At 40.1% G+C, this 288,358-nt stretch overlaps 1 protein-coding gene and 2 pseudogenes across 5 annotated transcripts; 1 reads left to right on the forward strand and 2 right to left on the reverse strand.

The window, feature by feature from the left end:
* Positions 1 to 54,668: 54,668 nt before the first annotated feature.
* LOC308609432 (GTP-binding nuclear protein Ran-like) lies at positions 54,669 to 57,386 on the reverse strand (annotated as a pseudogene). Its single transcript has 3 exons — positions 56,861 to 57,386; positions 56,651 to 56,723; positions 54,669 to 54,873 (listed from the first exon to the last, which is right to left on the reverse strand). The product of its transcript is annotated as a GTP-binding nuclear protein Ran-like (transcript).
* Positions 57,387 to 96,967: 39,581 nt separating this feature from the next.
* USP9X (ubiquitin specific peptidase 9 X-linked) lies at positions 96,968 to 230,856 on the reverse strand. Of its 3 annotated transcripts, XM_081222647.1 has the most exons (46): positions 230,227 to 230,856; positions 207,224 to 207,269; positions 194,561 to 194,814; positions 190,368 to 190,513; positions 187,867 to 187,946; positions 185,416 to 185,528; positions 183,896 to 184,114; positions 181,211 to 181,326; positions 180,509 to 180,760; positions 180,294 to 180,432; positions 177,699 to 177,851; positions 176,680 to 176,784; positions 172,449 to 172,655; positions 170,928 to 171,064; positions 169,601 to 169,749; positions 161,525 to 161,612; positions 158,508 to 158,850; positions 156,321 to 156,416; positions 155,282 to 155,493; positions 153,095 to 153,335; positions 152,599 to 152,748; positions 151,675 to 151,795; positions 143,475 to 143,605; positions 142,997 to 143,275; positions 139,347 to 139,472; positions 138,011 to 138,136; positions 136,791 to 136,957; positions 130,181 to 130,289; positions 129,805 to 129,951; positions 129,077 to 129,223; positions 128,104 to 128,326; positions 125,617 to 125,837; positions 122,862 to 123,052; positions 119,144 to 119,317; positions 116,337 to 116,478; positions 114,121 to 114,874; positions 113,607 to 113,730; positions 112,517 to 112,742; positions 111,866 to 111,995; positions 108,991 to 109,176; positions 108,058 to 108,278; positions 107,749 to 107,837; positions 104,104 to 104,260; positions 103,622 to 103,834; positions 103,175 to 103,270; positions 96,968 to 101,408 (listed from the first exon to the last, which is right to left on the reverse strand). In XM_081222647.1, exons 3-46 carry the CDS (start codon positions 194,654 to 194,656, stop codon positions 101,271 to 101,273), a joined length of 7,680 nt encoding a protein of 2,559 aa, XP_081078773.1. In that variant the 5' UTR covers positions 194,657 to 194,814; positions 207,224 to 207,269; positions 230,227 to 230,856; the 3' UTR covers positions 96,968 to 101,270. The 3 variants fall into 3 exon arrangements, with proteins under 3 accessions (XP_081078773.1, XP_081078774.1, XP_081078772.1); XM_081222648.1 differs by lacking the exon at positions 207,224 to 207,269 and having other exon boundaries at positions 169,601 to 169,734; XM_081222646.1 differs by lacking the exon at positions 207,224 to 207,269.
* Positions 126,840 to 127,258, forward strand: LOC308608836 (large ribosomal subunit protein eL33-like; annotated as a pseudogene). The gene has a single exon. The product of its transcript is annotated as a large ribosomal subunit protein eL33-like (transcript).
* Positions 230,857 to 288,358: the final 57,502 nt, after the last annotated feature.

Below are 288,358 nucleotides of genomic sequence, written 5' to 3' on the forward strand. Positions count from 1 at the left end.
TCTTAGGTAGAACCCCAGACCTATGAATTCTTCCTTCAAATTGGCCATTCTAATGTTATGAAGCAAAAGACAGGGAAGATTCATCCTGGAAATACAGTTTAATTACAGACAGTCTGTGAGTGTCACCAGGCACACAGGGCAGGTGACCCCTCCTGGGATGTGGAGACCAGAAGGGAAGGTGCTTTGGATCTCTTCTTGACATTCTCTGGGAAGATGAAGAGCTGCATCTTCAACTGTTTTCTGTGTCTATTTAGAAACACTATTCTAATTACTTCAGATGTATTAGCTCGTCTAATCCTTACAGCAGCCCTAGAAGGAAGGTACCGTTCCCCCCAGTATACAGTTGGGAGGCCCCAGGACTTGCTGTGGTTCACACATAAGGCTAGTGAGGCTAGTGAGGGGTGGGACCGAGTGAAGCCAGGGCCACGCTGTTAACCAAGTCATCTCAGACCCCTCAAACTCAGCCAGTCCTAAACAGGATTCCTCATCTTCTGAAACGACTTCCTCCTCTGGTCTTTATCTCAGATAATAGCATCATCATTTCTCACACCCAAACTTAGCACCTCTGATTTTTTGACTGCGTCTCTTCCCTCCTCCCCGCTATCCATAAACAGTACCTTCCTCCTTCCCACCTTATGCTTCTCAAATTGGTCTCCTTGTCTCACTGCCAAGTTCAGGCCTTTTTTTACCTCCACATCAGTAGTGAGCACCCTTTTTTTTTTTTTTTTTGCATGAGTGTCGATTTAAGAACAATATACATGTTTATAAGCTATCTTTTCCTACATAGAAAAAAACTATATTCTCCCCGATAATTCGAGCGTTGCTCAAGCCTGCTCTTGATTATCCCAGGAACTTCCTCACTGCCTTTCCTACTTCCCTCTTTCCCCCTCTACCCCACCCTTTACATGTCTGCCAGAGTTTTCTTCTTAAAGAGTCCTAATGTGCCACTTCCCTGCTCAGAAACTTTTGACACCTCCCTTTGCATCCAAGGTCATTCCCGACCTAGATCCCATCAAGCTCTCCAATTACATTTTCTCCCTTTCCCCACCATTCCCCACCCCACCTTCGTACTTCGTCCCCTGCCACGCCCCCCAGCACCTTCACTGATCAGTACTCTGCACAGACTCAGACTCAGATTTCTCCACCTCTGTTCCTTCTGTTCACAACGTTCCCTCCACATGAAATGTTCTTCCCCTGTGTTTCCACCTCTCAGATTCCTACCTGAACCTTCACATGCACACATGCACACCCGCCCACACCCATGCAGCCTGCGATGTGTCCACTTGGCTAGGCCATGGTACACAGATATTTGGTCAAATCCAGTCTAGATGCTGCTGTGAAGGTATTTTTCAGATGAGAATAACTTTTAGGTCAGTAGACTTTGAATAAAGCAGACAACCCTCCATAATGTACGTGGGTCGCATCCAATCAGCTGAAAGTCTTTAGAGAAAAAGACAGAGGTCCCCCAAGAAAGAGAAAATTCTGCTAGCAGAAAAGAAAGCCTTTGGACTCGAGCTGCAACAGCAGCTCCTCCCTGGGTCTCCAGCGTCTCAGCCCACCCTGTAGATTTCAGACTCGGCAGCCCCTACATCACATGAGCCAATTCCCTAAAATCCATCTCTTGATAGACAGAAGTATAGATAGAAAGACAGACAGACAGACAGACACACACACACACACACACACAGAGAACCCTATTGGTTCTGTTTCTCTGGAAAACCCTGACTAACACACAGTTTCTCCCTGTTCTGTGCTCCTGCAACCCTTTCTGTTTCCATTGCTGCCTGTCTTGTGTAATATGCAATCGAACACAGGTCAGTACCTCTGTGGTTACACATCCACTGAGGGCAGAGGCAGTGTCTTTCTTTATTTTTTGGTGGGGGGGTGCAAGTAGTTTATTTTATTTGGAAGCAGAAATGAGAAAGTTGGGAGAGGGATGGAGGACATATGACTGTGTGTTACAGAAGTCACTTCTGCAGGCAAATGGGGGCCTCTATAGAGGCTTACTTCTACAGAGATCTCTCTGGAGCACACAGAATTCCTCTCTAATTTGCCTGTCAAAAAGACAAGACAGAGACACTTTCTTATCTGTACATCTCCATAGAGCCCAGTGCCTCTTAAAGGTCCTGCTTCACCCAGAAAAGAGATGCCCCAAAAGCAGAGACAGGAGAACTGGGGAAATGGAGGGCTTGAACAGTGCAAAAGGAGAGAAAACCAACCCAGAAAGGAAACACATGTGCCAGGGGTTATGAACTCAGATGCCTCAGGGCCAGACAGGTCCTGTGGATAAAGGAAGGCAGCCAGATAGCAGACACGGGGTAGGACGTGGTGAACTGGAGGGGCACCCCCACGCAGGGCCAACCAATTATTTCCCTAGGGGAATGCAGGCCCAACAGTGCCAGGTTTTTCAAGAGAGGCTGGCCATCCAGATTTCTGTGTGAAATGCCCCAATTTTTAACTCTTGACAGCTCATTCAGATTATTTCATGTACTGTGTGTGCCTAGAAGGTTTCAGGGCTATTGGTACTGTTCTACTTGTTAAGCTGGGTTGATGGGTACATGAGGGTTTGTTTTTCTTGATTCTTCTTGCCTCATAGATGTTATAAATATCCCTTTCTGTGCATTCCAAATTAAACTGAAAAATCTGTATAGCCTTTATGTGAGTTCACTTGTGCCAGCAGACCACCCATCTGCATCCTCTCCTGTATGTTAGTTTGTTGTTTTGCAAAACTCGCAGATTAAATGAAGGCTTGTGGTTATACACCTTCTCCTGAATAATGATTGGATTAGTTAAGTGTTACTTTGTGCTGAAAATAGAAAAAGGCAGCAATGCTGTGTCTTCCACAAGAATTGTTCTGTGAAAGGAAAAATGTTGCAGCTCACCAACTGCCACCCACTCTTTCCTCTCTGGAATGTTTTTGAATCTATCATATGTTACCTTTCATACAACTTGATCTTGAATAGAAGGATATTAATTATACTGCACAAACCAAACTCTGACTCTGAACATATACGTCTTCCTCTTTGCAATTTTGATGAAGTCTGTATGTGTACGTAATGGGGCACAATTTGTACTCAGCATCTAAGAGAGATATCTAAATACTGGCACCATGGAGATAGCGCTGTCTTTGGTTCCAAAACTGTTCAACCTCTATTTTGAATGAAGCAACCATGACCCACTTACAGCCTGGAACAAGTTACTTCACCATTCTGTGTCTCAGTTACCTCATTGATAAAATAAGGATGATGAGAGCCTTCTCCTAAGTATCATGTATAGGTGATTGGAAATTATTTTATCTGGGTGGAGGAAGAAAACCACAGAGAGGGGAAAATATTAAATCAAATTATTATTTTAATCATTCTGTTACCAAACCAAACTTGGGTCTGCTCCCCTGCACCAGGTTATGGTGAAGGAAAGTGCAGCGTTTATTGTAAGGAGCCATATAAGTCATCTGGGCCAGCTAGTGCTGAAAGAACCCGAACTCCCTGATGGGTTTCAGGAAAGTACTTTTAAAGGACAGGTGAGGGAGGGAGGGAGGTCGCAGGGTATGTGATCTGCCTGTGCAGGATTCTCTGACTGGTTGATGGTGAGGTAACAGGGAGGTGTCACAGGGCTTAACATTATCAATTCTTAGGCTCCAGTAGGCCTGGGGGGCTATGTGCTCATGGTCATCACGTAGTTAACATCTTCCATTTGGTGGGGAGTGTTCACATCTGTAAAACAACTCAGATATTATTATCTAGGTATCACCTCCCAAAGGCCCCACCTCCTTCAGAGAGGAGCTAAAGCTAAGGATATGGGGGAGGGACCTGCCCCAGGAAGGCCCCATAGGGTCCTGCTTGGTTACAATTCAAAAGATGTTTGTTGAACACCATGATAAGAGCTGGGGGTGAGGGGGAGACAAATAAGTTTAAAACTTGGCCTCTGCCATCACAGAACTGGAGAGACAAGACAAACGCACAAAAAGTCATTGACCCCGACTTCCCTGGTGGTGCAGTAGTTAAGAATCCACCTGCCAATGCAGGGGACACGAGATCAAGCCCTGGTCTGGGGAGATCCCACATGCCGCGGAGCAACTAAGCCCGTGCGCCACAACTACTGAGCCTGTGCTCTAGAACCCGCGAGCTACAACTACTGAGCCCCCATGCCACAACTACTGAAGCCCACACACCTACAGCCCATGCTCCGCTACAAGAGAAGCCACCGCAATGAGAAGCCCGCGCACCACAACAAAGAGTAGCCCCTGCTCACCGCAACTAGAGAAAGCCCGCACGCAGCAACAAAGATTGAATGCAGCCAAAAATTAATGAATGAATGAATTAATTTTAAAAAAAGTAATTGACCCAACATGAGGCAGTATGTGGTAAATACCATCTAGACTGTGAGCTCCTCTACTGCAGGGCCTGCATTCTGTTCATCTTGTTAAATGTGGAACGAATGAATGAGTGGTGCCAAAAGTGCAATAGCTCTTCTAAGGAGGAAGATACCATGGTAGGCTAGGAAGTTCCAGAAGCCTTCAAAGTTGGAGCTTGAGTCAAACCTGGAGACATGGATAGGATTCAGATTATCAGAGGGGAGGGGAAAGGCTGTTTCTGGTGCCGGTAGCTGTGGGGATGAGGGAGAAGACACCTAGTATGTGGAAACTTGTGGGCTGGGGTGTAGGAATGGCCAGGGAATTTTTGGAAACAGTGAGTTTTAGAAACAACTGGAGGGGACGGTTTGTTCATTCACTCAACAAAACCCACAAAGCAGGAATACAGTGGTGAATGAGCAAGACTACAGTCCTTGACGTCATGGAGCTGGCCATCTGTTGACTATGGTGTTTAAATGGGTGTTTAGAAAAATAGGAGGAGATTAAAAGGTAAGTAGAAAAAAGGTAAGAAGAAAAAAAGAAGGGTAGATTGAGGCTGATTGTGGAGAATGAAGCATTTGGACTTTATTTTCTAAGTGGTGGAGAGCAACTAAAGATTTCTAAGCAGGGGAGTGACAGGAGGAAGTATTGCGTTTGAGATGTAAATCTATTGTTGTTACTATCTTAGCTGGCACTGCTATCACAGAATGCCACAGACTGGGTAGCTTATGAACAACACATATTTACTTCTCGTAGGTGCTGGAAGCTGAAGGTTCAAGATCAAGGCACCAGCAGATTTGGTATCTGGTAAGGGTCCACTTTCTGGTTCATAGAAGAGGTCTTCTCACCATGCTTTCACATGGTGGAAGAGACAAAGGAGCTCTTGGGTTTCTTTTATAAGGGCACTGATCCCATTCATGAGGGCTCCACCCCCAGGACCTAATCACCTCCCAAAAGCCCCACCTCCTAATGTCATCACATTGTGGATTAGGCTTCAACATATGAATTTGGGAGGACACAAACTTTCAGTCTAGAGTGTAAAGGATGGGTTGGGGCAGAAAAGCTGAAGCTGGGCACCTGGATGTCAAGTGTCCCCATACCAAACTGTGGTAGGAATAGGAAGGGAGAATATAAGGGAGCAACATCCCCGAGGGAGAACTAACAGAATGAAGTATTGATTAGACATAAGAACAGAAAGCATTCTCACGTTTTGAGCCTCAAGTATTTGTCATAATGATAATTTAATCAGGTCTTCTACTTAAAAAATTCTTGGGGGAAAACTGTGGCCTAAACCACTGGTTCAATCCTCTCTTCTCACTTAAGAATCACTAGGTTCCTCCCAAATGTGTCACTGGACATACTCTTCTAGGTACCTGGGTAGGGAACATCATACTTTACTTGGAATATAGGCCACTGCATTTCTTCGAAGAGTCAGTGCAAAATGAGGCAGCTTGTCATGTGAGTCAAGTCCTTTAAGCTTCTCGGATGAATGCTGCTATATTAAGACCAAGGACTGTTATGCAACAAGACCCAGCTACACCTTTCCTTGATGCCTGAACTTCTCAGTGAAGACCACCTGTTGAACTAACAGGTGTCATTTTATTTTTGAAAAATGTTCACATCCAGGGGTGAATTCTCCAATAATCTCATAGCATCAGAGTTTGAGTATTACTCACTGGGGGATGTAGAAAGAATATTCTAGAAAATTAACCAGTGGTAATTTTCACTAGAAGAATGCATGGAAATGTTTTTACAAAATACACTATGACCTGTAGATAGCTAGAATAATAGTAGGATTTCAACTGGTCCATAACTGACAGTCCCTCAGAAACTGTATGAAAGAGGCATGCAAGGATCAGCTTTCCCACCTCCCCCGGCCAGAGCGTGTGCTCTATCTTGGGCTCCCACAGCCTGCTTTCCATCCCTTACCACATGTCGATGGAAGGCATGTGCTCCATGTCCCCATCCCCACTAGACTGTGAACACTTGAGGGCAACTGTACTTTATTCCTTTTCAGATCACTAGTACCTGGCACTGAACCTGGAACATAGTAGGTGCTCAATAAAAACATTGGATGGATGGATGGTTGGACAGACAGATGGATGAAATATGTACATGCCCTTATTTGGCATGGAATTCAGGGCAGGCCAGGAGATCACTATATATATTTTTTAACTTTAAAATGAAACCACATCAAAATTTCAAACTTTGCTCTGCCAAAGACCCTGGTAAGAAGAAAAAGAGACAAGTTAACAACTGGGAGAAAATATTTACAAATCATACATCTGACAAAGTACTTGTATCTACAATATAAAGAACTCTCAAAACTTAATGATAATAAATAATCCAATCAGAAACTAGACAAAAGACATGAACAGATATTTCACTGAAGAGAGTATACAGATGGCAAATGAGCACATGAAAAGTTGTTCAACATCATTAGCCATTACAGAAATACACATTAAAACCACAATGAGATAGTACCACACACCTATCAGAATGGCTGGGGGCTTCCCTGGTGGTGCAGTGGTTGGGAATCCACGTGACAATGCAGGGGACACAGGTTCGAGCCCTGGACTGGGAAGATCCCATGTGCCGTGGAGCAACTAAGCTTATGCACCACAGCTACTGAGCCTGTGCTCTGGAGCCCACAAGCCACAACTACTGAAGCCCGCAAGCCTAGAGCTTGTGCTCCACAATAAGAGAAGCCACTGCAATGAGAAGCCCGCGCACCGCAATAGAGAGTAGCCCCCGCTCGCCGCAACTAGAGAAAGCCCGCACGCAGCAACGAAGACCCAACGCAGCCAAAAATAAATAAATAAATTTACAAAAAAACTTATGTATCAGAATGGCTGAAATTTAAAAAATCATCACAACACCAAGTGCTGGAGAGGATGCAGAGAAACGGAATCTCTCTTATGTTGCTGGTGGGAATGTAAAATGATGCAGCCACTCTGGAAAACAGTTGGGCAGGTCCTTTTAAAACTAAAAATGGGACTTCTGTGGTGGTTCAGTGGTTAAGACTCTGCTCTTCCACTGCAGAAGGCACGGGTTCTATCCCTGGTCAGGGAAGTTCCACGTGCTGTGCGGTGTGGCCAAAAATTAAAAAAAATAATTAAAAAAATTAAAAAAATTAAAAAATAAAAATGGGCTTACCATACTACCCAGCCCTTGCACTCAGGTATTTTTCCCAGAGAAATGAAAACTTGTTTTCACACAGAAACTTCTACACAAACATCATAGCAGCTTTATTTGTAATAGTCAAAGACTGAAAGCTACCCAAATGTCTTTCAATGGGTGGCTGGTTTAACTATGGTACATCCATACCATGGAATACTACTCAACAATAAAAGGAACAAACTATTGAATTATGGACTCAATGTTTGTGTCCCCCCCAAAGTTGATATGTTGAAGCCCTAGTCCCCCATCACCCCACAGTGAGATGATGTTTGGAGGTGGGGCCTTTGGGAGGTCATTTGGTTTAGATGAGGTTTTGAGGGTGGGACCCTCATTATGGGATTGGTGCCCTTATATAAAGAGCAAGAGACACCAGAGTGTGCTTGCGCTCGCTGTCCCTCTCTCTCCCTCCCTTCCCTGCCATCCTACACACAGAGGAAAGGCCACGTGAGGACATAGCAAGAAGGCAGTCTGCAAGCCAGGAAAAGGGCCTTCACCAAGAACTGAATCTGCCCTATCTTGATCTTGGACTTCCAGCCTCCAGAACTGTGAGAAATAAATGTCTATTGTTTAAGCCACCCAGTCTCTTGTATTTTGTTACAGCCACCTAAGCTAAGACATATTGGACATATCACAACTAGATGGACATATCTTCAGGGAATTACGTTGAGTGAAAAAAAAAAGCCAATCTCAAAAGGATACATACTGCATGGTTCCATTTGTATAACCTTAATGGAATAACATAATTCTAGAGATGGAGAATGGCTTAGTATTGCCAGGGGGTTGGGATGGGGGAGGTAAGAGGGATGGGTGTGGCAATAAAAGAATAACCTGAGGGGGCCTTGTGGAGATGGTAGAGCTCAGTGTCTTGATCGCAGTGGTGGTTACACAAAGCTACACATGTGATAGCTTTGCACAGAGCCATACACACACATACACACACACACACGCACACACACAAATGAGTACATGTAAAACTGGTGAAATGTGAATAAAATCTGTGGATTGTACATTTCCTGATTTTCATTTTGTACTGTTATGCAATTTCCTGTGAATCTATAATTATTTCAAAATTAAAAGTTTTTATGTACCTGAAACTAATATAAAATTGTAAATAGAACTATACTTCAATTTAAAATTTTTTTCTAATTAAAAAAAAATTGTTTTCTAAAAAAGAAACCAGTTAGCATTTCTGACTTGCAACTTTGTTTTTTCTTTATGTACTCCCTCTCTTTTAAATACTGCTTCTTACGTGTGATTTGTGAGAACCTTGAGGCAATTAAAATATATCTAGAGGCTTCAAAGGTGCCTTTAAAGATGTAATCCTTTTGTTATTGTTTTGTGGTGGTAAAAGTGGGAGCTGATTTCTTTTTTTTTTTTAATATCTTTATTGGAGTATAATTGCTTTACAATGTTGTGTTAGTTTCTGCTTTATAACAAAGTGAATCAGTTATACATATACATATGTTCCCATATCTCTTCCCTCTTGTGTCTCCCTCCCTCCCACCCTCCCTATACCACCCCTCTAGGTGGTCACAAAGCACCGAGCTGATCTCTCTGTGCTACGCGACTGCTTCCCACTAGCTATCTATTTTACGTTTGGTAGTGCATATATGTCCATGCCACTCTCTCACTTTGTCACAGCTTACCCTTCCCCCTCCCCATATCCTCAAGTCCATTCTCTAGTAGGTCTGTGTCTTTATTCCCGTCTTACCCCTAGGTTCTTCATGACATTTTTTCTTTTTTAGATTCCATATATATGTGTTAGTATACGGTATTTGTTTTTCTCTTTCTGACTTACTTCACTCTGTATGACAGACGCTAGGTGCATCCACCTCACTACAAATAACTCAATTTTGTTTCTTTTTATGGCTGAGTAATATTCCATTGTATATATGTGCCACATCTTCTTTATCCATTCATCTGATGATGGACACTTAGGTTGTTTCCATCTCCTGGCTATTGTAAATAGAGCTGCAATGAACATTTTGGTACATGATTTTTTTTGAATTATGGTTTTCTCAGGGTATATGCCCAGTAGTCAGATTGCTGGGTCATATGGTAGTTCTATTTGTAGTTTTTTAAGGAACCTCCTTACTGTTCTCCATAGTGGCTGTACCAATTCACATTCCCACCAGCAGTGCAAGAGTGTTCCCTTTTCTCCACATCCTCTCCAGCATTTATTGTTTGTAGCTTTTTTGATGATGGCCATTCTGACCGGTGTGAGGTGATACCTCATTGTAGTTTTGATTTGCATTTCTCTAATGATTAGTGATGTTGAGCATTCTTTCATGTGTTTGTTGGCAGTCTGTATGTCTTCTTTGAAGAAGTGTCTATTTAGGTCTTCTGCCCATTTTTGGATTGGGTTGTTTGTTTTTTTTGTTATTGAGCTGCATGAGCTGCTTGTAAATTTTGGAGATTCATCCTTTGTCAGTTGCTTCATTTGCAAATATTTTCTCCCATTCTGAGGGTTGTCTTTTGGTCTTGTTTATGGTTTCCTTTGCTGTGCAAAAGCTGTGAAGTTTCATTAGGTCCCATGTGTTTATTTTTGGTTTTATTTCCATTTCTCTATGAGGTGGGTCAAGAAGGATCTTGCTGTGATTTATGTCATTGAGTGTTCTGCCTATGTTTTCCTCTAAGAGTTTGATAGTGTCTGGCCTTACATTTAGGTCTTTAATCCATTTGGAGCTTATTTTTGTGTATGGTGTTAGGGAGTGATCTAATCTCATGCTTTTACAGGTACCTGTCCAGTTTTCCCAGCACCACTTATTGAAGAGGCTGTCCTTTCTCCACTGTACATTCCTGCCTCCTTTATCAAATATAAGGTGACCATATGTGCGTGGGTTTATCTCTGGGCTTTCTATCCTGTTCCATTGATCTATATTTCTGTTTTTGTGCCAGTACCATACTGTCTTGATAACTGTAGCTTTGTAGGGGAGCCGATTTCTTTTAAAGGCCTAATACCAATCCCCTCTCCTTTCCTTTCTTCCTGGTTAGTGAAATCATCATCGCCTTCCTCCTTGATAAACTCTTCTGACAAATGTTGGGTGAAGGGTTTTCTGAGGATCCTGGAAGATGAATAGAGAGTGTCCAGAAATGTAAACTAGTCAGTAACATACGTGCTGAACTTTCCTCTTGTCATTTCCCCCAAAGGTTTATTGGACAATCATGCTCTTCAGTTAACCTAACTTTAATAGCAGGCTGAGCTCCTTACTTGGTGGTTAATTAACCATCACAAGTTTGTATTATTTCTTGACCTCGTCACAAGGACAGCTGGAGAACTGTCTTAGTCCTTTCAGGCTGCTCTAATAAAATACCACAGACTGGGTGACATAAACAACAGACATTTATTTCTCACAGTTATGGAGCCTGGAAGTCCAGGATCAAGGTGCTGGCAGATTCAGTGTCTGGTGAGAACCCATTTCTTAGTTCCCAGAGGATCATCTTCTTGCTGTGTCCTCACTTGACGCAAGGGGCTAGGGAGCTCTCTGGGGTCTCTTTTTACAAGGGCACTAATCCCATTCATAAGGGCTCTGCCCTCATGACCCAATCACCTCCCAAAGGCCCCAGCTCCTAATTTCATCACCTTGGGAGTTGGGATTTCAACATTAGGAGGAACACTTCTCCTAGGTCCTCCAGTTGAGGGGACCCAGCAGTGGTTGGATGGGGAAGCAGAGAGAAAAGAAAGGCAAGTGCCCTTAGGAAAAATGTTTCTCGAGAAAGATCTGGGAGTCTGTGGCTGTGGGGGCGGGATCAGGCCTTTTCTTGTTCTGCTTCTGGTTTCCCTGCCATCGGCCATTGGGCCTCCAGCCCGACACTGCTGGGGAAGGACTGGAGCCATGTAAACCCTTCCTAGTGGGCTTCCGTCTGCCGGCTTCTCTGGCTGCCTGCTTATACCCTCGTCATGCCCTTGGGAGCCCAAGAGAAACCAGCTGTCACAGTCCAGCTCACAAGCAAGCACCTTTGTCACTTCTGAGTCTCTACTCTGTGCGAGGCCCCTTGGCAGTGCTGACAATAGGGTTTATGCGGCACAGGGTTTTGAACAAAGCCTTCCAACACAAAAAAAGATTTGTTACATCCTCTGAGATCAAACCAGTAAAAGATCAGAAATGTTTGGTGTTAATATACCGGGCATCCATAAAGTCTGGAAACAAAGACGCTGTTTTTTTTCCTGATGATGTCCTGATGACATTCTATATTTTTGCTTGTTTCCATCCTGGTTGAATACCCTGTATAATTAGCTAGGGTGTGACTCAATTACAGTGTGAATGGAGCTGTTTTCAGTCCGGCTATTTATAGTATCCCTGTGGGTTACCTGACTCCAAGCTACTCAGTTTCAGGACTTCTAAGTCATAGATTCATTCATTAGGCAGACATTTTTGAGTACCGTCTGTGTTTCATGACAGCATTCCTGGTAAAACGAGGAAAGCAACTCCTGTTGATTACCTACCCTGTGGGGGACGCTGACCCCTGGACAAGTTCTCTGTGTCTTATCAGCTCCACTAAGGTAATCACATGTTTCGTTTGTTCTTCTGAGAGGAGGGAATTGGTGAAACTGGGATCTCTCAGTCAGCTCGATGACTGTGTTGTCCTGACTGCCTTCATATGTGTAATTGTTCAACGATGAGTGTGCCAGCCTCGTCATCAAAAACAGCAACCCAGTGAAAACTCAGCAAGAAAATGACTGCTCTGCTAAAGTCATTTCCGTAGCTCAAGGAATCTCAGGCAGTGTGCCCAGATGGTCTTTCTTTACTCAGTTCCTTAAGCCAGTATCTGAAAAACACATGTACTGCTCTATGTCTCCAGAAGGACCCAGTTCTTAGAAAGAGATCCTGGAGGAACATGATTTTAACTAATAGCGGTGAAATTGTAGCAACAGGAAACTGTTTTTCCCGTCAGCTCTGGAACATTGGCCCAGAGTTACTTCCGGGGTTCTACCAAGGCTGCCCTACCAGAATGCTACCAGTAGCTAATGTTACCTTTATTCATTCAAGAGGTTCATGGTTGTTACTACCTAATTTATTTTCCTTAACTGTAATCACAAGAATTCCAACCTAGCAAAGGGCCCACGAGTAAGATCTAAGGAGAAACGAATTGAGGTCTAAAAGCTGAGGTATAAATGCTGGGAAGATTCTTGATGTTCCCTTGTGCTTAGCATGTGGAAGGATGAGTCAGCACATCCTCATGGGAGGAGACAGTAGTTGGGAACTGAAATGTTCGTGCACTTTGTAGGAAAGTAAGTTTTGGGCTTAATCTGGGTGCAGATTATCTATTGCTGTGTAAAAGACACCCAAAACTGAGTGGCTTAAAACAACCATTTATTTATTATTCCACGCAGTTCTGGGGGATGATAACAGGCTCAGCTGTTCAATGCTTCCTTGAGGTTCTGAGTTTGGTTGCAGTCAGATGATGGATAAGCCTGGACTTATCTGAAACTTATTCACGCACGTCTGGCCCCTGGGCCAGAGTCGCTGGAAAGCAGCTGTGAGCTTCCTTACGGCATGACAGTCTCCAAGTACTTGAGCTTCCTGAAGCCGGCATGGCAGCCGGCTTTTCCCAGAGCACATGTTCCAAGAGACCCGGGTGGCAGCTGCAAGACTTCCTAGGACCTAGCATCAGAAGTCACACAGTGTCATTCCACAGCATTCTGTTAGCCAAAAAGCAAGTCCCAGGGTCAGCCAGGATCTGAGAGCATGAATACCAGTCCATTGCAGCACTACGGAGCAGGCGTGCTTCCGGTTTCAAACACCAGTGTTAAAGCAGGTCTTATTTGTGAGTGGTGGGATATACATGGTGCCTTCCATGCCTTTCCCAACACCAGGTACAGCACTCAAGCTCTCAGGCCCCGAGGAGCCATTCTGTAGACGAGGGCACTGGTGGACCCAAGCTTTCTTTCCCTCACCATTCTTTTTTCTCACCGCCATCCATTACCATGCCACACAAAGTAATTCCACCTCAGACTATGTTTTTTCACTTATGTCCTCCCTCACCTTTTACCTAGAGCTTCTTTCCTACTAGTACATAGTTAGTTCAGTAACATCTCTCCCTCTTTTAATTCCATGTACCAGCCCAAACCCCCCCCTAACCATGGCTGATGTTAAGCCATAGCCGTTTTAGGGCTATGATTGTACTGAAAAAAGAAAAGGCCATAAATTGTGAACTAAAATTAGACAAAAAGAACCAGTGACTTCAAGTCCTTAAACTCTTTGAAAGTTCCCAGAAGTACCTATTAAAATCTTCCTAAAAGTTAATGGCTCCTTTCCTACTTTCTATTAACTCTGTTTTTTTTTTTTTAAAGTACTAGTGATTCAGATGAACAAAACCTGTCCTATTTTCTGTTCTGAAATTGTTTTTTCTTTGTTTTTTTAAAAAAATTATTATTGTAAAATGACATTTTGTTTCCTACTAATGTTTAATTATAAGATATGGGTATTTCAGCCATAATACGACTTATATAGAAGTTTGAGGTCGAGCCTAGAAATCTAAGGACGATTTTAAACATTGCTTTGTTTTCCTCTGGGAAAAAGCATTCCAAACTCGAAACCACAAACTTCAAAATGGCATTTTGTGGACACGCCCCATTTGTTTCTGACCTCTGCCTGCTCATTTGCTTCTTTCCATGGAGTTATATCATGAACTTGGATTTGGTTGTATTACATTAAGATACTGAAAAGCAGGGCTTCCCTGGTGGCACAGTGGTTAAGAATCCGCCTGCCAATGCAGGAGACATGGGTTCGAGCCCTGGTCCGGGAAGATCCCACACGCCGTGGAGCAACTAAGCCCGTGTGCCACAACTACCGAGCCTGCACTCTAGAGCCCATGAGCCACAACTACTGAGCCCACATGCCTAGAGCCCGTGCTCCGCAACAAGAGAAGCCACTGCAGTGAGAAGCCTGTGCACCGCAACATAGAGTAGCCTACGCTCACAGCAACTAGAGAAAGCCTGTGTGCAGCAACGAAGACCCAACGCAGTCAAAAATAAATAAATAAAATAAATAAATAGAAAAAAAGATACCGAAAAGCAAAGTTGATAGGGGAATTTAAAAAGTATTCTGTCTTGGTTCAGGAACAAGTTGCTCATCTTCATGCCATGCTGTCTCCATCCGTCGAAACCTTTAGCCTTACTGTGAACCAGAGAAGTGCAGGAATTTCCTTTTAGGAACAATTTTCCATTTAAACAGACTGCCAGGGTCTGCAGGGAGCGTGGGTCAGGGAACTAATAATACCCCACATCCCACATGCCGTGCAACGTGACCAAAAAAACAAACAAAAAAAACCCAAAATAACAAAACAAAACAAAAAAACGGCTGGTTAACATTGCTGGCCAGTTTTAGGATTACTAGTACTGTCTGGGGTGGTGACATCTGGGGTCATTTTCCACATTTATCTGCTTTGCCTCAGCTGTGCCCTTCCAGCTGCTGGTGCCCAAAGGTTGAGAAGACAGTGGGAACACTTGTGACAGTAGCAATGGCCCCAGCAGGAAGGAGGGACAGTAGTAGACCCAGCCTGTCAGGGACTCTGCTACACTCCTCAATAAAGCCCAAGGCACAGGACTGAGACCCAAAACTAAAAGCAGAATCCTTCCTACAGGTCCTAGCATAATGTTGTTCACACATTAGGCTCCTGGTAAGTGAACTGACTAAGTGACTTGCAGCCCTCCAGCTAGACAAAAATGTGGATTTGCAACAAATGTTATCATTTACTTTACAAAGAGAATCACCCTGGGCAATTCTAGAGAAATTAGAAATAGGATTTCAGCTACACACAATTTCTGGAATCCCAACATGTCTGTTACATAAAATAAGAAATGCCTTTATGCAGATGTTTGTTAATTACGGATGGTTTTTATTTAGACATACTTATTTTTCCTCAAATTACTCAAAATTTGGTGCATGCCAGGGGGAATTTGGGATGAGCCACAGTTTTTTAAAATTTACTTATTTTCTATTGAAGTACTGTTGACTTAATATTATATTAGTTTTAGGTATACAACATAGTAATTTGACACTTTTATAGATTATACTCCAATTTTTATAAAATATCGGCTATATTCTCTGTGCTGTACATAACATCCTTGTAACGTATTTATTTTATACCTAGTAGTTTAATCTGCTTCACCTATTTTGCCCCTCCCCTCACCCCTCTCCCACCAATAACCACTACTTTGTTCTCCGTATCTGCATGTCTGTTTCTGTTTTGTTATATTTGTTTTATTTTTTAGATTCCACATATAAGTGAAAACATATAGTATTTGTCTTTCTCTGTCTGACTTATTTCACTAAGCATAATACCCTCCAGGTCCATCCATGTCGTCACAAATGGCAAAATTTCATTGTTTTTTTGTGGCTGAGTAATATACCACATCTTCTTTATCCATTCATCTGTTGATGGACATTTAGACTGCTTCCATACCTTGGCAATTGTAAATAATGCTGCTATAAACATTGGGGGTGCATATATCCTTTTGAATTAGTCTTTTCATTTTCTTCTGATAAATACCCAAGAGAAGAATGCTGGATCATACGGAAGTTCTATTTTTAATTTTTTGAGGAATCTCCATATTGTTTTCCATAGTGGCTGTACCAGTTTACATTCCCACAGTGCACTACAGTTCCTTTTTCTCCATATCCTCTCCAAGAGTTTTTATTTCTTGCTTTTTTGACAATAGCCAATAGTTCTTACTGACAGGTAAGCGGCGATATCTCATTGTGGTTTTGATTTACATTTCCCTAATGATTAGTGATGTTGACCATCTTTTCTTGTGCCTGTTGGCCATCTGTATTTCTTCTTTGGAAAAATGATCATTCAGCTCATCTGCCCATTTTTCTTTTCTTTCTTTCTTTTTTTTTTTTTATTTTGACCATGCCATGTGGCTTGCAGGGATCTTAATTCCCTGACCAGAGATCAAACCTGTGTCCCCTGCAGTGGAAGTGTGGACTGCCAGGGAATTCCCTCATCTGCCCCCCCTTTTTTTTAACATCTTTATTGGCGTATAATTGCTTTACAATGGTGTGTTAGTTTCTGCTTTATAACAAAGTGCGTCAGTTATACATACACATATGTCCCCATATCTCTTCCCTCTTGCGTCTCCCTCCCTCCCACCCTCCATATCCCACCCCTATATGTGGTCACAAAGCACCGAGCTGATCTCCCTGTGCTATGCGGCTGCTTCCCACTAGCTATCTACCTTACGTTTGGTAGTGTGTATATGTCCATGCCACTCTCTCACTTTGTCCCAGCTTACCCTTCCCCCTCCCTGTGTCCTCAAGTCCATTCTCTAGTAGGTCTGTGTCTTTATTTCCATCTTGCCCCTAGGTTCTTCATGACCATTTTTTTTTAATGATTCCATATATATGTGTTAGCATACGGTATTTGTTTTTCTCTTTCTGACTTACTTCACTCTGTATGACAGACTCTAGGTCCATCCACCTCACTACAAATAACTCAATTTTGTTTCTTTTTATGGCTGAGTAATATTCCATTATATATATGTGCCACATCTTTATCCATTCATCTGTCGCTGGACATTTAGGTTGCTTCCATGACCTGGCTATTGTAAATAGTGCTGTAGTGAACATTGGGGTGCATGTGTCTTTTTGAATTATGGCTTTCTCTGGGTATAGGCCCAGTAGTGGGATTGCTGGGTCATATGGTAATTCTATCTTTAGTTTTTTAAGGAACCTCTATACTGTCCTCCATAGTGGCTGTATCAATTTACATTCCCACCAACAGTGCAAGAGGGTTCTCTTTTCTCCACACCCTCTCCAGCATGTATTGTTTGTAGATTTTTTGATGATGGCCATTCTGACTGGTGTGAGGTGATACCTCATTGTAGTTTTGATTTGCATTTCTCTAATGATTAGTGATGTTGAGCATTCTTTCATGTGTTTGTTGGCAATCTGTATATCTTCTTTGGAGAAATGTCTATTTAGGTCTTCTGCCCATGTTTGTATTGGGTTGTTTGGTTTTTTTCATTTTTTAAAAAATAAATAAATTTATTTGCTTATTTATTTTTGGCTGCGTTGGGTCTTCGTTGCAGTACGTGGGCTTCTCATTGTGGTGGCTTCTCTTGTTGCGGAGCACAGGCTCTAGGTGCATGGGCTTCAGTAGTTGTGGCACATGGGCTCAGTAGTTGTGGCGCACGGGCTTAGTTGCTCTGTGGCATGTGGGATCTTCACGGACCAGGGCTCGAACCCATGTCCCCTGCACTGACAGGCGGATTCTTAACCATTGTGCCACCAGGGAAGTCCCCAGGATATCTTAAGTAGAAAGAAGCAGGTCACAAAGGAAGATCTTGCCCAGATTTAGAGGGATAATATGTGTTTACGTTTGCACCAAAATGTCAACATGGTTATCTCTGGATGCTGGAATCCAGGGTGATTTTAGAGTCTTCTTTGTGCCCTTCTTATTTTCCAATTTTACAATGAATATGGATTACTTATATAATCAGGAAGAAACATATTCTAACAAAATAGTGGTTCTGTAAGGCCCCTTTGTGCTCCTTTTCTGAACCTCATTTGTGTCACAAATCCCTTTGAGAATCTAATGAAAATTGTCAGTTTTCTCCCCAAAAGTGCAAGTACCCATCATCAGATTTTTTTTTTGAGGTATGCTTGGTTATCAATAATATTTTTAAAAATTAATTAATTAATTAATTAATTTTCAGCTGCATTGGGTCTTCGTTGCTGCACGCGGGCTTTCTCTAGTTGGGGTAAGCGGGAGCTACTCTTCGTTGTAATGCATGGGCTTAGTTGCTCCACGGCATGTGGGATCTTCCCGGACCAGGGCTCGAACCCGTGTCCCTTGCGTTGGCAGGCAGATTCTTAACCACTGCGCCACCAGGGAAGTCCCATCATCAGATTTTACCAAACATTTCTGGGGATTTACCACCTACAGGTTCACAGGTCCCAAGTTAAGAACTCTCCACCCACAGTCTGAGTGGCTTCCACCCTGTGGATTTAGTCACTCCAGTGGTGCCAGGGTCTCCTCAGTCACTCCAAGAGCAGGCTGGGCATGCCCATCAGCCTCCATGGGTTCATGGACCCAAGCAGGTACTTTGAAAGCGCCCCAGGATAGTCTCTCTGGGCGACATTAACAACTGAGGGGTGTGGGTGGAGAAGATCACAGTGTTCCGGGATCCTGCCCGTGAAGCCAGGGTGCTAAGAGTGGAGCACGCAGGCGCCTTGTGTGGCTTCCTAATGAGCCTTGGCCACTTGATATTCCCAGGGGACTGGGGACTATGTACTCAGATGGCTGTTATTTGGATGCAGCCAACGTGATCCTGAGTCGCTGCAAATTAAGAGCAAGGAGTCATCGTTGAGAAACCTGTCTCCATAAAGGAATAAAATGATGAGAGCAAAAAGTAATGACTGAGGACTGGAAACCCATAGTCACCAGGTTACTGTCAGAGATCAGGATTCAGGGATTTGGTGGCTGAAGTGAAGAGGGACATAGAGCTTCAAACCACAATCTCACTGGACTTTGGAGGAAGATCTCATATGTGGGCCTCACACACAGGCGCAGGCTGAGGCTGAGGAAGGCTGTTAAGGCCGGTTTGTGAAGACTTGGATCTCTTGCTCCTGAATTGAAAGCTTGCTGATCGGGGCTTCCCTGGTGGTGCAGTGGTTAAGAATCTGCCTGCCAATGCAGGGGACACGGGTTCGATCGCTGGTCCCGGAAGATCCCACATGCCGCGGAGCAACTAAGCCCGTGCACCACAACTACTGAGCCTGCGCTCTAGAGCCCGTGAGCCACAACTACTGAGCCTGCGTGCCACAACTACTGAAGCCCGTGTGCCTAGAGCCCGTGCTCTGCAACAAGAGAAGCCACCGCAATGAGAAGCCCACGCACCACAACGAAGAGTAGCCCCCGCTTGCCGCAACTAGAGAAAGGCCGCAGGCAGCAACAAAGAGTGAGATGACCTGAGTCGACTTGCAGAAAGATAACTAGAGAAGGGAGGTCAGAGGAAGCAGTGGGGATGGAGAGATGCTTGAGGCCCAGAACACAGAGTATCTGGGATGGATGCAATCAGATGGGGAGGGGAGGAGGAGTCAGAGCCCTTAGGAAAGTCTCCGAGGTGGCTAGCCTGGGATGACTCCATCCACCGAGACCACCAATACATGGGGCAGGGCTAAGTGGGAGGGCATGATGATGATGATGAGCTGCTGCAGACTTGTTGATCTGAGGAGCCTGCAGGCATCCGAGTGGAAACTGACCAGTGGGCATTAGCCAATAGGGAGTGGGAGCTAGCTAAGTAGCCAGAAGATGTGGCTGCTAAAACAGACACAATATTAGGCTGCATTTATAGCTGCACAGTATTTCGGCAGAGGCTGTTTGCCAGTCAGATCCTAGGTTGAGTGCGCCTCATTTGTGTCACTAGCAGTGGGGAGGGATGGGCAGAGTTTCAGACTGACGTTGGTACCCCAGCTCGGAACAGGTCTGGGTGTGGTGAGGGCTGGAGGCGACCAGGATGGTAGAAGAAGTGGAAACCGTGGTATACACACTACAGAAAACTAGATGTCATTGTCTTCCGGAAAAGGAACTCTGGGTTGAGTGATTAGTGTATAGCAGGATATGAAAATGGAAGCTTCTACAGACACCAAGCGACAGTAAATGTGAACTTACAGACTGAGGTTCCAAATTGGCATATATCACCATAGACAGATTTACAAAAGAAATGGTTCCTGGACCTGTTCAGCAACTCTGGGGATCAAAGATAGGAAAGGTCTGAGAGTGGGAAGGGGAAAATAGATGAAGAGATTTGAGGTGGAGGGGGGTAGTAGTTGCCGTGTCTGAGACCCCAACTACCTCCTAAAAATGAGAAGTTATATGGGGAAGGATGTACTTGGGGAGGTGACGCCTTTTAACCCATAGCTAAATGAGGCGTCTGTCTGAGCCTGTGTCCTCAGCAACCCCCGAAAGCAGAGCCTGAGAAAAGGGCTTCTGTGCGTAGTTGTTTTGTGGAATGGTCCCAAGGAACAGGAGTGAGGGACAGGGAAGGAGGGAATGCCAGTCCAAGTTCATCATTATTGTAGCGAACTGGAGCCTCATATCACTGGGGACTTTCTGAGGAGCCATGTAAAAGGTGCCTCAGGATTGTCTGCCTGAGGGATTGAAGAAGACAGTATTTATGTCTGGCTCCAAGCCTGAATAGGTTAAGGGTTGCACTTAGGGTGTTTGCACAGGTGTAGAATGCCACATTGGGTTCCCCCAACCTCCACCCAGCCACAAAGAAGCCCAGGGCCCGAGTGAGAGGTGCTACAACAGCAGAGGGACACGCTGCTGCCTGGGACCCTAGGGGGCCCTGTCAGCTCCATACCTGAGAAAGCCAAAGTGGGCTGTAGACTGGGGTCTGTTCCCACCCTAGACATCTAAAGGGCAAATGGCAGGCTCACTGCCTTGGTGGCAAAGACAGGGGAGCGCTGCCATGTTGGATCAGCCTACCCTGTGTTGGGAGAGAGGTTGTCTGGGTGTTTCCTGGGCCCTGAAAGGAGACAGCCTCCTTAGGGTTGTCTTAGAGACTACCCAAGAGGACTTCTGGGGTGGGGAGTGAGGAGACCTCTGCTTAAAGAAGCTGGAGGGTACTGCCCAATGCCCAGGGCAGAGGGAGGTGATGCTCATGCCTGTGTATCCTTGACTTTGGGAGAGGACCCCAACAGTGAGAATCTTTGAAAGAGACCATGAACACTCCCAAGGAAGAGAGAATCAGCTCTAGACACCTGCCAGGCCCAGAGAGAGAACCAGGTCAAGAGACAGCACTCCTCCCCCTACTCCACCCTCCCCCTGAGGAGCTGGAGGTGGGGGAGGGAAGCGGAAGTGCAAGGTGGAGAAACAGACAGGAAGTCAGCCACACAGACTTACTGCTGGAGGGTTTCAACTGGAAGCAGGCCTGAGCTGGGGGAGGGGAGAAATTATGAAGATTATCTTGGGCTGGGTATTCTAATTATGGAGGAAGGGCTGTATTGGTTACTTTGAGGGACTCAAAAGCTCTATGTTACCTAAGACTGAGCTGAAAAGTCATGAGGTCCATTGGAGTATTTATCTAGTAATGGCATTTATTTATTCAGTGTGTTTGTCAGGGTTCCCCAGAGAAACAGCACCAATAGGATGTATGTATACATATATATAGAGAGAGAGAGAGAGAAAGAGAGAAAGAGAAAGAGATTATTATAAGGAATCAGCTCATGCTATTGTGGAGGCTGACAAGTCCCAAGATCGGCAGTCGGCACGCTAGAGACCCACATAGCTGATAATGTAGTCCCAGTCCAAGTGACAGCAATCTCAAGACCCAGGAAGAGCTGATGTTTCAGTTCCAGTCTGAAAGCTGGAAAAAAACAATGTACCAGTTCAAAGGCAGTCAGGCAGGAGGTGTTCCTGCTTACTCAGCCTTTTTATTCTATTCAGGCCTTCAACTGATTGGAAGAGGCCCACCCACATGCAGGAGGGCAATCTGCTTAGTCTACAGATTCAAATGTTAACCTCATCCAAAAACGTCCTCACAGGGGAATTCCCTGGTGGTCTACTGGTTAGGACTTGGCTCTTTCACTCACGGGTTTGATCCCTGGCTGGGGAACTAAGATCCTGCAAGCTGTGCAGCATGGCTAAAAAACCAAACCAAACAAAAAAACCCCAAAACACCCTCACACATACACCCAGAATAATGTTTGACCAAATATCTGGGCCTCCGTGGTCCAGTCAAGTTGATGCATAAAATAAATCATCGCATTCAGGTGATGTCACTGAATGGATTTTAAAGGAGACTCAATAAAAGTTCGTGTTTTCCTTATATGCAAGTCAAGCATAGACAACATTTCAGTTACATCCTTAGAACTAGCGCAGGACCTCCTGTGGGGCCTGCTGAACCTGACCCTGACCCTTGGCTACCCTGTCCCCTTCTGCCTTCCTCCTCTGTCTTGACACATGGTTAGTAGCTTCCTGGCTTTCAGTTTTGGTCTCCGTCCTCTGAACTGCAGGCAACACCCCGTAGTTGTAAGCCTAATGAACTCACTGTTAGACGTGGTCTCAGAATCGTCCAAAAGATGATTTCCCCCCCCACTCGTTGAGAGTTGCAACACTCTTCCAAAACAGGCTGGTGATTTAACATGCAGGCAGGTGTCAGCCAGAGAGGTCCCCACGCTGAATTCTAGCAGCCTAGCTTGTTTGTGATAATCCACAGGAACCATGTCTCCCCTCCCCCGCCTCCCACTTCTCCTACATAGCTCAGAACAAAGGTGTCAAATGGCTTCCTTTGTAGCCTAGTATCTCTGGCACTTGCAAATCCTCTCCAGTGTACACTTTAAGCCATGATCATTTTGGTTTCAACCATTCCAGTTTGGGTGGAGGAAACAAATATTTATGAGACGTGGTCTCTGCCTCCGGGAGAAATAAACCCACAATTACTACACTGTGTTCTGAGGCTGACAATGGAGAGGAACAAACAGTGTGTGCGCATGCGTGAGGGAAGCAGGCGAGGAGGAGCGTGAGGGAAGCAGGGGAGGAGCGGAGAAGCCCAGCCAGGATGTGCTTTCAGAAGTCTGGCTTCAGCCTAATCCTGAGGGCAGTCCTGGAGCATACGTGGTATCTCAGAATCTGTTCTGCCCTGAGGTAACGGAAAGGAGCTTTTATGTGTCTATACCAGTCAGTCCTTGAGATGCCTAACTCTGAGGAACTTCTGGCCTGAGTGGCTCCAATCACCTGAGGGCCAGCAGGTGAAAGCTGCAGGTGTGGACCATTAGCAGCAGCCCCTGGAGCTGTTAGGGAAGAGGCCCGAGGAACCGGTTTCAGAGATGGGGGCGGGGGGGGCGGGTCTGGCTGGGGCTCCCAGAAGAAGCAGATGGAATTTGCGGGGCAAAGACGCTAGGGAGAGAGGGTTCCAGGCCTGTGCAAAGGCTCAGAGACATGATGTGTCAGCCTGGGTTGAAGGAGAGTACAAAGCAGACGTAAAGGACAGCTGGAGAGGGCTGTGCGTGCAGGAGAGAGAGGCAGGTTGTACGGGCCTTGAATGCCGTGCTGAGGAAGGTGGACTCCATTATGAGAGACAGAGGCAAACTAGAATGGGTTGAGAGGAGTGTGCCTGGGATGGCCCGGAAATATACGCTGTGTCTTGACTCCATTGCCAAGGATTGGACTGAGTGTTGGTGAGGGCACGCTGGGGGTGAGGGGACAGGCCAGTACCTCCTAGAAACAGTGGCTCTTCTGCAGCCAAGAGCCGGCCTAACTCCCGCTCTCCCTTGAGCCTCCTCTCAGCTCGCCTCTCCCTACTGAGTCTGTAGAATTCCCTTCCCACAGCCTCTCCTCTCTTCTCTTACCTCTTCTCATCATCCCAGCTTCTCTTTTCTTTCTCTCCTTTGCCAAGTAGCTGACAGCCTACCTACAGTGAGCTTGCTGTGCTGGGACCATCTTTAATCCATCTCCTCTTGTTTTCCCTGTGGGTTCCCTGGATTCAGTCCTGTGTTAAGTGTGGTGCAACAAGGAAGGCAGCTGGACATATCTATGCATACATTTTTACTTTAAAATGCTGAAACATTTTTTTTTTTTCGGTACGCGGGCCTCTCACTGTTGCGGCCTCTCCCGTTGCGGAGCACAGGCTCCGCACACGCAGGCTCAGCGGCCATGGCTCACGGGCCCAGCCGCTCCGCAGCATGTGGGATCTTCCCGGACCGGGGCACGAACCCACATCCCCTGCATCGGCAGGCGGACTCTCAACCACTGCGCCACCAGGGAAACCCTGAAACATTTTTTATAAAAAAAGTTCATGAAAAATTTCAACATATACCCAAGCAGAGAAAATCCTATAATAAAATCCTTTGTACTCAATCACCCAGTTTCAAAAATGAACAATTCACAGCCAATCTTAACATCTTCTATAGTTTTGCCTACTTCCCCACCCCCAGAATGCTTTGAAGCAAATCCCAGACATCATATCATTTTATCTACAGATTTCTCAATATATACCTCTAAGAGTTAAGGACTTTTATAAAAGAACATAACTACAATACAATTAACACTCCCCATAACAATAATTACACCATATTATCAATTATCGTGTCAATATTCACATTTCCCCAATTGTCTTTTTTTTTTAAAGGATGGGGTCTGCTGATTTATCTATCTATCTATCTATCTATCTATCTATTTATTTATTTATTTTTGGCTGTGTTGGGTCTTCATTGCTGTGTGTGGGCTTTCTCTAGTTGTGGTGAGCAGGGGCTACTCTTCGTTGCGGTGCGTGGACTTCTCATTGCGGTGGCTTCTCTTGTTGCGGAGCACGGGTTCTAGGTGCACAGGCTTCAGTAGTTGTAGCACGTGGGCTCAGTAGTTGTGGTGCATGGGCTTAGTTGCTCTGTGGCATGTGGGATCTTCCTGGACCAGAGATCGAACCCGTGTCCTCTGCATTGGCAGGCGGATTCTTAACCACTGTGCCACCAGGGTCCATCCCCAATTGTCTTAATACGCTTTTTAAAAATTATTATTATTTTAACATGATTTTAATAGTTTGAATAGAGATGCAAATAAATCCATACATTGCATTTGGCTGACATGCTTCTTAAGTCTGTTAATCTATAGGTTTACGCTCCACTCATTTTTTTTCTTGCAATTTTTTTTCATTGTTGAAAAAAACTGGATACTTTGTCCATAAGAGTTTCCCATAGCCTGAATATTGCTTAGTGCATCCTCATGGTATGATTCGACATGTTCCTCTGTCCTCTGTATTCCCTGTAAATTGGTAGTTAGAGCTAGGCCAGCACTGTCCAACAGAACATTCTGCAGTGACAGAAAACTTCTATATCTGCACTGTCCAGTATGGTAGCCACTAGCCACATGTAGGTATTGAGCACCTGAGATGTGGACAGTGTGACTGAGGAACTGGAGCTTTAGTTTTATGTAATTTTAATTCATTTAAATATAAATAGCTACATGTGGCCAGTGACTACTGTAGTGGACAGTGCAGATCTAGAGGCTTGGTCAGATTCAGTTTTATTTTATTATCAAAACTACTTCAGGTACTTCCATCATCCACCACTGTATTTAGTCCAAATTTATTTCTTCTTGTCTGTAATCAGTCTACTCTAGCTGTGTCTAAGCCTTTTACGCATTTCCCAACAGGCCACAGGGTGGCACTGTGGATCTGATCTCTTCTGAGGAGCCCACCAGCACCACGGACACAATTAGCCGGGACCCACTACACAGCAGTTTTCCCTTCCTGTTTTGTTTGACTCCATCATGTTTCTTTCACACAGCTTATAAAATCATGGAATTAGAACATTTCTTCATTTTACAGGTGAAGAAAATGGAGCAGGGGGAGGAGTAGGCTGCTTCTCAAAGCTGTGCTCCCCTTCTCAGTGAAGAGCCCGTCCTGAGAACCCCTTTGGAAGTGGGAGGGAAGGAAGCAAAAGGTTATACAGCTGGTTAATGGCAGAACAGAGATAGAACTTAAGTCTGTCTCCTGATGCCCACCCCAAGAGTTCTTTCTTCTTTCTTCTGTCAACACTGAATTCCATAATACCTTTGCTGATGTTGAACCATCCTTGCATTCCTGCAATAACTCTGCTTGGCCATGTGTTTTAGCATCTTATACACCACCGGATTCAACTTGCTATTTTTTTCAGGATTTTTGAATTTGTGTTCATGAGTAAGTTTAGTCAATTTTTTTTTCTTGTTATTGTACTTGTCTGGTTTGGATTTCAAGATCCTAACAGCCCCATAAAATAAGTTGGGCAGCTTTTCTTCTTCACTATTTTATGTAACAGTTTATATAAGGTAGGGTTTCCTATTTTTTGAAGATTGGGTAAAGCACGTCCATAAAAGTGTCTAAACTGGGTTCTCTTCTTTCCTTCCTTCCTTCCTTCCCTCTTTCCTCTTTCTTCCTTTCTCTTTCTTTCTTTCTTTTGTGGAGGGTGGAGTGAGGACTTTGGGAAAGATTTTTAACTTTCTGTTTCATTTTTTTAAAGGTTATTGGTTTATTCTGATATTCTATTTCTTATTGAATTGATTTTGTTATTTTACATCTACAAGGTTGTCTCTTTCATCTAATTTTCCAAATTTATTGGCACAAAGTTGTTCATAGTGATTGCATATGATTTTCAAATCTCTTCCAGCATACTTTTCTCTCCACCCTGTTTACTCCTGTCCAGTCCTGTGCCACAAGGCCTGCATAATGACTTTGTAGTCATGATTCTGAATGCCAAACCCAAATGTGCAGTAAATGTATATTGTCCATATTTGATGAGATGGGGTGTATTAACCAGATATGGAGAGAAAGCCACAATTCTTAGGGCTTATAAAGTACATTTAACTTAGTTTAAGTTTTTCCCCCATGGAAAACACAAATCTGCATAAAATACTGCTTGGTTTTGTCACTGCCGTACTTAAAAGAATGCCCCCCAGTACTGAGTCTAACTTGTTTGGCCAGGCTCTCAGGATCCTATGGCATCAGCCCTACATAAATGACTGTGCCCAGTATTGAACTTAGGGCCAGGGAGAATATAGAGACAACAACCACATCTTCAAGTGGCGCCTACAATTAGTTGGGAAGTCATAATAACACAAACAAGAGGTAAATTATGTGGTAATCTGTGAAGTGCTGATGTGGAGACGAACAGCAGGTGTCATTGGATGAGGGGAGAGTTGGACTAGTTGGGAAAGCCAAGTAGGGATTGGCTAGGCAGGGGGAGCACAGAGAGAGTTTTAGGCAATAGAAACTCTTAAAAGATTAAGGACATGGAAGGAGAGAAGGCATGCCTGCTGATCTCTTCTGTGTAAAAACTAGATTGGGGTGGGAGAATCAATGGGATTAACTGATATTCTTTTATATAAGAATATATTTTATATATAAGAATACATTCTTGTGGAAACAACCCAAATGTCCATCAATGGATGAATAGATAAACAAAATGTGGTATAGCCATACAATGGAATATCATTCAGCCTTATAAAGGAAGGGAATTCTGACACACGCTACAACATGTATGAAACTTGAAGACATCCTACTAAGTGAAATAAGCCAGGCACAAAAGGACAAATATTGTATGATTCCACTTATATGAGGTTACTAGAGTAGCCAAACTTATAAGACAGAAAGTAGGATGGTGATTGCTAGGGGTTAGGGGGAGGAGGAAATGGGCATTTAGTGTTTAAGTGGTATAGAGTTTCAGTTTGGGAAGATGAAAAAGTTCTAGAAATGGGTGGTGGCGATAGCTGCACAACAATGCGAATGTACTTAATGCCTCTGAACTATACACTTTAAAATGATTAAGATGGTAAATTAAGCTTTTTATTTTAAATTTCATAAAATTTATTTACTTTTAAAAATATTTTATTTTTTTATTTTTGGCTTCATTGGGCCTTCGTTGCTGTGCACGGGCTTCCTCTAGTTGCAGTGAGTGGGGGCTATTCTTCATTGGTACATGGGATTCTCACTGTGGTGGCTTCTCCTGTTGCAGAGCACGGGCTCTAGGCATGTGGGCTTCAGTAGTTGTGGCACGCGGGCTCAGTAGTTGTGGCATATGGGCTTAGTTGCTCCACGGCATGTGGGATCTTCCTGGACCAGGGCTCAAACCCGTGTCCCCTGCATTGGCAGGTGGGTTCCTAACCACTGCACCACCAGGGAAGCCCCTCCATACATTCTTATATTTAAGAATATATGTATATCTCCTGAGGAATATAGGCCAGGGTGAGCAGGGGTTGTTTCTGGAAGGTGGAAGCACAGAGAATATTCTCTATTATATACTTCCACATTGCTTGAATGTCTTCCAAGGAGCATATAATTTTGTAATCACCAGATAATTAAAGATGAAAAACTCCAGTGGAGGAGGATGTAATGTGATGGATGACCATGTAAAGTCCATGTCATGTAACTCTGGCTGCAAGTCATCTCATGGGAAGGTTTTCCTTCTTTAAAGGAGGGAGGGGTCTACTTTAGCTTAAGTCCCTCGGAATGACTGAGAAGGAGGTGAACAGACAAAAGGTTAGGGCTCTGGAGGAAGCTGACCCCCCAGGAACTTGTGATGATTTTCCTCCTTGAGCAGAAGGGACTTGGAGGCTGGCAGTCTATCAGCAGAGCAAATGCACACCCCCAACCTGGGCCCTGGCCAGGGATCTGAGGTTGTCAAGTGCACAGCAGCTGAGAGACCAACAAGCAGAGGCCCCAAGACCTGGGCATCTGGCTAGAGGGCTCGGGCCAGGCCTCAGGGGCTGCACAGCAGCCTCCCCACCCACCAGAGACAGGCTCATGCAAATATTCTGTATGGCTGGCCTGCCCTGTGGGAGAAGCTGGCACAGTCCAGGGGGCTGGGAGGGAACTGGCACTTGAAATGTTTGTTCCTCTGCTTTGCTCCCAGGTTGCCAGGGTGAAATTCATAAACACACTGACTGGCTTCATTGCTGATTAATGAGCTCCAGCTTTAGGTCTGACAATCCTTGGACTTGAACCAGGTGGCTCCCTGCTCCTCTTTTTTTTTTTTAATTTTTTAATTTTTTAAATTTTTCGGTGTGTCGGGTCTTCGTTTCTGTGTGAGGGCTTTCTCTAGTTGCAGCAAGCGGGGGGCCACTCTTCATCGCGGTGCACGGGCCTCTCACTGTCGCGGCCTCTCTTGTTGCAGAACACAGGCTCCAGACGCGCAGGCTCAGTAGTCGTGGCTCACGGGCCTAGTTGCTCCACGGCATGTGGGATCCTCCCAGACCAGGGCTCGAACCTGTGTCCCCTGCATTGGCAGGCAGATTCTCAACCCCTGCGCCACCAGGGCAGCCCTCCCTGCTCCTCTTAACAGCCAATTCCAAGCCTTGTGCTTCTCCCGCCAGCCTCAGCCTCCCCCAGCACAGTCCAGGCAGATAACTGGTCCTTCCTTCTCCACCGAGGCCTGCTGAACCCTCAGCACCTGTCTCCGTTTGCCTATTAAGTCCCTCCTGATTCAGAGACTGGCTGAGTGGCTGTGCCCCTTCATGCGGCTGACTCAGCACTCGTGCCCTTGAACTCTTCCATATCTGAGACCTTCTCATCCATATCTGAGACCTTTCACAATTTCCCTACTCTTATGTATTCTCCTTCTCTTGAACTAGACTTCATCTTCACAGGCTGTACATGTGATCCATATTTCCCCTGTCCTTGAAAAAATAAAACCCAAATCATGGCCTTATTGCAGCCTCTGTCCCAGGCCATACCGCCTCTCTGGTCTCTCCTTCCTGCCCCCGAACCACTGCAAGCCAATGTCTAGGTCCCAGGCACCTACCATGTGTTCTGTATACTTTTTAAAAAGACAGTTTGGGGACCTGCCTGGTGGCACAGTGGTTAAGAATCCACCTGCCAATGCAGGGGACACAGGTTTGATCCCTGGTCCGGGAAGATCCCACATGCCTCAGAGCAACTAAACCCGTGCGCCACAACTACTGAGCCAGCACTCTAGAGCCCACGAGCTACATCTACTGAGCCCGCGTGCCACAACTACTGAAGCTCGTGTGCCAAGAGCCTGTGCTCCGTAGCAAAAGAAGCCACCACAATGAGGAGCACATGCACCACAACAAAGAGTAGCCCCCACTTGCCGCAACTAGAGAAAGCCCGCGTGCAGCAACGAAGACCCAACACAGCCAAAAATAATAATAGTAATAAAAATAAATAAACTGTTTTATTAAAGTATACTTTACATATAATCAAAGAACCAATTTTAAGTGTACTTTTTTTTTTTTTTTTTTGCGGTACGCGAGCCTCTCACTGTTGTGGCCTCTCCCGTTGTGGAGCACAGGCTTCGGACGTGCAGGCTCAGCGGCCATGGCTCACGGGCCAAGCCACTCCATGGCATGTGGGATCTTCCCGGACTGGGGCACGAACCCGCGTCCCCTGCATCGGCAGGCGGACTCTCAACCACTGCGCCACCAGGGAAGCTCTAAGTGTACATTTTGATGAGTTCTGACAAATGATAGTGTAACCACTATCACAGTCAAGGTATAAAAGATATTACCCCAAAAAGTTCCACTGTGTCCCTTCTCAGGGAACCACTGATCCTCTTTCTGCCACTCCAGATGATTTGTCTTTCTAAACTTCCACATAAGTGGAATCATACAGTATGTATCCTTCTGCATCTTGCTTTTTTTGCTCAGCATGTTTTTTGAGATTCATCCATGTTGTTGCATGTGTCAGTAGTTAATTCCTTTTTATTGATGGGTAATATTCCATTGTGTGGATGTACTGTAATTTGTTTATCCATTTACCTGTTGATGGATATTTGTGCTATTTCCAATCTTTTAAAAGATATTATGAATAGAGATGCCATGAGCATTTTGTATATGAGTCTTTGTGTGGACATACGTTTTCATTCCTTTTGGGTAAATATCTAAGAGTAAAATGGTTGAGTCTTATGGTAATTCTATGTTTATGTTGATAGTGAAGTACCAAATCATTTTTCAGAGTTGCTGTAACATTTGACATTCCCACTAGCAGTGTATGAGTGTTCCCGTTGCTCCACATCCTTGTCAGCACTTGGTATTGTCAGTCTTGTTAATTTTAGCCATTCTAACTGGTGTATAGTAGCACTCTGTTTTCTTTTAGATTTTTATCATGACATATTTTCTTTTTTTTTTTTTTTTTTGGTGACCCAAGCCCTGAGGGCAATTTTTTTTTTAATTAGTTTCTGCTTTATAACAAAGTGAATCAGTCATACATATACATCTGTTCCCACATCCCTTCCCTCATGCATCTCCCTCCCTCCCACCCTCCCCATCCCACCCCTCCAGGCGGTCACAAAGCACCGAGCTGATCTCCCTGTGCTCTGCGGCTGCTTCCCATTATCTATCTACCTTACGTTTGGTAGTGTATATATGTCCATGCCTCTCTTTCGCTTTGTCACAGCTTACCCTTTCCCCTCCCCATATCCTCAAGTCCATTCTCAAGTAGGTCTGTGTCTTTATTCCCGTTTTGCCCCTAGGTTCTTCATGACATTTTTTTTTTAAATTCCGCATATATGTGTTAGCATACGGTATTTGTCTTTCTCTTTCTGACTAACTTCACTCTGTATGACAGACTCTAGGTCCATCCACCTCACTACAAATAGCTCAGTTTCGTTTCTTTTTATGGCTGAGTAATATTCCATTGTATCTATGTGCCACATCTTCTTTATCCATTCATCTCATGATGGACACTTAGGTTGTTTCCAGCTCCGGGCTATTGTGAATAGAGCTGCAATGAACATTTTGGTACATGTCTCTTTTTGAATTATGGTTTTCTCAGGATATATGCCCAGTAGTGGGATTGCTGGGTCATATGGTAGTTCTATTTGTAGTTTTTTAAGGAACCTCCATACTGTTCTCCATAGTGGCTGTACCAATTCACATTCCCACCAGCAGTGCAAGAGTGTTCCCTTTTCTCCACACCCTCTCCAGCATTTATTGTTTCTAGATTTCTTGATGATGGCCATTCTGACTGGTGTGAGATGATATCTCATTGTAGTTTTGATTTGCATTTCTCTAATGATTAATGATGTTGAGCATTCTTTCATGTGTTTGTTGGCAGTCTGTATATCTTCTTTGGAGAAATGCCTATTAAAGTCTTCTGCCCATTTTTGGATTGGGTTGTTTGTTTTTTTGCTATTGAGCTGCATGAGCTGTTTATAAATTTTGGAGATTAATCCTTTGTCAGTTGCTTCATTTGCAAATATTTTCTCCCATTCTGAGGGTTGTTTTTTGGTCTTGTTTATGGTTTCCTTTGCTGTGCAAAAGCTTTGAAGTTTCATTAGGTCCCATTTGTTTATCTTTGTTTTTATTTCCATTTCTCTAGGAGGTGGGTCCAAAAGGATCTTGCTGTGATTTATGTCATAGAGTGTTCTACCTATGTTTTCCTCTAAGAGTTTGATAGTTTCTGGCCTTACATTTAAGTCTTTAATCCATTTTGAGCTTATTTTTGTGTATGGTGCTAGGGAATGATCTAATCTCAAACTTTTACATGTCCCTGTCCAGTTTTCCCAGCACCACTTATTGAAGAGGCTGTCCTTTCTCCACTGTACATTCCTGCCTCCTTTATCAAAGATAAGTTGGCCATATGTGCGTGGGTTTATCTCTGGGCTTTCTATCCTGATCCACTGATCTATCTTTCTGTTTTTATGCCAGTACCAGACTGTCTTAATTACTGTAGCTTTGTAGTATAGTCTGAAGTCAGGGAGCCTGATTCCTCCAGCTCCGTTTTTCGTTCTCAAGATTGCTTTGGCTATTCGGGGCCTTTTGTTTTTCCAAACAAATTTTGAAATTTTTTGTTCTAGTTCTGTGAAAAATGCCAGTGGTAGTTTGATAGGGATTGCATTGAATCTGTAGATTGCTTTGGGTAGTAGAGTCATTTTCACAATATTGATTCTTCCAATACAGGAGCATGGTATATCTCTCCATCTATTTGTATCATCTTTAATTTCTTTCATCAGTGTCTTATAATTTTCTGCATACAGGTCTTTTGTCTCCTTAGGTAGGTTTATTCCTAGATATTTTATTCTTTTTGTTGCGATGGTAAATGGGAGTGTTTTCTTGATTTCATTTTCAGATTTTTCATCATTAGTGTACAGGAATGCCAGAGATTTCTGTACATTAATTTTGTATCCTGCTACTTTACCAAATTCATTGATTAGCTCTAGTAGTTTTTCGGTAGCATCTTTAGGATTCTCTATGTATAGTATCATGTCATCTGCAAACAGTGACAGCTTTACTTCTTCTTTTCCAATTTGGATTCCTTTTATTTCCTTTTCTTCTCTGATTGCTGTGGCTAAAACTTCCAAAACTATGTTGAATAAGAGTGGTGAGAGTGGGCAGCCTTGTCTTGTTCCTGACCTTAGTGGAAATGGTTTCAGTTTTTCACCGTTGAGGACAATGTTGGCTGTGGGTTTGTCATATATGGCCTTTATTATGTTGAGGAAAGATCCCTCTATGCCTACTTTCTGCAGGGTTTTTATCATAAATCGGTGTTGAATTTTGTCGAAAGCTTTCTCTGCATCTATTGAGATGATCATATGGTTTTTCTCCTTCAACTTGTTAATATGGTGTATTACATTGATTGATTTGCGTATATTGAAGAATCCTTGCATTCCTGGGATAAACCCCACTTGATCATGGTGTATGATCCTTTTAATGTGCTGTTGGATTCTGTTTGCTAGTATTTTGTTGAGGATTTTTGCATCTATGTTCATCAGTGATATTGGCCTGTAGTTTTCTTTCTTTGTGACATCCTTGCCTGGTTTTGGTATCAAGGTGATGTCGGCCTCGTAGAATGAGTTTGGGAGTGTTCCTCCCTCTGCTATATTTTGGAAGAGTTTGAGAAGGATAGGTGTTAGCTCTTCTCTAAATGTTTGATAGAATTCACCTGTGAAGCCATCTGGTCCTGGGCTTTTGTTTGATGGAAGATTTTTAATCACAGTTTCAATTTCAGTGCTTGTGATTGGTCTATTCATATTTTCTATTTCTTCCTGAGTCAGTCTTGGCAGGTTGTGCATTTCTAATAATTTGTCCATTTCTTCCAAGTTGTCCATTTTATTGGCATAGAGTTGCTTATAGTAATCTCTCATGATCTTTTGTATTTCTGCAGTGTCAGTTGTTACTTCTCCTTTTTCATTTCTAATTCTATTGATTTGAGTCTTCTCCCTTTTTTTCTTGATGAGTCTGGCTAATGGTTTGTCAATTTTGTTTATCTTCTCAAAGAACCAGCTTTTAGTTTGGTTGATCTTTGCTATCGTTTCCTTCGTTTCTTTTTCATTTATTTCTGATCTGATCTTTATGATTTCTTTCCTTCTGCTAGCTTTGGGGTTTTTTTGTTCTTCTTTCTCTAATTGCTTTAGGCGCAGGGTCAGGTTGTTTACTCGAAATGCTTCCTGTTTCTTAAGGTGGGATTGTATTGCTACAAACTTCCCCCTTAGAACTGCTTTTGCTGCGTCCCATAGGTTTTGGGTCGTCGTGTCTCCATTGTCATTTGTTTCTAGGTATTTTTTAATTTCCTCTTTGATTTCTTCAGTGATCACTTCGTTATTGAGTAGTGTATTGTTTAGCCTCCATGTGTTTGTATTTTTTACAGATCTTTTCCTGTAATTGATGTCTAGTCTCATAGCATTGTGGTCGGAGAAGATACTTGATACAATTTCAATTTTCTTAAATTTACCAAGGCTTGATTTGTGACCCAAGATATGATCTATCCTGGAGAATGTTCCATGAGCACTTGAGAAAAATGTGTATTCTGTTGTTTTTGGATGGAATGTCCTATAAATATCAACTAAGTCCATCTCGTTTAATGTATCATTTAAAGCTTGTGTTTCCTTATTTATTTTCATTTTGGATGATCTGTCCATTGGTGAAAGTGGGGTGTTAAAGTCCCCTACTATGATTGTGTTACTGTCGATTTCCCCTTTTATGGCTGTTAGTATTTGCCTTATGTATTGAGGTGCTCCTATGTTGGGTGCATAAATATTTACAATTGTTATATCTTCTTCTTGGATTGATCCCTTTATCGTTATGTAGTGTCCTTCTTTGTCTCTTCTAATAGTCTTTATTTTAAAGTCTATTTTGTCTGATATAAGAATTGCTACTCCAGCTTTCTTTTGATTTCCATTTGCATGGAATATCTTTTTCCATCCCTTTACTTTCAATCTGTATGTGTCTCTAGGTCTGAAGTGGGTCTCTTGTAGACAGCATATATATGGGTCTTGTTTTTGTATCCATTCAGCCACTCTGTGTCTTTTGGTGGGAGCATTTAGTCCATTTACATTTAAGGTAATTATTGATATGTATGTTCCTATTCCCATTTCCTTAATTGCTTTGGGTTCGTTATTGTAGGTATATTCCTTCTGTTGTGTTTCTTGCCTAGAGAAGTTCCTTTAGCATTTGTTGTAAAGCTGGTTTGGTGGTGCTGAACTCTCTCAGCTTTTGCTTGTCTGTAAAGGTTTTAATTTCTCCATCAAATCTGAATGAGATCCTTGCTGGGTAGAGTAATCTTGGTTGCAGGTTTCTCTCCTTCATCACTTTAATTATGTCCTGCCACTCCCTTCTGGCTTGTAGAGTTTCTGCTGAGAGATCAGCTGTTAACCTGATGGGGATTCCCTTGTGTGTTATTTGTTGTTTTTGCCTTGCTGCTTTTAATATGATTTCTTTGTGTTTAATTTTTGACAGTTTGATTAATATGTGTCTTGGTGTATTTCTCCTTGGATTTATTCTGTATGGGACTCTCTGTGCCTCCTGGACTTGATTAACTATTTCCTTTCCCATATTGGGGAAGTTTTCAACTATAATCACTTCAAATATTTTCTCAGTCCCTTTCTTTTTCTCTTCTTCTTCTGGAACCCCTATAATTCTAATGTTGGTGCGTTTAATGTTGTCCCAGAGGTCTCTGAGACTGTCCTCTGTTCTTTTCATTCTTTTTTCTTTATTTTGCTCTGCATCAGTTATTTCCACTATTTTATCTTCCACCTCACTTATCCGTTCTTCTGCCTCAGTTATTCTGCTATTGATCCCATCTAGAGTATTTTTCATTTCATTTATTGTGTTTTTAATCGATGCTTGATTCATCTTTAGTTCTTCTAGGTCCTTGTTAACTGTTTCTTGCATTTTGTCTATTCTATTTCCAAGATTATGGATCTTGGAAATAGAATCTTGGATCAGCTTTACTATCATTATTCTGAATTCTTTTTCAGGTAGACTGCCTATTACCTCTTCATTTGTTAGGTCTGGTAGGTGTTTATCTTGCTCCTTCACCTGCTGTGTGTTTTTCTGCCTTCTCATTTTGCTTATGTTACTGTGTTTGGGGTCTCCTTTTTGCCGGCTGCAGATTCGTAGTTCCCGTTGTTTTTGGTGTCTGACCCCAGTGGCTAAGGTTGTTTCAGTAGGTTGTGTAGGCTTCCTGGTGGGGGGGACTAATTCCTGTGCTCTGGTGGTTGAGGCTCGATCTTGTCTTTCTGGTGGACAGGTCCACGTCTGGTGGTGTATTTTGGGGTGCCTATGGCCTTATTATGTTTTTAGGTAGCCTCTCTGCTAATGGGTGGGGTTGTGTTCCTGCCTTGCTAGTTGCTTGGCATAGGGTGACCCGCACTGTAGCTTGCTGGTCGTTGACTGAAGCTGGGTGCTGGTGTTGGGATGGAGATCTCTGGGAGATTTTCACTGCTTGATATTATGTGGAGCTGGGAGGTCTCTTGTGGACCCGTGTCCTGAAGTTGGCTCTCCCACTTCAGAGGCACAGCACTGACTCCTGGCTGCAGCACCAAGAGCCTTTCATCCACCCGGCTCAGAATAACAGGGAGAAAAAGTAGAAAGAAAGAATTAGTAGAAGAAAGAAAGAGAGAGGGAAAGAAAGGAAGAAGGGAAGAAAGGAAGGAAGGAAGGAAGAAAGAAAGGAGGGAGGGAGGGAGGAAGGATGGAAAGAAAGAAGGAAAGAAAGGAGGGAGGGAGGGAGGAAGGAAAGAAAGAAAGACAGGAGGGAGGGAGGGAGGAAGGAAAGAAAAAGAAAGTGGAAAGAAGAAGGGTGGATGGGAGGAAAGAAAAAGAAAGAAGGGAAGGAGGAGCGGAGGGAGGGAGGGAGGAAGGGAAAGTAGGAAAAAAAGAAAGAGCAGGTAAAGTAAAATAGAATAAAGTATGAAATATAGTAGCGTTATTAAAATTAGAAAGTAATTATTGAAAAAAAAAAAAAACGGACCGATAGAACCCTGGGACATATGGTGGAAGCAAAGCTATACAGAGAGAATCTTACACAGAAGATTACACATACACATTCACAAAAAGAGAGCAGGGGGAAAAATCAAAAATCTTGCTCTCCAAGTCCACCTCCTCAATTTGGGATAATTCGTTGTAAAAAGAGGAAAAGGGCGAGAAGTCTGAAATCTTGCTCTCTAAGTCCACCTCCTTAATTTGGAATAATTCGTTGTAAAAAGAGGAAAAGGGGGGTAAGTCTTAAATCTTGTCCTCAAAGTCCACTTCCTCAATTTGGGATGATTCGCTGTGCATTCATGCACTCCACAGACGCAGGGCACATCAAATGGACCGTGGAGCTTTAATCCGCTGCCTCCGAGGCTGCACAGAGAGATTTCCCTGTCTCTGCTCTCACAGCTCCCGGGTCTCAGCCTTGGACCTGGCCCCGCCTCTGCGCGTAGGTCGCCGGAGGGCGTCCGTTCTTCGCTCAGACAGGACGGGTTTAAAGGAGCCGCTGATTCGGGGGCTCTGGCTCACTCAGGCAGAGGGGAGGGAGGGGCGCGCAGTGTGGGGCGGGCCTGCAGCGGCAGAGGCCAGCGTGACGTTGCATCAGCCCGTGGCGCTCCGTGCGCTTTCCCGGGAAAGCCGTCCCCGGGTCTCGGGACCCCGGCAGTGGCGGGGTGCACAGGCCCCCCGGAAGGCGGGGCGGACAGTGACCCGCGCTCGCACACAGGCCCCGCGGCGGCGGGCGGCGGCGGGCGGCGGCGGGCGGCGGCGGGCGGCGGCGGGCGGCGGCGGGCGGCGGCGGGCGGCGGCGGGCGGCGGCGGGCGGCGGCGGCGGCCCACGCCCGTCTCCGAGGTCCGCGCCTTACCCGCGGCTCGTGCCTGTCTCCGGCGCTTCCCCAAGCAGCCCTCTTAATGCCCTCTCCTCGCGCACCAGGAAACAAAAGGGAAAAAAGTCTCTTGCCTCTTCAGCAGCTCCAGACCCTTTCCCCGGACTCCCTCCGGGCTAGCCGTGGTGCACTAACCCCTTCAGGCTCTCTTCCTGCCGCCAGCCCCAGTCCTCCTCTCCCTGCGCTCCTACTGAAAGCCGATACCCGAGCCTCAGCTCCCAGCCCCGCCCGCCACAGCGGCCGAGCAGACAAGCCTCTCGGGCTGGTGTGTGCCTGAGGGCACCGGTCCTCTGTGCCAGAATCTCTCCACTTTGCCCTCCGCACCCCTGTTGCTGTGCTCTCCTCCGCTACTCCGAAGCTTTCCCCCTCCGCCACCTGCAGTCTCCGCCCGCGAAGGGGCTTGTAGTGTGTAGAAACCTTCCCCCCTTCACGGCTCCCTCCCACTGGTGCAGGTCCCGTCCCTATCCTATTGTCTCTGTTTATTCTTTTTTTCTTTTGCCCTACCCAGGTATGTGGGGAGTTTCTTGCCTTTTGGGGGGTCTGAGGTCTTCTGTCAGCGTTCAGTAGGTGTTCTGTAGGAGTTGTTCCACGTGTAGATGAATTTCTGATGTATCTGTGGGGAGGAAGGTGATCTCCGCGTCTTACTCTTCCGCCATCTTCCTCCGGGGCATGACATATTTTCAGCATTTGAAATATTAAGAGAGAGTAATATGATGAATACCCATGTACTCAGTGCCTAGCTTTGTCAGATGTTAACATTTTTCCATAATTGCTTCAGATCTAATTTCTTTTTATGCAGAGAGTCTACTGAGAATTCCATGTACTGCACAATCATGTCTACATTATATTTGAGGAGAGGATTTAGCTTTGACCTTAGAAATAATTTTATTAAGCCTACCATTGACAATAAATTGCAGTAAATTTTAGTGACTATCAACATCAATATTTGTTTATATTGATTAATATTTTTCCAAATGAGCACATTTTTTAAAATCAGAAAGTTCAGTGCATAAAGTATGAAGTGGTGAAGCATTTTCTTCTTTTTAAGCAGCTTCATTAAGATGTAATTTATACACCATACAATTCACCCACTTTTATTCTTTTATTTTTTATTTTTATTTTTTGGCTGCATCACGTGGCTTACAAAATCTTAGCTCCCCAACCAGGGACTGAAACTGGGCCCCTGGCAGTGGAAGCATGGAGTCCTAACCACTGGACCACCAGGGAATTCCCTCACCCATTTAAAGTGTACGATTCAATGCTTTTTAGCATAGTCACAGATATGTGCAACCATGAGCCCTCTGAGTTCTTTTTATTTTCATAAATTTGTTGAAAATTGGGCACTTCAAATAATATGTGACAACTCTGGAAATGAGTCTCCCCTGTTCCAAGGTTAGTTGTTGTTGCTGCTGTTTATTCTTATTGTTTGTTTCTGAACTAAATCTGTAAAGTGTATTCTTTTTTATGAGTGGCCACTGAAGTCTCTGCTCATTAGCTTAGTGGTCAGCTAATGAATGGATAGAGAAGTCCTTAAGTGACTGGAACTAATAAGTCTCTCAGTCATTGCTAGAGGGCTCTGTGTGTATGTTGTTCAACACTCAGCCACACAGTTGACAACTCTGCCATAGCCTTCACTTCCTGCTTGCACAGAGCCTCAAGGTCATTCAGAGCTGAGAGATGAGGACTTTTTCAGGTCTCTCCCCAGCATGTGCACAGCCCTATGCATGCAGGTTGCCTTCTAGATTCCCAGGAATATGTTGGAGCTTTTCAAAGACCTCTATGGACATTTCCTTCCTCAGCTCCTCCTCCTCTTGTTGTCCCCCTCTCTGTTGACAGTATCTCCAGTTTAATTGGGACTTTTTAGATTTTTTTAAAATAAATTTATTTATTTATTTATTATTTTTGGCTGTGTTGGGTCTTTGTTGCTGCATGCAGGCTTTCTCTAGTTGCGGTGAGCAGGGGCTGCTCTTCGTTGTGGTGCATGGACTTCTCATTGCGGTGACTTCCCTTGTTGCGGAGCATGGGCTCTAGGCATGTGGGCCTCAGCAGTTGTGGCACACAGGCTCAGTAGTTGTGGCTCATGGGCTCTAGAGCGTGGGCTTAGTAATTGTGGCACACAGGCTTAGTTGCTCCATGGCATGTGGGATCTTCCTGGACCAGGGCTTGAACCCGTGTCCCCTGCATTGGCAGGCAGATTCTTAACCACTGTGCCACCAGGGAAGTCCGGGACTTTTTAAATTTTAGAAAACAGTTTCTCCTCAGGGAGGTCAACTGTAGGTCCCATGTGTGGAAATCAGGGAGACAGGCCTCAGGGCCTCATCAGGCCACAAAAGGCAGAAAAGAGCCAGGGCAGCAAGAGCCTGAGACTCCTCCAGGCCGCCCTCTCATCACATTTCCCCCACTCTTGGGCAATCTGCTGTCTTCTCTCCCTGATGATCACATCCTCTGCTTACTCATGCATCCTTTCTGTTCCCTCATAACCTCTGCTGACTCAGGGCCTACCCACATTGTGACCTTTTAGCTTCTGCTCCCATGGTTAACTGATGAGTTCCTCAGCGTGTCCTAGTTTTAATCACCAAGTGAGAGGAAATCTTCTCCGGGCCTGTGGATTTTTTTCTCAGGTTAAGTGCTCACCCTGGTCCCATCGGCTTTTGCAAGTGGGTGGAGTCAGGTGTTCCATTGAAAACACCTTCCAATGGGCCATGGGTGGAACAGTCTCACTCAGAAGGTGCTGGGGATTGGCGGACGTCACGAATGACATCTCTAGGACTGTCACGTGCCATGGCAGAGCATAATGATTAAGCATACAGTGTCTGAAGCTAAACTGCCTCAATTTGTATCCCAGCTCCTCCACTTACCAGTTATGTGTCCTTAGGCAAATTAACTTCTTGGGACCTAGTTTTCTTATCTGTAAAATTAGAATGGTGGTAATAATCATACCTAGTGCAGGAGCATTAAATGAATTAGTGCATGTAAAGCACTTAGAACAATGTCAGGTGTATAGTACTCAGTTAATGCTTGAACTCATGATCCGGCCACTAAAGGTAGAAAATGCAGATTCACTTTTCCCTCTCTTTATATCTCCCACTTACAACATCACATTCTATCAGTTTTATAACCAAATTCCCTTAAAGGTACCATCTAGACTGCCTCATTGTTTCTCTTTAAGAACCTGGCAGGCACCTCCCAACTGGTGTCCTTGCTTTCACGTCTCCCTAGTCCAGTCCAATCTCCCCACTGCCTCCAGAATTATTTTTCTAAAATGTACATCTGGTCATGTCACATTACTTCTTTTTTTTTCTGTTTCATTTTTAAAATTTTATTTATTTATTTAAAAAATTTTAAATTTAATTTAATTTATTTTTTATACAGAAGGTTCTTATTAGTCATCCATTTTATACACATCAGTGTATACATGTCAATCCCAATCTCCCAATTCATCCCACCACCACCCCCATCCCCTGCTGTTTTTTTTTTTAAGTATAGTTTTTAGTGCTTGTTATCATCGGTGGATTGTTTTTTGGTTTGGTTGCTCTCTCTTTTTTTAAAATTACTTTTATAATTTTTCATTTCTAATACTATCTTAAATATTTTTAATTTTAATAACTTTATTTTATATTACTTATTTATTTATTTTCTTTCTTTCTTTCTTTCTTTTTTTTTCCCCTCCCTTTTCTTCTGAACCGTGTGGCTGACAGGGTCTTGGTGCTCCAGCCAGGCGTCAGGCCTGAGCCTCTGAGGGGGTAAGAGCCAAGTTCAGGACATTGGTCCACCAAAGACCTCCCAGCCCCACATAATATCAAACAACAAAAGCTCTCTCAGAGATCTCAACGCTAAGACCCAGCTCCACTCAATGTCCAGCAAGCTACAGTGCTTGATACCCTATGCCAAACAACTAGTAAGACAGGGACACAACCCTGCCCATTAGCAGAGAGGCTGCCTAAAATCATAATAAGTTCACAGACGCCCCAAAACACACCACCAGACACAGTCCTGCCCACCAGAAAGACAAGATCCAGCTTCATCCACCAGAACACAGGCACCAGTCCCCTCCACCAGGAAGCCTACACAACCCACTGAACCAACCTTAGCCACTGGGGGCAGACACCAAAAACAACAGGAACTATGAACTTGCAGCCTGTGAAAAGGAGACCCCAAACACAGTAAGTTAAGCAAAATGAGAAGGCAGAGAAATACACAGCAGATGAAGGAGCAAGGTAAAAACCCACCAGACCAAACACATGAAGAGGAAATAGGCAGTCTACCTGAAAAAGAATTCAGAGTAATAATAGTAAAGATGATCCAAAATCTTAGAAATAGAATAGAGAGAAAATACAAGAAACACTTAACAAGGACCTAGAAGAACTAAAGAGCAAACAGTGATGAACAACACAATAAATGAAATTAAAAATTTTCTAGAAGGGATCAATAACAGAATAACTGAGGCAGAAGAATGGATAAATGACCTGGAAGATAAAATAGTGGAAATAGCTACTGCAGAGCAGAAGAAAGAAAAAAGAATGAAAAGAACTGAGGACAGTCTCAGAGACCTCTGGGACAACATTAAATGCACCAACATTTGAATTATAGGGGTCCCAGAAGAAGGAGAGAAAAAGAAAGGGACTGAGAAAGTATTTGAAGTGATTATAGTTGAAAACTTCCCTAATATGGGAAAGGAAATAGTTAATCAAGTCCAGGAAGCACAGAGAGTCCCATACAAGATAAATCCAAGGAGAAACACACCAAGGCCATTTCTTCCAGGTTGTCCATTTTATTGGCATAGAGTGGCTTGTAGTAGTCGCTTATGATGCTTTGTATTTCTGTGGTGTCTGTTGTAACTTCTCCTTTTTCATTTCTAATTTTAATGATTTGAGTCCTCTCCCTCTTTTTCTTGATGAGTCTGGCTAAAGGTTTATCAATTTTGTTTATCTTCTCAAAGAACCAACGTTTAGTTTTATTGATCTTTGCTATTGTTTTCTTTGATTCTATTTCATTTTTCTGCTCTGATCTTTATGATTTCTTTCCTTCTACTAACTTTGGGTGTTGTTTGTTCTTCTTTCTCTAGTTTCTTTAGGTGTAAAGTTAGATTGTTTATTTGAGATTTTTCTTGTTTTTTTTTTTTTTTTGAAGATTTGGGAGAGGAGTTTGATTTTCAAAGTTGCTTGGATTGATCTGACCCATAATTTTCTTCTTTCTTGAGGTAGGCTTGTATTGCTATAAACTTCCCTCTTAGAAGTGCTTTTGCTGCATCCCACAGGTTTTGGATTGTCGTGTTTTCATTGTCATTTCTCTATAGGTATTTTTTGATTTCCTCTTTGATTTCTTCAGTGATCTCTTGGTTATTTAGTAACGTATTGTTTAGCCTCCATGTGTTTGTGTTTTTTACGTTTTTTCCCCTGTAATTGATTTCTAATCTCATAGCGTTGTGGTCAGAAAACATGCTTGATATGATTTCAATATTCTTAAATTTACCAAGGCTTGATTTGTGACCCAAGATGTGATCTATCCTGATGAATGTTCCGTGTGCATTTGAGAAGAAAGTGTAATCTGCTGTTTTTGGATGGAATGTCTTAAATGTCAATTAAATCTATCTAGTCTATTGTGTCATTTAAAGCTTGTGTTTCCTTATTAATTTTCTGTCTGGATGATCTGTCCATTGGTGAAAGTGGGGTGTTAAAGTGCCCTACTATGATTGTGTTACTGTCAATTTCTCCTTTTATGGCTGTTAGCATTTGCCTTATATATTGAGGTGCTCCTGTGTTGGGTGCATAAATATTTACAATTGTTATATCTTCTTCTTGAATTGATCCCTTGATCATTATGTAGTGTCCTTCCTTGTCTCTTGTAACATTCTTTATTTTAAAGTCTATTTTATCTGATATGAGTGTTGCTACTCCAGCTTTCTTTCGATTTCCATTTGCATGGTATATCTTTCCATCCTCTCACTTTAGTCTGTATGTGTCCCTAGGTCTGAAGTGGCTGTCTTGTAGACGGCATATATATGGTTCTTATTTTTGTATCCTTTCAGCAAGCCTGTGTCTTTTGGTTGGAGCACTTAATACATTCACGTTTAAGGTAATTATCGATATGTATGTTCCTATTACCATTTTCTTAATTGTTATGGGTTTGTTTTTCTAGGTCCTTTTCTTCTCTTGTGTTTCCCACTTAAAGAAGTTCCTTTAGCATTTGTTGTAGAGCTGGTTTGGTGGTGCTGAATTCTCTTAGCTTTTGCTTGTCTGTAGAGCTTTTGATTTCTCCATTGAATCTGAATGAGGTCCTTGCTGGGTAAAGTAATCTTGGTTGTAGGTTCCTCCCTTTCATCACTTTAAATATATCATGCCACTCCCTTCTGGCTTGTAGAGTTTCTGCTGAGAAATCAGCTGTTAACCTTATGGGAGTTCCCTCATATGTTATTTGTCATTTTTCCCTTGTTGCTTTCAACAATTTTTCTTTATCTTTAATTTTTGTCAGTTTGATTACTATGTGTCTTGACGTGTTTCTCCTTGGGTTTATCCTGCCTGGGACTCTCTGTGCTTCCTGGACTTGGGTGGCTGTTTCCTTTCCCATGTTAGGGAAATTTTCAGCTATAATCTCTTCAAATATTTTCTCGGGTCCTTTCCCTCTCTCTTCTCCTTCTGGGACCCCTATAATGCGAATGTTGTTGTGTTTAATGTTGTCCCAGAGGTCTCCTAGGCTGTCTTCATTTCTTTTCATTCTTTTTTCTTTAGTCTGTTCTGCAGCAGTGAATTCCACCATTCTGTCTTCCAGGTCACTTATCCGTTTTTCTGCCTCAGTTATTCTGCTATTGATTCTTTCTAGTATATTCTTCATTTCAGTTATTGTATTGTTCATCCCTGTTTGTTTGTTCTTTAATTCTTCTAGGTCTTTGTTAAACATTTCTTGCATCTTCTCGATCTTTGCCTCCATTCTTTTTCCGAGGTCCTGGATCATTTTCACTATCATTATTCTGAATTCTTTTTCTGGAAGGTTGCCTATCTCCACTTCATTTAGTTGTTTTTCTGGGGTTTTCTCTTGTTCCTTCATCTAGTACAAAGTCCTCTGCCTGTTCATTTTGTCTATCTTTCTGTGAATGTGGTTTTCCTTCTGCAGGCTGTGGAATTGTAGTTCTTGCTTCTGCTGTCTGCCCTCTGGTGCATGAGGCTATCTAAGAGGCTTGTGCAAGGTTCCTGATGGGAGGGACTGGTGGTAGGTAGAGCTGGGTGTTGCTTTGGTAGGCAGAGCTCAGTTAAACTTTAATCTGCTTGTCTGCTGATTAGGTGGGGCTGGGTTCCCTCCCTGTTGGTTGTTTGGCCTGAGGCAACCCAGCACTGTAGCCTACCCAGCTCTTTGGTAGGGCTAATGGCAGACTCCGGGGGTGGGGTGGGGGCTCATGCCTAGGAGTACTTCCCAGAACTTCTGCTGCCAGTGTCCTTGTCCCCACGGTGAGCCACAGCCACCCCCTGCCTCTGCAGGAGACCCTCCATCACTAGCAGGTAGGCCTGGTTCAGTCTCCTATGGGGTTACTGCTTCTTACCCTGGGTCCTGATGCACATAGTACTTTGTGTGTGCCCTCCAAGAGTAGAGTCTCTGTTTCCCCCAGTCCTGTCGAAGTCCTGCAATCAAATCCCGCTAGCCTTCACAGTCTGATTCTCTAGGAATTCCTCCTCCCGTTGCCAGACCCCCAGGTTGGGAAGCCTGACGTGGGCCTCAGAACCTTCACTCCAATGGGTGGACTTCTGTGGTATAAGTGTTCTCCAGTTTGTGAATCACCCACCCAGCAGTTATGGAATTTCATTTTATTGTGATTGCACCCCTCCTATCGTCTCATTGCGGCTTCTCCTTTGTCTTTGGATGTGGGGTATCTTTTTTGGTGATTTCCAGTGTCTTCCTATTGATGATTGTTCAGCAGTTAGTTGTGATTTTGGTGCTCTTGCAAGAGGGAGTGAGCACGTGTCCTTCTACTCCGCCATCTTGAACCAATCTCTACTCCACTTCACTTCTTGAAAAAAGCTCCAGTAGCCTCTGATGCCTGCAGAATAAAGTTTAAGCTCCTTAGCATTCCAAGGGTGGTCCCAACTGATCACTCACGGCAGGATGAAGTATTGAACTAGTCTTTTATATGCTCTTTGGGCAGGCCCTGTCAGGCATGTGTAGTTCCTTGCCCTAGGGCCTCTGGAGGGTCAAAACTGAGCAGCTCACACTATTTACAGTAGCCAAGACATGGAAGCAACCTAAATGTCCATCAACTGATGAATGGATAAAGAAGATGTGGTATATATATACAGTGGAATATTACTCAGCCAAAAAAGAATAAAATAGGGGTAGAGTGAAGATAGCAGAGTAGGAGGACGTGGAGTTCGTGTCTCTTCACAAGTAGGGCACCTACCAGGTGCTGGTGGGGGACCTCGGACACCTAAGGGGATGGGAGGAACCCCTGCGTGAGTGGGTAGGGTGTATGGCCGAGGGAGTGGAGGAGAAGTGGAGGTGGGACAGGACCAGTGCCCCTGAGGGGCGGCTGGGGGAGGGGAGGGGTTCCCACTCCCAGAGGGGCCCATTCATGGTGAGAGGATCAGCAGAGATGGGGAGAGACCTTCAGGGGATCCGGGGATAGGAAAGGGAATGCAGCTAGCATTTCCCCCACCTGCTTGGACCCCAGTGAGCCTGCTGGGGTCCTGGGCCTGAACCACCACCCTCAAGGGTCCCCTCTGGTCACGTGGGTCCTGGGGGCGTGGGAGGGAGGGGGGACGAAAAGTAGAGGCGAGATGGGACCAGTGCCCCTGAGGGGTGGCTGGGGGAGGGGAAGGGTTCTCACGCTTGGAGGGGCCCACTCACAGTGAGGTGGCTGGGGGAGGGGAGGGGTGGCTGGGGGAGGGTATGAAGCTGTGATTAAAAATCTTCCAACAAACAAAAGCCCAGGACCAGATAGCTTCACAGGTGAAGGTGAATTCTATCAAACATTTAGAGAAGAGCTAACACCCATCCTTCTCAAACTCTTCCAAAAAATTGCAGAGGGAGGAACACTCCCAATCTCGTTCTACGAGGCCACCATCACCCTGATACCAAAACTAGGCAAAGATATCACAAAAAAAGAAAATTACAGACCAGTATAACTGATGAACATAGATGCAAAAATCCTCAACAAAATACTAGCAAACAGAATCCAACAAGATATTAAAAGGATCACACACCATGATCAAGTGGGATTTATCCCAGGAATGCAAGGATTCTTCAATATATGCAAATCAATCAATGTGATACGCCATATTAACAAATTGAAGAATAAAAACCATATGATCATCTCAATAGATGCAGGGAAAGCTTTTGACAAAATTCAGTACCCATTTATGATAAAAACCCTCCAGAAAGTGGGCATAGAGGGAACCTACCTCAACATAATAAAGGTCATGTACAACAAACCCACAGCCATCATCGTTCTCAATGGTGAAAAACTGAAAGCATTTTCTCTAAGATCAGGAACAAGACAAGGATGTCCACCCCCACCACTATTATTCAACATAGTTTGGGAAGTCCTAGCCTTGGCAATCAGAGAAGAAAAAGAAATAAAAGGAATACAAATTGGAAAAGAAGAAAAACTGTCACTGTTTGCAGATGACATGATACCATACATAGAGAATCCTAAAGATGCCACCAGAAAACTACTAGAGCTAATCAATGAATTTGGTAAAGTTGCAGGATACAAAATTAATGCACAGAAATCTCTTGCATTCCTGTACACTAATGATGAAAAATCTGAAAGAGAAATTAAGGAAACACTCCCATTTACCATTGCAACAAAAAGAATAAAATACCTAGGAATAAACCTACCTAAGGAGGCAAAAGACCTGTACTCTGAAAACTATAAGATGCTGATGAAAGAAATCAAAGAAGACCCAAACAGATGGAAAGATATACCATGTTTGTGGTGTGGAAGAATCAATATTTTCAAAATGGCTATACTACCCAAGGCAACCTATGGATTCAATGCAATCCCTGTCAAATTAGCAATGGCATTTTTCACAGAACTAGAACAAAAAATCTTAAAATTTGTATGGAGACACAAGAGACCCTGAATAGCCAAAGCAATCTTGAGAAAGAAAAACGGAGCTGGAGGTAACAGGCTCCCTCGGTGCTCTGTGATGACCTAGATGGGTGGGATGGGGGCGGTGGGAGGGAGGTCCAAGAGGCAGGGGATATTTATATACATATAGCTGATTCACTTCATTGTACAGCAGAAACTAACACAACATTGTAAAGCAATTATACTCCAATAAAAAAAGAATAAAATAATGCCATTTGCAGCAACATGGATGGACCTAGAGATTATACTAAGTGAAGTAAGTCAGAAAGAGAAAGACAAATACTATATGATATCACTTATATGTGGAATCTAAAATATGACACATATGAACTTATTTACAGAACAGAAACAAACTCACACACATAGAAAACAAACTTATGGTTACCAAAGGGGATAGTGAGGTGGGAGAGGGATAAATTAGGAGCTTGGGATTAGCAGATACAAACTACTATATATAAAATAGATAGACAACAAGGTCCTACTGCATAGTATAGGGAACTATATTCAATATCCAGTAATAAACCATAATGGAAAAGAATATGAAAAAGAATATATATATATAAATATAAGTGAAGCACTTTGCTGTACCCCAGAAACTAACACAACATTGTAAATCAACTATACTTCAATCAAAACAAAACAAAGCAAAACCAAACAAGCAAAAAAAACTGAGCTGCTCAAGGCAAGTCCTCTTTCCAGTCTTTAGGGAAAGCCTGGGTTGATCGAAGAGGTCCTGCTGGGTGACAAGGAACAGGAGGGGAGAGGCATCCCTCAGAGTGGGCGGGAAGGGGTAGAGAATCCCGAGGATAGAGGTAGGGATAGAGGTTGGCAACCCTGCAAGCACTGGGGATGCCCTGCTCTGTGGCAGTGCCCTGGGAAGGTGGCCAGATCCAAGAGAACCAGCTGGCTGGCACTCCTGAGGGCCTGGACTCCCGGCTCCAGGACTGCCAACCTGAAAAAGATTCCTAGCCCCTGAAAATCAATTCAAGCACTGTCTTGGAATATCCAAAGGCCCCAAACTGATATGTAAGCTGGGTGCCACTGTACCGATTTAAAGAAGGACATGTTCCTTTACTCTGAACACAAGTTTACATGGATCAGAAATACCCATATTCCCCATTAAGAGCCCCCCTGCTCTGAATAAAGGAATCTGGGAAACCAAATTATTGTTTGGAAAGCTCACTTAGCAAAAGTGGTAGACATGTGTACCCAGTCCCCTTTCTTCCCTTCCCCGTTACCAACAGTACCCCTATATTATTGGGGGTAGCGATGTGCCCGATAGAAAATGACTGCATCTAAGGGTGACCATTGAGATGTAAGTGGAAGTTGGTTGTGAGATTTCTAGGAGAGGTCTTTTGTCCCTTGCCCTTCCTCTACTTCCTGCCTGGAATGTGGGTGTGATGATAGACTTCCAGCAACCATTTTGTGACCTGAAGGATGGAAGCCATGCCCTAAGGATAAAGGAGTAGAAAGATAGAAAGAACCTGGGTCCCAGATGCCTGTGGAGCCACTATATCAGCCTTGGTCTGCTTATCTCTGGACTTCTTTCAAATGAAAGAGAAATAGACTTATTTTTTGGTTTTTTGGGTTTTTTTATTGGAGTATAATTGCTTTACAATGTTGTGTTAGTTTCTGCTGTACAATGAAGTGAATCAGCTATATATATACTTATACCCCCTCCCTCTTGGACCTCGCTTCCCACCCCCATCCCACCCATCTAAGTCATCACAGGGCATAGAGCTGAGATCCCTGTGCTATACAGCAGGTTCTCACTAGCTATCTATTTTACACATGGTAGTGTATTTATGTCAAACCTAATCTCCCAATTCATCCCACCCTCCCCTTCCCCCCCGTGTCCACACATCCATCCTCTACATCTTCGTCTCTATTCCTGCCCTGCAAATAGGTTCATCTGTACCATTTTTCTAGATTCCACATATATGCATTAATATATATTTGTTTTTCTCTTTCTGACTTACTTCACTCTGTATGACAGACTCTAGGTCCATCCACATCTCTATAAATGACCCAATTTCATTCCTTTTTATGGCTGAGTAGTATTCCATTATATATATGTACCACATCTTCTTTATCCATTCATCTTATATCTTGTTTAAGCCACTTATTTATTTTCTGTTTTACCAGCCACACCTAATCCTAACTGGTAAAGCAAGCACAGAATCAGAGCTTAGGAAAGAGAATAGCCCAGAGGGATAGTTCACAGAGGCCAGAGTATGAGTGCAGAGCCCTAGCTATCCACCCCAGAGACCACCTGTGGCAGGAGCCTCAAAGATGGCCCCAATGATCCTCACCTCTGAGTGTTCACTCTCTTGTGTACATCCCTCCCGCAATGAATAGGGCTGGCCTGTCTAGCCAATAGGATACCACAGAAGTAACAGTGTGTGACTTCTGAGGGCCATAAGAGACACTGTAGCTTTTGCCTTGCTGTCTCTTGATTCAGTCCTGGGGAGAGCCAGATGCCGTTTGTGAGGACACTCTCGCAGCCCTATGGAGAGGTGTGAGGAACAGGGACCGCTTGTCAACAGCCAGCCACGTGAGTCAGCCATCTTGGAAGTCAAATCCCCGGAGACTGCAGCCCAGGCTGGACCTCATGAGAGAACCTGAGTCAGAACTACTCCCAGACTCCTGACCCACAGACACCATGAGATAATAAGTGCTCATTGTTGTTTTAAGCTAAGTTTTGTTATACATCTGTAGCTAACCAATACACTACCACATGGGGACCTCTCAGCCAGCTTGTCTCTTGCTTCTGGTAGGTGGAACACAGCCAGATTCCTGCTCTGTGGCCCATGGGTTCTGAAGCAGAGCAGGTTTTAGGTTTTTCCGAGGGTCTTTTTCTGTTTAGCTCCCCTTCACACCTGTGGTAGCCAGCCTCCAAGATGGCCTCTGGTGATCTCTGCTTCCTGATGTTCACGCCTTTGTGTAATCCTCTCCTGTTGAGTGTGGGTTGGACTTAGTAGAATAAGGCAGGAGTGATGATGGGTGACCAGGAGACTAGGTCATAAAAGGCAGAGTGGCTCATCTCTCAATCTCTCTCTCCCTCTCTATGCTGTGGGAAAGCTTGTCTGGAGCAGCCCTATAGAGAGGCCCCACGTGGCAAGGCACTGAGGCCTCCTGCCAACAGCCATGTGAATGAACCCTGAAGCAGATCCTCTAGGCCCAGTCAAGTCTTGGGAGACCACAGTCTTGGCCGACAGCTTGACTATAGCCTCCCCTAAGCACCCAGATTCCCAACCCTCAGAAATTATGTGTGATAATAACTGTCCTTTTTTTTTTTTTTTTTTGCGGTACGCGGGCCTCTCACTGTTGTGGCCTCTCCCGTTGCGGAGCACAGGCTCCGGACGTGCAAGCCCAGTGGCCATGGCTCACAGGCCCAGCCACTCCGTGGCATGTGGGATCTTCCCGGACCGGGGCACGAACCCGTGTCCCCTGCATCAGCAGGCGGACTCTCAACCACTGCGCCACCAGGGAAGCCCCCCTGTCCATTGTTTTAAGCCGCCAAGTTTCAGACTAATTTGTTAAGCAGCAGTGTGTAACCAATATCTTCCCCATCACAGTGTAGTGGTTAACAGCTGAACTCTGAAACTAGACTGTCTGGACTTAAATCCTGGTTAGGCTACTTTGAGTCTGTGTGACCTTGAGCATGTAACTTAATCTTTCTGTACCTCAGCTTCCTCAGTTATAAAATGGGGGATACTACTGTTACCTACCTCATAAGGTTGTGAGGATTAAATACATACATAAAAAGGGCTTAGCAAGGTGCCTGGCATATAATTAGCAGTCGGTAAATGTCAATTGCTATTTTTGTTGTTACGATTCTGGCTGATGCGGAGACAGTGTGGGGATGAAGTGAGGGAAACACCTGCCAGTAGCACCATGATCATGACCTCCAGAGAAGTAAGGGGGGATGAGTATTTGCAAATCCTGAAACAGGCCCCCATGGTTTTGCCTCCAAGTAGAGCATAACCGGGCTCTGCATATTGCAGGTGGGACCACGCTGCCTGGGTGAGGAGAGGCAGCCTTCAGGATGGTTCCGTAGATGCCAAGGCCTCAGGTCATGCCCATCCCTGGGTGATGCAGCCACGATTCTGAGCATGCGTCCCTGGATTGTAACATCCCTGCTCTGGAAGATGGTCAGAGAACGCTTTAGAAAGCGTGGACTGCGGCTGAAACTGGAAACGCTGGAATTTCTGGTTTCCAGTATGCAGGAAGTGTGAGTTTCCCTTTTCCCAAAGGAAAAACATTTGATTCCAATTGGTTTGTAGGCCTGGAATAAACTGCTTTCCTCAACTGTAAGGTATTATAGACTGTGTACGCTAAAGGAGAGAAGGGTTAGGAAAATGTAAGCAGGAAACTTTTACCATAAAAGTAAAATACATTACTAAGTGAAAGAAACCAGTCTGAAAAGGCTTACATACTGCATGATTCCAACTATATGATATTCTGGAAAGCACAAAACTACGGACACAGTAAAAGGATCAGTGGTTGCTGGAGGTGGGGGAGGGATGAATAAGATGAGCACAGAGGATTTTTAGGGCAGTGGCACTACCCTGAAATATTGGATACGTGTCATTAGACATTTGTCCAAACCCATACAACACCAAGAGTGAACCATAATGTAAACTATGGACTTCGGGTGATGATGATGTGTCAGTGTAGGTTCATCAATTGCAACAAACGTACCACTCTATGGGGCATGTTGATTATGGAGGGGGCTCTGCATGTGTCGGGGCAGGGGCGATATGAGAAATCTCTGCACCTTCCTCTCAAGTTTGCTGTGAACCCAAAACTGCTCTAGAAAATAAAATCTATTTGTTTAAAAAGTAAAGGGAGAAAGAGCGTTTGATTTGAGGGCATATTATTTAGAACTCCGTTGAGTACAAGTACCAGAAGTTTCAAGCTTACTGAACCTCCGAAGAAGGTTATAGGTCATAGGTGTCTGATGAATCAGAAGACAGAGATTTTTGCTCTGGAAGATGGGAGGGTGCTGCAGTGGGCCTCCGAAAGGCCTGGAAGGCAGCAGGGAATACACGCAGAGGCAGAACTGCTGTGGCCTGCCCCTCTCTATTCCAGCATCTCTTTATTCTCTCTCTCTCTCTCCTCCTCCGCCTTTTGTCCCCCCACAGAGCTTGCCTTCTCAGGCCTACAGTATCCCACAGCCCCGCTACTTACACAGAATGGCTTTCTGGCTCTTCATAAACACTGTTTTATTTTTCTCCATCCCAGTCCTAAATTCCTGGGCAAGGGGACGCTTGGTGGCCCAGTACCTTGGGGCCGATGTCTGCTCCCTGCGCCAGCAACTCTGGCCAGGGGGCGGGGGTGGGAGCACCTTACAAAGGAAGCTGTCTGGAGCCCATCCCTGCAAAATAGCGAATGGGTGTACCAGGAGCTGTGCAGGGCTGGTGACTTTTAGCTGGGCCCAGTTCTGTGACCTGTGACAGTCGTCCCCCAGAAGCAGGCTATCATGTTAGCTGCTGGCAGAAATCTGCCCCACTTTCTGTGCTTGGCGGCTGGTGCCTGCTTTCCCTTTTGATTTAAGGCCGGTGCAGGGGCTTGGATTTGGAGCGTGGCATTGGAGGAAGTCTTTAACGCCAACTAGCCTTAATTCCTCCTTCTTATATAACTCAATGGCAACTGAGAGGATATTTGGATTCCGCTTGCTTTTTTTTTTTCGTTATTAATTAGTGTGCAAAAAAAAAAGTAATAAAATATCCTTGTTTATGTTCTAGTCTGCGGGGCTGTGTGCTCATTAGTTTGCAGCCTGGCGTGGGGATCGGGAACGCTGGGCCCCCGGGGAGTGGGCCGGACCGAGGGTGTCAGCGTCTTCCGTTGCGGAGGCGATGGGCCAATGCAATTCGTTCCTCTTCCTCCCTCCCTCTCTCCCCCACCCCTCCCCCTCCGCTTCCTCCCTCCCCCTCCCTCCCTCCCTCCCTCCCCCCTCCTTCCTCCCTCCCTTCCCCCCTCACCACCTTCCTCCCTTCCCCCCCACCCTCCCTCGCCTCCCTGCGGGTTCTGGGCGTCCTTGCAAGGCAAGCGCTTCCTGAGAGGGTGGCTTCGAGGCCAGAGAACTCGCAGTCATTCTTTAAGGAAGGGGGGACGGGATCAACAAGGCAGTTGAAATCCGGTTCTAGGCGGCCTCCGGTGGTGCCCCCCGCGGGGCCCAAGCCGCCCCACCTCCGCGACTGCCCGGAGCCCCGCTGCGGACTGTGCTGGCTGCCGCCACCCGGCCTCCCGTGATGCACCCCTTCACTTCGGAGTGGATCGGAGCCGGAGGATCCCGGAGAGTGTGACTCAGAGGGGCAGAGGTCCCCCAATTCTCGAAGCCTGCGAGCCCCCGGGCGACCCTTAGCCCCAGGGCAGCGCGCTTGTCCCCTTGCAAGGATGGACTGCGGGGGTGGGGGGGCCCGATTGGTGAACGGGGCTTCTGGTCCCTCCCTGGAGGGCTTGGAGGGTTGTAATTCAGGCTGGCCCGCCTTTTCCAGCCCCTCTCAGCTCCATCCGCCCCCCTCCATCCCCCCCCTCACCCCGAGCCGGAGCCCCAGCCGTCGGGCAGGTCCGGCAGGCTGTCCGGGGCAGTCTTGACCTGACGCGGCAGGAAGGAGGGAAGGAGGGCTGAGCAGCCTGGCCGGGAGGCCGCAGTTCTTATCGTCCCCTTCCCACCCCGGGGCTGGGGGGCTGGGGGCTCCTGCCCCGCTGGAGCCGGGCCGGCTGGGGGCGCCAGGTGCCTTGGGAGCCGGTTTTGGAGGTGGGGGTCAGGCCGGGCTCTTAGGCCTTGTTCACCTCATGACACACCCAGAAATTTTATATAGTATCTCTAAGACATTCAGGGGAGAACTGGAGAGTATTTGGAGAGTCAAAATGTGGCCTGCTGGAAAAAAAAAAAAGTATTTCTGTGTATTATGTAATCATTTCTGTGTATTATGTAAAAAAATTAAGTGTGTTGAATATCAAGTATGTATATACATTTTTCTAATGAAATCTTTCCAACCCTCCCTTTTATTTTTTACTTTTACTATGGAAAATTTCAAACATATACAAAAATAGATGAGTAGATAATCCCCAGCTTCAGTAATTATCAAGGTAGGGCCAATTTTGTTTCCTCTCTACACCCACCCACTTCTTCCCCCTCCTATTATATCTTTTCAATTTTTAATGATAAGGTGAGCTTGCGTTTTAATTAGCCTTTGCTGTGTAACAAGCCACCCCAAGGAATAGTGGCTGAAAACAACAATATTTTGATTTGTCATGATTTGGTTGGCTGGGTACTTCCTCTTGCCAGTTTTGACTGGACTCACTCAAGAGGGAGGATCAGCTGGGCTGGAAGGTTCCGATGGCCTGACTCACATATCTAGCTGTGGACTAGGACTCCTCAGGTCTCCTCTCCTCCATGGCTTCTCGTGTTCTAGTAGGCTAAGTGGACTTCTTTATATGGCAACCAGAACCTTCTCAGAGAATCAAGGCAGAAGCCTCAAGCTTCCTGAGCTAACTGTGGGAGTCTCAAGTCACTTCCACCCACTTCTATTGGCCAAAGCAGATCACAAGGCTAGTCCAGACTCTGGGATAGGAGGGTAGAGAAGTAGACCCACCCTTGGATGGGAGGAACAAAGTGCAGTGACACATTGCAAAGTGAATACTAGCATGTGAGGGATTGGTGGTCTTTAACCAATCTAGTACACAGTTAGCTTTTATCAACATAACTTTTACATGAGGTTTTATGATTGCAATGGCCACACACAATTCCTGATCTAGACTTTTTAATGATAAACAAAATGCTTGATAGTCACCATCAAAGAGAAACTTTGTTAGTACAGGTAAGCAATTGACATTTTTTATCATCCATTTAAAGTTGTACAACAATTGAAATTATATTTAAAGAATCTGGCAGCTCTTCCTTTAGTGGGCAGATGAAAAGTTGATATTTCTCATGGTAATGCAAATGAATATTTGACTCCAGACATCTCCCTATAGACACTTGAAAATGAAGATGAAGTTCTTTTTTTTTTTTTTTTTTTTTTTAAAGAAGATGTTGGGGGTAGGAGTTTTTATTAATTAATTTATTTATTTTTGCTGTGTTGCATCTTCATTTCTGTGTGAGGGCTTTCTCTAGTTGTGGCAAGCGGGGGCCACTCTTCATCGCGGTGCGCGGGCCTCTCACTATCGCGGCCTCTTGTTGCGGAGCACAGGCTCCAGACGCGCAGGCTCAGCAGTCGTGGCTCACGGGCCCAGCCGCTCCGCGGCATGTGGGATCCTCCCAGACCAGGGCTCGAACCCGTGTCCCCTGCATTAGCAGGCAGACTCCCAACCACTGCGCCACCAGGGAAGCCCCGAAGATGAAGTTCTTATTTGAAGGAGGCATGTGCATTATGAGAGCAGTAGACCTGCAGTTGGCATGGACACCATAAAATTACACATCAGCCACAAAAGGATAAAGGTGTCTGATACATGTGGAGATGGGGTTTCAGGGCACTCTGCGGGGACCCTGCTCTGCCAGCCTCATATTACACTGCCAAGGCTCGGTCCATGACAACCTCTGGTGGGGCAAGAACAGGCATGGCAATGAACTCCAAGTTAAGGGCTCCAATTAGTTGTTGTTGTTTTTTTAATTGAGGTATGGTTGATTTACAATGTTGTGTTAGTTTCTGCTGTATAGTAAAGTAATTCAGTTCTTTTCCATTATGGTTTATTACAGGATATTGAATATAGTTCCCTGTGATCCAATTAGTTTTTGAACAAGCCAAAGGAAAGGCTCTTCAGAGTTGTAGTTACTCTTAGCAGAACTGTCATAGTACTGAAAATTCTTCTTTTATGGAAGATGATGGATTTTGCCTTAACTTTCTTGTCCTTAATATCCACCTTGTTGCCACACAACATAATGAGGTTGTTTTCACATACTTGTACCAGATCTCTATGCCAGTTAGGCACATTCCTGTAAGCTCTCTATGTTACATCAAACATTAAAATTCTACATTGGGTTTGGATATAATAGCCACCTCTCCATCCACCAAATTTCTCCTGACCAGCTCAATATATCCCATACATTGACCTTAATAGGTCCTCTGCTGGTGTGGAACACAAGAGAATGGACCTCAACCTCGAACATGGCTACGTTCTTCTCCAGTCACCAGTCGGTGACGTTTCATGAATGTAGTTTGTCCATCACCAACCAATACAAGTTTGAACGGAGCTTGTGATTCTCCTTGGGCAGCCACCATGATGTTTCTTCCAGAAACATCTCCATGCTGAGGGTGCTATGACCATTATTCTTGCATTTACTATTAACATGTTAGCATGCCCCATCTGTGTACCCCCTTTGTAAAATTAGGCAACAGTCTTCAAGACTACTCTCACTTATGACACCAACTGCAGAGTTCAGGGGTCCCCAGGACCACCCTCAGGTCTGATTATTTGCTAGAAAGACTCACAGAACTCACTGAATGCTTTTATACTCATGGTTACAGTTTATCACTGTGAAAGGATACGGATTGAAATCAGTCAAGGGAAGAGACGCAGGGGGGCAGGGTCCGGAGAGGTCCAAACATGGAGCTTCCATTTGTCCTCTCCCAGTGGCGTCATGGATAGTGCTAACTCCTCCCAGCAACTATGCTGTGACAATATGCGTGGAGTATTGCCAACCAAGGAAGCTCACTTGAGCCTTGGTGTACAGAGTTTTTACTGGACCTTAGTCGTGTAGACATGGTTGGTTGTCCACCCTCTGAAGGCTGAGCTGATACCATGTGACCCAAAGCCCCTACTATAAATCAAGTTGTTCTCCTATCTGGCGTGGCCTAAGGCCCCCAGGTAAACAAAGATACTCTTATCAGGCAAGACATTCTAAGGGTTTAGAGATCACCTTCCAGGAACCGAGGCAAAGGCCAGGCCTTTCTTTGGGCAACGTTCATTCTTCACTACACACCCTCATTCTGCTTTTTCTCTCTCTTCCTTTCTCCACATCTTTTCCCTCCCACCTCTCCTCTGTCCTAGGCTGGGAGGTCACGCTGTTATCATAGGGAGTTTGAAGGTCAATGAAAGGGATGGGACACCTCAGTAGTTCCTTCCCCAGGTCTCCACAGCTTTGTGTCCAGGGTGCTGTGTGGCAGAGGCCAGCCATGTTGCTGTCTGCCAGGAGAGCCCTGGGACATGGCAGGTGAGTGTGGAGAGGGCAATGGGTCTGGGCAGCTAGTTGAGCTCCTGATCCCCCACGACCTGGTCATCTGGGGCATGTTCAAGGTGTCACGTCTGCTCCCTGGAGTGTGAGGGAACTGACACCAAAGGGACAGAGAGAGGCGCCTGGGCAGGTCTGTGCTAAGTTGCCTGGGGCACTGATCACCACTCCCAAGTTCAAGTTGAACCCTGAACTTCAGGTAGAGGAAGATCTTCCACCACCACACCCTAGGAGACCAGGCGTCTTGGAGATTACATGTGATTCTGGGAAGGATGGCTATGCCCAGAATGTGGGACAGAAGTGGATGATGAAGACTTTGGAGTCCCAGAAACCTACCTGTTCCTAAGAGTAGGCGGTGACAGATTGTTTGCAAAAATGGCCACGATTCCACTTATGTGAGATATCGAGAATAGTCAAATTCATAGAGACAGAAAGGAGAATAGAGGCTACCAGGGGCTGGGGAAGGGGGAAAAGGGCAATTATTGTTCAGTGGGTCCAGAGTTTCAGTTTGGGATGATGAAAAAGTTCTGGGGTTGACAACACCTCATGCTGGCAAGGATGCAGCACAACAGGAACGCTCATTCATCGCCTGTGGGAATGCAAAATGGTTCAGCCACTTTGGAAAATCATTTGGCGGTTTCTTAGAAAACAAACATACACTTACCATATGATCCACTACTTGTGCTTCTTGGTATTCACCCAAAGGAGTTGAAAACTTATTTCCACACAAAAACATGCATATAGATGTTTATAGCCACTTTATTCATAACTGCCAAAGCTTGGAAGCAACGAAGATGTCCTTCAGTAGGTGAGTGGATAAACTGTGGTCCATCCAGACAATGGAATATGATTCAATGCTAAAAAGAAGTGAGCTAGCCAGCCATGAAAAGACATGGCAGAACCTTAAATGCATATTACTAAGTGACAGAAGCCCATCAGAAAAGGCTGCAAACTCTATGATTCCAACTATATGACATCTGGAAAAGGCAAAAACTATGGAGGCACTAAAAAGATCAGTGGTTGCCAGGGGCTGGGGAGAGGGAGACAGGAAAAGGAGGAGCACAGAGGATTTTTGAGTCACTGAAAAGAAATGGTCTTGTACTAACTGTAGAAATACCAAATGAGGGAGGGCTTCCCTGGTGGCGCAGTGGTTGAGAGTCCGCCTGCCGATGCAGGGGACACGGGTTCGTGCCCTGGTCTGGGAAGATCCCACATGCCGCGGAGCGGCTGGGCCCGTGGGCCATGGCCGCTGAGCCTGCGCGTCCGGAGCCTGTGCTCCGCAACGGGAGAGGCCACAACAGTGAGAGGCCTGCGTACCGCAAAAAAAAAAAAAAAAAAGAAATCATTAAATGAATGAAAGGTAGGATTTTTGAAAAAGTCTATTAAAAAACAGTGCTGGAAATGGATGGTGGTGATGGTTGTACAACAGTGTGAATGTATTCTTTTTTTCTTGGCTGCGCCGAGCGGCATGTGAGGTCTTAGTTCCCTAACCAGGGATCAAACCCATGCCCGCTGCAGTGGAAGCGCCGAGACTTAACCACTAGACCCCCGGGGAAGTCCCACAGTGTGAATGTATTTAATGCCACTGAACTGTACACCTGGTTAAAATGGTCAATTTTATGCGTGGATAAAGTCTCTTTCTAGACTTTCTCTGATCTATTCCGCTGGTTTCTCTTCTATTCACGTACAAGTACTACACTGTTTTCATTCTAGAGGCTTTATAGTATTTTTAATATCTGTTGGAAAAAATTATGAAATTTATGCCAACAAATTTGACAACTTAGGTGAAATGGAAAAAGTCCTTGAAAGACATAAACTATCAAAGCTCAATTAAGAAGAAAGAGATAATCTATTTAGCTTTATATCTATTAAAGAAATTGAATTTGTTGAAAACATTTCTACACAGAAAACTCTAGGCCCAGCTGGCTTCATGGGAGTATTCCAATAAATATTTAAGGACAAAATGAGTCAATTCTCCACAAACTCTTCCAGGAAATTCAAGAGGAGAGACTATTTTCCAAATCATTCATGAGGTGGTCGGCATTACCCTATACCAAAATCAAACAAAAATATTATAAGAAAAGAAAACTATATACCAATGTATTTCAGGAACATTAATGCAAAAGTTCTTAACAAAATTTGTGCAAATCAAATCCAATAATACATAATAAGAAAAATACATCATATCTGAATGGGTTTTATCCTAAGAATGTCAGGCTGGTTCAATATTCAAAAATTGATCAGTGCAATTCACTATATCAATGACAAGAGAAGCCATATGATCATGAATGGATAAAGAAGATGTGATATATATATATATCACATCCATGTGACAACATGGATGGACCTTGAGGGTATTATGCTAAATGAAATAAGTCAGACGAAGAAAGATAAATACTGTATGATTTCACTCATATGTGGAATATAAAAAACAAAACAAAAACAAATGAACAAACCAAAGGAAACAAAAACAAACATGTAGATACAGCGGACAGAGTAGTGGCTACCTGTATGGCTAGTAGCATAACTGATGCCATCTTGGGCCCTTACAGTTCTCCCATCCTTTCACTGACCCTACCCAGGACTGTACTATGCAGTGAAGCACTTCTCTGTCATCAAGGGTTTTGTAGTTAATAGATATTGTTTAATAATCATTAGGACCTGGTAGGCTCTATGCTCCGTTAGGCCCCAAACAGTGATGAAAACCTTTTGTGATGTATTCCCAGCACCCATGTGACTAGTTACCCATTCATAAATCTTAATTTAGGAATGCACGGCCCATTTCCAAGCAACTACACCCATACCCTAGATTAACTACAAAATTGTCCCAATGGTCCCTCAGTGGTACAGAGTGCAGCTACCAGTGCTGCTGATTTGCTGTCCACCAGATCCAGATCCCATCCTGTGAGTAAGTTACCCTATAATAAACTGATCCATTGATTATATGGAGCTGCTTGCCTCAATTTTTGGTCTCAAGATGCTTTCTCAGTTTCATGGGCACTTTTCATTCCCTCAGTCCCGCAATATTACCAGAGGGAAAGAAAGGAAGGGGAGGGAAAAATGGGTAAAGGGGATCAACTGTATGTTGATGGATGAAAACTAAATTTTTGGTGGTGAGCATGTTGTAGTGTATAAAGAAGTAGAAATATGGGAACTCCCTGGCAGTCCAGTGGTTAGGACTCCACGCTTTCACTGCCGAGGGCCCAGGTTCAATCCCTGGTCAGGGAACTAAGATCCCGCAAGCCGAAATAGAAATATAATGTTGTACACATGAAACTTACATAAACGAAGGTTACCTTAATAAAAAAAATTTAAAAAAAGAAAAAGTGGCCACAGTTATTATCCTCTCTGTACCTGCATCCATTTTCAATGCAGAGTAGCTGCTCCCATCAAGAGCTGCAGCCCTTGAACCCGGGCTGGTCTTGGGACTTGCTCTGACCAACTGAATACAAAACGTTATTCCCGGTCCAGGCCTATCTCAAGAGGCCGCGAGCATTTTTGCTATTTCACCATGCTCTCCTGCAACTCAGCCACCTCCCTGCGAACAAACCCAGGCTAGCCTGCTGGTATATGCAAGACCACACAGAAGAAAGACAACCTGACCAGCAGAGGCCATCTCAGACCAGCCTATCCCCAGCCAACCTGGCAGCAGATATCACAGACGCGGGTGTGAGCCAGGTGCATCAGTGGGGCTCAGCCCAGATCACCAGTCTGCAGAATCCAGAGCTAAATCAAGAGTTGGTGCCTTAAGGCACTAAGCTTTGTGGTTGGTTGTTTTGTAGCAACAGCTAACTGACTCAGAGTATGGCAATGGAGATAAATAAGGATTTTTTTTGATGAGGAGCCTAACCCTCTCAGATGCTGGTTTCCCTTAAGTTGGAGAGTTTGAGGGACACCATTTGGTAATGTAACCAAGCAGGACCCTATTGGGCCTTCCCAGGACAGACCACCCCCCAAGTCCTCCATCTGCCTCTTGTCTATAGGAAAACTTTAGCCTCCTAGGCCTTCCCTGAGTTTCAAAGAATATATTTAATCAGAGAAGTGAGAAAATGCAGAAACAAAGGAAAACAGTCAAACAAGACAAAATAATAGTTAGGCCATTAAACAAAGTCAGGACCTTTAGTTCCTCCTCAAGGGCTATAGATAATCTTCGGAGACAAATCCTTTGAGCTGTTTTGCAGACACTGAAGCCCCCACCAGGTGGAAGAAGTTAACTGTCTGCTGCCCACAAGCACGCAGACCCCAGACCAGCTGGAACCAGAAGGTTGATGTTGACTCCTGATTACCTCACCACCAACCAATCAGAAGAATGTCCACCAGCTGATCACATACCCAGCAACCCTCTCCCTCACCCTGCCTTTAAAAACCTTCCCCTGAAAGCCATCAGGAGTTCGGGCCTTTTGAGCATTAGGTGCGTGGACTCCTTGCTTGGGGCCCTGCAATTCACGCTGCACTTCCCTTCACCACGACCCAGTGTCAGTAGATTGACTTTACTGCGCCGGTGAGGCAAGCCGGACCCAAGTTTGGTTCAGTAACACTAATGGTTTGGGGAAAACTTGGACGTGGCCGTTACCTTCAGTAACGCTGAAGAAGCCTAGGACTGCTTGGAGGTCACGTTTCCAGCCTTACCAGGTTCAAGTTTTCAGCCTTACCCGTTCTTGGACATCAGAATCCAATATGAAGGAGATGTGGGTGAGTCAGCACCTGGCTGAGGACTTTCAGTGCGGTGATGGTGGGGCATGGGAATAGGAAGGGGTGGGGAGCCAGGCTGGCCCTCCAAGAAGCAGGCCCACCGGCTCCCCCATGTGCCTCCAGCAACCTTTGCAGGCAGCCCTGCAACACTCCCCCTGGCCCTCTCGCCAACTCCCCCCCGCCCCCCTCGCCTCCCCCCCTCCATGCCCCCCCTCCAAGGCTTGCGGGCCCACCCTGCTTCACCTGGTGGGAGGTTCATACAGGCTAAGATTAACCGTAAATGTGGAGGTTGTTACTCAGAGCTGGGTTTCACACCTTCTGGCACTCAGTGCTAGCCTAGTTTTTAATAAAAACAACACTATTTTGGTGCCGTAAACCTATTTTTCACCATCTGGCGTACCCTTATGCCTCTTATGTTTCTTCTAGTACAGCCTCACAGGAAAAAGCCATCGTGGGGCTAGAAGCTCTCCACCAAAGAGGATATTATTGTACATTCAAATGGATAAGCCACCTCTCTGCAGGTTGTAGCTGCTTAACTCTGAGCAACAGACTTTCAAAAAATCCTCTTTCCACAAATGTCAGTAGAACAAGATGAAAGAAGTTTACCTCATGAAACATTAAGGTAAAAAATGAAAGTTTGGTGGGGTTTTTTGCATAACAGATGATGACAATCTTAAAATACCCAAGAGACTAACGAGGAAGAAAACCCATCCCTTCTGTCTGAGGGAATGGTGACAGGATGGCCCCAAGCCGTCCTCTGCAGTTTCCTTGGGGGTGACACTAAGGGAATGGAAGGCTCTGGGGGAACCAACAGCAAAAGTAGCTTAACTGAGTAAAGTCATTCTCATTGGATCAAGCTTTTAATAACTCTGGTAATTTTGTGATTCTCTGAGTATTCTGGAATGGAAGTCAGCTGTTGCACTTATGTTCACCAGCACCTTTTTACTGATAAAAAGAGCTGCCCCAAAGCACACACATGTCTCTAGAAAAGGAGTCTTGTGCTTCTTTTTACTTAATGAGCCTATAGTTCTTGATTCTCATGTATGTGATGAGTGGGTGTATGTGGGTGTTTGTATGAGGTGGCTCCAGGTTTTGTGGGTTTTTGAAGATTATATAATTTGGGGGGACTTAAAAAACCCAGAAAATTAGGAATACAGAATCAGGAAAGGAATGTTCTTTAGAATCAGAAAGAAAACACAGTACATAACATTTTAAAAGCTGAGAAATACCTCAGATCTCACATAATTCAGAAAACTGACAACGTTTTGTTAACTGCCTGACAAACCTCTATAACACTTTTTTTCCTGACAATTTTTGTCTGCAGATGCTTTGCTTGACTTTTCATATGACAACAATCTTGTAATATCATTTTCTAGCAAGAGGATAGAAAGATAATTCATTGTGATTTTCTTTTAGCATGGTTGATGGAAATTTGGTTTTCATTATTGATACTGTAGAAAAATTTCAGCTTTGCAGTTTGTTATTAGTAATGCTGTGTACACTTTTAGGACTGCTGTCAAATTGGGGGAAACCTCTATCAAGTTTCTTTCATATAAAAGCTGTAAATTTTCTGGGCATATCAAGGTTTCATGTTCAGACACCCATCTTAAATACTCTGAATTGACAATACTCAGGCAACCTGACCTCAGTGTCTTGTAGAGATCTATTATGAAATTTGTGTTATTTTTGTTAATATCAGTATTTTGGTCAAGTCAGCAAGACATTTAATTTTTTTCCCAGTGTGTTCATATACTTCACTTCTTCTCATTAAGTATATTATTAATCCCCAAACCCATATATTGCCTCTTTTCAGATTTTCTCTCTCTTTTGGTATAATCTGAAAAAAATTTTGTTACAATTTACTTCTCCATGCCAGAATCATTTCTGTTGGTTACAGATGGGCATACTTGAAAAATAATTACATTTCATAGGGAGTTTGCAATTATATTCACTGCATTTTTTTTTTCCCACTGCATTATTGATGATACACTTAACAAGAAAAACTTCCGTTTTGAGCTGCTCATAAGTTTAGGCATTTGATGATTGGAAGAATTTCCCACAGATCAGCTTCCGGCTCTGTACATTTCAAACCTTGTTTCTCCTCCGCCTCCTCCCACATCCCAGCTGCTCTAGTGCTCAGTGTCATGATGCCAGGTGGGCAGTGGGATTATTCCTGGAAGTCATTCCTGCCCCAGGATGGTCAGTAAAAACTATGTAAACAGATCCCATGAAGGTCACAGTAAAATGTGTCCCCAGTTTAACTTCCTCTTAGGCAGCTTCTAATGCTTCAGGACCCGAGGGGAAGTGTGACAGAATCAGTGTGGGGAGAGAGCCATCTTAACCAATTACAATTCAATACAGATCTTAACCTAATTTACAGTTCACTTCTGCAGATTGTACCAACACGTATGACCAGGTGAATCCATTTCTGAGGCCCCTGCCAAGAGTCTTCTGCAAATGAGGGGCCCTGCCGCTTAAGCTTCATCAGCTCTGTATAGGTACGAGCCTGTGAGGGGTTTTTGTTTGTTTCTTTGAATTGACAAGCGGCAGCGGAATACCAAAGGGCCGACTCTGGAAGGCTTGGATCTGTGTTTCCCCGTGACCTTGATCAGATCGTGCCCCTCTCTGTTCGCCTTGGTCCCTCACCTCCCAGCCTCCCACGCACGAAGGGCCCCCTAGTGCCCGCCCAGTCAGGGTCCCCCGCCGTGTCAGCACGCGGCCTCTAGAGGGCACCACACCCCCGTCCCGGAGCCGGGGCGGCCGCGGGACTGGGGGCTGGGTTGCCAAGGCGACGGCGGCGGCAGTCTAGCTGCTGCTGGCCAGTCTCCCAGGACTGTAGATACTTTGTGCGACAATCACGAATCGTGCTCCATGGGAAATGTCGACACCCACAGAAAACTGGTAAACCAGGCAGGGCCTTGTGCAGAACCTGCTTGGTTTTGAATGGCCGCTCGCGATGGGACAGGAGCCTCAGAGAGCTAGCCGGTTCCCTACTGATGGGCAAAGGGCCGTGACCCCTGCCGTGGCCTGGGAGGGGCCCTCCCTGCTACCAGGCCTCCCCTGGGGACTTTGCCATACCTCAGGCTCCTGAAGTGCATGGGACACTCCTTGATTTGAGGGGTGTGGGATGGGGAGGGGGTGTTCACTAAGTGATCTTAGGGTGCTTGTGATGGGTGGGACCACCAGCTAGAGAATAAGGCTCAGGGCCTCCCAGGCTGCTGCTCTTCCGGCTCTAGTCCTGGAGGGCCTGTGTTGGTGACACCGCCCTGGGCTGGGTGGCAGGATCTGATGGGGTCCGCAGAGCCCACTGGTCCCTGACCAATGCCAATCACCCTCTAAGGACGCCACAGGGCAGGATGGGCTCCTCTCCTGCTGCATGGCCTGACCTCTAAATGGGGGCTCTGTGGACCCCATCAGATCAACATGGGCTCGAACCCATGTCCCCTGCCTTGGCAGGTGGATTCTTAACCACTTCTCCACCAGGGAAGTCCTCCAAAAAATTTGAAAGCATACAATTCGGTAGCATTTAATACATACACAGTGTTGTGCAACCATCAACATTCTCTAGTTCCAGAACATTTTCATCATCTCAAAAGGAAACCCACACCCATTAGCAGTCACTTCCTATTCCCCCCAGCCCCTGGCAACCAATAATCTACTTTCTGTCCCTGTGAATTTGCCTATTCTGGACATTTCACTTAGATGCAATCATACAACGTGTGGTCTTTGTGTCTGGCTTTCGCTCAGCACAATGTTTCTAAAGTTCATCCATGTTGTAGTAGGTATTTAGTACTTAATTCATTTTTATGGCCAAATAATATTCCATTGTGTTGATAGTCTGCATTTTGTGTATCCATTCACAAGCTGTTTATGTCTATGAGCACTTGGGCTGTTTTCACATTTTGGTGATTGTGAACAGAAGAACGTATACCTTGACGTCTGCATCTTGCTGTCATCTGTGGGCCCCTCTGAGGGCAACTCTCTGCGAATGTTGGGCTGTGAGCAGGTCTTCCAGCATCTACCCCACCTCCCAACCCACCGCAGCCCAGGGAACCTTTGTGTGGTCTGGGGGCGGGGGCTTGGACTCATCAGTCACCACCTCAAACAGAGAGGGTCCACTGGAGTTATTTTGTTTCCTCTCAGGGGCTAGGCCTTTACAACTCAGACACCAGAATCTGCTCCTTTTTCTCTGTTTTCTGCTAATACATCCGTAAGGCAGAGAACAAGATGAGCCAGGGACAACGGAAGACACTAGAAGATGGGGGACATGAGGGAACAAAGGTGACAGTTTGAAAACATGAGCCTACATACTTTCATTTTTACTTATTCTCTTGATGACAACTTGTACACATGACTGGAGGGTGGGACAAGGTGGGACATGGAAGCCACGGCCCAGGAAAATGCAGAGGGGAGATCGGGAGGGGCCCTCCTCCCCCCATCAGGGCCGGTCTGCCCAGGCCCTGATATGAAGCAGGAAGGGGGGAGGCAGTGTGTGTATGTGGGGCAGGGGGGCAACCCCGCTTAGACAAGCAGACCCAGGTGGTCCTTTACCAAGGGAGATGGGCAAATTATGATCGCCAGTTTTGGAAAAGGTAGCCAGTGGGCGTTGGCAGGGGAAATCTCTCCCCAAATCCACAAAAATCCACATGCAGGGAATCCTCCATAAGCCTGTGGATCAACGAACAAACTACGTCAAGGTAGGATTTTAATGGCCTGGGATCCTTTGATCCATCGAGTCCTCTCGTTACAGAAAAGAAGCCCTCCGCTCTCCTCTCTGATCCACCCTGCCCTTTGCTAGAGTCTAAATTGGCTGTTCCAGTGAACACAAGCAGCCCCACCCAGCTCACCACATTTGGGATTCAGCATTTAGTGAGATGTCCTGGATGAGCTGCTCTCAGATTCCCAGGTTTCACTTCTTTTTTTTTAAAGATTTCTTTTGATAAATTTATTTATTTATTTAGGCTGCATTGGGTCTTCGTTGCTGCGTGCAGGCTTTCTCTAGTTGTGGTGAGCGGGGGCTATTCTTAGTTGTAGGTTGCAGAGCACGGGCTCTGGGCACTCGGGCTTCAGTAGTTATGGCTCCTGGGCTTAGTTGCTCTGCCGCATGTGGGATCTTCCCGGACCAGGGCTCGAACCCGTGTCCCCTGCATTGGCAGGCAGATTCTCAACCACTGCGCCACCAGGGAAGTCCCTCACTTCTTTCTTTTTTTTATTTTTTTTATTTTAAAGGGGGCCAACATTAGTTTGCCAACTTTGTTTTGTTTTTTCTTCTTTAGATCCATTTTTTTAAAAATTGAAGTACAGTTGATTTATGATGTTGTGTTAGTTTCTGGTGTACAGCAAAGTGATTCAGTTATATATACATATATATGAATTTCTTTTTCAGATTCTTTTCCATTATAGTTTATTATAAGATTTTTTTTTTTTTTTTTTTTTCTTTTTGCGGTATGCGGGCCTCTCACTCTTGTGGCCTCTCCCGTTGCGGAGCACAGGCTCCGGATGCGCAGGCCCAGCGGCCATGGCTCACGGGCCCAGCCGCTCCGCGGCATATGGGATCCTCCCAGACCGGGGCACGAACCCGTATCCCCTGCATCGGCAGGCGGACTCTCAACCACTGCGCCACCAGGGAGGCCCAATTATAAGATATTGAATATAGTTCCCTGTGCTATACAGTAGGACCTTGTTGTTTATCTATTTTATCAATATATATAGTAGTGTGTATATATTAATCCCAAACTCCTAATTTATCCCTCCCTCCTCCCCCTTCCCCCTGTGGTAACCATAAGTTTGTTTTCTCTGACTGTAGGTCTGTTTAAGTTTTGTAAATAAGTTCACTTGTATCATTTTTTAGATTCCACATATAAGTGATATATTTGTCTTACTTCACTTAGTATGATAATCTCTAGGTCCACCTATGTTTCTGCAAATGGCATTATTTCGTTCTTTTTTATGGCTGAATAGTCCATTGTACATATGTACCACATCTTCTTTACCCATTCGTCTGTTGATGGACATTCAGGTTATTTCCATGTCTTGGCTATTGTAAATAGTGCTGGTATGAACACTGGGGTGCATGTATCTTTTTGAATTAGAGTTTTCTCCAGGTATTTGACCAGCAGTGGGATTGCTGGATCATATGGTAAATCTATTTTTAGTTTTTTAAGGAACCTCCGTACTGTTTTCCATAGTGCCTGCACCAATTTACATTCCCACCAACAGTGTAGGAGGATTCCCTTTTCTCCATGCCCTCTCCAGCATTTATTTTCTGTAGACTTTTTTTTTTAATATTTATGCATTCATTTGGTTACCCTGGGTCTTAGTTATGACACGTGGGCTCCTTAGTTGCAGCAGGCAGGCTCCTTAGTTGTGGCATGCGAACTCTTAGTTGCAGCATGCATGTGGGATCTAGTTCCCTGACCAGGGGTCTAACCCGGGCCCCCTGCATTGGGAGCGCAGAGTCTTATCCACTGCACCACCAGGGAAGTCCCTGTAGACTTTTTTTTTTTTTTGATCTAACTAAAATGATGAACTGTTTTTAATCTTTTTTTAAATTGGAGTATAATTGCTTTACAATGTTGTATTAGTTTCTGCTGTACAGTGAAGTGAATCAGCTATATTTATACCTATACCCCCTCCGTCTTGGAAAGCCCTCCCACCCACCCCCCATCCCATCCATCTAGGTCACACAGAGCACTGAGCTGAGCTCCCTGTGCTATACAGCAGGTTCCCACTAGCTATATATTTTATACGTGGTAGTGTATTTATGTCAAACCTAATCTCGCAATTCGTCCCACACTCCCCTTACCCCACTGTGTCCACATGTCCGTTCTCTACATCTGCATCTCTATTCCTGCCCTGCAAATAGGTTCATCTGTACCATTATTCTAGGTTCCACATATATGCGTTAATATATGATATTTGTTTTTCTCTTTCTGGCTTACTTCACTCTGTATGACAGACTCAACAAATGACCCAATTTTGTTCCTTTTTAATGGCTGAGTAATATTCCATTGTATATATGTACCACATCTTCTTTATCCATTCATCTGTTGTTGAACATTTAGGTTGTTTCCATGTCCTGGCTATTGTAAATAGTGCTGCAATGAACACTGGGGTACATGTGTCCTTTTGAATTATGGTTTTCTCTGGGTATATGCCCAGTAGTGGGATTGCTGGGTCATATGGGAGCTCTATTTTTAGTTTTTTTCTTCTTTTTTTTTTTTGTGGTACGCGGGCCTCTCGCTGTTGTGGCCTCTCCCGTTGCAGAGCAAAGGCTCTGGACGTGCAGGCTCAGCGGCCATGGCCCACGGGCCTAGCCGCTCCATGGCATGTGGGATCTTCCTGGACCGGGGCATGAACCCGTGTCCCCTGCATCGGCAGGCGGACTCTCAACCACTGCGCCACCAGGGAACCCCTATTTTTAGTTTTTTAAGGAACCTTCATACTGTTCTCCGGAGTGGCTGTACCAATTTAGATTCCCACCAACAGTGTAGGAGGGTCCCCTTTTCTCCACACCCTCTCCAGCATTTATTTGTAGATTTTTTTTTTTTTCTTTTTTTTTTTTTTTTCTTTTTGCGGTATGCGGGCCTCTCACTGTTGTGGCCTCTCCCGTTGCGGAGCACAGGCTCCGGATGCGCAGGCCCAGCGGCCATGGCTCACGGGCCCAGCCGCTCCGCGGCATATGGGATCCTCCCAGACCGGGGCACGAACCCGTATCCCCTGCATCGGCAGGCGGACTCTCAACCACTGCGCCACCAGGGAGGCCCTATTTGTAGATTTTTTGATGATGGCCATTCTGACTGGTGTGAGGTGATATCTCATTGTAGTTTTGATTTGCATTTCTCTAATAGTGCTGTTGAGCATCTTTTCATGTGCCTCTTGGCCATCTGTATGTCTTCTTTGGTGAAATGTCTATTTAGGTCTTCTGCCCATTTTTTAATTGGGTTGTTTGTTTTTTTGATATTGAGCTCCATGAGCTGTTTGCATATTTTGGAGATTAATCCTTTGTCCGTTGCTTCATTTGCAAATATTTTCTCTCATTCTGAGGGTTGTCTTTTCGTTTTGTTTATGGATTCCTTTGCTGTGCAAAAGCTTCTAAGTTTAATTAGGTCCCATTTGTTTATTTTTGTTTTTATTTTCATTACTCTAGGATGTGGGTCAAAAAAGATCTTGCTGTGGTTTATGTCAAAGAGTGTTTTTCCTATGTTTTCCTCTAAGAGTTTTGTAGTATCCGGTCTTACATTTAGGTCTTTAATCCATTTTGAGTTTATTTATTTATTTATTTATTTTTAACATCTTTATTGGAGTATAATTGCTTTACAATGGTGTGTTAGTTCCTGCTTTATAACAAAGTGAATCAGTTATACATATACATATGTTCCCATATCTCTTCCCTCTTGTGTCTCCCTCCCTCCTACCCTCCCCATTTTGAGTTTATTTTTGTGTACGGTGTTAGAGGATGTTTTAGTTTCATTCTGTTAATATAGCTGTTCAGTTTTCCTAGCACCACTAGGTGGTGTATGTATGTTCCATTGTATGTTCTTGCCTCCTTTGTCATAAATTAGGTGACCATATGTGCGTGGGTTTATCTCTGAGCTTTCTATCCTGTACCATTGATCTATATTTCTGTTTTTGTGCTAGTACCATACTGTCGTGATTGCTGTAGCTTTGTAGTATAGTATAAAGTCAGGGAGCTTGATCCCTCCAGCTCCATTTTTCTTTCTCAAGATTGCTTTGTCTATTCGGGGCTTTTTGTGTTTCCATACAAACAGTAAAAATTTTTTTCTAATTCTGTGAGGAATGCCATTGGTAATTTGATAGGGATTGCATTGAATCTGTAGATTGCTTTGGACAGTATGGTCATTTTCACAATATTGATTCTTCCAATCCAAAAACATGGTATATTTCTCCATCTGTTTATGTTATCTTTGATTTCTTTCATCAGTGTTTTATAGTTTTCTGAGTACAAGTCTTTTGCCTCCTTAGGTAGGTTTATTCCTAGGTATTTTATTCTTTTTGTTGTGATGGTGAATGGGATTGTTTCCTTAATTTCACTTTCTGATTTTTCATTGTTAGTGTATAGGAATGCAAGAGATTTCTGTGCATTAATTTTGTATCCTGCAACCTTACCAAATTCATTGATTGGTTCTAGTGGTTTTCTGGTGGCATCTTTAGGATTTCCTATGTATAGTATCATGTCATCTGCAAACAGTGACAGTTTTACTTCTTTTCCAATTTGTATTCCTTTTCTTTCTTTTTCTTCTCTGATTTCCATGGCTAGGACTTCCAAAACTATGTTGAATAAGAGTGTCGAAAGTGGACATCCTTGTCTTGTTCCTGATCTTAGTGGAAATGCTTTCATTTTTTCAGCATTGAGAATGATGTTTGCTGTGGGTTTGTCATATATGACCTTTATTATGTTGAGGTAGGTTCCCTCTATGCCCATTTTCTGGAGAGTTTTTATCATAAATGGGTGTCAAATTTTGCCAAAAGCTATTTCTGCATCTATCGAGATGATCATATGGTTTTTATTCCTTAATTTGTTAATATGGTGTATCCATTGATTGATTTGCATATATTGAAGAATCCTTGCATCCCTGGAATAAATCCGACTTGAACATGGTGTGTGATCCTTTTAATGTCGTTGGATTCTGTTTGCCAGTATTTTGTTGAGGATTTTCGCGTCTATGTTTATCAGTCATATTGGTTGGTAATTTTCTTTTTTTGTGATATCTTTGTTTGGTTTTGGTATCAGGGTGATGGTGGCCTCGTAGAACGAGTTTGGGAGTGTTCCTCCCTCTGCAATTTTTTGGAAGAGTTTGAGAAGGATAGGTGTTAGCTCTTCTCTAAATGTTTGATAGAATTCGCTGGTGAAGCCATCTGGTCCTGGACTTCTATTAGTTGGAAGATTTTTTATAACAGTTTCAATTTCATTACTTGTGATAGGTCTGTTTATTTTTTTATTTTTTTAAATTTATTTTATCTATTTTATTTTTGGCTGCGTTGCGTCTTCATTGTTGCGCATGGGATTTCTCTAGTTGCTGTAAGCGGGGGCTACTCTTCGTTGTGGTGTGTGGACTTCTCATTGTGGTGGCTTCTCTTGTTGTGGAGCAAGGGCTCTAGGCATGTGAGCTTCAGTAGTTGTGGCACGTGGGCTTAGTTGCTCCACATCATGTGGGATCTTCCCAGACCAGGGATCGAACCCATGTCCCCTGCATTGGCAGGCGGATTCTTAACCACTGTGCCACAAGGGAAGTCCTCATAGGTCTGTTTATATTTTCTAATTCTTCCTGGTTCAGTCTTGGAAAGTTGTACCTTTCTAAGAATTTGTCCATTTTTTCCACGTTGTCCATTTTATTGGCATAGAGTTGCTTGTAGTAGTCTCTTAGGATGCTTTGTATTTCTGCGATGTCTATTTTAACTTCTCCTTTTTCATTTCTAATTTTATTGATTTGAATCCCCTCCCTCTTTTTCTTGAAGAGTCTGGCTAATGGTTTATCAATTTTGTTTATCTTCTCAAAGAACCAGATTTTAGTTTTATTGATCTTTGCCATTGTTTTTTTTGTTTCTGTTTCATTTTTCTGCTCTGATCTTTATGATTTCTTTCCTTCTACTAACTTTGGGTTTTGTTTGTTCTTCTTTCTCTAGTTCCTTTAGGTGTAAGGTTAGATTGTTTGTTTGAGATGTTTGTTGTTTCTTGAGGTAGGATTGTATTGCTATAAACTTCCCTCTTAGAACTGCTTTTGCTGCATCCCATAGGTGTTGGATCGTCGTGTTTTCATTGTCATTTGTCTCTAGGTATTTTTTTATTTCCTGTTTGATTTCTTCAGTGATCTCTTGGTTATTTAGTAACATATTGTTTAGCCTCCATGTGTTTGTGTTTTTTACGTTTTTTTCCCTGTAATTCATTTCTAATCTCATAGCCTTGTGGTCAGAAAAGATGCTTGATATGATTTCACTTTTCTTAAATTTACTGAGGCTTGATTTGTGACCCAAGATATGATCTATCCTGAAGAACGTTCCGTGCGCACTTGAGAAGAAAGTGTAATCTGCTGTTTTTGGATGGAATGTCCTATAAGTATCAATTAAATCTCTCTGCTCTGTTGTGTCATTTAAAGCTTGTGTTTCCTTGTTAATTTTCTGTTTGGATGATCTGTTCATTGGTGTAAGTGAGGTGTTAAAGTCCCCCACTATTATTGTGTTACTGTCGATTTCCTCTTTTATAGCTGTTAGCAGTTGCCTTATGTATTGAGGTACTCCTATGTTGGGTGCATATATATTTATAATTGTTATATCTTCTTCTTGGATTGATCCCTTGATCATTATGTAGTGACCTTCCTTGTCTCTTGTAACATTCTTTATTTTAAAGTCTATTTTATCTGATATGAGTATTGCTACTCCAGCTTTCTTTTGATTTCCATTTACATGGAATATCTTTTTCCATCCCCTCACTTTCAGTCTGTATGTGTCTCTAGGTCTGAAGTGGGTCTCTTGTAGACAGCATATATATGGGTCTTGTTTTTGTATCCATTCAGCTAGCCTGTGTCTTTTGGTTGGAGCATTTAATCCATTCACATTTAAGGTAATTATCCATATGTACATTCCTATGACCATTTTCTTAATTGTTTTGGGTTTGTTTTTGTAGCTCCTTTTCTTCTCTTGTGTTTCCCACTTAGAGAAGTTCCTTTAGCATTTGTTGTAGAGCTGGTTTAATGGTGCTGAATTCTCTTAGCTTTTGCTTGTCTGTAAAGCTTCTGATTTCTCCATTGAATCTGAATGAGATCCTTGCCGGGTAAAGTAATCTTGGTTATAGGTTCTTCCCTTTCATCACTTTAAATATATCATGCCACTCCCTTCTGGCTTGTAGAGTTTCTGCTGAGAAATCAGCTGTTAACCTTATGGGAGTTCCCTCATATGTTATTTGTCACTTTTCCCTTGCTGCTTTCAGTAATTTTTCTTTGTCTTTAATTTTTGTCAATTTGATTACTATGTGTCTTGACATATTTCTCCTTGGGTTTATCCTGTCTGGGACTCTCTGTGCTTCCTGGACTTGGGTGGCTGTTTCCTTTCCCATGTTAGGGAAATTTTCAGCTATAATCTCTTCAAATATTTTCTCGGGTCCTTTCCCTCTCTCTTCTTCTGGGACCCCTATAATGTGAATGTTGTTGTGTTTAATGTTGTCCCAGAGGTCTCCTAGGCTGTCTTCATTTCTTTTCATTCTTTTTCTTTATTCTGTTCAGCAGCAGTGAATTCCACCAATCTGTCTTCCAGATCACTTATCCGTTTTTCTGCCTCAGTTATTCTGCTATTGATTCCTTCTAGTGTATTCTTCATTTCAGTTATTGTATTGTTCATCTCTGTTTGTTCTTTAATTCTTCTAGGTGTTTGTTCTTTAATTCTTCTAGGTCTTTGTTAAACATTTCTTGCATCTTCTCGATCTTTGCCTCCATTCTTTTTCTGAGGTCCTGGATCATCTTCACTATCATTATTCTGAATTCTTTTTCTGGAAGGTTGCCTATCTCCACTTCATTTAGTTGTTTTTCTGGGGTTTTATCTTGTTCCTTCATCTGGTACATAGCCCTCTGCCTTTTCATTTTGTCTATCTTTCTGTTAATGTGGTTTTTGTTCCACAGGCTGCAGGATTGTAGTTCTCCTTGCTTCTGCTGTCTGCCCTCTGGTGGGTGAGGCTATCTAAGAGGTTTGTGCAAGGTTCCTGATGGGAGGGACTGGTGACAGGTAGAGCTGGGTGTTGCTCTGGTGGGCAGAGCTCAGTAAAACTTTAATCCACTTGTGTGCTGATGGGTGGGGCTGGGTTCCCTCCCTGTTGGTTGTTTGGCCTAAGGCGACCCAACACTGGAGCCTACCTGGGCCCTTTGGTGGGGCTAATGGCAGACTCTGGGAGGGCTCATGTCAAGGAGTACTTCCCAGAACTTCTGCTGCCAGTGTCCTTGTCCTCATGGTGAAACACAGCCAACCCCCACCTCTGCAGGAGACATTCCAACACTAGCAGGTAGGTCTGGTTCAGTCTCCTATGGGGTCACTGCTCCTTCCCCTGGGTCCCGATGCACACACTTTGTGTGTGCCCTCCAAGAGTGGAGTCTCTGTTTCCCCGAGTCCTGTCGAAGTCCTGCAATCAAATCCTGCTAGGCTTCAAAGTCTGATTATCTAGGAATTCCTCCTCCTGTTGCCGGACCCCCAGGTTGGAAAGCCTGATGTGGGGCTCAGAACCTTCACTCCAGTGGGTGGACTTCTGTGGTATAAGTGTTCTCCAGTCTGTCAGTCACCCACCCAGCAGTTATGGGATTTTATTTTATTTTGATTGCGCCCCTCCTACCATCTCATTGTGGCTTCTCCTTTGTCTTTGGATGTGGGGTATCTGTGTTGGTGAGTTTCAGCGTCTTCCTGTCGATGATTGTTCAGCAGTTAGTTGTGATTCCGGTGCTCTCGCAAGAGAGAGTGAGAGCATGTCCTTCTACTCTGCCATCTTGAACCAATATAGCTCCTTCAGTATTTTTATAACCTCCTTTTTGAACTCAGGGTCTAGTAGACTCAAGAGGTCTGTTTCACTGTTTTTTCTTTCAGGGGATTTCTCTTGTTCTTTTAATTGGAAGTGGTTCCTCTGCTTCATTTTACTTATGTTTGTCTGACTATGAATTTAGGAGAAACAGTTATTTACTGTCATCTCGAAGGTGTTTGCCAACTTTGTGTTTAACCAATTAGAGAATTAAAAAACAAAAAAACCCCAAAAAAACACAACCACCCACTACTATCTTCACCATATAAGGATGGAGATTTAAATTTCAAAAGATCCATCTATATAAAATAGATAACAAACAGGGACCTACTCTATAGCACAGAGAAATACATTCAATATCTTGTAATAACCTATAATGGAAGATAATATAAAAAAGGAATAGATATAGATATATACACATACACATACACACTTCAATAAAAATTTAAAATAAATTAAAAACTAATTACCAAAATACGATCCAAAGATCCTATAATCTCATAGGGCAGTCTTTCAAATGGAGCAAATTCAGTCTTACGAAAATCTTACTATGTTGTCCCGATTTCTCTCATTCTTCCTCAGTTTGACCAGAGAAGTGCTCAGAGTATGAGATTTGGGGACCAACACAAGGTTTAGAAACCTCCTCCCTGACCTCCCCACCAGGACCCCTGGAATCTTCTCATCTAGTTATCTTGTTTCCTTCTTCAATTATTATTCCCAGTTTGCTTTAAAAATTTTTTATTTATCTTTTTAATTTAATTTTTGTTTTATATTGGAGTATAGTTTATTTACAATGTTGTGTTTCAGGTATACAGCAAAGTGATTCAGTTATGCATATACGTATATTCATTCTTTTTCAGATTCTTTTCCCATATAGGTTATTAGAGAATATTGAGTAGAGTTCCCTGTGCTATACAGTAGGTCCTTGTTGATTATCTATTTTATGTATAGTAGTGTGTATATGTTAATCCCAATCTCCTAATTTATCCTTCCCCCCACATTTCCTTTTTGGTAACCATAAATTTGTTTTCAAAGTCTGTGAGTCTATTTCTGTTTTGTAAATAAGTTCATTTGTACCTTTTTTTTCTTAGATTCCACATATAAGTGATACCATATGATACTTGTCTTTCTCTGTGTGACTTCACTTAGTATGATAATCTCTAGGTCCATCCATGTTGCTGCAAATTATTTCATTCTTTTTTGTGGCTGAGTGATATTCCATTGTATATGTGTACCACATCATTTTTTTTTTTTTTGGCTGTGCCCTTAGCAGTGAGAGCACAGAGTCCTAACCACTGGACCACCAGGGAATTCCCTGTACCACATCTTTTGTATCCATTCTTCTGTCGATGGACATTCAGGTTGCTTTCATATCTTGGCCAATGTAAATAGTGCTGCTATGAACGTTGGGGTGCATGTATCTTTTCAAATTAGAGTTTTCTCCAGATATGTGCCCAGGAGTGGGATTGTTGGATCATATCGTAGTTTTGTTTTTTCCAAAGAATTTTTTTTTTAGCAGTTTTTAAATTTTATTTATTTATTTATTTAAAAATTTTATTGAGTTTTGGCTTTGTTGGGTCTTTGCTGCAGCACACAGGATCTTTGTTGAGGCATGCGGGATCTTTCGTTGCAGCACATGGGCTCTTTGTTGTGGTGCATGGGCTTCTCTCTAGTTGTGGCGTGCAGATTTTATCTTGTTGTGGCACACAGGCTCCAGGGTGCATGGGCTCTGTAGTTGTGGCACGTGGGTTCCAGAGCACGTGGGCTCTGTAGTTTACAGCGTGCGAACTCAGTAGTTGTGGCACGTGGGCTTAGTTGTCCTGCAGCATGTGGGATCTTAGTTCCCTGACCAGGGATCAAACCCACGTCCCCTGCATTGTAAGGTGGATTCTTTACCACTGGACCACCAGGGAAGTCCCCATATGGTAGTTCTATTTTAGTTTTCTAAGGAAGCTCTATACTGTTCTCCATAGTGGTTGTCCTAATTTACATTTCCACCAACAGTGTAGGAGGGTTCCCTTTTCTCCACACCCTCTCCAGAATTTATTGTTTGTAGATTTTGTGATGATGGCCATTCTGACTGGTGTGAGGTGATATCTCATTGTAGTTTTGATTTGCATTTCTCTAATAAATAGAGATGTTAAGCATCTTTTCATGTGTCTTTTGGCCATCTGTATGTCTTCTTTGGAGAAATGTCTATTTTGATCTTCTGCCCATTTTTTGATTGGGTTGTTTGTTTTTTTTGATATTGAGCTGCATGAGCTGTTTGTCTATTTTGGAGATTAATCTCTTGTCAGTTGCTTCATTTGCAAAAGATTTCTCCCATTCTGTGGGTTGTCTTTTCATTTTGTTTATGGTTTTCTTTGCTGTGCAGAAGCTTTTAAGTTTAATTAGGTCCCATTTTTTTACTTTTGTTTTTACTCTAGGAGGTGGATCCAAAAAGATATTGCTGCGATTTATGTCAAAGAGTGTTCTGCCTATGTTTGCTTCTAAGAGTTTTATAGTATCCTGGCCTTACATTTAGGTCTTTAATCCATTTTGAGTTTATTTTTGTGTATGGTGTTAGAGAATGTTCTAATTTCATTCTTTTACATGTAGCTGTCTAGTTTTCCTAGCACCACTCATTGAAGAGACTGTCTTTCCTCCACTGTATATTCTTGCCTCCTTTTTCATAGATTAATTGACCGTAGGTGCATGGGTTCATTTCTGGGCTTTCTATCCTGTTCCATTGATCTATATTTCTGTTTTTGTTCCAGTACCATACTGTTTTGATTACTGTAGCTTTGTAGTATAGTCTGAAGTCAGGGAGCCTGGTTCCTCCAGCTCCGTTTTTCTTTCTTAGGATTGCTTTGGCTATTTCAGGTTCTTTTGTGTTTCCATACAAATTTAAAAATTTTTTGTTCTAGTTCTGTGAAAAATGCCATTGGTAATTTGATAGGGATTGCATTGAATCTGTACATTGCCTTGGTATTCCCAGTTTGCTTTTTTTCAAATTGAAGTATAGATGATTTCCAGTTTGCTTAAAAAAAGCTTTATTGAGGAATAATTGACAAATATAATTGTATTTAAAGTGTACAACATGATTATTTGATATACATACACATTATAGAATGATTACCAAGATCAAGATAATTAACACATCCATCACCTCACATAGTTAAAATAGTTAACTCTTTTTGGGTATGTGTGTGGTGAGAATGCTTACAATCTACTCTCACTGTCTTTCAAGTATCCAGTACTGTATTATTAGCTACAGTCAGCATGCTGTACATTACAGCCTCAGAACTTATTCTTCTTGTAGCTGCAAATTTGTACCCTTTGACCTACAGCACCCCTTACCCTCCTTCCACCCATTTTTCTTTGTCAGGCATTCATAGGGTCTTTGGCTAATTAGAAATCATACTGCTCAAATTAGAACGTCTTATAGCTTCTAGAAATCACTACATTAGTATATTAGTGTGAGCCACCTTTATTTTCCCCTGCAAGAGCCAATTTATGGGGAAAAATAATGCTTAGGGGATGCCTGTATTTGCATTCCAAATGAAAATAACTTTGAGTCCTGTGGGGGGAATATGTATTTTCTTCCAGGGGAGCATGCCTGTGCAACCAAGTAGATTTATGCTCATGAGCAACCAGTGCTACTTGCCAGTTACTAAAATGTTAATATCAGCAGAATTGAAAACTAGTCACATAGAGGCAGCTTTCTAATTTTTTTATCCTAAAATTATTTGATAGGCTGAAGGTATAGATAAATAGAAGAGCATAAAACCATTTATTACAAGCAGTAGGCTTCATCTCTCCCCCTTTGATCAATCAGTTGGATTTGTTTTGATGCACTACAGGAAACCAGCTTATTAAGAATTCTGCTTGTTGTTAATACATTGCAAACTGTACATTTCAGTCAGAACTCAGATGGTTTCTAAGGTGTAGCCATAAAGGCCAGTGCTCAAAACAGCTGCTGTCCCCAGGGAGTGAGGGCTTCTTAAGAGGTCCTTAAGGGACCCCAGAGTGAATCTACTGGAATCATTCTTTTGGGGGGCTTTAAAAAAATATTACAAAAATAAGTGCTTACGTGTTATCAGGCAGCTTTTTACATCCAGATCATAACTTAAATTACTGTGTGGTTGACACTTCTATTAACTAAATCACTCATGTCATAGATGACTAAAGCTATGATACAAAGAATTTGATTCCTTTGATTCTTAGGTGCCTGAGTTTGCATCTGGAGTCAAACTGCCCAGGTTGGAACCCCTGAGAAAGCACTGTTAACTAACAGTGGTAACTGTTAGTTACCACTGTGTTCTGGCTACTAGTACAGAGGGACTTACAAAAAGGACCAGAGGAGGGTAAGGGGGTTAGCAAGATGTCAAATATGGGAACTTATTAATGATTCAGCAGAGGAGGAACAGACACAGGGTACAGAAAACTTGGAGAAACCACATGATCTAGGAGATGCTTCAGAATTCATTTCCTTATGTTTGTCGTTTCAGGCGAGAATATTCCTTACCATAGCAAGACTAAGTACAATTGTCTGCCAGGCCATAATTCTTAAATGGGTTTTCATTGTTAAAAAACGACTTAAAAAATTCTGAGTGGCGCTTTCTGTGGAATCTGCAGCATTGCAGAGCCCATTTATTAGAGGCCATGAAAGCTACAGAAGTTCTCCTTATCTTATTTTCTGCATTTCTAGTTTTATGCAATTTTATTAGATTTTTCTGCTTTGGTAGTGATTTTAGAAGGGAGAAGAAAAAAATCACATATTTAAAAATACAACCCTTATTACAATTTACTCGCCAATAATTAATAACTTTAATCCCTGCAGCGCAGTTTTTCTAACTGCAATATATTTAACACATTACATTGTGCAAATTTAAAGCTCAATTTTTCCTTTGTTTCCTTTGAAGATAGTGTAACCTGTTTCTGGACAAAAACATCTTCAATATTCTCTCCTCTGGCTTTGTAGCATTAATCTTGCGGGGAGAGAATTGGTTAACAAATAGTATCCGGCACAGCCATGAAAACGCCAGTGATCTCTTCAAAGAAATAAAACCATGTATTTTTGTCCCCAGTTCTGCAGATGAAGCATTTCATTGTTAAACGCTGACAGATTACACAGTCAACAATCATGACACAGGAGCTACAGCCATCAGTACCGTTCATAAACCATGGAGTACGTTTGAAATGCTACCTCCTGTTTATTTATTTGACCAATAGTTTAATACAAAGAAGGCAATTTCTCATTTTTCTCTCTCCCTGCTGAGCAACCCCAGAAAAGTCACTTAAGCTCTTTGAGCTGAAATTTCTTCATGTGTATGATGAGGATATTCTGTCTGCCTCATATGATTATGAGGATTAGGGCTGTCCTGCTCGCTGAGGTTGAAATATCCAACCTTTTTTTTTTTTTACAACTTTATTGGAGTATAATTGCTTCACAATGGTGTGTTAGTTTCTGCTTTATAACATAATGAATCAGTTATACAAATACATCTGTTCCCATATCCCTTCCCTCTTGCATCTCCCTCCCTCCCACCCTCCCTATCCCACCCCTCTAGGTGGTCACAAAGCACCGATCTGATCTCCCTGTGCTACGCGGCTGCTTCCCACTAGCTATCTACCTTACGTTTGGTAGTGTATATATGTCCATGCCCCTCTCTCGCTTTGTCACAGCTTACCCTTCCCCCTCCCCATATCCTCAAGTCCATTCTCAAGTAGGTCTGTGTCTTTATTCCTGTTTTACCCCTAGGTTCTTCATGACATTTTTTTCCTTAAATTCCATATATATGTGTTAGCATACGGTATTTGTCTTTCTCTTTCTGACTTACTTCACTCTGTATGACAGACTCTAGGTCTATTCACCTCATTACAAATAGCTCAATTTCGTTTCTTTTTATGGCTGAGTAATATTCCATTGTATATATGTGCCACATCTTCTTTATCCATTCATCCGATGATGGACACTTAGGTTGTTTCCATCTCTGGGCTATTGTAAATAGAGCTGCAATGAACATTTTGGTACATGACTCTTTTTGAATTATGGTTTTCTCAGGGTATATGCCCAGTAGTGGGATTGCTGGGTCATATGGTAGTTCTATTTGTAGTTTTTTTTTTTTTTTTTTGCTATACACGGGCCTCTCACTGCTGTGGCCTCTCCTGTTGCAGAGCACAGGCTCCGGACGCTCAGGCACAGTGGCCATGGCTCACGGGGCCAGCCGCTCTGCGGCATGTGGGATCCTCCCGGACCTGGGCACGAACCCGTGTCCCCTGCATCGGCAGGCGGACTCCCAACCACTGCGCCACCAGGGAAGCCCTATTTGTAGTTTTTAAAGGAACCTCCATACTGTTCTCCATAGTGGCTGTACCAATTCACATTTCCACCAGCAGTGCAAGAGTGTTCCCTGTTCTCCACACCCTCTCCAGCATTTAATGTTTCTAGATTTTTTGATGGTGGCCATTCTGACCTGTGTGAGATGATATCTCATTGTAGTTTTTTTTTTTTTTGCGGTATGTGGGCCTCTCATTGTTGTGGCCTCTCCCGTTGCGAAGCACAGGCTCCGGACGCGCAGGCTCAGCAGCCATGGCTCACAGGCCCAGCCACTCCGCGGCATGTGGGATCTTCCCAGACCAGGGCACGAACCCGTGTCCCCTGCATCGGCAGGCGGACTCTCAACCACTGCACCACCAGGGAAGCCCTCTCATTGTAGTTTTGATTTGCATTTCTCTAATGATTAATGATGTTGAGCATTCTTTCATGTGTTTCTTGGCAATCTGTATATCTTCTTTGGAGAAATGTCTATTTAGGTCTTCTGCCCATTTTTTGATTGGGTTGTTTTTTTTTTTTTGTTATTGAGCTGCATGAGCTGCTTATAAATTTTGGAGATTCATCCTTTGTCAGTTGCTTCATTTGCAAATATTTTCTCCCATTCTGAGGGTTGTCTTTTGATCTTGTCTATGGTTTCCTTTGCTGTGCAAAAGCTTTTCAGTTTCATTAGGTCCCATTTGTTTATTTTTGTTTTTATTTCCATTTCTCTAGGAGGTGGGTCAAAAAGGATCTTGCTGTGATTTATGTCATAGAGTGTTCTGCCTATGTTTTCCTCTAAGAGTTTGACAGTGTCTGGCCTTACATTTAGGTCTTTAATCCATTTGGAGCTTATTTTTGTGTATGGTGTTAGGGAGTGATCTAATCTCATACTTTTACATGTGCCTGTCTAGTTTTCCCAGCACCACTTATTGAAGAGACTGTCCTTTCTCCACTGTACATTCCTGCCTCCTTTATCAAAGATAAGGTGACCATATGTCCGTGGGTTTATCTCTGGGCTTTCTATCCTGTTCCATTGATCTATCTTTCTGTTTTTGTGCCAGTACCATACTGTCTTGATTACTGTAGCTTTATAGTATAGTCCGAAGTCAGGGAGCCTGATTCCTCCAGCTCCATTTTTCATTCTCAAGATTGCTTTGGCTATTTGGGGTCTTTTGTGTTTCCAAACAAATTGTGAAATTTTTTGTTCTAGTTCTGTGAAAAATGCCAGTGGTAGTTTGATAGGGATTGCATTGAATCTGTAGATTGCTTTGGGTAGTAGAGTCATTTTCATAATGTTGATTCTTTCAATCCAAGAACATGGTATTTCTCTCCATCTATTTGTATCATCTTTAATTTCTTCCATCAGTGTCTTATAATTTCGTGCATACAGGTCTTTTGTCTCCTTAGGTAGGTTTATTCCTAGATATTTTATTCCTTTTGTTGCAGTGGTAAATGGGAGTGTTTTCTTAATTTCACTTTCAGATTTTTCATCATTAGTGTATAGGAATGCCAGAGATTTCTGTGCATTAATTTTGTATCCTGCTACTTTACCAAATTCATTGATTAGCTCTAGTAGTTTTCTGGTAGCATCTTCAGGATTCTCTATGTATAGTATCATGTCATCTGCAAACAGTGACAGATTTACTTCTTCTTTTCCAATTTGGATTCCTTTTATTTCCTTTTCTTCTCTGATTGCTGTGGCTAAAACTTCCAAAACTAGGTTGAATAAGAGTGGTGAGAGTGGGCAACCTTGTCTTGTTCCTGATCTTAGTGGAAATGGTTTCAGTTTTTCACCATTGAGGACGATGTTGGCTGTGGGTTTGTCATGTATGGCCTTTATTATGTTGAGGAAAGTTCCCTCTATGCCTACTTTCTGCAGGGTTTTTATCATAAATGGCTGTTGAATTTTGTTGAAAGCTTTCTCTGCATCTATTGAGATGATCATATGGTTTTTCTTCTTCAATTTGTTAATATGATGTATCACGTTGATTGATTTGCGTATATTGAAGAATCCTTGCATTCCTGGAATAAACCCCACTTGATCATGGTGTATGATCCTTTTAATGTGCTGTTGGATTCTGTTTGCTAGTATTTTGTTGAGGATTTTTGCATCTATGTTCATCAGTGATATTGGCCTGTAGTTTTCTTTCTTTGTGACATCCTTGTCTGGTTTTGGTATCAGGGTGATGGTGACCTCGTAGAATGAGTTTGGGAGTGTTCCTCGCTCTGCTATATTTTGGAAGAGTTTGAGAAGGATAGGTGTTAGCTCTTCTCTAAATGTTTGATAGAATTCGCCTGTGAAGCCATCTGGTCCTGGGCTTTTGTTTGTTGGAAGATTTTTTATCACAGTTTCAATTTCAGTGCTTGTGATTGGTCTGTTTATATTTTCTATTTCTTCCTGATTCAGTCTTGGCAGGTTGTGCATTTCTAAGAATTTGTCCATTTCTTCCAGGTTGTCCATTTTATTGGCATAGAGTTGCATGTAGTAATCTCTCATGATCTTTTGTATTTCTGCAGTGTCAGTTGTTACTTCTCCTTTTTCATTTCTAATTCTATTGATTTGGGTCTTCTCCCTTTTTTTCTTGATGAGTCTGGCTAATGGTTTATCAATTTTGTTTATCTTCTCAAAGAACCCGCTTTTAGTTTTATTGATCTTTGCTATCGTTTCCTTCATTTCTTTTTCATTTATTTCTGATCTGATCTTTATGATTTCTTTCCTTGTGCTAACTTTGGGGTGTGTTTGTTCTTCTTTCTCTAATTGCTTTAGGTGCAAGGTCAGGTTGTTTACTCGAGATGTTTCCTGTTTCTTAAGGTGGGATTGTATTGCTATAAACTTCCCTCTTAGAACTGCTTTTGCTGCATCCCATAGGTTTTGGGTTGTCGTGTCTCTATTGTCATTTGTTTCTAGGTATTTTTTTATTTCCTCTTTGATTTCTTCAGTGATCACTTCGTTATTAAGTAGTGTATAGTTCAGATCTCTTCCTGTAATTGATATCTAGTCTCAGAGCGTTGTGGTCGGAAAAGATACTTGATACAATTTCAATTTTCTTAAATTTACCAAGGCTTGATTTGTGACCCAAGATATGATCTATCCTGGAGAATGCTCCATGAGCACTTGAGAAAAATGTGTATTCTGTTGTTTTTGGATGGAATGTCCTATAAATATCAATTAAGTCCATCTTGTTTAATATAATTTAAAGCTTGTGTTTCCTTATTTATTTTCATTTTGGATGATCTGTCCATTGGTGAAAGTGGGGTGTTACAGTCCCCTACCATGAATGTGTTACTGTCGATTTCCCCTTTTATGGCTGTTAGTATTTGCCTTATGTGTTGAGGTGCTCCTATGTTGGGTGCATAAATATTTACAATTGTTATATCTTCTTGGATTGATCCCTTGATCATTATGTAGTGTTCTTCTTTGTCTCTTCTAATAGTCTTTGTTTTAAAGTCTATTTTGTCTGATAAGAGAATTGCTACTCCAGCTTTCTTTTGGTTTCCATTTGCATGGAATATCTTTTTCCATCCCCTTACTTTCAGTCTGTATGTGTCTCTAGGTCTGAAGTGGGTCTCTTGTAGACAGCATATATATGGGTCTTGTTTTTGTATCCATTCGGCCAATCTGTTTCTTTTGGTGGGAGCATTTAGTCCATTTACATTTAAGGTAATTATCGATATGTATGTTCCTATTCCCATTTTCTTAATTGTTTTGGGTTCGTTATTGTAGGTCTTTTCCTTCTGTTGTGTTTCTTGCCTAGAGAAGTTCCTTTAGCATTTGTTGTAAAGCTGGTTTGGTGGTGCTGAACTCGCTTAGCTTTTGCTTGTCTGTAAACGTTTTAATTTCTCCATCAAATCTGAATGAGATCCTTGCTGGGTAGAGTAATCTTGGTTGCAGGTTTTTCTCCTTCATCACTTTAAATATGTCCTGCCAGTCCCTTCTGGCTTGCAGAGTTTATGTCCTGCCAGTCCCTTCTGGCTTGCAGAGTTTCTGCTGAAAGATCAGCTGTTAACCTTATGGGGATTCCCTTGTGTGTTATTTGTTGTTTTTCCCTTGCTGCTTTTAATATGTTTTCTTTGTATTTAATTTTTGACAGTTTGATTAATGTGTCTTGGCATATTTCTCCTTGGATTTATTCTGTATGGGACTCTCCGTGCCTCCTGGACTTGATTAACTATTTCCTTTCCCCTATTAGGGAAGTTTTCAACTATAATCTCTTCAAATATTTTCTCAGTCCGTTTCTTTTTCTCTTCTTCTTCTGGAACCCCTATAATTCAAATGTTGGTGCATTTAATGTTGTCCCAGAGGTCTCTGAGACTGTCCTCAGTTCTTTTCATTCTTTTTTCTTTCTTCTGCTCTGCAGTAGTTATTTCCACTATTTTATCTTCCACGTCACTTATCTGTTCTTCTGCCTCAGTTATTCTGCTGTTGATCCCATCTAGAGTATTTTTAATGAAATATCCAATCTTTTCATGTCTTCCTATTCTGTAGAAGAGAGCAAATAAATATAATACTATCTTGTTATATCACTTAGCAAATCAACAGGGAAAAATCCCCACAGGATTTTATGCAAACATAAAACTGGATTTTATGTTTGTATTGCAAATATAGAGCAAAGCTAACTGCCATTGGTCCTCCATGAAAATCGTCCCCCAAGCGTTACCAAGAATAGCTTGGTGAACTAGTTAGGCCAATGTTCCAGAAGATCCTTTCTGCTAATTTCAGCAACAAAGCCAAATTTAAACATAAAAGCACACCCTCAAAGTTGTGGCACCCCCATGTTCTCTTTGCGTTTCTTCAAAAAGGAAGGGTGCCTAAGCAACACCAGAGCACACTGCATTTATTGCTTGAAAGCAAATTACATGTTCCCAAAACACCTTGGCTAAATATAAATTAAGTTGTGTTTCTTTCTGAGATGGAAATTGCTTTTGGCTGCTTACCCAACCATGCTTTTTGCTAAACTCTGGGCTTTGTTTTTGCTTTTTATTGAAGCAGGTTTAAAAACACCAGAGGCAAAATGCACCAACTCGAACAGATGGTTAAAGTGCTGTTTCGTTCGTCATTATTTGTTCGGGGAATATTGCAAAGTCGGGCTGCTGGGATTGCATCCTTACAGCTAGAGGAAGTGTCTTGGGCAGAAACAAAGCCCCTAGTTGCAAAGCTGGGGCTCAGTACTTTCCTTTTCTAAAAAGGAACATTCAGCAAAGAAACCATCCTCTTCTTGCCCATGGGACTCTTCCCACAGGTCAGAAAAATCAGATGACTAGAAATCTTGTTTCTACGAATGGGGGAGGCAGTGTTGACAAAAATAATCAATAAACAATTTAAATAGGAATAGAAAAGAGTTTTATTTGAGCCAAACTGAGGACTATCGCCTGGGAGACAGCCTCTCAGATAACTCCAGAGGAGCATGGTTTTCAGCATAGTTTTATATCTTGTCAGAGCAAAGAACATTAAGTGAGTCAGGGATACATTCCTTCAATGTTTAAAAAAAAAAAACAGATCAGCACATACACAGCAAGTCAGTATGGCGTCAGCACCTGGGAAGGGAGTCTTATCAACGAAGGAGTACCAGCCTGAGCGTCCCAGGAAGGGTGGCCTTTAATCTTTATTTATTTATATTTATTTATATATTTATTTTTTGCGGTACGCGGGCCTCTCACTGCCGTGGCCTCTCCCGTTGCGGAGCACAGGCTCTGGACGCGCAGGCCCAGCGGCCATGGCTCACAGGCCCAGCCGCTCCACGGCATGTGGGATCTTCCCGGACCGGGGCACGAACGCATGTCCCCTGCATCAGCAAGCGGACTCTCAACCACTGCGCCACCAGGGAAGCCCTAATCTTTATTTTTAATGTGGACTTTCCTTACTTCTAGTCAATGTGCCCTTCTCTGTAATAATTAAAGCAGATGTACAATGTATGTTTCATAAGCCCCAAACAGGCTGTTTTAGTTAGCATGATACTTGAGTTAAATTGTGTATAAGCCAGAATGACTTCCCCATACCTCAATATGTGAAACCTTCTTCCATCAGCAGTCATGTCATATCCCACGTCCATGGAGAAGAAAACCATTTCTAACCCAGAACCCTGTGACCACTTCTGGAGAAACACTGTCAATTCTTTTGGACCTCTGACACCTTTGCCTAGAAAATACTACACTATGGTCGTTTTGCTCACACGATGTGTTGTCGATGTTCCTGAATTTACCAAATCTTTTTCTTTTTTCGTGGGGTTCTTTAAGTAAGATCCTCGTGCTCCTTCTCTGGAGAAACCCGCCTTCCGCTCTTCCCTGTCAAATGCCCAGTGTCAGGTTGCTGCGGCTCCTGCACTGGCCACTTGGCAGCAGGGCTGGGCACCATCACAAACGGAGCCTGAAGGATGTGCCCTGAGTCACGACCATGGTGGCTTCTGAAGCGGGAGACGGGAATGAGGCTGAGGATCGGGGGGAAACGGGGGCTTTATTGTAGTACCTGATTTCTTTTTAAAAATTTATTTATTATTTTATATTTATTTTTGGTCGCGTTGGGTCTTCGTTGCTGCCGCGCGGGCTTTCTGTACTTGCGGTGAGCGGGGGCTACTCTTCGTTGCGGTGCGTGGACTTCTCATTGCAGTGGCTTCTCTTGTTGTGGAGCACGGGCTCTAGGCGCGCAGGCTTCAGTAGCTGTGGCTCACGGGCTCTAGAGCGCAGGCTCAGTAGTTGTGGCACACGGGTTTAATTGCTCTGCGGCATGTGGGATCTTCCCGGACCAGGGCTCGAACCCATGTCTCCTGCACTGGCAGGTGGATTCTTAACCACTGCGCCACCAGGGAAGTCCAGTATCTGATTTCTTTTAACGAAAATAATACTTGAAGCAAATATGCCAGTTCTGGGTAATAGGTACCTGGGTGTTTGTCTACTTCTCTATAAAGTTTGGCAAACCACCACCCCTCCTTTTTTTAAGAACAGCAGTACACTATGGAAATGGTTTTCAAACCTGACTGCAGTTACATGTGGAGCTTTAAAAAATGTTTCAGATTCCTGGGGCTGCCATACCTATACTCAGTTTGCAAGAGTGCGACCGAGAAACTGGGTTTCTTAAAAAGCTCTCCAGATATTCATCATTCAGCCAGTCCAGTGTTAGCCCTCAGCTTTGAAACACCACTACCTTGCAAAAGTCATTCTGTGTATACTTATAAGTATTATAATACAATCCTATGGATAACCCCAAACTGTGTTAACTTACACTGCTGGGTTGTTGGGTTTTTTTTAGTCTTTTTTGTGAAAACTGGGTCAAAACTCATTTGACAGTATATAGACTAGGATCCTTGTGCAGTTTTAGAGCTAAAGTTTTAAACTTTAATAGCTTAGATTACAACACAATCTGTAAATGGCCTTTCAATATAAATGGAATTTCCTTTTCAATCTGTAGTTTTAATTCTGCCAGGTTTAGGCCCAGTTCTTCACAATAGCATGTTTTTCATGGTAGGATTGGATATTATCAAATTGTACACAAGATTTCTTTTGATTGTCCTCGTTTTTAGCCGTAATTTTCTTTTCCAATGTTCACTCAATTTTTAATTTTTATTTATTTAATTTATTTATTTTTTGGCTGCACAGCTTGTGGGATCTTAGTTCCCTGACCAGGGGTCAAACCCAGGCCTGCAGTAGAAGTGCAGAGTCCTAACCCCTGGACCACAGGGGAATTCCCCCATGTTCACTCAAAATGATTGTTTTGAAGGTAATGAGTTTTAAGTCCACATATGCATACTTACATTTACATGTGCACAATCACTCTTTGGCACTGATGCCCCAGTGGCACACGTGAAGTCCCTCACTTACTTCTTGCTTATTATTATTATTACTACAATTATTATTATTATTTTGCCATTACCCCCATCCTCCATGAGATGGTAAGCAAACAAAACAAGGAAGTGAAATTAAATAGTTCTCTTTTCTATTTGACAGCAGCTTGGTAGCAGGTACCTAAACCTAATAAATCAAAACCAGGACAATTCTATGACCACCTATGGCTTTCTAGCAAGCATTTTTTTTATTAACATCTTTATTGGAGTATAATTGCTTTACAATGGTGTGTTAGTTTCTGCTTTATAACAAAGTGAATCAGCTAGACGTATACATATACCCCTATATCTTCTCCCTTTAGCAAGCATATGTTATGGTTTGCTTCCATCATGACAGCTAAAACTAGGCTGTATTTTTCTCCTTTTAAAATTTAAGATTGATTCTCTAACAGGTGAGAAGAACTTCCAGGTTGGAAGGGCCCTTCGGCCCCAGCTATCAGGACTGTGCTTGGGACGAGTGTGCCAGTGAGGCTGGCCTGCTTCAGGCTGGGCAGATTCTTTGCCCAACTCAGTAGGAATCATCAGGTACTCCTGGGACCCCTGTCACGTTCCAGTGTCCTACATCCATATTCCTGGGATACCTGTCACATGTCCAAGAATGTCATACGTACATTTCAGTAAATAGCAAAAATTGAGAAGGTTCCTCTCTTCTCAATGTAAAATTCCCTTATCCTCTGACTTGTATACAGATTTACTGATATGGAAAGGCTTATAATAAGAGCAGAGCTGGAGACCTAGTGACCAGCTGTACTCATGTGAGGTGTCTCTGCTCTTTTTGGCTGGCTCCAGGACTTTCTTAAGGGCCACTGCAGCCCTTGCTGGTTCCTTGATTTTATAACATTAGAAACAGGAAAGCAAGTTCAAGTCTACGGGAGCGCTGGAATAGCAAAGAGTTGAATCTTTTCTTTCTTTCTTTCTTTTTTGTGCTGCACCACGCGGCATATGGGATCTTAGTTCCCCAACCAGGGATCAAACCTTGTACCCCCTGCAGTGGAAGCGTGGAGTTTTAACCACTGGACCACCAGGGAAATTCCTTAATCATTTTCACTGAAAATTAATACAAACAAATACAAAGAAAAGTAGACAAATTTGGACAAAATAATATTCCTTGAATGTGTTTATGTTCAAAATCTGAATAAGATATTAAAAAGTAAATACGAACAAGCAACTAAAAAGCCAACAATACAAACAAATCATTTTGGGCTGTATCAACCTATCCAGGTAACCAAGCTCAACGTAAGATTTTATTTACAGAAATCCTAAACTTACACTTTTTCGATTTTAATTTGAAGCTGAAAGATTTGACTGGTTGCCTTTCTTAAAACATGGAGGTTGCATTGTCTGTAAAGAAAACTGGCTTTTCTTATAAAAGACACAAATACATCTGAAAACCCCCAGCAAGGACATGCTGACGTTTTTGTGTGTGGGCTTTCTTTAGTTGCGGCGAGCGGGGGCCACTCTTCATCGCGGTGCGCGGGCCTCTCACTGTCGCAGCCTCTCTTGTTGCAGAGCACAAGCTCCAGATGCACAGGCTCAGTAGTTGTGGTTCATGGGCCTAGTTGCTCCGCGGCACGTGGGATCTTCCCGGACCAGGGCTCGAACCCAAGTCCCCTGCATTGGCAGGCGGACTCTCAACCACTGCGCCACCAGGGAAGCCCATTATGGAAACTCACTTTAACAAAGACCAGAGTGAAGTGCAAATGAGAAAAATCCCTGGTCTGAGGCTACCCATGTGCAGTTTGAATTCAGACCATTCCAGAAAGGGTTATAAGGAGGTGCGTCTTTAATCAAAATTACCATGGTTGGGTTTAATATGAATAAACAAACTTTTTATTTTTTAATGGAAGAAAACATTCATAGTTGAGATCCAACTTAAAAACCATATACAGGGCTTCCCTGGTGGCGCAGTGGTTGAGAGTCCGCCTGCCGATGCAGGGGACACGGGTTTGTGCCCCGGTCCGGGAAGATCCTACATGCCACGGAGCGGCTGGGCCTGTGAGCCATGGCCGCTGAGCCTGCACGTCCGGAGCCTGTGCTCCACAACGGGAGAGGCCACAACAGTGAGAGGCCCGCGTACCACAAAAAAAAAAAAAAAAAAAAAAAAAAAACCATATACAAAGACTTTTTTTAGTTCTAGGCATTGCCATTTGACTGGGCAAGAACACAGCTCACAGGCTACCTCTTCTGTTTGGTGTTGGACTGAAGTCACCCACTGGGGCCCATGGCATCCATACTTTAGAGCTGCTGAGGACATGGCAGGGAGCCGTGCTGGGTCAGGGTACATCCTGCTGTCACTTGGAAATATGAGTTGCCATTTTCTTTTCCCCAGGAACCTACGTGTTTTGAAGAGAACGTTAGCATCTTTTCTTCTCATTCCAAGAATTGGCTACAAGAAACCCCTCATCTGAGCTACCAGAAATGTGTGAGTATAGCTTTTCAAAATGTACTTATTTTCAAATCAGAGCTAAGAAAAAGTAAAAGGCATATTTCAGTTCTCAAAGTTGTAACCCCACATCAAATTCTTAACTAAGGCTGTTCCTCAATGGGAGCTCACACTAAATGCATGGCAAAGGTCTACCTACAGTTAATGTAGAGCATAATTTAAAATACAGGATATTATTTTAGGCAGCTGTACTTCCTCTTTTAACCTAGACTCAAAATGTAACACTGTTTCAGATTTAATACATCTGTAAACAAATTCAGAACACACAAAAAAACCTTACTTTTTTTTCCTTATTCACCAGCCAAATTTAGAAGGTCACGTTTTAACAACTTTTAAACCAACCTAACCTCGAACCTCAGTATTTAGGAGATTCAGGTGTGTCATTTATGTCTTCCTTTGGTTCTAGCTTTACATTTTCAGTTCATTCTTTTTTTTTTTTTTTTTTTTGCGGTACGCGGGCCTCTCACTGTTGCGGCCTCTCCCGTTGCGGACCACAGGCTCCGGACGCGCAGGCTCAGCGGCCATGGCTCACGGGCCCAGCCGCTCCGCGGCATGTGGGATCCTCCCGGACCGGGGCACGAACCCGTGTTCCCTGCATCAGCAGGCGGACTCTCAACCACTGTGCCACCAGGGAAGCCCTTCAGTTCATTCTTGACTTTAAATAAAGTATTTAAATGTAAACATTCTATAGTTAAATCGGCTTCTCTCTTACTCTTCTTTTCGGCCTCAAACTGATTTTATAATGACTGTTGCCCGTCACACTTCGGCACAGGGGAACAGTGATTAAAAACTTAAATGTGAAAAAAAAAAAGGTCATGAAGAACCTAGGGGCAAGACGGGAATAAAGACACAGACCTACTAGAGAATGGACTTGGGGACACAGGGAGGGGGAAGGGTAAGCTGGGACGAAGTGAGAGAGAGGCACGGACATATATACACTACCAAACGTAAAATAGATAGCTAGTGGGAAGCAGCCGCATAGCACAGGGAGATCAGCTCGGTGCTTTGTGACCCCCTAGAGGGGTGGGATAGGAAGGGTGGGAGGGAGGGAGACGCAAGAGGGAAGAGATATGGGGATATATGTATATGTATAACTGACTTGCTTTGTTTTAAAGCAGAAACTAACATACCATTGTAAAGCAATTATACTCCAATAAAAATGTTAAAAAGCATAGTCATTTTTTTAAGTTGTAAATTAAGGCTGATTCTGTAAACAATACTTAAGAAACACTAAGCCTTTATCATTAAATAATTTTAATAAAATAAAAACATTTCCTTTCAAACAAAACCAAAAAAAAAAAGACTTAAATGTGAATTGCATATTGATAAGTTATCACTGCTGAAAAGCACCTGAAAATATAACTGCTGCTCTTGGTTACTTGGCATCATGCTTTTCTAAAGACAAAAACACAATGAGAGGGACATCCTGTAGCCATTTCTCATTTATTATCATGAGTGTAAGGTTTTTCCAGCACTCACTACATTCTACGCTAGCCTGCACTCCTTCCAAAACAGTATGTTGGATTCTTTTCCCTGTAAGAATGGAGTATCTGCTAACCTCAGTGTAAGAAGCCTATCATCTCAAGTGTCTAACGCTGTGTGGATAAGTGCAAAACAAAAACTCAACATCCAGTTTATCTAAGCACATATTACTAGTGACAGTTAAGTAAACCAAGCTTCAGTAAATTAGAAAGGCAAATCTGTTCATATTTTACTGCAAATCTGAATTTTTGGTTTTTAATTAAAGATCCCAACCTTGGGGCAATACAGAAGGCTACCTACAAGCTAAGAGCTTGGTATTTAACACTGACTTAGTAACTTAAGCTTTTAAGTCTCTTTAGTACATTCACAGTCTTAGCCTTTGACCTAGTCAGACTTCCTAAGGAAGATATGGTAACACAGCCTTATGGGAATCTGCATAAGGCTCATTTTGCTGAGAAAGGATTTATACTAAATGCTTAAGACATTCTGAAAGTAGATGGCTGAAAGAACGAACTACTAGTACTACTGATTAATATTTCCGGTAAGGGGAGGTACTCACCAGCTTTAAGCAGTCACCATCTAGATTTGATTTTAAACACACAGCTTGAAAAGGCTGTTTCCCTATTCACCCAACAGAACACAGTAATTTACATCCCCTTCAGGGACACATCCTAAACGTAGAGACCTTTGGAAAAAGGATTACAGAGGGCTCTTCCTCAACACACACTGAGCCCTAGGCACTGACCTATTTCTTTGGCATCCCGCAGACACTCTTCCTTGCTGACAGGTGCGGTGCACGTGGTTCTTAAGTCAGAAGGGAAGGACATTCCGAACCTTCACGATAGGAATACTTCCTTCTCCCCGGTCCCACCTAAAGCACCAGATTTAAGACTCCAAAGTATCTTTACTTCTGAATTCCAAAGAAGGTGCACCCAGTGTTTTAATGGGTGGGGAAGAATTAAATAGTAACTCTAAGAATACAGTTCTAATCCTCACGCAGGTGAATCTATCCGCAGGACCCATGGAAAAACTTGCGTGTCCAAAGCATCCGTTTTGAATATTTTTACATCTATACAATTGAAGAGAAATAGAAAATGAGTAACTTCTATCTTGCATGGTGGCCCCCGCTGGGCTCACTCTGGGGCAGGAGGGTGGCGAAGGGAAGGCAGCGAGGCCGGGGCAGCTGGAGGATACGCACCGTGGGGCGCCAGGAAGTCGGCCCGGTGTCTGAAGTCACATGTACGTGAAAAGGGAACTGGAAGCCGTGACACAGAAACGTCTCAGAGGTCTGCCCCTACTGGACAGTACCGACAACTCCTCAAAGGTTCAGTTCCATCAAGCCTTTTCTTCATAAAAGTGGCCAATTTACAAGTTTATCACTAATTACACATAAAAATAGGGTTTTTATATTTCGGCAGGTTAATGGAAAAATAAGCAACTCGAGAAAAGCCCCCCACAATGAAAAACTATTTCTAGATAAATGTTGATGGAGCCCAACGAGACGACCTTGTTTTCAGATGACAACTAAAAGCATTTCCATTTTACTCTTGAGCTGTGTACATCTCAGTGGAATGTATTTAAAACAATTAACTGATTTTTGTATGGGTCTGTAATTTGTTTTGTTCAGGAAAGTTTTAGTGTGGTTTAAGAACATTTCCCTTGAGACTTTACAACCTAAGAAAACGAGTTATTAAAGCCTTTGATATAACCCCAACTTTAAACTTTGAGGTATAAAAACTGTCAATTTTCTACCTACCTGTAAATTATCAGATTACAATGAAGCAGTTCAAAATATTAGTGGCCATATTTTCATTTTTGTGTTCATGTGGCTAAAAATACTTAAAATTCAAACGGTTTAATCCAACTGGAGTTTTCCAAACTGCAGAACACTAGTTTATTAATCTTCTGGTTCTCTTAAAAAAATAATAATAGAGTTTGAGGAAAATGAGAGTATGTCTTTTTCTTTAGCAGTAATCCTTGCAGTAACCCAACTGTAGGGAAGCACCAACAGGTTTCTATGGAAGTCATATTTCTTTGGAACATGGCAACAAATAATTACTTTTCAGATACCCAAAAGCAGAGCAGATGGAATTTGCTAGAGAATTAAGTGAATTTTCACTTCTATCACTCCCGTTAAATACGTGACCTGCTTTACTTGATTTAAATGAACTTTGAAACAACAAAGTGCTTGACAAATCTTGGCCTTAGAATGAACGGTTAAGCCAGCAGTTAGATCACAATCCCATTTTTGAAAGGCTTAGATGTGAATACAGAAAATAAGGGCTGAATTCCTCTACTTGTAAACATTTCCCCTTTAAAGTTCCCTTTAAATCGATTACACTTCTACTTTCCGTTTAGAAATCTTATTTTAATAAATAAAAGGGGAAACCGAAATTTAATTTATAAAGTTTTATTTTTGTATATGTGCTAAATCTTAGGAACTGTGGACAATCTTCAGTCAGTCTGTTGGCTTGTAAAAGGCTGAGAAGTATGTGATCTGGGTGGTGAGATTTCCTCTTGGGAATCTGGATTTCAAAATGAAAAAAAATTTTCACTCATTTGCCAAGTTTAAAACATGGTGCACCTTTCCCCCTTTTTTTCTTACACCTATAAATTCGGAGGAAAAGTGCTACATTTCTGCAAACGTAAAATAATCTAAAATAATCGTTGTAAATACAATCGGCAGCAAGTTCTTAATACATTTAGCACTTCTGTAGTGATTTACCAACACCCAAAACCTTATTTTCAAACACTAAACACTCACATAGGTGCAGGACCAATTTTGGTTGAGCCCTGCTAGGAAACCAGTACTGAATGGTTTTTCTCAGTAACACAAGAACTGGGGGGAGGGGAGGGGTGTTTTACTTTCTCGGCAGTATGTAGTACCTTCAAACTAGAGACCAAAATTGGGCACTTATGAAAAGGCAATTTTTTTAAAAATCCAGTTATAATTCTAAATAAGGCAGGATATATCCACCAAAGTAACCAAAAAATTCAGCAAAGTAAGAGTTCACGGGAGAACATAAGCTGGAAAAATACTAAGAAAAAACGGAAAGGAACTATTTTGGAGTAGTCATCTGAGTATTCACAGACTTGCTTTCATTTACAAATGTAATTCAAATAAAAAAGGCTCCTCATCTTTTTAACCCACTACTAGGATTAAATACTTAAGTTGTTATCATTCACTAATAAAAGTTAATCATGAAAAAAATATAAAACATTTTAATTCTAAATTTGTACATATAACAGCTAAAAGAGACAAGGTTGGGAAATTAGCATTGAGAGAAAAATGAACCAAGACAAAACCCCCAAATATGATTATGTTCTTATTTCTGCCTCTACAATGCTGAACATGAAAATTTGGTTGGTGGAGGGCTTAGAAACAGCAGCAATATGGTTTTTACCAAGTTGTGCACTGAAATACTTAGATCCAATAGGGCAAAGCCCTTGCTCACACAGATTAACAATGACAATATCTTCAGTCTTTTTGTTAACAGATTCTACTGTCTTCTATAAAGTAATCATGCCATTTAGAATTCCGGGGGTACTTCTTTGAAAGGAAGACTAGTGATTCTGCAACAAACATGTAAAGTAGGAAATATATATATGGCTCAAGAAATCAGTTGAGGGAGAATTAAATAATCTTTAGGCACTTTGAAGACTTGGAAGTTTAAAATGTGCCATTTATGTTCAGAAAAAGACCTCAAAATCCACCACTATGTTGCTCTTACAATAACATGCATCTTAAAATTTTCAGTTATACATTAATGCTTGCTTAAGAGTTAAATATAGAAAATAATTTGCACAAACAAACAAAAAGAACACTCTCCATTCACCTCTCCTAGATTCTGGTCACAACACAGACCACTCTTCCTCAAATGGAGGGGGAAAGGATTCACAAGCCCTCACCTGGCACTAGGGGACTTGTAAATTCAAAGCAACGGAAGGTGGGATCTCCCTCCAAGGAGAAAAATTCACAGCCTTTTAAAATGTCAGGTTTTTCATGTCTAGAAAGTCATTCATTTTAAAATTAAGTATATTACATACTTTTTTGTTAAGGACCAGGAAACACAAAAATCATCTCAGATGGTTAGATGGTGTATTTAATGATAGCAACTTGTCCAAATAAATTTAGCCTATTCTGCTCATTGTTAAGGAGGCTTGGAATGAGGAACTTCTGAATTAAAATTACCAACTGGAACTGCAGACAGTGTGTGTATGACTCTGGCTCACACTTAACAAACTCAGATGTAATATACTTAAGGTAAAAACAGGATCTATGTGGTGTCAAAATTTCCTAATATTACAGAAAACCTAGAAGCACAGATTGACTACAGAGTACTGCAAATAAGATACCCAAAGCTTTATCTTAAATACCTGCCCCTTTTAATCACAAAATAACACAATTCTCAATTTTGTTTCTGCTTTGTTCAATTCCAACTATAGCCTTTTTGACAAAACATTTGCCTATTAACTGAATTGTAAAAAATACAACCAAGCTTGTGCTCATTAAATATACATGTATATAAAAAACATACAAAAAGTACAAGATTGATTATGTTAGGAAACTTTTACAGTGTCAACAATCCTGTTTTTCTCTAAATCTTTTTAGTAAAGGGCCAAAGGTCAAATCTTTTTTTTTTTTTTTTTTTTTTGTGGTACGCGGGCCTCTCACTGTTGTGGCCTCTCCCGTTGTGGAGCAACAGGCTCCGGACACGCAGGCTCGGCGGCCATGGCTCACGGGCCCAGCCGCTCCGCGGCATGTGGGATCTTCCCAGACCGGGGCACGAACCCGTGTCCCCTGCGTCGGCAGGCGGACTCTCAACTACTGCGCCACCAGGGAAGCCCAGGTCAAATCTTTCTGTGCACAAAAACTCAATGTGACTGAACTCCTGAATTCAGTGTCATGCCTAGGCATGCTATGCACAGAATTATTATTATTATTTTTGCGATACTCGGGCCTCTCACTGTCGTGGCCTCTCCAGTCGCGGAGCACAGGCTCCGGACGTGCAGGCTCAGCGGCCATGGCTCACGGGACCAGCCGCTCTGCGGCAGGTGGGATTTTCCCGGACCGGGGCACGAACCTGTGGTCCCCTGCATTGGCAGGCAGACTCTCAACCACTGCGCCACCACGGAAGCCCCTGAATTGTTTTTAATATGCAGTCCTTAAAAAACAAACAAAAAAAGACAAAAAATTAACCAAAAAACCAAAACACACCACAGGACAAAAAGTTCTTCTTAAATCAAAGTCTACTTGTGAATTCAGCAAAATAATTTCTATAAAATAAAACAGCAAAATATTTAAATAGAATAGGGTGGACTGTATCTGTTTGCAGGGGTATTTGGTTTTTAGACAGGTTCCAAAAAATTACACACATTCAAGTGACCAATTCTCTGTTAAATACAGTATTAACTCATGAGTTCCTTATCTTTAATTAAATGCTTATTCTGAAATTATACCTCAGTTATATTAACTAACCAGTTTCCTTTTTAATTAGACCCTGCTTCAAATGTTAAAATTTTTGGAATAATGGAAAAGGAGCTAGGACAATTCTTGCTTTCAAGTAAAACTGTGACTGAGCAGAAGCTCAGCCAGACATCTTGGTGCAGTGGTACTCCAAGTATTGTAGGATTCTGATGACTTCCACTTCCCTGGGATCCAGCAGAAGGAAAGTTTTAAAAGGTTCTCCTAATAAGCTCTACCAAAGAAACAGAACAAGCACACCAAATACAGTCTTCTATTATGCTCCAAGCATCCTGGCATAGCAAATTTTTGCATATTTGTTTTAAATCTTTTAAAATTCCCATTACTGATACTTAAGTTTCCTTATCCCACCCAGAGGTTGAACTGTCAAACATTAGATGTAAGCAACATATGTATAACTGAAAACCACCTGTTTATCACATTTCTTTCCTTGTTTTGTATTTTATATTCTAGGTGTAAGACAGAAAAGCTCTGAGCAATACAGCTGTCGCACTGGGACAACTGCTGTCATTATGGTAATTTTTTCCTCATTGGCTACACTAACCTGGTGTGAAGCCATGCTACATGTTACAGCGTAACTATAGCTTCAAAGTGATTAACCTAACCTCAGAATAAAAAGGCAATGAAAAAGATCTAGAAACAATGTTACATCACCAAATTTTCCACATCAACCAAATAATTTAAAGGTTACCAGCCTTTCACTGCTCATAATAAAACTGACTCCAGTGGCAAAGAATTAACATGAAACTATTGGTGTGGTTGAAATGGATGGGCTCTGGTTTGTTGCTGTTGGTTTATTTTTTGTTTTTGTAAAGGAGTTGATCCAACTGCCATTAAGGCAGGCAACACTGGTTGCAGAGTGCAATGGGTATAACAAGGAAGTAACTTTTGTAGGTTTTGTAGATCTGTGAGTCTCATCAAGAAAAAAGTTTCTTGCTTAAGAATTAACAGTCAAACATTAATATACTATATACACCTTTGCCATTTACACGTTAGCATCAGGCCATTTATTACAAAACACTATACACTTTCCACTGCAGGCGGGTTATATATTGACAGCAAATTTCTGCAGGTAAGACAGTGAATAAACCTTCCACTCCATGTTGATTAGGAATAGTTTTTCTAGTTTTAAATATTAGCCAGACAAAGAAAAAGGTTGGACTGTAAGGCCTGGGTGCACAGTCTTGATGGAACCAGTTAATCATGTGCATTTCACTGATCCTTTGTCTGAGGTGGGGATACTTCTTCACTGCCTTCATAATTTTCTTGTGCTCGTTGGCCAGTTCTCTGAGGGTTGTTCATGTGATGTGCTGCTGGGCCTGTATACGGCTGTCCATGCACATGGTTATTCTGGGAGGGGAGAAGAGATCTGCATGTTAAAACTTTTCATGTATTAAACTTCAACTTTAAAGATCACAGGCTGAAGTTTGTGGAAATGTAAACATTTCTTTTATTCCTAGGACTTAAAAAGAGTAAATATACTTGGGCTAATGATGGAAAAGAAAAAAAAAAGTGGTTTGAAAGAGAAAAGGTAGCCTAAATTTAAAAGGTAGCCTAAATTCAAACCCCAAAGCCCCAAATAAAAGCAGTGTAGGTCTGTTTAATTCTTTGGCCAAAGTGATTTTAAGTGCCAAAAATTATTTAGATTCAAGTCTGACAAATAAGGGATAACACAGCCCATTATTGTTTGTGGTAAAAAATATTCATGAAAAGGGGGGCTTCCCCGGTGGCGCAGTGGTTGACAGTCCGCCTGCCGATGCAGGGGACGCGGGTTCGTGCCCCAGTCCGGAAAGATCCCACATGCCGTGGAGCAGCTGGGCCCGTGAGCCATGGCCACTGAGCCTGCGCGTCCGGAGCCTGTGCTCCGCAATGGGAGAGGCCACAACAGTGAGAGGCCCGCGTAGCGCAAAAAAAAAAAAAAAAAAAAAAAGAAAAAAGAAAGAGAGAAAAAATTCATGAAAAGGGATCTGTGAGCTGGAACACATCTATCCTCACTCTTCTGAGCACCCTGAAACTCCCATATGAGAAATCTGATTGAATGATCATATGAGGTCTGCATGAGCAACAACCCTGAACACAGGATGATGTTAATGAAAACAAAACAACACTGAAAATAATGGATTAACCAGGCATGATTAATATGAGTTTTCTCAGGGCCGAGGAAAGTAACTCTTCTTGTGGATTTGGGTCCTTAATGTTTTAAACCACTGAACTCTCATTTTTCTCTACATTCCCACCAGTCAAGCCAAGAAGATTATAGGCTTTAACTTTCTGAAATTTCTATTACGAAAATTAGTATGTTGAATATGCATTCTCCAGTCATATTCAACATTTCTAGTCAGCATGCTTCTATTTCCACCCTGAAATATAAGACAGAATGCTTAAATAATGGTTCCGAAAGCATGGTTCCTAGACCAGTAGCAGCAGCAGCAGCAGCAGCTGGGAACTTGTCAGAAATGTACTGAATGAGAAACGCTGGGGTGGGGCCTAGCAAGCACTCTGCTGCAACAGCTCACCAGGGGATTCCCATGCTTGTGCAAGTTTAAGGACCACTGCCTCAAAAGATCTGAATTAGTCACATGTGGGGTTTAGAAAGAGACGCTCTCATTTAGAACGTTTCTTCATCTAAATTTATTTAGTTATTGATTTCACAGAAAAACTCATGGAAATCTGTCAAATCCCTGATTTTTTTCCAACAATTTTTACTGTCATTGAAGTCTTGGTTATGCTAAGTAATAAGCAAACACTTCTCCCTTCACTGCCATATCTTAGTGCCTTCAAAATCCACTCGCACACTTAGCCTAACAGGAAATGTCGTCTTAATCCATTATACTAAATATTATCATTTTATATTGAGGTGAATAATCACAGTTTTACGAACGTCATCTACTAGTACAAAAGGGGCACATATCTGACCAGGAAAACACCACAGGGGCAAGCTCAAACAAGCCACATTGTGACCCCATGCTAACCATTCCTCTTTTGATCATGCCCCCAAAGCTAGTCTAGATAATCCCTCTATTAGTTTACAGTCACAACAAAAAACTTAGCCATCCTTTAAATAAAGCATAAAGATTGGTTCTAGGGAATAAAAACATGAACCAAGCCCAATATACCTGCTGATACTGAGATCCAGGTGAATGGGGGTATAATGGGGCATCTTCAGGTGGAGGAGACTCATGCTCATCTGGGGCATCTTGGTCATCTGGCTCCTGATTTTAAATATTTAAAGATAAAGAATTATGTAGCCAAATTCAAGTTTATTTTTAATTTTTTTCTATTTGAAATAAAATCTTTAAAATCTAAAACTGACCCACTAACAACTTTTCTTTTACTACAGATAAAGTAACTGAAAGGAACCTGATTTGGGTTCTCTTAGAAATACTAGATTCAGGCAATTTCACAAGTATTTCTCTAAAAGAAGGCTCCCTCATTAAGACCACATATAAACAAAACTTCAACATAATTTTTTCCCCATTAATACATAAACACTGGCCTATAAAGTAAAGAATTACTTTGCTTTCTTCCATTTCTATCTGCTGCACACTGGTGGCTTTTTTTACCTCCTCTGGACAGAGTTCACAAGCTTTTGCAAGTGTCATCCTAGCACTATGTGATCTCTCCAAGAAATAACCATTTGATGTTTCATTGCTTTGCACCGGAGGAGACCAATTGTTGTAAGTGTATTGAGGATTGCCAGTGTACGGTCGTCTTTCAAGTTCATCTCCAAGCCATTCCACTGCCCAGGTCCACTTTCTTTTAAGATCTCCATTGCCCTTCAAAAGAAAATAAAACTATATATGTAAAAGGTTTTGGAATGCTTTTCAAAGGTAACTTTAAACGACAACTCCAAATTTTCACAATTCTCTTTTAAAACAATCCTTAATTCTGATTCAGATTTCTACAAAATTATATGTGTGTGTGTATATATATACACATATATATATATATAGAGAGAGAGAGAGAGAGAGAGAGAGAGCGCGAGTGAGAGAGAGAGGGAGAGAGAGAGGGAGAGAGAGAGGGAGAAAGGGAGAGAGACCCTCACCTGCAGAATCTGGTAAGCAACAGGACAATTGCTAAAGAGAGCTACCATACATTTTATACACTGGTATGCTCTTTTTTGATAGTGATTCTTAGAGCGCTGGATTGTGTCAAAGAGCCCATCTCGGTCATCTGGGATTCCTTTAAGTGCATTATGAATTCTGAAAGAGAACCAGATAAATAAAAACTTCTAAAATCAAATAGCAGCTAACATTACTGAGTGCCTACTATGTGCCATTCAATAAATGTCTTTGATGTAGTCATGTAATCTAATGCTAGACAGTAAGTCCTCTTCTTAAACCCTTGAACACAGATAAGAAAAACAGAGAGGTTAAAAGGCTTGCAACCCAAGGTCATATGGCCGCCTACTACCAATTTATTACCAATCCAAAATAACAAATATCATATGATTCCAGTTATATGAGGTATTTAGAGAATAGGCAAAAATCAGAGAAAGCAAGAAAAATGGGTACAGAGTTTCAGTTTGGGATGATGAAAAAGTTCTGGAGATGGATAGTGGTGATGGTTAACACAATATTGTGAATGTACTTAATTCCACCAAATTGTACACTTAAAAATGGTTAAAATGGTAAATTTTGTTATCAATATTTTACAATTTTTCAAAAAATATTTAAAAATTTACCTGCCTGCAATTCCACTACTCTAAGCTATATATCCAAGAGAATTGAAAACAGGTGTTTAAAAAGAAATACAAAACTTGTACATGAATGTTCACAACAGTATTATTCACAGCAGCCAAAAGGTGGAAACAACCCAAATATCTACCAACAGATGAACGAATATACAAAATGTAATGTACCCATACAATGGAATATTATTCAGCCATAAAAAGCAATGAAGTACAGATATGTACTCTAACATGGATGAATGTGAAAACATTATGCCAAGTGAAAGAAGCCAGATACAAAAGAACACATTGTATGATTCCATTCATAAGAGATGTCCAGGCAAGTCCTGGATATTTTGCCTACGGACAAATTCATAGAGATAGAAAGCAGATTAGTGGTTGTCAGCGGCTGGGGGATGGGAGGACTAGGGAGTGACTGCTTAATTGGGTTTGGATTTTCCTTTTGGAGTGATGAAAATGTTCTGAAATAAGACAGTGGTAATGGTTGCACAACATTGTGAATGTACTAAAAGCCACTGAATTGTATGCTTTAAAATGGTTAAAATAGTGAATTTTATGTTAAGTGAATTTTACCTCAATAAAGAAACAATACCTAAAAAACCTTTTGTATACCTTATATTTTACTTAATAGAACGTTCCAAATCAAAATTCAAGTTTGTTTTGTTTTTTTGTATTACATGCATTTATAAAATCTGTTTTGTTTGGAAATCATGACTTTGTAATTTTGCAAAGTTTAATCATTTCAGACCACACAATCAACCATGTACAGGCTTCCTGCTATTTAATCTGAAACACTGCAGTGTATATTCTGTTTTTACCTTCAGTTTTGTCAAGTGATAATGAATCAACTGCTTTCAAATGCCACTTTTATCAATATTACCTTTCCCTCCCTTGTTCCCCAATGCTTAACGGTGCCAGGCCCACGGGAGATGCTCCATAAATACACACTGCTTACTAAATGACCTAAAAAGCCCACTATGAGAAAATTATTTTCAAGCTTGGTGCCAGGGACTCAACAACAATCTTATCATTACACAAAAGTCAAATTCCCATGTTTAATCCAGCACACATGCCTTTAGCATTATTACTTGCTCTAATGAAACAAGAGAACTAAGATGTGGCTAATTGGCTTAAAGCTATAAATGCTTACACTATTTTCAAAAGAAAACAATGAAAAGTTAGATTCCATTTCAACCAACTCTTAAGTTTCAGAGCCTTTGATCATATTGAGAAGAATACTGGTAGTATTCAAAATAAGCAGCTATAGTTTTAGAACTACTAAATTTTGTGTTTAATGAAAATTGATTTCTGGTTTAATGCTATTTTTACAATATTAATTCAACTGTTGGAAATCTATGATGGTAATTCTGGTGAATAATTTGAAAATATTATTTCATGAATTCTGGCATTTGCAATCCCCACTAAGACTCAAGATTTTAATTTCTCTTTAAGCATTTTGTTGTTATAAAACTATGTATGTATGTATGTATGTATGTATGTATGTATGCATGTATGCATTTATTTATTTTTTGTGTGGCCGTGCCGTGCAGCATGTGGGATCTTAGTTCCCTGACCAAGGATTGAACCCTTGTCCCCTGTAATGGAAGCAAAGAGTCTTAACCACTGGACTGCCAGGGAAGTCCCAGGTTTCTGTTTTAATTATTACACTGACAGACAGGAGGCAGTCTGTTATATAGATTCTCAATTGTTTCTCAACATAAACTCTTACACTATTGTCCATGTAGGGAGGGAAGTTATAAAATCTGGCAAAGTTGCCAACTAATTCCATAGTTCATCATCATCTGTACTGCTCTTGGGATTAAGGATAATGTATTAAGCTTTTACGTAAAAAGAGGAATTCTGGAGAAAGCTTAAGGGACCGCTAAGCTGAATAACCTTAGCCCTAAATTAATAAATATTAAAAATAAAATTTAAAAATTAAATAATAAAATAAAAATAAATAAAAGATTGCTAACTCCTAAACCTCTCGTACGTATACTGAAAAACTAGTTACGGTTCATGCTCATTTATTCACGGATTCCATATCTGCAGTTTTGCCTACTTGCTAAACTTTATCTGTAATGGCAAAAATCAATTCTTTGCAATTGCAGTCACGTGCAGAGTAGCAAAAACATCTGAGTTGCCCAACACACGTTCCCATCTGAAGTGGAACAAAGTGATATTCGGCCTTGTTTTAGCTCATACTGTAAACAAGTATCCTTTTCCCCATCTATTTCAGTGACAGCTTTTCACATTTTTGTGCTTTGTGTTGATCTCACTGTTTAGAAAGGGCCTCAAATGTGTAGTGCTGAAGTGCTGTCTAATGTTCCTAAGCCCAAGAAGGCTGTGATGTGCTTTGCAGAGAAAATATGTGTCAGATAAGCTTTGTTCAGACCCGATTAATTGTGAATTCAATGTTAATAAGTCAGCAATATATATTAAATAAGGTGTCTTTAAACAGAAACACACATTAAAAAAAGGTTATGTACTGATTGGTTGAAAAAAAAACCCAGAGACTGGCAAGAACCTAACCCTGTTTTTCCCCCAGGAGCAATGATTTAGTATTTGCTCATTCAGTGTTCACAGTGACTTTCAGATCATAACTACCATGAATAATGGGAACTGACTGTACTTACTGAAGGCACTATTTTTAGATAACCAAATGTTATCTCATGTAATTCTAAAACTAACGTAATCTAATCCTAAAATAACCCTAGAGTATCATTAATGAAATTGAAACATTTACAAAAAAATCCCCCCAAGCAAAAAACACAACAACAATTGAAAGAAAAAGGTTAGTATATTAAGTATGCAACTTGGGCAATGAGAGCAAAAAGTAAAAAATGAAATAAAACTGTGAGCAAGGGGGGACCTTTTTATTCATGTTCTGTTTAAGATAAAACATTTATTAGATATTCAAGAGGTAAAAAAAAAAATATGTGCCGACTGGTAATTTCAGTTACTCTAAAAGCTGGGCAAGGAACAAAAAAGGGTACCTACCTGTGAGTCTGCCAGGAGTCCTCAATCAGTAAGATCTGCAAAAGCAGATCCAAATAGGGCCGGAGTTCATAGGTATAGGAATATGCAACCTAAAAACAGGTAAGACATGGTGAAGAACTTATTTAAAGCAGCAACAGTGGTGATCCTTTTGTAATGTGTAATGTATAAAAATATCAAATCACTATGTTGCACACCTAAAACTAATATAATTGTAAAGTCAATTATACTTAAAAAAACTATTTAAGAAAATAAAATAAAGGAACAACAAATCAAATTATAGAGACATATGAATGTATATTTTCCTTTAACCTGCCAGAGAAGTTCACTGAGGACAGTAGATGAGAACTGAGGATTCTCCCAGCAGCAAAAACGAAGCAGTTTGACGGTTTCCTCTGAGTTACTGCAGTCCTCAATGATTTTCTTCACATAACTTGTCCTCACAAATAAAATGTCTGCCACATTCTGCTGAATTGGCATTATAGGTTGTGATAAATTAGGATCACCAAAAGGATTGGGAAGAGGAGGATTACCTAGAATACAGATTTGTCATCAATGAAAAACTAATCGGCTTCTCCACAATGATACTCAGCTTTCACCACAGAAAATAGCTTACGAATTTTTTGTTTTATGAAAATAATATTTTAAATCAAGTTTCCTGAGTACAACAAAGAAAGTAATATTAAGCATTATAATGATCACATATATCAAGATGATAAAATGTAAAACTGAAATGCCAACACTGGCGTTTTCTTTATATAAAAGTTAATTCTTAAACTACTTCATAAACAAGGTACCAACCTCAGTAGCAAGTAGACAGAAAGACTCCCTTCAAATATGAGAAAAAGGTATAGGACTCAAAATATTATAAAATATTCCAAAGCATGGACTTTCAGACTCTCGTTTTATTTTTATTTTTATTTTTATTTATTTTTTTTTTTTTTTGCTGTACGCGGGCCTCTCACTGCTGTGGCCTCTCCCGTTGCGGAGCACAGGCTCCGGACACACAGGCTCCGCGGCCATGGCTCGCGGGCCCAGCCGCTGCGCGGCATGTGGGATCTTCCGGGATAGGGGCACGAACCCGTGTCCCCTGCATCGGCAGGCGGACTCTCAACCACTGCGCCACCAGGGAAGCCCAGACTCTCGTTTTATTTTTAAATATCTTTGGAATTACTTTGAATCAGGTACTATATATGGCCAGCAGTACTTTAAAACCAATGTAAAGAATGGAGTATTTGACTTTACCGTTGATTGAAGACTGCATTCTTGACGAGACATTGCAGCATCGGATTAGCTGTGATACTACTGAGTATAATTTGCCTAATTCAGCATACTGATACTTGATTGGAGGACCTGGACCTTCATCTAAAGACACAAGCATAAAGGTAGCAGGTACACTCAATTTCAGAAGCTGTGTCTTCTCCGCCACACCTACAATAAAGAAGGGAGAAGCAGGAAGAGAGGGGAAGAATTATATGAGAGGAAAGAACTGGGACGGAAGGGCTTCATAATGAAATATTTTTCTACAACTTTTATGATCAGAAGATCACTTTTACTTAGCATTCAGAGTATTATTTAATCAGAACCAAAAATCTACTGAGTTAGTATAACTGGATTTAAGTATTAAAATGGCTAAACAGTGACTATGACTTTCCAATCCTACTGGGCATAAGGAAGAGAAACACCTTCTATGGCCTGGGGAGTCTCGGGAACTGCCTAGTCTGCAATCCTCATCATTAGATGAATGACGAAAACTGAGAAATAAGAATTCTTTTATGACTTGCCTTTCTTCCTCAGCCAAGCTTCTTGAAAGACGCCTAAACTCATTCCCTCTACTTTCTCGTCTTCCCAGTCCTCAACCCATGCCTATTTGGCTTCTGCCCCCTTTTCTGGTTTAAAACTAAGGAATAGTTCTGAAACCATAACCATTTCCTCCTTTCTTGGGTTCCTCTCTTATTTTCTTTCTACCTCTTCTTATTCTTATTTGTGAGTCCTCCTTCCTCTCTTCAAAAGTGATGGTCCTCAAAGTTCCCATGTCAGGCTATCTTCTCACACCGTATGCCTTCCCTGGACGATCAAACCCACTCTAATGGCTCCAAGTTCCAGCTATTTTCATTCAACTGATTCCAAAATATTTCCAGACAAATAGATCACCACTCTACTGGACATCTCTATTTGGGTGTCACAAAGACTCAAATTCCCTGTCCACGTTCTTCCTCCTGTGTTTCCCTTCTCAGTACATGGCACTACTACCTGCTCAGTTTGTCAAGTTGGAATTCTGGGCATCATTCTTAACATCTCTTCCGTGTTCCCCTTCCCTGAATATCCAATCACCAAATCCTACTGTCCTTATCTCCAATAAAAAGCACCAGAATCTGACTACTTGTATCCCACTCACTGCCAGTTCCTCAGTAGAAGCCACAACGATTTTCTATCTATAGATTACTTTTAACAATCTCTGGTCTTACTCCCCAATAATCCATTCCACACTGCAGCCTGGATCTTTCTAGAAGCCATGTCTATTCAAAACTCTACAATGGCTCATCAATGCCCTCAGGATAAAGTCCAGAATCTCTCACAAGGCTTGATAGAATAGCACAATTAGAAAATTCTGCTCACCACTCCTGCCATCCCCATATTACATCAATTCTAGTCAGACTGAATAACTTTCATTTCCTCCAATGAGCCATGCTGAGTTTATTCCAAGTCTCTGCACCTGCTGTTCACTCTGGATGGAAAAACTCAACCAATTCCCACATCTTCTCCACTAAGTCCCCCACACTCCCCCTATGATGTACTTCCATACCACTTTGTATTTTCCCCATTATAGCCATAAACATATTTTATGGCAAGTACCTTTTAATTTGCTTCTATACCCCATTAGAAAATAGGTGTCTTATTTATTGCCATGTTCCAAGAAGTATAATAAATACAGGTCCACAAATCCCTTATCTGAAATCCTGAGATTCAAACAGCTCTTAACATCAATGTAAACAAAGTTCATTCATAAACTTGCTGTGAAAATCTGGCCTGAACTGACAAGAGGCTATTTACAGTCTTCAATCATCCCCTCTCAGTGTGAATATTCACGTGTATGATTACAAAGTGCTGTTTCGGACCCTGCTCTAGGGATGTTACATAATTCAGGGCACATGGGCTATTTTACCTTTCTTAAAACCAAACAGTTCTGAACCACAAAGCATATCTATCTATCTGGTCCTAAGGATTTCGTATTAAAGTTTATAGACCCATATTTGCTTTTAGCAGGGAAATTTTAATTAGATTAGATTATGGACCAACGATGCATGTTTTCTGAACAGGGAATACCTAAAAAGGGAGTTAACAGAGTGAGATTTTTATAAATACCTAAGATTTGGCATTTCTAAGTGTGAAATACAGATTCCCCTTATGCTTGTTTGCGTAAATATTCTTTTCAACTACAAATATGCAAGCATCTCCAGTAATGGGAAGGCAAGGGAAAAGACGACAAACGCAAAGTAGAATGCTGCTTATGTTAAAAGGGCCATGGATCAACTGGCGATTGGTAAGTTCATGCACAAAAAACCTGGAATGACAGGGATGTTTGGGTTTAGAACTTAACATAAATAACAGGTAATTTAAGTGAATATTTATATTATCCCCGATTTTAATTTAGTTTACGTCAACAAAAACTTACGTACAGACTAAGTCCTTTACCCAAACTTGGTGAGTATTACACATCCATCTGGGACCTTTTGAAAATGTGGATTCCTTGTGTTAGCTCTCAGAATTCTTATTCAGTTGGTTTGGGATGGGGCTTAGGCATCAGTATTTAAAAGAAAAAAAGGTCTAGCACCACTACTTTAGGAGATAAAAATATGATTAAGATACAGATTTTAAAAATATGATTAAGATACAGATTTTGACCTGTGTCTGGTGCAGAGATAAGACACATGCATAAATAATGATAAAGTACAAGGTGAAAAGTGCAGTGTAAAAAAAAAAAAGTTTCAGATAAAATTCACAATAGGTTTTATGGAACACTGTTTCTATTTTAGACCAGGTTACATTTCATCATGTGACTTACATGACTTCATTACTTAATACATTAAGAGAGAATTATGAAAACTTAAATTCTTACCTAAATTGGCATACATTACAAACAGGTTGAAATACTGCTGTAAATGACGCCCATGCTCTGAAACTTCTCTTCTCAGTAGATTTAGTACTGCTCTTAGTAAGTGATCACTCAGGCTTAAGTTGTCATAAGCCTGTAAAAGACAAAACATCGGTTGTTTTTCAGCAACAAGGTGCAGGTATGATATAATTCTCTTTGCATGAAAAAGGGACATGCACATATACATGTTAAATATAGGCAGAAATTTCTGGAAGGACTGATCACACAAGAAATTATTAAAAAGGGTTGCTTTTTAGGAAAGGGGATGAAGATCCAATGTAGATTTCATTATAGAGGCTTAATACTGTTCTAAGTTTTAACAAATGGAAGTCCATTTAAATTTATATACAATTTATATAACAGTAAGTGTATAACTAAGCCACTGAACGTAACTGAATTAACAGAAAATTCCGTTATGTTTTAAAGAGCCAATAGTCACTATTCACTGCTGGGAAGTACTTTTAATGGAACTCATATAAACACTGAGTTATCGGACTATATGGTTATTACATGCTCATGAACGTTTGTTAGGTAAACATACCAACAGATGCACATATATTTGTGACTTCAACTTCCAGGAAACAGAATTTATTTCTGTTAACTGGGCAAAATTACCTGACTAGAAGGTCCTGGAGATGCAAAAGGTGAAGGACATGGCCCATCTTGCAAGGAAAAATGTGCAATAAAAACTATAAGTTTTGCAAATGCACCTCTCACTTCTGCACTAGGGCACTCCAGAAGGTATTCAGAGAAGCGATTTGAAACATTAAAAAGGACATTGTGAGCAAACCAAAAACGTACATTCTTGCTGTGACGAAGGAGAATACATAATGCATCATACCTAAGACAAAACCAAACAAAAATCTATGAATATCGATTCAGTAACATGTTTCCTATAGTACAGGGATAGGTCTCTATGAACCAAACAAACAAACAAAAAAATCAAAGAACTTCTTTTACTACTGGAGGGAGAGAAGCAGCAATGGTAGCTTCTAATACTAATATTAAAAAGATAAATACTATGACTTGGTCTATTCTCACAGAGTGACAAAATAAATAGATGAAAACTTATACAAGCTTCTACAAATCCATGACCAAACTCTTCCTAGGTTCAATGACAAAACAATAATCCCCATTCCCTTAACATCTTACTACTAGAATAGTAAGTAAATATTGTTAAATCGAGGTATTTTAATGGCCTCTATATTTATACAATTAGAAACTTAAACTCATTTTAAGTTTCTACCTTTTTAATCTATGGCTGAATTTAATCTAGGGAAGCTAAAATGTTAATACTTTTGTGATTAAATAGCTTAGACTTTTAAGTATCATCCTGTAATGTTTTGTACAGAGATGTCAAAGATATGATACAAGGTAACAGAAGCAGAAGCCAACTTCTGAATAATAAAAGGTGGTATTTAATCTCAGTAATTATTTTTTAAAATTTATTTATTTTATACAGGTTCTTATTAGTTATTTATTTTATACATATTAATGTATATATGTCAATCCCAATCTCCCAATTCATCCCACCACTCAGTAATTATTTAAATATGATTTCTCTCACTATTGCTACCAAGATTTTTTAAATTCTGCATTCCAAATCTGAAATGAGATTATCATGGCTTGGAAAAAATAAAGCAGTATATTAAAGAACCAAACCTAATGCCAGTAACAATAGGAATGAAAATTCAAAGCAATGTACCAATCACTGGCAGAGCCACGGACTACTTTCTTGGTGTGAAATCCTGTGGTAAAGAGGAACCTAGCGGCAAGCTGAATACTAATCATAGTGATTTCTTCTGCTTCAGGCAACAGGTGATCTTGCCCTAAAAATAAAATGTAGATTAAAAAATAGTCGAACAAATTTCTGTGCTCAAGCCCCATTTTCATTTTCAAAAACAAATCTGCATTATCAACAATTTTCCAAGTCCTATGTTAAAACCCCTGGGCTACTTATGAAATAATTCTTAGTAGCTCAGTAAAGCACCCTTCAACTAATGCTTGAGTAAAAAAACCAAACTGTTGTAACAAACAAAAGCTCCTCTGTCTCTAAATGGCAAGACAATATATACCGCTCAAAGGTAACAGTCATCTGAAACACAACTTTCTAACAACCAAAAAGAAAGAAAACAAACATGTTGATGCCTGCTAAGAAACCCTGCAAGTAAAAGAAGAGGTATGCTTTATTACTAAGAAGCTAAATTCTTGATACTTACCTGGAGGAGGATTTAAGTAAACACCATTACATGTAAGCAGTTTTTTCATAAACTGAAAATATTCCATACTGTACTGCATTCGGTTATGCATGAACTGCACATTCTGTTTCCGTACACTTCTCTCAATGGCTGATGGCATAATAATCTGATGGGGTCTTGTGGTGATAGCAAGCTCTGATATATACCTTATCAACTCATCACCTTGGTCTATTGTGTCCAATCGTTCATAAAAAAGTATATAAGCATTCCACCACCTTTTCTGGCGCCTGTATGACATGCGCTTCATCATGTGATCAAATACTTCTCCCATGTACTCTCCACCAAAACACTGGTTTTTCATTTCTTCATCGTCATCCATTTTACATTCAGTTACATCTCCATCATCAAATTTATACCAGCGATTTCTCTCGCCATCTCCTCCGTTCCTTTGAATGATGTAAGAGTAGTAATGTCCCCCGCTCGCCTGACCGCTGTGTACAAGCACCCCCACAAGTCTGTATTTCGTGCTTCCTGCTGGCTCACTGTCAGACTGCTCATTCTGTTGTATCAACTGACTCTCTGGGTTTACGTTATCTCCTTCCAGCTTTGCAACACCAGCAACGGTGTAAGGTTCCATGTCCAGTTCGCGAGGAAATTCAAAGTAATCATTAAACTTGATTGCGCATTCTCTTTCCCAGTCATAGTCGAATCGTTTTAGTTGGATAGCAAGAACAGGAGGTAATTTTTTAATAAGCAAGCGCTTTACAGTATCAACCTAAAATGAACAGAGCAAATTACTAGATGTTCTCTCATAATCCACTGCAAAAAAACACAAAATTTAAAACTTTACTATTAAATTCTCAGGATTAATCTGAAATTTTAAGTATAAACAAATACATGATAATGAACATAATCAGAGCATTTGTCGGTTGATATTTTTAAAATGTTCACTAAAACTAATACGAAGCAGCTGATGCCTTTTGCTACAACTTGCAAAAATTAGCGATATACACATTATTTGCTGTCTGATTTCTATACTGGAAGTACTATCTAACCATTATTACTTGTTTGATATTTACTGTTATTTTAATGAAGTTTGCTGTGAGCAAACTATAGAAATATAATAGCAGCAGCTAATATTTATTGGGCAATTAGGTACCAAGTTATATGATGCTGTCCAAGTAGTAACATGTTTAATCCTCACAACCCTCCCAACCCTGAAACTTAAGGATGAGAATTAGGAGTAGTAGAGAGAGAACTTGCCTCAAGTCTCAGAGCTGGGAGCGGCAGGGAGTATGGCTTTACAGTTCATGATCTCAACCTCTAGATTTTTTTTTTTTTTTTTTTTGCGGTATGCGGGCCTCTCACTGTTGTGGCCTCTCCCGTTGCGGAGCATAGGCTCCGGACACGCAGGCTCAGCGGCCATGGCTCACGGGCCCAGCCGCTCCGCGGCATGTGGGATCTTCCCGGACTGGGGCACGAACCCGTGTCCCCTGCATCGGCAGGCGGACTCTCAACCACTGCGCCACCAGGGAAGCCCTCAACCTCTAGATTTTAATACCTCTCTAAGTGGTATGTAAAGTCAAAACAATACAGGTGACTTACAGGTGAGAGGGCTTGGGAGCCCAGAAAAATACACATTATTTCCCATATGTATGTGTAAATTGTCTCTCCTAAAGAACTGTTAAATGCCCACAGGCAAAAACCAATCAAGTAAGTCTAAAAATCTGATCCAAGTGGTTTAAAACACGCAGGTGGTAGAAGAAATCTTTTGTGGCTAAATAAAGTAATTAACGGTTTGGCTTCAGCAAACTTCTTGGTCTTGGGTAGCAACTCTGGACATGAGAGGAGAAATGTTTTCCTCTATGAGCTCTGTAGCTTTGAGGAGTTCAAGAGCAGGTTGGTTGAATATGGATGAAAAATGCCTGTGTAACTCAGATAAGAGACTGATATTAAGCTACTATGACCTCTAAAGTGATTCACTCTTATCTTTACCTGTTTTCCCTAGCCCTTCTGGCACTATTTTCTCTCAATTGTCTTTACCTGACAAACCTTTCTCTCAATCATCTTTACCTGACAGACCTTTAAGTCAGTTATCTTAACTACTCTGTTACCACTATAACAAAGCAGGGTAGGGAATAAAGAGGGTGAATTTTGAGAACAAACAAAAACAACCATTCTTCCAAACCCATTAAATGTAATCATAATTATTTTAAATAAAACTGGGCAATTCATACCTTTTTATTGCATTTTTCACAATGATAAGCATTTGCACCTTCTAATAAATCTCCTTTGACATATTGTTCCAAAGAATCAAGAAGATTTTGGTGATTTCTAATGTCTACATTCAAAGTCGTAAAAGATTCTTCACACTCGTATCTAAAGATATTATTTAAGAAATGATCAAAGAGAATTTATTCCTTAGTTTTCTAAACATCTTATTTAGTTATGGACTCAATGAAAACTACTGTTGCAATTTTTATAACACAAAACCCATAAGTCATAAAATGTTACCAATAAATGACAGTTACCATTTATGGGTCACTTATCCTCTGCTGGGCATACATTAGGTTGTTTACACACTACACATAACAGGTGCTTTGTCTTCATGACAAATATTTCTCTATCACCATCTCCACGTCAGAAATGAGGGAAGTGGGGTTCAGAATGTGAATTTGGTCAAGATTACTAGGTGAAATGGTGTTTTCAAGCTAGCTCTGTCTGGTTTCACAGCTCAATCTCTTTATAGTCTACCATGCTGCTTCTGCCATCATCTGTTTAGATCTATTAATGAGCTGAATTTTTAAATGTTTCTCCTCTTCTATAATGGAAACCTTACTAAAGCACAAGTTTGAACACACAAATGAATACGGGATAAGCAATGTGAATAGGAGCCACAATCCCACCTTGTGGCAATTTTCTACCAAAGGAATTTTCAGATTTCTGGTGAGACATATTCATGCATTTAGAACATGGGATGTGAGGAATTCATTCTCAACCATTAAATTAATTCACTCAACAAATACACTGAGTGCCTACCACGTTTAAAGCCCCGTGGGATAGTCAATGTTTAAGACAGCCCCCCATATTTAGGGCTTTTCAATTTTGTTAGGGGAAAAGGTACACAAATAAAGGCATTTATAAGTGACATGAATGGAATATGAAGTATTAAGCAAACTGTTACTATAACTGGGGAACAGCCCACAGAAGAGAAAAGAAAAATTAGATTTTATGATTCCAGTTAAAAACTAGGACATTTGAAGCTGAGAAGTCAGCAAAGTTTTTCTGTAAAAAGGCCAGATAGTAAATATTACAGGCTTTTTGGGGCCATGAGGTCCCTATGGCAACTACTCAACTCTGCTGTTATAGTGAAAGCGGTCAGACAGTAAGTAAAGGAGTATGTTCCAAGAAAACTTTACAAAAACAGATGCAGGGCTGGATTTGACCTATGGTCCATAGTTTGTTAACCCCTGCTCTTGATAAATAAATACCCTAAAACAGATTGTCTCAGGACCCTTTGTGTAACCTTCCAGCATATAACAAGGCTAATTTAGTTGTGGAATAGGTATTTGAACTTTAGGGATTTTACTTAAGATCATGCTCTCTGGACATTTTCACTTGGCAAAGAAAATCAATAATTTCCAAATAATTTTGAAAACTATCTAAAACAAACCAAGAAAATCTGACCAAAACAGATGACCAGAAAATTTTATTTTTATCAGTAATTAAAAACAGGAGGTTAAAATGACAATTTTATTGTCCACCTAATGCACAAGGTCTTTCAAAAGGATCAAAAGTTGCCCAGTCTCAAGACGGGAATAAAGACACAGACCTACTAGAGAATGGACTTGAGGACACGGGGAGGGGGAAGGGGAAGCTGGGACGAAGCGAGAGAGTGGCATGGACATATATACACTACCAAACGTAAAATAGATAGCTAGTGGGAAGCAGCCGCATAGCACAGGGAGATCAGCTTGGTGCTTTGTGACCACCTGGGGGGGATATGTGGATATATGTATACGTATAGCTGATTTACGGTTGTTATACAGCAGAAACTAAGACACCATTGTAAAGCAATTATACTCCAATAAAGACATTAAGGAAAAAAAAAAGTTGCCTAGTCTATGCAAACAATTTTATGGCCTCATTCAGAATGAGCAGTTTAACATTTACATATAGTATTAGCACTCCCTCAATCATTTCCCTGTGTTCAAAAATAAAGCACATACACACACAACCTATGACTGCATATGCTGTTTAGACTTGCAGAAAATACTATCCTACTGTGATTGTCTGGTGAGAAGGGATTTCAAACCAACATTAATTGACAACATACAAGAGAAGTTCCAAAGTAAAACTTCCATACAATAGGCATAAACGTGTATCTATCACTAATGAACTTTAATAGTTATTTAACTATTTTCAATAAGAGCCCTTAATCAACTTCCCCTTTAAGAAAACCAAAAAACAAAAAAAACCCCCAAAACCAATTTGTTTAGTCAACTTTTGCTATAAAGGTTCTGTGTGGGAAACATACCTTAAAGACAATGACAGTAATCAATGCTATTCTATTATCAAAAAGTCAGTATTTCATTTGTATAGGAAATAGTGCTCCATGCTTGTCATCTTCTAAACTTAACATATTTACAATATTATAACTATTTTAATTCTAAGATAAAGGGCAAATTCGTAAGCAATACCTGTAGCTATGCAAAATGCCATTTTATTTTCTTAGGCATGATCATACATAAGAACGTGTAAGAGTACGAAATAGTAAGAGCTTAGGTGGAGTTAAAGGAACCAAATATTATTTGACAAAAACAAACAGACCCATAAAGTTCATTGAGACTTTTCTGTACTGTTAAACTTCATTGTAATAAAATGAGAAAACAAACAACCCCCCCCACAGTAGTAAGGTATGTGCAATATGTAATTCATCCAGCCTCTGGTATTTAGTAATCGGTAGCGTACTTCACTTTTGTATATAACTAATAGTAAAAATAAACAGTACAACATACACTTTAAGTATGAAATTAGCACTTACCTATGTGGGCAGCCTTGGCAAATCTTCTGATCAGCAAAGGAACCTCCTAAAACTTTACTTAGCATAGCTGGGTGTCCTAAGGCTTTCAAAGCTTCATCTAAACTATCCACCAATGAATTAAAAAATTCTAAAGCATCATGTTGTTCACGAAGGTTAACAGGCTCACCCCAAAGCCTAAGAAATGAATGGAGTAAAATATGTAATGTGCAACGCTCCCAAAACAATATATACAATATATTTTTCAGGAAAAAAGCAATACAACCACGAATGACACCACAAAAACTGAGATTTTATTCCTCAACTACAGGAAGTAGAAAAAAACAAATGCCGTTTATGTATCGATTGCTGTGGGGAAGATAGTGAGATTCATAGTAAAAGTGGTACTTCAGTGGGGAAGAAATACCATGAAACTACTGGTGTGGCTGGATGGACAGTATAGCTCCAGGAAGGATGGTTTCTGTAGGTAATATAGTATAAGCATGCATTTTGAATCCAACTGAAGATGCTGTTAAAATTGGGTGGCTGATCTCACTCTTACGTAGATAATTACTACTTCATTTCTTTAATTTTGCTTAAATTTGGGTTACAGATACAGTGCAAAGATAATATTTACTCTTAATTAAATTGACTTTTCTGATCGAAAAGAGAAAGGTTTGACTTGTTTTACAGTTCATCTCTTTTGAATAATCTGAGGATTTAAATTAGGCAAATCAATCCCGAGAAAAGAAAATAACAATTATGTGAATGACAAAATGAGAAGTGATACTAATAAAACCTAGGCACTGCTGGAAACTATGACATCTAATTTTGTATTATAGAGTAATATACATTGAGAATATAAGTGAATTCATTCAAGCAACAGATATGACAAATGTATTTTAAGTATGCAAGAGGAACTGTCTTTTAATAAACTCCTTTGTAACACTTTTACTATGTAGCAAATAATCTCAGCCTAATTACATTTCAGCTGTTAAATTTGCATATAGTGAATTCGAAATCAAATATATCACTTGTTAAAAGATATTTTACAATGAAGAGATTTGTTAAGACACCAAGGGATCAAAGCTAACGTCACCAATAATCAGATAAACTGATACCATGTGCCTCTGAATGCAATGCAATGAGAAGCATATAACATCATCACCTATGTAGTTTTCTTGCCAAAAAGTTTAACTTGAATCTAATCATGGGGAAATAATCACACAAATCAAGGAAGTACCATAAAGGTCATGACAAGTTAGGGAGATTATTTTAGAGAAGACTAAAGAGGTAACAACCAAATTCTTGTGATTTCTTCTAGGATACCAGTCTGGAATTGGAAAAAAAAAAAACTAGAATATTTTGGGGAAACTGAAATACATATTGATGAATATCAGGCGTTACTAAATATTAAATTTCATGCATGTGATAATTGTATTAAACACTACGTAGGAAAATGTCCTTATTCTTAGAGGATACATGTTGAAGCATGTAGGGGGGTTAAAGTGTCATATTTGCAACTATTAACTCGTTTAGAAAAAACAAACAAAAACCAAAACCCAAGTATACATATAAGTAAATATGGCAAAATATTAACAATTGGTAAATTTGGGTAAAGACTATATATCATAAAGGTGATTATTATACTACTTTACCTTTTCTGTTGGTTTGAAATTATTCAATATAAAAAATCGGGGGTGGGAAATGTGGTTAACGAACCCACATGTATCTACAGTATATTATGTGTCTAAAGCGTGGATAATCCAAAAGTGCTAGTCTAGACAAACTGCGAGCTCCACTAGCATAGGGAGTAATTAATTGAGAAGTCAAAAATTCAAGTGCATTATAAGATAAGCAATAACTATAACTGAATGACAAATTTTAAGACAAAAGCTCAAAAAGCTTGAGAGTAATTTGGAAGAGGAAGAACAGAAATGCTAAAAGCCTTATGGCAGAGACGAGACAAGCTAGAGAAAGAATGAGAACAGGAATAGTCAGAGAGGAAGATGAGAGGTGTTGAGAGGTGATGGGACCAAAAGAGCAAAAGCAGAGCTGGGAAGCAGGGTGGTGCATGCAAGCAATAAGTATGGATTAAGTAGGGGGCCTAGTTAGAGGAATTTATACGGTGAGTCACAGGGAGGTCACTGTATTATAAAACAGTGGTTTCAAGAGAAATCTAAGTAGTATCCTTGTAGGTAAAAGGGGAGCTGCTCTGATTGAAGCAGGGAAGGTGGACGAGAGTGGCAGTGTCAGGTGACCCATTGCTTCCCCTGCTCTCAGCTGTCTGGGAGATACCTTGAAGGGATTCTAAGGAGTATTGTTTAAGGGAATTCCCTGGTTGTCCAGTGGTTAGGACTCCGTGCTTTCAATGCAAAGGGCTCAGGTTCAATCCCTGGTTGGGGAACTAAGATCCCACAAGCTGTGCAGTGTGGCCAAAAAACAGAAAAAAAAAAAAAAAAAAAAAAAAGTATTATTATTTAAAAAACCCAATGTTATGAAAGATTATAGCATTCTCATACACAGTACAGATATGTGGTTGTACTACAGTATTTTAGCACAGTGCACGACATGATAGGCGATGATAAAAAAAATGAAATAAATGAAGCCAGAGAAATAAGATCAAGCCATAATCGAAGATTTTTAAAAAAATTAACAACAACAACAAAACCCAACGTATTTATCGCACCTTTCCTATAAAATTGTACATTAGAATAGCCAAAGAGTTGCTATGGGGAAGTTTTCCTTTATAGATCTCCTCTAGCTAATAAATGAAAGAATGATAAAATTAGAATGTTGCCATTATGTAATCCTGATGAAATGCTGCATTTAGGCAATGATGATCAATGGCTATTATAAGACAGACAGACAGACATTATGTACTTCTCACTGAGGTCATCGTTGTCACCTACGAAAGCCTTGTCTATCCACTCCAAAAAAGAAAAATCACACCTGAATTTGATCAAGCCTCTAGATCTCACTACCTATTTATATGACATACAGGGGACTGAGGAAAACAGAAAACACCACAGGGATCCCATCAATAAAATCCAGATGGGAAAATTTACAGAGCTAACTACCTGTTTTTTTTTTTTCTCCCAAACAAATAACTACAAGGGTGAAAAAAGACTAGAAGAGACTAAAGAGTCAAGTCAACATCTGCAGCATATGGACTTCACTTGGATCATGATTTCAAAAAATTTATAGTAAAAAACAGTTATGAGGTAATTGGGTAAAATCAGACATTGACAAGGATATTAAGGAATTTTTATAAGACATGATAATAGTATCATGGTCATGTTAAAAAAAAGACGTTAGAGATACACACTGACACACTTATGGATGAAATTATGTATTTGCTTCAAAACAATCTAAAAAGTAGATGGCAGTGTAGATTAAATAAGATTGGCCATGAGTTGACAACTGTTGAAGTTGAGTGATGAATACATAAGGGTTCATACTCTTCTCCCTACTTATGTAAATAGTAGAAGCTTTCAAAATAAAAAATTATTAACATCTTAAGAGACTAAAGAATGCTGCCTCTTACTATGACACTTTCTACCTCCTTTGGGGACAATGAGAAAACAAACCTAACTACGAAGTAAAGTTTGATTATTACTACTGCTTAAATATTAAACATAAAAGTGCCTTCCAGTATAGGTTTTAGAAGTTTAATGTTAGTGTCATGAGATAGTCATAAAGGTTTAAGCAGTATCCCAATTACTATTCATCCATATTTTACCTGAACTGTTTCCAAAATCCTCTGGGCACATAGTACTGTAGTCGAGAAGCAGCTAAATGACCAAAGATGACCTGAAGGTATCTTAGAACACCAATATTGTACTCTTTCCTATCTTCTGTTTTACTTAATGCTGGTTTCTCTTCAAATTGTTGAGGGTATCCAAATACATCATCTCTGGGATCAACATTGCTCTAGAAACCAAAAGTTATCATTAATGAGCTAACCTAACTTCAAAGTAGAGTAAAAATATGTTGAGACAAATGCTAAACGATTAGTGAACAAATCACCTGTACTTCTATTTATTTCCAAAGCACTTAACTTTCAATTTATAAATTTTAGTTTACAATATCAGTGTTTATATCCCCACCCCTTTCACTAAGAGTTGTCATAAAGGAATAACCCTCACTAAGTATCGTAGAGGTAGGTAAATATAGCAAAATACAGTAAAGTGATTAACTTAGACTGAACTGGACACAAATGCAGGCTTTGCTACTTATAAGCTAAGTAACTTTGAGCAATTAAGTGCCTCATGTGTAAATGGGTTAACACATTCTTCATGTAGCTGTTGTGAGGATTACATGAGACAATGTATATAGAGTGCTCGGACTTGTAAACATTCAATACAATATACGTATTAAGATTAGTAGTACTCTTCAACAAATGGTGCTGGAAAAACTAGATATCCATATGCAAAGGAATAAGGTTGGACTTTTCCCTAACACTATACACAAAAATTTACTCAATACAGATCAAAGATTTGAATGTAAGAGCTAAAACTATGAAACTCCTAAAACATAGAGCAAAAACTTCATGACATTGGATTTGACAATGATTTATCGGGTATGACACCAAATGCACAGGCAACGAAAGAATAGAGACATACTGGACCTCATGAAAATGAAAAAGTTCTGTGCAAAGAAATTGGAACCCTTGCACACTGTTGGTGGGAAATGTAAAATGGTGCAGCCACTGTAGAAAACAGTTCCTAAAAAAATTAAAAATAAAACTATCAAATGATCCAGCAATTCCACTTCTGGGTAAAACACCCAAAAGAACTTCAAGAAAGGTCCTGAAGAGATATTTGTATACTCATGTTCAGAGCAGCATTATTCACAATTTTGAATTCCACCGAAAGGTGGAATCAGGGACTTCCCTGGCGGTCCCGTGGTTAAGATTCTGTGCTCCCAATGCAGGGGAAGCGGGTTCGATCCCTGGTCGGGAACTAAGATCCCGCAGGCCGCGCCGTGTGCACCACCCCCCACAAAAAGGTGGAAGCAACCCAAATGTCCACTGATGAATAAATGGATAAACAAAATGTGGTATATATATTCAAAGGAATGTTATTCAGCCTTTAAAAGAAAGGAAATTCTGACACATGCTATGAAATGGTCGTTACGTTAAGTCAAACAAGCCAGTCACAAAAAAACAAATATGGTATGATTCCACTTATATGAGGTACCTAGAATAGTCAAATTCATAGAGATGGAAAGAGAATGGTGGCTGCAGAACTCTGTGTGGGACGTGGATGTAGAAATAGACAATGTCCAGTCCCTGCCCACGAGAAACTTAGTCTAGGGAAGGAAAAAAGCACACAGGCAAAAAACCAAAACCAAAATACCCCACAGTGCAATGGGGTGCCGAAACAACACAGAGCAGAGGGTACCATGAGAGCAAAGTTGAGACACCTTATTTGAACTGTATCATACTTTGTCTGCTGGCACAATTAGCTATCTCTACTGTGCTTAACTCAACAACCTAGAGAAGTGATGAATCACAGAACTAGAATCTGAACTCCAATTTTCACCCAGAGCAGTGGTTCTTAACCAGGTATATGGTGTGAGCAATGCCTATGAAACTTCTTAAAAAAGTAAAAATGCTCAGACCCCAATCCCTGGATGATGCGGTTCAGCAGACCTAGGGAAGAGTTGGGGTCTAGAGTATGTTTCAGAAGCCCTCCCTGTAAGTGATAAACTACCTCAGAGCAAAATAGTTCGGTGACTGAAGAGAGGGAATGAGAAAAGAACCATTTAAGATATTTACTACAATCAGAGCATGCTCTGGCTTCTCTCTTCACCTCTCACCAACACAACACCATGAGTGGGAAAAGGTCAAATAAAAACAAAGAAATACAGGGTGGACACAAACATGACCACAGCTTAAATCTGGCCATAGCCTCTTCTTTAAAGAACCATGCCATAGTTATGTCAACTCTGATCCACCACTACAACCTAATTTTTTCACAGCTTTATTCTGCATTGCATACTTGGTAGGAGCCTAAATTTTGTTACAAGTAGAAGTTTGTTTCCTAAGCAAAAATAGTTATGATCTGGGAGAAATGCAAAAGTAATCTAAAAGCAAGCACAGACAATGAAACTGGCATAGCACATATCTTGGCATAAATAAATGGAGATACATAATTAAAATATCAAACAGAAAAGTAAAAATATAATTTAGACTATTACTAAAAATGAAGATTCTTATCATTATACAAACTCTAAATTATACCAAACCCCCAAAAGTGAGTACATTAACTGTTGCTGTAAAACATATAAACTATCATAAAAACTAACTGTAGTTGCAAGTCTAGTAGGTAGTGAGCACTATGTCGAGGTAGCAGTCTGTGCCGGGAGATTCTAGCTTTATTTTCAAATATTTGCCAACAGGTCCAGTGAAAGTCTAACGCTTTCTAAGAGAACAACAGTATCTCGTATCAGAACTTCAAACACAGAAAACAAAAATGCTAAATAAAATTTACCTCGTTGTCCTGCTTCTCATCCCCAGACATATCATCATCTACATCACTACCTGTGCCTTCAATTGCAAGAATACCATTCCTAATGGACGGAATCATGTAGAGTTGCTGAATCACAGAATTCATATAACAAGTAGCACCAGCGTTTTTCAGCCCCACAAATCCTTTTGGTGGGCGGGGTCCAACAGGTGGCAGATATTCCCACTCAGTAAGTGCTTCACAAGCTGAGAGAAGACAAGAGATTCTTGTAGTACAAATAAAAACATTTTGTCCACTTTAGACTTTATTAAGCCGATAAATTAACATTACCAATTCCACTACTCCTATAGCCACCTGAAGTAGTGCTCTAGGCATGCATTTCACCCTCAACAAATCGAAGATACACAGCAACACATACCACTATATAGATTTTTACCCCACCATCTATGAACCCATGCTTTATCTGATGTTGCTTCTATGGCAGTCTCACAAGATGGTACAAGGCTAATTTCTACATGTTAACTTTATTATAACTTAGTCATTATGAACTTTAACTTCTACTTTTATATGTTTTTTCAAGTGCCTTCAAACTCCTTCTGGCATGAAATGTTATACAAATATATCAACATATGATAGCTTACTAAGTTTTAAATAATCTTAAGATATCACCTGGGTTCACATCCAGGTTCTGATGCTTAGCAACTCTTTCATCTTCACGCAAGCCTCTGTTTCCTTCTTAATAAATGTAGTAATAAGAGTAACACGTGCTTTGCCTATAATCACCATGTTATTTTGAGGAGCTAACGAGATACTGGATTTGAGTTCTGTGAGAACTGTACATCACTGCCCATCTCCCTCTACCTAGTATAAACCTGGAAACAATGTAAATATCATCATCTATAAGACCAATTAAATTATATAGTATATTGAACTGAAAGGTAGAAAGGTATATAGCTAATAAATGGATTTAGATAAATATTTACGTGTTGATAGGAAACAATCACAGATGTATTAAGGGGAAAACAAAGTGAAGAACACTGTGCACTCCATACCAATCTGTGGTTAAAAAACTAAACAAATAAACAAAGATTTTATATGTGGATTTTGCATACTCAGAGATTCTGGGAGGATAGACATGAACTGAAGGTAACGGTTACAGCTATCAAAGGGGACCAGGGGAATGGAATGGGCAGGAAAAATGTTTTAGAATACATCCTTCTCTGGTACTTGAAATTTTTACCACACAAATGTACTACTTAAAAACAAGCAGCCTTTCTCTTTCTGCCATCTTGGAGCCTGTGGAGGAGTGCTGGGAACAGGACTTCTAAAACAGCAAATAGGTCTGGAAGGCTGTGGTCCAAGGCTCTATTTTTGCTGGCTATAAGCAGGATCCTGTGAAACCAGAGGGTTCCTCTTCTTAAAACTGAAGGTGTTTATGCCCAAGATGAAATTGAATCCTACTTGGGCAAGAGATGTGCTCATGTGTACAAAGCAAAGAACAACAGTGACTCCTGGTGGCAAACTGAACAAAACCAGAAGAATCTGGGGAAAGGTAACTTGTGCTCATGGAAACAGTGGCTTGGTTCGTGTCAAATACCAAAGCAACCTTCCTGCTAAGGCCATTGGCCACAGAATCTGTGTGCTGCTGTACCCCTTGAGGGCTTAAACTTATTGAAAACTAAATAAATAAACGTGTGGATTTGTTTAAAAGCAAACAAACAAAAACCCTCACCCTACTATATACAAATTTGATAGAATAACTGTCTAACGTTTTAAGAACTTTAATCAGAATCTCCTAAAATGTTATTAAAAAGTCTTTATATTCCAAAATACAACGTATCAAAGAATAATTTGACATGTTCTTAAAAATTTACTATAATCAATTATATTCTTAAGCTTTGCAGATAAATGGTTTTCTCCTAAAACAGAACAGCCTCCAGTGTGGTTTGCTTTCTTATTTCTGCTGTCTCAGTCATTTTATATTGCCCTCATCCCTTCTGAGCTTCAGTTCTATATCAGTAAGATCTACAGTCTACAGTCTATTTCATGGGCTTCATGTGAGCATTAACTGAGGACCAAGGGCACTAAAATGTTATCTTCTCACATTCTTATCTTTAAAACCAGATTCTCTTAGAACTCATATGAAAATAACATTAAAGAGCTTCTAAAGTGAGGGCCTGAAAGGTTTTCCAACGCATGTAATTTGAATTTTTAAGTTTGAACTCTGAAATTTATTTTGACTGCTTATTATTCTGGAGTTTGGATTTTATTCCAGATTTGACTGAAATGAAATTTACTTTGTTGCTCAATACTTGTACCACTTACAGGAAGACATTTAACAAACATCTGAAAACTTTTCTACATTAAGACTCATTGCTTGTAATGGTCTTAAATGTTATACTAGTTGCTGAAAGAAAGGAAAACATGAGTTGAAGATGTTTACTGAAAGGAAAACAGAATTTGAACACATTAGAGAACTGTCATCAGAACTTTGTATTTTAAAATACTTACTAGTTATTGCTGTGCCAATGTAGTACATTTCAGTCAAAGAATCTACTATCTGTTTGAGGTTCCTCACACAGCCAACAGCTAATGCTACAAGTAACTCAAAGCCTGCATTAATGGTAGCTGGTGAACTACAGACTGGAATAGCCTGTTCAGCTGGCAGTTCTCCATTTCTCATATACTGTAGGTAAACATTGGATGCAGGGAAGATGAAATCATCAATTAATTCCTACAAAGTTGAAAAACGGATTATGTATTAGCAATGATACATATTTATATAAAAATACATGTGAGGTTGTATATGCGTATGGGTGTGTATTTTTTTTAAAGAAAGAAATGTCTCTTGGAAGGAAATAATGTTAAATTAATTGTCAGAATTCAAGATTTCATTATATTTCAGAAAACTTACTTGGATTTTCTAATAAAAAGATCCCACTTCAAAACACTAATTACTACAATTAACAAACAAACCCAATTTCTCAGGTTAAAAACTCATCAAGGATGACTTGACTGTAGCACTTAACAAAAATTCACATTAAGTAAATTTACTCTTTTAATCACATGTGTACCAAAGCTCATTTTGAATAAAAATTAAATGTCCTAAAATGATACTATTTGTTTCCTTGAGTTACCACGTATGTGAAAAAACTCATCAAAGAAACATGGTAAACATGCACAGTCTTACATAATAGAGGTCTGTCTCATTCTGAATAGTCTGATAAAAAGTTCAGATTTTCTAAACAGAAAAATTAAATAGTGCTTACTTACTTCACACAGTACTGAAATTTTATTCATGTACAAAATTTAGGAACGATATTTTAAAAGTTACTGTAACCTCTATATTCTTTAAAAGTGGAAAAGAGAAATGATAAAGAAAATACACCAAAGACATGATACCATAAATTAACCAGACAGATTTGCTAATAAACATGTAGAACGTTAACGATACACAGCTTAGGACCAAGCCAACAGAACTTACCTTAATGAGATTAGCACCTCCTTTTTCACAACCAATATGATATTTTTTCTCAGGGGTTTGAAAGGCCAGTAATTCTTTTGTTACCCCAAGGTGGCCTTCCAAGATTGTCTCTTCAACACCTGTTTCACCTGTTCTTTTAACATCATCCTGCCAAAGAAAAATATCAAATGCCTAACTTACGAAAGGGCGGTGAGATGTCAGAACAAGAGTGAGCTAGACAGAGGCAATTCCTTCAAATCTTTCCATTCTAAGCGACTTTTTCTCTTCAGAACTTTCTAGAAGTAGGCTTTACAAACTAGTAGAAGAAATGCTCATCTGAAGGCTAAAAGATACCAATCTCTTCGGAAATAAATTCTCATACAACTCTAAGTAAAAAGTATCAGGTGTTAAGATCAAAAGTTAAATTAAGTGCTAGTCTATCAGACTCATTTTTTGATGAAAACAATTCAAGAATACTTTTTAAAAGATGAAAATTTGCAAAATAGGCCCATTTTAAAATGGAAGAAGCTGAATATCAGTGTTTCAAGTCTTAAAGCAAGGCATTTGACAAAACTACTTACGCATTCATTCTGTGAATCATGAGTTAGTAATATCCACCAACACAGAGTATATTCTTTGGTCCTTTTTATTACTCTTTGTTTTTCATTTAACCAAAATGCTCAAAACTATAAACTATTAATAAAATATCGTATTTATTGATGATAAACACAGTATTAAATGCAACTTACCCTAATTCTTTTAAGCCAATCAATTTCATTATTGAGAAGAACTTCAGCATTGGGTATATTAATATTACTATTGTAAGCATAATTAAGAAGGTGCCTTAAAAGAGTAAAGTAGTCGCCTGAATGTTTAGCTCTCTCTCTGGCTGTGCTCTGAAACAATAAAGTAGAATAATATGAATTTACATATCCATGCTCAGAATCCACTTTTTAAAATCCAGAATTAACTAGAGTAAATGACTAACATAGGATGGGAAATTACTAATATTTAAAAAATAAATATAGACTGCTCTAACTTTAATACAAGCTAAAACCATAAATTCTTGACTGTTCCATGTACAAGAATGAATCACAATGATAAGTATATTAAAAAATGTCTCACCCCCAAAACGGTGAAGAGCAGAGTAATGAAGAAAAGTAAAGGCCTGTGTCCCATGCAACATCTGGTGCACATTAAAAAGAACTGCTCCTGTGCCACCTGGCGAACAGTTCTGAAAAAAAAAAAAAAGTTTCACATTTAATATATTATCTTCATGAAGAAAAAGAAAAAAAAAGATTCCAACACTGTCTCTGGGGGTGGGGGTGGGGTGTTAAGGGGTAGGTAAATTGAAAGTAAAAATACAAGAATACATAACACCCCTTTAAGCAGCAACGTTTAACAGATGAACTTAGGCTGTGTGTCAAGAACTAAAACCTCAAATTGTCACTGAAGAGTTCAAGGGATACCTTCTAACACCCCTTTCTTGGAACAGGCTGGAAATGTTCCTCTAGGTATAAGAGTTATACAGTAAGCCTTAAGCATCTTTTGGGCATTCCATAGAATTATTCCATTGTGCTCTGGAGCGAACAACTCTGTACAAATTCTGTTGCAACTACACAATAAGGATGCTGCTGCAGATGTCCCTGATATTATACTAGTGATTCCCAAAGCATGTTACCCAGATCAGCAGCATCAGCAGCATCTGAGAACTTGTTAAAAATGCAATTTCTCAGGCCCCAGCAACCTGTGTTTTAATAAAACCTTCAGGTGATTCTAACGTGTGCTAAAGATTGAGAACAACCGTATTATACAACATTCTATGATTACCCATGCGAAAAACTTGTCTCTGGTCACAGTACTGGGAATTTTACCTGAGCATCATGGGTCTCTTAAAAAATATGTATACTATACAGATCTCACTAGAATAAAGGCTCCAAGAGGGCAAAGACATCATCTATTTAGTTTACTACTGTGCCTCCAGAATGAAAAATGATGTCTGGCATATAACAGGTGCTAAGAACCAGTTACCAGATGTATAAATACTGTTTGTTTACAAGATGGAGGTCTGTCTCCATTAGAAAGTAAGCTCTTTCAGGGCAGGGCTTTGCTTTGTTGAAGCATGAGTTCCTGGCACCTAGAACAACATCTGACATACGGAAGATGCTCAAAAAGTATCTGCTAACGAAGCATTTGTCTATCGTACAGACATTACAAACTACATTTGGTGAATAACTATGTTTCTGCCAATGTGCTAGCTGATAGACAGCTTAGAAATTTTTAGTTCAATGTAAGAACTTGACAGTATACATTCTGTGTACTAACCTCCCTCCTGGATATTTTTTTAGGTTTCTGAAACCTGTACATGGTCCTATAAACCATAGGGACCTTTAGAAGCTTTGTGGGTTAGGTTTGGTGGAATTCAAATAAACTGACATCAGGAGTACTTGGTTTTGTTGGGGAGAAGGTCCATAACTTTTACCAGATTTTCAGAGGTATACGTCATTCATACTGCCCTAGTTTATTTTTAAAAAGTTAGGTATGCGGCCCAAATAGAGTGAGGGTCTATAAAGAGTTGATGCTTGTCAGTTCCTGATGAACCCTCCCCTCACACATGCAGACTTCGGTAATGCTTCAAAAGAAACACATCTACTAAAAAATCCTGTTGCCTGTATCTTCACAACATACTAAAAATTTGATCATTTCTCACCACTTCTACTATTGCCATACTTCCAGACTCTCTCATCTTTTATTTGGATTAATGAAATAGTCTAAGTGCCTTTCCTGCAAAGCAACCAGAATAAACTTAAAATGTTAACTCAGAGCATATCATTCTTCTGCTCAAAACCCTCCAATGGGGGACTTCCCTGGTGGTCCAGTAGTTAAGACTCCATGCTCCCAATGCAGGGGACACAGGTTTGATCCCTGGTCAAGGAACTAAGATCCTGCATGCTGCGGCAAAAAAACCAAAAAAAAACCAAAAAAAAAAAAAACAAAACCCAATGGATTCCCATCTCACTTAGGGTAAAAGTTAATGTCTTTACAATGATCTATAAAATCCTTACAGGCTGCTTATTGCCTCTCTGGCTTCACCTCCTACAACTCCCCCACCTCTGCTGTTCCAGCCACACTCGGCTCCATGTTGTTCTTTACATGTCAGGCATGTTCCTGCCTTGGAACATTTGCATCTGTTGTTTCTTCTGCTCACACTTCCCCTGGGGCGGTGTGTGTGTGTGTATGTGTGTGTTTGTAAGTAAAGCTGGAATTTGAGATTAACAGACTACTACATATAAAATAGATGAACAACTAGGACCTACTATATAATACAGGAAATACAGTATTTTGTAATAATCTATGATTGAAAAGAATCTGAAAAAAATATATATATATGTATAACTGAATCACTGTGCTGTACACCTGAAACACTGTAAAGCAGCTATATATACTTCAATTAAAAAATAAAAATTAAAAAATATATATATTTGGTCATTCAGATGACCAAAATGTATATTTCTCATATAAAAATAAAATAAAATTTAAAATGAAATATGATGGAGGTGTTAGCTAACCTTAGGCTATGGTGGTAATCATATTGCAAGATATGACTGTCAAATCAACACTTTGTACACCTTAAAGTTACCGTTATATGCTGATTATATCTCAATAAAGCTGAACAAAATAAAAAAATACAATTTAAAATGAAAAACAAAACACAAAATGATCCCACCCAAAAACCCAACACACTTCCCCCATTAACTGCATGGATCACTACCTCACTCTTTCAGAGCTCTGTTTAAAAGGTCACCCTTCTCTGGGAAGTCTTCTCTGACTATCCTACATGAAACTGAACTCCAATGACCCTGCCTCCCCACTCATCCCCATTCCTGATTTATTTCTCTCGATAGCATTTATTAATATAACATACTATATATTTTCCCATATGTCTTCCCTTCCCATTCCCTATCCCCCTTAGTACAGACTCCAAGAAGGCTGACATTTTGTCTGTTTTGTTTACTGCTATATATTCCCAGTAGCTAGAACACTGCCTGGTGCATAATGGGTACTTGATAAATTATTCATTAGTGAGACTGCCTACAATATTAAAATCTAACACTATTTGGATCTCAGCATCAAAGGCCTTCTGTAAACTGACGCCTACTAATCTCCTTTTCTGCATTATCCCTTTCTCTTCTACCAGAATACTCAGCTGTGCCTTGAAAGCACTATGCCAGGAGTGGCAAACTCAAATGCCTCCATGGATCATCAAGGTAACATAAAGGAGTTAAACAGGCAGAGTATAAAGCAACAGGTGCTGGAGGAGGCTTAAAAAAAATAACACAAATCCACTTAAAGGAATTCAAATCCAATTACAAGCAATTACAACAAAATATCAATGTTGTTATGTGGAAGCAGACCTCTCCTAATAGGAACAGAGGTCTGGGAGACCTCTAGGGATAAGGAAAACTTACTGGAAAATGTGGCCCTGAAGTTGAAATTTTCGACTGCGTAGAAGCAAGAGCCAAACTGTGGAGTGCTTATAAACCAACTTTAAATGTTTACACTTAATTCAAAGACAATGGGAAGACATGGAAAGATTTTAAGCAGGAAAACAACACGATCATATTTTGCAAGATATACTCTGCAAGTATTGAAGCCCGGTACTCTGATATTTGTAGGATGATTTAAAACTGCAGGGCAGGGCTTCCCTGGTGGTGCAGTGGTTAAGACTCCGCCTACCAATGCAGGGGACATGGGTTCGAGCTCTGGTCTGGGAAGACCCCGGGTTCGAGCCCTGGTCCGGGAAGACCCCACAGGCCGTGGAGCAACTAAGCCCATGCGCCCCAACTACTGAGCCTGCGCTCTAGAGCCCACAAGCCAGGACTACTGAAGCCCGCGTGTCTAGAGCCCGTGCTCCACAACAAGAGAAGCCACCGCAATGAGAAGCCTGCTCACACAATGAACGAAAGCAGCCAAAAATAAATAAAAATAAATAAATACATACATACATAACTAAAACTGCAGGGCAGGGTGAGAGTCAGTACTAGGGAAGAAAGTCAGATACCTAAAGTTCAAAAAAGATCTTAACCTTAGAAGACCCTCCTTGTTGTCAAAGACAAGACAACAGAGGCATGAGAAGAAGTGCTGTGTACGGTACTTTTGACTTCACTGTGCACAAGTTTCAGGGAGAAGAGGAGTCAAATGGTTCTAATTTCCTATAATGGGGATTTTCGTAAAAGTAGAGAGCAGAAAACTTATTAAACGGAGTTCCTTGATACTTAGTAGCAAAGAAAGTGACATAAGTAACTAATTTAGTTTAAAATTTAAAAAAATCAGCATAGATTAAGAAATTTGTACCTCCAGGTCTGACTTCATCAAAACTCATGGCTAATCATCTTTCCTCTCCTCCAGACTTATTCAACCTATTTATCTTTCTTAACATACAGAGCTGTCTAACGATGATAAAGTTTTCTCAAAGAGATAGCAAGCTCAAGCTTATTTGGCGGGGGGATCTCATCAAAGAACTTTCTGAATAGGTTGAACTAGATGTCTTCAAGGAAATTACCAAGGAACTTCTAAAATAATAGAGATTCCCACTTGAGACCACTAAATTACTTTACAGCATCCCCTGGAGTGAGTTGAACCTACTACTCCATCACACCACGTACACTTAAACAAACAAACAAAAAAACTTTACCACTAGGCTTCATGTCAGCAAAGTGCTTATTTTGACTTTATACTAACTTTTCATCAGTGATTTCTGTCATTGTTGAATGGAACGTGAAAGAATAAACAAAGTGAACATTTCCTGTGTCTTTTTACAAAATGTATACGAGATAGATTAATTACATATAACAGTGATACTGATTAGAGCTCAAGTTTAAAAAGTTACCTTATGAAGGTCAAAATTAGATTGACATAAGAGGATGGAAAACCTAAATTTTGTACAAATTTGATTGACTTGCACAAAAAGAAGCCCAAAACAAAATTAATGTCACTGAATAAATGCTCTTAAAATGAAAACCGAGAATTTCACAATTTGTATGGAAACACCAAAGACCCCGAATAGCCAAAGCAATCTTGAGAACGAAAAATGGAGCTGGAGGAATCAGGCTCCCTGACTTCAGACTATACTACAAAGCTACAGTAATCAAGACAGTATGGTACTGGCACAAAAACAGAAATATGGATCAATGGAACAGGATAGAAAGCCCAGAGATAAACCCACCAACATATGGCCACCTTATCTTTGATAAAGGAGGCAGGAATGTACAGTGGAGAAAGGACAGCCTCTTCAATAAGTGGTGCTGGGAAAACTGGACCACTACATGTAAAAGAATGAAATTAGAACACTCCCTAACACCATACACAAAATAAACTCAAAATGGATTAAAGACCTAAATGTAAGGCCAGACACTATCAAACTCTTAGAGGAAAACATAGGCAGAACACTCTATGACATAAATCACAGCAAGATCCTTTTTGACCCACCTCTTAGAGAAATGGAAATAAAAACAAAAATAAACAAATGGGACCTAATGAAACTTAAAAGCTTTTGCACAGCAAAGGAAACCACTTTAAAAGTGGCAATAAAAAATCCCACTACTGGGCATATACCCTGAGAAAACCATAATTCTAAGAGTCATGGACCAAAATGTTCATTGCAGCTCTATTTACAATAGCCCGGAGATGGTAACAACCTAAGTGTCCATCATCCGATGAATAGATAAAGAAGATGTGGTACATATATACAATGGAATATTAGTCAGCCATAAAAAGAAATGAAATTGAGTTATTTGTAGTGAGGTGGATGGACCTAGAGTCTGTCATACAGAGTGAAGTAAGTCAGAAAGAGAAAGACAAATACCGTATGCTAACAAATATATATGGAATTTAAGAAAAAAAAATGTCATGAAGAACCTAGGCGCAAGACAAGAATAAAGACACAGACCTAGAGAATGGACTTGAGGATATGGGGAGGGGGAAGGGTAAGCTGTGACAAAGTGAGAGAGTGGCATGGACATATATACACTAGCAAATGTAAAATAGATAGCTAATGGGAAGCAGCCGCATAGCACAGGGTGATCAGCTTGGTGCTTTGTGACCACATAGAGGGGTGGGATAGGGAGAGTGGGAGGGAGGGAGACGCAAGAGGGAAGAGATATGGGAACATATGTATATGTATAACTGATTCAATTTGTTATAAAGCAGGAACTGACACACCATTGTAAAGCAATTATACTCCAATAAATGTTTAAAAAAAATAAAAAAAGAAAAACTAGGACTTTATAATTGGTCTTAATTCTCAGGGTAAAATGCAAAAGCTCTTACCATAACCATGCCTTGTGTGAATTCCACATTGACTTAACAACTTCACTAAAAAAAAACACTTGGCTCTAGGTATCTAAGAAAGGAAGCTAAATGTCCTTTTTAATTTAAATCTTGTAAACCAGATTTTTTTAATGGGCTAAAATACATACCTCTTAGGTGAAACTAAATTCTGGAACTACAGAAAGATTAATTTTACTTTGAGAATTAATGTTCACATTTTGTAGACAGTAAAACCAAACAAATTCAGGTCCAGGCAAAACACAGTTAAATAAAAATTTCCTAAACATTAGTGTGCTATAGAGACAATAAATATTTGATTCCTGGGATAAATTCTGCCAACATAAATTCATTCATTTCTGCTTAAAAAAATAAGATCAAATTTCTTACAATTGAAAAAGACACTTACTTGCTGTGACAGTGCAACAGTAAATCAATAATGAATGTCTGCCAAGCCTTTTCTTTACTAAGAGCATCTAAGGCTGTCGGAATCAAGGCAAAACATAACGTCATCACCTCCAATGCTTCACAGCAAACCTGTTCATCTTCCAAATCTGGCTCACTGCCTGCATTGGTCTGTAAAATTATAGTCAAGGACAAATTACCTAGAGATGTATTTAAGAAAAATCTCATACAAACTTCAAGTTAGTGCTTAAAACTTACCTAGTCACTTAAACCACTTGGCCTCAGCTTCTTTACCTACAACTCTTGAGGCCCCTTTGAAATAGCACGGAAATGAGTATAAACAGATGATAAAAGTCTAATTCTATTCTTTTGCTACGTCCCAAGGATAGCTGAAGGAGCACACTGAGCATATTACCTGCTTCTTTGTCCCCCAAGCTCCTAGAGACCTTCTGAGTTGTGTACTTCTGCACCAACAATCATTCCTTCCTCAAGAACCACTCTGGCACTGCAGTCAGAGTACCCAACTTCTGACTAGTCCCATTATGTAGCTTACCTATAGTGCCATTTTATTCAAAAGCAATTGTCTCAACCCGTTCAGGAAAGGTCTGAAGGTTTTACGACCTAAAATATGCTTGGGTAGGTAGCTAATAAACTCTAACCTGAAGTTATCAATAAGGAATACTTATAGTACATGCCTGAAAAAGAACAGGCATTCAAATATTAGCTGAGTGAATAACCAACAGTATAGGACATCAACATACATCCCAGGCAAATCACGGTTATGTTGGCCATAAAAGGGAAGCTCCTATAACTTAATTTCCCCTTCTAAATGTGCAGCAGTGGCTATCAGGGGCAGGTATATATAACAGAAAATCAAAGAGTCAAACACAGTCACTCTTCTGTAAATAACTTGATTAATCTAATGGAAGATCAAGGATGATACCTAATTGGCTGACACTCTTGAATGCTTTAAGAGAGCCAAAAATACTTAAATGCCATGATATCACAACTGAGTTACCTAAACCAAAATACACAGGACAGAAAGATGATGAAAGAAGAATAAAGAGAATAGGAGAAAAGAAATTCAGTATGAAATAATTATACCTGACTTTAGTGAGAAGTAGAAAAAGACAGTTTTATATTAAGATGGCAGACATAATAATTCAGCCTCCTGCACAATTAAACATTTTCTTAAAGGTAATATATTTCTGCGATAATTCTTACCTTCTCATAAACTTTAGTGATTTCTTCATTTGGGCTAAATACTAGCTGTAATGCCCCACATCCTGATGCCCAGATAATTTTTTGTATAGCTCTAATTACACAAATATCAGGCATATATCTTGAAGCCTGCAAGATAATGAGTAATCAAAACAGTTGACACAGTATTAGAGTGGAATAATCACTAGAAAAGCAAAAATGTTTCTCCCTGTAAAGGAAACAGGAATGGCTGTGAAGTAGTACCACTGTCTTTAGGTTCCCAAGTTGCCTTTGTCCCATTATTTCGTTTAACAGCAATACCACAAAGTATGTTCTCCAAGTTATTATCTGGCTCTACACAACTTTCAGAAGAACCTTAAAAAGACTACAGAGGTGATCAAACCATTCCACTCCTAGTTTTTTACCCAAGAGAAATAAAAACTTAGGTTCACACAAACACTTGTACAGAATGTTCACAGCAGCTTTATTCACAGCTAAGAAAGAGAATGTCCTTTACCAAGTATATGGATAAACACAACGTGGAATATTCATAATGGGATATTACTCAGCAATAAAAAGGAATGGACTAATGGTCCACACCACACAGATAATTCTGAAAGTCATTATTCTGAGTGAAAGAAGCCAGACATAAAAGAACACACTGTATGATTCCACTTGTGTAAAATTCTAGAAAATGAAAACTACTATATAGGAACAAAAGATCAGTGGTTATCTGAGGCCAGGGGTACACAGGGAAGAAGAAGAGACTTCAAAGGGGCATATGGAAAGAGTGATGGAGACATTCTGTGTCTCGACTATGGTGGACGTGTGACACAAATATGTATTTGTCAAATTTCACTTAATTATATGCTTTAAAAGGACGCTGGGGCTTCCCTGGTGGCGCAGTGGTTGAGAGTCCGCCTGCCGATGCAGGGGACACGGGTTCGTGCCCCGGTCTGGGAAGATCCCACATGCCGCAGAGCGGCTAGGCCCGTGAGCCATGGCTGCTGAGCCTGCGCATCCGGAGCCTGTGCTCTGCAAGGGGAGAGGCCACAACAGTGAGAGGCCCGCCTACCGCAAAAAAAAAAAAAAAAAAAAAAAAAAAAAAAAAAAAAAAAAAAAAAAAAAGGACGCTGTTCATTGTACATAAAGGTGATTAAAACCAGAAAGTACTAATATTATCATTAGGTAAAATTCATGTTAAGGGAACTTTATCTAGACTGAGCCAGTGATTAAAGTGAGTGGGCCTAGGAAAATTAAGCCCCAAAATGTGATAAGGGTTATTTCTACATAAAGAGAGAGTCAAAAGTGAAAGAAACGAACCTTCCAGAATTTCAGAGCCTTACAAATTTATACTAACCTCATCAGATATTTGCTGAGCAAGACGAATTGACACATTTCTAAGCATGCATTCAGATGACGGATTAGGAATGCTCTGAAGCGCACTTTGTAGCACCACTGCTTGATCATGAGTAACTTGGTTGATCTGAAAAAAGATAAATATTTTACTTTAATACTGCGTACATAACCAAATCCAATCATTTGCTCCTCACTCATCATCACTCCCTCAGGATGACCTCCCTTCTGTATATATTCAATACACTGTAGAACCCGCGTGACTTACACAAAAAGTTCTTTGCATTGCCAACAATGTCTGGGCTTCCTCTTTTTCTTGTGTAGTGGAATGCCACATATCCCTCTGCAAACCCCCATTCTAGATCAATCCAACTTGTGTCTCTACATCTGCATTCAGCATAACTTGTAGAGGTGAGTGATAAACTTGAACTGACTGGTTGCAGTCCTGTCTAGAAACTCAGTTAAGTACTTCACATGCACGCTCCTGGGCAGACCCTGCTCCCCATTCACCCTGGTCATCAAACTCTTTTTAGAAAAGAAAAATTAAGTAATATCAATAACAGAATAAAAATACTAATGTATAAAAGGTACCAGACCAAATTTTTAAGCCCATAAAGAAAAAAGATTACTTTTAAGTCATTATTAGCCAGGCAATTCTGACTGCCTTTCAAGTTCTAACTCTTCTCCATATTGTAAGTATTTCTACAACAGTATTTAAGACAAGTCTGTTTTTACTAATTTTGCCTCTAGCGCCCTATTGACTGTGAGCTCCTTGAGATTAGAGGCTATTATGTACCTCTGTATACACAGTGGCACATTTTCTGAATAAAAGAGAAAAGTGAAAGAGGGGAGCATTTATATTTTCTGTGTTCTTCATTAAGCTCCTGTGTCAGGGATTACGATAAGAATCTGTTTTTATCTTAAGAAGAACACCACTTTTAAAAAATCCTAGTAAGCGTGGTACCTTTAATGCAAAACAATTTAAGACTTGGGCCACTTTTTTTCATTACCCTTTTTAATGAAAATGGAGAGAAAAGGATTATGAACTCACATGTACCCACCGCCCAGCTTCAACAATTATGAACAAAGGACCAAAATTACTTTGTCTAACCACTCCCCTCACTTTCCATCCCTGCCCCACCCCAGGATTATTCTGAAGCAAATCCTAAATATAATTTCATCTGTAATACTTCAACAATTTTTTTAAAAGAGGGGGCTCTTCCTTTTAAACATAACCACAGTATCATCATCACACCTAAAACAATTATAAATGCTATTACCTCAATTATATGTGATTATTATAGTATCACATATCTAATCAATATTCTAATCTCAAGGCCTAAGCCATTCATTCTTAAAATAGAAAATCTATATTCCTGAAGCTTTTATCTTCTATTGGTAACTTAGTAAACCATCACTTATGATGCATATAAAACAAGTCAAATGCGTAGTTTGACTTCTCATAAATAGGCATTGAATTGTGGCATGTCTTGAGAACCTTTGGTAAAATGGATCAAGGTAAAAACAGAGTCAAAATAAGTTCAGAATTGGAGGTTAAGACTGTCAAGGTGGGAAGAGAGGCTGGCAACAGGCTAAATCAACTACAGTTGATCCTTGAACAGCATGGGGGTTAGGAGGACAGACATTCTAGGAGTCGAAAATCTGCATGTAACTTTACAGTCGGCCCTGGGTATATGTGGTTCCAATAAATTTAGGATCGTGTAGTACTGTAGTACTTATTGAAAAATCCATGTATAAGCAGACTCGAGCAGTTCAAACCTGTGTTGTACAAGAGTCAACTGTACATCTTTTTTATTACCATCTGTGTGTGTGTATATATATATATATATATATATATATATATGCTAGATACAAGCTAGGAAGAGATTCACGTGGAGTTTTTAGTAGGTTTAAAATAATTGAAAGAAGGAATTCCCTGGCGGTCCAGTGGTTAGGGCTCTGCGCTTTCACTGCCGAGGGCCTGGGTTCAATCCCTGGTCGGGGAACTAGGATCCCTCAAGTGGTGCAGTGAGGCCGAAAAATAAAATAGAATAATTGAAAGACTATTTGGGGTTTTCAGCGGTTCCATACAAATTTTGGGATTATCTGTTCTAGTTCTGTGAAAAATGTCACAAGTTTTGATAGCAATTGAATTAAATCTATACATTGCATTGGGTATGAACATTTTAACATTAATTCTATCCATGAACACAGGATAACTTTCCATTTCTTTGTATCATATTACAATTTCCTTTTATCAATGTTTATAGTTTTCAGAGTATAGGTCTTTCACGTCCTAGGTTAAATTTATTGCTAGGTATTTTTTTTTTGACATGATTGCTTCCTTCATTTCTCTGATAGTTCATTATTAGTGTATAGAAATGCAACAGAGTTCTGTATATCAATCTTGTGTCCTGCAGCTTTACTGAATTCACTTATTAGTTCTAATGGTTTTTTGGTGGAGTCTTTAGGGTTCTATACATATAGAATAGTACCATGATCATCTGCAAACAGTGATCCAGCAATTCCAGTCCTGGGTATATATCTGAAGAACATGAAAAAACTAATTTGAAAAGATATATGCACCTCAGTGCTCACAGCAGCATTATTCACAATAGCCAAGATATGGAAGCAATGTAAGTGTTCATCAACAGATGAATGGATAAAAAAGATGTGGTGTGTGTATACAATGGAATATTATATTATTCAGCCATAAGAAGAATGAAATAAGTCCGACAAAGAAAAGACAAATAATGTATATTTTCATGTATACGTGGACTCTAAAAAATAAAACAAACAAATGTAACTAAACAGGAACAGAACCACAGATACAGAAAACAAACTAGTGGTTACCAGAGGGGAGAGAGGCAAAATAGGTGAAGTGGATTAAGAGGTACAAACTACTAGGTATAAAATAAGTGAGCTATAAGGATGTAAGGTGGGGACTTCCCTGGTGGCGCAATGGTTAAGAATCCGCCTACCAGTGCAGGGGACACGGGTTCGAGTCCTGGTCTGGGAAGATCCCACATGCCGTGGAACAACTAAGCCCGTGTACCACAACTACTGAGCCTGCGCTCTAGAGCCCGCGAGCCACAACTACTGAAGCCTGTGCACCTAGAGCCCGTGCTTCCGCAACAAGAAGCCCACGCACCGCAACAAAGAGTAGCCTCTGCTCGCGGCAACTAGAGAAAGCCCGCGCGCAGCAACAAAGACCCAACGCAGCCAAAAATAAATAAACAAACAAACAAAAAAAGGATGTAAGGTACAACACAGGGAATATAGCCAATATTTTATAATAACTATATGGAGTATAATCTATAAAAATATCAAAGCACTTTGTTGCACACCTGAAACTAATATAATATTGTAAGTCAACTACACGTCCAAAAAAAAAAAAATACCAAACGTCAAGCAGGATTTAAGGGAACAGGGAAGAACTGCCCTCTCAGAGTAGAGTCAGTGAAAAGCATTTGTAATTTTAATACAAATATAATTCAATAGAAGGAAACCATTAAAATGAGGAACCACTGGAAAGGAACTGAAAACATTTTGAATCAACTCTGAACTCTATAAGCAACTCTTAAGAGTTTCTAAGTTTAACTTTAAAAGTTGCCATCTATTATTACAAGAAGATTTTTAAAAAGTCTGTATTACCGACGCCATGGGATTCACGCCTTCCACACCTGGCTGACAAGCTTCCGCCACAGCTCGTACGTGGCCATAGCCAATGGCAGTTAGCAACAGCTTGGCTATTTTAAGAGCATTGAGGTAGGCACCCCTTCGAGTTTCCATATCTGCATTTGGTAGGAAGTTATTTCTGGTTAGCATACTCAGGACAAGGGGTAGGCCACCACTTTTCAAGAAGTGAAATTGAAAATCAGAGGAATCATCAGCCAGAGGTGCACCAGCAGGCATTAACAAGGCATAGACTACCTGGAAAAAAGTAGAAGAACTGTATTAAAAGGTTTTAAGATAATTTCTTATTTTCCTCATCATCATTAGTTTAAAATTTTCCCATATTTTGAAATTCTTTCAAAAATATTTCATTACAATTATATCCATGTTCTTCACATTATCATATAAAAGGTCAAATTTCAAGAACATGGAATAAATTCAAAAAGTAAAAACCAACCTCTGTTAGGTACAGCACTTGTGAGGCTGAAGGACCAAAGAAAAGCGAGTCAAGAGATGGACTAAGGCTGCTTTCTCCAAGTTTGGCGTGGTCTAAACAAATAGCTCTTAATTTTTCTATTGTTGTGCTATCTGTAAGAAAAAAAGATACATAGTCTAAAATAAAACATAATTCATGCATTCATAGTATTTTACTTTTGATATTCTGAAGACTACTTTAGTATGGAATAAGAATCAATTCAGCTGAGTTACAGGCTCAAACTTCACAAGACATAACCAGATCTGGATTGGTTTAAAAAAAAAAAAAAGTCACAATCAACCAGGGCTCTTTAATCACTCAACCCAAACACGAAGGAACCAGTCTCCTCCTACTCAGAGACCTCAAATCAACATGTCTTCCTCAGGCACTAGAGACCAAAAAACTATAACACACTTCAAAAGGAAGTAGTTCTTATTGAAAATAAAAAAACGGAAATATGACAAGCTCTTCCTTCCAACTTATGTTAGCCTCCATGACACTGTGTATTAACTCAGCGGTCCCCAACCTTTTTGGCCCCAGGCACCAGTTTCGTGGAAGACAATTTTTCCACAGACCGGGGTGGGGGGGATGGTTTTGGGATGATTCAAGTGCATTACATTTATTGTGCACTTCATTTCTATTACTATTACACTGTAATATATAATGAAATAATTATACAACTCCCCATAATGCAGAATCAGTGGGAGCCCTGAGCTTGTTTTCACTTGTCACTCACTGATAGGGTTTTGATATGAGTCTGCAAGCAATTGATTTATTATGGTCTCTGTGCAGTCAAACCTCTCTGCTAATGATAATCTGTGTTTGCAGACGCTCCCCAGCACTAGCATCACTGCCTCAGCTCTACCTCATATCATCACGCATTAGATTCTCATAAGAAGCGTGCAACCTAGATCCCTCGCATGCGCAGTTAACTGTAGAGTTCGGGCTCCTATGAGAATCTAATGCTGCCGCTAATCTGACAGGAGGCGGAGCTCAGGCAGTAATGAGTAATGAGGAGCGGCTGTGAATACAGATGAATTTCTGAATCACTGGTGGGGCCTGCTGCTCACCCCCTGCTGTGCGGCCAGGTTCCTAACAGGCCACAGACCTGTAGCAGTCCGTAGCTTGGGGGTTGGGGACCCCTGTATTAACTGGTTTGTTACAATGAAAGAAGCTTACTGATCCTTGGAAACTGAACCTTAAAAAGCAAACATTAAAAAAAAAAGGGAACAGTGCCTAATGTGCACATTAAGTAAGAAGATTTTTTTGATAATATTAAAAGATGAGTTTCATTTAAATCACACTAAAAAGATACAGTAAAAAAAAAAAGAAACAATCCCATTATTAGCTACCAAACACTCAAACTTACTTCAGAAAGTACTTCAATAATCAAAGGTAAATGTTTCCAAGGTAAATGCCCTATGATTAAAATACCACTCGATAAATAAGATTTTCTTTTTAAGTAAAAGCTTTTCTTGAAGAATAAAGATAACTGAAAATTACTATAATTTCCTTAGGGTAAGCTAATTTTTACAGGCCTGGAAATATCAAAAAAAACTTCAATTTGTGTTAAAATTGTTGGCTTTCCCTATTCTGAAGGGAGAGTGACATATAACTAAATGAAATATTCAGTTTTAATAATAAAACATTCATGAATATCTTCTCCTGTCATTAAATATCCATCCCCTGTATTGTTTTATATTAATGATTAAAATGACATGTCCTTTTGCCAGTACACTAGTTTAATCTCTAACACTGGGTATTTAGGTTTTCTCAATTTTTTTTTAAACAATAAAGATCCAAGTTACTCTCTAAAAAGAAACCAATTCATATGCTGTAACTGAAAATATCTTGCTTAGTTTAAAAATATTCTGAGTGGGGCTCCCCTGGTGGCACAGTGGTTGAGAGTCCGCCTGCCGATGCAGGGGACATGGGTTCATGCCCCGGTCCGGGAAGATCCCACATGCCCCGGAGCGGCTGGGCCCGTGGGCCATGGCCGCTGAGCCTGCGCGTCCGGAGCCTGTGCTCTGCAATGCGAGAGGCCACAACAGTGAAAGGCCCACGTACCGCAAAAAAAAAAATCTGAGTGAAGGAGGGAGGGCAAAGGGAATAGGAGAAAAGAAACAAGAGCTCTAAGAAAAGGAAGCACTGAATTTTAAGCAAATCATTTAATGTTGTTGGATTATAGTTTATTCATTTGAGGGATCTGAACCAAATGATCACTAGTGGCCATTCCAGCTTCAGCATTCATGAACCTAAATAATCTTAGGTCCTCGATTATGCACATGCTCATTTAACAAAATATGGAAAATAAAGACAACAAATTTAAACTGCCCATAATCTTGGATTTTAGTTTATTTCTTTCTAGTCTTTTGAAGAGATACCTAATAAGCCTAATCAATTAAATGATTATAGCAACACAGTATAAAAAAGTCTAGAAAACATTGAGCAGTAACACACAGGTTAACAGTACAAACTTTGGAGCCCAACTGCATGCATTATCTTAGAACTGCCTTTAAGCTGTGTGTCTCTGGTCAAAAGGAACAATCTCTTGGTGCCTCAGTTTCCCCATCTTTAAAATAGAAATAAAAATAGTAATTCCCTCCCTAGGAATGTTGTGAGGTTTAAATGAGTTAACAAGTGTGAAGTGCTCATAACAGATTTTGCCATATTTTAAGATGTTAGACCAAACTCCTGGGAAAAAGGAAGCTCTGAAGAGGAAAAGCAACTCATTCTGCTTAGTAAAGCAATATACATTTTAATTTCTCTGTATCAAGCAAGAACCTGTTTTCCTGATGCGTATAAAGGTCATAGGAACTCCTGAGGAATTTAAATTACAAGAGTTTAAATTACCTACAGAGACTACTGTAGAAGTTCTAAGTTTAACAGCAAATCATAATGGAGGCACTGGACTTTAGGCAAAGATTCAGAATAAACAAAAGTAAAGTCAATGACTAATAAAAAAGCTTCTAATTCCATCTTGGTTTTTCCTCCTTTTAAAATACGTGCACGTGTGCACAAACACTAAATGATTACCCAAATGTTAGAAACAGAATTTATAACTACTTCCTTTTCTTAGAGCTCCTGCTTCCTATCTTAAAGAAGAATGTGCGCGCGCACACGCCCATGTGTGTAACAACCACAGTGACAAAGAGTAGGTTAACATTTGTTGAATAGTGATTAAATACCCGTCACTAGGCTAGGGGTTTTCCATACATGACCCCATTTAATCCATGCAATTCTATGAAATAGTTATTATTAGCTCAGTTTTACAGACAAGGAAGCTCTGAGAAACTAAGAAAACTCATGTTTAAGGCCATGGAGTAGCAACTTGAAGAAGCAGGACTTGAACTCAAGCCCATTTGAGTCCAAAGCCTATGACTTGTCTACTGTCATACAATCATTACTGGCATTTTCGAAGCTGGCTATTTCAAATTTAGGTACTATACTTCGATTATATAGAATAAGACAAAAGCACCCTCGTAAGTTTCCTGCTTGAGCTGCTCAGCAAGAGCTTCCTCTCGCCATCTAGTGGCACTATGCTCAAATCACAAGGTCAGGAATTATGAGATGGGTTTTCCTTTTCAAATGTTGAAAAGTACATAAAGCAACAACAGCTGTTACTCAGATACTAGTAAGTAAAACAATACAAATTCTAAACTACACAACAGATAAGGATCAAATTAAATCATTAAGAAAAGCCTTCTTAAAAGAGCAAATAGGGCTTCCCTGGTGGCGCAGTGGTTGGGGGTCCGCCTGCCGATGCAGGGGACACGGGTTCGGGACACGGGTTCGTGCCCCGGTCCGGGAGGATCCCGCATGCCGCGGAGCGGCTGGGCCCGTGAGCCATGGCCGCTGAGCCTGCGCGTCCGGAGCCTGTGCTCCGCAACGGGAGAGGCCACAGCAGTGAGAGGCCCGCGTACCGCAAAAAAAAAAAAAAAAAAAAAAAAAAAAAAAAAAAAAAAAAAAAAAAAGAGCAAATAAAAACTCAATTAGAAAAAAAAGGAAAAGCCTTATTTAGGAATCTAATTAACATCTGAATCGATTCTGTACCATATGACTCAGAAAGTGAGATCAGATGGGAAAGGTCAGCATGGTGTCTACTTTAGAAAAAGGAGATAATGTAAACACAACAGTTTTAAAAATTATCTGGGCCAATTATTGAACTGCATTTGTCAGCAACGCATCCATAAACCCCACTAAAATGAGAATAAATTAATATAAAATACATAAACTCAGAAGGATAAAGAAGTTAAAAGTTGAAGGAACATTAGAGATGTCAGCAAATTACTGAAGGTGTAGAGGGGATGGAAGATAGCTGGCTTAGCTGAACCCAAGAAGTGCTTCTTGGGGGCTAAGAGAAAGAGGGAGAGGGTACCTATAAATCAGCACTCCACCAAGTCCTAGAAAAGTTAAGGATATGAAAACAAAACATAATTGAGAAGGTACAGATGAATCAAAGACTTAAAAACAGAGTGCCTGGGCTTCCCTGGTGGCGCAGTGGTTGAGAGTCTGCCTGCCGATGCAGGGGACACGGGTTCGTGCCCCGGTCCGGGAAGATCCCACATGCCGCGGAGCGGCTGGGCCCGTGAGCCATGGCCGCTGAGCCTGCGCGCCTGGAGCCTGTGCTCCTCAACGGGAGAGGCCACAGCGAGAGGCCCGCGTACAGCAAAAAAAGAAAAAAAAAAAACAAAATAAAACAGAGTGCCTGAAATCTGCCTAAGAGGCAAATTTCTACTCTACCTCCCTCCCCAATAGACTGATGAAGCTGAGAAGCAGATATCTCACTAATGTAGAGAATAGATACAAATATGGAATGCAAAAGACTAAAAAGCTGGATTAGTACCAGTATGAACCCGTTTGTTTTTTGATATAAATGTGTTTACATACATGTGTGTGTGTAAGTGTGTATTACTTCCTAAGTCCAGTGAAAATGCCTAGACCACAATAACACCCCAGTGGTAATGAGCACAATTTAGCCCTCACATTCTGGTTTCTAAATATCTTCCCTCACTAAAAGGAGAAATGTCTGATTCTAGGGCTGGAATAGAGAAAGTACTAGATAAACTTTAAATATCTTATGCCAGAAAGTAAGAAGTACTCAAAGGATGATGAAGCTATATTAAAAAAAAGCACTGGGTTTATGTAAAAAAGACAGTTGAGTACACATCCACTGACCATACCTGGGACAACTGAGCATCAAAATAAATAATGACTATGATGGCTATAACCCAATGGGTAAAATAAGAATCCATGAGTAAACAGTGATAACACATAATTAATAGGGGAGAAGGCAAAGCTCTGCTTTATAGTAGAATGCCAATATCCTTGCTTGTTGGAAATACACAATGAAGTATTTAAGGATGATGGGACATCAGACCAGCAGCAAATTACTCTCAAATGGTTCTTGAAGTCCTTGAATTATACTTCAAACTTTTCTGTAAGGTTGTAAATGTTTCCAAAAAACATTAAAAAAAAATTTTTTTAAAGTTGTATAGGATTGAATGATCTGATTGATTCTCTCTTTCCACAAGCTCTGTTATTTTTAGTGCATAACTTTGTAGAACGTTAAGTTTTAGAGGAAAACACATATATTAGAGCAGAAACACTGAAATGTGCTCATGAAAAAATCCTATGGAAAAGAATCACTTGCAGGAAGGTCTTGAAAATTTAACACTAGAATATCTGGGGGCCAAAAGTCAACAGAAGAGCTGGAAAAAGTTAAGGATACCACCCAAAGCTGGAAAAAAATTAATGAGAGGAGAAAGGAAAGGTAAGAAAATCAGATTTAGTAGATTCAACACCACAGTCAAAGACATTTCAAAGATCCACAAAAAGCAAAACACAGAGAAGTAAATTAGCAAAGAAAGAACAGAAATCTCTCACAAATTAGGAATCTCCAGGCCCACTGAAAACCCATCACAAAGCAGACCTATACCAAGCAAGGCATTTCATCAGGAAAGTTCTAAACTCAATGATAAAACCAAAACTTCCAGAAACAAAGATCAAGAGCAAAGGAATATTTTGCACTGTTGGTGGGAACGTAAACTGATATAGCCACTATGGAGAGCAGTAAGGAGGTTCCTTAAAGAACTAAAAATAGAACTACCATACCATCCAGCAACCCCACTACTGGGCATATACCCTGAGAAAACCATAATTCAAAAAGAGTCATGTACCACAATGTTCATTGCAGCTCTATTTACAATAGCCAGGACATGGAAGTAACCTAAGTGTCCATCGACAGATGAATGGATAAAGATGTGGCACAAATATACAATGGAATATTACTCAGCCATAAAAAGAAACGAAATTGAGTTATCTGTAGCAAGGTGGATGGACCTAGAGACTGTCATACAGAGTGAAGTCAGTCAGAAAGAGAAAAACAAATACCGTATGCTAACACATATATATGGAATCTAAAAAAATGGTTCTGAAGAACCTAGGGGCAGGACAGGAATAAAGACGCAGACGTAGAGAACGGAGTTGAGGACCCGGGGAGGGGGAAGGGGAAGCTGGGACGAAGTGAGAGAGTGGCATGGACATATATACACTACCAAATGTAAAACAGATAGCTAGTGGGAAGCAGCCGCATAGCACAGGGAGATCAGCTCGGTGCTTTATGACCACCTAGAGGGGTGGAATAGGGAGGGTGGGAGGGAGATGCAAGAGGGAGGACATATGCGGATATATGTATACGTATAGCTGATTCACTTTGTTATAAAGCAGAAACTAACACACCATTGTAGAGCAATTATACTCCAATAAAGATGTTAAAAAAAAAAAGCATACGTAACTATTAAAAAAAAAAAAAAGTAAAGGAATAGAACTCAGGAGAGCTTTGGTCTTCACACAAGCAACATTACCAGCTAGACAGCTGAGTAAATTTTCAAGCTAGAATTCAATACCCAAACTACTAATCAAATGTGAAGGTTAAGCATTCAGATTAGCAATGTTTCAGAAACAAATAACAAAACCACCTCCCACATACCCTTTCTGAAATAAGTGCAGGAGGGTGTGCTTCAGCAAAATGACAGAGTCCCTCAAGAAAGGCTCAAGACGTAGGAGCCAGTGAACAGATATCCTCCGTAGGATAGCTGAGGAAAGAAGTCCCCAAATGGTAGCTGTGTAGTGAACAACAACCAGATGAGAGAAGGCAGAAGAAAAGTTCCAGGACAACAGTGGAGCCGACAGATTATATAATACACATAATAATGGAAAATTATTTTGAGAGGTTACTAGAGAATATGTGGAAAGAATTAGTAATAGGTGTATAGAAAATCAAGAAAATGAAAAGGGGAAATTATTAAACCCTGAAAAAAAAGTTGCCATTAATCCAGCAAACTACTTTTCACACACTCCTGAAAAAACAAACGCTGAATATGAATTTAAGAAAAAACTGGAAGAGGGACTTCCCTGGCAGTCCAGTGGTTAAGACTCCACGTTTCCACTGCAGGGGCCACGGGTTTGATCCCTGGTTGGGGAACTAAGATCCCACATGCCACATGGTGTGGCCAAAAAAAAAGAAAAGAAAAAAGAAAAAATTGGAAGAATGTGGAAGTAAGAGTTAAGTTTTCTTTACACAACAGAAAATCAGTAGGTATCTAAAACTGACAAACAGTTGTATGAGGGTGTTATTTACAGATAGTATAGACATAGATAAGAATAAGAGCTACCAATTGAAAGTGGTTGTTTCCCAGGAATAAAAAAGGAACAATGCTATAGATGACACATGACCCAAAACACAGTCCAGGGGCCAGAAAATTTTTTCTGTAAAGCGTCAGATAGTAAATATTTAAGGCTTTGCAGGCCATATGGTCTCTGCCACAACTGCTGCTGTGCTAAGACAAAAGCAGCTAAGACAGTGTGTACATGAATGAGCATGGCTTGTACAACACCAATAAAATTTCGTTTATGGACACCAAAATTTAAATTTCATATAATTTTCATAAGTCACAAAATATTATTCTTTTGATTTGTTCTTCAGTAATTAGAAAATGTAAAAACCATCCTTAACTCTTGGGCTGTACCAAAGACAGACAGTGGGTTGGATTTGGCCAGTGAGCTATAGTTTGCCAACTTCTGTTATTTTCCATCTAGGAAGAGAATTTGCTAACATACCCTTTTACTATCCAACATGTACTTTATCAACATTATTATCATTTAAAAAGAAATTTCTTACCTGGTGGCATAAGTTTCATAAGTACTCTTGCTCCATCTCTAAGAGGTGGCATATTTAGGCTGCTACCCAAGTCTGCAACTTGCCAAAGGAAAGAGATGTATCTGGGGTGCAGTGACATTATCTAGAATATAAAATACACAAAATATTTACCTGTAAATTACACCTCCCCAAAAGAAGAGTCCCCAAATAAATGTGTTGGTTAATCTCCAGTTTTGCTTATGTCATTTCTATCCTGAAATGGTCTGCCTACCCCATCATCTCACTTTTAGAAATCCTTCATAATGTAGACTGAATACATTATCCAAGCCACCTCCTGTACTTTGTGTGTGACAGCTTTTTTACGGTTTTGTTAAACTATTCCTCTTGTACATACAAGTCAGACTCTGTATGAACAAATGGCTGCCATGCCCACTAACAGTTAAATTCCCAATCCAACTGTTGTAGAGAGCCAATCCTTCTGACACTGGAGTGGCTGGTATTATTGTAGCCATTAAAATTTTTGTGGGGAGGTAAGGGAGGAAGGAATCACTTTCTTTAGAAACAAGATATGTTACTGACAATCTAAGAAAGACTGCAGATATTTTCCTACAGAAACAGTTCTGAAGAATTCATTTTTGTGGTACAAATACAAAATACAGTGGTTATTTTGCTCAATAAACTCAACAGTTATAATTAAGTTGTATAATGGGCTAGTTTTATGTAAATATAACAGCACTATATCTATACAAAATGTGGTTTTAAATTTCAACCAAGTTACAATCACCTTTCAAAGGGATCCATTCTGAAGTTGATGGTTAAATGTACAGTTAATGATATTTTGCCACATTAAATCATAAGTTCAAGAAAAAAGAACTATTCTGTATACTTTATTCTTAAATAACAGCAAAATGTCTTGCATACAATAGCTCAAAACTATCTACTCACCACTCCGGGCAAACAGCTTTCCACTTCTGGATTGGGACCATCACTGTAATGATTACCATGGTTTCCAGGAGATCCAGTTGAGGAATCAGAAGAACTATCAGGGCTTGAAGGCATATTGGAACTTATTTGTGTAAGTTTGGCTGTAATTAGCTGAAAATGATATACTATGTTAGTACCAAAGACAAGGAAAAATACACAAAAGAGAAGCTAGTGACATACCAACAAAAAACTACACATTCTTAGAAATATAATTTATAAGTGTTGTCTAACATAATCACTTAAATAGCTTTGTTTTTAGAAATTTTCTCCTCTATATTATAGGTACCATAATGCCTGTCTTATTTAGTGTTATAATTCAAACACCTAATACAGAAAATACAAAGCCTCACACATAACAGATGCTCCATTAACATTTATTGAGTGAAATGTTGACTACAAAAATGAAAGAGTCCCCGATTTGATTTTCTTGAAAAGTTTGGTAATTATAGATACTTACCGATTTATCCTTTAAGTTTAACTGTCCAATCAACTTTCTATCATCTGCAGGATCTATCAGTTCACCGCCTACAAAGAGCTCAATTTTTGTATGAGCTACATTGGCTTTGATACGATTGAGAATACATCGTCGTACTGAACCAATTGTATCATTTGTATGAGACCATACGTCCAAGTCATCAACCTGTCTGCCCTGGTTTGGAAATCGAACTATAAAAGAAAGGTGTTTACCACGGAAAGCTCTGGGGGGAAAAAAAGGGAAACCATTATCATATTCAGCAGATTTTTAAATCTTCTTGCAAAGAAAATAAAGCTAGCAATTTAAAATTGAATATTTTCTTACTAAACAAGAGAAAGTGAGTTAAAGACACATTATTTTTAGGATCTTGCAAGTATTTACTGCTCCTTTTAACTACAAATATTATAGTAATCTTCAAAACACAATCATATTTCACTGTTGTTACTCGTGGACCTATAGTTTACAGGTATCTAGTTATAAGACATTAAAACAGAGACATGAGTAACATTTCATTTATTTTTAATGCTATAAAAGCCCAACTAATGTCAAAAGTCATCCCCAAAATGCTATTTATGTTGGCATATTATCTTCCTGCAGGTAAGATACAAAAAAATAAAAAACATATTCAAGGAGCAATTTTAATAATTTCATGGTTAAAAAGAGAACTCAAATACTAATGGCTCACATTCTATAAATATCTCTAAATTATACATATTATTTGAGTATACTAAATGGTGAAATCTTAAGAGAAACGTTAATAGACCCGAAGATGAGTGAATTAGGTAAGGAAAATTTTAAGAGGTACAAACTTCCAGTTACCAAATAAATGAGTCATGGGATGACAGGTGGTAACTAAGCATGGTGATCATTTTGTAATGTAAGGAAATATTCAGGCACTATGTTGTGTACCAGGAACTAACATAGTGTTGTAGGTCAATTATACTTCAAAATCAAACAAACTCACAGAAAAAGAGATCAGATTTGTGATTACCGGGCTGGGGGGCGGGACAGGGGAGGGAGAATTGGATGAAGGCGGTTAAAAAGTACAAACTTCCAGTTATAAGATAACTGAGTACTAGAGATGTAATGCTCAACATGATTAATATAATTAACACTGTTCTATGTTATATATGAAAGCTGGTAAGAGAATAAATCCTGAGTTCTTGTCACAAGGGAAGAGTATTTTTTCCTTTTTCTTTCTTTTGTATTTATATGAGATGATGGATGTTCACTAAACTTATTGTGGTAATCATTTCATGATGTACCAAGACAAATTATTATAAACTTATAAAGGCTGTATGCCAATTATATCTCAATAAAACTGGAAGAAAAAAAGAGAGAAATGTTAGTAGACCATTTAAAAATATTTCTTGCTACACTGGCTATCTGTCAAAGCAGCTTTTAAGAGTTCTCTCCAATTACTCTGCAACCAGACTATGCTATTATTTTTCACAGTGGAAATGAATGGCATCAAAGCACTTCAACGGCAAAATACCCCTGGCAACACTTAACAGGCAACAAAGTAAATGGCAAAAAAAAACCCCAAACAAACAAAAAAAGACCAACCAGAATAAAAAGAAGAAACCAGAGGGCTTCCCTGGTGGCTCAGTGGTTAAGAATCCGCTTGCCATTGCAGGGGACATGGGTTCGAGCCCTGGTCTGGGAAGATCCCACATGCTGCGGAGCAACTAAGCCCATGTGCCACAACTACTGAGCCTGTGCTCTAGAGTCCGCGAGCCACAACTACTGAGCCCGCGTGCCACAACTACTGAAGCCCGCGCACCTAGAGCCCGTGCTCCGCAACAAGAGAAGCCATCACAATGAGAAGCCCACGCACAGCAACGAAGACCCAACGCAGCCAAATTAAAAAAAAAAAAAAAAGAAAGCCATTAAGTTAAAAGGAAAAAAAAGAAGAAACTAGATTTACTTGAGAATGCCCTAAACAAAAACAAGCAAAAAACAGATCCTGAAAACAAAACAAAAAAGGCCTACTATTAAAAAAAAAAATTCTGTAGGATACAAATACTGTTTTTAAGCAAGACACTAATGTTTTCAAAAAATGAAAAATTTCCTCTCTCCTTCTTCCTGTACATCATCACTTTTTAAAATCAAATGGCTAGGAAAATGTCAAATAATTAAGTAGCACTAGTAGATCAGTTATTCACAAACCTTGACATAGGTAGAATTGTTCTTTCCTCATGATAATCACTGTCACATTCATTTATATACTCCCGTAACACAGTTAATACTCGAACCATTCGAACAGCTTCCTGTCTCGCACAATTAATACTGTCTTTGTCACCATCCAAAACACACAGCGTGTCATAGGAGGCTTTCAAGCGATCAAAGCAAGACTGAATGAAGTCTTCATGGATTACCACCTACAAATAATGGGCCAAATAAAGGCAGTTCAAATTTTATATGTATATAAAGTATTTCATATATATATTAATAAAACATTAATCTAATTAAAGATGGCAACAATTTAAAGGTAGATCTCATTTAACCATGATCCTATTTAACGAGAGAATCTATATTGATAATTGATAAGAAAATATGTTTGAGAACAGACTTGTGGCTGCCAAGTGGGGAGAGAGGGTCGGGGAGGGATGGATTGGGAGTTTGGGATTAGCACATGCAAACAACTATATACAGAATGGATAAAAACAAGGTCCTACTGTATAGCAAGGTAACTATATTCAATGTCCTTTGATAAACCATAATGGAAAAGAATATAAACAAAGAATGTATATGTATGTATAACTGAATCACTTAGCTGTGCAGCAGAAATTAACACAACATTGTAAAATCAACTATACATCAATAAAATAGAAACAACAATAACACACACACACTATGTTTTGTCAAAGGAAGCTTATGTTATTTAAGTTAACAAGTATAAACTATATATACAAAAAATGAATTTCAGGATTAGGTGTCAGAATGGAAAGAAATTCGGCCGAAATCTCCTACCATAACTATACTCAAAATAATCACTTCAAGATAATTATATCAAGATGAGACTCATTTAGACAGCATTTTGTAGGAGAGAAATGTAGACTAAATATTTTAGGTATGTTTTTATAATACAAATTGAAACAAAAACAATTTCTAGTTAATCTTGAAGTAAAGAAAAAAACTCTTATTAGTAACAGTTCTTCAATCAGAATTCAAATTTGTGTAAGTTTTAATACATGTCAATCCTCACCTGATTAACCTGTAGCCTTGGACCAAGGTTCGTGTATATCTCTTTAAGGAGATCTATAGCTCTGCTGGCAATATCATCATTACTTTGAATCACCACCTAGGTTCAAAAAGATTCAAGTGTAAATACCTTTCAAGAAATATTTTAGTTAGGCATTTCCATTCAAACCGTACCTTCAGTTGTTTTTAATACAGCATTCAATAATTTGACAGGGAACATCGACTTTGATAATCAAGTAAAATTAAAGTGAGAAAACAGACCAAAAATATAACAAATGCAAAACTCAAGTCTTTGAATAAATCAAGTTAAGAAAGAAAGACACATTTTACAAAGAATAAAATATGCTGTCATGGGCTCTCCTGGTGGCGCAGTGGTTGGGAGTCCACCTGCCGATGCGGGGGACATAGGTTCGTGCCCCGGTCCGGGAGGATCCTGCGTGCCGTGGAGCAGCTGGGCCCGTGAGCCATGGGCAGGAGCCTGTGCTCCGTAGCGGGGGGGACCACGGCAGTGAGAGGCCCACATACCGCAAAAAAAAAAAAAAATGCTGTCATTAGTATTATTTAAACCCTGCAATTCAACACCCTGGTAACCAAGCAGTGAGATATTAAGGAAGGAATTCAAATTAGTTAAAGGAAACAAAGATTATATGAAATACAGCTTACCATAGAAGGCTACCCACCCCTACCCCATTTGTATAGATCTTCATCACTCATCTAATCATATCAGTGGTTTTCAAATTATGTATAGAACTCTAGGAGTGATGACGAGTTTTAGGGATGAACCCTATAATAGGCTTGGGAGGGGGAAGGGAGTGAAGCATAGGGAGACTGAGTCGCAAGAAAAAATCACGCTTTCCTTTCTCACTTCAACTAGTTTTACATTTTGGAGTATTATCTAAATTTTGACTTTTAAAAAGGGTCTCTGCTGTTTAAAAATGTTGAAAACCACATACTTAAAGTCTGAATACTCAAATACCAAAGTAAACAACTTGGTCTGTCTGCAGAAAAATATTTCATATCCAGAAAACAATATAAACTGCTGTGAACAGATCAGATTTTTAAAGATAGTAATAATATATTAATACTATATTCGAACAACATGGATGGAACTTGAGGGCATCATGCTAAGTGCTAATAAGTCAGACAGAGAGAGACAAATACTGTGTGATTTCACTTATATGTGCAATCTAAAAAAATAAAAAACACAAACAAAAAATTGAACTCATAGATACAGAAAAGAGATTAATGGTTGCCAAATGGTGAACGGGTTCAAAAGGTACAAACACAGTTATAAAATAAGTAAGTCCTGGGGATGTAATGCAGAGCACAGTGACTATAGGTAATAATACTGTACTGCATCTTTGAAAGAGTGAATGGTAAGAGAGTAAATTTTTGGGGGGGCCAAGCCACACAGCTTTTGGGATCTTAGTTCCCCAAGCAGGGATTGAACCCAGGCCACAGCAGTGAAAGCACCGAGTCCTAACCACTGGACCACCAGGGAATTCTCCAGTAAATCTTAAAAGTTATTACAAGAAAAAAAAATGTAACTGTGTAGTGATAGATGTTAACTAGACTTATGGTGATCATTTTGCAATACGTACACATCAAATCATTATGCTGTATACCTGAAACTAATGTAGTGTTGTATGTCAATTATATCTCAACTAAAATATATATATATATATATATATATATATAAATACTATAAAGGTGGAAAAATTAGCCTTAAGTAGATAATATTTTACTCAGGTATCTAAAAATATCACAAGTTAAACAGTGCCGATAAAGTATACATTCATAATCCTTTCTAAATAAAGTCTTTTTTTCTGTCATCTACTTCAGCATTAAATGGGTAAGCTAAAAGAAGAAACAGAGGTCTACATTAAATTAAAAAAGGGAAGAAAATAACTTTCATGGAGGGGCATGAAAGATCTGTATGGTTAGTGCATTTACTTCTAAACACATCTGGGACAGACAGATTCTAAGCCAAGACAAAAGGAACATCAGTGGCAGAAGGAGGGGGAGGTGGAGGGAGGGAGAAAAGTAAGATAAAGATGAACTATCACTACCTCCTGTGACAAGCATCAGAGCAGCATACATACATATAATTCATCTGTACAAATGTGATTTCTTACCTATTTGAAAAACTACATCAGATACACTGCTTACAAAGTTCCTACTTTTCACTTACCCTCCAAAGGTAGTCTAATCCTATTAACTCCAAATCATCCATCATATATGCTCTCCTTTTTGCTACTAGTTTTCCTTCTCGACAATTCACAGCTTTGAAGAATCGCTCAAAACATTTCATTCCATTTTCAGTCAGTAGAGAAGGATCAAGCTGAAGTACATTGCTTTCAAAGAAGTCCTTATTAATATCAGGATCCAAGTCTGGTTCATCACCCATCAACTTGGAATACCACTTAAAACAGGCTTCACGATCACAAAGGTAAACTGCGTTCTCTGCTAAGCATTTCCATATTTGTTTTGCCTGAGGAGCGCAGAGCCACAGTTGGCCATCCTTCAATAAAAATCTTAAAAAACATAAAAAATTAGCAATTAGATCTACATAATTTTTTATCCTGAAAGGCAATCTGTCTCTCTATATGGGAAATAATCCATTTATCACAATTACATTTTAACTACAGGTAAAAAGATGTCAGTTTTTATCAATATCTTAAAATACCTTATTTCTTAATTTTTATCTATTACTAAAAAATACTAGATATTAATTCATTCAACAAGCACACATTAAGCACCTACAATGTGCCAGGAACTCTGCTACATCACTGGACCTAAACTGAAAAAAAAGATTTGTTCCCTGTACACGTGAAACACTGTAAATCAACTATACTTCAATAAAAATAAAAGGATACACATTGGGAGAAAAAAAGATTTGCTCCCTGAACTTAAACAGTTTCATCTTTGAAACCAGCCATTTTGAAAGTATGTTTAATAGGTTACCTGAGATTTAGCATTGTGCTTATATGGCATCATTGGAGAAAGAGGTATTGTATTATGTGACTTTATAGATAACCAACTTATCAATGCTGAAGAGTTAAAATTGCTTAAATTTTAATATTTGATGATAATCTAATATTCATCACTCAGTACTTGGCCACACTGAACAGAATAACTGACATATTTTAAACTTTTTAATGTCAAAACTCAACAGGATGCTTACTAATTATTCAGTGGCATTCTCGAGGGTCTTTTTAGTTTTGGGACTATAGGTTTAGTTCAAGTGAATTCTGTTTCAACTAGTTTCTTCAGTTAGCTTTCTTTTTCTTTTAGCATTCATCCACCCACCCTGTCTGCCATATCTCTGAATGACAAGAGAATAAACATCTCATTTTATTCTGAAGAACTTAACACAATCTTTAGCTAATGCAATGGTGGCTCCATTCCCAATTACACAGCAAGGTGAATGTATTTAAGGTTCCCTCTTCATTTCAAAGCATTTTGAGTTATCAATTCTAGTGTCTTTGATATTTTCATAGTATTGCTGAGCTTAAAGAGGGCTTCTAGCACCTGTCCCACCTAACCCTGTCACCTCTAATTTACAGATAGGAAACTGAGGTCCAATATGATAAAATACAGTTGTTTTCAGTTTTGAGTTGTGTTTTGTTTTGGTTTTTAAAAACAACAGCAGAAAACTTTCTTCAAGCAAAAATTCCATTTGGAAGGCCAATGTATAAAAATAAAAGCAGAGCTGTTTCAATTGTTGGGAAGAGGAAAGAAGTGAGAAATGGGGATAAAACCTCTACTGCTTGTCCAGAAATCTTGGAGGAAGCTCCTCAGAAGCCCTAATGCTCCAACGTAGGTTTGAAAAATCACTGGTCTAATAGAAAGAGCATAGACTTAAGTCAGATACACCTAGCTGAGTAGTGCAGCACCATGATATACTGGCTGTGTGTTTTCAAACAAGCTAGTTTAAGCCATGCGAATCTCAGTTTTCTTATTAATCAAACTGGGATAATACCCGCCTCCCTGCACTGCTATGTAAAGCATTTAACACAAGCCAAATACATAGTGAGTAAAGTTCGGTTCCCGTCCCTTGAGAGAATTGCTGTAGGTCATATAGATAGGTACTAATAGAGCAAGGACTAAAAACAAGTTCTCTGATCCCAAACTTTAATTTAGCAAAAGAGCTGATAACCACTCTTCTGTTCTAGGCAATCTAAAAGATACAACACACACCAATCAATAACAATGGCTCACTATGGCAATGATTCTCCATCTGGGCAGGAAGGTCCTTCCATCCAGATGGTTGAAAAACAAAACACACACAAAACCACTTCACACTTTAAACAAATGCCGAATTTCTTAAAATCTGGTGTCTAGAGTTTTCCCTCAAGTTAAAATCTTAATGTACCTACTTATGTCAATGTTTCCAAGTAAGCACATATTCAATAAACATAAGCCGATAATTAATGCAGCCCAGGAGAAAATTCCCCAGTGTATCAAAATAATAAATGCAATAGATTTTCTGAGGCACTGATAATCTGGGCATTTCCTTCAGCATGCTTATGATCTGAATAAGCTCTTCTGCTATGTGATGTGGTTTCTGAATTCACAAGAAACCTCTCATCGTGAAAAATTTTAACAATTTCAAATCTACAAGTGTATAATCATTAAAAGCTAAACACCAATGAGTAAATCAAGCCTCGGACTACATTTAACTTTGGCTTAAGGGAATAAACCTCTTTTCTTCGTCCCCATCAGAATACTGTTGTTAACACATGACTCCAGACTGCCTTTGTCAGCCACTGTTAGGATAAATGAGGCACGAAAGAACTCAATCACTCTTTTGGGGTGCTGGTCCAACAGCCTTTTCTCCCCATTTCCTTAGTGCCTATGATATCATTAAGGTCAATATGGTTCTCTAGCTGGTTCTGTCAAAATATGGAAATCGCTTCTTTAAAAATAAATATAAACAAATATGAAGACCAGAAGTCTATACAAAAGGTTTAAGTGTGTTCTCTTCAAATACTTCTTTGCAGTCAAAGAAGAAGTTAAAACTCAACCAATAATTTAAAAATATTTAATGATGAACACATAGGGAAATGTCCTGTGACTTTCATGTAATGATTTCCACATGGGGAAATAAAATGTGGCAAGAGCCACCTAACAAAGACCTAGTCATACAGGATATCAACTTGGTATTCTTTGTCTTAAAAAGAGCAACACTAATTGTTTAAAACAAACCTAAGGAAGTTAAGCCGTTCTTGGACTTCTTGAACATGACTATATCTACTTCCCAGCCTCACAGTTTGTGGGTCATAGTCTTCATGGTCTGCAAATTAAGAAAAATCTTGCATTATACACATGGTTAGCCATATCATTGTTGACTTAAATCAAAGAAAGATAAATCAGTTAAAAAGTCGTTAATCCTTTATCACTAAAAGGCAACATGAAATTTACTAATTACTGGTAGTTTCTACCCATCTCCTTTTTTCCCAACCAAAATAACCTTTCCTTTCACATAACCAAAAGAAAAGTCTGTTAAATGTGCTGTCAAAAATAATTCATACAACCCCTTCGCCCAATTTTCATACATAATGAAGTAATTTCTGATTACAGCCTAAGACTGACCTAAGTGGTCTATGTTATAAAAAATCATATTACCAACCTCTATCTAGGAAGTTGGCATTAATGCAAGATGCTACTCTACATAATGAAGTTATCATACCATAATCACCACCAGCATGTTATGAAACATTCTCAGATAAACTTAAGAAAACCTACCCTTCTATCACGGCACGACAATGGGTATATATTGGTCACTAGGCCTAGCTTAATTTGGAAATTCTTTAAAAAAATTTTAATAAAATAAAGCTAGTAAACCCTTTGGTTTTACTTCCATTAGAGTATACCCTACAATGGAAGAAAAAAGTCTCAGTGTTTGGAATGAAAGACCAGAGCAAAAAAAATCTTTAAAAGCACCTCCGGTCCTAAAAACATGTTGGACAGTGGTTTTTTGTTTTTATTTTATTGGAAAAAGCCATATATGATCTGGAAATGGTCAAGTTAATTTGTGGCTTAGAGCAAAAGAAAGTTGAAGCAAATGTTCTGAACACGTGCTTTCAACTACTTGGGAATCAGTGACCTTTCTTCCAGAAAGTTGAGGCAAGTTATGCAGGAATAAGAAATTATGTAATTTTAAAAAAGAAATTGTATAATTAGCATTAATTATTGGTATTTTCATACCCTGGATCTTACGGTATGTGTATGCTAGTGCCAAAGAATTCTGATTGTGTGAGACCCTTTAGACATAGTAATGGTAATGTCTTTTTTTTTAAAATTTATTTATTTTTGGCTGCATCAGGTCTTCGTTGCTGCACGCAGGCTTTCTCTAGTTGCGGCGAGCAGGGGCTACTCTTCGTTGCAGTGGCTTCTCTTGTTGCGGGGCATAGGCTCTAGGTGTGCAGGCTTCAGTAGTTGCAGCACTCAGCTCAGTAGTTGCAGCATGCAGGCCGTAGAGCGCAGGCTCAGTAGTTGTGGTGCACGGGCTTAGTAGCTCTGCGGTATATGGGATCTTCCCGGACCAGGGCTCGAACCCGTGCCCCCTGCATTGGCAGGCGGATTCTTAACCACTGCGCCACCAGGGAAGTCCAATAAATGTCTTCAAATACAGTGAGGTTTCTTTGAACAAAATCTTAACATGTTGTAAAGATGGACCACTTACAATGTTTAGAAACATCTTTTGATGCTTCAGTGAAGAAAAGCAGCCCAATGTATTATGACTACCTGCTTTCTACTTCCACATAATACTGCTATCTACACAAGTCCTAAACACATATTGTCTACTCCCAAGAAAAGTCAGTTTCATCAGGGCTCAGGACTTGAAGCACTACTTCTCAAGAGGTTTTCTCAAGAAACTGAATAGAATTCTATTCCACTATGTAGAAATTTTCTTTTTCAGAGCATCAGTCAAAGTACCTGAATAAACGATGGACTTTTTTCCTTAACAAGGAGTTTACACACAGTTTTGTTTGTCAGGTTTTTTTTTAGGGGAAATTTTAATAATTTCAAAAGTAAGCTTAAAAAATAATATAAGAAACACTTATGGCCTTTACTCATATCACCAGTTGTTTACATTTTGCCCCATTTGCTTATCATCACATATGTATATGTGTGTGTATACTTTTTCTAAACCATTTGAGAGTAACTTGGAGACATGCCCCTTTATTCCTAAATACTGCAAATATTTCTGAATAACAAAGACATTCTCTTACATAACCACACACAATTATCAAATTAACACTGATACAATAGTATTGTATTATCTAACCCAAGGCTTCTCAACAGCACATTATTGACATTTGGGGCTGGATAATTCTTTGCTGTGTTGAACTGCCCTATGCAGCAGTGTAGGATATCTAGCAGCATCCCAGGCCTCTACTCACTAAATTCCAGGAGCATCCTTGCCCAACTGCCCCCCTCCCAAATTAAGATACCCAAAAAATATCTCCAATTTTACCAGTAATGTCCATTTATGCCTTCTTTACCCCAAATCCAAGATTAAGTACACACTGCTTTTAGCTGTCATGCTAATTCTTCTTTAATCTGGAGAATTCAACATTCTTTTTATTTCTTGACCTCTATGAGCCAACTGTGTTGCATGTTGCTTAATGTGGGCTTCTCTGATGCTTCCACATGATTAGATTCAGGCTAGGCATTTTGGCAACAAAGAGTATCACAGAAGTAACCCTATATCCTCCTCAAAGAATCATCATCAGGAGGAATAGCATATGTCATTCTGCGGCAGTGTTCATGTCAACTTTGATCACCTGGTCAGTGCGGTTTCCACCAGGTTTCTCCACTGTAAAGTTACTATTTTTCTTTTTAATTAATTTGTGGGGAGATACTTTGAGACTATGTAAATAGCTTGTCTATCAAACTTTTACCCACTACTTTTAGCATCCTCTCACTTTTATTTAGGTAGCAGCACTTTATCAAGAGCTGGGACCCTGAACATAGGGAAGAGATTTGAAAACATTCAGTGAAAGCCAAACAATAATCAAGAAAAGTCAAGAAGGGCTTCCCTGGTGGCGCAGTGGTTGAGAGTCCGCCTGCCGATGCAGGGGACACGGGTTCGTGCCCTGGTCCGGGAAGACCCCACATGCCACGGAGCAGCTGGGCCCGTGAGCCATGGCTGCTGAGCCTGCACGTCCAGAGCCTGTGCTTCCCAACGGGAGAGGCCACGACAGTGAGAGGCCCGCATACCGCAAAAAAAAAAAAAAAAAAAAAAAAAAAAGTCAAGTCAAGAAGTAAGAAGATCCCTCTATGCTAAATAGGAATAGAGGAGCCCTACACTTCGCCACAGAGGAGCTTCTGGGCTTATAAAACATAAACAAGATGGTTGGTGGTTCTGCCCATAAACATTCAGCTCTAAATAAATAAAGAGATCAGTTAGCTTATGGCTAAGGCTAACATGAACTGGCTCTTGTCATTTTTTTTTAAATTAATTAATTTATTTATTTTTGGCTGCATTGGGTCTGTTGCTGTGCGCGGATTTTCTCTAGTTGTGGCGAGTGGGGGCTACTCTTCGTTACGGTGCACGGGCTTCTCATTGCCGTGGCTTCTCTTTGTTGCAGATCATGGACTCTAGGCACACAGGCTTCAGTAGTTGTGGCGCACGGGCTTAGCTGCTCTGTGGCATGTGGGATCTTCCCAGACCAGGGCTCAAACCCGTGTCCCCTGCATTGGCAGGTGGATTCTTAAGCACTGTGCCTGCCACCAGGGAAGTCCAGGAGCGTGGAGTCTTAACCACTGGACCACCAGGGAAGTTCCTGTATATTGATCTTAATTCCTGCAAACTAGGGGAACTCATTTATTAGTTTTAATAGATTTTAGCAGATTCTTTAGAATTTTCTGTATATGAGATGGTGTTATCTATTAGACATAATTTACAATTTCTTTTCCAATCTGGATGCTTTTTATTTCTTTTTCATGTCTAGTTGATCTCGCTAGCATCTCCAGTAGAATGTTAAATAAAAGAGACTAGAGCGGACATCCTTGTCTCATTCCTAATCCTAAGAGGAAAGCAGCCAGTCTTTCACCATTAAGTATGATGCTAGCTGTAGGTTTTTTGAGATGCCCTTTACCAGGTTAAGGAAATTTCCTTCTATTTCTGGTTTGTTGAATGTTTTTATAATGAAAGGTGTTGGATTTTGTCAAATGCTTTTTCTGCATCTACTGAGATGATCTCATAGTTTGGGCCCTTTATTCTATTAATATGGTATATTACAATTGACTTGGGGTGTCAAATCAACATTGTTACAGGGATACATTCCATTTGGCCCTGGTGCATAATCCTTTTTATATGCTGCTGGATTATGTTTGCTTGTTTTTTTGATAACTTTTGACTACATCACAAGGTATACTGATCTGCAATTTTATTTTGATGTCTTTGTATTATTTTGGTAGCAGGATAATAATGGCTTCATACTAGGAGCCTGGAAGTATTCCTCTTTTTGAAAGAATATGTGAAGGACTGGCGTTAATTCTCCTTTAAATATTCAGTAAATTCAGTAATTCACTAATAAAATTCACTAAACCTGGTTCTGGGCTTTTCTTTGTGGGAAGTTTTTTGATTACTAATTCAATCTTTTTACTTGTTATATATCTATTCAAATTTTCAATTGCTTCTTGAGTCAATTTCAGTAATCTGGCATTCTCTTATCTTTTAAGTTTTTGTTAAGGTTAGTGGTGATGGCCTCTCCTTTTTGACTTTCACAACTGAGCCTAACTAAAGGTTTGTAAATTTTGCTGATCTTTTCAAAGAACCAACTTTCAGTTTCATTGATTTTCTCTTCTCTATTTCACTTATTTCTGCTCTAATCTTTATTAATTCCTTTTTGTTTTCGGGTTAGTTTTCTCTATTCTACCTTTTGAAGGTGAAATGTTACTGATTTGCTATCTTTCTTCTTTAATACAGGAATTCTGCAGTATAAATTTCCTCTAGGCATTGATTTAGAAACACTCCGTAAGTTTTGACATTTTGTTCTTTTTCATTCATCTCAGCATATTCTCATTTCACTTGGCATTTCATCTTTGACCCACTGGTTAGTAAAGAATGTATACTTTCCATACACCTATGAAATTCCCAAATTTACTTTTTAATTTATAATTTAATTCCACTGCATACAAAAAACCTACTTGTATGATTTCAATGCTTTTAAAGTTAATAAGCCTTGCTTATAGCCTAGAGTATGGTCTGTCCTGGAGGATATTCTGTGTATACGTGAGAAGAACGTACATTCTGCTGTTTTCGGGTGGAGTATTCTACAGATATCTTTTAGGTACAGTTTATGGGTTTATAGTGTTCAGGTCTTCTATTCCCCCCTCCGCCCCCCATGGCTTTGACTTACTGTCTGCTGTCAGTTGCTTTCAGCCTAATTACTTCCTTTAGTATTTCTTCAAAGGCAAGTTGGCTAGCAACAAATTATCGCAATATTTGAGAATGTCTTTACTTTGCCTTCATTTTTGAAAGACAGTTTTGCTGAATGTAAGGTTCTTAGTTGTCAGGTCCCTCCCCTGCCCCTGGCAGTTTGAATAGGTTGTCCTAATGCCTTCTGGCCTCCAATGTTCTGATAAATCAGTTGTTTAATTTTATTGGGGTTTCCTTGTATATGAGGAGGTAATTGAAAGTGGCAGTCCTCAGATACAGAATGCAAAAATGTGATCTACAATAAAGACAAGTCCTCCAACTCTATCCAGAAACCAGGAAAAATGGTAAATAAAACTTTTATAAGTGTTCAAGCCAGTACAAAGTCTATCCTACTAATAAGGTAAACCTTAAGTGAAAACTGAGAGATGGTTTTATACTGTGTTGTATGCATATAAAAAACTTTAAAAAAATGACTTGGTAAGCACCAATGCTTGAAGGCAATAAGAACACGTGAGTAAATATTGCAGATAATTTTAGTAAGTTCATTACTTTATCTAAATAATGTTAAAACAGGAGGCAGAATCAGCTGACCATACTATTGAGGAAATGTCATCACCCCCCCCACCACCACCAAAGCTTAAGATACTAGTACAGATGAAACATGGGCAGGACAAATAATACTGGTGAAATACTTATCAGAAATTGAGAATATCAGTAAACTAGAAGCCTGATGTTATCCTGCTGAATAATGTCTCATACCTAATGGGATCCATGCAACACTTTTATTACATAGAGGCTAAAACATAATTTATTTTTGAATTGCAAATTTGGAAATCGGTGGTTGATCGATTTCCAAATGGCGTGAAAGTTTGTTTTAACAGGAGAATTTTACTAGCTTTAAAAATTATTTTCTCCCCCATATTTAAATATCTGGAGACTGATCAGTATTAATCAGAAGATTACTACAATAGAGGAAGAAAAGGTATCAAAGATAGTTAGGACGAACAGAAGGTATGGTGTCAATAAAGTCAGGGGAACATATCAGTAGCAACAAGAATTCAAGGGCTTACTATGTACCAGGCATTATTCTAGCATAAATAACTTGTTCAAGGTCATACACCTAATATGTTAGGTCATGTTTCAAATCTAGGCAGATTCACATCTCTTACTTTGTGAAAATACAGACAATATAAGAAGGGGAAACTGAAGCCTGAAGACATTCAGTCCATGAAATTGAGATGAAGCAATGACTCATGTAGAATTTGACTACAAAGGAAAAGAAAACCCTAGTGAGGCTGAACTGTACATGTATCATCTCCTGATAGCCTCGAGAATCCTGAGAGCAGGATTCTCAACCTCTGACAATGAAATTAAATGAAATACCACATGCAAATAAATTAAGTAAAAATTAGCAATGCAACACATGTGGTTTATATTAAGGCTTCATTTGGGGGGAAGGCCTGCATTGGCATCTGTGAGGGCTTTGTACCATCAAGAAGAGGTGGCATCATAACAGAATGTGAGTTACATTAAACTGAGCCGAGATGTCTGAATGCTTGGGAGTACTACATGCAAACCTCTTTTGCCTCTCTCAGATTTTGTTTGCATTTGGTATATAACATAAATCATATGGTTGATTACTCTATCATGTTACTTAGATGGAACTTAGGACTGAAATGATAAAAGATTATTGCCTGGTGCCTATCAGTTGCCTGATGCTTAAACCGGCTATGCAATCTATTAACTAGGAGGACTCAGCTGGCCCAGAGTGGTAAACGGAAGAACAGAGTCAACAAAATCAGTTCAGGTATCTTGAGAGCTGCTTAGTTTTTCAATTATGTTTATCTGAGTTTTATATGGGAATGTATGTATGTACCTTAAGTGTTAAGCAAAGCAAAAACCTTTTGATTTAAAAGCACCTTGGTTGGGATTTTATTCAACAATGCCAAGAGTCTACTCTAATTCTTCAAATAATGAGTATTAGATGTATCTTCATTTTTAATACATATATTGGCTTCTGCAGACTCTACTATAACATGTTAAAGGAGTGGTATGTTCAGTAACCATTATGTTCAATTCTATCTCTGTGGTAATATAAAGTTTTCTTTCTATGGCAATGTGAAGAAACTTAAACCTACAAGATAGTTCTGGGGTTTATTTTGGGGCCTATGAGTTTGGCATAAGACAGAGGAATATGTACTAAGAACCCATCTGTACCCTAGCACACAGACTCAGACATAACTGTCAGAGGGCAAAAGCACATTGAAACAGAGCTCCACATACAACAGGCGCTTAAAAACGGACTGTTGACACCACAGAAATCTTTACCTTAACATGTTAAAACAAATTCACACTTTGAAACCAATGTAAACGTGTGGATTCTAGTAGCCTCGGATCTCTTTCTTATAAACTTTTAATTCATAAAGTCTGAAGAACTTATGAAACATGGACTTAGGATTACAAAAGAACTATAGTATTTGCAAGAACAGACTTAGGCAAAAGTTTTCTTGAAAAGATAAAGGTGGTGGTAGTAAGGAAACAAAGGATGAAAATGAGTCAGGTACATACCTAGGAAGGTAACAACCAATTGTAGTATAGGCAGGCAGAGCTCCCAGGCAGGGAAGAAAAAGCAGTCAATTTAACAAGGAGAGTGGGTAAGGCAAGCACTTAGCAAAGAGCCTTGAAATGCTGGCCTGGAGTTTAGAGTGTGTAAGATTTGGGAGTAAAAGTGGATCACAAGTTCATAAAGGAACACAGTTTATAAAATCAACTACCTCTCATCTTTAAAAATACATTTGTTGTCACTTCTAAGGTAACTGATGAAAAAAAATGCTGGTAAGGGAAACTGCTGTTATTTTTCATAGGTCATGTTAGCTTACAATACATACCTCTAGCATATAGTCTCATGCTTTCCATATAAGTTGCAAGGTTTTCTGCTACCAGAGTAACTAGGGCATGATTGTGCTGAAGTTGATTGATTAAGTCATGGCGATAGAATACATGGGGACTTCGCTGAGTTTGACTGAAACGAGAAGAACTTAACAATATAATTAGGCAATTAAACTCTGTTGTAATCGAAAGAGCTTATACAATCTAAATTCTGAGATACTAATTTAAACACTTAAAATGGTTTCGTTCATAACAGAATTAACTTTGGGCCAGTTATTTTCTTTAATGACAATATTAAGCTATTTAAAAGAAAATAATCAATGCCTCAAAAACAAGATATTAATTCCACTATTCTTCCTTCATACAAAAACTATGCACTAATATTCTCCAATTTCACACTATGGGATAATCAATGACTGATTTCTTCTCCCATACTACAGTAGTACCAAAGCACTTACAAGTTTACATGATTATTTCCAGAATTATAAAACAGAAACATTTCTTGTAACATTAGCACCACAAAGATTATGGTTGTAAATGTAGTGGAGAATTTAATCAAAGAAAGTGCTTTCGTTAAAATTTTATTTATTAGGCATTCAAAGTACAGAATTATCTCTTATTTCCATCAAGTATGCCAGATAATTTCAGTGGCATGTGTTGTATCTATTAATTTCATTCCTCACTGCATTTTATCCTTCCTTCTTTGCTTCCCTTTTTGCCTGTATCTACCCTAATCCATATTATATATTTCTTACAGACATTATATTTCCGTAATTGGTTTACTTTGCAATGTTTTAACGTTTTATTAACTTTGAAATGTCATACTACAGAAGTTTTCACAGTAAAATAAACCTATTGGCTTTTTAAATAGTTTTTAAAGTTAATTTCAAACACTAGATTTCAGGTATGTTCAAATGATGAAAGATGACAGGTATAGTTTAAAAATACTTTTTTCTGATTTATTTTAGCTAAATTTCTGTTAAGTAGCCGACTTTAAATATCTTACATGCCAAACTTTAGTTACTGGAATAATTTGTTCTTGTACTTTCTGATTATAAGAGTGGGAACAGATAACATGAAAGCAATATTATCATCTTTATTCTGATACTTATCACTAAATTGTGTCTTACTTCCTCATCAATAAAAGAGGTGGATATGATAAAGGAATCCTCTTTTGTTCAAATTTAATCCATGTGTAAGCGTCCTGTCACCCCACTGTAATTTCCTTTTTTAAAATTAAAACTTGCTTTCACCAACTGACAATGCCGTTTCTTTTCAATAAAATACATAAATAAAAATATTGAAATTTTCTGTTAAAAGCCTTACCTCAAATTTTGAGGTGCTTCGCCAAACAAACTACAAATTTCTCTTATTTGTTTCAGTGCAGGAATTACCCATTTGTCATTTGTACGAAGTTCTTCTATAAAGCGATCTATCCACTGTATCTTCTGTGTGTCACGGTCCTTAAAAAACAATTTCAATGTTTTATATAGGTCAATACTCAGGAGAATTCCACCTTCAAATTAGTTTGAGAATTACAAAACAGAGCTTTTCTTATAAGATTAGCATCATACACATTATGCTGTAACTGCAGTAAAGAATTTAATAATAATAAAAAGCTGCTTTTAAGTACATTTTTAATCCACATATACTACCAAAACTCCCCAAAGTAAAACACTATTATAAAAACTCAACATGACACGGATTCAGATATATCTACAGAAAGGTATTAAGCACACTGAAAAGTTTGATTTTAAGTTGCCAGGAGGTAGACATTTAGCTTTATCCAATGTATTAAGAGATTCTACCACATAATAAAATCCAGCAATAACACGTAACTCCAATTGTTACTCTGTATGGGTTTGTTTTTAGCATAGTAAGGAACATTGAAAATTTATGTTTTACCAAGAAAATAGTACGGCAACTGAGTGAAAAAAATTCACCAAAAATAAATTCACACACAAGAAGAGAGACAGAAACAGGTATAAGCAATTAAAAATTAATGTTATAAAATCAAAATTACTTCAGATATATTTTACTTCTCATACTTTATTTACTTTACTCCTTCCCTGAGTCAATAATAATCAGAAATGTAGGTTTGTATACCTAACAATTTTAAGTACAGATTATTATTATTTTGTGTTTGTGTCTCTCTTTAATGAAATAATTTAAACACAAGGTTCTTATTACTATTTGGTACACTAAATACTTAATGAACTACTAGTACAACTAGTGGAAAAAAAAAAAGAAAACACCTACACCTACGTGAGCTTATTCTTACCTAATTTCAGTTCATTAGTATAGGAAATAGTTTTAACAAGTAGGAAATTAGTTACTCAGCAATATTCATTTTACCATGAATTAAAAAGATACACATGCTACAAGTTAGAATACAGGGAAGCTGTTGTGTGATCTGCTCATAGGGAAGGCACTAAATGTTTTAGTGTTTAGGAAGTTCTACTAATTCTTCTTAACTTCCGTAAGAAGCAAAGAAAACCTAACTTCTCTTACCTCTAAAGTCCATAATCAACTTTAATATCTTATATGATCTATTGATATTTGAAACTGGTATTTCAGCACCATACATCTGACACTACCACCACTACATTACTCGTTTTGTTTATACCGTCTTTCTACTAAGAAGACTAAACTGCTTTTAGATGATGCACAAAACTTAGACATAGAGACCTAAGAGGAAGGTGGATTTACGTGAACAAAGTATGTCAATTCTTAAAGATCACTTCAAAAATAACAATGTCAGAAAAACCTGGAACTATTCTATATCTAAGCCATCCTCATGGTGAAGGAGAAGGGTCACAAAAAGTGAGCAAGGCAGCAAAACCTTACCTGGGAGCAACTATAATCTAGTATTTTTATGTGGGCACTGAGAGCCAGGTCCATGATGTCTACAGGCACATCATCACTATGGGCCAGATTCCACAGGAGGTTCAACACTTTGTGTGCCATCACACCATCTTTATCATCTTCTGCAAGACGACGTATCAGCTCAAGTAGCTTTTCTCGCTGCTTTTTACTTGCATTTGTCCAACTGGCCTAGAAATTTTTTTAAAAATGATATGGAAACAACACATATTTATTGGTCACTGCTTAAAATTGTCACTGGATAAACTATATTCATCAGAAAAACAACACAGCTGAGCACAGCATTATTCAAGTGGTATCTGAGCGATAAGACAGGACAGATTTAAACTCCAGGAAAAACAAAAGAATCTCCATTTACAGTTAAATACCATAGATCAGAGTTTCTCAACCTTGGTACTACAAACATTCTGGACTGGAAAACTCTTCTTCCAGTTTTGTGGGGGGCTGTCACGTGCATTGTATGAAGTTTAACAGCACCCCTGGCCTCTACCCCACTAGAAGCCAGTAGCAACTCCTCCTCCTATAGCTGTGACAACGAAAAGTATCTCCAGATATTGCCAAGCATCTCTGGGAAGCCAAACAGCCTCCTGTTGAAAACTACTGCCTTAGATTCAGTCTGTCATTTGCACTTTTAAAATTATATTAAAAGATGTTAAAGACAACTTGATATACAAAGATTTTCATAATAAATGACAAAAGCCTTTTATAGAGCAATGTGCATTACACGCATTTAAAAACAGAAGTCTATAACAAAGTCTGTTATTATCCAAGACTTACACAGAACAGAAATGATACAATGCTATTTCAATTTAGAAGACAGAATACTCATTTAAAAACTCTAAAATGGAAAAAAACAAAAAAACAAACCCTCTCTAAAATGGTACTTTTTAAATGTCCAGTTTATACAATGGGGTATGTGTGCAGGCTGGTGGCATCTGGTGGGTAGAGGTCAGGGATGTTGCTAAACAACATGGGGAAAGGTGTATGTATAAAGTTGATAATCAGTGTTTATTGGAAAATAAACTGAAATCAACCTAATGGCAAATAGCAGAAGGATGATTAAGTAAATTACAGAGGATCCTTTCAATGGAATTATTATTCAGACATTTACAATGTGATAAATACAGGATATGTCATTAGTCAACTGGAGTGCATACTTCTAATTTCTCCTAGACCCCTTAAAATTATGAAAGGAATAAGAGAAAGCTGCTAGGAATATACGAAAAGACTGAAATATTAGACTATATTACAATTAAGAACATTTTAAAGAGAGAGACCAGCAAGCATTATGTGCCTCCTAAAGAAGAGTACATCACCACCTATGATATATTCTAGCAAAACAACAACAAAAAAGGCTCTGTATCATACTTTTGATATACAGCAAAGCAATAATCAATCCAGTTTCCTCAACAAATAACTTACAAGGAAAAAGTAAAGACAAAGGGGGGAACTGTAGATTCAAAGAGACTTAAAAGACATATGCAACTGATTACAAACTATGGAGCGTAGCTCAAACAAACTCCAAAAATAAGGTATAATCTGAGGCAACTAAAGTTTTATGACTATGTGACAATATTAAGGAATTATTAGTTTTTAGGTATGATAAGGATATTGTGAAGTTTTTCTTTATGTACTTATCTCTAACAGACATATACTAAAGTCATTAAATATGTAAAGGAGAATCCATTAAGAACATTTGTTCAGGGCTTCCCTGGTGGCGCAGTGGTTAAGAATCCACCTGCTAATGCAGGGGGCATGGGTTCGAGCCCTCGTCCGGGAAGATCCCACATGCCATGGAGCAACTAAGCCCGTGTACCACAACTCCTGAGCCTGCGCTCTAGAGCCCACGTGCCACAACTACTGAAGCCTGCATGCCTAGAGCCCATGCTCCACAACAAGAGAAGCCACCACAATGAGAAGCCCACGCACCGCAATGAAGAGTAGCCCCCGCTTGCCACAACTAGAGAAAGCCCGTGCACAGCAATAAAGACCCAACGCAGCCAAATAAATCAATAAAAATTCCTTCCTTAAAAAAATAAAGAACATTTGTTCATCCAAAGCCACCATAAGGTGAGTAAAAAACAAAACAAAACAAAAAAAACAACCACAATTTGCAATACTTGAACTGATAAAGATGACTAGCATTCAGAATATGTCAAGAATTCCTAAGAACCAATAAGAAAAGTACAAACAACTCAAAAGGGAAAAATTAGGCAAAAGACTTGAATAGGCTTTTCACACACACACAAAAGGAGAATAGAAACATATGAAAAGATGTTCAACTTCATTAGTGATCAAGGATATAAAAACCACTACGGGGGCTTCCCTGGTGGCGCAGTGGTTGAGAGTCCACCTGCCGATGCAGGGGACACGGGTTTGTGCCCTGGTCCGGAAAGATCCCACATGCCGCGGAGTGGCTGGGCCCGTGAGCCATGGCCGCTGAGCCTGCGCGTCCGGAGCCTGTGCTCCGCATCGGGAGAGGCCACAGCAGTGAGAGGCGCGCGTACCGCAAAAAAAAACAACAAACAATACGACAATGAAGTAACATTTCATACCAAGCAGACTGTCAAAACTCACAAATTCTGACAAAAACAAGTGCTGGCAAGGATGTGAAAATCTCAATGGGACTGTAAACTGGTATAACCACTTTGAAGAACGAAGACTGAATTAGAACTCAGACATTGAAAAAACAGACCAGCTAGACCAGGCAAGTACATAAGTCTAATCAATAAGCTTTGAAATCATTTGGTTGCACTCTATAAAGAACTGCAAAGTGACCTGGACTTCATGCTTCTTTTGAATCATCTTTAGTAGAAAGTTTCAAGACACACTCCATAAGAACGTTAGTTTTATCAACACCTCAAAAAACAGTGCTTGTTACCAAATAGTAAGCGCTCAATAAACATCTATTAATCCAAAGGGGGGGAGAGCATAGATGGAATTATTTTTATATTTAGACTATTATTGTATTTAGACCACTCTTATAAGAGGGGCTGGAGGGTCCAGAGAATGTAATAACAATCAACCTCTTCTTTCTCCTCCCATCACGGTCGTCACTGGTCACGTACCATCATTTCATAAGTCATCTCAAAATTAAAAATGAATGGCAATTAACTTTAGAGTACCCACCGTAACTGATTCTATTATTTCCTTAGCTGCCTTTGTTGTACTTCAAACTTAATTTTTCCATAAGGCAGTGATTTACAACTTTAATGTACTTAAGATTCATCTGAGAATCTTGCTTAAAATACAGACCAGGCCCCATTCCTAGCAACTCAGAGTTAATTGGTCTCGGGTAGAAGCCAGTAATTGGTATTATTTTTTCTTTATTTATCCATCTTACATAGCAATTTTTAGCTATTATAAATAATTCTGCCACAAATGTTGACTGTGTATACTGGTGTACATATGCATGAGTTTCTCTACAGTATATATTCAGAAGTCAAACCGACTAAGTCATGAAAATCTTACACTTTTCCAGAAACACCAAACTATTTTCCTAAGTGGTTGTAGGAACTTATGTTCCCACCAGCAGTCAGTATAACTGTTATAACTGTTATTTTTAACAAGATACCTTCATGATCTAATGCCAGTTGTTAACAGAATGCCCCTCTGTGAACACTGCCATAACATCTTGTGTTCTTAATCCACAAAATCACCAAACACTTGGCTTTTACAAACCCAGCACTAGTAACGGGAGAGAGACCACTACACAATATGGCTTTAAAAAGTGCATGATGGTACCAATGCAGATATGACTGTAGGAGCTCTTGGGCTACCTTTTGAATTACATTTCCATTAAGTCCATGAATTACATTTCCAATTTGCCTGTGCATATCACCCCAGACTATTAAGGTATTGGTAGTCCTTGCTGTTGATTCTTTATTTTTCATTGCAACCAATTAATCCTTCCCTGCAGCCCTACAGTTCACTTGAACCTATAATAAAAACACAAACTGCTAGGGGAAAGGAATCCAAATTGACAACTGAATTAAAAAAAAAATCCTTATTTATGAGGACTATTATTATAAAAATGAACATCAAGATCTCATTGAAAAAGAAAACAATGATCAATTCCTTTATACTAGAAACTGTTTAATGATTTCCATTTAAGTACTTACTGGGTAAGAACCATTCATAGATTTAATGAATTATTCTATTAAAAATGAAACTGTACTACTATGTTAACTATTACCTTAAAGCAATCAAAAAGATGATCAAGTTGCTCAGGAGAAAAATCCCATGCCAACTTTGCCAGTAGATCATGTACATTCTTCACAATGGCTTCATGCTTCCCTGCCTATTGAAAAACCAAAGAAAATCAGACCATACTAAAATTTGAACAGCAATAAGTAGCATACACTGTCTGTGGAAAACTACTAATTAATAAAGTATTCCCATCTCCGACTAACTGTGTAACCTAAGAAAATTCCTAATATTTTACATGTTTTAGAACTGCCATCTAAAACCTGACAACTCAATTTCTTGACATACATGGTTAACGTAGACTTTGGGAATTCATGTGAACTTTTATTACAGTTTATTGAATTTAACATGCCAGTTCTAACATTGCAAATAGGAGAATAAGGCCCACCAGTGGTACTGTTTCAAAACTGGAACCTTAAGCACTCAAAGGCAAAACTGAATGCTTTCTTGGTTTCTACAGACTCAATAAGCAAAGCTTTGTAATCTAGAACTCATCAATACTTCCCAAGTGATCCATGAATAGAAACTTGTCATTAAGATAATCAAAGGAATCACATAGTTTCTATCTCTGAGACCAAAGATCACTTATCCTTCTAAAAGCTATTAATCCTTTGGATTATTACAGGTTTTTATAAATAATCTAGTGATTTAACTTTCCTGACATCAGACTTCTTTGTTTTAAGTATATGAAGAAACCAATTATGGATGTCTTATACTCTTCCAATAGACATTTCTTATTATTTTACGTTTGCCTCTTATTTAAAACCTACATATTGCCAACCTTTACCAAATACATACAGTAGATGTTGGAATATTTTTTATTTTAAAAATATTACTGGCCATCTCAAAAGGATTCTTGACAGGACTTCTGTAAACAATAAGCATTTACCTATACTGAAATTCAAACAGTATAAGTCTTCATCCCATTTAACTACAAGTACTACCATTTCTTTAGTTTTTAGTACATTTCTTTTACAAGCCAAAGAGCCACCATCTTAAATTCCTTACCTGTGCTGCCCAGATATTATCAAGATCTTGTAAGGTCAGGGCCTTTTCTTTGATGACAAAACGAAGAATCTTCTCTAGCTTTTCTACATACTGTGGTTGATGAAGACTATCTCGCAAGACTATTGATAAAATGTTGTTCTGCTGTATCCACTCCTAAATAGAATTCAAACACTTGTTTCAAAGCTTCTAAAAATATATACAAAGTATTGTTCACACTTTTAGCTTCCAGGGTTTTTTTTTCTTTCTTTCTTTCTTTTTTTTTAGTTGCAGCATGCACGTGGGATTTAGTTCCCCAACCAGGGATCGAACCCAGGCCCCCTTGAATTGGGAGCGCAGTCTTGCCCACTGAACCACCAGGGAAGTCCCTGTTCACACTTTTAAACATTAGTAGGAATTTAAAAACTCAAAATATGGGCTTCCCTGGTGGCGCAGTGGTTGAGAGTCCACCTGCCGATGCAGGGGACACGGGCTCGTGCCCCAGTCCGGGAAGATTCCACATGCCGTGGAGCGGCTAGGCCCGTGAGCCACGGCCGCTGAGCCTGCGCTCCGCAACAGGAGAGGCCACAACAGTGAGAGAGAGGCCCGCGTACCGCATAAAAACAAAAACAAACAAAAAAACAAAACAAAAAAACCCTCAAAATATAATGCACTAATGTAACATGGTTATGTGTTCTTTTGATACAAAATTATGAAAAATCACAATAATTTCATGGAACTTAATTTTGCACATACAGAAATGTTTCCATGAATTAGAAACAGTGAAGTCATTAAAAAGATTTTACTCCAGCATTTACTCAGAAAATTATTATTTAAATGTAGCAACTGGGCTTCCCTGGTGGCACAGTGGTTAAGAATCCGCCTGCCAACGCAGGGGACACAGGTTTGCGCCCTGGTCTGGGAAGATCCCACATGCCGCGGAGCAACTAAGCCCGTGCGCCACAACTACTGAGCCTGCACTCTAGAGCCCGCGAGCCACAACTACTGAAGCCTGCGCACCTAGAGCCGGTGCTCCGCAACAAGAGAAGCCACCGCAATGAGAAGCCCACGCACCACAACAGAGTAGCCCCCTCTCGCCACAACTAGAGAAAGCCCACGCACAGCAACAAAGACCCAACGCAGCCAAAAATAAATAAATAAAATAAATTTTTAAATAAATAAATGTAGCGATCACCATGGTTTAGGTATGGTGGGTTATAGGACCTATTTTAGGATTTTTAGATTTTTTTATACCAGTTTTGATTTGGGTGAAAAGGTACTTTTTACTTTTATTTACTAACCAATTACACTATTATTGCTTATCCATTAGCTTTTTAATCTTCTCAACAATCCTAATGAAGGCTGTATTACCCTATTATGGAAAAGTAAACAGGCTCAGAAGTGTTGGAACCAGAATCTGAATCAAGGCTGAAAACTACCGAAGTCTGTGTTTCTCTAACACTATGCTATATTGCTTGACAGGTATTTATTTAATATTTAAATCAACAAAAGAAAACTAACTCATGATACAATACAAAGGTAACAGTCCATATTGTATGATTTTACACTATTCAACTTAATGAGAATAAAAAGTACTTAGCCCCAAAATGTGCTAGAGAAAGGAAGTACACTTCTCAGCTGGTAAAGGTCCTTTTTTACTTCTAATCTATTACAGACAGATATTTTTGTAGAATACAATTAAAATGTGGCAATATCAAATTGCTACAGAAGTTTCTAAACACTCAATGCCATCTGCCATATTCATCTAGCCTTGGCAATAGCTCAAGGACCAGAACCAGACCTCAGACCACACTGAGTAGCTCTGTGCCCGACTTTCCACAAGGTGAACAGACAAATCAGATACACAAAACTAGATGTCTACCACCTGATCCCCTAACACAGGGCCAATGTGTCTAGGCATCCTCCACATACTTTTTATCACATTCTAATCACTGTTTTCCCTATTAAACTGAGGCCTCCTTGAGGTCAAGGACAGTTCTTTTACAGATGTCTCCTCAGTACCGTCAGACAGTATGCACTAAAGTTATTCAACCAATATTTAAGTAGCATTCTTATTCATTTTAAACTATAATATATGCAAATTATCTAGGGTAAATAAAGTTTCCTAAACTTTCAACATCAAAATGATGTAAATATAAGTGCTTAAGCAAAGTCCTTACAATGATGACAAAACATTAACTCATGTGTATCTTATTCCAATAATTATATTTCCTATTTTAAAATCTTTAAGTGGAATTCGTCAAATGAATAGGCCACTTCATTCAATAGCTACCAGATACTACCCAATCTATTCCCCAAATCACCTATATTTACTCAATTTCAACCCCACCCGACAAGCTAATAATTACTTCAGAACACCTACATTCGGCAATAAGCTTATAAAAGATGTGCTAAGCTATCCATTATCATCAAACAATTATATACCACCAAATATACCAAATAATAAACCATGTTATCACAAAAAGTTCTCAGGATTAACAGTTGTAAATCAATCCAAACACCTCCCAATTTCATTAACATTACTAACTTTAAGTAGAGCTACTCTGATTTTTGCCTTAGACAGATTCTTATTCATGAAAGTAGAATCAAAGGACTTACTGCCATTCGTTCAGCTGTGAGCCATTCTTCCTCCTCAGGGTTACCATGCCGATGAGTGTAGTATGATACACTAGATATCACTTTATTAACTTCATTAAGTGCATTCATCTTTCCATTAAAAGAAGAAATTTGCAATAATCTGTAAGAGAAATTCAGTGTTAAATACGATTCTAAACATTCACATAAATAATTATTTCAAGAGGTAAATATCTTACCTAAGTATCATTTTTAACCTAAATATTTCTAAATTTTTTACAGTTTCTTCTTGTCCTGGAACCCTTGAAGCTAAATTTTTCAAAGATTTAATAATCATTGAAAGAGCATCATTTTTGGCTTCATTCTTTGCTTCTTTTTTCAGTTCTTCATCAGTTAAGTTTTCTAAAAACTGTGGAACCATTTCTATTATTGGAAGGAAGTACTTTTTCACTGTATGAAGAGTGAGAAACTCATAGCATTGTCCAAATGGTCTGAAACAAGAAAGACAAAAATCTTTTAACATTCAATTTCTTACAATTCAACTAGGATTGAACTCAGATTGTACCTATTACTTTAAAACAATCTGGGGACTTCCCTGGTGGTCCAGTGGTTAAGACTCCGCACTCCCAATGCAGGGGTGCGGGTTCAATCCCTGATTGGGGAACTAGATCCTGCATGCTGCAACTAAGAGCCCGCATGCTGCAACCAAAGATCCCGTGTGCCGCAACAAAGACCCAGCACAGCCAAATAAATATTTTTTAAAAATAATAATAAAAAATAAAAAAATAAAATAAACCAGAGTATTTCCTTTAAAAAATAAAAAAATCCAAGTTACCAGCTAAAGAGAAGAATCCACATTTGAAAAAAGAAACAACTTTTATCAAGCAATTAAGTAGCAATTTCTATAATGCACTGAAGATTAATTTTAAAACATAACTTACTTAATAAGGGCTGCAATTATTTGAACATTTAATGCTGATCCATTAATAAAACGATCATGCAAAATCTGAAACCCATTTAAAGTGCCGAATTTGTTGAGAAGATCCACGAGCCAACCCTGCAACAATACAGTTAATAAAAAAGTTAACTTCCTGCTTTTGGGGGGGAAAAATGCTATCTGAAGTAATTTCTTGATTGAAACATACTAGAAACAGGAAATTCAATAAAAGAAAATTATTATGTAAAACCATCTTTGAAAAAAGACACGAAATATTGCATATTATTCACAGTAATCCTGTCTGTGAGAAAAGCATAAGTAGTAGATCACTAGGGCACAGTTGTTTGTTTGTAACGATATAGCTGGTGAACAGGAATTAGAAGCCACGTTTCTATCTCAGAGACCCCACCATATAAGAATACCTTATTATCTGAAGGTATTTTAAAAAACTTAAGGGGGTAAAAAGACTCTTTAAAAAAAAGATATTTGGTAACCTAAGAGATTGCTTGAATTTATTTTTTGTTGTAGTTGTGAATAACTACAAACACCCTAGAAATACAATAATCTTAAAGCCAAAGAGTGACCTATCCATTAAAAACTAATCCCTGGTATTCTATTTTTTGTTCCTAACTAGAACATGCTGGTTGATGCTTTGTTTTGACTCATGTGAATAAACCCAGTTCTCATCTTAGAGGTACCACAATACAATAGTAAGAATTCTCTTTCAACCTCTTTAAGGGATGGCAAGTAACTCACAAGTACAGTGCAGCTGGGATAGGCAAATTAAAAAGGAATCAAAAGCTTATACAGATAAAAGAATCAAATGTATCTAAAGAGTCATGTACTTAAGACAACCTTTAATTCCTTGCCTTCTTCTAAAAGGCCACATTTTGGAAGTCACTGAGGGAAGAAAAACAAGAGGGGGAAAAAGGGGCACTTTCTCTACTTAAGTCTTAAGCAAAAAATAATTTCTACAGCTATTCAAAAACAAACAAAAAGCAGTGTTCAGGACAAAGGGAAAACGCTAAGTAAAAGGTAACTGCTTTAAAGAGACACTATGGTAGTTCTGATATGATTTTTATGAGACTCTAAATCAATTAAATTCTCAAATAAATCAACTACCGTATTTCTATGTAAGTTCATTATGTTTTCCTTTTTATTTGGCCATAAAAGGCTAAATCAAAACAATTAAAACTCTGATTCTTACAAAGAAATCTGTTGAGATAAAGTCAGATACAAAAGAATTTATGTCAATTTAATTTTCATAAGGTATTTTAAATAGACAAAACTAAACTACAGGGATTATGGACATGTGCTTGAGTCCAGCTATAAAGAAAAGCAAGGAAATGATTTTATTAGTCAGGACATTACTTAATGTTAGGAAGGCCAGAGGGGGCAATGATTGGGAGGGAGTGTGGAAGGGGGCCTCCGGGGAGTGACAATGTACTATTTTTCTTGACCTGAGTGGGTTACATGGATGCTCATTTTGCAATAAATCATTAAGCTATTTAAAAAAAAAATTAAAAATCTGAGCATTTAATTCACCAAGTCCCTTCTGGCATTCAGCAATTCTAAGAAAGTACATACTTATTATGTAATGTATTTTTATTTCTCCAGTAACTGGAATGAGACAATTAGGTTGATATACTCAACAGTTATGTATATATAACACAGTATATGTATGTGCACAAAGTAAAGAATCAGTCTAAAGCTAATCTCATATGTTTTCAGCTGCAATGTACACTTACGCAATTAGGAATACTCAAAAATTAATAATACTCAAGAAAAGCTAGGCTTCAAAGATATTTAAAAATGTCTTCAACCAGAAGCCATCCTAAATCAACTTGTACCCTTTCAGACTCTTAAAGATTACTATTGACCTACAGAGCAAAAAATTAGGTAAAATTAAAAAAAAAAAATACAGGTATATTTTAGAGATTGCCATTATTTAAATATTAATTTGACTTACTCAAACAAAAAAAGCCTGAAGTGGCAACAATAGGAACCTTGGGAAATACCAGAAATTCTCAGCTCTAAGTTCAGTAAGTTTTGATGATTTCCACTTTTAACAGAATAAACCAAATATATATATATGTTCAAATCTTCCTGTTTTTTAAAAAAATAAAGTCATCAATATTTAAAAAGTCTTCCTAAATTCTAAAGTTTAAAAATTATATATGGTTAATTATTTAATATTTATTAAAAGAAGTACAGCTTAGGGATGCATTTTTTAATGTACATTCTGTTTATGCTGGCATAGAAAATTTACATTGGAGAACTTTTATGTTTATGTATACTATATATATTTCATTGGTATCTGTAAGTTTTGCTATTTTGCTTTCATTTGTAATTTCTATAGCTTTATGACACATTAGCCAGGCCTTGGTCAAAGAAGTAATCTCCTACTCTACTCTTATTTAAAAGGAAAAATATGCTCTGTTTCATACCAACCCAAATTATGACTATTTCCCAAGAGGCTGGGCAGAAGACAATGGGGACTAACTACATGGAGAAAGCCAAAAATATTTTTAAGTTAAAAAAAAAAAAATTACAAAATAATGCAAAATCCCTTTAAGAGCAATGTGAAATTACCCTCCTCCATGTTAACAGTAGGTTCAGATCATTTAAAGGTCTATAGCAGAGCAAAACAACTGTAATATTTAACTTTGAAAATAACAAACCAACACACTTTTGGTGATCGAGGGTCTGGAGAACGAGCAAAGAGTTCATCTTCAGGCAACTGAACATTTGAGGAAACAGATTCACATGGACGTGTACCATTGTAGATATGGAATTTGCAATGAGGATTTAAGGCCATGGAGAGAAGTTCTAGAAGTGGAAACCAGTCTTGGGACAACTTGGCCACACATAGCTCCACCAGGCGATGAGTATTGTTGATAATACACCTCTGTTATATACAGAATAATTAATGAGATCAAACCATCCCGAACAGAAATATCTTCTGATCTTGATTAATTATATCTTAATAATGACCTCTCAATTGTGCTATACCGATCATTTGAGTTATGCTTAATTTTACTAATATGGGGATCAAATTGATATATCAAAAAAGAAATTAGCATTTACTTTACAATTTATATAGTACCTACTTTCAAAAGCTATTTGCAATGACTTACAAAATGAAGTAGGCACTGCTCTATGTCCCCAGACAAGATGCAAATTACCACTGCTTTCTCTATGCAATTTTCCGACTAGAGGCAACAATTCTAAAATCTAAACAATGTATCATCAAATATCCCAGGTGGAGTAGGTTTGCTATCTACGCCTCAATGCAAAAGTCTGATACCACTCCCAAAGTTTCCATTCTATACTTAAAAACTTACATGTTGAATTAGAAGATGTTGGTATTTTTATGCTATGGTTATATTTGAGAAATAGTTCACAGGGCATAAAAATATGCCCTGATTCACAATTTATAACCATATTTCCATATTATAAACAAGAACAGAGACTTGGAGTAATTATGGTACTTCAATCTAAAAATGCACATTTCTTTTCACTTTTTAAGATCTCTGGAATCTGATTGCATCACATAATCAATGCATAGTGCATTTACCTAGACTGAAGGTATTTATAGAGATTTGTCTTGGTTTCTGCCAGTCATCTGGAGACACCACCAACCTGAGACCACTTTAAGTTCCCCATTTGATATTTTTTGTATCACAACTCTGACTTGAATTCAGGCTTCAAAACTGTTTGAATACTGGCTTGTGGTTTAAGTTTTTAAGAGTTATTTTCCCCCTCTACCAGGTGCCAAAGTTGAAATGTGCAGGTTTCTTTGGTGTTTCTTTCTGTATGTTAAGTTTATCTCTCTGCATTGACCCTTTGTGTCTCAGATAATAGATTCCCCATCTTGGGTGTTTTCCTTCCTCAGTGGTACATAAAGTGAGTGAGTGGTGCATTTCACAACTGTCATATTTTCAGTGAAATATGGTCACTTGTCAAAAGTCACAAGGCACTTGAGAACCAAGGAGACAGATTAAACCAATGTTTTCTAACTCTAAATCTCACACTCATTCTAAATGATCATGCTTCTTTCAACAAAAATTATAATGAAAAGTATTTTTAAAGTTTCTCATTTTAAAATCCTTTAATTAATGGATCAAATATATAACCAAATATACTATATAAGAAAACACACTCATCACTACATAAATCTGATTTTTAAAATTCAAATGAAAGACTCACATGAATTTCAAACTTCCAGCCACTCACTGCCTCGTCTGTAAGGATTTTAGTGAAAGATATTGTTAGCCCATCTCGAAAAAATCGCTGACATGCTTCACTTTTAACATCAAGGCCTAAGAAAAGGGAGAAAAATTAATGTAAACAAAATATTTCTCTGGTTGTCTTACAATGTTCAATTACATGATAAAAAGTAATAATTGTAAAATATTCAGTAACAGCTAACAAATGCTGACTAGCTTTGGAAAAAAACTCACAGCATTATGTATAAGAGGTCAAAAAGGTAACAGATTCAGAAACAAAAATAATCTTCAATGAATTTCAAGAATAGTTAACTGTATAAAAGTACATTAATCCAAGTAATATTAAGATGAATTGAAACTATTTCAAATTATGACACTGGACCAACCTTAAATACAAAATGGTTATGAGTACCATGTGATAGGGGATTTAAATACTTCACAGTATTTTACTCTCTGACAACAAATCTTAAAATTTTTTTAAATGATGTTTTTTGGGGACTTCCCTGGTGGCGCAGTGGTTAAGAATCCGCCTGCCAATGCAGGGGACACGGGTACAAGCCCTGGTCCAGGAAGATTCCACATGCCACAGAGCACCTAAGCTCGTGTGCCACAACTACTGAGCCCGTGCTCTAAAGCCTGCAAGCCACAAAGCCTGCAAGCCACAACTACTGAGCCCGCGTGCCTAGAGCCAGTGCTCCGCAACAAGAGGAGTCAACCCAATGAGAAGGCCGCACACCGCAACGAAGAGTAGCCCCCAATCGCTGCAACTAGAGAAAGCCCGCACGCAGCAATGAAGACCCAACGCAGACAAAAATAAATAAAATTAATAAAAATTTTTTAAAAAGTGACGTTTCTCAACTATTTTTAAAATCTCATTTTGGTTGTACATTATCCATTTGACATCAAATACTATTCTACTATTCTACAGAAGAGTTTCATTGATTAAAGATAAATTATCATCTTCCATATTAGTCTCTTCCACTGGCTCAACATCTATGTTTCTTTATATCTTTATTTTATTTTATTATTATTATTTTTTTTGTGGTACGCAGGCCTCTCACTGTTGTGGCCTCTCCCGTTGCGGAGCACAGGCTCCAGACGCGCATGCCCAGTGGCCATGGCTTACGGGCCTAGCCGCTCCGTGGCATGTGGGATCTTCCCGGACCAGGGCACGAACCCGTGTTCCCTGCATAGGCAGGCGGACTCTCAACCACTGCGCCACCAGGGAAGCCCTATATCTTTCTTTTAATTTCACCTGATTTCAGAAAGGCAACAGAGCTACATGCCCCCAGACACACAAAATAATCTTTAACTCTTGATGACAAAATGAGAAGCCATTCAATTTGAACATAAGAGTATTATTCGATTTTGGTTGTACAACAGACATGACATTTAAGCCCAGTACTGTAGTTTAAAAAATCTGAACCTTGCCTAAAATTAAAATAAACCACGGTTCCAAAGAAATATGGGGAGGAGGAGGGGATTGCATGTCTAATGAATGTCAATGATATTAAATGAAATACCATTGTGTGTTTTTACCTATCACTGTACAGTCAGGACCTAAAACATGTCTAGGACAGAAGTCTTCAAAAATTTGCTGAATTGATGAATAAATGTGTAAATGAACAAAAGAAATTTGAGTGGTGAAAACAATGGTAATCTGATATGCATTTTCATAGCTCATTAGATTGGTTTTCTAAGATTAGTAAAGTGTAACGACACATTCCTTAAATGAAGGAGGGTAATTACTCTAAGGCAAAGGAAATTTTACCCTTGCCGTGGAATGAGACAGACTTAAGCAAGGTACTAAAGACAATAATTTTTACAACATTTAATTTCAATTGTGATAATTCCTATTGATAATTAGAACATATCCATGGCTACCCTATTTCAGAAATTGAAACATTATTGCTGTTTATTTTAATCTCCAATGCCTTAAAAATGAGTAGATATTACAATAGTAGCCCTTTGCTAAGAGAATTCAATTGCACCTAAAGAAAACTAGTCACTGAAAAAAATAATGATTAATTCCAAAATTAAGCTTTTACTTCTAGACAAGAATAACAGCATGATTCCTTTTTATTGGGTTATTTTTTTAAAAAAACACAGGACCTCATCTTTCAGGTCTTTTTTTCTTTTAGAGAAAATCCAAACCTTTTCTGTGTATTAAAGAATAATCAACACATAAGCTAGACAGTTTAAATATGAATATATACAAATTTTATGTATAACTTCAGGAAGTTCACAAACATCCTTGAAGGCTGTCTGAAGGATATGAACCCTTGCTCTAGGGACAAATCATAAGCCATAGCAAGAAAACTTAGTTAAATGTTCTAGCCTAGGAATACACAGAAAAAGCCTTTAGGCATGAAGTGAAACTATTAGCTAGTACCATACATTATGGAAAGCTTAAGAGCATTTAAAAACTTACCTTTTTTACTAAGATCAATAGCAGCTTCTAAAAGCACTTCTAATTCCCCTTTCGGCAAAACTGGAACCACCCATCGAGGCCTAAGAGTTTTAATAATATAAAAAGATGTTTATTGGTTGAACACTGAAAGAGGCACTATAAATGAGTTACTAATTACAATTACTCACTTAGCTCACCATGAAAATATTAAAATGAAACTAAAATATTAAAACCACAAGGTTGGCAGAACATCTGCTTCGTGGGACTAAGCATCATCTGTTGTCTCTACAAACAAAAATTTTTTAAGGAACTGTCAAACAAAAGATATAGCAATGAGAGAAGGGAAAATAAAATTATTTTAATAACAGAATATAAAACTACTATAATAATCAAGTATGACTAGAATATAAAACTACTATAATAATCAAGTATCACTTAAATGGATACCTATTGTTAGAGTTTATAGGAAAGTGCTCTTTCAGGATTCAGGTTAAAGGAGACATGATGAACCTCTTAGTTGTCATCCACTTCCTCATAAAGAAGAAAAAATCTAGGTGGCAAATGACTAATTTCTGCCTCATCAACTTTTCCTGAAGGTTAAGTTAGACGTAGGTCTCCAAGTCTTTATGCCTCCACAGGCACCCTCCTCCCTCAAACAACGATGCAGCATACACCCAGGTGGTGCTTTCTCTGCTCCCAGTGCCAGCGGCCCAACCATCTGGGAGTCCATCCTCTTCCTACCCCTTCATCCCTCACTACCACCCAACTTACCCAGTGCTCCAAAAAACCCCATTTTGATAAAAAGTGCTCCATGACCACATAATCTATTAGAAACCAATGTATACCACCCTTTCTCATTGTTTTTATTTACATAAAAAAACATCACTTGTGTTTCTCTCCCCTTGCAGATTTGCTAACATGCAACTTTGCCCTTGAGTGAGCATAAGAAGTACACTTTATCATCAGCAACCACTAGACAAAAATTGAAAAGTAACAGTACAACCTTTTGCTATGATAACTCTGCTACAGAGAATGGGCAGGGACATTACAACTTTATACAACTGTTTGTTTGTTTGACCAATTCATTATATACCATTACTACAGGCATCTGCCAAAAGAATCACATTAATGTGTTCTTTCAAACATACCTTTAAAAACAATGAGTTAAATATATATTTATTAATAGGAAAAATATTTAAAATAAATGAAGTGAGGAAAACAAGTTATAAAATGATATTATAGTAAGAATTCCATATTTGTACAGAAAGCAGCACACATGATAATAAACAGAAAGACAACCTGGAAGAATGTACACCTTACTGTTAGTAGTAACTTTTGGTTGGGAGGTGTGTATCTACAGAGGAAATTACAAAGAACATTATTGACATAATATATTTCTATGTTTAACAAGATGTACTTAATTATATTACTGTAATCAGAATGTTTTTTTAAAAACACAAAGGGTTTCTATTTCCCCTGACATTATATATGTAATGGTGTTAACTGACTTTTAAAAAGTAAACTTACTAAGGCAAGTAAGTGCCTATAAGTGTATTTTCATTACTTTTCTTTTGGGGGGTTGGAGGGATGTGTCACACCTCCTTAGGACTCACTTGTTGAGCTCACAGCCTGGTGAAGACCAGAGACATGCAGGATGGTTCCCTGAAATGCTCTTCCCTTATCTTCTTTAAATCTTTTCCTTCCCATACACACAAGCTTAAACTTTCATACTCTCAGAGTCTTACACGAAATAATCAAAGCATGGGACGGGGGCTTCCCTGGTGGTGCAGTGGTTGAGAGTCCGCCTGCCGATGCAGGGGACGCAGGTTCGTGCGCCGGTCCGGGAAGATCCCACATGCTGTGCAGCGGCTGGGCCTGTGAGCCATGGCCGCCGAGCCTGTGCATCCGGAGCCTGTGCTCCGCAACAGGAGAGGCCACAACAGTGAGAGGCCCTTGTACGGCCAAAAAAAAAAAAAAAAAAAAAAAAGCATGGGGCGGGGAGGTGGGTGTGGGTGAATGTTTGTACTATGAGTATGAAAATGTATACTCTGAACCACTCCCCTGAGATGAAGATCAGGAGAAACAAATAGCTGAGATGGTTAAATGTCTCAAACTAATCAAGGGTTCACAAGGGGGCAGGCTCTGAGGAACTCAATCTTCTTATGACCTGGTTTACCTCAGAGCCATGCAAAAAGTATTAAAGTCATCCAGTAACCCACATGCCAGTAAGGGAAATCACACATACGGTTCTACTTCAGTAACACACCAGCTAGGGTGATCATCATTAATCTGAACACTTTATTGACACTGATACTTCCTTTCATTTTTTAAATCCATTAAGAACCATGAGTTGCAAAGTACTTGGCAATGACTAAGATGTTAAGGCTATTTAAGGAGGCAGTATGGTTACTGGGATATTCCTATCCACTCTTCCTCTTTTCTTAGTACTAATCACTGTGCTGAAATACTTTTGTTTTTCCTGTGTATGACACACATTAAAAAGCAAAACAAAATCAACTCACCTATTGATCATGTCATCCAACTTTGCCAGGTCAGTATGTGGAAATGCAGGTTCCTCATCTTCAAGCTGTGGTGGGGCATCAACTTGACCTTGTTCATCTGGGGGAGTTGCCGGGGAATTTTCATTGGAAGAATCAGGCGATGAAGTCTTAATTAAATTCAAACACCAACACAGATTAGGGGGAAATAATGTAAGCTTTTAAAGAAGATATGATCATTGTAAGTTTATGATGTTTCAGGCAGTCTCTGTGCTACTATGCTTTAAAATAATTTCATTTAATCCTCAAGAGCCTAAGGAAGTATTCTTCTGCCACTTAACAGATGAAAAAAACAAACTCAGACAATAAGTAATTAGCCCTAGGTCACATAGCTCCAATTCTGTGGTCAGGATCTGAATCCAGGTCTAATTCTAAAGTTTGAGTTCTTATCCACAGTGTATACTGCTTCTCCACCTACATTTCCCATTGTATGAGCCCTTCATGATAGAAATTATTGTACACATTTTACAAATTAAAGTTTCTGACATAACATTTATTTTTCATTCTGAAGAGAAAAAATAAATTTTATTCCACAATTCCCCTAGTCTCCAACTATTATCCAAACAATTAAAACTTCATTGTGGTTTCTAAATAAGTCACATCATTTTCAACTAATAAGGCTAATTTTATTCTTTCATTCTTCATTCTTTGTGCTTCTTTTTCTTTCCCCCATACTTTAGCTGTGCACAATATTTCCACAATTAAGTGAATGAACTTTTATGACCCTTATTAATTTTGAAAGCAGATGGTATTTTTCTCTTTCAAATTGAGACTAATCTAAATTTTAAGCTGACTTTTACTCGTATATTCTTGTATTTTCTACCTACTGTAGGTGGATGGCCCTTTTAAAGAAGGCCCCTTTCCCTATCATTTTAGCATTTATTGAACAGATGCATAAATAAGTACTTGTATTGAAGATAGGTGGGTATACCACCATTAATATATTCTACTTACAAAGTTTATATATGAACTCATAGAGCCAATTTGCAAGTAAATAGCAAACTTTTACTTAAGATGGCGAACACTACGCAGGTGCTATAGGGCTAGCTTCAAGGCAAAAATCTATAGAACAGAATTCAAGTTTTAGAAGCCCAATAGAAATATTTGCATTTCAAGTATGTAACTTAGGAAGTCTGCTTCATTACTTTTTAAAAAGGCCCATTTCCCCGGTATATATGTATTATATACATGCTCACAGAAATCCTAAAGACAAAAATAACAATTAAGATACCCGCAATACCACACCAACAGATAAGCACCAATGACATTTTCAATTATTTCCTTGCAGTTTTTCTTCTGTGACCCCCCAAAAATCCTGTCTATATATATGTATAAATTTTCAATAAAATTGGGATTATACTTGCTTAAGTCTGTGTCCTTTTCCATTCAACATTTGAGTATTTTCCCACATCATAAACAATCTTTTTTAAAGAGTTGATTAATGGCCACATAGTATTAAATTAATTAAACAAAATTAAGGGACATTTAACATTCTGAAATTTTTATTGCTAACATAAAACAAAACTATACTGAATCTTTTATATATAAATATTTGTGTTGAACTTCAATTTTTCCTTAGGACAGAAACCTGGAAATATAATTACTACAACAACAGTATAAATTATTTCTTTTAGGGCTACTGACATGTATTTTACTAAATTCCATTCCAGAAAGTCTGCACCCTCCCATGAACATCTCCCAAGAGTGTTCATCCCATAGGGCCTTTGCCAAGGCTGTTTCATTTATCACTGAGCTTTACTATTATATATACTAGAGCCTAAAATTCTCTCCTATGGGAACACCCTTTTAAAAACTATTATAGATTAAGTGAAGAATCTGATTGGTTTTAGAAATTCCCTTTGTGCCAATATGAAAAAAGCATTTTCAAAGTAAGCCGTAAGTTGGGTAGTGATTAATGCTATGGTTGCTTCCTCTTGGTCCAGTAAGTGTCAAATCTTCTGAAATAACTAAAATCCTAACATTAACAAGTAGAGAATAAGAAAGTGAAAGAGAGATTCTACAGATAGTTAAGAATGCAATTTGTGGGAATTCCCTGGCGGTCCAGCGGTTAGGACTCCAGGCTCTCACTGAGGGCCCGGGGTTCAATCCCTGGTTGGGGAACTAAGGTCCCACAAGCCGAGTGGCGCGGCCCCAAAAAAAGAAGAATGCGATTTGTTTGTTCCTTTTTTTGTTTTAATTATCATTCATCCTCAAAAATGTAAAGAGCTATTTAAAGGAAGAGGACATAATGCAGATACATAATATTAAGCTGAGTATCACAAACCCAAGAGCTCTTAGAATTATCAAGTACACCTTAAAATAAAAGTAAGGTTAGAGGTTTAATTTCTGTCTAAAGCCATGCAAACCACAAACACTGCAGAAGAAGTTAAAAGTCCATGCATGATGCAGGTATGAAACAGAAAAGAGACAGCAAAAGATACTGGAACTCAAGCTACAAGCTCCTGGTTTAAAAATATAAATCTCTGGCATCCAACACAAACTTTAGACTATGTTTAAAGAAACATGAGTACTGGCTAACAAATTTATGATACAGGAAAGACTTAACAACTCTGTCCAAGACTCGTGACCATATACAAAGTATTACATGTCCTAAAAGTGGGAACTGGAGAGGAAAAGGAATAAAGTTGACATTTATTTGGAAAAAAAAACATTAAAACCTGACGTGCTCACTTCTCTAAAATGGCAGAGGGAGAGGATGAAAGGGGGAAGGGGGGAGGGAGGGAAAGTGCACGAGCGCACGCGCACACGCAGCTCTTTCCTATCATACCTGTAATAGAGAGAATACGTAATCTATAATAGCCGGACAATAAGAACTTAACCACAAATGACAAATGTAAGTACTCTACAATAACAGTACTTTTGCCTAAAAACTTATCCATACAGATTCTACACAAACATGTACCACCTGTAAGCAGCAAGTTTGTGATTCACATGTATGCACCTCAGCTACAAATTCACCTCTAAGTGCTGTTTGAGCTGCATATCACAAGTTTTAATGTTTGTCTTATGTGGTTTAATATGTCCCAGTATAAAATTACATACAATAGAAGGCTGAAAATTAATTATCTAAACTTACATTTCAAGAAATGAGAAAAAGAGCAGCAATCCAAACCCAAAAGAAGTAAAGGGAACAAGAAGTAAAGAGTTAAAAGCATGTAAGTGGGAAGGGCGGAGAGAGTGAAAGCCAAAAATTAGTTTGGGGGAAGGTTTGATGAAATTGATAAATCCTTTAGGAAAGAGTAATCAGGAGAGAGAACACAAATCAGCAGTATCAGAGATGAAAAAGGAGATGTTACCACAGACCCTAAGACATTAAAAAGATAATAAAAAAGGATATTATAAAGTTTTACTCCAATAATTTGACAATCTAGATGAAGTGGACAAATTCCTTGAAAAGCACATTACCAAAAGCCACCAGGAAAAAAAAAATCAGAAAATTTCCCTATTAAAAAAAAAAAGTTGGATCTGCAATTACAACCGTTCCACAAATAAAGCCCCAGACGAGATGGTTTCACCAGTAAAATCTAAATAATTAATGAAGAAATAACTGAAGTCTTATACAAATTCATCCAGAGAATAGAAGAAGAAAGAATATTATGAGCTTTGAGGCCAGCATAAAAATCTAGATACCAAAATCTACTTTAAGCTCTTTGCAAACATTATTTCATTTGATCCTCTTAATGATCCTACAAAGTAGTTATACTATTATTATCCTTATTTTATAGCTAAAAAACTGAGGCTTAAAGGTCATATAATTTACCCAAAGTCATAAAGCTAACATGGTACAAAGCTAAAATTTGAACACAAGCAATATGACTTCAGTCCATACTCTAACCATAGGCTACATCAAATGATTTAATGCTTTGCTCTGGAACTGACACAGGGCTTAAATACTTGATTTTAATGATTACTGATAGTATGAGACACCAGGAAAAAAAGGGGGAGGGGGACCTGCATACCCAAGCATCACCATCTACAGCACTTGAGTTTCTTGTTACTGTGTAAGACCTATGTTTATATTTCTTAAAATAACAGTTTTATGGTTACTTCACAAATTATTCAGAACATGCTCCATTATTTAATATCCCATAATAGACACATCAATGTAGCTTTAACTAGTATCTTAAACGTCCTACCTGATTCTGTTGGAGGGGGGGCTGAGACTGTCCATCAGGAGCCTGGCCCTGGCTGTCATTCCCTCCTACTGGAGAGCCACGAGTCGTGGCTGTCATACTCGACACAGGGCAGATCTTTGCAATTTTGTCTGCTTATGTAGTTGTCTTGAAAAAAGAAATTATAGTCCACTTATAGAAGATGAAGTACCAGCATTTGTCAGTCTTAAAAAGCTCCAATTCAAGAATAAACCATCTTGCAGAGACCATTGCATAACCTACAAGTAGAAGAAAAAAAAGCACATTGTTTTAGACATAAAAAACATGAACTAAGGAATTGTTCGAATTTAATATTACCAGTGAATCTAGTCAGGAGAAAGTGGCTATATAAAAGAGAGGACAAAGCTGAAAAGCTCAAGTTTCATTAATACTATATTTAACTTAATAAACTGATAACAGTACATCAGCAGTTATGTCAAGAAAACATACAAGTATAGCCTTATAATATTTCAGTTTCTTCCTGGGATTCCAAAGACATTATCAAGGTATTCACTTAGTTGTCATTTTGATTCAGTTATGGAGTGGCAAAACTGTCTTCAATTTGCTAATGCCTTGAATATACACATTCCTACAATGTATTTAAGACATAAACCAAGTAATAAAATCTGATTGTTAACTGTATACTACTCCTCCGATATGACCTATTTTGTCAAATGACCTTGACTCTCCCCTTTTGGGAAGGTTTTGGCCACAGACACTCCCAGAGCCATGACAGGGCTACAGATCCAACCTGTTTAACAATGGAATTCCTCTTTGCAGAAATCTAGCAAAGGTGTATAGAGGAATACCACCAAACCCTCAATTCTACATTCTTAGCTGTGTAGTAAGATCATCCAAAGTGCTTTTAAAAGCACCAACGTCCAAACCCCTCTCCAGACTGAATAAATTACAATATTCGGGAGTTAAGCCTAGGCATCAGTTCTTTTCAAAAAATCTCCCCCATGACTTATTCTAATGTACCACGAGATTGAGAACCTCAGCTGACTGATTTATAGATATTTGGTTATAAGGCAACCGCACTTCCATTTAGTCCATGGTATTTACTTCAAGCTTAAATATAATCACTTAACCCAGAGATGGCGTTCTAACAAGATTTTCTTTCACTTATCAAATTGGCATAATAAAATAAAAAGCTTAAGACCGATAACATCGGGTACTGGGGAGGCTAAAAACAGAAAAATCTTTAATACATAAAGTGGAAAAACAAAAGATAACATGGTTGAACAGCCTCCCTTTCACTTTTGTTTTCCATTTTTATACAACCTACATACACTAACAAAAAATTTTATGTGAAGTAGACAATTTTAAAACCCAGAAAAACCCACCTATCATTTTCTTCAGCCACTTTGGGTTGGCTGGCATTTTTTTTTCTTACCACTCAAAATATCAGCTAACCAATTCAACTTCATTCTCTCTACTTCAAATTTGCTCCAATCTCTTTCTTTTGATCCCACTGCTCATGATCCCCAATGAATGATGCTCCCTCAATCTTTTCCCGGAAACCTTGTTCTTAGCCTATAAATATGCTTGAATCTTTGTTACTGAAATGAAAAATCACCAACCTCTGTCCTTCCCTTTCCCCCCAAATCTTAAAAAGAATGCCTCTGCTTCTCCCTTCCCTTTCACTTTTTCCACTCTCTCTCATCATCTAGCTGCATCTAAGCTATCAAAACTGTTTTAAGCCACTGGGTCTTAACTGAGGTCTATGGATAGGTTTGAGGATTAACTCCGGTAAAATTACATGCAAAGCTTTGTAAATATGTACATTTGGGGGTGGGGGAGGTCTGGTTCACAGATCACCAATGCTCTACTAACTGACAATTAACTGGTAATCAAATGACTGCCCCTTGCCGTTCACCCTGTTTGCCCTCTTCTTAGCGTTAGCCACAACTGGCTGCCACTACCCCCACCTCCCTTCTTGAAGGTCTGAGCTTTCTTGGCTTATACAATCCTGGACTCAAGTTTCCTTTCCTTTCTACTTCTTTTCAAAGGGGAGGGTAGAGAACAGTAGGTAGTAGTGATGTCAGTGACAAGTACAGTTTTCAACACTGAAACAGGTGAAAACACCCACTAGACAATTGACTGTATAAGTCAGGAATTGAAGGAGAACTTGGGGGTCTTGAACAGAATGCTAACGTTCACAAGAGTTGGAGATGGATTCATTAGTATCATCTGGGAGCCCCCCGAATACACACCTCCTTCTGAAAGTGAGGGGGTCACAATCTTGGGGGGGTGGGAAGAAATAGCATAATATATTCCCAAGTGTCGAAACCCTGAGGCACACCAAAATTAAAGTGGTGTTTCAGTAAGTCTAAAAAATTAATTCTATTATTTTGTCCACTAAACCAATGTTATCGCTCTTCAAAAATAATTTCTGGGAAGCAACCCAAGGATGAATGGATAAACAACATTTGGTATATACATACAATGTAATAGTATTTAGTGTAAAAAAGGAAGGAAATTCTGACTTGGATGAACCTTGAGGATGTAATGCTAAGTGAAATAAACCAGTCACAAAGGGGCAAATACTCCATGACTCCACTTATATGAGGTACCTTACAGTCAGAGAAGGAAAGTAGAAGGGTGGTTACCAGGGGTTGGGAAGAGCAGGAAATGGGGAATTATTGTTTAATGGGTACAGAGTTGCAGTTTGGGAAGATGAAAAGTTCTGGAGATGGATGGTGGTGATGGTTGCACAATGTTAATGCACTTAATGCCACTGAACTATACTTAATAATGGTTAAAATTGTAAATTGTTTATATATTTTTCCCACAATAAAACACACACATGGCACTAACTGCTCTCTTGCTTTGCACTCCTTTAACATTAGATTATTTGAGTTAAAACACCTTAAAATTATATTCTCGTGTTGTTTTGTTTATGCTCAACATTGTTCCATCTGTATGCATCCCAATAACTCTCCATCCATAGACAAATCAAAAATATCTGGCAAAAGTCAGAGGACAAATTATTCTAGACAAAAGCATTCTGTGGTAACTAAGGGACTGTCTCTTTCAACAAAATAACATTAAAGTAAATGGAAAAGGTGGCAGTCTGAATGAAACCTCTCCCCAAACAAAATACCTTTCTCTCAGACCACAGAACTAAATCACCTTCTGCTTCTTGCAAAGTATTCCACTGGCAAAGCCTCAAGCTGCTTGCCATCCCTATCCCTTATATACTCTCACCTTTCTGTCTCTTGGTTTCTCAGTTTCTTCTACCTCTAAGTTCCCCATATTTCTAGATTTCCAACGCTGCTGGGCAGGTACAGCAGGTCTCAGCATAGCATACTCTGCTCTATTCTGCTGTTTTTAACAGCCATCTCTCTACCATCACATAAGAATTAGATACTTTTTCCTTAATGTGCTAGGCTGAGAGATTAAGAGCAAGACAGAAGAATGGAGCAAGTAAAAATAACTTCTGGATTCAAACATAACTCTTGTTCAAAATCCCACCTCTGCCCCTTACAAGCTGCCCTATCTTAAAGGCCAATAACAACTACTCTAATTTTCCAGGTCTTTAAAACTGAAACAATGCTACCCACAAAAATGCCATGAGGGGACTTCCCTGGCAGTCCAGTGGTTAAGCCTCCAAGCTCCCAATGCAGGGGGCACGGGTTCGATCCCTTGCTGGGAAACTAAGATCCCACATGCCGCACAGTGCAGCCAAAAAACAAAAACAGAAGTTAAAATGGTAAATTTTACATTATGTACATTTTACCACCCAAAAAAGGGGAGAACAGATAACAATTGTTGGCAAGGATGTGGAGAAAGTGGGACCTTCATACACTGTTAGCAAGAATGCAAAATGGTACAGCCCCTTTGAAAAACAGTTTGGCAATTTCTCAAAGAGTTAAACATAGAATTAACGAATGACCCAGTCATTCCACTCCTATGTATATATTCAAGAGAAATAACATACGTCCACACCAAAAACATGTACACAAATGTTTATAGCAGCATTAATCATACTAGCCAAAATGTGTTAACAACCCAAATGTCCATCAACGAATGAATGAACAAAATGTGGTGTATCCATACAAAAGAATATTTTTCAGTCATAAAAAGCAATACAGTTCTGATACATGCTACAACACGGATAAGCCTTGAAAACATCATGCTAAGTGAATTAAACCAGATACAAAAGGACAAATACTGTATGGTTCCGCTTATATGAATATCTAGAATAGGCAAATTCATAGACAGAAAGTAGAGGTTACCAGGGGCTGGGGGAAAAGGAAGATAAAGAATTACTGGATAACAGTTAAAAATTTCTGCTTGGGGTGATGAACAAGTTTTGGAAATAGTTGTGATGGTTGTACAACACTGTGAATGTAAATAATGCCACTAAATTGTACACTTAAAAATGTTAAAGTAGCAAGTTCTGTGATATATATATATATAAACACAATTTTAAGAATTATTGATAGGACAAAAACCATTGAATTGTACACTTTAAATGGATGAATTGTATGGTATGTGAATGTCTCAATAAATCTGTTAAAAGAATATTAACAAAAAACACAGTGGAAAAAATGATTAAAAGGAATTAAAATACATTAGAAAACATTAACTTAAGGCAAAAGAAATCAGTAAAGGAAAAACAAAGGAACAAAAAAGCCATGAGATATAGAAAACAATGTAAAATGGCAAATGTAAATCCACCTATATCAATAATGACATTAAACGTGAATGGCTCATAAAATCCAATCAAAACACAAAGATAGACTGGATTTAAAAAGAAAGATCCAGGGACTTCCCTGGTGGTCTAGTGGGTAAGACTCTGCATTCCCAATGCAGGGGGGGGGCCTGGGTTCAACCCCTGGTGGGGGAACTAGATCCCGCATGCATGCCACCACTAAGAGTCCACATGCCACAACTAAAAGATCCCACGTGCTGCAAGTAAAAGATCACACATGTCACAACGAAGATCCCGCGTGCCACAACTAAGACCCAGTGTAGCCAAAGTAAATAAAATTTTAAAAAAAAAGAAAAAAGAAAATAAGAAAGATCCAACCACATGCTGTCAATTGGAGACAGATTTTGGATTCAAGGATATAAACTGGTTGAAAGTAAAAGGATGGAAAAATATCCATCATGCAAAACAGCAACCATAAGAAAGCTGGAGTGGCTATATGTTTATCAGAAAAAAAAGACTGTAAGACAAAAAAATATTACTAAAGATAAAGAGGAAAATTTTACAATAATAAAAGGGTCCATTCATCAAGAAAATATGACAATTAGGGCTTCCCTGGTGGCGCAGTGGTTGAGGGTCCACCTGCCGATGCAGGGGACACGGGTTCGTGCCCCAGTCCGGGAGGATCCCACATGCCACGGAGCGGCTGGGCCTGTGAGCCATGGCCACTGGGCCTGCGCTCCGCAACGGGAGGGGCCACAGCAGTGAGAGGGCCGTGTACCGCAAAAAAAAAAAAAAAAAAAGACAATTATATATATATATGCAACCTAACAGAGCCCCAAAACATATGAAGCAAAAAATGACAGAGGAGCGAGAAACAGACAATCCAACAACAATAGTTAAAAGATTTCAGGGCCTTCCCTGGCAGTCCAGTGGTTAAGACTCTGCACTCCCGCTGCAGGGGGCGCAGGTTCGATCCCTGGTTGGGGAACTAAGATCCCACATGCTGCATGGTGCGGGCCAAAAAAAAAAAAAAAAAAAAGAGAAGACTTCAACTCCCCACATTCAATAATGGATAGAACTAAGCAGATCACCAAGTAAACAAAAAACTTTAACAACTATATACCAACTAGATCATAGAGACATCTATAGAACACTCTACCCAGCAGCAAGAATATACAGTCTTCTTGAGTACACATGAACATCCTCCAGGACTGACCATATGCTAGGCTGTAAATTAAGTCTCAATAAACTTAAGGGATTGAAAGTTAAGTATATTCTTTGAACACAGTGGAATGAAATTAGAATTCATCCAAAGGAAATTTCACAAGCATGTGAAAATTAAATAGATTTATTCTGCCATGGTAATCATTTAAACCACTTACTAGCTCCTCAGTTGATTTTCCTGGTATAAAATCCTGCCATCTACAAATAATAAAAATTCTGAATTCTCCTTAAAGATAAAACTAAGGGCGGCTTCCCTGGTGGCGCAGTGGTTGAGAATCCACCTGCCAATGCAGGGGATACGGGTTCGTGCCCTGGTCCGGGAAGACCCCACATGCCGCAGAGCGGCTGGGCCCGTAAACCATGGCCACTGAGCCTGCGCGTCCGGAGCCTGTGCTCCGCAACGGGACGGGCCACAACAGTGAGAGGCCCGCGTACCACACAAAAAGAAACAAACAAACAAACTAAGGTAAGATGTTGTCACTGAAATATACCGTAACACTATTTCTTTTCTTGCTTAATGTAAAAAACTTCAGCACACAAAAAGGTTAGACTAAAATAGCTGCACAGCACTTACCTTAAGAAACAAGTCCTCACAATCACTATTTTTTAAAATTGTCCAGCCCTACAAACAACAGGCATCCAAACATATTCACCCAAAACATCAATGAAAACTTAGGAAGTGATGGAAACATCAATAGTCATAAGTACAATCTATACTTAATCTATTTCAAATCAATGATATGAAGAGATGGGGAGGGGAAGAGAGAAATGAGGAAAACGGTATAGAATTACAGTAGAAAAAGAATGAACCAAAAAGGAAATGAGAGAAGCAATGAGGAGTGACAAACAGTTAACATCTACTGAGCAGTCACCATGTGCCAGGTACCATTTGAAAGTTTTGATCTATTAACTCACTTAATACTCAATCTCAAGAGGTAAGTACTCATTATTACCATTTTACAGACAAAAAACTGAGGTACATAAAGACAATCTGACTAAAATGAAATAATAGGGGACAAAGCTAGCAAATCAAATTTCAAATCTAGATACCCTGGTACCAACAGTTCTGCTTAACGCCTTGCTATGCTACATTGCTCTTTCTATTTCAGCGCTATAGGAGGAGAGACCACAGACGGGAGAAACAGAGGCACTTCATCAATCCTATTAAGTGTGTTAGTCAACCACTCTTGTTAAAGATCTCAAACTTATTTTGCCAGAAGCAGTGTGGTACACAAAAGCAATTTTCTAACCAGAAATATGTGAACTTAAATTTCTACTGTAGTACTTAACTGTGTGACCTTAGGCAAAGTTCCCAAACCTCTTTGGGACTTAGTCTCCTCACCTGAGGATACAAGGCTATGGTTGTTGATGATTAAATGAGGTAATGATTATCTTTAAATGTCAGACAGGGCTGTCCAGTTAAGTATTAGCTCTCTTTCCTCTCAAATAACATTCCACTGGAGGGGAGATACTTTAAAGACAACTATTTGCAATTTAGTACTGAGGATGGAACATGTGTGAGGGTTCTGGAGTGAAAAAAGACTTGGTAAATATGAAGTCTGTTCTGCTACAAAACATGTACAGGCATACCTTGGAGATACTGTGGGTTCAGTTCCAGACCACCACAATAAAGCAAATATCACAAAGCGAGTCACACGAAGTTTTTGGTTTCCCAGTACACATAAAAATTATGTTTATAGTATACTGTAGTCTATTAAGTGTGCAACAGCATCATGTCTAAAAACACAGTGTACATACCTTAATTCAAAAATACTTTATTGCTAAAAATGCTAACCATCACCTTAGCCTTCAGCAAGTCATAATCTTCTTGCAACAGTAACAAAGATCACTGATCACAGATAACCGTAACAAATATAATAATGAAAAAGCTTCAAATATTGTGAGAATTACCAAAGTGTGGCAGAGACACAAAGTGAGCAAATCATGTTGGAAAAACGGCACCAACAGACTTGCTCGATGCAAGGTGGCCACAAACCTTCAATTTGAAAAAAACACATTATCTGCCAAGAGCATTAAGTGAAACGTGATAAAGTAAGGTATACCTGTAGTTTTGTAATGGTATTTAGCTCACTGGCAAACAAACAAAAAAATGGCTAGCTCACTGGCCAGTAAACACACCTGCAAATCATGTTACTTCATAAGCAATTTCCCCCTCAACACATTAACGTTTTGCACCAAGTAACAGCAGCTGAATGCAGCATGAGGGTTGGGGATAAAGGTCTGGACCAGATAGCCATCACCCTACATTTTTCTTGGCTCAGTCTGGCTGCATGCTCTGTCTTGTAAGTATGTATACTGTTCCTCCTGACCTTTGTGCATTTTAATTTTATTTCAGCCTTGTGTCCTTAACTCAGTAACCTCAACCATTCCCTATATGGAAGGGTTCTATTAGGTTACCTTTAAAAAGAAAAAAAAAAAAGTCCTATATTTACCATAGTTTGTCAGGAATTTAGGATCTTTTAAACTGTGCTGTTTATTTTATTGAAATTTTTACTGTTTTTGCTCTCAATCCTGTTTCCTCCGTAAGCCCTGTTACTTTTTGGTGCATGATTTTTGCAGAACATGAGGCTTTTCAGCAATTGAAATATAACAGATATACCTATAACACATCATATTTAATCTCCAAGTATCTTCTGCTCTCTTTCAAGGTGGCTAATACCTTCAGAGATTGCTGGGAAGCTTTAATGGAGGAATGTATGTGAAGTGCCACGTACACAGAAGGCACACAACAAATAATAGATGTTCTAACAAGTGCTGGTTATTGCTCCCGTGAAATGCTAATTAGATTACTATATACGCTCGACAATTCTTATTCCCAGGCGCCCTGGCACCCTATGATCTCCAAATCAGTCCAGAGGAAAAGTATTCTCCCAATCATAAATTACCAGGATGCTATGCTCCTGACATACATATTATACTTGCATAGGTTGAACTTTAAAATGAATGAACAGCCTCAATAGTTTTATTAATATAGCTGCTTTTATTATTCTGTTACATTAACACAGAATCCTACCATACCTCAAAAGTTTGCCCTACTTTTTAAAAAGTTTCAACTCAAATCTTACCATCTGTAAGACAATTCACAGCACAGCGTTCGTATCAGAATTTGTGCTGGCTCTAAAGAAAACGTGACAACAGGAAGACTAAAGAAATCAGTAGGGACTTCCCTGGTGGCACAGTGGTTAAGAATCCACCTGCCAATGCAGGAGACAGGGGTTTGAGCCCTGCTCCGGGAAGATCCCACATGCCGTGGAGCAACTAATAAGCCTGTGCACCACAACTACTGAGCCTGCGCTCTAGAGCTCACGCGCCTAGAGCCCGTGCTCCACAACGAGAGAAGCCACAGCAATGAGAAGCCCACGCACGGCAACAAAGAGTAGCCCCCGCTCGCCGCAACTAGAGAAAGCCCGCGCACAGCAACGAAGACCCAACGCAGCCAAAAATAAATTAATTTAAAAAATAAAAAGAAACCAGTAACAAAGAGACATCAAAATTATGCAGTGCTACACAGTAAGTAAACTATTTATCTGTTGAGTAAAAGAATGGACAAATGAACCACCCTTTTAGGTAGAAATATAAGTATATTTTTCATTCAATAAATAGGGAAATAACCTGGTAAATATGGAATTGGAGTCCCGGTTCCAGTCATCTAACTCCAAGCACCAGGTTTCTATCAACAATATAATAAGCTGGCTCAAGTTTGCCAAATCTGGTTCTACCTTAACAGCATTTTAAAAAATTAAATTACTTTCTATTTTAATGCTGCTTAAATATGTGCATAAATGAAATCAGAATTCAACTCCTTATGCTTATTGCTCTTCTACAAAACAAATTTTCAAACTAAATACAAGCAAAACTGTTAATATTAATAATATGTGACAGATGGCAGCATACTGTGACTGCTAAGGCATAGGTTCCTTTGAGCTTTGCACGGCTATCCTACTACTATCATGTACCATGTGGGAAACACAGCTTTCCTACTTGAATTACTACATCACTCTGTACACATGGTTTGCCATGACATCAGTTTTCCTTCAAACCAACACATCATTTTTGTGTTAAGTCTGCTTCTGTTGCTCTCATCTGACAAATTAAATTGGACAACTGAGCAGCCACGTGTTAAAAACACAAAGCTAACATCAATGGCTGAAATGGTGTGGCGGTTCCTGATTATGAGACAATCATCCACGTACTCAAAAACACATGTACTAACGTTTAAGAATATCATAAAAATGAAAAGACTTGTTTTAAAAAGAAAATATTTGTTCTAACTTGAGCACAAAAAGGGGACCAAAGACATACTTTGAAGGCTAGAACCTTGCAGAGAATCAGGGAGAAGTGTTCAAAGACTATTAAGATTTGGAAATTAACTGCTCCAATTATAGGAAATTCTACATTTAAATCTTCTCTTTAAAGGTTTTTGGTTACAACACTGTGAAGCTAGCTCATTGCTATCACCAAGAAGGTCTCTCTTTTGGGCTTCCCTGGTGGCGCAGTGGTTGGGAGTCTGCCTGCCGATGCAGGGGACGCAGGTTTGTGCCCTGGTCCGGGAGGATCCCGCGTGCTGTGGAGCAGTTGGGCCGGAGAGCCATGGCCGCTGGGCCTGCGCGTCCGGAGCGGAAGAGGCCACAGCAGTGAGAGGCCCGCGTACCGCAAAAAAAAAAAAAAAAAGTCTCTCTTTTACTGAGTCTAAAGTCTATTTCCCTTGTCACTGATACCTATAGCTTATAGTTCTGCCCACAGAAACAAACGTTAATATTCACCACTTTCTAAATTATAATCCTTCAAAATACTGAGATTTATAGTGTACACACACTCAGGTCACTTTTCAAGAAAAGATATACTTTTACTTAAATATTCCTTTATTTACTAAATCCTTACAAAGGGTGCAAAGTCTCAATAAATTCTAGTCCCTAAACAAAGCAACCTAATCATAAAAAGCAAGTGAGCAATGTTGACTTAAAATATTAAACACAGTCACATACCAAATGTCACAGAAGGTATGCCTACTTATCAGTCTACTCTTTGTTAAAGGACAGATTAAGATAAACAACTCAAAGTTATTTATTAATAGCTCTTACCAATCTTTATCAAAATTAGTTAACACTTTTAGAAGTTAACTAATCCAATCATGAAATGCTGATCCAACACATTGAAAAGAGACACTTCATTTCATTTAGTCAATATTTTAAGCAAGCCAGACACATTATTGATAATTACCATTTTCCATGTGCATCCAGTGGGTACTCTTTTTGCCTGAAACTTCCACAATGAGATTGAATCACAAATGTAATGAATTTGAAAAGGAAACCAAGAATTTGAAATTCCTTCTAGTCGTTGAGATTATCTTCACTATGTTTGAAGTTACATACTAGTTTTTAAGTAAGTCTTGAAATATAATTCACATACTATATAAAACACTCTAAGTGTACCATTCAACTGTTTTCAGTTTATTCAGAGTTGTACAGCTATCACCACAATCAATTTTAGAATATTTTCATCACCCCAAAAAGAAACCCCACGGTGGCACAGTGGTTGAGAGTCCGCCTGCCGATGCAGGGGACACGGGTTCGTGGCCCGGTCCGGGAAGATCCCACACGCCACAGAATGGCTGGGCCCGTGAGCCATGGCCGCTGAGCCTGCGCTCTGCAACGGGAGAGGCCACAGCAGTGAGAGGCCCGCATACCGCAAAAAAAAAAAAAAAAAAAAAAAAAGAAACCCCATACCTATTAGCAGCAATCATTCCCCCTTCCCTCCTCCCTCACCCCCAGCCCTAAGCTAATCTACTTTTTGTCTTTATAGATTTGCCTATTCTGAACACTTCATATAAATGGTATCATACAACCTGGAGTCTTTTGTGACTGGCTTCTTTCACTTAGCATGACTGTTTTCAAGGCTCATCCAAACTGTACCATGTATCAGTACACTTCATTTCTCTTTATAGTTGAAAAATATTCCATTGAATGGTACACATTTTATTTAGGCATTCATTAGTTGGACATTTACATTATTCTGCAATATGATTTTATATATGTAGACTCCATTAAGAGAGATATATGAAAAAAAAAGCTATCCTTTCAACTCTGTATGTCTGTGTATAATTAATCCTAAAGGTTCTACACTCTGCAGTACACCATGAAGGCTGATACTCAAATCAAAAGTGAAAGCTATATGAAGTACTGAAAATGAAAACATTAAAAACTTTAAATGTGGTTGGTATATAGGGACTTCCCTGGTGGCACAGTGGTTAACAATCCGCCTGCCAATGCAGGGGACACGGGTTTGAGCCCTGGTCCGGGAAGATCCCACATGTCATGGAGCAACTGGGCCCGTGTGCCACAACTACTGAGCCTGCGCTCTAGAGCCTTCGAGCCACAACTACTGAAGCCCGTGCGCCTAGAGCCCGTGCTCCACAACAAGAGAGGCCAGCGCAATGAGAGGCCTGCGCACTGCAACGAAGAGTAACCCCTGTGGGCCGCAGCTAGAGAAAGCCCACGCGCAGCAACAAAGACCCAATGCAGCCAAAAATAAATAAATAAATTTATAAATTTATACATACATATAAAAAATTTGGCCTATACAAAAAGTTCACTGGTGGTAAAACATATGCAATCTTATTAAAACAAATCAGATATTCTTAAGGGTGTTCAAGAGTTACCTCTATCCTTGCCCATCCCTTAAAGCATGTTTATATAGGGAAATCTGGTTAAATAATTAAAGGCAGGGTAAAAAATAAAATCTACCTGTTTATCTTGGTGACATTATAGAATACCGACTCTGCACCAGACCCTGAAGAGATAAAACAGTAAACAACACTCAGTTTCTGCCCTTAAGGAATTCACCAGTCTAGCCCCCTTACTACCAAAGGAACAAAATAGCAAGTATATTCTTTAAAATGTATTTCATAACCGTGAATTTCACACAAAAAAGAATGATAGCTAAGCTTAGAGACATTTGTTGGGTTACATAAAAAAAGTCCTGGAGAGTGGAACGAATGTAGAATAGAATAAGCTTCCTGGTTTATACCTTTTTTGATAATGAAAGTATTACCTTTTTTTTTTTTAACCTTTTGACCCACTTCACCCATTTCTCCCACTCCACCCACTACCTCTGTCAATCACCAATCTGTTCTCTGTATCTATGAGCGTGGGTTGGTTTGTTTAAGATTCCACATACAAGAGAGATCACATTTGTCTTTATGTCTATGAAGTCCATCCATGTTGTCGCAAATGGCAAAATTTCATTCTTTTTCATGGCCGAGTAAGTTGTGGCACACGGACCCAGTAGTTGTGCCTTGCAGACTCTAGAGCGCAGGCTCAGTAGTTGGGGCACACGGGCTTAGTTGCTCCGTGGCATGGGGGATCTTCCTAGACCCGGGCTCAAACCCGTGTCCCCTGCATTGGCAGGCAGATTCTTAACCACTGTGCCATCAGGGAAGCCCCATAACTTCTATGTTTAATTTGAGGAACCTCCAGACTGTTTTCCACAGTGGCTGCACCAATTTACATCCCAGCAACACTGCACAAAGGTTCCCTTTTCTCCATACCCTCACCAATACTTGTTATTTCTTGTCTTCTTGGTTTATTTCTAAAGGCCATATTTTAATTTGAAGTATTGAATCTCTCAAGTGCAAAGATCTTTCCAGATGTATTCACCAATAAGCATACGAAAAGGTTCTAACGGCATTAAACACAGGCAAATGGATATTTAAGCCACAATTAGATATTCCTAATTCTCCACCCAAATGGATAAACTTAAAAGGACCGACAATACTAAATGCTGCTAAGGAACAATGACATCAACTACAGGGCTGATAGGATTCTAAACTAATATAACCAACTACTCGGGAAATCTGTTTGGCAGCATCTACTAAAGCTAAACACACATATACCCTATAACCCAGCAATTTCACTTCTGGGTGTATACCAAAGAGACCATCAGGGCTTCCCTGGTGGCGCAGTGGTTGAGAGTCCACCTGCCGATGCAGGGGACGTGGGTTCGTGCCCAGGTCCAGGAAGATCCCACATGTGGCGGGAACGGCTGGGCCCGTGAGCCATGGCCGCTGAGCCTGCGCGTCCGGAGCCTGTGCTCCGCAACGGGAGAGGCCACAACAGTGAGAGGCCCGCGTACCGCAAAAAAAAAAAAAAGAGACCATCAAAAGGCACGTACTGGACTTCCCTAGAGGTCCAGTGGTTAAGACTCCAAGCTTCCAATGCAGGAGGCACAGGTTTGAACCCTGGTCAGGGAACTAAGATCCCGCATGCCACAGCACGGCCAAAAAAATAGTAATAATTAAAAAGAAGACACATACTAAAACAATCATGGCAACAATTTATAAGTCGTGAAAACACTGTAAACAATCTGAATGTCCACCAACAGTAGAATGTATAGACAAATAATGGTATATCTCAAATAATGACATCTTAATGAAAAAGAAGAAACTAATCAATCATGTGTTGGGCAAAAAAAGCCAGAAGCAGAGTGTATATTGTATTATTCGGTTTATATGAAATTCAAAAACAGGCATGACTAATTCATTGAAAGATATGGGTCAGAATATTGGGGGGCAGGGGGTTGGAGGAGTCGACGCATAAGGGAGTCTTCTAGGATTCTGGAAATGTTCTATATGTTGATCTGAATGATAGTTATACAGATGTATACATTTATAAAAATTTATCAAGCCACACACTTAAGATTTGTGGACTTAAACTGTATGCAAGTTATATCTCAATTAAAAACCAAAACTGGGGACTTCCCTGGTGATCCAGTGGTTAAAAACTCTGTGCTGCCAATGTAGGGGGTACAGGTTCGAACTAAGTCAGGAAACTAAGATCATTCAGCATGGCCCAGCAAAAAAAAGAAAAGTAAAACTGTATAGTAGGTAAGCCACGCAAAAGATAATGTCAAACTTCCCTTGGGAGTCTAAGGCACTAGTTCTCAAAGTGTGGTCCACTAAGACCCTTTCAGCAGATTCAAGAGATTATGTTTTCATAATAATAAGACATTATTTGCCATTTTCACTGTCATTCTCTCTCAGGTATACAATGGAGTTCTTCCAGAGGCTACATGATGTATTATATCACAACAGACTGAAGGAAGAAGGAGACAGAGAATCCACCTTTTTTCATCAGGTCAGATACAAGATATTTGCAAAAATGTAAAACAATGTCACTCTTCTCACTAACTTTTGTTTTGGAAGTTATTTTTCATAAAAGTATTATTTACATTAACTTGTAATGAGTTTTATTTTTAAATACACACATAAAAATTTTAAATGTCTGTTTTAGTTTCTAATATAGTAATACATATCAATGGATAGAAACCCACGTTAACAAAAGCTCTTTGAGGTCCTCAATAATTATAAAGAAGTCCTGAGACCAGTAAGTTTAAGAATGACTGGCTTACTGATACACAATAAAAATGATAGGCTTCTTTTGCTTCTTCTCACAGTGATGAAAAACAAGGTTATCAACATTTTCTCTGAAACCATCTGTGCCAGACAAAAATCACTACTACTCTATTTATCCACATACTTTCATTCTCAATTCAGAAAAAAACCATCTCCCCTAAATATTATTTCTCCTGCAGGCCACATCACTTTTTAACAGCAGTACGTTCTTAAAGCTTAATCTAGACTTCAAATGAAAACTTAACCAAACTTTAAGCTGCTCTGCCAGCCAAGAAATTTTACCCCTGGCTACCAAGTCTGTAGTCCCTAAATTCACACTACAAGCTGTTGGGCAAACACAGTCAACCCACAGGATACTAAATAAAATAAAGCCCTACACACACACACACACACACACACACACGAAAAACAAGGGAAACATTCAAATTACATTATCCCTCCCTTTACCTGTCAATCCAATACTAACTTCTAAGCCTATGAACCCTTTTATTTAAACCTTTCCTATGTTACTTTACTTGAAAATGTCTCTTCTCTAGACTCCAGTTTTTTCCACATCTTTAGGGATAGAGAGAAAATTTACTAACTTTAAAAGAAAACAAAAAATGTACCTTAAGTCATCTCTCATCCAACACCTTGGTGGTACAGGTAACTAATAACCTTTTGGGTCCTCACTGTTAAGTGACATAACAAAGAGCAGAATTCTAAAACTAAAACACAGCCTTTATGACTCAAAGTTCAGTACACTTCCACTGGCTATGTTATTTTCACTTCAAATATGAGCAGCTTTTTAAAGCAAACCAAAAAACCCTCCAAAATAGAAGCCAATGGGATTACTGCAACTATTTAAACAATAACATTATTCATCTATTTTTGTGTATCAGTCTATTTCAAAAGCTGTAAAATATCACCTATACAAACCATGGTGAGCCTACAGTTAACACTCAACTGGATGCCAGATTGTAGTCCCCTACATGTTGGGGGAGGGGGTAGTAAAAAAAAAAGGCATGTGCTTTGATAATCCACTGTCTAATTAGTGGAGCCACATTGGGAAAACAGTCATTCTATAACCCAGATTCCTTTCTCCTGATGACCTTTCAATAGATCTCAACAGACAGAAGCTCTTGGTGGGGAGAAAGAGTTGAAGGGGAAGATAATAAAGGTGTCTGGCTTTTTAGTTAAGTACAACATTCAGTGACAAAGAAGCCAAAGTCAAATTAGCAACACCACTTCCGGGAAAGATGGCGGAAGAGTAAGACGCGGAGATCACCTTCCTCCCCACAGATAAACCAGAAATACAGCTACACGTGGAACAACTCCTACAGAACACCTACTGAACGCTGGCAGAAGACCTCAGACCTCCCAAAAGGCAAGAAACTCCCCACATACCTGGGTAGGGCAAAGCGGAGAGATTCCCGCACAGAGGATCGGTGCCAACCGGCACTCACCAGCCCGAGAGGCTTGTCTGCTCGCCCGCCGGGGCGGGCGGCACTGGGAGCTGAGGCTTGGGCTTCAGTCAGAGCGCAGGGAGAGGACTGGGGCTGCCGGCGTGAACACAGCCTGAAGGGGCTCATGCGCCACAGCTAGACGGGAGGGAGTCCGGGAAAAAGTCTGGACCTGCCGAAGAGGCAAGAGACTTTTTCTTCCCTCTTTGTTTCCTGGTGCGTGAGGAGAGGGGATTAAGAGCGCGGCTTAAAGGAGCTCCAGAGACGGGCGCGAGCCGCGGCTGAAAGCGCGGACCCCAGAGACAGCCTTGGGACGATGGGGCTGCCGCCGCCGACAGGAGGCCTGTGTGCGAGCGCAGGTCACTGCCCACGCCCCCCTTCCGGGGAGCCTGTGCAGCCCGTCACTGCCGGGGTCCCGAGACCGAGGGACGGCTTCCCTGGGAGAACGCAAGGCGCGCCTCGGGCTGGTGAAACGTAACTCCGGCCTCTGCCGCTGCAGACTCGCCCCGCACTCCGTGCCCACCCCCCCCCTCCCCGCCTGACTGAGCCAGAGTCCCCGAAGTGGCTGCTCCTTTAACCCTGTCCTGTCTGAGCGAAGAACAGATGCCCTCCGGCGACCTACATGGAGAGGCAGGGCCAAATCCAAAGCTGAGACCCGGGAACTGTGAGAAAAAAGAAGAGAAAGGGAAATCTCTCCCAGCAGCCTCAGAAGCAGTGGATTAAAGCTCCACAATCAACTTGATGTACCCTGCGTCTGTGGAATACATGAATAGACAACAAATCATCCCAAATTGAGGAGGCAGGAGTCAGTGCTGTGCCTCTGAGGTGGGAGAGCCAACTTCAGGACACTGGTCCACAAGAGACCTCCCAGCTCCACATAATATCAAACGGCGAAATTCTTCCAGAGATCTCCATCTCAACACCAGCACCCAGCTTCACTCAACGACCAGCAAGCTACAGTGCTGGACACCCTATGCCAAACAACTAGCAAGACAGGAACACAATGCCACCCATTAGCAGAGAGGCTGCCTCAAATCATAAAAAGTCCGCAGACATCCCAAAACACATCACCAGACGTGGACCTGCCCACCAGAAAGACAAGATCCAGCCTCATCCACCAGAACACAGGCACTAGTCCCCTCCACCAGGAAGCCTACACAACCCACTGAACCAACCTTAGCCACTGGGGACAGACACCAAAAACAACGGGAACTACGAACCTGCAGCCTGCAAAAAGGAGACCCCAAACACAGTAAGATAAGCAAAATGAGAAGACAGAAAAACACACAGCAGGAGAAGGAGCAAGATAAAAACCCACCAGACCTAACAAATGAAGAGGTAATAGGCAGTCTAGCTGAAAAAGAATTCAGAATAATGATAGTAAAGATGATCCAAAATCTTGGAAATAGAATAGACAAAATGCAAGAAACAGTTAACAAGGACCTAGAAGAACTAAAGATGAATCAAGCAACGATTAAAAACACAATAAATGAAATGAAAAATACTCTAGATGGGATCAATAGCAGAATAACTGAGGCAGAAGAACGGATAAGTGACGTGGAAGATAAAATAGTGGAAATAACTACTGCAAAGCAGAAGAAAGAAAAAAGAATGAAAAGAACTGAGGACAGTCTCAGAGACCTCTGGGACAACATTAAACGCACCAACATTCGAATTATAGGGGTTCCAGAAGAAGAGAAAAAGAAAGACACTGAGAAAATATTTTAAAAGATTATAGATGAAAACTTCCCTAATATGGGAAAGGAAATAGTCAAGTCCAGGAGGCGCAGAGAGTCCCATACAGGATAAATCCAAGGAGAAATACACCAAGACACATATTAATCAAACGGTCAAAAATTAAATACAAAGAAAACATATTAAAAGCAGCAAGGGAAAAACAACAAAAAACACACAAGGGAATCCCCATAAGGTTAACAGCTGATCTTTCAGCAGAAACTCTGCAAGCCAGAAGGGACTGGCAGGACATATTTAAAGTGATGAAGGAGATAAACCTGCAACCAAGATTACTCTACCCAGCAAGGATCTCATTCAGATTTGATGGAGAAATTAAAACGTTTACAGACAAGCAAAAGCTGAGAGAGTTCAGCACCACCAAACCAGCTTTATAACAAATGCTAAAGGAACTACTCTAGGCAAGAAACACAACAGAAGGAAAAGACCTACAATAACGAACCCAAAACAATTAAGAAAATGGGAATAGGAACATACATATCAATAATTACCTTAAATGTAAATGGACTAAATGCTCCCACCAAAAGACACAGACTGGCTGAATGGATACAAAAACAAGACCCATATATATGCTGTCTACAAGAGACCCACTTCAGACCTACAGACACATACAGACTGAAAGTAAGGGGATGGAAAAAGATATTCCATGCAAATGGAAACCAAAAGAAAGCTGGAGTAGCAATTCTCATATCAGACACAATAGACTTTAAAATAAAGACTACTAGAAGAGACAAAGAAGGACACTACATAATGATCAAGGGATCAATCCAAGAAGAAGATATAACAATTGTAAATATTTATGCACCCAACATAGGAGCACCTCAATACATAAGGCAAATACTAACAGCCATAAAAGGGGAAATCAACAGTAACACATTCATAGTAGGGGACTTTAACACCCCACTTTCACCAATGGACAGATCATCCAAAATGAAAATAAATAAGGAAACACAAGCTTTAAATGATACATTAAACAAGATGGACTTAACTGATATTTATAGGACATTCCATCCAAAAACAACAGAATACACATTTTTCTCAAGTGCTCATGGAACATTCTCCGGGACAGATCATATCTTGGGTCACAAATCAACTCTTGGTAAATTTAAGAAAACTGAAATTGTATCAAGTATCTTTTCCGACCACAATGCTATGAGACTAGATATCAATTAGAGGAAAAGATCTGGAAAAAATACAAACACATGGAGGCTAAACAATACACTACTTAATAACGAAGTGATCACTGAAGAAAACAAAGAGGAAATTAAAAAATACCTAGAAACAAATGACAATGGAGACACGACGACCCAAAACCTATGAGATGCAGCAAAAGCAGTTCTAAGAGGGAAGTTTATAGCAATACAATCCCACCTTAAGAAACAAGAAACATCTCGAATAAACAACCTAACCTTGCGCCTAAAGAAATTAGAGAAAGAAGAACAAAAACACCCCAAAGTTAGCAGAAGGAAAGAAATCATAAAAATCAGATCAGAAATAAATGAAAAAGAAATGAAGGAAACGACAGCAAATATCAATAAAACTAAAAGCTGGTTCTTTGAGAAGATAAACAAAATTGATAAACCATTAGCCAGACTCATCAAGAAAAAAAGGGAGAAGACTCAAATCAATAGAATTAGAAATGAAAAAGGAGAAGTAACAACTGACACTGCAGAAATACAAAAGATCATGAGAGATGACTACAAGCAACTCTATGCCAATAAAATGGACAACCTGGAAGAAATGGGCAAATTCTTAGAAATGCACAACCTGCCAAGACTGAATCAGGAAGAAATAGAAAATATGAACAGACCAATCACAAGCACTGAAATTGAAACTGTGATAAAAAATCTTCCAACAAACAAAAGCCCAGGACCAGATGGCTTCACAGGCAAATTCTATCAAACATTCAGAGAAGAGCTAACACCCATCCTTCTCAAACTCCTCCAAAATACAGCAGAGGGAGGAACACTCCCAAACTCATTCTACGAGGCCACCATCACCTTGATACCAAAACCAGACAAGGATGTCACAAAGAAGGAAAACTACAGGCCAATATCACTGATGAACATAGATGCAAAAATCCTCAACAAAATACTAGCAAACAGAATCCAACAGCACATTAAAAGGATCATACACCATGATCAAGTGGGGTTTATTCCAAGAATGCAAGGATTCTTCAATATATGCAAATCAATCAACGTGATACACCATATTAACAAATTGAAGAAGAAAAACCATATGATCATCTCAATAGAAGCAGAGAAAGCTTTCGACAAAATTCAACACCCATTTATGATAAAAACCCTGCAGAAAGTAGGCATAGAGGGAACTTTCCTCAACATAATGAAGGCCATATACGACAAACCCACAGCCAACATCGTCCTTAATGGTGAAAAACTGAAACCATTTCCACTAAGATCAGGAACAAGACAAGGCTGCCCACTCTCACCACTCTTATTCAACCTAGTTTTGGAAGTTTTAGCCACAGCAATCAGAGAAGAAAAGGAAATAAAAGGAATCCAAAGCGGAAAAGAAGTAAAGCTGTCACTGTTTGCAGATGACATGATACTATACATAGAGAATCCTAAAGATGCTACCAGAAAACTACTAGAGCTAATCAATGAATTTGGTAAAGTAGCAGGATACAAAATTAATGCACAGAAATCTCTGGCATTCCTATACACTAATGATGAAAAATCTGAAAGTGAAATCAAGAAAACACTCCCATTTACCACTGCAACAAAAAGAATAAAATATCTAGGAATAAACCTACCTAAGGAGACAAAAGACCTGTATGCAGAAAATTATAAGACACTGATGAGAGAAATTAAAGATGATACAAATAGATGGAGAGATATACCATGTTCTTGGATTGGAAGAATCAACATTGTGAAAATGACTCTACTACCCAAAGCAATCTACAGATTCAATGCAATCCCTATCAAACTACCACTGGCATTTTTCACAGAACTAGAACAAAAAATTTCACCATTTGTATGGAAATACAAAAGACCCCGAATAGCCAAAGCAATCTTGAGAACGAAAAATGAAGCTGGAGGAATCAGGCTCCCTGACTTCAGACTATACTACAAAGCTACTGTAATCAAGACAGTATGGTACTGGCACAAAAACAGAAAGATCAATGGAACAGGATAAAAAGCCCAGAGATAAACCCACGCACATATGGTCACCTTATCTTTGATAAGGGAGGCAGTACTGTACAGTGGAGAAAGGACAGTCTCTTCAATAAGTGGTGCTGGGAAAACTGGACAGGGACATGTAAAAGTATGAGATTAGATCACTCCCTAACACCATACACAAAAATAAGCTCAAAATGGATTACAGACCTAAATGTAAGGCCAGACACTATCAAACTCTTAGAGGAAAACATAGCAGAACACTCTATAACATAAATCACAGCAAGATCCTTTTTGACCCACCTCCTAGAGAAATGGAAATAAAGACAAAAATAAACACATGGGACCTAATGAAACTTCAAAGCTTTTGCACAGCAAAGGAAACCATAAACAAGACCAAAAGACAACCCTTAGAATGGGAGAAAATAGTTGCAAATGAAGCAACTGACAAAGGATTAATCTCCAAAATTTATAAGCAGCTCATGCAGCTCAATAGCAGAAAAACCAAACAACCCAATCCAAAAATGGGCAGAAGACCTAAATAGACATTTCTCCACAGAAGATATACAGACTGCCAACAAACACATGAAAGGATGCTCAACATCTTTAATCATTAGAGAAATGCAAATCAAAACTACAATGAGATATCATCTCACACCAGTCAGAATGGCCATCATCAAAAAATCTAGAAACAATAAATGCTGGAGAGGGTGTGGAGAAAAGGGAACACTCTTGCACTGCTGGTGGGAATGTGAATTGGTACAGCCACTATGGAGAACAGTATGGAGGTTCCTTAAAAAGCTACAAATAGAACTACCATATGACCCAGCAATCCCACTACTGGTCATATACCCTGAGAAAACCATAATTCAAAAAGAGTCATGTACCAAAATGTTCATTGCAGCTCTATTTACAATAGCCAGGACATGGAAGCAACCTAAGTGTCCATCAACAGATGAATGGATAAAGAAGATGTGGCACATATATACAATGGAATATTACTGAGCCATAAAAAGAAACGAAATTGAGCTATTTGTAATGAGGTGGATAGACCTAGAGTCTGTCATACAGAGTGAAGCAAGTCAGAAAGAGAAAGACAAATACTGTATGCTGACACATATATATGGAATTTAAGAAAAAGAATGTCCCGAAGAAAACAGAGTAAGACAGGAATAAAGACACAGACCTACTAGAGAATGGACTTGAGGATATGGGGAGGGGGAAGGGTAAGCTGTGACAAAGCGAGAGAGAGGCATGGACATAAATACACTACCAAACGTAAGGTAGATAGTGGGAAGCAGCCGCATAGCACAGGGATATCAGCTCGGTGCTTTGTGACCGCCTGGAGGGGTGGGATAGGGAGGGTGGGAGGGAGACGCAAGAGGGAGGGGATATGGGAACATATGTATATGTATAACTGATTCACTTTGTTATAAAGCAGAAACGAACATACCATTGTTAAGCGATTATACTCCAATAAAAAAAAAATTAGCAGCACCATCCTCATACAAGTGGAGTCCCAGGTACCTCATTCCTTTACTCCATTCCTTAAACCGTTCTCTTATCTTTCAGCGAAACCCTTACAAATACTGTCTCAATTCCCTTGCTACCCAACTTTCCAACATGTCCACCATGATGCCATCAGAATTATCTTTCAGAAATAAACGACAGATCTAATTATCTCTACCTTTCACTTAAACTTGAAGGCCCATCTCATTACCCCCAAAACAAAAGTGCCCTAAGGTGGCACTAAGGTCGTCCCTTGTGCTCTAGCCTTACTCAAATTACCTTTCTAGTGTCATATCCCCAAATCCCCCTCCCCTCCCAATATCTCCAGTGTTTCTTCTACATTCTACTACTAGCTTTTCTGTAAAAACATTACACTTTCACACTTCCATGCCTCCATTTCAAGTAGTGGTGCTCAAATACTGCCCCCAGGGCACAGTTGGCAATGTCTGGAGATACTTTTAGTTGTCACAGCTGATGGGGTGGTGTACTACTGGCATTACGTGGGTAGAGCTCAGGGAGGAACAAGAGAGCACCCCTACAACAAAGAATTATCTGGCCCAAGCTATCAACAGTGTTGAGGTTAAAAACCCTGATCTCAAGTTGCTTTCTCTGCCCATAAGTCTCTGCTCAAATTCACAGGGCCACCAAAATAGCGCACCTTTGAAAACCAACAAACCTCACTCAACACCAAACCAGAATGATTTTTGTTTTTCTCTTATTTATTTATTTTGGCCCGCCTTGGGTCTTCGTTGCTGCGCGCGGGCTTTCTCTAGCTGCGGCGAGCGGGGGCTACTCTTCGTTGCAGTGCGCGGGCTTCTCACTGCGGTGGCTTCTCTTGTTGCGGAGCACGGGCTCTAGGTGCGCAGGCTTCAGTAGCTGCAGCACGTGGGCTCGCTCAGTAGCTGCAGAACGTGGGCTTAGCTGCTCCGCAGCATGTGGGATCTTCCCAGACCAGGGCTCAAACCCGTGTCCCCTGCATTGGCAGGCGGATTCTTAACCACTGCGCCACCAGGGAAGTCGCTCTTCATCTCTTTTACCATTCTATTTTCCACACCACTATTTAGTACAGCACTTATCACACTGTATAGTCTGGCCCAACAGATGTTAGAGCCTAGGAGGTAAGGATTTATCTTTATATCCCCTTGTGCCAGAATAGTATAAAATGAGTTCAATTCAATTGTTATAAGATGCAGTCATCCAGTCCAAATCCTTCATTTTACAATTTCATCTAGGTTAAATAATTTGCTCACTAACTGGCAGTAGTTACAATCATATCCCAAGCCCTTTGACTGAGATTAGAGCTCTTTACTACCAACTACACTTTCTCAGTCAGGCTGAGAGAGGTTCTGACCACCTACAAAATACAAAGGACAGTTCAGATTTAGACACTATCAACTGAGCCTCAGGAAACTTCTCAGAGCCACCTTCCCAGAGGCTATTTTTGAAGAAACATAAAGAAAAAAAAAAAAGTGACCTGCCAAGGGGCTTCCCTGGTGGCGCAGTGGTTAAGAATCCGCCTGCCAGTGCACGGGACATGAGTTTCGAGCCCTGGTCCAGGAAGATCCCACATGCCATGGAGCAACTAAGCCCACGCGCCACAACTACCGAGCCTGCGCTCTAGAGCCCGCAAGCCGCAACTACTGAGCCCACGTGCCTCAATTACTGAAGCCCGCGTGCCCAGAGCCCATGGTCTGCAACGAGAAGCCACCGCAATGAGGAGCCCGTGCACCACAATGAAGAGTAGCGCCTGCTCACCGCAACCAAAGCCCGCACGCAGCAACGAAGACCCAATGCAGCCAAATAAATAAATTAATTAAAAAATAAAAAGTGGAATTCCAAAAGAAAAGCATGGGGGGGGGTACATGCTACCAGAGTTCGGAGAAAATAACGACCACTTCCAACTGGAGAGAATCAGGAAACAGTTCATGAAGATGGCATGTGAGCTAGGTGGCACTGGTAGGCTAGCCACAAAAGGTAGACAGAGTTCCAAGAGTAAAGGCACGGGAATAGGAAAGACTGGAGCATCCATATCAACTATGGATAAGTTGATTACGTGAGAGAACAAGAAATAACCTCAGAAAAGTAGACCAGAATTACATCAAAATGACCTAGTTTGGGTAGAGCTGACGTGGTAAGAGTTTTCAGCAGTATTTGGGAAGAGAGCAGGAAGAGAAATGGAGGTACTCGAAGAACCTGATTTTTGTGGTTGTGTAGATGAACAGAAGCCAAAGAATCCTTCCGTTAGTCTCCTTTCACTGACGTGATTCTTCTTCCCATGATGCACTGAGGATAACTAAGGTAATCCTCAAGTAGGAGTAATTTCAGATAGCTGACATATGGCTCAGATAATGACATCCGTTATGAGACAAGAAATACACCTACAAGCACTCCATTAGGCTTCTCCAACCCTCAGTCTAGGCCCACAATCTCTCTCACCCCAGTTCAGTTTGCTCCAAGTCAAAAACTCTCAAGAATTTTGGATAACTATACTGTACACTCGATACTGATACTGTATATCAACTACAGTCAATAAAAAAAGAATTTTGGATAACTGATTGATATCTATGTACGATGAACACAGTAAATAGACAGATTAAATATAAGTAAATGAGACTTTCTGTAGTCATTTCCACAATAGTCTAGGCAAACACTGTACAGAGGCAGTGCCCTCCTTTCATACATAACACATTCCTGAAAATGTGATAGAAGACAAACATTTCAAAAGCCAAACGATAGATTCACATGTTTCTAGGGGTTTTTCCAACTCTGAGTCAGAGTGAAGGAAAGTATTATAAAATCCCTAGTTACACCTCACCTTTCACATACAAGCTTTATTACATACTCGCCATACTTAATTTCCTGTTTCGTTCTAATTATTTCACTCACCACTGAACAAAGTCAACCAACATAACCAATGAGCACAACCTAACCCAGTAAGGTTAAAGATCCATATCCCCAATCAGTCCCGTCTCAAAGATATTAGGTTTGAGCTCCCCAGCTGATGCGCTTTTGTTTTCCCACTCATTTATAAAAGGGCAAAATACAACTGAACTTACAAATCAACACACAAGACAGTGCTGTACAAATACAGCAAAATTGCTGAAACACAACAGTTCTCAGGCAGACAATACCACCCTGCAATAAAAAGACACTTGCTTCATCAGCTAATGGACAGAAGTCTGAACTTGACTTAAAGAAGTCAAGTGTATTAAGTGTATTTATAGCATATTAAAGTACTGATTATACCAAAGTCAGATATATCACAGCTGAGGACTAACATGTTTCAAGTGGAAAAGGTACAGAAATAAGAATCAGAGCCCAAAGTTCTTGTAAGAAATCCTCTTTTTTTTTTTTTTTTTGCAGTATGCGGGCCTCTCACTGTTGTGGCCTCTCACGTTGTGGAGCACAAGCTCCGGACGCGCAGGCTCAGCGGCCATGGCTCACGGGCCCAGCCGCTCCATGGCATGTGGGATCTTCCCGCACCGGGGCACGAACCCGTGTCCCCTGCATCGGCAGGCGGACTCTCAACCACTGCGCCACCAGGGAAGCCCTAGAAATCCTCCCTCTTTATATAGACACAATTATAATATACAACTCTTACCTCCTTTCCCAGTCCACAGAATGTTTTTGGGGGGGTGGGGAGGGGAGGATTAGACTGGAACCACGACTCACAACAGTGAAAATAAAGATTATTGAGAAAATGAGATAGCTAAGAAAAAACAAAAACTCAAAAACATTAATTCAAAAAAGTCTGGAGCCGGGACTTCCCTGGTGGTCTGGTGGTTAAGAATCCGTCTTCCGGGCTTGGGCTTCCCTGTGCTCCGCAACGGGAGAGGCCACAGCAGTGAGAGGCCTGCATACCGCAAAACAAACAAACAGACAAACAATAAAAAAAGAATCCGTCTTCCAATGCAGGGGACGCGGGTTTGATCCCTGGTCGGGGAACGTGTTTGATCCCACATGCCGCGGGGCAACTAAGCCCGCACACCACAACTAGAGAGAAGCCCTCTTGCCGCAGTGAAAGATCCCGCGTGCCATAACAAAGACCTCGAGTGCTGCAATGAAGATTCGATGCAGCCAAATAAATGAATTAATTAATTAAAACAAGAAAAGTCTGGGGCCTTTTAGTATATATGTGAACTATCTTTAAACCTCAATAGCCACCAAAGAAGAAAAGCAACAAATGCATAAAATGAAACAGGCCAAAGGACAGTTAAATTATACTCTCGATGTTACTGCCACTGGCAAAGAACAGGAAGCCCCTTTGGAGACTGAAGAAACAAAGCAACAGAAGTGGGAAAGCATAGGAAGTGTATGAAGAATCCCGAGTCAAGTGAATGGAGAACAGGGGAAAAGAAAATTTTAAATGGTGGGAAAGTCGGAAAGTTATATTAAAACCAACTTCATGATGAGATTTTTGAGCAGTATTTACCAAAGCAGTATCTAAAAAAGGAACAGCGGAGTGAGGAAGGACCCCCAAACAGTGTCTTTAGGCAGGATGAACAAACGGCACACTCTGAAGTCCTGAAGCAGAAGTGGAGGCAGAGGACATGAGGAAACCTGACTTAGTAAACTGATTAACTGATAAGAACCTTTGATCTAACACACATCCAACATCTAATAATACGGTTACTTCTACATGATGGAATTATTAGGGGTGGGGTTTGTGTGTTTTGCTCTTTGCTTTTATTCCCTTATGCTACCCAAACTTTTTCTTAATCGAATAGATTACAATAATCTCATTATCAGACAGAAGTTATAAAGAAAAAGTATATAACATCTTTAGAAAGCTTTCTATCAAATAATAAATTGGTTTAAGTATTTAAAAGCAAGCTTTGGTGTTCTGAAAAGTTCATTTATACAGAACTTTATTCCCTAAGACATCAAATTAATGAAAGAGTTTGATAATGCCTCTTTCCAATTTAGCTTTCCTTTAACATGAGTATCAAACACCACTGCACTGCTTTCCAAATGGTGCTCTTTGTCCCCAGACTCTAGCTCTAAAGGGTTTGTGGAAATTAATTTTTAAACTCCCTCTAACCAGTATGTATGACAGGGACAATTGTGTTTTGCTCACCTTGTGTATCCCTGTTACCTGGTATAATACCTAGCACATAACAGGCATTTAACAAGTAATTGTTGAATTTAAAACAAAGTACAAAATAAAGACTCAAGAAAAATTAAACAAAGTGATCAGCCTGATAAAAAATAGGATATGCTGGATTTCATCTCTAAACCGGTAATTCTCCAAGGGTAGTTCCATGCTTGGGAACTTGTTAGAAATGCACATTCTTGGGCCCCATTCCATACTTAATGAATCAAACTCTGGGGGCAAGAGCCAGCAACCTGTTTTTAACAAGCCCTCCAGGTTTGAGAGCCACTGCTCTAAACCAGGGCTGCCAAACTATGGTCACAGATTAAATCTAGCCTCCTGTTTTTGTACAGCCCACAAAATTGAGAATGGATTTCACACAGCGTCATTTACAATCAACTTGATAACAGGGAATATGAACTTTAAACCCCAAGTAGGCAAAATACTGTATCACTTAGCCTTCCCCCCGATTCTCTTCTTCTCATTAGACCTAAATTACAATTAATTGTACTCAACTATCATTATATTTTTAATTTCATCAACGAAAAATTTACCTAATAGCCTCGATTTTGCCTCTTAAAAACACAAAGCCTAAAGCCTATAATATTTACAATCTGGCCCTGTACAAGAAAAGTTTGCTGATCCCTGCTCTGAACCCTGACAGTGTTATCAAGGAGAGCAACCAAATCTTTCTACACTACCTTGATCAGGGACAAAATACTCTTGTTAGGCATAACATGGGTCTAATACCATATAATTTCCCTGTCCAAGTTAATCGAGTAGACTTATGTAGAAGTTCTAAGTAACCAGCTAAGAAAAAAGACCAGAAAAGAGAGATGTAACCAACAACCTAAACTTACAACTCTCAGTAACCACCAAAGTCAGTAGGAAGGAAATGAACATAATAAGGACAGGAAAAAGAGGTTTCTCCTACTCCTTTTTCTCTTCCTAAATTTTCTTCTTCCCACTTCACAGGTAGGTAGCTGAAGATGGGATCCAAGACTTGCCAGCTCAAAACTGTCCCAAGGAAAATAATTCCTTCGATAACGGTTGGCCAATATGGGTCTAAAGTGTTCAAACCATACACGATTGATCAGTTACAGAAAGGATAAACAGAAAGGGGCTATAATATTATGATACAAGCCGTTATAGATATTAGAAGTCGAACATTCCCCCACATTTTGCCTTTGAGGCAAAGTTATTGTTTACAATGTTATCGTGGGGTTTTGTTGTTGTTGTTTTGGCCGCACAGCAGGGCATGTGGGATCTTAGCTACGTGACCAGGGATGGAACCCATGCCCCCTGCAGTGTAAGCGTGGAGTCTTAACCACTGGACCGCCAAGGAAGTCCCAGTAAACAATGTTATTCTATGCGCTCTGTAATACATAAAGGTAAAGGACAGAATCCCTGACCTTATTTATCCATTATTAGGAAAAGATCTAAGTGTGAATTTTATGAGTGACTACAAAGGTCATGGAATTCAAAGAATTTAATAATTAACGTGACTTGTTAGATATGGAAATAGCTTCATACAGAAGGTAGTCTATGTACACTATCTTAGTGAAGTTACTTCACCTCGTTGAGCCATGTTCCTCATCTGAAAAACAAGGAGTTTGACTAGATCTAAGATTCCTTCCAGGACTGCTCATCATAAAAGGATTATTAGGTCAAGTTAAGTGACTCCAAGTAATAAAGAGAATTAGGAAAAAAAAAAAACACCAAAGACAAAGAGAAATCATACTACGAAAATGATGAACTGAACGTCCAACAAATAATTATTGAATGTCTATGTGCCAGGCACTTTCTAGGTGCTAGGGATATGTCAGTGACTTAGGATCTTGAGTCTGACCAGACAGATGCCACCAACCTAAAAGAATCTGGAGAACAAATTTAATCAAAGCATCTGAACAAAATAAGCAAAACAAACAGAAAAACACACAAGCAGTGCAGAGATAACTGATGGAGAATCAATACAGAAAAGGAATGGCAGGAGGAACAGGTGACACCAGAGTATGTAGTTACTGGCCCAAAATTAAAAGCATCGTAAGTATGGCTATTTCTAAAGCCAATACTAAAAGAATCCATTTCTACTGTACTTGACATTTGGGCTCACTAGAGAAGGCTGGCGTTCATAAGGAAATTCTATTTAACTTATTTAAAAAAGATGAAAAGTAAAAGGAAAGTTCCATCAGCTTATACCAAAGCTAGTATATTTCTTATAACAACTTAATTCAGTCTCCTTCTATGAAGCACAATAAGGAATGACAAAATTAGGGCTAGGAGAGACTTTATAGAGACCAGCTAGTCCAATGGCCCTCACTTCATATAACGTAAGCTTCTAGACAACAGTAATCTCTAGGACAGTGCCTGGCACAGGGTAGATACCCAATAAATATTTGATGAAAAGGAAACTAATGCCTTAACAGATATTAATAATGTTAGTATTAGAGCTGGAACCCTAACTCTAAGATGCTTAGTAAGAGATAATAAATAAATGTGTGTGTGTATAAACTCAGAATCTCAGATCTCTTTTTCTAAAATAAATAGTCAGGGCTTCCTTGGTGGTGCAGTGGTTGAGAGTCCACCTGCCGATGCAGGGGACACGGGTTCATGCCCTGGTCCAGGAGGATCCCACATGCTGCGGAGCGGCTGGGCCCGTGAGCCATGGCCGCTGAGCCTGTGCGTCCGGAGCCTGTGCTCCGCAACGGGAGAGGCCGCAACAGTGAGAGGCCCATGTACCACAAAAAAATAAAAAATAAAAAATAAAAAATAAAATAAAATAAATAGTCAAAAAATAACCTAGCTGCTCATCAGAATCATATTTTGAGTTTTTTAATTAAATGCCCAGTTCCCACCCCAAACCTACTCAATTATAATCTCCCCAGAGTAAGACCTAAGCAAATACATTTTGAAAAAGCTGCACAGGTGATTCTGATACACAGCTGAACTAGAAAATTACTGTTAGACAGTGACTGAAAATAGAATTAGAAACCCACTGGCTATCAAATGCATGTAGAGCGTGAGAGTGTACTGAAGCCCAAAAGGTTAGCACAGACACACTAAAGAATAAATTTAGGTGAGATATCTCGTCTTAATAGTATGCCTTTTCACACCTTATTCCTTACAAGCATATTACATTGATCATTACTTTACACAACAGTAATAACTGAACGGTAAATTCAAACTCCAATATACATAAATATCAGGCGTTTCATGACTTCTTTTTTCCTTATGATAGACTTTATAACATAGAGAATAGGACAGTGAGCATTAATTTAACAGAAAGATCTCTGACAAATCTTGTGCCACATTAAGAATGCTCATAGATTCTACATTAGCAACCCCCCCATATAGAATTTTGCACAACAGACCAAGGAAATTAAGAGAAACAAACACCAAATAAAGATGTTATTACTATTTCATTCATTCCATAAAATTACCAACCAATATTGCAAAAATGCAAAATAAAACCTTTCATTTTGAAAACTTGTTGTGAAAATTACACTGATTTTAAACTGAGCTAAATAAAACTCAGAATTCTCAAATTGAGATAATAAAAATTCACATGATACTAAATGTTCACTTACGGGATATGATCACTGGGAGAGAAATGCCTAGATTTTGCATCTTTTCGGAATGTTAAGTTGTCTTACGTTATTTTAGTCATAAGCAGACCCACCAATTAAACTATCAACCTGAACATGTTGGGAGACATATGGAAGGGGAAGAACCTGTTTGCTGCGAAGTTTTAGCATCTCCCTTGGTCAATCAAGATATTTCCCGAATTGCAGACTATTACATTTTTATTAAAATTTTAACCTCAAGCCTCTCTGGTACGGGAAACAAAAGTCCCAATTTTTTTTAAGAAAATAGTAATCAGTGTCATTTCACTAACATGGCAGAGCAGTCGAAGCACCACTGGTTGAACCTGACAGACCTTAGTCCTTTATCTGTTTAATGGAAATAATATGATCCACATACAATGATAAATGGAGTGTTTAACATAGTGCTGGCACATAATTAAGTCAAAAAATGACAATTGTAGTGATAACTGAAAACAGCTGAAGAAAAAACCATCTTCTTATTTATCCACTGCAGAGTTCAATAAGAACATGCTAACAGCAATAACAATGGTTTTCAACCCTGAATGCCATGAGAATCACCCATAATCCTTTTATTTTAAAAATTTTTTAAAAAAACACCTTTATTGGAATATAACTGCTTTACAGTGTTGTGTTAATTTCTGCTGTATAACAAAGTGAATCAGCTATATGTATACATATGTCCCCATATCCCCTCCTTCTTGCGTCTCCCTCCCACCCTCCCTATCCCACCCCTCTAGGTGGTCACAAAGCACCTAGCTGATCTCCCTGTGCTATGCAGCTGCTTCCCACTAGCTATCTATTTTACTTTTGGTACTGTATATATGTCCATGCCTCTCTCTCGCTTTGTCACAGCTTACCCTTCCCCCTCCCCGTGTCCTCAAGTCCACTCTTTACGTCTGCGTCTTTGTTCCTGTCCTGCCCCTACGTTCGTCAGAGCCATTTTTTTTTTAGATTCATATATATGTGTTAGCATACGGTATTTGCTTTTCTCTTTCTGACTTACTTCACTCTATGACAGACTCTAGGTCCATCCACCTCACTTCAAGTAACTCAATTTCGTTTCTTTTTATGGCTGAGTAATATTCCATTGTATGTATGTGCCACATCTTCTTCGTCCATTCATCTGTCAGTGGACACTTAGGTTGCTTCCATGTCCTGGCTACTGTAAATAGTGCTGCAATGAACACTGTGGTGGATAACTCTCATAATCCTTTTAAAATACACCGCTGCCCAGGGCCCATACCAGATCAATTAATAAGTCTCCGGGAATGGGACCCGGGCATCAGTATATATTTTTTTTAACCCCCACCCCCGCCCAGTGATTCTAATGTGCAGTCAGGGTTGAGGTCCAACACATTAATCCCTTCGCAAATATTAATGTTAGACTCTATGTTAAAATTAGAAAAGAATTTAGCAATAAATACGATACCTTTCAAAGATACAGATCTTCAAAGAACTAAATGGAAACTAAAACCCTGTTATCCAATCTTTTGGGAAAAAAAATTTCAAGATTCAGAAAACATACCACCAATAGGGGAAATATAACCTGATTTAAAAAAAGTTTGGTTCAATATTAAAATTCTGAAACTTAAGCACAAAAACAATGTTTTAAAATTGACCTTATGAAACAAAAAATAAGCTAAAAGAATGCTTGCTGTGTCCAACTAATCAAGAACTTGATGACTAGCAAATTCATAAGAAACATCCATTTTCAAAAACTAAGCAGCATTATTAATATCATATCAGAAAAATTATCTTTCAGGAGACATTCATAAAATCTCTCGTCTTCTTGAGATGTCAGAAAATTTATTTCAAGAGCTTGGAAGAAAAAAGATCCAAAGTAAATCCTACTGAAGCATTCCACTAATAAAACAAGAAAACTATGGAACACCAAGAGATTCCAATAATTTGGTGAAAGGTAAAATCTGCCCTTCAAAGCTACTTTCTAAGGAATTTAGATTCTCACATGTACGGTTCTTGGTGTTATTTAATCCCTCCAGAAATTTTCCCTCTCAGAAACTACCAAGGTCAGCAAATAAAAGGAAGAAAAGGCATGAGAACATTAAAATAACACGTTAAGAACTGCAAATTAAGTGTTCATGCAAAAAATATTCAAAAAAGGCAGGAAAAAATATAGTTCAAAAGTCTTATTTTTAAATGAGAGAAAACAAAACATAACATGCTATCAGAAACATTTTGAGTTCGCCCTCGGTACACGAATCTCAAATATTGCTGGTTTTCACTCAAATCCAAACACTGTTACAAGTATGACAAAGCACATGGGTTATAAAATTGAGAAAACAAATGCTGACATCTCTGTGTATTTAACACGTAAATCTTTCAGAACTAGGAAGGCATTTGCTGAAACCAAAATGGCAGCCCACTGAATCAGTAGACCAATGAAATCTAAAAGAGTTTGTAGTCTCTATTTTTAAGTTCAAGTATACGGATTAAAAAAGCCAAGCTAGTCACGGTTAACGAGTCCTTACCATATAATCACTAAGAATAGAAAATGAGCTCCAAGAGAAGTTAACTACCTGCTGAAAAGCTTCCTAATCTAAAGAATCCCGAATTCTTCCTCAGAAGTTAAGGTTTACAAACGTTATATAGACTTAGGGAGACTCATGGGTTTCCATGAAACTCATGGGTTTCATGGGGACTCATGGCTACAAATATATTTCCCTCCCCTCAAAATAAAGCATGAAAATTTAACCTAGAACTCGCTCAGTTAAATTCAAAGACTGTCTGAAGAAATTACACACACCTGTAAACTGCACGATGGAAAATCCAATTAACGTTATAACTATGGACCTTGCAAAAAAAATAACAAGCTTAATTTAAGCAGCTTCAGTTGAAGATCTTAAAAATCACCGTGTAAGTTCCAGTTGCCCCAAAAATCCATACAAATATTGCAAAACACGTATACACCTGCTCCATAACTCTTTAACGTAATATTTCACAATGAATGAAAAATACACCGTTTCTCAAACCCGAAGCGTCACATCACAAGAATCTAAAGGTTTTATCATTAACAAACTCGTACATGCTAATATTCTTTGCAAAAAGTTAAAAATAGAAAGGTGGTCTGTCCAAGCTCGCTTGGAAGCGATTTCTGCCTCAAAACATCTTTCGCGGCTTTGGCCCTCCGAAAATAAAAGAGGGCGAAGGAAGCGGAGGAGGCCGATAACCCGGAACCCGGCTCCGGCTCCCAGACCACAGGGCCCAGGAGAAGCTGCGGGTTATCGCAGGAGGGCGGGGGGAGGCGGACAAGTCGTCGGGCCCGATAGCCAGGCGTAGCCGAGGCCTAGCTCTACGGCTCCAAATCACTCCACCTCAGTAATGGCGTTTGGTGTCAAGTGGAACGAGACCGGGAAGGAAACCGGCCGCGAGCCCGCCGAGCTGCAAACCCCGGGACCTGGGGGCGACGAGCCCCCGGCGCCGACCCGGCCCCGGGCTGCGGATGCGGGGGCTGCACGCCGCGCCCGGAGACTCCATCCTCCGACGCGGCCCCAGACAGGACGGGAAGGGGGAGGAGGAGGAGGGACGGAGCCGTCAGCCATTTTCCCTTACAGTCCAAAACACACAGACACGCTCCCGGGACGCCGGCTGGGCAAGGAACGGAGCCCCGCGGCCCGCCCCGCCCGGGGCCCAGGCGGGAGAGCCGGGAAGCCCCCAGCCCGGCCCGCGGCCGCCGCGGGAGGCACCGCGCGCACGCACACCCCCCTCGCCCTCTTCCCCTCCCCTCGATCCAGCTGTTGGCCCCGGAAAAGCGCGGAGTCCCGGCGTGGCTAGGTACTCACCGCACGACACAGGCGTCTTCTCTTCAGAAGCAGGACACACGGAAGCGGCAGCAAGGCTCAGTCCCGGGACAAGGCCGACCGTGGGTGCATCCCAGGCCCAAGCGTGACGGGCGACAAAGTGTGTCGAGAAGCTGCAGGCGTAGGGACCAGGGGGCTAAACAGCGACGCCGGAATTCGCTGCTCGCCGCGCCCGCCCTGCAGCAGCGGTGGCCACGGCCGCCTCCTCCTCCTCCTCAGCCGGCGGCGGCCCTCTTCCCCCTTCTCGCCTCGGGCTGGGGCTCTCTCTGAGCGCAGACGGGCTCCGGGCGGTGCGTTTCTCCTGCGTCACCTCCTCCTGCTCCTCCTCCCGCAGTGGCGGCTTCACCTTCCACTGATCGCCGCCTCTGTCCCCGCTCCGGGCCTGGTCACTTTGCGGCGGTTTGCTCCTCGCTCCCGGCGCCGAGCAAAGCACCGGGCGCTGAGACGGCCGCCTCCCGCGAGGCCTGTGAGCTGAACGAGGCGGGGAGGGGATCAGCGCGGCAGAGGCCCGGACGGGCCGGGTGCGGGGAGGTTGCGGCTCCGGCGACGGCGGAGACTAGCTTCCGCAGCCGCGGTTGCCCGTCCTCTTCAATATGGCGGATCCGGCAAACCAAAAAAAAAAAAAAAACCTCTCGGCCAGTGGCGGCGGCGGTTGGAGGCAGCAGCGAGACGGCGCAGACTCCCACCAGCCCCAGCACCGCCCAAGGCCCTGAGGTTCTCCGCCCCCGTCGAGCCCCGCCCCGCACGAAGCCCGCCCCTCACGAGGCCCGCCCCTCAGCCCTCCTCCTCCTTCTCCTCCACACCACCCCCCTTCTCCCTCACCTGCTCCTTATGCTCTCTCTGGTCCCCCTCCACCCGGGGCTCTTACGCCAGGGAGGAGTGGCTTGTGTGTCCGGGAGAGCCGGGCCAGGCGTGAGACGCTTGGAATTCGGGGAGCTGGGGTGGGGGAAGGGACGAAAATGCGGTAAAGATTTTTAAAGCAGTACTGTTTCTTTCGGCCGGCCACTCCAGGGTCGCAGGAACTGTGTTCCACACCCCTCGCCTCTGGAGCAATGTGAGGGCAGAGGCGGCACCAGGACGGGCAGAAGTGGGGGTGGGGAGGCCCGAAAGGATGTGGCACACCACGCCGGGGAAGGAGCTAGGAGGTCGGGATTGGCAGGTTGCGTGGCCAGGACAGAGTTAATCGCGCGAGCCACAGTCGCGTCGCTCAGTTTGACTTGGGCCGCTTGTTTTTGTTCCATTGTGATCCGAGGCCCCGCCGCCGAGTGCCCGGATGATGACGTCACCAGCCTCCCCTTTTTCCGGGATTGTGGGGGGAGGGGTATCGGATCTCGAGGCCACGCGCTGGGCGGTCGCACCCGCGGTGGCTGGGGGTCCCGGCGGCAGAGCTGACCCTCGTCACGTGTCCTGTGAGCCGGCCAGGCCCATGGGGCGGGTACCTTGGTGGGGGGGAGTGGGCAGCTGTGCGAGGTTCTGAGGGCCGGCCACCTGCTCCCCGTCGATAGGGAGAAGGTGTGGCTCTCTCCTGCGGCGGGAGGGGGGAGTTGGGAGTGGGGGGCCTTCTCCCCCTCCAAAGAAGCAGGTGCTCTGAGAAATTCATTCACGTGATTCTGCAGCACCCGTACCTGAAAGCACTTGGGCTCCTTCACAGCCTGTGACCGACCACCCTTTGGCCGTAAGAGCCTTAAAACACAGCAGCAAAGAAAAAATTATAAGGTGCCACTGATGGCATAGCCACTAGGCAGTACTAAATGTACCAAGATTAGCCTCTTTTTGCCAAATCATTAACACAATTCAGTGTTAGAACCCGGAAGGGCTTTATGAACCCATGACATCCATTATGTCATGGACTATTTTCTACATGTTTATATTCCAACGTGAAGCTTATCAGGCTAATATCAAATAAATGGAGTGCAAGGAACAATACAGTGTATCTCGGCTGCCCAAATGAAGAGAAAAGAAATGCAACTCCTAATTTAAGCACAGATATCCTTTTGACATAAAAATGCTTGTGGACACCAAATTGCATGCAAAATCATAGCAAAACCCTATAATACATTTTGTGTGGAACAGAGTTGGATTTAGTTACGCTATAATTATGTTACTTTGTAGTACAAATCTGTTAAAATGGAATCCCAACTAGTTTAGGCTGACATTGGGAGAGCACAATGATACCAGTATCTTAAATTTTGAAACCACTTCCCTATATAGTAGTAGACTATACAAAGTTTTCACCATACAAATCACCTAATAAGGTGTCCAAGACACAAAATTCATAGGCCTAATAATTCACACCACATTTTATCTTGTTTTTGTAATTATTTCCATGAATGGCTTGTCTTCTCCACTAGCTTATGAGCTCCTAAAGAGTAGACTACCATCCATGTACACTGTAAGTTTGCTAAGTGCATGGTTGTTTTATTTAATCCTCAGAACCTGCCCCGTGAGATAGCCAGAACATATATTACTATCACTGAGTCTAGATAACAGAAAGGGTAAATGATTTGCCCATGGTCACCAGACCGGATTGGTAAATGTTGAACATAGGTCTTTTAACCCTATCAAAAATGCACCTTTAGGGCTTCCCTGGTGGCGCAGTGGTTGAGAGTCCGCCTGCCGATGCAGGGGACACGGGTTCGTGCCCCGGTCTGGGAGGATCCCACATGCCGCGGAGCGGCTGGGCCCGTGAGCCATGGCTGTTGAGCCTGCGCGTCCGGAGCCTGTGCTCCGCAACGGGAGAGGTCACAACAGTGAGAGGCCCGCATACCGCAAAAAAAATAAATAAATAAAATAAAATTAAAAAAATGCACCTTTAAAAGGATGTCCCCTCTCACCAATTCTATTCAAGACTGTACTTGTGGCTCACATGAGGGAAAGAAAAAGAACTATAAGGCATTCAGGTAAGAAAGGAACGATTAAACTACTTCTATTTGCAGATGACATGATCTTGTATATAGAAAATCCTGGGGAATCCAGTATAGAAAACTATTAGAGCTAATAAATGAGTTTAGCAAGGTTGCAGGATATAAGGTCAATATTTTAAAAATCAATTATATTTTTATGTACCAGCAATAAACAATCTGAAAATGAAATTAAGAAAACAATTCTACTTCCAATAGCATCAAAAAGAATAAAATACTAACGAATGAATTTAAGTGAAGGACAAGATCTGTATACTGAATACTACAAAACATCATTGAAAGAAATTAAAGACCAAAATAAATGGAAAAACAGCCCATGTTCAAGGATTAGAAGACTTAATATTGTTAAGATAGGAGTACTCCCCAAATATATCTTCAGTCAGCCCAATACCTACCAAAATCCCAGCTGGCTTTTTTGCAATAAGCACATGAAAAGATGATTTACATCACTAGTCATTAGGGAAATGCAAATCAAAACCACGATGAGATGCCACTTCACACCCATTAGGATGGCTATTATCAAAAAATGGAAAATAACAAGTGTTGGCAAGGATGTGGAGAAATTGGAACTCTTGTACAGTGCTGGTGGTGAATGTAAAATGATGCAGCCACTGTGGAAAAGTTTGGCAGTTCCTCAAAGAGCTAAACTTAAATCATCATATGACCCAGCAATTCCACTCCAAAGTATATACCCACAAGAATTGAAAGCAGGGACTCAAACAGATACTTGTTCACCCATATTCTTTTTTGTTGTTGTTGTTCACCCATATTCTTAGCAGCATTGTTCACAATAGCCAAAATGTGGAAATAATCCAAATGTTCATCAACAGATGAGTGGAAAAACAAAATGTGGTATAAACATACAATGGACTATTAGACTTAAAAAGGAATGAAATTCCAATACCTGCTACAACATGGATGGACCTTGAAAACATTATGCTAAGTGAAAGAAGCCAGACATAAAAGGTCACATATCGTATGATTCCACTTAATGAGGTACCTATAATAAACAAATTCATAGAGACAACAAGTAGGATAGAGGTTACCAGGGTTGGAGGGAGGAGAGAATGAAGAGTAATTGTTTAACAGTTACACTGTTTGTATGGGGTGATGAAAAGTTCTGGAAATGGAAAGTGGTGGTGGTTGCACAGCATTGTGAATGTACTTTAAGCCAATGAATGGTACACTTTAAAATTTCACATTATATATATTTTACTACAATTTTTTTTTACAGTGGGAAAAAATCAGTTTCATATGTTTTAGCCTATAAGCTATACCCTCACCAGTAGTTCTAGGGGGACTTAGTCTATCAAGTCAAGCTCACCAGCAACTCATTCCTTCCTATGCTCTGTGGAGCTACCCAGTGCGCACCGTGGCTCCCAGGGTGGGTGTGGCCTACAGGATTGCCCACTTTTGACACCTTCCACTCAGTTAATGGGATAGGAAATGAACAGTTCTAAGTTTAAAGAATAGGTTCAATGTCACAGTGCAGCTCCTTAAAATCCATATAGTCCAGGCCTTCCTTCTTATGTCTTTTGTTTTGGTTTCTCTTTTCTAACACCTGTCCTTTAGCTTTAAAACTAATTTTTTACTTCCTGGTTCTGACTCGGTAGAGCAAAGCCTTATTATATTACATTTCCTCATAAAATTTCCCAATGCACTCTTATTTTTCCCCCCAGAAAAGCTTGAAAGTATACTCATTTTTTACGAGTACACTTACCTTAAAGAATAGACAGAATTTCCTGGATAAGTTGTTATTATTTAATACTTTCAGGGCTACACATTTCAAAGTTCTAAAGACAGTGTTAAATGCTTCATACCTGCAGAGATGTCTTCTGGGTTAATGGCTAAGCTAATATAAAAGAGGAGGGAGCTTTGATAATATGTCCCCTAGAGAAGGCTTTGTGGTTTGAATGGAATGAGGAAAGTCCACAATGACTATTTTTAACATAAAAATATGAGAACTAAGAATCTGAGGAGATGGTCCCATTTCATCTTCCTTCATAACAACAGGCAGAGGATGTAGCTAGGGAGAACAAGGTACAACATAAAAGATCTCAGCTGATAATATGCTAGTGCTCAAGGATATTCAATTGAATTTTAGACACCAGTGCCTAGAACAGACATGCTTAAAAATAGCCTGTCCATCCTGCTCTGGGAGGATCTCTCTGAAACGGACTTATTCCCAACTAAGGACTTGGACACAGTCCAGGGTATTATTTCACTTATTTTACTCTAGAGCTTTTCGATCTCTTGGGTTTTATTTAAATTTTGAAGGGTTCTATTTCATATATTTTATGTAAACCACCACAGTGCAAAATAATCTGATCCTTTTAATTTGTTTTTACTAGCACAGTCTTGCTTATTTCATCTAGGCCAAAGAAGTACATATTTTCCCTGTTGGAGAGTAACAACCATGCCTCTGGAGAAGACAGGTGAATTGCTTTAGCGTGACTTAGGGCTGCTAATTATGCCTCATTCCTGCCCTTATGCTAGCTCTAATAAACTCAGAGCTCCTTAACAGTGGTATAGCTCAGCTCTGTCCACGTGTCTGTCCAGAAGATTCCAAACTTTCCAAGTCTTACTTAGCTAAAATATATGATTGAAATATGGACCTGCAAAGTCAGCCTGATTTTCTCAACCATTTTCACAATCAAAACTGCACTGCAGTCACCCAGCTCAACCATTTGGTAATTCAAGTCAGACAGCAAGTTAAATTCTTACTACATGCAGCCTGGTGAAGCTTCAGCTCCAGTCTTGCTTTCTGCCTTAGCACACCTTCCAAATCTCTCAGCCAGCCTGGAAGTTTTGTAAAAAGGCAATTTTTCAACCAACTCTTCCTTTTCCTTGTGTTTCTTCGAAGTCTACTCTAGTTTGGAAATATTATTGCTTATCCCAGAAAAAAGTCAACACTTAAGCTCTAAGGCTCTGATCACCAATTTCAACATGTATGGGGGGGAGGGTCTTTCCCCACATCACCAACTAACAGTTCTCCGACACCAACTGGGTGTCCTACCATTCAACCCAATTCTGACACTATCCATCCAGAGACAGCATCAGGTCCCACAGATTAAGGGCTCAGTCCCGCAAGACTGCCCTCCACCTCAGATGCCAATTGCAAGTCCAGGTTGTCATCTATGCTTCTTCTGACCAACCAGCTACAGATTGGAGGTTCCAATGAGCCCCTCCTTGGGTTACAGGTTAAGGGCTCAGTCCTACAAGACTGTCTCCTCCCCCCACTTCAGAAGCCAATCAACAAATCCAGAATGTCACCTGTGCTTCTGAGGTAATGGCTATAAATCACAGAGGTTCCCACAACTCCCTCCTTGGGTTTGATTAATTTGCTAGAGCAGCTCACAGAACTCAGAGAAACATTTTACTTATTATATCACTGGTTTATTATAAAAGGACAAAACTCAGGGACAGCCAGATGGAAGAGATGCTTAGGATAAGGTATGGGAAAGGAGCATGGAGCTTCTATGCCCTCTCCAAGTGTGCCATTCTCCCTGAATCTCTGCGTGTTCATCAACATGGAAACTCTCTGAACCCTCTTTTTCAGGGAGGATTCATACCATAGGTGTGATTGATTAGCTTAATGGCCATTGGCAATCTATTCATTTCCAGCACCTCCCCATCTCTGGAGGTTAAGGGGTGGGACTGAAAGTTCTAATCATCTAATCACATGGTAGGTTTCCCTGGCAGCCCCCATCTTTAGGTGCTTTCCAAAAGTCACCTCATTAACATAAACCCAGTTGTGGTGGAAAGGGGCTTGTTATGAATAACAAGACACCCATTTTACCTTTATGGCTCTGAAGCAATAAAGTTTCAGGAACTGAGGACAAGAGACCAAATATTATGACAAAAGATGCTCCTATTGCTCTTATGGCTCAGGGAATCCCAAGGATTTTGAAAGCTGCGAGCCAGGAACCATGGACAACAACCAAATATATAAGAGAAATATATTTTGGTCATCTGAACAACAAAATATATATATTTCTTATAAATCACAATGTCACAAGCTTATAAACAAATATGCTCATTTGCTACTAATTCATATACTATAGCATTATTAATCTGAATCTTACTAAATTAAAACATGGTATTCAGACAGAAACTGTCTAGAATTGTATGCTTACTCTGTCATTGGAAGAATGAAAAAAAGGCATTAGTGACATCAACAGTATAAACAAAATTATGAGAGAATTATCTACAATCTAGTCTCTCACTACAGTTGTTCTGAACATTTTAGAAAATTCTGTTGAAATACTAAACTCCTAAATCATTCTTATTTATTAAAGTAGCTTCTCTAAGGCATTTGACACCAGCATAGGAATGACTTGAATGTTCTGTTCCACACATATCTTTCTAGAATAAAGAATGAAAGGGCAAGTTAAAGAGGGGTCCCTGGGTGACTGTACTGCAAGCTACCGAAGTTTGAGATTCACTTCCTTTAGGACTTCTAAGACAGAATTCATCTGTTAAGAACGATAATATATATTCTAGTATATAATTATATTATATTTAATATATAATAAAAATACTATTTCTCTGAATATATTCTGCAAATCAAACTTTTCACAAACACACAAAGAGGCTTACTTTCAACCAAAATTGGTGAGGTTTTTAGTTTTTTGTTTTTGCTTATTTATTTTTGTATTTTAAACATTGTATTTTTGACTGCTAGAAACAGCTATTTTTTTCTTGGCTCTTAGGTATATTTTTTTCCACATTCTTTTAGATAAGATTTATTCTTTTTAGAATGCAAACAATGATTTGTCAACTACTGAGCATCAATTCTTTCCCTTCTCAATATTTTTAGTCTCATTTCAGGACTTCTTGCTTCTTTTTTTAAAATTAATTAATTAATTAATTTTTTATTTTTGGCTGCGTCGGGTCTTAGTCGCAGCACATGGGATCTTCGTTGAGGCATGTGGGATCTTTCACTGCGGCGTGCAGGCTCTGCGTGGCGGTGCGCAGGCTTCTCTCTAGTTCTGGTGTGCGGGTTTTTCTCTCTCTAGTTGTGGCATGCAGGCTCCAGGGCGCGTGGGCTCTGTAGTTTGCGGCACAGAGGCGCGAGCTCAGTAGCTGCGGTGCGCGGGCTTAGTTGCCCTGCGACATGTGGGATCTTACTTCCCTGACCAGGGATCAAACCCGTGTACCCTGCATTGTAAGGTGGATTCTTTACCACTGGACCACCAGGGAAACCTCTTCTTTTTTTAATTGTAATTAAAGTATAGTTGATGTACAGTATCATGTTAGTTTCAGGTGTACAGCATAGTGATTCAGTTATATATATATATATATACAGAATCTGAAAAGATTCTTTTCCCTTATAGGTTATTACAAAATATTGAGTATAGTCCCCTGTGCTATACAGTAGGTTCTTGTTAATTATTTATTTTATATATAGTAGTGTGTATATGTTAAGGACTTCTCACTTCTTTCGGGGGTTGACCTACATAGTGCAGAGGACATCACAGCTCTGGTCTTGGGATTGCAGACTCAAAATAACTGTTTGCAGAAGGTGCTATTGTTTGAGGCTGTGTTGCTCACTTAGTTTGCTCAAGGACTGGAGAGAAAAACTGCACTGTTTCCAAACCAGCCAGTCTTTTCTGCTTGGTCAAGTCCTTCAACAAACTTGGGATTGCATATCAAAATAGTGATTTATGATAGCTTTTAAACGTGTGCTAAAAATGGTAGTGTAATAGGTGGTATAACCAAAAGAAGCAGGCCTGGTCCGAGCATTGTTCTTTAAAAGGGCTTTTCACTTACTTTACCTAATCTAGACACCAGAAGCTTAAACCAAACAAAACCTGCATGTGTGTCACAAAAAACAAATATTACTGTAAATGTAATATGATGACATTACAAAATATCTGACAAACAGGAGAAATTTGCCTTACTTCCATCACCAAAACCATTGACCACTATTATTTTTTAGTATTTCCTCCTAGATTTTTCTGTATGAAGTGTTTTTTTTTAATTATAGAAATAATGTAACTAAATTAAAGGAGTTTGGAAAATTGAGAAACAAATAAAAATAACCCCCATAATGCTAAAATGTGATTGCTATGATTTTGGTGTATTTTCCACTCATCTTTTTTTTAAAATAAATTTATTTCTTTATTTTTGGCTGCATTGGGTCTTTGTTGCTGCGCACAGGCTCTCTCTAGTTGCAGCGATCGGGGGCTACTCTTCGTTGAGGTGCACGGGCTTCTCATTGCGGTGGCTTCTCTTGTTGTGGAGCACGGGTTCTAGGTGCACAGGCTTCAGTAGTTGTGGCACATGGGCTCAGTAGCTGTGGCTTGCGGGCCCTAGAGTGCAAGCTCAGTAGTTGTGGTTTACAAGCTTAGATGTTCTGCGGCATGTGGGATCTTCCCGGACCAGGGCTCAAACCCATGTCCCCTGCATTGGCAAGCGGGTTCTTAACCACTGGGCCACCAGGAAAGTCCCTCCACTAATCTTTTAAAATTGTATTTTCTTTATTTTAAATAGTAGGTGTGTATACGTACCCTTTTTTAAAACAAACATTCTTTCACTTCAAAGAACATTCAACAAATGTTAGCATGCTATTTCTTTTCTGCACCATGCATTTTTCACTTAAGCTATCTGGCAGATCTTTCCATATTAAGACATCTAGAGCTGACTGTTTTGATTGCATAGTATTCCATTAGGTGGATGCAGCATAATTTGGATAGTCAGTCATTTACTGATGCATATTTGGAATGTTTTTCATCTTTTGCTCTTATAAGAAAATGCTGACTTCCAGTTTCCCATCCAACATGTAAGGAGCTTGGAATTCATTACTCCCATCCTCACAAGAAAAAAGGTGAATAGATTGAAAATCAACAACTCCTTTTAAATCCACCAGAAAACTGAGATCACAGGGCTGACTGCTGCCCCCCAAACTGGAGAGACAGGCAAATACACAGAATCACAGTTTACCAGAGCAGAAGCCTTGGAACAAAAGCCCACAGCTTCTGTTTCCTACCACAGAACTGAGGTAAGAAAACTTAAACTGTAATCGATAAATCACTGGAGGTTCAGTGTGGCAAAGCTAGAGACCTAAAAGCGCCAGGTTGGGGTGGGGAGGATCCCATCTTAGGAGGGCCCCCATAATTTTGTAAGTTTTACCTCTAGGAGTTCCACCATGTTTTGTACAGGCTGAAGAAAAATCCCCTCCTGCCTCTCAGTAGGGGGAGGGAAAAGTAACCTTTATGAAATATGGCCAGAGTAGCCTGTTCTTCTTAACAAAGGCCTGCCCTCAAGGGAAACTTTTTTAACAGTGCCTAGATGAGGCACTTTTACTAGAGCCTAAATGATGCAGGCTGGGACATTGGTCCCTCTAGCCTTTTACAAGAGGGAAGATAAATACTCAACTCCAGTCCCCTCTAGCCTTCCTGTTTCACCTAAAGGGAGGGAGGGGGAAAGGATGAGGAGCACTTGTGAAGGTCACAGTTCAAGGGCCCAGGCTCACTAAAAGACTAAGACCTAATCATAGACTATAGAATGCTTCCCCTCCCCGACACTTTACCACCACATCACTAAAGGGCCAGTTACCACAGTTCCTTTTTCCCAGTACATCATTTCCAGCTTTCAACCAAAAGTTACAAGGCATACCAAAAGACAAAAACAGTTTCAAGAGACAGAGCAAGTATCAGAACAAAACTCAGATATGGAAGAGATGTTGGAATTATCAAACCAGGAATTTTCAAAAAATCTATGATTAATATGCTAAAACCTCTGGTGGGAAAAATGGACAACATTAAGAACAGACAAGTAATGTAAGCAAAGATTTGGAAACTCTAAGAAAGAATCCAAAGGAAATGCTAGAAATAAAAAACACTATAACAGAAATGAAGAATGCCTTTGATGGGCTATCAGTAGACTGGACATGCCCAAGGAAAGAATAAGTGAGCTGGAATATATGTTAACAGAAACTTCTAAAACTGAAATGCAAAGAGGAAAAGAAGAATGAAGAAGACAGAACAGAATATCCAAGAACTGTGGGGACAGTTATAAAAGGTATAATGTACACATAATGGGAATAACAGAAAGAGAAAAAGAAGCAGAAGAAATGTCTGAACTTACAATTGGTGAGTGTTTTCCAATATTAATGACAGACACCAAACCACAGATCCAGGAACCTCAGAGAATACCAAGCAGGATAAATACCAAAAAAATCTATACCTAGGCATATCATACTTAAATTGTAGAAAACCAAGGACAAAATCTTAAAAGAAGCCAGATGGGAAAAAAAAAACCTTACCTATAGAGGAGCAAAAATAAGAATCACATTGGATTTCCCTTCAGAAACCAAGCAAACAAGAAGAGAGAAGGATTGAGTGAAATATTTAAGTGTTGAAAGAAAAAACCACCAACCTACAATTTGGTATCCAGCCAAATTATCCTTCAAATGTGAAGGAGTAATAAACACTTTCTCAGACAAAGAAAATTGAGAGGATTTGTTGCCAGTAGATCTGCCTTGCAAGAAATGTTAAAATTAAATTCTTCAGAAAGCAGGAAAATAACACAGTTTAGAAACTTGAAAGAAAGAAAGAAAGAGAGGGAGGGCATTAGCAAAGGAATAAATGGGGAATTCCCTGGTGGTCCAGTGGTTAGGACTCTGTGCTTTCACTGATGAGGGCCTGGGTTCGATCCCTGGTCGGGGAACTAAGATCCTGCAAGCTGTGTGGCACAGCCCCCCCACAAAAAAAAAGAAAAAAAAAGAAAAGAAAAGGAATAAATGAAGGTAAAATAAGATATTTTATTTTTCTTATTCTTAATTGACCTAACAGATAACAGTTTCTTCAAAATAATAATAGCAACGTTAGCAGTAATAGCAATACTTAATAAGTGTGAGAGCTAAAGGATAAGTGAAATGAATGACAGCAATATTATAAGGAACAGGGCAGGGGGGAATTGGGACTGCTCTGTTATAAGGTGCTTGCACTACTCATGAAGTGGTATAGTGTTATTTGAAAGTGAACTTGGACTAGTTGTAAATGTATATTGCAAACTCTAGGGCAACCACTACAAAAAAAGTATAACTGATATGCTGAGAGGAGAGAATATGGAGTCACATATAAAATGTTCAGTTAAAATGAGAGAAGGCAACACCCCCATGTTCACTGCAGCATTATTTACAGTAGCCAAAATATGGAAACAACCTATGTGTCCATCAACAGAAGAATAGATAAAGAAAATGTGGTATATACATATACAATGGACTATTCAGCCATAAAAAAGAATGAAATCTTGGCATTTGCAAAAACATGGATGGCCTTGAGGGTATTATGCTAAGTGAAATAAGTCAGACAAAGACAAATACAGTATGATCTCACTTATATGTGGAATCTTTAAAAAATAAAACCATGCTCGTAGGTACAGGAACAGATTGGTGGTTGCCAGAGATGGCGGGGGCCAGTGTGGGGGTGGCTGGTGGTAGGTGGGCAAATGGGTGAAGGGCATCAAAAGGTACAAACTTCCAGTTATAAAATAAGTAAGTCATGGGGATGTAATATACAGCATGGTGACTGTAGTTAATAATACTGTATTGCAATATTCGAAGCTTGCTGGGAGAGCAGATCTTAAAAGTCCTTATCGCAAGAAAAAAATTTTTTCTGTAACTAAGTATGGTGACAGATGTTAACTAGACTTATTGTGGTGATCTTTTTGCAATATATACAAATATCAAATCATGTTGCACACCTGAAACTAATATAATGTTGTATGTCAGTTATAGCTCATAAAAAGAAAAAAGGCAGAAAAAGAGAAGACAAAACACACACACACACACACACAAAACAAGGACAATGAGTAGAAAACAGGAATAAATATTAATCTAACCATATCAATAATCACTTTAAAACATCAGTGGTCTAAATACACCAAATAAGGGACTTCCCTGGTGGCTCAGTGGTTAAGAATCCACCTGCCAATGCAGGGGACACGGGTTCGAGCCCTGATCTGGGAAGATCCCACATGCCATGGAGCAACTAAGCCCGTGCACCACAACTACTGAGCCTGCACTCTAGAGCCCGTGTGCCACAACTACTGAAGTCTGTGTGCCTAGAGCCTGTCCTCCACAACAAGAGAAGTCACTGCAATGAGAAGCCCGTGCACCACAACAAAGAGTATCCCCACTCGCCGCAACTAGGGAAAGCCCGTGCGCAGCAATGAAGACCTAACGCAGCCAAAAAAAAAAAAAAAAAGTATATATATGGATGGCAAAAAACACTTGAAAAGATGCTCAATATCATCATTACCATTAGGGAAATTCAAATTAGAACATGAGAAAACACTACATATCTTTTTTAAAAAAATATTTATTTGTTATTTATTTGGCTGCGCCGGGTCTTAGTTGTGGCACGCAGGATCTTTTAGTCGCAGCATGCGGGATCTCTAGTTGCAGCATGCGAACTCTTAGTTGCAGCATGTGGGATCTAGTTCCCTGACCAGGGATTGAACCCGGGCCCCCTGTATTGGGAGTGCAGAGTCTTAACCACTGCACCAGCAGGGAAGTCCCCCAGCTGCTTTTTTAATGTCTCCAGTTGGATGCTTCACAGGCACCTAAAAAATCGCATGCTTAAAACTGAGTTCTCAATAGTCTTTTACGGTAAATCTATTCTTCCAAATTATTCAAGCCAAAAACCTTGTGATCAACAAATTCTGATGCCTCTACCTTCAATATAAACCCAGAATTCAGCCACTTCTGACCACCCACACTGCCAATACACTATTCCATAGCACCCTGTGGCAGAGATTGCTAGCTGCTCACCTAAGCCAGGCTTTCCACTTCTTCTTGGGGACACATTTCCCAGCCTCCCTTGCAGTTAGGATGGCCAGACAATGAAATTATAAACAACAGAATGTGAGAACAAATTTCATGTTTCACTTTTAGCCTGACCATGTAAAACTCCCAAGCATACTCCTATATTCTTTCTCCCCTTCCAGCTTGCTACAATAGAGATTGCTCTCTACCTTACCCCTACGGACGACCTTGGTAGCCATGTGCTGAAGATAGCGAAGTCCTGTCAGCCTAGGTTTCTGAATGACTGCATGGAGAACTGTCCCAGTGACCTGTTCACCTACCCAGTACTCTAAGATGAGCAATAAAGAAATTTGTTTGTTTGAGCCAGTGGGCAATGGGAAACTGATATTGGAGGATAGAAAGATGGAGAGTCTTATTAAATGGCAGCAAAATGCTTGATTAAGGTAACACCTGTATTAAAAAGAAGTGCGGGTGCTTCCCTGGTGGTGCAGTGGTTAAGAATCTGCCTGCCAATTCAGGGGACATGGGTTCGATCCCTGGTCCGGGAAGATCCCACATGCCACGGAGCAACTAAGCCCGTGTGCCACAGCTACTGAGCCCGCGTGCCACAACTACTGAAACTTGCGTGCCTAGAGCCTGTGCTCTGCAACAAGAGAAGCCACCGCAATGAGAAGCCCACGCACTGCAACGAAGAGTAGCCCCCGCTCGTCACAACTAGAGAAGACCCACACGCAGCAAAAAAGACCCAATGTAGCCAAAAATAAATTAATTAAAAAAAAAAAAGAAGTCAGGCCAAGGGCCTCCTGAGCCGATGGCTTTAGGGAAACAGGATGGAAAGCAATGTTAATAGTGTGTATTGATGGTTACTTGCTGTGTTTAACAAGGTATTATTACAAGAAAGGGAAAAGCTCAGGCCAGAATTGGCGGATTCAAGGGCAAAAAGGAAAAGAGATAAGAAATTGGGGAATACAGGGCTAGAAAAGCTCCTGTTTTTGAATCCCAAAAAACAAGAGAGAAGATCGAAAAAGGCTTTGTGTGACAGAGTGTAAAGGACGGGCGCTATCAGGACATGCTGGTGGCCTTGCACATCTCCATATAGGCCACATAAGCAAGGCCTGTGAGCAGTCTGACCGGACTTGGCAGAAGGCTCTGTGATTCCTCCTGGAACAGGGGGACATAAGGATGGGAGGGGCTGCCAGACAGTTTCTGCCCACTATCTTGTGGGAGACTGCCACAAGGACATTTCTCACCCATCTCCCTTGTTCTGGGGAGGGCAACACTTTCTACCCTCCCCACTGTTCCACTATGGTTCAGCTGCTGGCTTCCATGGCTGTCTAGAAAACTGCTTGGCTGTAGTTTAGAATTGGCTTCTCCCCAGCAGAATGACTTAGCAGGCCAGTGGTCTGTCATTTGGCTCCTTGTATTCAGCATTACGCTGTGGAACTAGGGACATGGGGAGCGGAGACCATGCTGATCTCGCTTATGTGGTCTCTGTAATATACAATCTAAATGCATTTGGCCTCATTATCTTTTACCAGCCTAACAGCTGCAATAGTATCAGCCACCAGGCCGCAGCTTAGGGACTGCTTGAGCACTTGACACAAAGGCACATTAAAACTCCTCACTTAAAAAAAAAAAAGACTCCTCAGTTAAACAGAGGGACTCTGCCCTGAAGCAAAAATCAGACTGAGTATAAAATAGATAACCAGGGCTTCCCCGGTGGCGCAGTGGTTGAGAGTCCGCCTGCCGATGCAGGGGATACGGGTTCGTGCCCCAGTCCGGGAGGATCCCACATGCCGCGGAGCGGCTGGGCCCGTGAGCCATGGCCGCTGAGCCTGCGCGTCCGGAGCCTGTGCTCCGCAACGGGTGAGGCCACAACAGTGAGAAGCCCGCGTACCGCAAACAAACAAAGAAAAGATAACCAACAAGGACCTACTGTATAGCACAGGGAACTATACTCAATGTTTTGTAATAACCTATAAAAATATATATACATGTATAACTGAATCACTTTGCTCTACACCTGAAATTAACACAACATTGTAAATCAACTATATTTCAATTAAAAAAATTCTTTTTTTAAGTCAGATTGAGGGTGGTGGTGTCCTTCATTCTTTTTTTTTTTTTTTTTTTTGCAGTACGCGGGCCTCCCACCGCTGTGGCCTCTCCCGTTGCGGAGCACAGGCTCCGGACGCACAGGCCCAGCGGCCATGGCTCACGGGCCCAGCTGCTCCGCAGCATGTGGGATCTTCCCGGACCGGGGCACGAACCCATGTCCCCTGCATCGGCAGGCGGACTCTCACCCACTGCGCCACCAGGGAAGCCCCGTCCTTCATTCTTATCTGAGCCTGTTGTTTGAGACGGCAGCAAGATAGCCACCATTCATCTGAAAAGGGAAAAGCATGGGAAGAAGGAGGCAAATACATAAAGCAGACTTAGCTATGTCTAGGAAAGAACTTTGAATATGGTTACGGAATGGGAAACTGCCTAGAAGCAAAAAGATCAGAGGCCTACCCAGGTTTGAGGGAATTGAATTGCCAAAGAAACCAAGAGCCCAGTCTGGAAAAGCTTGGAGGTTTAAAACAACCCTTGGGCAGGAGTGAGCTGGAAAGCTGATGTACTCTCCAATCTCCATCATTGTCTCTGACCCCATATCCCACTTGCCCCCCTCACTCTGTATTCCAACCAACCAGCCTTTGGACCATTCCTTCAACACGATAAGCATATTCTCACCTCAGATCTTAGGCCTTTGTTGTTTCCCCTGCCTGAAAAAATTTTTTTTTCCAGATATTGACATGGCCACGTACACCGTGGATCCCAGCCCCAGGTATGTCTAGGGGTAATTGAAAGAAACCCCTAGGTCTAGCTTTTCTCCTGCAGATGCCACTCCCACTGGCACAGGGTCCATTGTTAGTGGCATAAAACAAAAGCTATGGGTAACCTAATCGCTCTGCCCCGGCGTCAAGCAAGGACTTCAGAGCCCCCCAAAAGTAACTACAGTAAGTTCCCTATATACGAACCTTTAAGTTGCGAACTTTCAAAGATGCAAAAGTGCATTCGCAGGTTAATTCACGTGTCTGACGTACATTGTCACGTGCATGCATCCTCTACAAGTGGTTGTGCTTTTGTGCACTTTGCTGTACAGTGCTGTATAGAGTACAGTAGTACAGTAGCTTTATTTCAAGCCCGGGATGTCCAGAAGCAAGCATAAAAGCAGCGGTGATGTAGCTGATACTAAGAAGTGCTAGCTGTTTATTGTACTACTGTACTTTTCAAGGTACTGTAAGATTAAAAAGGTTTATTTTTTGTTTGTTTTTTATGTATTATTTGTGTAGAAAGTATTATAAACCTATTACAGTACAGTCCTATATAGCCGATTGTGTTAGTTGGGTACCTAGGCTAATTTTGCTGGACTTAAAAACGCGCTCTCGGAACAGAACTCGTTTGTCAGTAGTGGACTTACTGTAATTATTTCCTGGAGTAGTTAGGGGCTGTCCCACAGGCCCAGGAACAAGCCCATATCAACAGTCTCTTTGAGACTGCTCTCAGGGGACACCACAGACACCGCTGCCACTCTGAAGGCACACCTTTGGTGTCTCCTGCGACATTACAGTTAGTCCTGCCCTGGTAGCCCCATGGACAGTAGGGTGCAGAAGATGCCTGGTGGTTTGTGGGGTGTTTGGGGTGAACAGCTAGCTTTCTCCCCACTGGGTTATCCTCTGCTAAAGGGGCCCAGGGCAGTGCCAGATGGGAAATGTAGGCTAAGGCAGCTCTACTGAGTCCTGTAGTGAGAAGGGCATTGGCACCCTCCTAGTACTCTTGCCTTTTAGGTGCTGTGAGATCCAATTTCCAATGTGGGGAGGTTTCCCCAAACAAACAAGCAATTCTTGGACACCAGCAAGTTGTCCAAGAATGCAACTCAGGTCATCTCAGTTCTGACACCATCTACCCAGAGATAGCATCAGATTCCACAGGTTGACGGTTCAGTCCTACAGGACTGCCTCCCACCCACCCCCACTTCAGATGCCAGGCACAAGCCCGGGCTGTTACCTGTGCTTCTGACAAACTGGCTATAGATTGGAGGTTCCCACCATGCCCTCCTTGGGAGCTCAGTTCAGACACCGGTCCCAACTCTAGGTTGTGACCTGTACTTCGGACCAACTGGCTTGGTTCCAAAAACCCCCTCCTTGGGTTCGATTAATTTGCTATAGGGCAGCTCACAGAATTCAGAGGAACATTTTACTCACTAGATCACTGGTTTATTATAAAAGGCTACAACTCAGGAAGCCAGATGGAGGAGATGCATAGAGCAAGGTGTGGGGAAAGGGTGCAGAGCTTCCATGCCCTCCCTGGGCTCAGCACTCTCCCCACGTCTTCACATGTACACCAACCCGGAAGCTCTCTGAACCCTGTACTTTTAGGTGTTTATGCAGGCTTCGTTACACAGGCACCAACTGGCCATTGGTGATGGATTCAATTTCCAGCTCCCTTCTCCTCCCCTGATGTCAGGAAGTGGGACTGAAAGTTCCAACCCTCTGATCAAAAAGTTGGTCCCCCTGGCAACCAACCCCCATTCTTAGGTACAAAAGCCACATCATTAACATAATAAAAGACACCTTTGTGGCTCTCATCACTTAGGAAGTTCCAAAGGTTTTAGTAACTGCCAGAATTGGGGACCAAAGATATCTATTTCTTATTATAGGTCACAGTATCACAGTCCACTCCCTGGTCTTCAGATATGGATCCCTACAACAAAATAATCATAAAAGTCAAAAGATACCGGCCCATTACTAGAATCCCATTCAGTCATTAATAAATATCCAATCCAGCATCAGATCATATGAAAAAGTCTCACAGGGAGAGGCCACTCAGGTTTGCAAGCTTCAATTTGATCTTGTCAGGTTCCAAAAGTAGGAGTGGTGTCGGCAGTATATGGCTTCATCCTTTCAGGCATCTGGTATGAGACAATATCACCTCTTGCTCTGAGCCTCTTTTGAGATGTTAACATAATATTGGATGTCCCTCATTACATAACCCATTTATTTAGTCATTCCCTTACCCTCAGCTACTATTTTTTCCTTCTCTCCATTTATATCCAAATTTTCCTATCTTTGGAAGGGACATTAGGTTCGGTCACGGTGCTCGTCTAGATCGCAGGCAACAATACTAGCCTAGGAAGCGCCTCCCCCTCAGTGCACATCTAATCAGATAAAGTTACACAGGCACAGAACTAGCGGGCTATCTTTACCTCCAGGCAATATAGCTGCACTCACTATTAATCCCAATTTTGTCAGATGGGGTGAAGGCACATCCTGCCCCATCAGGCCCTCAGGAATTCTGACACAGAGGTTAAAAACACTGTTAACAATTTCTTGCTCAGGAATCATCCCTGTTTCCAGCCCTGGTCCTATGACCCCTACATCAAGTAGGAAGAAAAAAAAGCTGAAGTGATGTGGGGAGAAAAAATACCAGCACCTTCCCCTTCCCCCCAGATCCACCAGAAAAAGAGAAATCTACCCAGTGAGGAAAGCCCCACTCATGTGAGTGGTGAAGGCGTGGAAGCCAGCCCTTCAGGCTTCTATCCCCCGTTATAGACCACCTCTGTTCTAACTGCCCCTTTCGACTCTCTATCAAACTCTGAGGAGGACACCTCGCTGTCCATCCTTGGACATTATGAGCTGGTGAAGTGTGCTCCTTGGTCTGAAGAAACGATGCTCGGATGTCCAAATTGGTGCGCTATCTTGTGTTCGGGTTCTTTCCTGACACCCTGAGCATTTGCATCTACCACCGGGTATGCACAGCCCAGGCCAGAGTCAGCATCGTGCCTGTCAGGACCCATTTGGAGCCCCCAGCGCGTCCAGCCTCAGCCTCACTTGCCAGCTACGGTCAAGGCCTTCCCACCAGAATCTGCCACGCAGCCCTCCGCACTCTCTGTCTCTCTTGCTGACAGAACCGCTCTTATTGGCATCTTGCGCCTCTGAGGGAACAAGAAGACTTCCTGGAGATCCAGACCATCTCTGTGTTGCTGCAGCATCCCCATGTCCACTCATCTCACAGACCCAGGTGGCTACCTCCAGCGAGCACACAGGGATGAATATCTGCTTGTTGATTCCAGTCACCTCCCAAACCTGGAAGGGGGTTCTTCCGACAAGCATCGACATGTCCTCCTTTAATGCACCCCTCAAATTCCCATAGTGATTTCCATACGGGCATCCCTTTAATAGGCTAGGTTTCCATTGCCCTCTGTCTGACTGTATGGCCAGGCCATTGGCCGCTGCCCATGAGTCAGTAAAAAACCAAAGACAACATTGTTCAATTCTTCCATCACTGCTTCCCACCGAACTGATTTGTTTTTACCTTTTTCGATCAAGGATATTGTCCATTTACTGTGGAACTGCTGTCCACAAACCAAGCAGCTCTTTCTCTGTCAGTTGAGAGCTGTTTACAGGGCACTGTCCAAGTGATGACAGAATCCAGCAGCTCCTCACACAGTTCCAGAGTCAATCCTAAGAGAAGAGAGGCTTCCTGCTCCTATCTCCTCCTTGCATTCTCCCAATGACAACATCCTGTATAACCCATTTCCATATTGTTCTGGAACTCTTCTGGGCACTCCATCCCTGTTAGAGTGTTTCTGACATGACCCGAGACATTGTGGGTATTTCGGTTTCAAGATCACTTTAAGTCCTTCAGTCACAGGGGTAGCTTCAATTAATAATGCCCAATAACAAGGTAGTAAATAGCCCTCAAATGGAAATTCTCTATTTCCAAGTCCCTGCTGTTGCCGGGAGTGCTCATGCGTTCTTGCCCAAGTCCCAGTCTACATTCCACTTAGGGCTATAGCACAGAGGATTTGTCCCTACTGGCACTCCAGCTTCTATTCCATGCTGTGTGGGCTCAGGCAGTCTTACTTGTTCCCATTTAGCAAGTGCCATTAATATTGCTCCAGGAGTGGAGTTACGTGCCTTCTGTTTTACAGTCCTCGGTGGGGGGAACAATCCCCAGTCAGATACAATGTCCGTCCCCATGACACAATCAGGTAAAAGAGACACCACCACTTCACATAAAGCCTGTTCCAACATACCAATTCTCCTACAAACATTTACCTTAATTCCATCATCAATTACGTTCCTAAGTGTAGCCTCTCTTAGGACTTCATCCACAGGTTTGGATTTTATAGCACTAGGGAGGGGAAGTGTTCCCCAGCCAGACATAATAGCCATTCCCATAAAACATTCAGGGAAAGCTGACACAACTTCTTGACATAATACCTGCTTACACATTTCAACTTTCAGGATTCTATCGACCATTATATTTTTACTTTCTCTCTATCTAATCGTAGCCCGAGTAAGGGCTTCACCAATGGGTTCATGGGATTCTCATATCAATGAGTACTGGAAACTTCTCTTCTCCACCCCCCTGACCATTTTACTCACTCTTGTGTAAAAGGCTTTAGGTCCCCAGCGAGTGGTCTAGCCTAGGGCCCCTGACCCTTTTGTCAATCTTTATCTTGATTAATAGGCCTAAGCACTGCCCCAAGCAATTACTGGTCATGTTTCTCATTATGATGTTTGCTTTCCATATTTGTTTTTTAAATTAATTTATTTTTGGATGCCTTGGGTCTTCATTGCTGTGCGTGGGCTTTCTCTAGCTGCGGAAAGAGGGGGCTACACTTCGTTGTGGTGTGCGGGCTTCTCACTGCGATGGCTTCTCTTGTTGTGGAGCCTGGGCTCTAGGCACGTGGGCTCAGTAGTTGTGGCACACGGGCTCAGTAGTTGTGACACACGGGCTCAGTATTTGTGGCTCGCGGGCTCTAGAGCGCAGGCTCAGTAGTTGTGCCGCATGGGCTTAGTTGCTCTGCAGCATGTGGAATCTTCCCGGACCAGGGCTCGAACCCGTGTCACCTGCATTGGCAGGTGGATTCTTAACCACTGTGCCACCAGGGAAGTCCCATTTTCCAGATTTTTAAATTTCTCCAGACTGGGGTAAATAGAGCCGACTTGTTTGGGGCCCTTTAATATTGGGGGTAAATAGGGGTCCTTTTGGCCCACCCAACCTTAGGTAGTGCTATGTTAAACCTTTGTTTTGGGGAGTTTGGTGGCCAATTGGTTAGAATTCCGGTCTTTCACTGCCGTGGCCCAGGTTCAATCCCTGGTTAGGGAGCTGAGATCTCGCAAGCCGCATGGCGGGGTCAAAATAAATAAATCTTTGTTTTAACCCCATCAATGTCCATTTTATTCATCCCATTTCTTAATAACCATCTAAAGAGTCCCACCCTACTGGGACAAGTCCCCGAGACTCTCCTTTTTTTTTCCCTTAAAGCTATTATTTATTTAATTATCATTCCAGAATTTCCATCTATTTCTAGTGGTTTTTTTTTGGCCACGCCGCGTGACTTGTGGGATCTTAGTTTCCCGACCAGGGATGGAACCCATGCCCCCTGCAGTGGAAGCGCGGAGTCTTAACCACTGGCTCGCCAGGGAAGTCACAGGACTCTCCTTTGTGATTCCTCTTTGTTTCACCCCAGTCAATGTTCACCTTATTTCTTAAAAACAATTTAAAATTTCCACCTAATAGGGAAGAAAAGTCGACTCTCCTCTCAGCGTCTTCCCATTCTCTTGTTAACTAACCTAAAGTTTTTAATTAGCATCTGTAAGACCCTTGAGGGGAAGCAGAATAGCAAATTCTTCACGACTTCCCAAACTAGTTCACAATTTTGTAACAACAAGGTTAGATGTACCTCCCCACCCCCATTCATCCTTTGTCTTCCCAAAAAACAAGTTTCTATGAGACAGGGCCATTCTAGCAAATCCCACTTCACTGACACCCATTCTTGGATTCCTGGACCCAATTTGAATGTGTGTGGGGTTTTTGGTGGGAGGGGGTGCTTCCCACACAACACCAAATAATTCTTCGACACCAGTAGAGTGTCCAAGAATTCAACTCAATTCTGACACTACTTGGAGACAGCATCGGATTCCACAGGTTAAGGGCTCAGTCCTACAAAACTGACCCTCACCCCCACCCCCCAACTTCTGAAACTAGTCGCAAGCCCAGGTTGTGACCTGTACTTCTGACCAACTGGCTAAGTTCCAATGACCCCCTCCTTGGGTTCAATTAATTTGCTAGAGTAGCTCAAAGAACACAGAGAAACAATTTACTTACTAGATCACTGGTTTATTATAAAAGGATATAACTCAGGAACAGCCAGATGGAAGAGATCCTTAGGGCAATGTGTAGGGAAAGGACGAGCAGCGTCCATGTCCTCTCCAGGAGCACCACTCTCCCCAGATAACCACGTGTTCACCAACCCAGAAGCTCTCTGAACCCTACCGGTTTGGGTTTTTAAGGAGGCTTCATTACTTAGTCAAGATTGATCAAATCGTTGGCCATTGGCAACCGATTCAACCTCCAGCTGCCCTCCTCTCCCTCCCCTCCTCCAAGGTTAGAAGGTGGGACTGAAAGTGCCAACCCTCTAATCACAAGGTTGGTTCCCCTGGCAACCAGCCCCCATCCTTAGGTGCAGTTCTGGAGTCACCTCATTAACATAACAAAGACACTTTTGTTGCTCTCATCACTTAGGAAATAGCAAGCATTTTAAGAACTCTGCTAGAAATGAGGATGAAGACCAACTGTATATATATATTTTAAATAAATTTACTTATTTATTTAGTTTTGGCTGCGTTGGGTCTTCGTTGCTGTGCATGGGCTTTCTCTAGTTGCGGCGAGCGGGGGCTACTCTTCGTTGTGATGCGTGGGCTCTTGTTCTCTTCTTGCGGAGCACAGGCTCTAGGTGCATGGGCTTCAGTAGTTGTGGCTCGCGGGCTCTAGAGTACAGGCTCAGTAGTTGTGACACACAGGCTTAGTTGCTCTGCGGCATGTGGGATCTTCCCGGACCAGGGCTAGAACCCGTGTCCCCTGCATTTGCAAGCGGATTCTTAACCACTGTGCCACCAGGGAAGTCCTATATTTCTTATTATAAACCACAATATCACAGCTTGTAAATTGGAACATCTTGGAAGACATATTTTTAACATCTAATGCAAGTTTAAAAATATGCATTCTCCCTGACCCAGCATTTCTACTACTCTGTATTTAACTTAGAGAAACACTCCTAAACCGGTACAAAGACACAGAGACCTGGATATTAATCATAGAATTTTCTTAATTGTGAACATAGACCGACAGTGAAATAAACAATGGCATATGCACACTAGGGAATATTATGCAGCAGTTAAAAAGAAATAGGTGGATCTATGTGTCATAATATGGAATGACTTCCAAGACAAATTGTTTTGTGAATAAAGCAAATTACAAGAAGACATGTATACTACGAAATAAAAAGAAAAACCTACAAAATAATGTCACGTATGTTTTATATTCATATATATGTAGAAAAACACATGTATCAATAAATGATAATTAATAACAGTGGTTACCTCTAGGGAGGAAGGAAGAGAAGGGAATCAGGATGGGGGTTGGTGATTGAGAGGACTTTAGCCTTATGCTTAAAGACTAAGTGTCTTTCAAAGATAATGAATGCTTATGTAATGAGAAATTAATTTTTTATAAAGGCATTTGGCTGTGTAGCAAACATTGTCACACCCCACACCCCTCCCGCCCTTGTTCCCTCTCCTTATCACTTTAGTGCACACTGGCCCAACTTCCAGTGCTAGCTCCTGCAGTACTTTGCCTGAGGGTTTTCTCTTGCCACTGAAGCCTGCCCTGCTGCAGGTGTCAACTTTGCCACCCCTGAGGCTGATGGGAAATGTTGGGAAATGAACCTCCCTGGAAGCAGCCTTCAACCAATGACTGATGGGTGTACCTTTCAGTCAGGGACCAGTCAGAAGGCAGAAGCCACATTAGTTATTTGAAGAGGCAGGATTTCATATAAAAAAATGTGAAGTAGGCATAAAGTTGTTAAGTAGGTAACTCGAATGGTGAAGAGAGCTCTAAGGTATCTTGGAGTTGAAAGCAGAAAGCTGCTACCACCCCCAGGGCTTGGGTACAAAGGAAAGAGAATGGAATTATTACAGTTTAGAAGCTTAGAGGATGGGCTCCATGGGGCTGGGACCCACACCTCATGCCGGTGTTTGTGATGGGGGTTTGATGAGGCTCGTTCTGTGAATGGTGGAAAACTGCAAACTGGATTCAGCTTGTAGACCTGAAAGGCGCAGCTGGTTTAGCGGTGAAGAAATGCTCCTGGGGGGATGCTGACAGAGGCAGAAAGCTGGCAGGAAGGAACAAGGAAGAACAGAAAGGAGTTTAAGTTCCTTCATTCTTCTCCAGCCCTGCAGTCTCCCTCTATCACCCCGCTATAGTCAGAGTCTGAGGGGGAGCAGTTGGCAAAGCAGAAATGTGGATGGTAGAAACCCATCCCTAGAATCAAAAGGGATAGAAGGGTGAGTTTGAAGCTTAATAACTTAAGAGCTTAATAACGTACACAAAAATAAAGAGACAAGTTTAAGGAGCCCCAGTTTATCTATCACTCAGCTTCAACAGTTATTACCCCTGTAGCTTTCTTGAGTCATTTATTCCCCTCCATATTTTTCCCCGATAGTATTTTAAAGCAAATCATATAATTTTTTTTGACTATTTAAATTTGTTTTTCTATATCTTTAAGTGCATGTGGACCTAAAGAATATTTTTCTGAGCCAGTAAATACTTAGTACTACGACTATAATGTGTGCAAAAATTATAAAATGCAACAATGATTATACAAAAGTCATATAAAATACAATAAAAATTATTCCAGCAATTTTAGTACAATATATTCATATATTTAGAGATAATAAAATATTCAAGTTATTTTGTCAGATTTATAGCACTATGGTTTTATTTTTGCTCTAATAATAGAGGTTAACCCTTTTTCACTAAGAAAATACAATCTGGAGTTAGAGATCTATTATTCATGAACTACATATTCAGTAAATGTTTTTAAAACAGCACTGCCGGACTTCCCTGGTGGTGCAGTGGTTAAGAATCTCCCTGCCAATGCAGGGGACACGGGTTTGAGCCCTGGTCTGGGAAGATCCCACATGCCGCGGAGCAACTAAGCCTGTGTGCCACAACTACTGAGCCTGTGCACCTAGAGCCCGTGCTCCACAGCAAGAGAAGCCACTGCAATGAGAAGCCTGTGCACCTCAGCGAAGAGTAGCCCCTGCTCACCACAACTAGAGAAAGCCCGTGTGCAGCAATGAAGACCCAAAGCAGCCATAAATAAATAAATAAACAAATAAATAAATAAACAAAAAAACAGCACTGCCATGTTTCCCAATAAGACAGTTATGGCATATGTTTCTAAATTCACATCATTCCTCATTGGATTAATTAGCAAAATGATTTTTTCCCCATCTTTTTACCTTTCTGAGTGATATCTTAAAAATATTTTGGGGGGCTTCCCTGGTGGCACAGTGGTTGAGAGTCCGCCTGCCGATGCAGGAGACACGGGTTCGTGCCCCTGTCCGGGAAGATCCCACATACCACGGAGCAGCTGGGCCCGTGAGCCATGGCCGCTGAGCCTGTGTGTCCGGAGCCTGTGCTCCGCAACGTGAGAGGCCACAACAGTGAGAGGCCCGCGTACTGCAAAAAATATATACATATATTTTTTGCATTTATACAGAGTGCAATTTATAGGTCATAAAAATATTCATATTATAAAGTACTTTCGCATAGTTCTGCTGCTGCTACTGTGAATATTAATTATGAGTATATATTTAGGTATTCGTAACACCTACTCATTTTCTTGAGATGTAACCAGACAATAGCAGAGCCCTCTGGGTGTGGGGCTCTGGGGTGGGTAACACCAAGACCACCTGTAAAATCATCAGTTTCATTGTTATTGATAATAAATGCTAACAAATGGGGTCAAAATGCCCTGAAATTCCTTGGACCCAAGGTTAAAAGGAACCATTGTTAATCAGTATGTTTCATGCCTTGACCAGCAAAACAACTCAGGCCTGCTGGAATTAACCCCCAGAGCATGACAGCGAAACACTGATTGTATCTCAATACTTTCCAGAAAGCTAAGACAGTCCAAATCACAATTTTTAGACCACAGTGCAAAACTTAGCAAAAATGGTTACTAAAAATCAATACAAAATGCGAATTAAAACAGGGTACTTTTTAAAGAATATAAAATTTATAAGGATGTTAATATCCAGTGTCAGTAAGGTTAAGCTTCTTCATTCACTGCTCAAGTAAAACATAAATTTGTTGAGCCTTTCTAAGGTACATCCTGGCAATCTGCATCAAACATTTTTTAATGGTACATTCCCTCTGCCTAGCAATTACATGTACAGCATTTCGTCCTGAAGAAATAAGTGAGCATATGGGCAAAATTACAAGGACGTTTATTGTAGTACAGTGGATGATAGCAGAAAGCTGGAAACAACCAAATGTCCAGCAGTAGGGAGATCGTTTGAATAAGTTATACCCATATGCAATTATTCCAAAATAATTTTGTAGGGGTCTGTTTGTGGCAGGTCTTGTTAGCTGTGTGTCTAATATCCTTTCTCTTTTCTTCTATGCTAAAAGAACCCAGAGATTGTTCAGTTAGCAATGAATGTTCACTGCTCCAGGCACAAAATCCTGACGATCCTGTTCCCACTTTCCCGGCTTCCTCTGCCCCTAAGGATGGACCTGTGATCCAGTTCTGGCCAGTTAAATAGAAGGGGAAGTCTACTGGGGACTTCTAAGAAAGTTTTTGCTTTCCTGATAAAAAGGACAGACACTGTTGATGCTAGCAATCACTGACTGTAGACCTTCTGTTAAGTGAGACTGACTCCTGTTTATTCAGCAAGAGTTGGTCGGCTTTTCTGCTATTTGGAGTCAAAAGTGTCCTTAACCAAGGTGGATTCTGTGATGTGCTGCTCAGATACCCCTTCAGGACGCCCAGCTATTGGGAGTGCTACAGGCTGACAGCCTTCATCTGTCAGCTATCTTGAGGAATTGTATTTGAAGTCAGCTGCCTGGCCCAGTGTCATGCCCTGTTCCCGGGGTGGGGGCAGGCCACATCTAACAACTCGGGAGTATAAAGGCCTAGCTGTCTTTCTTCAATTTGGGACAGCTTTACAGGGCCCTCTAAGCTACAACGTTGGAGCCCTTGTTGCTCCTGCACCGTTGTCTAGCTTGCCCTCCTGTCTGATCCTGCTTCACTCCCTTCCCCCGTACATGCTGATCCTGAAAGCACTGCCTAATAAACTTCTTGCACACAAATCTCTGTCTCTGGGTCTGTTTCTTTTTCATATGAAAAGATGTTGCAAATCTATTGCTAAATGACAAAACCACAGGCTATAAAACAGTATGCATGATGTCATCCTGTTTTCTTATTATCCAGATTATGTATCTGCAGAGAAAAAAAAATCTAGAAAACTTTTTAGGAGGTAATATAAGAGAATATCTTGATGATCTTGCGATGGTAGAAAATTTCTTAAATAAGACAAAAAGTGCAAACCATAAAGAAAGGCTTATACATTTGAATACCCCTAAATTAAAATTTCTGTTAATCAAAGGACACTATAAAGAAAGTGAAACCATAAGCCACAAACTAGGAGGCAATATTTTTATATTTTCAGCATGATAACTGACAAAGGATTATATCCAGAATATATAATCAATTAGAAAGAGTCAAACCTAATAGAGAAAAGGGCAAAGAATATGAAAAGGCAATTCACAAAAGAAAAACCATAAATGGCTAGTAAAATATTGAGACTTACAACCTCACCAACACTCAGGAAAATGCAAAACATTTTTCACCCATTGGACAGACGAAAATGAAAAAGATTGATAATATTCAGTGTTGGCAAGAGTGTGGGGAATCAGGCACTGATATGAATATTAAAAAAAGACCCTTATTATAGGTGATTTGGCCCAGCTTTTTTGGAGAGTAAGTTTTTAACAACCAAAAAGTTTAAGCAACCTAAATTTCTGCTGGGGAATGGGTCAGCTATGGCACACTCTGTGGGGTATTAAAAAGCCATTAAAAAGAAAGAAACTGATGTATATGTGCTGACATAGAATGATCTCCAAGACAAAATGTCAAGTGAATAAAGCAAATTACTCAGTATGTGAATAGTATAATCCCCTTTGCGTTTAAAAAAGATCACTCTATATTTCAACATATGCATATATGCAAATTCAAAGAAAATGATTCAGAATGATACCTACCAAACTGTTAATAATAGTGGTTACTTCTGGAAAGGGGCAAAGGTTGAGGTGGGAAAAGGGGGACTTTTACTTTTTACAACATATTTTTCTCTGTTCTTTTAATTTTTTCTCAACATTTTAATATTAAAATTTTCAAACATACAGCAAAGTTGAATTTTATAGTGAACATTGATATACCCCGTCTAGATTTTACCATTAACATTTTATTAGATTGTTTTATGACAAATTTATTGATCCATTCCTCCATCCATTAATCTCTTATTTTTAATGCACTTTAAATTGTGGACATCAGTACATGTCCCCCTAAATACTTAAGTAGGCAGATAATTAACTAGAATAGAACATTTTAGGATTTTTAATATATAAAATCTACCTATAATAAGAGACACAAACTTTAAGAGTGCATTCGCTGAGTTTTGACAAATGACTAGTGATCTAAACCCCTATCAGGATATAGAACACTTCCATCACTCATGAAACTGTATCAGAGAAGAACAAACTGGACTCCGTATTGGGTCTATTCTTTTAGCTCTAATCCTTGTGCTCTGTTGCCTGTGCTTAGTCATGCTGGCTCTGCACCTTTGTAAAAGAATGTAGCCTGAAATATACGTGATACCCATTCTCAAGGCTCTGACTTTTAAGGGTATAATACTTTCCCACTCATATAGGATAAAAAGTTGCAGAACAGAAAAGAAAACGTCTTGTTGGAAGTTTATTGGAACATTGAGACCAGAGCTACATGGACAGCTGCTACAACAAAAGATTCTGGCACCAAGAAGTTTGCAACCAATATAAAAAGTATAAAAGAAGCCTGATAAGATGGTTCTTTGGGACACTAGTCCACTATCTTCCCAGTCTGCTGACTTTCCAAATAAAGTTGCTACTCCTTGTCCCAACAAGTCGTCTTTCAATGTATTGGCCTGTGTACTGCAAGAAGTACAGCAGTAGGAGCTTGGACTTAGTAACAAAAGTTTTCTTACGTTCTTTCTTATCATTACCCAACCCCATCTGCCAGAGGCAAAAAATGTTTTGACATTTTCCACTGTAGATGAGTTTTGCTTATTCTAGAATTTCATATAAATGAAAGCATACAGTATGCATTCTTTTGTCTAAGGCTTCTTTCACTCAACAATACATTTTTCACACTCTTCATGTTGTTGCATATATCAGTTCACTTCTTCTGAGGAGTATTCTTCTAAGGAGTATTCTGTATGACTATACGAGAGCTTGTTTATCCATTCTCCTATTGATGGACACCTAGGATCATTGATTGTCCTATTGATATTTCCTCATCTTGGTTATTATGAATAAAGCTGTTACGAACATTCATGTACAAATCTTGTGTAGGCATATGTTTTCATTTCTTTTGCGTAAATATTTATCTAAGAATGGAATTCCTGGATTACCAGGTAGTAAACCTTTAGTTTTATAAGGCACTGCTGGATCTTTTTCCAAAGTTGTTATACAATTTTACATTCTCACATACAGAGCTTGAGAGTTCCAGTTTCTCTACATTCTCACCAACATTTGGGGCTGTCAGTCATTTTAATTTAGCCATTGAAATAGGTGTATAGTGGTATTTCATTGTGGCTTAAATTTGTATTTCTCTAATTACCAATGATCTTGATCACTTTTTCATGTGATAATTGACCATTTGTTTATTTTCTTTTGAGAAGTACTTGTTCAATTTTTTTATCCATTTTAATTTGGTTGTTTGTCTTTTTATTACTGACAGTATAGAGTTCTTTTTATTTCTTGCATAACAGTCCTTTGTCAGATATATGTTCTCTGCATATTTTTCCCAGTCTGTAGATTGTTTTTCAATATTCTTTTTTTGTTTGTTTGTTTAATTTATTTTATTTAAGTGTAGTTGATTTACAATGTTGTGTTAATTTCTACTATACAGCAAAGTGATTCAGTTATACATATACATACACTCTTTTTTTTAAATATACCCTAATTTATTATTTATTTATTTATTTATTTATTTATTTTGGCTGCGCTGGGTCTTAGTTGTGGCAGGCGGGATCTTTCAGTTGCAGCATGCGGACTTCTTAGTTGTGGCATGCATGTGGGATCTAGTTCCCCAACCAGGGATCGAACCCGGGCCCCCTGCATTGGGAGCGCTGAGTCTTACCCACTGGACCATCAAGGAAGTCCCTACATACATTCTTTTTCATGTTCTTTCCCATTATGGTTTATCACAGGATATTGAATATAGTTCCCTGTGTTATACAGTAGGACTTTGTCTTTTATTCATTCTATATATGATAGTTGCATCTGCTAATCCCAAACCATCCCTCCTCTACCACCCCCCGCTTGGCAACCACAAGTTTGTTCTCTACATCTGTGAGTCTGTTTCTGTTTTATAGATAAGTTCTTTTGTGTCACATTTTACATTCCACATATAAGTAATATCATATGGTATTTGTCTTCCTCTTTCTGACTTGCTTCATTTAGTATGATAATCTCTAGGTTTATACATGTTGCTGCAAATTGCTTTATTTCATTCTTTTTCATGGTTGAGTAATATTCCATTGTATATATCTACCACATCTTCTTTATCCATTCGTCTGTCAATGGACACTTAGGTTGCTTCCATGTCTTGGCTATTGTGAATAGTGCTGCTATGAACATTGGTGTGCATGTATCTTTTTGAATTAGTTTTCTCTGGATATATACCCAGGAGTGGGATTGCAAGATCATATGACAACTCTATTTTGTGAAATCTTGTTTTTTGATTGAAGCTTTATCATCCTGGGTCCATGAGCAACTACAGTGACAGAATCTCTTACCCCATTGATCCATGTTGGTCATTCAACATGTTAGATAAACACTCTTTTGTTGTTATAAGCTGGTGAGATTTTGATTTTTTGGGCACAATCTGGTTCACCCTAACAGGAGTTCTGCTCTCTGCTAAATGCTGTTTTAGATGCAATAAACAGAACAGCCTCCAACCTAAAGATGCTAACACCTAATTAAAATGCCTAGTATAAACTAAGCAAGAGATGTGGTGCAGTTGCCTTTCAATATTCTTAATGGTGTCTTTTTTTTTTTTTTTTGGTCATGCCACTCAGCTTGTGGGATCTTAGGCCCTCAGCAGTGAGAGCATGGAGTCCTAACCACTGGACCACCAGGGAATTCCCCTTAATGGTGTCTTTTGATGAGCAGAGTTTTTGTTTTTTCATTCAATACATATTTATTTATTGAGTACTTATTCTATAACAGCAACTGCCTGGTATAGGCACAGAGTTTTTTATTTTGATGAAATCTAATTTATCAATGTTTTCTTTTATGGTACTGATATCTGTGACCTGCTAGTCAACTTTACCTATCCCAAATCATGAAGATATTCTTCTAAGGTTTCCTTTTTAAAATATATGGTTTTACCACTTACATTTAGGTGTATGATCCATCTCAGATTAATTTTTGTGTATGGTGTGATGTGGAGGTTGACATTCATATTTTTCCATATGGATAGCCAGTTATTATGGCATCATTTGTTGCATAAACTTTCCTTTCCTTATTGGATTGCCTTGGTGCTTTTGTAAAAAATCAAACAACTGTATAAGTGTGGGTCTATTTCTAGTTCTCTATTCCCTCTATTTGTCAATTTATGTGCCATACTCTCTTAATTAGCATAGCTTTACAATAAACCTTAAAGTCATGCAGTGTAAGTTCTCAAATTTTGTTCTTCTTTTTCACATTCTTTGGATGTTCTTGGTCCTTTATATTTCCATATAAACTTTAAAACTAGATTTTCAATATCTATAAAAATAACTGCTGTTATTTGGATACAGATTGCATTGACTCTATTGACCAATTTAGGGAGAAGTGGCAGATTCACAATATTGTCTTCCAATTCATGAACATGATCTATCTCCCTATCTATTTAGTTTTTCTTTAATTTCTCTCAAAATATTATGTAGTGTAGAGATCTTGCATATACTAAACTTATTCCTAAGTATTTTATGTTTTTTGATGCTATTATACATGAAATTCATTTTAAAGTTTAGTTTACAAGTGTTTGCTAGTAGCATATAAAAATACAATTACGTTTTTAAAAATTGACTTTGTAATCTGTGAATTAAAAAATTAGGTAGTAATTGTGTATATTCCTGAAGGTCTTCTAAATAAACAATCCTGTCAGTTGTAAACAGAGGCAATTTTCCTTTTTCCTTTTTGGTCTGTATGCCTTTTATTTTTCTTGCCTGTTGCACTGGCTCAGGCTTCTAGTACCATGTTGAATAGAAGTGGTGAGAACGGCATCCTTACCTTGTTCCTGCTTTTAAGGAGAAAATGTTCAATATTTTGCTATTAACTCTAATGTTAGCTGTAGGTTTTTTTGTAGGTGCCCTTTATGATTTTGGAGAAGAAAAAAATGGTGAATTTCTAGACATAGTAATAGAAACTATCCAAATTTTAAAAAAATTAAAAGAGCATAAGTGAGATGTTTGATAACTTTAAGTGGTCTAGTATATGGTAACTGGAGCCCCTGAAAGGAGGCAAGGACAGAAAAACATATTTGAAGAAATAACAGACAAAACATTCCAAACTTCATGGAAATTATAAACCCACAGATCCTAGAAACTCAACAAACACAGGAACTGAGAAGAAAAGTAGAATTCTATACCTGGGAAAAATATCTTTCATAAAGTGAAGCAATAAAAAGACATTTTCAGTCACCTGAAAGCTGAAAGAATTCATCACCAGCACACATGCAGTACAAGAAATGTTAAAGGAAGTCCTTCAGGCAGAAGGAAAGTGATACCAGATGGAAATCTGGATCTACTCAAAAGAATGAAGAGCACCAGAAAAAGTTAACTACATGGGTAAATATGTAAGATTTTTTTCTTATTATGTAAATCTCTTTAAAGGACAATTGACTGTTTAAACAAAACTAATCACAATGTATTATGGGATTTACAACATATATAAAAGTTAAGTGCAGGCCACAATAGTATAAAGGCCAAAAGAGAGAAATGGAAGGATACTACTGTAAGGTTCTTATACTATAAGTGAAGTGGTATAGTATCACTTAGACATAGACTAAGTTAAATATGTGTACTATAAACCCTAAGACAACCACTAAAATTTAAAAAATATCTGTAGTTATTTTCTGTTGCTGCATAACAAATCACCACAAATTTGGCAGCTTAAGACAACACCTGTTTATTAGCTCATAGTCGTATAGGTCAGAAGTCAGGCACAGCGTGGCTTAGTTTCCTGATCAGGTTGTCAGAGGCTGAAATGAAATTGTTGGCCAGGCAGAGTTCTCGTCTGGCTGTTCTAGGGAAAAAATGTGCTTCCAAGTTAATTCTTGTTGTTGACAGACTTCAGTTCCTTGTGAACTGAGGTCTATGTTTCCCTGCTAGCTGTCTACTGGGGGCCACAGCTACTGAAGCCCATGCGCTCTGGAGCCCATGAGCTGCAACTACTGAGACCGCGTGCTGCAACTACTGAAGGCTCTGAGCCTAGAGCCCATGCTCCTCAACAAGAGAAGCCACTGCAATGAGAAGCCCGCACACCGCAACGAAGAGTAGCCCCCGCTTGCTACAACTAGGGAAAGCCCGCACACAGCAACGAAGACCCAACACAGCCAAAAAAAAAAAAATATATATATATATATATGTATATATATATATATATATATATATATACATATATATAGATGTATATAGATGGCAAAAAAGCACTTGAAAAAAGATGTTCAATATCATCATTACCATTAGGGAAATGCAAATTAGAACCATGAGAAAACACCACATACCTATTATTATTATTATTATTTTTTTGTGGTACGTGGGCCTCTCACTGTTGTGGCCTCTCCCGTTGCAGAGCACAGGCTCCGGACATGCAGGCTCAGCGGCCATGGCTCACGGGCCCAGCCTCTCCGCAGCATGTGGGATCTTCCCGGACCGGGGCACGAACCCGTGTCCCCGGCATTGGCAGGCGGACTCTCAACCACTGCGCCACCAGGGAAGCCCTATTTTTTTTTTTAATATTTATTTGTTATTTATTTGGCTGCGCTGGGTCTTAGCTGTGGCACGCGGGATCTTTTAGTCGTAGCATGTGGGATCTTTAGTTGCAGCATGGGAACACTTAGTTGCAGCATGTGGGATCTAGTTCCCTGACCAGAGACCGAACCTGGTCCCCCTGCGTTGGGAGTGCGGAGTCTTAGCCACTGGACCACCAGGGAAGTCCCCACATACCTATTAGAATGGCAAAAATTAAAAACACCGAGTATACCACATACTGGCAAAGATGCAGAGGAACTGGGGCTCGCTTACACTGCTGGTGGAAATGTAAAATGGTGCAACCACTTTGTAAAATATTTGGCAGTTTCTTAAGAGTTAAACATATACCTACCTTATGATCCAGCTATTCTACTCCTACGCATTTACCTAAGAGAAAAGAAAGCATACAACCGTACAAAGACTTGTACATGAATGTTCATAGCAGCTTTATCTGTAATAGCCCTAAATTGGAAACAACCCAGATGTCCATCAACAGGTGAATGGATAAACAAATTGTGGTGTATCCATAGAATGGAATACTACTCAACAATAAAAGGGATGACTTATTGATACATGGCAACAACATGAATGATTTGCAAACTAATTATGCTGTGTGAAAGAAGCCAGACAATAATGAGTATATACTGTATATATTCCATTTATACAAAATTCTAAAAAATGCAAAATAACCTATAGTGACTTAAAGCAGATCAGTGGTTGCTTGGGGCAAGGGTGGGGGGCAGGGGCTGGAGGGAGGAATTACAAAGGGGCACCAGGAAAATTTTGAGTGATAGGTATGCCCACTACATTGATTGTGGTGATGATTTCCTGCAGATATATACATATATATATTAAATATAAAACTATATATATAGTTTTCAAATTGTGCAGTTTAAATATGTATATGTACAGATTTTTGTATATCAATTATACCTCAATAAAAACATGCAAAGAAACTTGGGTTCATCACTGCCTCCCACCTCCAACAGTGGATCTGTTATTTTACATAATCTTGACAGCAGGGAGACAGAAAAATTTTGGCAGGTACTCACTTTTTCAAGTTGTTTTTAATCCAATAATTCATTTTTTAAGACTGTTCCCCATTCACACATGGATTCTCATACAATAGAAAAGCCCCACCAAACCCAAATATAGAGCAATGGCACAATCATTTCCTGACTGTGGCTTAATAACAAAAGGCAAACTTTGTGGGAATTCCCTAGTGGTCCAGCAATTGGGACTCCATGCTCTCACTGTGGAGGACCCGGGTTCAATCCCTGGTCGGGGAATTAAGAGTCCACAAACCGTGTGGCATGTCTTAAAAAAGAAAAAAAAAAAAGGCAACCTTTGAGACTTCTGCTTCTGGGAAGACGGAGTAAATGTACTTTTCTGTAGACTTCATATATAAAATAAGCATAAGAAGACTCTAAAAGGTGGAGAGAAAAAGGCAGACGAGTTAGGGGCCTCAGAACCCAAGCAACAGCATGGTGGTAAATTCCCAGCGTTGTATTTTGTCTCACATCTCCCTGACTGGGTGCTGGAGAAGCCAGCATCCCAGAAACATCCACAGGTGTAGACCAAAAAATAAAGAGAGATTCTAAGAAAAGCCTGCCCTTTCTAGCCAAAAGACCCGGAAAAGGACAGCCTAGCAAAACTTTTAGACAATAATCACTCTACTCCAAGCAAACACCACAGAACAAAAACTGTGGCCCCAGCAAAGACCAAGTGGGGACCTCCACCTTTGCCATACTGTAAGAAACTGCCCCAAACCATCCATTCCCCCCACCCAGTTGGTATCAGAGAAGGCTGAATGGGAAGGTGGGACTTACATCCCTGTTGGGTAATAAGGAGCCCCCTACTCCTTGGTGCCAATGGAAACCACCTGGGAGCCTTCACCTCCTCCCCCCCAAGGCAGTAACAAGGAACCCCTCTCCCTCTCTCCAGGATGGTGTCAGAGGAGATCTAGTGCAGGATCAAGACTTTCACCACGGCTCAGAAGTTATGATGCCACCCCCGACCACAGCGTCAGTGAGGACAGTAATGAAGCACCTTTAACCCTCCCAGGCAGTGAGGTATCAGTAGAGACCTAGTGGGGAGCCTGAACTCCCACCTCTGCTCAGCAGTAACAAAGCCCGAGTGGAGAAACTGGACTTTAACCCCCACCTGGCAATGGCTGGGCAGTGTCCACACTTCCTCTGCCTGAGCAGCTTCAGACGAGTTCTGCTAACATACAAGATTTAGATAATACTTGGAATCTTATAATGCTATGCTGCCCCAAATGTGCTGGTTTCAATAAAAAATCGCTGGTCATGGGCTTCCCTGGTGGCACAGTGGTTGAGAGTCTGCCTGCCAGTGCAGGGGACACGGGTTCGAGCCCTGGTCTGGGAGGATCCCACATGCCGCAGAGCAACTGGGCCCGTGAGCCAAAACTACTGAGCCTGTGCGTCTGGAGCCTGTGCTCCACAACAAGAGAGGCCAAGATAGTGAGAGGCCCGTGCACCGTGGTGAATTGAAGAGTGGCCCCCACTCGCCGCAACTAGAGAAAGCCCTCGCACAGAAATGAAGACCCAACACAGCCAAGAATAAATAAATAAATTAATTTTAAAAAAATCGCTGGTCATACCAAGAACCAGGAAGATCCCAATTTGAATGAGAAAAGACAACCAAGATGACAGAATTGTTAGAATGATCTGACAAGGATTTTATTTTATTTTATTTTTAATATTTATTTATTTTTTGACTGTGCTGGGTCTAGTTGCTGCATGCAGGATCTTTAGTTGTGGCATGTGGGATCTAGTTCCCTGACCAGGGATCAAACCCAGAGCCCCCAACATTGAGAGCATGGAGTCTTGACCACTGGACCACCAGGGAAGTCTAATGACAAGGATTTTAAAGCAGCCGTCATGAAAGTGCTTCAATGAACAATTACAAACAGGCTTGAAAGAATTTTTTTTTAAAAATCTCGGAAAAGAAATTCAAGATATAAGGAAGAACTAAATGGAAATTTTAGACCTAAGAACTGTGATAACGGAAATTTAAAAATCAATGTATAGACTCAACAGCAGAATATAGAGGACAGAGGAAAGAGTCAGAGAATTTGAGAATTTGAGGAAGGAATAGAAATTACCCAATCTGAACAACAGAGAGAAAATAGACTGAAAAAAAAAAAAAAAGAAAAGAAAAAAAGAACTTCAGGAACATATAGGACTGTAACAAAAAACTGATATTCAGATCATGGGTGTCTCAGAAGGAGAGGAGTAAGAAGGTGGAGCTGAAAGAGTGTTTGAAGAAATAATGGTTAAAAGTCCCCCAAATGTGACAAAAGACATAAACCTACAGATTCAAGATGTTGAAACAAACCCCAAACAGGATAAACCTCAAGAAATCCATGCCAAGATACCTATGGGGGAAAATAATTTGAACAATAGTGGATTTCTTCTCGTCAGAAACCATGGAGGATGGAAGGAAATGGCATAACATTTTTGAGGTGCTGAAAGAAAAGAACATTCTAAGCAGAATTGTATAGCTAGCAAATATATCCTTCAGGAATGAAGGGGAAATCAAGACATTCTCTGATGACAAAAAAACTAAGAGAATTTGTTGCCTGCAGACCTACCCTTATGAATGGCTAACAGAAGTTCTCTAAATAGACAGAAAATGATAAAAGAGGAAATCTTGGCCCATCAGAAAGTAAGAAAAACAGAGCAAAAATATGGGTAAATACAATAGACTTTCATTTTCTTTCTTGAGTTTTCTAAATTATGTTTGATGGTTGAAGCAAAAATTATAACACTGGCTTATGTAGTTCTCCATGAATGTAGAGAAAAATAATTAAGACAATTATATTATGAATGGGGGAGGGTAAAGTGTCGTAAAAGGAAGTAAAGCTTCTGTACTTTACTCTAACTAATAAAATGTTGACACCAGTAGACTGATAAATTATGTATATATATACTTAGAGCAACCATTAAAAATGCTGTACAAAGAGATATACCCAAAGAACACTATAGATAAGTCAAAATGGAATTCTAAAAAAATGGTCAAGCAACCCACAGGAAGGCAGGAAAAGGGTCATTCTGGTGGCAAATGAGGCTTCGGGGGGTGAGGGGGCTGGGTGCAGGAGTGGCGGTATCTCCACCTCTACCTCACGGTTATTCCAGAACAAAACTAGACCCTGTTGATCAAAGATTAATAGTCCGTCCTACTGCCTTGTGGTGCATTGGGGGTGGGAACAGGGAAATGTACCTGCCAAGCTCCTCCATGGAGCTTTGCCTCGGGAGTTCTAGTGGGTTAGTGAACTGTTTATAGTGGTACTTAAGGAAGGCCCTTCTCCAGGCCAGCAGGCCAACCTGCCATCACACGGGAGGGGCTCCTTGCTAAGGCTTGGGCTCAGCTGACCTTCATCACCATAGGGGCTCCCTCCTGGAGCAGGATGGTACCTTTGCATTCTGATTGCAAAAACCAAAAGCATCACTTTGTGGGTGACCTATACTGCTGGAAAAATGAAATTAAGATGTCTTTGGAAAGGGCCTGATGCAACTTTGGCAAGGGAGATAAACAAACTCTATACATTTGGAGCTCTGCCCTAAATGCTTAAGCAATATTTGGGTTCAAAATCAGCCAACCTTGGCAAACTCTCCCTGGCAGAATATAAAGACCTATTTTAACAAGCATTTTTAGACACTGAACGAGTAGAAAGAAAATGAATACTGAGCTCCAAAGCAGTTCAACTTCTCTTTCATTTTATTGGGAGTGTTCTGTATCCTTCTAGGTAGGTGGTGAGCCTCCAAGTCTTGTAGTAGATCACCTGCTAGGACCCTCTGGCCCTGTGTTTCTGGTCCCCCAGCCCTGAGTCTTCCAGAAGAATGCCTCTTTCCATTATAGATGCAGACTTTCCATTATAGTTGTTTATACTTTTTATACTTAAAAAAAAAGTGTTGGAGGCTATTTGTGCATTACATGTCATTCATTATTCCTAATGTCATTTTAATCATTTCAACATGAAAGCATCTTAATATTCTCAATAATAGCACTGGTAATTTTATTTATTTATTTATTTATTTAAGATTTTAGTTTTTTGATGTGGACCATTTTTTTTTTATTCAAACAGAAAGTCACAAAAATTATAATCATCCTCATCAGTTCACTCAGTCCCATGTAATTAATTTTTTTATCTCGATCCTTTGTTAGCACTTTTATGAATTCATCAGTTTTCCATTAGAGTTCTGAAAATGCTTATTCATTCAGTTCAGCAGTATAGTCAGTTACCAGAAACCTGTACTTGTCAGAGTCTTTTCCATGAATTCCTTGAAGATGAAACGCTTTTATAGGATCATTTTTGCAAAAGCATCAGAGTACACCCAGAACTGTCTGTAAATGACAAAAGACTTAAAAATGACGATGGTTAAAGATTTGATGAAAGTTAATAATAATGTAATTGACAAGGAAATTTAGTTATTCCTGAGATATACATTTTAAAGTAATAACTAGAATTATGACTTATAACATTATACCAGAACATATAAGATTTTTAGAAATTTCATGTAATGTCTGAAACATTTATATTAACATATTTCCATACAAATAACCCAAAGAAAGTTTAGTATTAGTTGTTTTTTTTGTTTGTTTTTTTATACTGCAGGTTCTTATTAGTCATCAGTTTTATACACATCAGTGTATACATGTCAACGTGGACCATTTTTAAAGTCTACTGAATTTGTTACAATATTGCTTCTGTTTTATGTTTTGGTTTTTTGGCCACGAGTCACGTGGGATCTTAGCTCCCTGACCAGGGATCGAACCCGTACCTCCTGCACTGGAGGGCGAAGTCCCAACCATTGGGCTGCTAGGGAAGTCCAGGTAACTTTATTTTCAAAAATTTCTTTCTTTTTTTACTTGAAGTGTAGTTGATTTATAATATTATATTAGTGTCAGGTGTACAACACAGTGATTCAATATTTTTATAGATAGTACTTCATTTAAAGTTATTACAAAACAAAGACTATATTTCCCTGTGATATACAATATATCCTTGTTGCTTATCAGCACTGGTAACTTTAAATATTAAAATCAACGTTAGGAAAAAAGAAGGGCCAATCTGCTCTTATAAACGATACATAGCTGCTTAAGTTTAGCTGATTTTTGGAAAATTGTTATCTTTGCACTATTAAGTCTTCCAGTCCAGGTTTCCACATATTTCTATGAACACTATTAATAGTATTTTATAGCTTTCTCTGTAGAGTTCTTGCACAACTATGGTAGATTTGTGTATTTAGTGTTTTTGACGCTAATATAAATGATTTCTCTTAAGGTGTCATTTCCTAATTATGCTTTTGATAGCATATAAAAATGCAACTCAGTGTGTATTTTTTTTCAGTGTGTATTTTAACAATTTCTGCTGCACCTTGCTGACCTTCCACACACACACAACTTTCCACGTACATAATCATGCTGCTAACAAATAATGACAATTTTATTTCATCCTTGCTAGACACGATGCATTCTTATTTATTCTTTTTTGCCTTATTGTCCTGGCTACATTACAATGGTGATTAAATAGTAAGAGTAGATATCCTTGTCTTGTTCCCATTTTAAAGCTTTCAATATTTTATCATCGTGTATGATGTTTGCTATAGGGTTTTAGGAGGTGTCACTTTAAGGAAGCACATTTTTTTAAAAAAATATTTATTTATATGGCTGCTCTGGGTCTTAGTTGCGGCACATGAGATCTTTGTTGCGGCATGTGGGATTTTTAGTTGCGGCATGAGGGATCTTTAGTTGCAGCATGTGGGATCTAGTTCCCTGACCAGGGATCGAACCCAGTCCCCCTGCATTGGGAGTGCAGAGTCTTAGTCACTGGACCACCAGGGAAGTCCCAGGAAACCCATTTCTATTTGGAGCTTTCTAAGAATTTTTTCTTATCATGAATGAATGTTATATTAAATGCTTTTAATGTATTTTGAGATACTCATGATTTTGCTCCTTTATTCTGTTAATATGGTGAATAGCATTTACTTTCAAATTGCATACCAGTCCTGCATTTCTGAAATAAACATATCCCTTTTCATAAAAATAAAAGGCAGCCTTTGCCAGTTCTACCCAGACTGCGTCATGATGACTCATAATGGCAGCCCTCTGGAGCTTTGAATATTTTTGATGTTATGTGCTGGAATTTTGTGGAAAATTCATTCTCTAAGAGGTAATAACCCAAATGGGGAAAATCTTTAAAAAGATTTACTGGTTGGTTTCTTGTGTGAGTATGTTTGTGTCTCTGTGTGTGTGTGTGTGTATGTGTTTGCTTTAAAACCACATTCATAATTATCCATTTTTTCCTATTAAGGTAGGTTTTACCTATTTTGGTAATGCATTGCTATTTAACAAAGCACCCCAAATTTAGTGGCAAAAACAGCTAGTATTTTATTACAGATGGATCAGGAATTCGCAAAGGACATGGTGGGGTCAGCTTGTCTCTGCTCTATGATGCCTGGGGCCTCAGCTGGGAGACTGAAATGTCTGGGGATGACTTGAACAGCTGGGGGAAAGGATCACCGGGAGACTTCATTTATATGTCTGGTGCCTGGGATAGGATACTTTGGAGTCTGGGCTCAGCTAGGATTGTCTGCCAGAGTGCCTACATTTGGTTCTCCTTGTGGCTTGGCTGCCCACAGCACGGTAGCTCTGGGTGGTCGGACTTCTTACATGGCAGGTCAGGGCTCAGAGAGTATTTTAGTGAGCAAGGTGGAAGCTGCATGGCATTTAATGGCTTAACCCCGGGGGTTAGCAAAATGTTCTGTAAAGGATCAGATAGTAAACAGTTTAGCTTTGTAGGTCATACAGTCTCTCTTGCCACTACTCTGCTGTTGCAGCCTGAAAATAGCCATAGACAGTACATAAACGAATAGGCATGGTTGTATTGGAATAGAGAATCAACTGCATTCCAATAACAGTTTATTTATGGACACTGAAATTAGAATTCCATATAATGTTCATGTGTTCCTTCTGCATTTTTTCAACCATCTAAGAAAAATGTAAAAGACGTTTTTTTGCTCACTGTACAAAAATAGACTACAGACCATACTTGGCCCGTGGGGGTGAAGTCTGTCAACCTTTTTTTTTTTTGTTGCACCACATGGCACATGGGATCTTAGCTCCCTGACCAGGGATCGAACCCGCGTCCCTTGCATTGGAAACACAGAGTCGTAACCACTGGACCACCAGGGAAGTCCTGTCAACCTTTAATGTAGAACATTTCTAGCCCTTCGAAAAGTTCCCTTGTTCATCTTTAAGTCAATGTTTACTTTCACTCCTGGCCCGAGGCAACCACTGGCCTGTTCTCTATCACTATAGATTAGTTTTGCTCATTCTAGAATTTCACATGAGTGGAATCATATAGTATGTCTGGCTTCTATTACTCATTATAATGTTTTGAGATTCATCTGTGCTGTGTGTATAAATAGTTTGTTCTTTTCTTATTGCCAAATAGTATTCCTTCATATGGATATACCATAATTTGTCTAACCATTTTTCTATCGATAGATTTTCATATTGTTCCCAATTTTTGGCTACTATGAACAAAGTTGCTACGCACAATTTGTGCACAAATCTTTGTATGTTTTTTTTTTTTTTTTTTCTGTAGCACGCGGGCCTCTCACTGTTGTGGCCTCTCCCATTGCGGAGCACAGGCTCCAGGCACGCAGGCTCAGCGGCCATGGCTCACGGGCCCAGCCGCTCCGCGGCATGTGGGATCTTCCCGGAGCGGGGCACGAACCCGTGTCCCCTGCATCGGCAGGTGGACTCTCAACCACTGCGCCACCAGGGAAGCCCTGTTTTCTATTTTTTTTAATAATAATTGAAAAAAAATTTTTTTTGGCTGTGTTGGGTCTTGGTTGCTGCGTGCAGGCTTTCTCTAGTTGTGGCGAGCCAGGGCTACTCTTCATTGCCGTGCGTGGGCTTCTCACTGTGGTGGTTTCTCTTGTTGTGGAGCGCGGGCTCTAGGCGCATGAGCTTCAGTAGTTGTGGCACGCAGGCTCAGTAGTTGTCGCTTGCAGGCTCTAGAGCACAGGCTCTGTAGTTGTGGCGCATGGGCTTAGTTGCTCCGCAGCATGTGGGATCTTCCCGGACCAGGGACCGAAACTGTGTCCCCTGCATTGGCAGGCGGATTCTTAACCACTGTGAAACCAGGAAGTCCATGTGTGGTTTCATTTGTATGTTTTCATTTCTTTTGGATTGTATAGTAAGTATATGTTTAACTCTGAATCTGCAAAATTGTTCCCCAAAGCAGCTGCAGCATTTTTTATTCCCAATAATGAGGTATGGGAATTACAGTTGCTTCATATCCTTGTCAGCTCTTAGTGGTGTTAACCTTTTTAGTTTTAGCAATCTAGTGAGTGGTTTTAATTTACATTTTTTCATTAACTAGTGATATTGAACATCTTTTCATGTATTTATGGGCCATTTGTATATCTTCTTTACTACAGTATCTGTTCAAGTTTTTTTTTTCCTATATATTGGGGGATTGTCACTGTTTGTTTTTTTGCGGTATGCGGGCCTCTCACTGCTGTGGCCTCTCCCGTTGCGGAGCACAGGCTCCGGACACGCAGGCTCAGCTGCCATGGCTCACGGGCCCAGCTGCTCTGCGGCACGTGGGATCCTCGTGGACCAGGGCCCGAATCTGCGTCCCCTGCATCGGCAGGCGGACTCTCAACCACTGCGCCACCAGGGAAGCCCTGTCTTACTGTTTTAACAGTTCTTTATGCATACAAATTTTTTGTCAGGTATATATATTATATATTGGGAATATTTTCTCTCAGTGCCTTGTTTTTAAATTTTCTTCTTATTGCTTTTCAATGGGCAGTAGTTTTAAATTTTGATTATGTTCAGTGTATTAATTTTTTCTTGTATAGTTCACATTTCTTGGGTCCTATCTAAGAAATTTCTTTTTGTTCCAAGATCACAAAAATTTTCTATGTTTTCTTGTAAAAGTTTTCTATTTTAGGTTTTACATTTAGGTCTACGATCCGTCTTGAGCTCACTTTTGTGTATGGTGTAAGGCAAAATAAAACTGCATTTTTTTTTTCCCATATGGATATCCAGTGGTTTACTAAGTCTTGAAATCAGGCTATGTAAATCCTCCAACATTGTTCTTCTTTTTCGAAATTGTTTAGGCTAACCTAGTTATTTTGCATTTCCACATAAAGTTTAGAAATAGCTTGTCAATTTCTTTAAAAAAAAGACTGGTAGGATGTTTATTTGGATTGCATTGATTCTATAGATAAATTTGGGGAGAACATATCTTAACAATATTGAACCTTCTAATCCGTGAATATCTTGTAGCTCTCCATTTATTTAGGTCTTCTTTAATTTCTTTATGTAATATTTTGAAGTTTTCAGTGTCTAGGTCTTGAATATATTTTGTTAAATTTATTCCTATTTTATGTACTTGGATGCTATTGTAAATGGTATTTTTCAAATGTCAATTTCCCACTGTTCATTACTTGTATATAGACATATAGTTGATTTTTGTATTTTTGTCTCATATCTCTTGCAAACTTGCTAAACTCACCTATTAGGTCTAGTGGCTTTTTTGTAGATTCCTTAGGATATTTTATGTACATGATCATGTCATCTGTGAATAAATACAATTTTACCTTTTACTTTCCAATCTGAATGACATTTATTTCTTTTCCCTGATTTATTGCACTGGCTAGTACAATATTAAGTAGAAATAGTGAAGACTGGTGTTTTGGTCCTGTTCCTTGTCTTACTGGGAAAACATTTATTCTTTAACATTAAATATGATGTTAGCTGTAGGTTTAACATAGACATTCTTTATCAGATTAAGGAAATTGTCTTTTATTCATAACCTTCTGAGTGATTTTACAATGAATGAGTGTTGAACATTGTCAAATGTGGGAGTTTTGTTGTATTGATATGATCATACAATTTTTTTTTCTTGGTTCCCTCACCAGGGAGCGGACCCGGGCCCTGGCAGTGAAAGCACCAAATCCTAACCACTAAATCACCAGGGAATTTCCATACAATTTTTTTTAGTCTGTTAATATGGCCAATTTTATTGATTGATTTGCAAATGGTAAACCAACCTATATTCCTTAGATAAATACCACTTGGTCAGGTGTAGTATCCTTTTATATTTTGCTGGATTTGAGATGTTGATTTTTTTTTAAATCATTTCTTTTTTTTTTAAATTTTATTTATTTGGCTGTGTCGGGTCTTAGTTGTGGCACGCAGGCTCTCTAGTTGTGGCGAGCAGGCTCTAGAGTGCGTGGGCTTAGTTGCCCCACGGCATGTGGGATCTTGGTGGCCCGACGAGATATTGAACTCCTGTCCCCTGCTTTGGAAGTCGGATTCTTAACCACTGGACCACCAGGGAAGTCCCGAGTTGTTGATATTTTATTAAGAATTTTTGTGTCTATGTTTATGAGGAATACTAGTCTGTAGTTTTATTTTCTTGTAATCTCTTTAACAGGTTTGGGTATCAGGATAATGCTAGTCTCATAAAATGAGTTGGGAAGTGTTCCTTTCTCTTCTATTTTCTGAAAGATTTTAGTTGGATTAGCATTATATTTTCCTTATGTGTTTGGTAGAATTCAGTGAAGCCATCTGGGCCTAAAGCATTCTTTCTGGAATGATTATTTGTGAATCCAATTTTTGTAATTGATATAGGGTTTTTCTTCTTTCTTCTTTCGTTTTTTAAACATTTATTTTGTTTAATTTTGGCTGCAGTGGGTCTTCGTTGCTGTGTGCAGGCTTTCTCTAGTTGTGGTAAGCGGGGGCTACTCTTGGTTGGGGTGCGTGGGCTTCTCATTGCACTAGCTTCTCTTGTTGCAGAGCACGGGCTCTAGGCACACAGGCTTCAGTAGTTGTCGCACGTGGGCTCAGTAGTTGTGGCTCATGGGCTCTAGAGCACAGGCTCAGTCGTTGTGGTGCACGGGCTTAGTTTGTCTGCGGCATGTGGGATCTTCCTGGACCAGGGCTCGAACCCCTGTCCCCTGCATTGGCAGGTGGATTCTTAACCACTGTGCCACCAGGGAAGTCCATTTTCTATTTTATTGATTTCTGTTCCTATTTTCACTGTTCCCTTTCTCCTAATTTCTTTGTGCCAAATATGTTCTTTTTCTAGCTTCTTTTTTAAAAATTGAATTAGACTTGAGTTTTTGTTCTAGCTTCTTAAGGTAGAAGCTTAGATCATTCATTTTAGACATTTCTTCTTTTATAATGTAAGTATTTAAAGTTATAAAATTGGGGCTTCCCTGGTGGCGCAGTGGTTGAGGGTCTGCCTGCCGATGCAGGGGACGCGGGTTCGTGCCCCGGTCTGGGAGGATCCCACATGCCGCGGGGCGGCTGGGCCTGTGAGCCGTGGCCGCTGAGCGGGCGCGTCCGGAGCCTGTGCTCCGCAGCGGGAGAGGCCACAGCAGTGAGAGGCCCGCATACCACAAAAAAAAAAAATAAATAAAAAAAATAAAGTTATAAAATTTCCTTGTGATTTTTGTGTTTAAGTAGCATGTTGTGGTTAAGAAGCATGCGCTCTATGATTATAATCTTCTATAATTTATTGGCTTGTTTTATGGCTCAGCATATGGTCTATTTTGGTGAATGATCCATATACACTTGAAAAGCACGTGTATTCTGTAGCTGTATAGAGTATTTTAAATATTAAATTTAATTTTAACTTTAATTAGGTCAAGTTGAGCGATTATGTTGTGTTTCTTACTCCTATCAATTTCCTGTTTGCTTTTCTATCATTACTATGGAAATTATGTTGAAATCTCCAATTATAATTTTGGCTTTCTCTATTTCTTCTTTTGCATCTCCTCTGTTGGTTTCTGCTTCTTATAGACAGCATATAAGTAGGTTTTGCTTTTTTATTTTTTCAAACCCTGCCTGCTAATTTTGCCTTTTTTTTTTTTTTTTTTTTTTGGCAGTACGTGGGCCTCTCACTGTTGTGGCCTCTCCCGTTGCAGAGCACAGGCTCCAGACACGCAGGCTCAGTGGCCATGGCTCATGGGCCCAGCTGCTCCATGGCATGTGGGATCCTCTCGGACTGGGGCACGAACCCCATGTCCTCTGCATCAGCAGGCAGACTCTCAACCATTGCGCCACCAGGGAAGCCCTAATTTTGCCTTTTAATTGGAGCATTTAGACCATTTACATTTAACGTATCAATATGATTAACTTTAAATCTAACATATGCTCTTTGTTTTATTACTTGTCCATCTGTTCTTTATTCCCTTTTCCCTCTTTTCCTGTCTTCTTTTGGATTGGTTGAGTACTTCTGTATTCCTCTTTGTGTTCACTCTTGGCTTATTCTCTACCCCTCTTTATTTGTTTGTTTTGAGGTATTTGCTCTAGGGTTTACAAAATGCTTCTTTATCTTATCACAATTTGTTTTCAGATAATATTATATCGCTTCACATATAGTGTAAGAACCCTACAACAGTGTACTTTCCTTTCTTCTCTCCTGGCCTTTGTATTAATTTCTGCATATGTTATAAACCCCACAGTACATCATAATTATTTTTGCTTTAAACAGATATCTTGTAAAAGAATTAGAAAATTAGGAAAATGACTTTTATATTTAACCACATATTTACCACTTCAGCACTCTTCATTCCTTTGTGTAGATCTAAGTTTCTTCCTGGTATCATATCCCTTGGAAGAACTTTGAACATTTCTTGTAGTGCAGGTGTGCTGGTGCCAAATCCTCTCAGTTTTTGTTTGTCTGAAAACTCTTTTATTCACCCTCATTTCTGAAGGAGGTATATTTTCTGAGTAGAGAATTCTAAGTCAACATTTTTTTTCTTCCAGCTCTGTAAAGAACTGCTTTTATGCCTTTCATAGTTTCTAAAGAAAAATCTACAGCGATTTTTACACTTGTACATCTGTACATAATGTGCCTTTCTTCTCTGGCTGCTTTTAAGATTTTGCCTCTCTCTAATCTTAGGTGATACAAACAACTTTATTTAACACTTCATGATGTGGAGAGTCTCCTTTCAGAGAATTGCTGAGATTTTTCTCTTGATCTCTGTTTTTTAATGATTTGATTTGGGTGCGTCTTGATGTGGTTTTCTTTGTGTTTATCATATGTAGGGTTCCTTGAGCTATCTGGATCTGTGAGTTTATATGATGTTTTTTTAAAAAAAGATTACTTTTTAAAAAGCAGTTTTAGGTTTACAATAAAATTGAGAAGAATGTACAGAGATTTCCCATATACCCTTTGCTCCCATAAATGCATAGCCTCTCCCATTATCAACATCACTCACCAGAGTGGTACAATTTTTTTTTTTTTTTACCAAGGATGAACCTACAGTTGATGCGTTATAATCACCCAAAGTCCATAGTTTACATTAGAGTTCACTATGGGCATTGTACATTCAGTGGATTTGGATAAAAGTATGATGACATATCCATCATTATAATAAATACAAAATATTTTCACCATCCTAAAAATTTTCTGTGCTCTGCCTATTCATTCCCATCCCCACACTGACCCCAGTCCCTGCCTGGCAACTGCTGATCTTTTCACTGTCTCCATGGTATTGCCTTTTCCAGAATGTCATATAGTTAGAATCAGGCAATATGTAGCATTCTCAGATTTCACTTAGTAATGCACATTTAAGATCCCTCCATATCTTTTCATGGCTCGATAACTCATTTCTTCTTAGCACTGAATAATAGTTCATTGTCTGGATGTACCACAATTTATTTATTCATTCACCTACTGAAGTTTATTGGATTGTAAAAATCAATTTTGGAAAAAATTCTGGCCATTATTTCTTCAAATATTTTTGTGTTCCTTTTCTTTCTCCTCTCCTGGGATTCCAATTGTATGTATGTTAAACCACTTGATATTTTCCCATACATCATTGAGGCTCTGTGAGTTGTTTCTTAGCCATTTTTCTCTTTGTCCTTCATTTTGGATAGTTTCTATTGCTATGTCTTCAAGTCTTCTCTCTGGTCTTCTGTGGTTTCTAATCTGCTGTTAATCTCATCCAGAGAAATTGTAAATTCAAGTATTGTGTTTTCATATCTAGAATTTCCATTTGGCTCTTTATTTCCCAAATCTTCCATTTCTATTTTCATTCTGTTTATATTTTCTTTTTTAAAAATAAATTTATTGACTTCCGGGGAAGATGGCGGAAGAGTAAGACGCGGAGATCACCTTCCTCCCCACGGATACACCAGAAATACAGCTACACGTGGAACAACTCCTACAGAACACCTACTGAACACTGGCAGAAGACCCCAGACCTCCCAAAAGGCAAGAAACTCCCCATGTACCTGGGTAGGGCAAAGCGGAGAGATTCCCGCACAGAGGATCGGTGCCGAGCGGCACTCACCAGCCCGAGAGGCTTGTCTGCTCACCCGCTGGGGCGGGCGGCGCTGGAAGCTGAGGCTCGGGCTTTGTTCAGAGCGCAGGGAGAGGACTGGGGCTGGCGGCGAGAACTCAGCCTGAAGGGAGCTAATGTGCCACAGCTAGCCGGGAAGGAGTGCGGGAAAACTCTGGAGCTGCCGAAGAGGCAAGAGACTTTTTCTTCCCTCTTGGTTTCCTGGTGCGCGAGGAGAGGGGATTAAGAGCGCTGCTTAAAGGAGCTCCACAGACGGGCGCGAGTCGCGGCTGAAAGCGCGGAGCCCAGAGACGGGCGTGGGACACTGGGGCTGCTGCTGCCGCCGCCAAGAAGCCTGTGTGCGAGCGCAGGTCACTGTCCACACCGCCCTTCCGGGAGCCTGTGCAGCCCGCCACTGCCGGAGTCCCGGGATCCAGGGGCGGCTTCCCTGGGAGAACGCACGGCACCCCTCAGGCTGGTGCAACGTCACGCTGGCCTCTGCCGCTGCAGGCTCGCCCCGCACTCCGTGCCCCTCCCTCCCGCCCGGCCTGAGTGAGCCAGAGTCCCCGAAGAGGCTGCTCCTTTAACCCTGTCCTGTCTGAGCAAAGAACAGACGCCCTCCGGCGACCTACACGCAGAGGCGGGGCCAAATCCAAAGCTGAGACCCAGGAGCTGTGAGAACAAAGAAGAGAAAGGGAAACCTCTCCCAGCAGCCTCAGAAGCAGCGGATTAAAGCTCCACAATCAACTTGATGTACCCTGCATCTGTGGAATACATGAATAGACAACAAATCATCCCAAACTGAGGAGCCAGGAGTCAGTGCTGTGCCTCTGAGGTGGGAGAGCCAACTTCAGGACACTGGTCCACAAAGGACCTCCCAGCTCCACATAATATCAAACGGCGAAAATCTTCCAGAGATCTCCATCCCAACACCAGCACCCAGCTTCACTCAACGACCAGCAAGCAACAGTGCTGGACACCCTATGCCAAACAACTAGCAAGACAGGAACACAATGCCACCCATTAGCAGAGAGGCTGCCTCAAATCATAAAAAGTCCGCAGACACCCCAAAACACACCACCAGACGTGGACCTGCCCACCAGAAAGACAAGATACAGCCTCATCCACCAGAACACAGGCACTAGTCCCTTCCACCAGGAAGCCTACAGAACCCACTAAACCAACCTTAGCCACTGGGGACAGACACCAAAAACAACGGGAACTACGAACCTGCAGCCTGCAAAAAGGAGACCCCAAACACAGTAAGATAAGCAAAATGAGAAGACAGAAAAACACACAGCAGGAGAAGGAGCAAGATAAAAACCCACCAGACCTAACAAATGAAGAGGTAATAGGCAGTCTACCTGAAAAAGAATTTAGAATAATGATAGTAAAGATGATCCAAGATTCTATTTCCAAGATCCAAAATCTTGGAAATAGAATAGACAAAATGCAAGAAACAGTTAACAAGGACCTAGAAGAACTAAAGATGAATCAAGCATCGATTAAAAACACAATAAATGAAATGAAAAATACTCTAGATGGGATCAATAGCAGAATAACTGAGGCAGAAGAACGGATAAGTGAGGTGGAAGATAAAATAGTGGAAATAACTGCTGCAGAGCAAAATAAAGAAAAAAGAATGAAAAGAACAGAGGACAGTCTCAGAGACCTCTGGGACAACATTAAATGCACCAACATTCGAATTAAAGGGGTTCCAGAAGAAGAAGAGAAAAAGAAAGGGAGTGAGAAAATATTTGAAGAGATTATAGTTGAAAACTTCCCTAATATGGGAAAGGAAATAGTTAATCAAGTCCAGGAGGCACAGAGAGTCCCATACAGAGTAAATCCAAGGAGAAATACGCCAAGACACATATTAATCAAACTGTCAAAAATTAAACACAAAGAAATCATATTAAAAGCAGCAAGGCAAAAACAACAAATAACACACAAGGGAATCCTCATCAGGATAACAGCTGATCTCTCAGCAGAAACTCTACAAGCCAGAAGGGACTGGCAGGACATAATTAAAGTGATGAAGGAGAAAAACCTGCAACCAACATTACTCTACCCAGCAAGGATCTCATTCAGATTTGATGGAGAAATTAAAACCTTTACAGACAAGCAAAAGCTGAGAGAGTTCAGCACCACCAAACCAGCTTTACAACAAATGATAAAGGAACTTCTCTAGGCAAGAAACACAAGAGAAGGAAAAGGCCTACAATAACGAACCCAAAACAATTAAGAAAATGGGAATAGGAACATACATATCAATAATTACCTTAAATGTAAATGGACTAAATGCTCCCACCAAAAGACACAGATTGGCTGAATGGATACAAAAACAAGACCCATATATATGCTGTCTACAAGAGACCCACTTCAGACCTAGAGACACATACAGACTGAAAGTAAGGGGATGGAAAAAGATATTCCATGAAAATGGAAACCAAAAGAAAGCTGGAGTAGCAATTCTCATATCAGACAAAATAGACTTTAAAATAAAGACTACTAGAAGAGACAAAGAAGGACACTACATAATGATCAAGGGATCGATCCAAGAAGAAGATATAACAATTGTAAATATTTATGCACCCAACATAGGAGCACCTCAATACATAAGGCAAATACTAACAGCCATAAAAGGAGAAATCGACAGTAACACAATCATAGTAGGGGACATTAACACCCCACTTTCACCAATGGACAGATCATCCAAAATGAAAACAAATAAGGAAACACAAGCTTTAAATGATACATTAAACAAGATGGACTTAATTGATATTTATAGGACATTCCATCCAAAAACAACAGAATACACATTTTTCTCAAGTGCTCATGGAACATTCTCCAGGATAGATCATATCTTGGGTCACAAATCAAGCCTTGGTAAATTTAAGAAAATTGAAATTGTATCAAGTATCTTTTCCGACCACAATGCTATGAGACTAGATATCAATTACAGGAAAAGAGCTGTAAAAAATACAAACACATGGAGGCTAAACAATATACTACTTAATAACAAAGTGATCACTGAAGAAATCAAAGAGGAAATTAAATACCTAGAAACAAATGACAATGGAGACACGATGACCCAAAACCTATGGGATGCAGCAAAAGCAGTTCTAAGAGGGAAGTTTATAACAATACAATCCCACCTTAAGAAACAGGAAACATCTCGAATAAACAACCTAACCTTGCACCTAAAGCAATTAGAGAAAGAAGAACAAAAACATACCAAAGTTAGCAGAAGGAAAGAAATCATAAAAATCAGATCAGAAATAAATGAAAAAGAAATGAAGGAAACGATAGCAAAGATCAATAAAACTAAAAGCTGGTTCTTTGAGAAGACAAACAAAATTGATAAACCATTAGCCAGACTCATCAAGAAAAAAAGGGAGAAGACTCAAATCAATAGAATTAGAAATGAAAAAGGAGAAGTAACAACTGACACTGCAGAAATACAAAAGATCATGAGAGATGACTACAAGCAACTCTATGCCAATAAAATGGACAACCTGGAAGAAATGGGCAAATTCTTAGAAATGCACAACCTGCCAAGACTGAATCAGGAAGAAATAGAAAATATGAACAGACCAATCACAAGCACTGAAATCGAAACTGTGATAAAAAATCTTCCAACAAACAAAAGCCCAGGACCAGATGGCTTCACAGGCGAATTCTATCAAGCATTTAGAGAAGAGCTAACACCCATCCTTCTGAAACTCTTCCAAAATATAGCAGAGGGAGGAACACTCCCAAACTCATTCTACGAGGCCACCATCACCTTGATACCAAAACCAGACAAGGATGTCACAAAGAAAGAAAACTACAGGCCAATATCACTGATGAACATAGATGCAAAAATACTCAACAAAAATACTAGCAAACAGAATCCAACAGCACATTAAAAGGATCATACACCATGATCAAGTGGGGTTTATTCCAGGAATGCAAGGATTCTTCAATATATGCAAATCAATCAATGTGATACACCATATTAACAAATTGAAGGAGAAAAACCATATGATCATCTCAATAGATGCAGAGAAAGCTTTCGACAAAATTCAACACCCATTTATGATAAAAACCCTGCAGAAAGTAGGCATAGAGGGAACTTTCCTCAACATAATAAAGGCCATATATGACAAACCCACAGCCAGCATCGTCCTCAATGGTGAAAAACTGAAACCATTTCCACTAAGATCAGGAACAAGACAAGGTTGCCCACTCTCACCACTCTTATTCAACATAGTTTTGGAAGTTTTAGCCACAGCAATCAGAGAAGAAAAGGAAATAAAAGGAATCCAAATTGGAAAAGAAGAAGTAAAGCTGTCACTGTTTGCAGATGACATGATAATATACATAGAGAATCCTAAAGATGCTACCAGAAAACTACTAGAGCTAATCAATGAATTTGGTAAAGTTTCAGGATACAAAATTAATGCACAGAAATCTCTGGCATTCCTATATACTAATGATGAAAAATCTGAAAGTGAAATCAAGGAAACACTCCCATTTACCATTGCAGCAAAAAGAATAAAATATATAGGAATAAACCTACCTAAGGAGACAAAAGACCTGTAAGCAGAAAATTATAAGACACTGATGAAAGAAATTAAAGATGATACAAATAGATGGAGAGATATACCATGTTCTTGGATTGGAAGAATCAACATTGTGCAAATGACTCTACTACCCAACGCAATCTACAGATTCAATGCAATCCCTATCAGACTACCACTGGCATTTTTCACAGAACTAGAACAAAAAATTTCACAATTTGTATGGAAACACAAAAGACCCCGAATAGCCAAAGCAATCTTGAGAATGAAAAACGGAGCTGGAGGAATCAGGCTCCCTGACTTCAGACTATACTATAAAGCTACAGTAATCAAGACAGTATGGTACTGGCACAAAAGCAGAAAGATAGATCAATGGAACAGGATAGAAAGCCCAGAGATAAACCCACGGACATATGGTCACCTTATCTTTGATAAAGGAGGCAGGAATGTACAGTGGAGAAAGGACAGTCTCTTCAATAAGTGGTGCTGGGAAAACTTGACAGGGACATGTAAAAGTATGAGATTAGATCACTCCCTAACACCATACACCAAAATAAGCTCAAAATGGACTAAAGACCTAAATGTAAGGCCAGACACTATCAAACTCTTAGAGGAAAACATAGGCAGAACACTCTATGACATAAATCATAGCAAGATCCTTTTTGACCCACCTCCTAGAGAAATGGAAATAAAGACAAAAATAAACACATGGGACCTAATGAAACTTAAAAGCTTTTGTACAGCAAAGGAAACCATAAACAAGACCAAAAGACAACCCTCAGAATGGGAGAAAATATTTGCAAATGAAGTAACTGACAAAGGATTAATCTCCAAAATTTATAAGCAGCTCATGCAGCTCAATAACAAAAAAACAAACAACCCAATCCAAAAATGGGCAGAAGACCTAAATAGACATTTCTCCACAGAAGATATACAGACTGCCAACAAACACATGAAAGGATGCTCAACATCTTTACTCATTAGAGAAATGCAAATCAAAACTACAATGAGATATCATCTCACACCAGTCAGAATGGCCATCATCAAAAAATCTAGAAACAATAAATGCTGGAGAGGGTGTGGAAAAAAGGGAACACTCTTGCACTGCTGGTGTGAATGTGAATTGGTACAGCCACTATGGAGAACGGTATGGAGGTTCCTTAAAAAACTACAAATAGAACTACCATATGACCCAGCAATCCCACTACTGGGCATATACCCTGAGAAAACCATAATTCAAAAAGAGACATGTACCAAAATGTTCATAGCAGCCCTATTTACAATAGCCCGGAGATGGAAACAACCTAAGTGTCCATCATCGGATGAATGGGTGAAGAAGATGTGGCACATATATACAATGGAATATTACTCAGCCATAAAAAGAAACGAAATTGAGCTATTTGTAATGAGCTGGATGGACCTAGAGTCTGTCATACAGAGTGAAGTAAGTCAGAAAGAGAAAGACAATTTCTGTATGCTGACACATATATATGGAATTTAAGAAGAAAAATGTCATGAAGAACATAGGGGTAAAACAGGAATAAAGACACAGACCTAGTAGAGAATGGACTTGAGGATATGGGGAGGGGGAAGGGTAAGCTGTGACAAAGTGAAAGAGCGGCATGGACATATATACACTACCAAACGTAAGGTAGATAGCTAGTGGGAAGCAGCCGCATAGCACAGGGAGATCAGCTCGGTGCTTTGTGACCGCCTGGAGGGGTGGGATAGGGAGGGTGGGAGGGAGATGCAAAAGGGAGGGGATATGGGAACATATGTATATGTATAACTGATTAAATTTGTTATAAAGCAAAAAAAAAATAAAAAATAAAGAAAAATTTTAAAAAAATCCCGAATTGAAATAAAGATTAGGTAAATTTAAAAAAAATAAAAAAATAAAAATAAATAAAAATAAATTTATTTATTTTATTTTTATTTTTGGCTGCACTGGGTCTTCATTGCTGCATGCAGGCCCCCTCCAGTTGCAGCGAGCGGGGGCCACTCCTCGCTGTGGTGCGTGGGCCCCTCATTGCAGTGGCCTCTCTCGTGGTGGAGCATGGCCTCCAGGCACGTGGGCTTCAGTAGTTGTGGCATGTGGGCTCAGTATTTGTGCCTCGTGGGCTCCAGAGCGCAGGCTCAGCAGTTGTGGCACATGGGCTTTTTTGCTCCGTGGCATGTCATATCCTCCCGGACCTGGGCTCGAACCCATGTCTCCTGCATTGGCAGGCGGACTCCCAACCACTGCACCACCAGGGAAGCCCTATATTTTCTTTTACTATACTTCCTAATTTTAATTTACTATATTGGGAATACTTACAATAGCTGTTTTATCGTTCTTGTCTATTAACCCTATCATTCTGTAATTCCTGTTTCTGGTTCTATTGACTAATCTTCCTCCCTGTGGGTTATATTTTCTATTTCTTTGCATCCTAGGTAATTTCTGATTGGATGTCAGGCATTATGAATTTTACATAGTTGAGTCCTAGAATTTGCCATATTACTTTAAATACTATTGGACTTGTTTTGACAGATAGTTATGTTATTTGTAGGTCAGTTTGATCACTTCAAGACTTTCTTTTAAGAATTTTTAGGGTGGGTCTAGAATAGCCTTTTCTTTAGGGATAGATTAGCCATACTCCTCATGTATGACATTTCTGGGACCAAAGTCTCTCTACTCAGGCTGGTAAGAACTTGAAGATCCCTGGTCCTGCGTGAACTCTGGGAATTGATTGACTACAACTTCCTGGAAATTCTTTCTTCAGAAGTTGTTCTTTGCCCACCCATGTAGTATTTCATTCTGTGCATGTGGGACCTAAATGCAGATTTCTGCAGCTCCTAGAATTCTGTCTACTGCATTATGGTACATACCCACAAATTTTATTTTTTTTTTGCAGCTTGGTGACCTGAACAACAGTGAGGGTGAAATTCCATATATGTTCTAAATTATCTAATCTCTATTCCAATGGCTTATCCAGTAATAAAGCATTCTGTTTGTTTTTCAGTTTCATTTAAGTCTAATGTTCTAAGTATTACTAGACCCAATTATATAGTACGATGAAAATATGAACACAGACATGTAATTGGTATCACAATAGATCACTTTACTGGGAAAATTACCTTGAATAATTCAGAATCTCCATTTCACCAATGAACACACTTGTTACATTTGTTACTGATGCCCCCATTGTTGGAATGGAACAAAGCTTGCATGTACACAGAGAGCCTGCCTACCTATAGTTCACTGGTGTGTCAAGAGCATTTCTCAATGCTTTCTAATCTTGCTGGCTTTTCAGTCTAAATGATTCTGATGCCTTTGTTGGTAAAGTAA

The sequence above is a fragment of the Mesoplodon bidens genome (assembly GCF_964165515.1).
Source record: "Mesoplodon bidens genome assembly, chromosome: X".
NCBI classification, from domain to species: domain Eukaryota; kingdom Metazoa; phylum Chordata; class Mammalia; order Artiodactyla; family Ziphiidae; genus Mesoplodon; species Mesoplodon bidens.

Excerpts from the sequence above, each read along its gene's own strand:
- USP9X (XM_081222646.1), bottom strand. The coding sequence starts at position 194,656 with ATGACAGCCACGACTCGTGGCTCTCCAGTAGGAGGGAATGACAGCCAG. Across the intron at positions 190,514-194,560 it reads CCCCCCTCCAACAGAATCAG|ACTTCATCGCCTGATTCTTC; the intron begins GTAGGACGTTTA and ends AATTTAATTAAG. Across the intron at positions 152,749-153,094 it reads TAAACTTAAAGGATAAATCG|CTAATTACAGCCAAACTTAC; the intron begins GTAAGTATCTAT and ends TATCATTTTCAG.